General features: G+C 40.1%; 1 protein-coding gene across 1 annotated transcript; it reads left to right on the top strand.

The window, feature by feature from the left end:
* The first annotated feature begins 100211 nt into the window (after positions 1-100211).
* On the top strand, positions 100212-229790 carry brinp2 (bone morphogenetic protein/retinoic acid inducible neural-specific 2). The gene is made up of 8 exons (XM_031287857.2): positions 100212-100661; positions 147159-147349; positions 149221-149402; positions 162116-162221; positions 178229-178465; positions 222499-222721; positions 226290-226596; positions 227367-229790. Exons 1-8 carry the CDS (start codon positions 100273-100275, stop codon positions 228186-228188), a joined length of 2457 nt encoding a protein of 818 aa, XP_031143717.1. The 5' UTR covers positions 100212-100272; the 3' UTR covers positions 228189-229790.
* The last annotated feature ends 27710 nt before the right edge of the window (positions 229791-257500 follow it).

Raw genomic sequence — 257500 nt, 5'->3', positions numbered from 1 at the left:
GTGATGGACTTTGGACACAAAATGCATACAGCTGCAGTTGTTGATATTGTTAACTGTGTTTAGTTTTTTGTTGGCTAAAGCAGGGCCTTGCAAACTTTTATCCATATCAAGCCTCCCCTGTGGAGTAGATATCATCATATCAATGAGATTAGGGCCGAGCGATGTGGCTGAAATCAATATCATGATATTAAAAATGTACTCCAGTGATTTAGTACTCTTCCTTATTTGGGGGACTTGTGAGAAGCGGTTTTAAAAAAAGAACGGCTAAAATCGATGCAGAAGTGTCCAACATATCCTGACTTTTCTTCCCGTGTATTTGTCAAACTGTAAAAATTCTGGATCCTACATTTCCCTAATGTAACCAATAGCCTCTTTGTGTTGGATGCTCTCTGTCTTCTAAACTTCATGCCCCCAGTGTGTAACACAGGCTTTCTGTTAGAAACATGTTAGTCTAAAAACCTAAAACAAGATATGATCCTGGTGATGTTACTTGATTAATTTTCTCAGACAAAAGTCTTTGGCAATCTACAGCAGACATGAAGACCCATTTCATTAAAATACTTTACAGTATATCACAATATGGCAAATGTAGGCAAAGTTATGTTTAAAATAATTGTTGAATGCAATAAAGATTGTTCCTCTAATATGGATTTGACAAACCTATTCACACATATGAAATTAAAAAAACTGCAGTAGCTCTTAAATGTTTTAATTACCTTTTAATTTTTTTCAGTACAAGAATAACATATGATCACATCATCTCAATAAGCTTTCACTGAAAGTTGATACTGTATATGCTACGGCTGAATTATTGGAAGAACAGAGAATCCCCACACTGGATCATAGCTCCTGAACCTATTAGACCCAACATGCTGCCACCTTACCTGGTCCCTATCAGGCAAATGATTAACATGACAAAGGAGTATGCTCTTTCAATAAGCTACATTTCAATAAGATACTCATGTTATAAAGTCAAAAAAGAGTTGCTAATAGTTATCAAAAAATATACATAGAAATGGAATGAAAAAGCAGGCGGTATTGTCCCATGAAAAGACCCAAAACTTAAATGAAATGAACTTAATAACAACTATTGTGTGTGAACATCTGATGTATCTTATCCCTCTGTGCCATAGAGCTCCATTGTTGTCCCATCAATGAGCCACTGTTGTACTGGGTGACATGTTCCTTAATTAGCATGAACACACACACTGTCCTTGCATGCGTTCCAATACCTATACTACCATACAATTTAGTATACCAGGAAAAAAAAGATTTTGTATGTCCCAATACATTACTATGTCAAATGCAATATGCCACAAATACCAGGATGTCATACAGCATCCATTTGGATTTTTCTGTATGCAAGCCACCAGGCTTTTCTGGCTGTTCTAACCCACAATCCTTTGGGTAGCATATATGAGCAAGAGGGTCAAAGTTCAAGGCGCAATGCTATGAAGAAGTAGTAAGTCCCAATTGTATGCATATTGCAGTTCCTCCAGAAAAACGCGATTATGCGATCACATAATTCAATGCATAATCAGCCAAAGTCCGCATATTTATGCGGGGGCCGCATTTTTTCAAATACGCCGCACTTTCAGCGCATAAATTGCCGATTTCCGTGCAAAATATTGATGATTTCATAATCCCCGCATTTTCATTACAAAAAAGTCACATATATCTTAGCAGAAAGTTGAAAAATGTTGCGTTTACTTCACACAAGAGCAGCCATTTTCCCCTGTTGCCATGGGAACGTTATGAAGTGACGTAATTACGCGACGTGAACATCATCGAAAAGCTGCAAACCCCGCGATGAAGCCATGATGAAACCGCAGTTTTTGCAAGTTCCTGCAATTTCAAAGCATAAAATTGCATAACTATCCCGCATATTCCATTTCATTTTTTAAGAAAACGTGCCGCATAATCAAGGATTTTTGCCCGCAACAATCACAAAAAAACAAAAAAAGAAGTGAAAAAAGTACGTAATTTGGAAATAGTTTATTTTGACTCGCTACCATATTCACCGTCCCGCTGCTCCAAATACTCACAGGAGTATCTAATGTGTATTAATCCACTGATGGAAAATAGTCCCCAGCAAAGGCTCTATTTTTTTCTGTTTGAGTAAGGTCTGCTGAAAATCGCAGTGCCCAGCGGCAAGACATTCACATAAACAATTAACTTTTTATATACTTGAAGAAAGGGAACCTACAAAAAGAGAAGTTACGAATGCTTCGTTTAAAAGTAAGTTTTAAGACTATTTGGAGAGTCAATAAATCTAGAATGTTTCACACTAAAGAACCAGTTTTTTCATAATCCCCACCTCCTTTTCAGCCCTTCTGCTCTCAATACAAATGTATGTCTTTGCACTTGCATTATTGCCTGTCATGTTTATTAAATTGTCGTCCATCCCTACATGAGAACACAGACAGCATTAGACAACACTGAGTAGGAGGGAACTCACTGAGTTCTAATGTAGCTCTTGTTGCTGCTTGTTGTCTTGGATCAGAGTCATAAAGCTGTCAGTTTCTGGGGTGATAACCATAGTATAATTCATCACATATTTTTATGCATTCTCTCAGCGTAGCAACATCTCGGCAAAGCAATGAAATATGAGCAAAATTAAACCACTTCTCATTTTGCTTTGGACCCTGTGGAATCCATGTAAAGACCCTGGATGGTCCCCAGTCTGTACTTTTGGAACCGTTAATATAGACATAGAAAAGTACATTCCTCTGTATGTAAATGAGTTTATATAGTATCCCACAGCTGAAATATATGGGCCTTAAGAGACACATTTCAGAGCTAACAACTCCAGATAGGACCTCTTAAAGATGTCAGCTTGGTTATTCTCAGTGATGTAGTATAATTCTGCAGATATTTCTGACTTTCGCAATTATACATGTTTTCATAGCAAGGTGGCATCTGTGTTTTGTTGAAGACTTTTTCACCCAAGAGCAAGGTTTTAAGTTTAATACATTTTTCCTAAACTGAAAAGGAAAGGTAGAATTTTTCTGAATCTACTTTGATGCAACTGTGGTTTATGAAATGTTCTCCTATGCCAATAATACAGTCAGATGGTGTACAATTGCAAAGTTCCAGTGAAAGCACATTCAGGGACAGAAAAGATAATATCCCTGCTTCACTATTGTTCCCCTCTAAAAGAAAAACCCATTTGACCTCTTTTATTAGCTCTTATTTCTCCCACTTATTTTTTCTCACATTCGTACTTACAGTATCACCCAAGGTCCCATATTTTCAGGATGCTCTGTCTCTGACCTTTTGCTCTGCTTCATAAGTGATCTAAAAATCGGAGCCGTTGCTCTGATTGTGAATCACTCTGCAGTAAGGTGCATCAGCTAATGCGCGTATATAAATGTAAATGCGCATACTCTGCGTGTGTGCTCTTTAGAGATGGACTAGTGCATATGATATGGCTGTGTCCTTCAAACTGAGAGGACATGTGGAGATATTGATAATGCAGCCTTTTCAACGATTGATACATAATAGAGGGATTTGCAACAGATCTCATCTGTGAGCTCTCCTTTTCAACATAAACTGTATACAGGGTTTGAAGTTAGGCTGTGGGAGCTATTCACAAATATACAAAGATTTCTCTGTCTGTGGTGTGTGTGTGCTATACTGTCAGCCAGCAGTGGTTAACAATGGGTTTGTATTTTCCAGGGTGAGCTGAGAGAATATTCATCTTATCAGTAACTGCTGAACCGCAGTGCTTTGGGCATTGTGTGATTCAGATTCATGATAGTTTTAGGTCGTGTTGAGGGATGCAATTTAGCAATCAATCGATAAGTGAATTGACTTAGGGCTGCAACTAATGATTATTGTCATTGTCGATTCATCTGTCGATTATTTTCTCGATTAGTCAATTAGTTGTTTGGTCTATAAAATGTCAGAAAATGGTGAACAATGTCGATCAGTGTTTTCCAAAGCTCAATATGAAGTCCTTAAATGTCTTGTTTTGTCCACAACTCAAAGGTAGTCAGTTTACTTTCATAGAGCAGTTTAGAAACTAGAACATATTTAGATTTAAGAAGCTGGAATCAGAGAATCTTTATAAAAAATGACTCAAACTGATTTATCAATTATCAAAATAGTTGGTGATTAATTTAATAGTTGGCAAATAATCAATTAATCAGCTCATCTTTACAGCGCTCAATTGACTGACCGCTCGTTGAAAAATTTGACAATTTAAGAAATATCTCAACATTTTGGGAAATACAAACATTTGCTTTCTTGCCCAAGAGTGAGATCAGAAGATTTGTAGTGCTCTCATGTCTGTGCTAAACATGAAGCTACTGATGGTTAGCTTAGCTTAGCATAAAGACAAGACAAGGCACAAACCATAAATTGTTGAAAAACTTTGTTTGTTTGTACAGAAGTGCAGATAGATGAGCAATAGAAACACTGGTAGGTGGATTTTGTGACTTTTGGACAGAGCCAGGCTAGTTGTTTGCTCTCGTTTCCAGTCTTTGTGCTAAGCTAAGTCAGCTGTAGCCTTAAGTGAATTTCTTGCTTAAGTTGAAATATTTGATGTTACGCGAATACGCAAATGTTCGCATGTCAGCACCGTTCACATCGCGAATGATATTAAACGCACAAACATGACAGGGTTATCAATCTCCTCATCTAATTCTATGCAAGGAGACAGATATGATTTTCCAAAACATTGAACTGCTCCTTCAAGTCATTCATTAAGCAAAAATTCACATTTTCAAGTTCAAATTGAGAATTAGCCATTTTTTTCTGCTTGTATGATTATGTGATTGAATCTCTTTTGTATTTGTATTTGGCAAATCAATTTGGTACAAAACACACAATGAAGATGAAGACTTGGTCTGTGGGCATATTTGACTATTTCCAGACTTTTCATTGAAAAAATGAATCAACAGATTATCTGAAAATGAAAATGAGTGAGTGTTCGCTGCAGCCGCTTTATGGGACCAAACAGTACTATGGAGCCCTAAAAGGCATGTGATTGGCAGGAAGGTAAGGTAAGGTAAGGTAAGGTAACTATTCATAGTAGTAACAGACCGATTATCGTCCCTGGCCAATTATTAGGCCGTTTTTTGGCAGTTTGCAGATTATCTGTATCAGTGTTTTATTTGCCTAATAACTGATATAGTTAATTATTAAAAGGTGTGCTACTTTGGCTCGGCTACAGCTCTGTGTCTGTCCCTCTGCTTCGGTTTCACTCACCACTGAGTCTGACTTAATGTCTCGCCCACAACACTATCTGACTATCTTTTGCTGTGTATTATGTTAAAAGTTTCTAATTTATTAAATAATTGCTTAAAGCATTTAAACAAAGGTTTGTGTTGGAGTTTGTAACATTCCAAAATCCTAATTTTGACTTAAAGATTTTCATTTTCACTGTAAATGCATATCAGTTCCAAATATCGGTAATCAGTTTCATTAACTACTAATAATCTGTATCGGCCCTGAAAAACCAGTATCGGTCGATCTCTAATGTGATAATTTATTGCATAACATGTTATTCATTAAACATTGAATGCTTGAGATTCCACACAAGACTGATAGTAATATAAAAAAATAAATTAATGTCGACATGTTTTAAATAGCATGTGTTAATAGATTAGAATATTGTGTTTTAATTCAATATTAAAGAAAAGCACTGCCATAAAAAGAATTCAACATATGCTCAGCTATTTTTCACCGTTTTGTAAACCATGTAGGATTCACATTCACCAGCCAACCTATAGCTATTGATTGGCCCACATGATGTTTTTCACCCTTTTTGTAAACCATGTAGGATTCACATTCACCAGCCAAACTATAGCTATTGATTGGCCCACATGATGTTTTTACGTGCAGGTCTGTATGTATGTGGTGGTGAAAAATCTTAAAGCAATATTCTGAAGCTGGATCAGGAAGGCGTTCTGGTACAATGTGGTCCTGGAATAATTGATCATTGATTGACGAAGGTACAATAGCCTTGTATCTCTGTGCACTAATATGGTTTGTTGAAGCCGTCGATGACAGAACTAATGCAAACCCACACTCCTGTGAGATATAGACACAGTAGGTGATATCTTCTCTTCGCTGTCGTGACTGAACCTGCTGCAGGTTCTGACACACACACTTTTACCCACACTGACTGTCATGTTGTACGAAGGCCTGTCAGATTATAAGTTTCACTCATAACCACCGATATAAAAACACATCTAATTATTCCATAAAATAATGAATCTGTCTTTTGTCAAATTACCATGTTGTCATATGAATGTAATGAGGCTCATCAAACCATACTTGACATTAAAAAGTGGGTAAATTAAAGTAGCGTTTAAAAAGAATGTACCGGAATCTGTGTCTACTCTGGAAAGACCTCACCGTGAACAGTTTCCATCCATTTGCACAGTGCATCATGGTAGGTACATTTTGGTTAGTGACTATTGATTATACCTTAATTTCTATGTTGCTCTGTGGGATCATTTGAGTCAGCTATAACAGAAAGCTGAACTAAAGTTAAGTTAAATGTGTGGTGCAAAGTTCAAATATAATATGATTAGGGGTTCCCCCCCTAAAAGTCGAAGACTTGAATCATCTCAGGCTACATCCACACTAATACGTTTTTGTTTTAAAACGCATATATTTTGCTATGTTTATGTCTCACGTCCACACTACGCCAGCGTTTATGAGCACAGAAAATGGAGACATTTGGAAACACTGCTGACCTTGTTTAAGTTTTAAAACTCTGGGGTTGCATTGTTGGATGGACGGGAAGAAGCGGAGGCCTTTGGAAACAACGGGTTAGGGTTTGGGTATAAGACTGATAGTCAGTCTTATCGGTTTGGTAGGCTTACGTACCTTTGAGTAACAGTTCCACATCGTCGTCGGTTCAAGTTAATAAATCTCTGGTTTTACTTTTCCCCATTGTTGTTCTTTCTCTAAAGTATTTTTGTATTTTCAACCGCAGAGTAACAACTTTTCCCGCTCAGGCTCCGAGATAACGTTATCTTCAGCCTTCTAGCTTAGAAGTGCTGAATCTACAGCTCACAGAAACATAATACAATATAGTGTCTGGCTTTTGTTTAATATCTAGTACCGGCCCAAAAAATTGTTGCACATTTCCGATCGGTCGTTAGTAGGGCTGCAGCTATCGATTATTTTAGTAATCGAGTATTCTACCGATTATTCCATCGATTAATCGAGTAATCGGATAAAAAATACTTAGTAAGAAATACTTAGTAAACAGCAATAGTAAATATTTATTATTGCTGTGTACTAAAAAAAAGGAAATCTGTCTTTTGTATATATACAAATTAATTTTTTTTTTTTTTTGAAAAAGCTACATTTTTTATTGCCAAATTCCAAGTACATTTTTGGTGGCCCAAATGTTAATATTTTTCACCCCCTTCCCCTTCTTGCCTCTGGCTCTTTGCACTGGATATGCAAAAGAGCTGTTCACTAAGCCCAGGTAAATGTGACTGTACAAAGCTTACAGCAGGGCTATTCAACTACACTGTTCTGGGGGACACATTTTAAGAAGGCTAATACTGAGTGAGGAGAAAGAATAAAGAATGCAGACATCACCGGCATGATGACGTCATTCACGTGCATATTAAGTGGCCATGCTGGGGGGAGGAGCCGGTTTGTCTCTGGCAGCAGCTAAGTTTCCAAAGATTAGTAACAAACTAATAAACAGTTAGACTACAAACCGACAGCTCTCGTTTTAGCTTGTTGGTAAAACATGACTATTTGCAGAGTAGCATGCTGTAGGCTAGTTGTGTAAAACAGCACGGTGGATGAGAGCAGCAGACGTTAGTTAGCTACCTTGTGTCGGGTTCGCTCCGTAGAATGGATGAGTACACTGGATGTTTTCTACAGAGATGATGTAGTAGCATGTTTGCAGCTTAAAATGATCCCAAACTTTCTGTTGTTTTCTCTCGCCTGTCTCTTCTCTTAGACCCTTGCTATTTTTGTCTTCGTTCATTTGTAATCTGGGCCGTCAGTCTCTTGCATAGACAGAATATAAACGGTCTTGTGTCCACAGAAACGTCAACCTGTTGTGTGCGCTAGTAATTATCCTCCGTGCGGAAACACAGTGAGCCGTACAACCTTAATTACATTGATTTAACGAATCTTCGAGACAAAGAATTTTGCTTCGAAGATTTTTTGTAATCGAATTAATCGAGTTATTCGAGGAATCGTTTCAGCCATAGTCCTTAGCGTAGTTAGCTCGAAGGGCTAACTTGGCCTGTTTACTATATTATGTGAACGACGCTGTCACCCTGAGCATCCTGCTGAACCCTGTTAAAAAATCTGGCAGTTCAACAATGCGTAAAAAAAGGAAGAAAAAAAAATCTAATATTGGAATTGAACAGCCAAATCCGATTCAGCTGACAAAATTCTGAGTCGCATACAGCCCCAAATATGTCTAATGTGGCTGTTTGTCAGTGAGCAGTGACTTTTAAGTATTTACTGACAGTGATTAACTTGTGTTTTGATATTTGCAGAGCGTCTGGGCTGACAGTCAGACACTTCATCTCAGACAACACCATCAGATCCCGTATCTGATGGTGTTGCTATGTGGAAAATGTCCTCAGCCACTACAGTAATGCAAATCCATTTTAAATGTAATTTATCCCAACATTTGCAGCTGAGACATAATGCGTCTGCTCCATCAAACATCTCCATCAAAAAGCAACACTCACAGACGTGGTGGGGCCTATTAGGCCTATTTGCCTTATTTGGTGCCTATTGGCACTCAGCTTTCTGGTCTGGGGATCAGTTAAGGCTTATCTTATCTTATTTTAGTTATAATTCAGACCTGCATGCATTGCAACTTTTCCACCTCTTCTAATGCACAACGAAACTTAACAGATTTGTGTAAATCAAAAAAAGAGCTTTCGAAATTATACAGGCCTGCTGATCTGCAATCTGCCTGGATGTTTCTGGATGAAGCAGCTTCGTTGAACTGAAGAATTTAAGACACTGATGTCACACTCAGTTCAGGTTGACATGAAGGTAGAAGACTATCAGTACTAGGATTGGGCATCGAGAACCGGTTCCAATTTGGAATCGTTTCAAAAATTACAATTACAATTGAATTTTTGTTTGATTAAGGACAGAAACAGTTTAGTGGCCGTACACATTGTGATCAGTTATTAGTAAAACCTCAGTTTAAGTTTCTGTTGAAAGTCAACCATGGAGAATTTATTATTTATTTTTTTGACATAGGCCTAATAAATCTTGCATTATTTGAACAAAACGTAAGGATCTCCGTGAGTGCTTTTTTTTAACATACGAGTCACAATTCTCCTCAAAAAGGCGACTAAGGAAAATAAGATGAGTGAAGGAGTTGCCAGAACAAGTGTGAAACATTCTGAACATACATTGGGAGTCAATGAAGAGAATGGGAATGCTTATTCAAACACAGAAAACACCAGATCATATGATCGAGAGTAATTCTAAATCATACAATGTCTATTCTTTAAAATAAATGAGTAAATAAATCCATTAAAATCTAATAGTTACAATTTTCACTCCATTCCCCTTTAGGGTATTGGCTTAAACATTGAATTCATTGTCACAAATTGTTGTCAGTTATTTTCATAGTGATGATCAAAAATAATTTCTAATCATTTCAGCAGCAGCCCATCCTTATTCTGTGATAGAATCAGGTGGCTGTATTGCACATGTCTTTTAGTAGCGGTGACCTATAAATGAGTGGTGCCTGCAGCTAGTATACTGAGCTCTCTGAACTTTTTAGTGTGCAACGATTGGCACAAAAACAGGAATGATGAAGAAAAACAGAACCTCTGGGGGGGGGGGGGGAAAAGATGAAACAATAGCCCTAACAACCAACGCCACCACTGCTCCAATATGCAGTGCTGGCACGCCTCTTGTGGCAAACCTTGTAGATTGGCCTGGCTTCAGTGACTTGTTTAAGGCAAAAGTGTACGGTGAAGGGGACATGAAAGGCAGTTAAACTCTTCTTTCTCTCTCCTCTCTGCCCCTTATCCCCTTCTCTTCACTGTACATCAAAGTGCTTGTTTCTTCTTAAAGAGAAGCCACATGCATCCCACTGCAGCTTTAGTAGGAGGGGATGAGGAGTATAGGCCTTAGTGAGCAGTGTGAACACTCCATTGTTTCTCATATGTACATTAATCCTGAGCTGGGCTCCAACATGGACTGTAACAGTCCAAAGCCTGGCTGACATTTCAATCTACACGGGGTGGACGAGAATGATGGGGCGTGTGTTGTGCATGTGGGTGGGGTGTGTTTAATACCCCTTTTACCACAGCATAAAAAAAACAACAGATTTCTTTTTTTATTTAATCCGCTGAGGATTTTTTTTTTTAAGCCGCTTCCAAATATTCTTATGAACTAAACTGTTGAATTGTGTAGAAAAATGTCTGTCACATTAATGAGTTTTTCTTTGGAAAATCAGTTGAGGGGATTGGTACGTCTTTCCCACAGGAAATTGTTTTTGCGGACACTTGTTTCCAGGAAGGTCAAGCACAAAATATTTGCAAAATGAATACTTTGTCTTCTTAGTTCTGTCACTGCACTGAAAAACTAATCTCTCAGAAGCTAAACGTGTCACAAAAAAGCTGGAACACTAAAATGCCTACAGGAAAGTTGGATTTGGATTGTCTTGTAGTATGCCATCTTTTCTAACTTTCTTGGCCCTATCTGGAACCTCATATCTGAATAAAGTCCAGATGCAATTGAATGCACTTTCACTTACACTGCAGCCATAGGTTGGGAGATATGGGGATCATGAGATGATAGAAATGTATCAGTCAACAGATGTTTTTCTCCTCTTTGTCTAACAAGATAACTTAAAATGTTGCTATTTGTATTAGGTCATTGTTGGCTTTTTTGGAAATACATGTGCAGGGCTGCTCCTGGTTGTTTCTATGAAAGGTTTCCCGGCTGAACTTTCAGAAAATCAACTTTTTTTTTTTTTTAAGATTATTTTTTGGGCTTTTCCGCCTTTAATTTTTGACAGGACAGCTAGGTGAGAAAGGGGAAAGAGAGGGGGATGACATGCAGGAAATCATCACAGGTCTGATTCGAACCCTGGACCTCTGCATCGAGGCATAAACCTCTCAGTACGTGTGCGCCTGCTCTACCGACTGAGCCAACCCGGCCACAGAAAATCAACTTTTAGCCTTTACTTATTGCTTGAGGGTGTCCTAACCATAGGCGCTGAGCAGTGGAGCAAGTACACACCCATCTTTTTGTCATTGTCATACAGTCCCCGCAATCAAGTTAGAAAGTAGAACTAAGCCGCCTATATCAATGATAATGTTACTAATGTTACTATTTTCAGCAACAGACAAAAAAAAGTTAATAACCCATAACACACTTTTGGACCACCCTTTGATTTGGTTCAGTCGAACCTTTCGCTGGTCGTTTGCCACAGCGTGCTTTGGCTGTCAATCAGTCTGTCAAATCACACCGAAGTCTGACTGTTTACAAAGGTAAGAAACATGCCATTTAGCCTAACTGTGATTATGGACTGAAAATTGAACGTAGGAAAAGATAGGCTAGCGTCTTGCTGCCCGACTCGCAGATTTTATTTTCTCTGCAAGTACTTCAGAAATGAATGATTTTCTGTCTGAGCAAAATATTCATAGCGACTATATGACCTCCCGGTAACGCTAACTCAGTAATATACAGTGGGCAATAAAGCACCGTAAAGAGTAGTGTGGTAAAAACACTACAGCATGTCCAAAATGGCCGCTAGAATCAACACAAGCTGAAAGTTACATACAGCCACTTTAACATTGGAGTCAATTGTATACTCTTCTTAATGCATTCTTGGTTTGCATAGCACCTTCTATTTAACTAATCTGGACTAGTGTATGTGGCTGTTCCTTGACTTGCAAAAAGGTAGGTGGTGTAGAAATGCAGGAAATCTGTTTAAAATTTGAATGTATTCTCTGACCCCACACCCCCTGCCAGTTATCTTTCCAAGTTTGCTCACCCATTTTTAAAACATAACCACGTGATGCACCAGAGACTTTTTCCTTGTCTTTTCTTTTGACGAAACTTTCTGTAGGTAACCACCCAATTTTTCTACAAATGCCCAATGAATTACTGTTGATGCTAAGCAAGAAAACACATCACATTCTCTGGGAAAGAGGGTTTTTGCACAAAAGACAGACAATACCATACAGCCATGTTTACTCAATGATGGCCTTCCTGTTTTCCTGTATTTGTAAGTGATTTGAAAATCCTGCATGAAAATGTAGTGCATTGTTACTTTTTAAAGTCATGTATAAGTGATGTTGTGTCTAAAACTTGTCATGCAGGTCCCTGTCAGACGCTGGAATAAGGAACATTAAGGAACACCCAACTCTCTCAGCGCTTAAGCAGTACATTATTCATGACTTATCCTGCACAACAGCGTCCGATGACTGCATGTGAATCTCTTTCTCTCACCTTCTCCTCATCCACCCTCTCTTCTGCCTCTCCTTCACTTCCCGACAATGATCAGGAAAGACATTTAGTGGCGAGAAACACAATGATTATCAGTTGCAGCATTGGTCTGCCTATTGAGCTAAATCATCCAGATTTATTGGCTCTGACATCCAAACTCCCCCCATTGATTTTCACTGTTGCAGTTGAAAGATATTTAACCACCATAACCCATTTTCTCTATCTCACACACACACACACACACACACACACACAACCTGCCCTAAGCCAAACAGGTTATGCTGCAGAAATGTACCAATTGTACATTCCTGACCCACTTTATCAGCATTCATGTGCTCAGTGCTTGCGCAAGCATTCAGTCAGTCCTCTTTGGTACAGGAGAGAGTTTCGATCGGAAGAGAAAGGAGTGGAGAGAGACAGAGGCAGTCAGAGAGTAGGGTCACATACACATTACTTTATATTCATGCTGTTTTACATCTTGCATGGAGGGCAGAGAATTTGCCAACCATGCGAAGGGAAAAAAAGCAAGTAAAATAGCTTGTCTCTCACATCAGTAAGTGTGTGTGCCCCTGGAATACATTTTATAGCCAAACGTCGGCCTTATTCCCTTCAGATCGAGTGGGTTGCTTCAAAGTGGAATGAAGTGGAACGGCTGGTTGCGCTTATTACAATCAGGCTGCTGCATCATTCCAACAGACTCTGCTGCAAAACATCTGGGAAGACTTCACAATGGCCTTCCTGTCCATTTAGACACGTCATCACAGCCCCCACGGTAGGAGCGTGTCATCGTGGTTACATATGTGACAAGTTGGCGAGGCGATATTTGGAACTTGAGGAGAAAAATATGGACGGCGCCACAGAAGAAGAGATCTCATACTTTCATTGGTTTTATGTTGTGGACAGATGCCAACAGGACAATAAGCCCAGTGGATTCCTTGCAATGACGAACCCACAGAGAATTATGACCCAACTCTATTAGAATCAGAATCAGAATCTCTATTAGCTTTTTAACCTCTTAAAGCTCATGGTTTTATGGTACATTTACTGTATGGTTCAGTCAAACCTCAATGCAAATGCAAAAAAGGCTCTGATTAAACCCATTGTATGTTACCAGTGCAGCACCAAACAGCAGACAGACAAAGTTAGCAGCTAGCTGGTTGCTAGTGGCTAAAGAGCCTATTTTTCCCAGGAGTTGGTGAAGGCCAAAGTCAGCTTAAAGGGGAGGGAATATTGGATTTACCTTAATCAGATGATGAAAAACATGACTCCAACTAAATGCTAATGTTGCTCTGTGTCTGCCGGAGGATTAAATAGGCCTTGTTTTGCTAACATATTGTCCATATCAACTTATAGAGAGCAGAAGTCTTGGAGTCACGTCTGGGCTAGCTGCTGTTCCACTAGCTATAACTCGATGGGTCTGCCATTACTCACACTCAGCCTATTTAAACCTGACCTAAATAATAATAACACAATCAGTGAATCAATAGATACAAGCACTGTTGATTTCTTCCCATGTAGCCATGGAACATGGAAACTATTTTGGTTCAGTCATTTTCTGGATTGGACGACAGAACGCTTACACGCTGTTTGCTACCAGTGGGAATTTCATAGAATCGGAAAAACTGTGGATCATGTGCAATCTGGGCCTTTTTTTCTTTTTTTTTTTCCAAGATAATTTTTTGGCCATTTTCAGCCTTTATTTTGATAGGACAGCAGAAGACATGAAAGGGGAGAGAGAGGGGCCGCAGGTCAGAGTCGAACCCAGGCCCGCTGCGTCGAGGAGTAACCTTTTGCATATGAACTATGACCAGCCAGGCCATTTAAGTGCAGGGTGAGTTTGTGCATATCACAACAGAGACTTTATGTCCCTAATCCCTGTTAAAAATGGAATATCCGCAATAGTTTATCAGCCTTTATTTTGTTGTTCCAGAGAAACGTTAAGTAAGTACTTAAATAGTTGAAATTCAAGTTAAAGAAAGGAAACAAGTTCCAAAGAACCATGCCTCTAGTAATGCAAATGTATTCATTGAGAGGCATTTTTCTTGTTTTATTGGCTTGGTGTCAGCGAAGTTAAAACTCCAAATTTGTCTGGCTCAGTTTGCATGCCTGATTACATATTTCATTCATGAGAAGACATTCCAAAATGGGACTAATAACCCTCCCTCTCCCCCCGCTGCCTCCCGCGTTTTGGCTGACTAACCCAACATGGGCCTTTGAACTTACTCATCCGTGTGGTTTTGGGGAAAGTGCTCATGCGAATCTGACAACACCAAAGGCGAACACATGGATTTTTTTATTCCGGGGCATGTATATTGTTAAAATAAATGCTTGGGAGGTGTGTGTGTGTGTGTGTGTGTGTGTGTGTGTGTGTGTGTGTAATAAGTACGAGACTTTTGATCATCTCAATCAATATTTATAAATAATAATGCAGTTAAGGGAATACATGCTGATACTTGAGATCTGTGCAGTTGAAAAGCAGCTCAGAGCAGCTTCAGAGCACGGCTAAAGGCAGGATGTGGAATATTAAGGAAACATGTCTCTTATGTCATGTGTAATGCCCTATATTATAGAATACATGAGGTTGTCTAAAACACTCAACATATACAGAGCAATATGGCAGAATGTGTTTAGACTTTTTTTGCCCTGGGTTTTAGCCTCTCAGGCTGGTTGTTGGGGATGTGCTGTGTGTAGCCAGAGAGGAAGACATGTAGACACTCAGGGCTGAAAACAGGTATTGCAAAAGTACTTTTTCAGGCAATATGTTTTATTTACGGTTAATATACTCCTAGTCTCACATTGCCTACCTTCCTCCATAGCGCTGCGGAGGAGGGTCTGGCTAGTCCACACAGCATTCCAGGATGGGTGAAAAACATGCTCTGGTTTATTGGCATTTCTTCAAACCAATCACTATCGTCATGGGCGGCGCCTCTGCAAAATAGCAGGAACATGTTTTGGTGGAACATGTTTATGTTCAAAAGTTGTTTTGGTCATGCAACAGAAAACTCAGATTGGACAGATAGTCTAGCTAGCTGTCTGGATTTACCCTGCAGAGATCTGAGGAACAGTTAACTATATAGTCCTCATAAATCGACCAGAGTTTAAAATTCCAACACAAAGAAAGTGGAAGGTAACGGACATCCATCCGAAAAGAGGGACAACTGGCGGAATTTCCAGCGGCACCTGAACAATCCCGGAAGTGGAACGTCGTGGATATAGACCAGAGGTGTTGCACAAAATTCTGGGCCCTGTAGAAAGTCATTCTCTATGTGCCCCTCTCCGCATCTACAGCTATTCATTCTAGCATCTTTTTGGGCCCTCCTCACAAAAGGGCCCTGGGTACTCTAGACGCTAGAATTGAGTCAAAGTGGAAAAATATGACAGTAATTGTGAGACATAGTGCTCCCTGTAGTAAAGATGCTAATACAACATCATCTATGAGAAAGTATCAGAAACTAAAAGTGATTTTAAGTAGGGTTATTGTATTAACAATACAGATGTTCAGAGGTATACATATGTTTTCTTATCCTGCCATTATTATAGAAAGCACAATAACTCATTATTAGTCATTCCCGATTCTAAAAACCAAACATACACCATTCACTGTACTGACAAAATGTAATTGTATTGATGTAATAAAAAGGAAAAATAAATGGGGTTAGTTCCAGCCTCTCTAATGTGAGATGCATCTTTTATTTTTCCTAATGTATACTATTGTAAACTAAATGTCTTTAGCTTTGTTTAACAGTTGGTAAGACCAAGTAAGCAATTGATGGATGACAAAATTGACAGAATGTGTCCAAATGTTCATGAGCTAGTGAACTCCAATTGCTGCCAATATTTGTGCATAGAAATGTAGTGATGGTCAAATGAAGCTTTGTGAACAATTTTCTTTGAGCCCAATAGATGTCACTCTCTATTCAACAAAGGGTTGAAAGCACACTGATATACCATTCCTCTAACCCTTTTCTTCAAATTAAGAGCGCCATCTAGTGGGCTCAGAAAATAAATGAAATGGTTCATGAAGCTTCATCTGGCCATCATTAGAAAAATGTAAGTTGCTGAATCCTAGTTCCAAATAGTTTTTCTTCTAAATTTTACTGGAATGATATACTGAGTTGATTGAATCTAATTATAGAATAATGAGGTCAAAAACGCCATTTGGCAAATGGCAGGTTAATCACATTATGGTCTGTATGCTACTACTGTATTTAAGGCATCATGATAGACCCACTGCACTAGGAAATCTTTGTTCTATACTTGGCTTCCTCCCGGTGTCAGAAGTCGGTCCAAGTTTGAAGCGTCACTTTCAACTTGGCGTCTCCACTGATCCTGCAGTCAGCTGGGATGTGCCAGCTCTACTGAATAGCTTTAACAGGATTGGACGCTCGCCTTGACAGTGACACACTAAGCCAGTCAAGGTCACTAACAGCATCACATAAAAGAAGATATCAGCGCTTAATGAAGTCATACATCACATTTAGCATATGGTTCAATTAGAGGCTTCATAGAGATTATTGAGATTATATTATCCCAGTGCATTCATTAGCTAAGCTCCAATAGTCGCCCATCTGATTAAAACCTGTGGGGGGGATTTGCTGCTATTGACTGGGAGACATCAAGCATGGAGGGAGATGGAGACGCTGGTAATTTAGCTTACACGTTTGGGTGTGTTCAATTGTGTAAATACGTGAGTTTTTTATGTAAACACACTTGAAGGTGTACTAGTGTTTACATCTGTAAGCACCAGTGGCGACAAATGTAGCTCATAAGTGTGTGTGAGTGTGAGTGTGAGTGTGAGTGTGAGTGTGCGTGCGTGTGTGTGTGTGTGTGTGTGTGTGTTAAATTCAGTGTGATGGATCGAGAGGTCATGGATCCCCTGTTAGTTGAGGTGTTGTGTTGCATGGTCAGTGATCTGAAGTGATGGAGCTTGTGGCTCGATTTTCACACAATGCACTTTTCCATCAGAGTGTATTTGATTAAGTTTATTTTGACCATGATAAAAATAAAAGATAAATAAGAACATGTACATTTCAGTTCAAGCAAGAAAACCATCGAAACAAAACACTAACAAAATGCAAACGTAGCTTTCAAAATGATTGTAAATGATTCAAATAAGGATTTCCATGTTCAAAAAGGAGTAGGAAGAAGTTAAAAACAACTTTTTCTGGTCCTACCGCCTTTTTCTACTTTTCTACTTACAAACAATTTAAAACGAGTGTCTTTTATGATGGAAGATATTTTTCACTGTTGGCCCGTTGTGGGATTTCTTTTCCAGTTTGTGCGCTATGATTGACTTTCTCTGCCTAAATGGTGTTGTTTTCATCCTTGGATACATAGTTTTTTTATTCATTTGGATGATATTTTTTTAAAAAGTTTTACCGTTTCTTCTTTTCTGACAGGTACACAGCATTGACCGGTGCCACACCAGCGCATTTAGAGCCTTAGCCAGTGTGCACCTCCTGTCCCTCCATAGATGAACCTTCATACAAATACACACAGAGAGGCTTCTTATCATATGTTTAGTTTAGTTTATTATTTACACATATACAAATACTACAGATGCATATACACATAATAAAAGATGTGATGGAGAGATGCAAAAAAAACCTCAGAGGGGCTTAATCAGGGCACTCTCCAATACATAATCCATTTAACATAGAAATAAACTAAAATACTTAAAAGACTTAAAAGAAAAGAAATGGAAAAAAGCCAAAAACTACAATTACACGCAATTTCAAATAATACAAAATCTATATTAGGAGTTACTTGAGTGGTTTACAAAGACTTCCCATAGGGATAACATTGCACGGACAAAAACAAACCTTTAACAGCTTTCTTAAATTGTACAAGTGTTAGTTTTGAAAAGTCTGATGGAAAAGCATTCCATATCACTGATCCTCTGTAATTTAAACCAAACTGAAGTTGAGATGTTCGACAGAAAGGAGGCCGAAGTTTGAAGTTATTTCGATTGGCATGATTATGAAAAGAGTTCATTATAGAATGAGCGGAATGACTTGTTTAGCGATCTGAATACAACTAAAGCAATCTGTAGTTGATTGACTTGAGAAACTGTGAGGATGCCTGATCTTAAAAACAGAAATTGAGAAGAATTATTTTTATTTTTATCACTCCTAATGCCCTTTTCTGAAGACGAAAAACAGGGACAAGTTTAGTGGGATGAGTACTTCCCCATACAGAGTTACAGTAGTATATGTAAGGATAAACCAAAGAATAATATAATAGCATGCAACCTCTGTGTTTATCATATGTGACTACTGTGTAATCCGTCTTTATAAACTGTGTCAACTTGAGTTGATCCTAGGGCTAAACGATTTGGGGGGAAAATTTAATTGCGATTTTCCTGCCAGATATTGTGATTACGATTCAATTTGCGATTATAATTTCTTTGCCACATATTGCACCTTCTATGACCATGTTAAATAAAGCGATCAAAAATAAATGAAAGATCCACTGAAAATAGGACATTTCTTAAGGGTGCTCTGATGAGGATTTTTGGGGCCGATCACCGATCACCGATTGCTGCGAGCAGTATTGACCGATGCCGATCACCGGGTCTATTTGAAACCTTCTATTTATCATGTCATATATTTATCATATATTCATTTTAATATTCTTAACAACAATGCATAAGTATTAAAATTAACAGAAGATAATGTATTGTGAATTGTCAACGGTTTACTTTTATTGACAGGAAACATTCAACATTCCACTTCCTCTGTTAGAAACACACCTTAAACAGCTTAGAGCTTAACATATAGCTAAAGCCTTATTCGGAATAAATTACAAAACAACTGTCAGTGTGTTCTTCAGTGTGTCTTTAGTGTGTTCTGAGCAGGGTGGGACCACTTAAATTTTTTACCAGCCACTTTTTCCAGAATTCAAATTTATAAAAGAGAGTGCACTATCATATTTTGAATTGCTTTATTAATTATGTTTTATTATTAATACATATTTTATTAATATAATGTATTTATTATGTGTCAGTAGCTTGTTGATCTTTACATTGTAAGTTAATTTCCTATCCTGGCCTGGGACACACATTCATACGGTTTGATAAAGGACTTATTGGACTTTAACTTATCATTGATTTTACAATAACGAGTGTAGCTCATGGATGTATTAAGTGTAGCTGTCCTCAATTTAGGTCATCCTGTACGTCTCATCTCCGGTTTTTCCTGCATCCACCGTGTGTGTGTGTGTGTGTGTGTGTGTGTGTGTGTGTGTCTCGTCAGTCGCGGGGTAGAACTGAGCAGCAGAGAGCCAACAGGATTAAAACGGCAGCAGCTTTCAAGCGACTTAAACATCGTTACAGTCTACATTGACGTTAAGATGTAAACAGGTTGGTAGGACGGTCTGAAATGTTGTGCACGGTCTTTCGCTGTATGTTTTGTCAATGCACCACTTGTTTGAAAAGTACCTTCTCTTTTTCTCTTTTTTTTACTTCGCCCTCAACAGCTTGTACATCCATAGCTACTGCTGACTCCGCAGCGGGGCTCTTAACACCGGGAATATGTCGCCACATTTTTTAACAGATAATTTTCCTTTCGTCTGTACCTCAGCTCAGCTAGCTAGCTAGCTAGTTACACGGCGTCCCGGACGGGCCGGACTAGCGCTGAAAACTAGCTACTCGACTATGCGTGGTCAAAGCCCCCGGCTGTGAACGGTTTCATTTCCTGTAAGTTCTTCACAATAAAAGTCCTCCGTCATTTTGGTATTTGAATGTTTTTATTATGAAGCAGCAAAATCCGGAAATGTTAGGGATTCATTAGCAGTAACGTAACGCGATTCCTATAAGCATTGTGCATTGTTACTTAGCAACAGCATTCTTTGACAAAAACTGTCCAATCCGTTACAAGGATACAAGGCTAATTTCCCACCCTGGTTCCGAAGCACTTTTTTTGACCAACTCGGGGAGACTGATCAGTCCAACTGCTTTTTCTGCCAACGGTCGGCCGTCTGGTTGGTGTGTAACTTAGCTGCGTATAGAACATTTTCTCACGAGTAGTGCGTCATCTGATCGGCCTATCTGATCGGCCTTTATGGAGACCACCGATCAAACTATTTAAAGCCTTTATCGGCCGATAACGATCGGTTCCCGATCAATCGGAGCACCCTTAACATTTCTGTATACAATCTGTGATATGTACTGTAAAACTGTAGCTATAATAATGAAAAGAGGAATACAAAAATGTTAAACCAAATGTTGTACACCAATCATTCAACTAAATATTTCACATTCCAGTAATCACAGTCTTCACGATTAGCTAATCACATTCTTTCAAATCACGATTTGGTTTTTGAAACTATTAATTGTTTTTAACTCGTAATTCTGCGAGTGAGAGAGTTCCACAGTAAACAGAAAGATGTCTGTCCAAAGGAAGTATTCCAAAAGGGAGAAAGAATAAAAAAATTTTAATATATAGATGGTTAGCTTGCCTTTAATCCATAGTTAGGTTGAGCAAACAAATGATTGACACCTTCTGTCTTTACCATCCTGTCCAGCAAAGATCATGAATGACGTACATGCACTCATATTTACTTAGACTACTTATGAGTAGGTGTTCTTATATTTTTACTGTCTATTGGAATACAGTAGAGTACATTATATCTTACAAGTTTTTAATCAGGAAAGCAGCCTGGACTGTTTCCTCTCATTCCTGCTTGCGCCTGTGAGAGGAAGGTGAAGTGCCCGAGGCCTCTGGGAGGACACGGTAGGAACAGAGGGCTCTGCTGGACCAGCTGCTCCCTCTATTGGATCTAAAGACACTGTACTGTACTGGATACATACAGTTGGGTTTGATCTAGAATCCCCTTTAAAAAAGGCTCTAAAATGACAACTAATCTTACTGGTGTGGCTGGATCTGTTTTCCTCTGTGTGATTGCACTGTCCTGTGGCTCTGTCTCTCTTTCACACACACACACACACACACACACACACACACACACACACACAATAAATCACTTCTGACTCTACTCACCGAGCGGCCCGGCCTATCCCGGGGTCATCTTAAAATCACCATTTAATGTTTAACCGCAAAGCTGGCTTTGATATCAGCGGCAGATAAAGTGGAATTTCTTGATTGCCTCGTTCAAAGAGGCTCCACCGGCTGAGAAAATGATTTATTGGACACGGGGAAGTCAGTGGAGATCAAAGGAGATGGACGAGCTTCCGACTCGCACCGTGGGCCGGGAGCAGGCTGGGGCTTGTCCAATCACTCGCACCAGCAGGGCCCCTGTCACCGCTGCCACTGGTTTTTAATTGGCGAGAGAGAGAAAGAGAGAGAGAGAGAGAGAGAGAGGAAACTGAGGGCTGAGGGGCCCCAGGGGGTCACCAGAGAGCTCAGGCTGGACCCCATTACTCAGGCAGGAGATAGGAAGGGTCAGCTTGGGTGGAGGGTCGTGGAACCCTGATTACACTGCTGAGAGAGACTTTCCATTGAAGTGCATAGAGATGACTCCCCGGCCCTGTCTTCTGAATCGGAAAGAGGGCAACGGGACGGAGGAGAGGAGCAGCAGAGGTTGTGGCAGAAAAAGAGAAAGCAAGAGAATTAAAAGCGTGGAGAAAGAAAAGAGAGCTATTGATTTTTTTATCAGGGAGAAGATTTGCTCCAAAGATTGAGAGCAATATCATATTAAACCCTGTTGCTGGCCCAGAATGAGAAAATAAAGCCTGTGAATCAACCCCCCCCTCATGTTTTTTTTTAATACTTTCCAGGCTGAACTGCAGCACCAAGAAGAGAGAGAGAATTACAGCTTGTGAGATAATTGGAATAAACATCAGCATTGCGAAGGCTCGGTTGGCGACGGTATACGCCAGACGTTGTCCAGCTATTGTTACAAAAACGAATGAGGTTTTAAAAGCAAAAGTTGACCTTTGAGTAAATAGCCATCATAACACAAAATCCAAATTCAATACGAGGTGTGATGCACATTTATCCAAAAGGACTTGCAGGACTGCACAACAGTTTAACAGCAATTAGTACAATTAATTCATTTCATGAAGGTTTTTCACAGGCTAAAAATGTTTAAGCCAATAATTTCAACTGACCGACAAGATGGGTTTATTTTCCCTTCCATCCCTGGTTGTAGCAGCAAAAAAAAAGTAACATTGTGTCAGGAATATGGGGTTATAAAAGGCTTCAAACAGCTGAACTTTGTCATATTAGGCAGGAGTTTACAAATATGTTTTTGGCAGTACATATTTAGTTTTTTCAGTAATGGAGATATAGGGTGGGACTCCTGTCAGAATAGATCGGTTAGCTTGTGTCAGTAGAATCTTTTTGGTTTTTTTCTACTTGGAGGCAAATGGGCATCTGAAATATTAGATTTGTTACAGAAGCATGTACTGTATATGAGAATCATCTCCCAAATAGGAAAGTGGAGGTGGATGTGTACAAACGTGTCCTGTTTGTACAGATGAACAGCTCTGTGAAGTGGTACTTAAGGCCTTTACACACTGGAAACAATTTTTTTTTGGTGCGAATAATTCACACGTCAATAGGAGGACACGACGCGGTGATAAAGCGACGTAATTGTTTTTAGGAACGATTTTTCAGAGCTTTCGCTCTGGGAATAAAGACATCAACCAATCACGTTGTGTTTACTTATGAGGATCATAATACAACAACAGGAGGCTGCTGTCCGAACCACAGGCTGTATACACGGCAAACTTTTTTTACTCCTATTAACCTATGCTTTCAACCTTGACGAAAGGCAGCGTTTACCAGAGACACTCTTTCCATTCTTACCTTTCAAAATAAAAAGCCCTAGACATATGCTACACTGCGGAACTATATACCAGAGGGAATTCAATTCATTCAGAGTATTTCGCTAAAAGGAAACTCAATAAAATATTTAACAGTAGCTTAGTGTAAATTTTTTCCTTTGCGGCTTCCCAACTGTGGTCGGACAGCACGGCGGGAGACGGGGCTGGAGTCTCCAGGACTAACCCTCAACCCGTCGCTCCACTCAGCAGCTGGGGAAACAAGCCAGGACACCTCCGTTGGTCTCCAGAAGCTGCATTTATTTGACTCTAGCTACTGTTCAATCACTTGATATCTTCACCGCTAAACGTTAACTCTCCTCTGCTCCGATCGCTCTCTCTCGTCCGCTAACACCGCATCTCCCATCATCTCTCTCTCGGGTCAGCAGCCTCTCCAGAAGAACCTCAAACTTTCCCACCAACATTGTGGATGAGCTGGCGCAAATATTCAAAACTTTAATTGAGGGACGTCGTTAATTTGCATCGCTGTCGGTATTAATAGTTTTGATGCGAAATTTTCGCAAGGGATTATTCCACATTTCCAGATCCAATTGACAGAAATGTCAATGGGAATTTGTTTTTGAGGTTTTCTTTCAAATTGTTTATTAATGCATCTGAATGATCCCATCACCCATTCCCGTTACATTGGTCAAGACAGATATGCAAATAAAATCATAATTAATTTATTCCCTGCTTTAGAAGTCCTGCGTTGCATCATCATGCGTCTTATTACAGAGTGAAAAATAATGAAAACCCCTGTTGTTAGTCATTTGCAGCTCAGAATGGTGTAGGATATTTACTGCAGTGAAACCACACCACCCATAATATTAACACTACATCAAATGTACAGTATGTACTGAAACTAATGCACCGAAAGATTTTGTTTGCATATCCTCTGCATGCTGGTTTTTATGCAGCACACTGACTGCGCTAACAGAGTGTAAAGAGGGACAGCAGAGAAATGGGAAAAATTGAGATTAATGGCTTATGCTTAATTAAAATCCCCGGAAACTAATGGTGGGAAAATTGAAATGTTCCTTATAGATACAGTTTCCCACCACTGGCCAGTTTCATAGTACAGTGAAGCAAAGTGTGACCATCTTGATCTTTTCTATGTATTATAGAGCACCCTGCATGTAATTGGAAAGTGGGAGCCATCCAAAAGTTGTCAGTTGAGACCCTGAGTCATCCAGTTATGATACAGGGTTTAATTTAGTACTTTTAGGCCCGCACTCATTCCAAAAATAAAGGTGAGCTATGTAACTTACTTGTTAAACACAGAAATTTGATAATTGCAGCCAATCTTATCTTGAAACTCAACAGTTAAAAGTGTGACTGTTGGCCTGTGAGTGTTCAGGGAAGTCATTTTTTATGGGTGATCAATGTTTAATTTATCCCCCCACCAGATTAGAGCTGTAATAGGGCCTTAAAAGTTAGGCCCGAAAAGGACTGAGCCCGACAAGTACATTTTGATTGACAGCTTTTTAAAAGCCCGAACCCGTTTACAGCCCGACTGTACAAATGCAGTCGGGCAGCAACCCAGAGCGTAAGCCCGAGCCCGGCCCGAGCCTGTGTAAAATGATAGAAATTAAGACCGAACCCGACCGAACACGACCGCACCCGACCGAACCCGACCGTCTTAATTTCTATCAAAGGCAAAGATCTTCAGCTCTACACCAGATTGAATGTACATTGAAAGAAAAAAAAATCTATTACTGGAACCCTTTAAGCTAAAATCTCATTTTATGTCCTTTTGTGAATCCAATTATGACTACCCATATTCTACGTTCAACATTGTCAAATCAACCTGTGCAATTCATGGAAAAAGTAGGACTGTGCTGGTTGGCTGACTAACGTGGATAATTGCGGACAGTAGTTGATAGTTCAAGTGTCAATGTGAGAATAGTAAGTTTTTAAGCGGTTTTGGTTTTAGCAGTAATTGATTCTTACTTCATTATTATGAGAGCTTATGGCTCAACCAAGTAAAGCTTTTGCAGGAGACTTGTTGCCACTGTAAGGGATTTTATATTGTTTGCCACTAAACCGGAAAAGAGGGAATCTGCTGGATTGCGAAACAGGAAGGGGGTCCAAATTTGTATACCCAATCCGATTGTTTTACATTTATTAATTTAGCAGACGCTTATGTCCAAATAGCCTAGTTAAACCAACCCATGGAAAGCCTACGCTAAACCAATGTGCATGGATTTATCTTCTGACAAAAGAGACCCGAGGGCAATCAAATCTGATATGAACAGTTTTGAGGATAATTAGACCCATTCCAAAGCGCAGTTGAATCAAACAGACCCATGAAGGGAGCTAACATGGGCCATCGACAAGAAGCCAGGGGCAGAAAGAGTTGCCATTGTTACTGCACTTTACAGTTCACACTCGCCGTCTTCCCCCAACAAACAAATGTTTTGCATTACGTGTTAAGAGCTGAAACAGAGTCCACTTAGGCATATTGGCACACATAGCTGAAAACTTTGGCAATAGAATGGGATTCTACCCAGACCAAATTAAGTCTAATCTGGTGTTATTATTGTTTGTACCCTGTCAGACTTGGGTCCGAAGCAGGGCTGTAACGATACATCGTTCTAGATCGATATATTGATTAAATCCTCCAACAATACAATATTATCGATACAAAGTGAAAATATGGATACAGCATCTTTAAGATGCACCCTTATTTTGAAATTCCCACTTTGTATATATATTTTATTATTAAAAAGAAAAGTTTGTTTTTAATTATAATGTCTGGAAGAGCTTAGTAATGAAATTGTCAAATCACATTTTAGATATATATTTATGTAACTGATTGTGTTAAATGGGCTTATGTATCGTATTGTATCGTATTGCTGCAGGCCCCTGAATTGAATCGTATCGAAATCATATCATGGCAGACTATGTGATATGAGTAAATATTGTATCGTTGTCCAAAGAATCAATATAATATTAGGGATAGACCGATTATCAGCCCTGGCCGATTATCAGCCCCTTTTTTGGCAGTTTGCAGATTATCTGTATCGGCGTTTTATTTGCCTAATCACCGATAAAGTTAATTATTAAAAAGTGCGCTACTTTGGCTCGGATACAGCTCTGTGTCTGACCCTCTGCTTCGGTTTCACTCACCACTCAATGTCCCGCCCACAACACTATCTGACTATCTTTTGCTGTGTATTATGTTGAAAGTTTCTAATGTATTAAATAATTGCTTAAATCATCCAAACAAAGTTTTGTGTTGGAGTTTGTACCATTCCAAAATCTTTATTTTGACTTAAAGATTTTCATTTTCACTGTAAATGCATATCGGTTCCAAATATCGGTTATCGATTTCATTAACTACCAATGATCGGTATCGTATCGGCTTTGAAAAAACAGTACCGGTCGATCCCCTATATAATATGGTTTTGTAATGAAACGAGTGATTTACACCCCTAGTCCGAGGTTGGGTCATGGTTCGGAGGAATTTTCTCGCAGATGCAGATGTGAGAGGTAGAGCAAAGGGTTTACAGAAAAATCACTTTTTGTATTTTTGGAAAATGAGTTGCTGTAAAAATATTGCCGATGTGAGCTTTCAGTCACCTCAACTACGCTTCCCTTATTTGTAATTTAGCTTTTATTGGTAATGACACCGAGGTACTATTACAATCCGTCTGACAATGATGCGCTGATCCATTAAAAACACAATACAGTACATGACAATGTCACACTTGCAATCCTACACTGAGAATTTCTAAGAAACACTTGTGGACAGAAAGAAAATACTTCGAGCACAGCTGGTCCTTGCTGTCTGAGGAGGTAATAAGGATTGGAGCAGCAGCTTATAACACACACTACATCACAACATATCATAGACCCCGGAGGTTTTGTGTCCCCACATTTTCCCCCTACACTTAAAGATAGATGTTTATCATTATCTGTCCACCCCTGCCGTCTGGCTGGGGTACAGTGACCTTTTTATCGTGGCCATCGCTATCCGGGATTACCTATCGATAAAATGCACCAACACAGGGAGCTTGTTGAAAAAAACGTGTAGATGTATGTCCTCTAAAGACTATTACCAACAAAGTGAGGGTGTGCAAGTGATCAGGTGAGATTTGTGCATGAAAGTGGTGAAGGTGTGTGTGCATCTCCTTGACCGAAGAAATGAGCATATCAAGTGTGTGTGTGTGTGTGTGTGTGTCTCCTTGATCAGGGTGATGGGTGTATGAAATCACACAGGGCATTAAAGTTGATGAGGTGATTTAAAGTGAGCAATGTGACCAATGGACTGAACAATGGGACTCTGCGGACACAAATGCACACACCCACCCACACACTCACTCACACACAAATAGGTAGTTTTTTTTAATGAGGACACCAAGCGTTGATTGATGGGAAATGTATGCCCGCTCCCTGATTCATGTACTGCGTCAGGCCGTTACTCTTTTTCTTTATATTGAGCTGTAATTTTATCTCTCTGGGGTCAATCATAGGTTGCTATCCAGCTGGAATTGTTCGGAGAAGTCAATATAGTGAATGATGAATGATGAGCTCAGTACGCCGTTTGTCAAGGAGTTAAGCAGCAGTGCTGAAAATGCAGAGGAGACGGGGCATCTACAATGGCCTCCATCCACACACAAATCCTCCCTGCGCAACCTCCTGATGAAAAATGGACTTGCATATTTGCCATAACAATTCACAATATGGTGTCATCAGCGTCGTGCAGAGATCGTGTTTGGCCCGGCATGTGTTCAGCAGTTCAACAGCCGTCCACAGCGCTTTCCGCTGCCCGACTGTCTCCATTGCTTATTGATAAAAGAGCGATTCAACTTCCAGCTCATGAAAGATTTTAAACACTCTGTTAACACGGCTGCACAGGAGGTGATGCATTCAATATTTAAGGCAGTAGTCACAGCGGAGTGTGTGGACAAATAGATTGGTTGCACAGGAAAAAAAAGAGCCACTCAATTTTTATCAATAGAAAATCACAATTGGATTTCAAGGTTTAATTGACAAGTGATCTATGAGAAGTCAAGTGCACAATAACTACAGCAGTGTTCATGTGTCTGCACCAGAAATATCACCAATAAATCAAAATCTATACATACAGTATATATATTTTATATAAAACGATAGGATAAACTATGACTCAAAGCAGTTTCAGTACAAAGCAATTTAGCTTAGTTTTGATACAATGTTTACTCTGGAAAATTACAGTGTGCAGCAGTGGTATAGTCTAATGTATTGTAGTGGGTATACTGTGCTGTATATAGGCCAGAATCTGCCTTTGGGGGGGGATATCATAGTGGGGGGCCTGGGTGTCCTCCCCCAGGGAAGTTTTAAGCATCGACAACTTAATTTCCTGTATTCGGATACAATTTTATGCACCAATTTACAGTGGAAATACCTTTATTTAGCCTATGTGAAGAAGAAAAAGACAGATGACAATTCAAAATATATCAAAACTATAATGGAAAGTATGTTGTTGCATGTCATTGGGCATTTTTAAGTGGGTATATGGAAATCCTGGAGTTTTCCTAGTGGGTATACTGCGTATACTTGCATATCACGTAGACTACACCATTGGTGTGCAGTCGGTGTGTTAACGTTCTTTCATCACTGTGATACAGAGCAGCGAAACTATTCAAATATAAAAATCCAAAAATATTTCTGAAAATGAGGTTTGCTACTTTCTGAGAAATATTTGAGAGGGATGGATACTTCCATAGAAATGCTGCAGTTTGGTTGCAGTTCACTTTGAGTTGCCTACGCATCCGCGTAGTGAAGTTTGGGGTGTCACAGGCATATTTCATAATACCACTGCAGGTTTCGCACGCTGCAAATGTTTCCGATCTGTGGTTGTGTATGAATGTGGATGTATCTCTGACTCTTGTAATGTATCTTGTAATACTGCCTATTGCTTCACTGTTAATGTACAAAGGATGTGGATTTGAGTCTGACTGAATTTAGAGAAAAGCAAGGGTTCTCTGGTTGTTTGTATAATTATAGTTTCATATATACATTTAATGAGCTGCATATCTGAACATGTGTTGAACCCCATTTAAAAATGTTAATTTCAAGCAATTCATGCATGCTTAAATAGTACTATACAGTACATAGGAAAAAATATTTTTTTAGGCACAATGAATCATTTTATGAAGATTCCAGCATAAAAGAACTAGAGCATTTCTGAACAGGGTGATTTTAGTCATATGCAAGTGTATAACCCAAAAGCAGAATATGACTTGTGAATCTTTTGTAAGCCACTAATAGTGTAGTGTGGATCAATGGAAGTGCATTGTCACATTGGATAAGCCTGACGAGCCGGCTAACGAGATACAACAAGAACAACCTCTATCATAAACGTGCAATAAGACAGACTTGCTTGGTTCTTTCAGGGAATAATTTGTAAAGATTGACAACATTAAAGGTCCCATGGCATGAAAATTTCACTTTATGAGGTTTTTTAACATTAATATGTGTTCCCCCAGCCTGCTTATGGTCCCTCAGTGGCTAGAAATGGCGATAGGTGTAAACCGAGACGTGGGTATCCTGCTCTGCCTTTGCGAAAATGAAAGCTCAGATGGGCCGATCTGGAATCTGCTCCTTATGAGGTCATAAGGAGCAAGGTTACCTCCCCTTTCTCTGCTTTACCCACCCAGAGAATTTGGCCCACCCATGAGAGAGAGACATCATGGCTTTCAAACGAGCAAAGTGGCAGTTGGTCAAGGCCACACCCCCACCCTCCACCTTGCCCCCCCTCTCTCCTCCTCAATAGCTACAGACACAGAAATGGCACATTCTAAGGAAAGCTCATTGTGGGACTGGCTCTAGTGGCTGTAATTCTGCACCAAGGCTGAATTTCGGGAAAGAGACTTCAGATACAGTATTAGGGGACCACTGAGGCCTATATAAAAGCATCCAAAAAGCAGCATGTCATGGGACCTTTAACTATCTGACATTTTGGGACCGATTGGTGGAGATTGCTATTGACGAAGTACCCACAGGTACGAGCAAATTATGTTTAACCATGTATCCAGCTAATTTATGAAGCTCACAATACTGTATTGTGTGAACAGTTAATTTCATTTAATTACATGTTATTTAGCTGACGCTTTTATCCAAAGCTACTTACAATTGCTATATATGTCAGAAGTCGCACGCCTCTGGAGCAACTAGGGGTTAAGCGTCTTGCTCAGGGACACATTAGTTGATGTATCGCAGTGGGAATCGAACCCAGGTCTCCCACACCAAAGGCATGTGTCCTATCCACTGCGCTATCACCACCCACACCGTTGTGTGTGGCGTTATCTTTTGTTGGGTGCAAATCTACCACCAAAACAAGTTTCTTCCCGAGACCATTTTGCAGAGCCACCGTCGCTGCGTCCAGAGCTTAGGGCCGCCCAAGACTATTGTGATTGGTTTAAAGAAACGCAAACAACCAGACTATTTTTTTTTTCCTATCCCAGAATGTATCTGTGGTGTAGCCAGACATTACTCCACAGCGCTGTGGAGATAGGTATGACAATGCGAGACTACTATGAATGTTATGGTGCAGCTGCTCAGATTGCTGGATTCTGTCTTCCAGTTTACTCCTCATCCATGTGGTCACAGTCTAATTGATTTTTGCATAGCTTGAATCTGGCAGCATAAGAGGCCAGGATTCATACATCCCACTGTTGTTCCTGCTGAAGGCTTGTCGAAAACTGTAATATTGAAAAGCAGCTGAGGCCAGTTATCCATCTAATGTGCTGTTCACAGCTGTCATCTATGTGTTGGATCTTCCTTTGCATGGCTTTCATCAGCAAGAACAAAATTCACTAATTAAAACATGAAATCATGAATATACTTTTTTTTGACAACTTAAATGTCTCTGTCAGGTTCGGTGCGTTTGGCCAGTATTTCTTACCACTGACCTGAATTCCATCATTTCTCTTGTGTGTTTTCTTTTGCTTGTCAGTAGTGTGTTGCTGTTACCCGCAGATGATTAATGAACAACAATGGGCTGTTGCTTCAAACAGCAGCACACGCTGTTCACGCATTGACTTCATCCAGTAGACGCTTTTCCTTTCTGAGAGCTTTGATGTGGTGAATGAGAAACAGACAATAACTTTTAGACACTGACTCCTGCAGCTTACCTAATGTAGCAAAATTGGACAAAATGTTTGGTTCATTGTCAGATAAATTGTGAGAGCATGCATTACAGGTTCATTCAACAATTCAGTGTATGAGATGAAAGGACATAAAATGACCCTTTTAAAATGTGTTGCAGGATGATGTTAGCACGCCTAATAAGAGTGTTACAGGAATAAATGAAATCATTTCGATGAAAGCAAAGGCTAAAACACACATTACATCAAATTACAAACTTACAAAGGATGGCCTTTTGTAATACATGTTTTCATGACAAACAGATGAATGGAATCTTTTTGATTTTTAATAAGTTCTAAAATGTGCCCAGAATTTCATATTCTTAGAAAAGGAAAGGAAACAAAAAAGAAAAAGCAGGCTTTAAAAGCTGTATTGCACCATGTCTCAGTATACTTATTCCCTGAGGCAGCGCACACACTGCAGAATGAGCCGTTTGAAACACCTGCTGCATGATGGAAAAGTTACATTATGATCATTGCAACATTCAGGTGAGATATGACATGATGCAGCTATGTGGCAACATCAACACACTCTCCAACAACACATTTCAGACTTTCAGATATCACAGCGTGTACCAAAAAAACACCACAAGCCTGTCAGGCATGAGATATGGTCAGTGTTGTTGTTAAGAAAACACTGTAGATGTTTTACTGGGCAAATGTGTCATCACTCCCATGCTTGTTAGAGAATGGTATACATTACAGGTTCCACAACATGATGTCTATAATGATGAATAGCCCGCTGAGTGCATCCTCCAGCATAAAGGCCTTGACACGTGGATGAGATTTATGTTAGTGCTATAACTGCTAGATATTCATCTACCTACATCATCGAAAAAAGCTGCACACATAACAGTAGTCATACCTAGTTTTTTTGTGCTTAGTTCTATACTGGTGTAAAGCTGTACAAAGTTCAAAAATACTTACAAATAATTGTTTGTATGCATACGTTAAATGTGATGTGATAATGTAATTTTAAAATTTGTCTTAATTTTCTTTGGTCAGGAGTTCATATAGCTACACAATGGTATGTATTTGAGGGACTGTCTCTCAGACGGCTCTCTTTATCAGAAGCAACCTGCCAAACAATGCCACAGCATGGAGCTTAATAAGAAAAGTGAACTCTCCCACATGAATCCATGAAAAAAATATGCAATGTTTTGTAGCGACAAATTCAATTGTCAGACAAGTACAACATCCCAAGCTTACAGCCAAACATACTCCTTTGTCTCTAACAAGTCAAGCATCATCACATTGAGCCTCTGAATTCAATTTTGAAGTATTAACGAAACATAAGGGCTTCTTGCCCTGGTCACAGCAGCTTTTAAAACAGCAACATTACACGCTTCAGACCAATTACTAACTGTCCTAATAACACTATAGGCTTATAAGTGTTTTGCGCACACCACTTTTAGTTAACCTTATTCTGCTGGAGTAACACAACTAAGGCAGGAGTTGATGGTACAATACTACTAAATAATAAATAATAATACAGTCACGGCCAAACCGTGACACTTGGCCCTGCACCAGTTTTTTTTTTTTTTTACTCTCTTTTTTAGCATTCTCAACATTCTCCCTTCACCTCTCTCTGTCTCTTCTCATGGGATGTGTGTCTCACAGACGTGGGTCTGTTTGGATGGCTTTGCAAGTCGAACGTCAACTTTCCCCCCTGTCCATCACTGCCAGCCGCAGCACCTATGCATTAAATATCATGCTTCGTGGAGGGTCTCTGAGTACGATGCTGGGGTTGGAGTTCATTTGTCAGATCCGAAGGGTATCTCTCGCTGTCTGAAGATTGAGCCCAGTTCTCATTCTAAAGCCTGAACAGTTGGTGAAGCAGGGAGAAGCGGTTATGGAGGAGCTTTTAATATTTCCCTGATGTAAAAGCACCATGGGAGCGTTTGAATATTTTATTAAAGCTCACTGACTTTGGCGCACACACACACACACACACACACACACACACACACACACACACACACACACACACACACACACACACACACACACACATACACACACACACACACACACACACAGAGCAGGCATCTTCTTCCTGTACTTGTATGCACGCACACACACAAACAAATGCGTTCTGATGCAGGAACAGGCACAAACCAGAACACATTTTCACATACACACCCCACAAGGTAATGAGATTAGCATTCTGATGTTCTTGGAAAATTGGAGGGATGGGAGAGCAGAGGAAGAATAATAAAAAATCTGAGACTCCCATTGAAATTGAGCTGATGCAGCAGTGATGACAGATATTTCAGGCAGAAAGGGAGCGCTCAACATCTTCATACTCAACTTCTTTTAATTACTTGCTATTTTTTTATACAGCGAACAAAATAGGTGAAAAGGTGAGCCACCTTTTTCCTTTTTCTTCTTTTTTTCTTGACAATTACCCTTTTTTTTCGTGCATTTCGACGCTTCGATGACGCTGACAGAGAGGCAGCTGGAAGGGAGCTCGTCTTGATAATTGAGCTATTGAGTTGTGCTTTGACGTGTGTACATGCAGGCTTATGCAACAGGCAGCTTAGCAGTTGACACTCTTGTAAATCTCCCCTTCTACTGTGCTTTCACCCATTAATATTACATGAATACCCCGCTGATTTCTTGTATCTTTAAAAAACTTTATTTAAAAACATATAAATATGGCCACATTATAGACTAAGGCCATCAACATAAAGTGAAGCAAAAGCTCATCCAGCAGTAGACTTCTTTTTTAAACAACGGTAGCCTATAACATGTCAGTTCTTAATGGAATATAGTTTTTCCACTTGAAATGAAAGTTTAGTATTTTAAATACAAGGAACGGAATATGGCTGGATCTTTTTATCAAAAGGAAAAGTGCCACTGTGTTATTTAAAAAAATAAAAATAAAACACATTCAGTGCAGCATAACCCAAACACACAATGTACACTGTTTTCAAAGCAACACTGCTCTGTTCATTCTATTTTCATGTTCCTCTGCAAGAAAAATACAGTTCTGGAATTAATGTGTTGCTGAAATATTATATTATAGAGCGGCTCAAGTAATGTTACTTCAATCATATGCTGAAACCCTGCGTCCTCCTGTACTGCATGTCTTTGGCTATAAACCCTCCCAATGCTTTATGGATTGGATTGCCCTGTCTAAATCTGCACCGAGTGGCTGTTTGGCTGTTTAAACGCTGCAGGGAGAAGGAGCTGCTGTTTCCTACCCGACTCTCTCCTCCTTGCGCTGTCAACGGACACACTGGCGTAATGTCTTCATAAATATGCCATCATATTGGAAGCATTGCCGCTAGCATAAGCCGACACCTGTTTGCACACAGTCGCCGCTTTATCCTCCACTGTCATTGTCAGGTAACACTAAATCCGTAATGTTCCCATACAGCAGACAGAGACTGACTGACAGCTGCACTGACAGCCCCAGTAACTTCATTTGAAGCCTTTTTGATTGAAATCTGAGGCTAAAATGAACTGAACGACACATACATGCCCCGAACCGTGACTAGTGGACTGAACGGTTTGGATTTTTTACTTGAACCATTCCATCCCTAATCTTCTGTACTTTGGCTTGGTCCCAGGGTCATCAAGTGATATCTGGGTGACAATGTCAACAGTTACTGTAACATATGTCGTCTTTACTCCAACAGATGTAGCAATTGCGTTGGCCCGAGTTTTGCTACTTTAACTAAATACAGTGTTACTGCTAACTTAAAGCTAACTTTTTCCTCATTTTCGACAACTGTGATGTGCCTGCCAGTTGATTGAGAGACACGAGTTTACTGTGACAGCTTCACTTCTTTCCTTTCTGAGTGTGAGGAAGGATAGAGCTGCTGTAGCACGGCTGGAGGATGGATGCTGATTTGATGCATGATGGGTGACAGCTCGATGGCTTCCACCACACGTTAATATTCCCATCCCAACCACGTCTTTGTCATTGTGACATAAGCCATTCAGTCCTAATTAAAAAAATGAGTCGTGATGTATGTGGTTGCGCGATATCGTTAATGTATCATAAATAACTGTCGGAAGTTGATGGATTCATCATATTAGTAATGCTGCAGAAAGTATAGAGACAGAGTGCTTGATGTCTTTTATTTTACAGTGAGAGACAGACATTCATGTTAGCCAAAATGTTCAAAGTCTTCCTCTTGTTTTCTTAAGTAATTGAGTGTATTGAGTGAATACAACACCAGAGATTAGTGAAAATGGTTAGGTTAGGCAACAAAAGTACTTGGTTAGGTTTAGGAAAAGATTGTGGTTTGGGTTAAAATAAGTAGTTTGTTTTTTACGTAACTTATGTAAGTATGTAACATACATAACTTACGTAGGTTACGTACGAGACCTTAGTTAAAATAAGTTGACTTTTGGTTTCACACGGGACACGAACAGCACTCTCCTGGGTGAAAGTCCTGTGTTTGTTTGACTCATTCATTCCCCCAGACCTCCAATCTACGTGGACTTTGTCACTCTTTAAACTGCGCCATCTCACTGCGCCGCGGTCGAGCAGTTGAAAGCCCCTTGCGTCTCATACACATGCTTCAGAGTGCCTTGTGCATCGGTATCAGACGCTGAGGGCCACTGACCAAGCTACAGTATTTGACGAGTTGGGATTGACAACGGGTTTATTATATATATATATATATATATATATATATATATATATATATATATATATATATATATATATATATATATATATATGTGTGTGTATTTATCAATTAATCGACCAATCAAGCTCTAGAGTACTTTTTTGTTTCTGAGTGTCTAAAGAAGTAATACAGCTGCCATGTGTATAGTAGGGGTCAGTAGGGGGATAGTCTATATCCACGACGTTCCACTTCCGGGATTGCTCCATTGCCACCGGAAATTCCGCCAGATTTCACTCTTTTTGTTCAGATGTCCGTTACCTTCCGCTTTCTTTGTGTTGGAATTTTAAACTCAGGTGGATTTATGAGGACTATGGTTAACTGCTCCTCAGATCTCTGCAGGGTAAATCCAGACAGCTAGCTAGACTCTGTCTCCGTGTGTCTGATCGCGTGTCTCGCTGTGATAAGTCAAGACAGCCAAAATCACCATGAACCTAGGAGTTTTATTTTTAAATGTTTTATTTTTGTATCCGGCTGCACTGTGGTCTTCCTGTATGTGATTACTTGCCTGGCTTGACACATACGCTCGCGTCTCGTGCAATAAATAGTGGAGACAGCGAAATGATCGCTGCAGCACGCAGGCCTACGCGGGCCTAGGTGGACGCTTCGCGCCCGGTATGAATGGACATATTGGATAACATGGGCGCCTAAATAAAAATAGCTGCACTACGCGGCTATAAGCGATGCTTACGCGCCCGGTGTGTTTTCGCTGTAAGAGTAGCAGCGAGTAGTTGCTCCTGAAATAAACTCACTTCTGGAACAAAGACAACACAATATATAGCTTTGGCGAAGAAATAATAAAGGAGGAAGTTGATTTAGAAAAAACTCTGGTACCATTGTTACAGCACCAAAACAAACCAAAAATGTTTTTGTTTAGTACATAGTCCAAGGCGAGAGAACAGAGAGACTACTCTCTCCCAGCAGCAGATGTGGTGTATAGATGAATATGGGAATGCAGCTTTGTTTTTGTCAAACAAAAACAGTCTTGGTGTCTCCTTGTGCATTCAGACGCCTGATTGAGAGTGTCAATTTCTTTCAGAGTCACTTGGATTTGATTTATTTTGGTGTCACAATCAGTCCATCTACCTAAGATGGAAATATTGTAAGCTACCTATTTGATGAAATTCGGAGGAAGGCTCTGTCTTATTGTTCTGTAATATTTCATTATAAATAAGGTAGATGTGTAGGAAACCCAATAAGTAAAATGTGCCTGCTTGCTGTATAATTCACTGAATTCATAGCGGTTTCCAGATCACAGCAGGATGGATGGTAAAAGAGCGAAGAAAAAAGCCAGAGTTTTATTATCTATTAGGGTGTCGTGTTCACTTTTGAGACTGTCTGGTGAGATAGATCAAAAGCACGTCAGGCGGTTCAAGCAGTTCAAATATTTGACGCTTTAGTCAAACATTTTATTCCGGTGTTGCCACCGAGATGTCGCTCAGAAGAGATTTGTCATTTCTTGCCCTTGACATCACAGCCAGACATGCTGGAATATGGTGGGTGGAGAAGACTCGAGTACTAGTGTTATAATATAGGCAACCACGGAATTGTGTTTTCTATATCATTTAGCAGCCCCCTTTGGAAAACAATCTCATTATAATTCCTGCTTATCTACAATGTTCTTGTAATTGGAAACTAAAATGTTCTCACCTAGTATGAAATTGTATTAGGGCATAAGTGGATTTTATTATCATGACATGCTTGGCAGGGATATTAAAATGTAATAGAAAAATCTCTTGGCAATTAACATGGGCATTGTTTTCTTTGTCATTACTCCCTGTTCTCACATAGGTTATTTTATGCCTAGTGTAAATTGTGTTGTGTTGGTTTGTTATCCTCACTTTAGCTGAGGGAGAATTATTTTTGGTTTGGCTAAAAAAACAAACACAACCCAAACAATAAAATAAAAATAAAAAAGAATTGACGTTGTTATAGTGCTGCATATCCTCGTAGGGAGGACGTCAAGGTGGATGGTTGAGTCAACAAAATGACGTTGGAAACCTCTATTTATATCAAGTTTTCTACCAACAATAAATGTTGTTTGCTATGAACCATGACCGCAATTTTTGTGTATTAAAGCTGCACTAAATTTATTCATATATTAACAATGATTATATATATTGTTAAAGATGTCACAAGTAGTGACAAACCCACAAAATTATCATCCAGTCCATAGTTCCCCTCAGTCCTAGGGAGCATTTTAGTGTCTTTCAGCGCATTGTTTTTGGTTTCATGGCCCATAATTCTACTCTCATCCACCTCGTTCCCAGCAGCGGTAGGAAGCTGATAAACCTGCTCTCCACTACCTGCCCAGCATCCAATGACAAAAAGAGAAAGCTAGTGACTATCTGGTGAACAAAACATTAAGCAGTGAAAGATAATTTTTTCTCAGGGGTTAGTGAAGACCAAAGCAGAACTAAAAAGAGCAGCCTGATCTCACAGAAACACGTGAAATCACACAACCTCTGAACACCGCATTGTGTGGTGGTTAGTCTACATCCACAACGGAAACAGGAAATGTCGCCGGATGCATGTCTTTTCGCCGATGTCCGTTTCCTAAAGTCAAACAGCTTTAGGGGCACCACACTGGCCGTATCGTCAGCTGGGTGTCTAAATAGGCAATAATTTGCCAACGCATTTGCCATAAAAACAGATTTGTAAGATATTGTGTTTTCAGCTTGTAGTGCTGCCTCCAAGTGGCAAAAAAAAAAAAAAAAATCTCTTCATGCAGCTTTAACACAAACAACAATCTTTCCCTAACTTGAATCAAGCAGTTTTTGCCCAAACCTAGCCAAACTCTAACCATACAACCTTATAGTAATATGCAATAATCATAAATCATCCTGACATTAGGGGGCTTAGTCTTGCATTGCCAGACCCCCACACTGCTGTGTCAGCGCTGGAGTATGGTCCGGCAGCACAAGTTAACATTCTGATATAGGGGGAAAAAGGCTCTCGGTTGTTTGTATTTCTTTAAACAACTTACAATAATCTTGGGCGCCGCTAAGCATTGGATGCAGCGATGGTGCCCTTGCAAAATAGATAGCAGAGATAGTGGAAGGGGAGGAGTATGACTGACATCCAATAAACCAGACTATAGGGGCCTAGGATCAGAAAATCAGCCAAACGTTTAGAAAATGTTTAGTTTGAAGGATGTGTTGCAGTAACTGTTATTACATTAGCAAGTAAAGACACTGGGAGAATGTTTTAGGATGCCCATGGTGAGTCTTACCTGGCAGTACAGCATATTATATGGCTGTAATAATGTCAGACACACCCCTCCAGTGGACATGTCTACAGTCTTACACTTCTCTTCAACACATTATCTCCTTTTGTCTTTTCCCTCCCTCTCCTGCATTCCCTCTCTCTAAGTCTTCCCCCCTCTTTGTCCTTTTTCACTCATTCTATTCTGCTTTCTCTCCCAGCCTCTTTTTAGCTCCCTCCCTGTCCCCCCTCTCCCTCTATTTCAGTACGGCTTTGCTGTGGCCTCCGGGCCCTTCATTACTTTGTCGTTGTGCAGTGGCCACTCCTTTTGACTAGGCGCCACTCTGGGATTAGTGTTATCTCCATCTCTGTCACTTGCTTATCTATTTTCTAGACTCTTGAAATAAAGCTCGGCCAGACGTGTGATGTACTTCAGATTACCTGAGGCGGGAGGCAGGAATGGAAATCCTCCCTTAGATGCCCTTCCTCAGTCTGAGGGAGATGTGCACAGAGTGCAGGCAAGCACCTTATAGAGATATACTGATACACTCTAAATCGCAAGTCCTGGGAAGGTGAGGCGAAGTTCGTCTCTTTGCCTTTTTTGTTTATTTTACTTTTTTTGCTGATGTTCCTAAAATGGTAAGCAAACTACTTTCATGATTGTATGTTTTAGGTTTAATAATGACTTCTGTTACATTTTATCTAACACTATAACAAACTACAATTCTCTGAATCCTTTTAATCATGATGACACTGAGACATTATCAAATAAAAGTGCGCCATCACGAACACACACTACTATTATTAATGCTATTTATCAACCTAAGGGTGCTCCAATCAGGATTTTTGGGGCTGATCACTGATTGCTGGCAGCAATATCGGCCGATACCGATAACCAATCACAGATTCAGAGCCTTCTATTTATCGTGTAGCATTATTTACTTAACTATTCCTAATAAAATTGTATATTATGTATTAAAATAAAGGGATGAGAAAGTATGATCAATTGACAACTGTTTATTTATTGACAACAATAGCATGTGCAACATGTGCAAAATAGTCCACTCTCTTCTATATACTTTCACAACAATGTATTAGCTTTTTTTAAATGTTATTTATTTTATTCCACAGGAAAGCTGCTTCCAATAACCAAGCATAGGTTGCTGTGTTTTGAGTTGTGTCTCTAAGAGACAGATTGGAATATGCCTACTAGTGTAGTCAAAGATATTCATTTTTCACTTCATATCGACTCTGAATTGAAACATTTTCACAACTCATTTGCCTAACAAACAAACACACACACACACACACACACACCCACACACACACACACACACACACACCCACACACACACACACACACACACACACACACACACACACACACACTCTCCTATATTACCAACAGTGGACTATCGGGCTACAACGACCAAGTGATGACTTCAGTTTCTGGTCATTAATTATATTACTAATTACTGCAACATAGTGCAGTATACAGTACTAATACTGTTCTTTTTAAATTCAGAGGGCTTGCTTGCTAAGCGCTGTCCATATATTCGTTAGAGATAAATGATATCCTTAGATAATCTTAAGGCTGCATTAGTAACTTTGTTGTTGTTGGGTTTTTTTTGGCCACTTAGGGTCAGATATCCACGATATGAACATCACACACAACTTTGATATAACAAGTTGATATGGCTAATGTGCTAACAGTTGCGTATTGACACATACAGCAGACCCCTGGAACAAAATTCTGCTTTCATTTTGGTTTGGTTTCCACCAACGCTTGAGAAGAGTATCTGGGTATTTAGCTGCTAGAAGCTTTGCTATGTTTACCATCTCGTTGCTATCTTTGTTAATGTGCTGTTTGGTACTGAACAGGCATAGCCTAAATTATATTTTTCAAGTGGTGAGTGATTGCTATGGTTACCAAGCAGCGTAAATCAGCTGGAATAGCAGATGATGTAGTGAGAGCAATATCCGCGAGCGCCCCTGTTGCCTGCCAGAGGATCGGCATTAATAAATAAACGACAGGCTAGATTTTTACTGCTAGAAGTTATGTTGAAATAGTAGTTTGAGTTTGGTTTGGTACTGTAAGTGACTCACACCGACCGAGCCGAAAGACTGTCACTGTGATAAAGCAAACAGGAGGCCAAATTTGCCCATCACTGTGAAAATTCAAAGGGTAGTAATGTGTTGTTCAGGGACCCTAAAGTGGGACTCTCCTCGACCCACGAGCTTCTGGGCTTGGAGCAGCCACTCAGCCCTGCGTGCTTAAGATGCTAGTATAGCTAACTAGCATTAGCTTCTTTGCAGCTGTACCAACAGGGCCTGATGGACATTCTTTACCATTATAACATATTCATATGGATTGATTCGTGGACACCTGTTTCCACAGATGAAAAAAAGGTAACTTAGAGAAATGATCCTGGCAAAAATGAGATCAGACTTAGATAATGGATCACCAGAATTGTTTTTCTCACTTTCCTCTCTTGCCTTCGTACATCTGTCCTATTGTTCATATTAAAATACTGGTTAGTGCTGCTTTAAATTTTGTCGTGCTATTCACCTACAGCACACAGCAGAAGTAATATGTGACAAAAGTAAATGCCATAAAAGTAAATGTTGTGTATTGTGACTAAATTGCTGCTTTTCTTGAAATGCTGACATGTGTTGATAGTGGTAGACAGGATAATGGGGTGTCTTGACGTGGCGTCAACCCGTAATGAAAAGTATCCTCAGTGAGCTGTGTGTTGTTTTGATATGTGTCATACTGGTGTGTATTATCATTTGCTGTGTCATTTCACCAATAGATTTTGCATTGTTTCTAAATACCTTTTTGGCAACTGCACTTTAATTCAGCCTGCTTTTGCACAGCAACTTTACTTCATTTCCCAGAACGAGTGTTACTTACCTCCAGGCCAAATGGGAAAAGAGCAGGGATAAAAGAAATACCAGGACCAAAGATGAAAGACCACCATAAAAGATAGATCACCATTACATAGTTCAATACAGTTTTTGAATGCAGATTTGTACTGTTTAACCCACCCACCCACACTTGCTTATTTATAAAGCAGACTGCTGGTTATTATGTATTAATAACAAGAGCTTATTGACAGTGACAATGACACACCCATGCTGTTCTGTCTGCTTCACTATTTTTAACAGTAAACTGGCTGAGCACAACTGAGCCATAGTTACAGCCATCACTTTTACTCCATGTAGCTAACAGTCAGTGAGCCTGTTTACTCTAGTCAGATGTCAGGAATTATCATGTTAAAGAAAGTGTATAGCCTATTTATATAGAGCAGACACTAAAGGCTTTTTACATTTAAATACTGTATTAACTTGCCTGTATGGCTATTACTATTGTTTTGACATTCACCAAAACAGTTATCAGTTTAATGGATGATGAAAATAATCATTATTTGCTATTTTGTGGTATTTTCCTAACCTTGAGATATCATGTACACCATCCACACCATTCTGAAATGAGCAGCAATTCTAGAATAGCACTTAAAGAAGCATTTCTGATTTGGTGGCCTTTTATGGGCAGTGGAGCAAGCTGAAAACACAACCATCTTATAAAGTTCCCATTGCTAAAGTGTAAGCAAACAGATGCCCATTTACACATCTAGCAGACACGGAGCAACATCAGCAGTCATTTGAAGTTTGTTTCTGGCTATTAATGTGAGTCTAATATTCTCTTTGTTTTTTGCTCTGTTTAAGCTGCTAAATGCACCACACAGTGTTGCCAACTTGGCGACTTTTTTGGTAGATTTAGCGATATGTCAGGCCTTTCCAGCGACATTATTTCTAAAAAGTGACTAGCGACAAATTTAGTGACTTTAGCCCATCAGGGGACAAGCGATATATATTATATTTGAATTGATTGCCATGCGTGCTGCTCAGAGTAATCCCATTTTCTGCCAACGGCATGGTGTCTCTCTCCAAATCTTCTTGTGTCGTGCAGAAGACAGTCAGCCGACACTAGTCTCGGATACCATCGCAAAAATCACCCTTTTAGCGTCTGTACCGGACGCGCCGGGCAGAGCAGTAGCTCGGTTGCAGCGCTTGTAGGATGACGTAGTATGAGTGACACCTCTCACATTACGCAATCATTTGATCTACTGTTAATAAACAATTATTGATAAGTACAGCTTTGAAAATGTAAATTCAATTGTATAATAAAGCAATGTCCAATCAGTAAATGCTTTTACACGTTAGAAACATCAGTAAAGTCGGCTGAACACTGACAGTATCTATCCACGTATGCTTAGTACCATGTGAAAGTCTTCAGTTAATTAAAACCTGCACCCATGCGAAGGCAGCAGTAAATAGTTCTTGGGTCAGAATCAATATGGACAACATACAGTAGCAGAAAGGAGGAGCACAAATGTCCAATAACAAACAGCTGTTGGCTTTAGTCTAAACATTTGCATTACATCAAAAATGTACGGATGTCACAGGTGTCCACAGGTGTCCGGCCTCCCCCACTCTGACTTCCTCCCTTGTCCATCCTGCAAATTTATGGCTACATGCGTTGTCTCAGCTAAAAGTCTGTGGCATGATTCATGCACCCTGTTTTATGTTGCCGATAATAGCAAGTGAAGGCAGCGAAGACAAATACGCCTGTGAGAAGAAGAAAAAAAAGACAGTGAGAAAGAGAGAAAGACAGTGAGTGTGTGAGAGAGGTGACAGAAGGGTTTGACTTCTAAATGTAGGGCCTACCATCCAACACCCACTCACGCAGCCTTTGTGTCGCCGCACATATTTCACTGAAATTGACTCATTCTCTTGTCATGTTTTTCATCCTCAGGAGATATTGTTTTTTTTTGTTTTTGTTTTTTTCGGTTTCTCTTTTGCCTGGCTATGACTCATCATCTCCCTGTCCTGCTTCACCTATAGCCACACATCTGCGGGGCTAGGATTAAGCAGAACGGAAGCGTGATTAAATAGCTTTGGCAACTGTCTTCTCATAGGTCTTAATAGAATTCACAAGTCTCTTCCCTCTCTCTGTTTAGGGTGAAATCCGGCTCCAGTCTTGGGTGTTTTATTTTTGCCTTCATTTATCTGAAATGAGGGCCCTCTTTGAGCCGACAACTGGCTTACTGTGCTCTTGGGCAGGGCAGAGCAGATTAGTCAATTAAATGAAGCCATGGAGGAAAAGGGACTTAGTTTATGCTCATCCTTAAGCCTCTATTATGTTGCTCTAAAGAAGCCACTGAGGGAATCAAATGACCAGATCGTTGGGGAAAAAAGGGAAGAAGGCAAATGCAGTGCACTGACATGCTTGAACAAACTCGTTGTAATGCCACAAATTGAAAGAAAACAAACGTTTACCATTTGACACATTTGACACAACACCTCCTATACTAAAGAGCAACAACAGCGGTGGAACAGTTGCTACAATGTGTACTTTTTACTCCGCTGTATCTACTTACTTTGTAGATTTCCCATTGAAACATATGATGAACATATATATTACAATGCATTGCTTGAATTGAATGACTTGAATTGAATGCCTTTATTGTCATTACATTTAAGTACAATGGAATTGTAGAGCCACTCTAGTAAGGTGCATCATCATTGTATATATATATATATATATATATATATATATATATATATATATATATATATATATATTTATAAAACTAATCTCATAACACATTCATTGCAAACACACACCCACCCACCCACACACACACACACACACACACACACACACACACACACACACACACACACACACACGTACCGAATACATCTCAACCATCATTCATAGCAAACACTCTCTCATCTTTCCTGCAAGCACATCCTAACCATAACATAAACTTGCCCACTCTCACACTCTAAGTGAGTAATAAATATTCTAATGTGGATAAAGTGCTGAGTAACAGTGCAAACTGCATTGCTGAAGATTAAACCAATGGTGACCCCCTACCAAAAACAGCAACACATTCTGGGTCGGGCCGTACTGACTGAGATGTGGCACGAGAACGGGAAAGTTAGGTTTAGGAAAAGATCGTGGGTGGGGTCACAAAATGAACGTTTCAGTGACACGCGGTACAAGAAGGGGACACAAACCCCTGTCTCCTGGGTGAAAGTCCTGTGTTCTTTGACTCATCCACCACCCCAACCAACCTCCTTACGCTGCATTTCGGCCTTTCATACTACTCGCTACCATCGTCTCTCTTAATACTACGTAATCTTACAGCGCTGCGGCCAAGCTGCTGCTATGCCCGGTGCCTCCACTACAGACGCTAAAAGGGTGATTTTTGCGGCGATATCCAACGCTGAGAGCCACTGACCAAGAGTCAGTATTTTACGAGTTGGGAGTGAGAACGGGTTGAAACCTTGACAAAATGTCTGAGTTGTTGGCAGATATATTTTCCATCTAAACTTCTTAGATGATTTAAATTTGTATAACTGTTTGGGGCTCAAATAGGTTAAAATGATCCAATATTTCACAATAAAGCAAAGTTTAGGATTAAAGTCTAAAAAAAATTAATACAAATTTGTGGAGCAGAACTTTTTTTCCCTGTCTCTACCTTATTAATCTTTTGTTGCGGGCTCAATCCCTGTATCGGGAACCACTGGAACAAACTACAGAAATGTATAAAGTAGTTAAAAAAACAAAACAAGACTTTGACCTAGGACACCACTATTTGTGTCTCTTTGAAAGTAAAAGTCAACGTTGAGTTATTTTAACTTTAGTTACAAACGTTCATACGTCGTGTTCTATGTCATATGCATAATTACGAGGGGTGGGAATCCCAGAAGCCTCACGATATGATATCATCACGATACTTATGTCACGATACAATATTATTATTATTATTGCGATTTTAAACATATTGCAATATTCTGCAATATATTGCAATTTATTACCTTTTTCCAACTTATGTCCCCAACAGGAAACTTTGTCAACATCTGTTTTATATAAAAAGATATATTTCTCTCTTTGTTCATCTCACTTCAATTTCATTCCTGCAAAATGGGATTGTTAAGCAGACAAACTGACCAACACATATATAATAATAGATCGATACTTGGCGTCCGTATCGATACAGTACTGCCACAGAAAATTTCGTGATACAATGCTGTATAGATTTTTTCCCCCACCCCTAGTAATTACATGATGTAAGCACTCCCGGACCACAAACAACACAGCTACGTGTTGAAATCGACCGGAATTCTCCTTTAAGCACTGTAATTTGTATGATTTCCACCTTTTTTTTTCTTTTTTGCTGTGCGCACCACATTGACTGCTGCTGTATAAGAACGCGGATGGCCGCATAAGGAGGTTGTCGGGGAGGATGGGTGGGTGTTAACACACAAGGCGTTCAAGCCGGGGTGCGGAATTCACTTCCCAAGGAAAACAAAAGACTTTCACCCAGGAAATGCGTGTTCCTTGGGAGTGTTTTAATGCAAACCACAAACTTTTTCCTAAACTTAATTAGTTGTTTCAGTGCCTAAAACGCTCACTTTTTTTTGCCTAAACTTAACTGTAATCTCTGCCGAAATGACCGGCAGCTCGCAGGTTTCTGTACCCAACCCACAGTCACCTATTCTCGCGGAAACTGAACCACCAACTACCGCTGACCTGACGGAGCACCACGCGGAGCACCTTAGACGGCGTCGCAGAGCTCTGTAGCACCAACGGGAGCTGTGACGGAGGTCTGTAGCCGGCTTCACAAAGCTCTGTAGTGGCTTAAACAGCTAGCAACTGCCGCTCGCCGTCACGGAGCTCTGTAGCCGATGTCACATGACCAGCCGGCGGTCTCCTAGTTTTCGTCTTATATCATACGTTTTAGTGTGCATAACTTTTCGTACGATATCATACGAACCCGTTCATGAGAATGGCTGACAAATGAGATATAGCGTGTTCATGTCTTAGCTTTTTTTAACCACTGAAGAACAAACATTTAGTTGTTGATTTGTTGAAAAGCAAAGTCTCCAGAAGCCCCCTCGCCTCGAGCATAATCCTTTGATGCTGATCAAAAATGCTAGAATACAACTGGAATTGAATTTGATTGAATATGATTATTCATCAGAAAAGTATATAATATGGTTTATTTACAATCAGGCTTGAATTTTGAATCACAATGAGTGGAAAATGAATCATTTTAATACCAACTTCCCACGAGACGGTGAATACGAAGAAGAGGAGGCTCGGTAATAATAGAGGAGATAATTACAGCCCTCTTTGTTGTCGGGCGGCGGGATAAAGCGCCATTGTTACGGTGAAGATCTTGAACTAGCCGCACGTCTGCGACAGACTTGCTTAAAGGTCAGGCCATTGTGTGAAATTAGCGAAGACAGAAAGGTCATTGAGATTGTTCTCGGCTAATAGATAAGACCTGAGGCCTTAATGGGTTCATGTTTTCCCTTTTTGTCAAGGGAGGATAATGCACACGAGCTGGCCCTTTTTCTTTCCTATGGACTACACACACATACACAGAGAGGAACACCTCCTCACAGATGCAATAAGACGGAAAAAACAGCCACACATAAAGCGTGTAAAACCGGGGCGATGGGGTTCTGAGGTTGACTAAGTTAATGAATAAGAGATGAAATATAAATTATTGTACAGTGGTTTGTGCCTTAGCCTTTACTGCTGTGGGTGTGTCTGTGTTTCTCTGATTGTAATTTCAGGGCTTTAAGCAGGGAAAGATAAAGGAGGTGTGTTCAGGAGGCTGTGCTGAATCCTGAAGCAGCCAGGGTGCATGTCACCTGAGACGGAGTTAGTAATCAGCTCAAAATGGTTTTGAAACAGTATCCTGACTAAACTTTGACAGATATACCAGTCTGTGATCCACATAACATCCTCTGATCTCAACTATTAGTCAAAATAATTAATAATTTCTGCTTTTTTTAAGAAGAAAATGAGGTATAATTCCATACAAATGAGGTTCGTTGACCATGAATTGCAAAAAGAAGTGTAAAACTAGTGGTAACAAGTTGGTTTTAGAGGTGTATATAGCCTACTGGTGGTACTGAAGAAAAAGCATCGAAAAAAGGGACAAAATTGTTTTTTAAAAAGCGTCAAAAGTACAGAGAAAACTACATAAAACGTGTTTTGTTAGTGTTTTGTTCAATTTTGAGTTCATGAAAAGCACATTAGCATTTAAACATACCCTGTGGAGTTGTTCACCATTGTAGCGCTACAGAGCAATATTTTCATAAGGGGGTCTCTGTTTTATTTGTATTTCACACGTGCTTTACCGGGAGGCTGTGGCTCAGGTGGTAGAGTGGTCGTCTACCAATCGGAGAGTTGGTGGTTCAATCCCTGGCCCTGCAGTCCTATTTCAAAGTTTCCTTGGGCAAGACACTGAACCCATAATTGCTCCCGATGCTGCGCCATTGTAGTGTGAATGTTTATCTGATGAGCAGGTGGCACCTTGTATGGCAGCCTCGGCCACATGACGTTAAGATTAGAAAAGCGCTATATAAATACAGTCCATTTACATTTGCTAATGCACGCGCACAAGCAGTTGTATGAAGTGTTGCACAATCGTGTTTTGTGCTTTTCCACTGATCTACAGTAGGGGGCGATAACATGCAAGGTAACATAATGTGTCTGTGAAGGCAGTGAAGAAGAAAATTGCTAGCAAGTAAACATGGATGGAAATGATCCAGGATTTAAAATATGCAGCAAAAATCACCTTTGCAAAAGAGGAAGGAAAATGCATTTGACACTTCTGACATCAATGATACACACAATGCATATACACAATGCAGGAGAGCAGTTAAAGCTTTTGTGTTTTACAAAAACTCCACAGGGCACCTTAAAGATTAAGTGAACACAACCTGCTCATACTGTGATTCATGATTCCATTGAGGACGCCCGACAATAAAGCATTTTTTTCTACCTTTGTGCTATGCCTATGGGCCATGACGGAAATAATAAACTCTCTTAGCAAATCTTATAGTAAAAGTAGGCTATCACAGGGTTTTTTGAGTACTATTCTTAAGATATATTAAGATAAGAAACTAAAATTGATGCTTTAAGAGCGCTAACTGTAACTTCATATGTACAGGGCTCCCATCACCTCCTCTGGAGTATTATTCATTTTCTAGTCATAGAGAGGAGACACGGCCAAGCTTGTTTTGGAAAATGGACCCATGGCAGTTATAGCAGTATCCTGATCAGACTATGGCTTTCAACAGCTTTTTGGAAAGAAGGAACCTGCTGTTATAATATCGGAAGTATGGCCTCTTCACTATGGTGCAGCAAACTAAGTGCAGTAACTTGTAGTGCTATTTGCAGTATGTACCTTAGCAACTGATCTTTTGTATGTCTCACCTATGGTGACGAAAAGTGTTACTAATTATGAATGCTACTGTGAAGTAATTATAATAGAACTGCCAGCTCAAATCAGATTATTAATTTCAAGGGCCACTCCATACTTGTTTGACTAAGATGTAGAAGTTAAATTAAATAAGAACATCACACTTTTTTTTTGTTTCTCAGCTGATTATAATTGAAAATATGTGCACATTTCCCTGCCTATATTACTTGTGTAATCAAACCTGCAAAAGCAGCATCTACAATCAAAAGATGTCTGGTATTTTACACCTCAGGTGTAATTTTAGAATTTAGTATCAGCTTCTTTTTAACCTGCTCAGCAGAGACAGCCTGCAGTTATGATGTCAGCTAAAGACAAATCCTGGAGCTGCTCTACAGACAGTGAATAATGCTACAACTCCTGGGAGACAGTGAACACAACTGTGGTGATTTGACTGGGATATGGGACCATTTCCGAACTCACAGCTGGAAGCTCTACATTCAAATACAGCTCATCTGCATGTTTCACACACAAAGTGTTTATGTACGTGGACTGCCTCAAAAGCACAAAAGTGATATTTTTCAATATATGAGGAGGATTCAGAGACGTTGTTTGATTTGTGACCTGAGACTCAATGGGAGCTGTTTGTGTGTTTCTTCACTGATGGCCGATGTTGATCAATGGAAAGGTAATTCAATAGTTTAAAGTGCTCATATTATGATCATTTTCAGGTTCATAATTGTATTTAGAGGTTATATCAGAATAGGTTTACATGGTTTCATTTTCAAAAAAACACCATATTTTTGTTGTACTGCACATTGCTGCAGCTCCTCTTTTCACCCTGTGTGTTGAGCTCTCTGTTTTAGCTACAGAGTGAGGCATCACACTTCTATTCCATCTTCGTTGGGGGTCGCAAATGCGCAGTAGCTAGGTAAGGACTACTACCCAGTCAGAAGCAGAGTATGAGGGCATGCTACGCTAGCAGCTAGGTGAGCATTATAACGTGTGTTACAAAGTGACGCACGGTCATCACGAAAGTAAAGGCTGGACTACAATAGAGCTGTTTGGAGCAGTTTGTGAACAGTGTTTTCTGTTGGAGATGGTAAGTGCCTTTGGGGGGGACTTTGGGCTTTTTCACTTTGTAAACCTATAACGTGCACAAAAATATATATATAACACAATAAAGGAAAAGGAAAAAGCCAAAAAGCATAATATGAGCACTTTAAATAAGAAGCCTACTGTAGCGTCTAGGGATGCAGGGTTGGACCCAAAAGTGCAGAGACGAGGAAGTAGTGGAAGATTTAGAAGATTTATTAAATTACACAGCTTACAACAAAGGGAGTCATGAGGCAGGCAGGCAGGCAAATGGAGTAGAGGCAGGCAGGTAAAAGGAGTTCCAAAACACTCTGAAAACTGAAGACTAGGGAATCAAAACACAAGGAACGGCGAGCCATCAGGACCAACAAACAATGATCTGACAACAGACAACGGAAGCACGGAAACCAAATACATGAGGTAACGAGGGTAGTAACAAGGAACAGGTGACATGAGGGCTGAGGAACAGGTGAGACACATCAGGGCAGGGCAGACAATTGCAAAGGCGGGAAAACACAAGGCAGGAAGTAAAACAAGACATGACACAGGAGAAACAGACACTACAAAGTAAAACAGGAAACCGAAGCATGAAAACACACACAAGGATGGAACTAGGAAAAGAAAACACAGAACGAAAACGGGTAAAACATAACCATGAACAAATAATAGGGAAACAGTAACACAGGGAATGAATTGACAAAATAAAACAGGAAAAACCACAACTGAAAACCACAACCATGACACATATAGTGTAAAACAGGAAAAATGTGGGAGGCAACATGTGACAAAGATCGTTAACAATCTTTAACTCCACATCACATAGGCCTGAGCTCATTATGCCACCAGTGTCCATCTTCGTTGTCTTTAATAGGCAATAGAATGCAGCTGAGCAGCTCCTCAGGGTGCCTTCGCCCTCTGCTTTTCACAGAACACTCACAGCTGGATGGCTCCAGAAACTTCCTGGAAAAGAAAAGCAAAGCAGTTGGGCTGTAGGGATTTATATAATGCCTGGTTAAAATGGGACACACACACACACACACACACACACAATCTTTGATTTAAGTGCAGTACAGGAAGTAATGATGATAAAAGTTCAAAGCTTGCAGGGAAAAAAAGACAAGTGTAGTAACTGCATCAATCACTTAGTAGTTTAAGCTGGCTTAGCTTTCTTTTTATCTTCTACCAGATGTTTAGCTAAATTAGCTAATGTAGAATTAGCTACAGGTTGTCAGTAGCATAGGCCTGAATAACATGAGTTTAAACTCATGTTATTAAAAGACATATCAAATGTTTTTTTGCAGTTCATTTAGAAGGTAGCATTTATAGATCCAGTTTATTTCAGTTTTGTCATTTTAATAGTTCTGGCCATACTTTCTTCCAGTAATGAGCTAGCAGTATACATACTCACTAAGTAGCCTAATCGCAAAAATCTGAGAACATGGCAACTTTGCTGCTACAAAGTCTGCAACGAGGCGACATAGCTTTGCTCCGTCCGCACCTCTGCTGTGATCACGAAAGATGCTTCCCATTGAAATACATTAGTTAAAAAAACATGCTCACCATCACGAAAAAAAACGAGATAAACATGTCCGTGTACACAAATCAATAGATTAAATTACGTGAACATTTCACGAACTGCCGTGGGACTGGGTTGGAGATTCGTCATTCCTGAGAAGAACGATGGCTAAAGCTTTATGAAAAACACTCTGGCTTGCAGTTTGAAACTTGCCTTAACGCCCAATTTCTCTAGCAGAGGCTTAGTCGAGAACTGTGCTGTCCTGGCAGCTCCCAGGTGGGGATATGTGACTCTGTGTGACTTTGATAAAGGCATGCTGGAAAAAGAAGAAAAGGGCTCAGTTCAGGCTTCTTGAATAAAAGATGGTAAACACATGTAAACACACACCTAGCTACCCGTCATCAGTCTCCCCCGTCCTGCTCTCTTGGCATGTACACATCAGTGCTCTGGAAGCTGCTCCTCAGCTGTTTTAGCTTCCTTAATTAAACCAAACCATCGCTCCTCCAATTTCGTCCCATTAAGGAGCTGTAAATCTAGCAAGCAGCTCTGACTAACAGCAATTTACCAACACAGTGATGTAACCGGCTTGTATTGGCCTTGCAGCCTAATCGGTCCCATGAATAAATCAGATGGAAGGGGAAGCTGTAGGGTGGACGACGTGTAAGCATATATATGGTTGTGCATGTCGGGATTTACTTTTATGGTTTGTTTTCGATCTTGCAGACTCTTTGAGGGTACACATTCAAGGTAAAGATGAAAATTCTAGCACAGGGGTCTTCAACAATTTTAAGGACCCCTTAACTGAGAGAGATGGATCAGGGACCCCCTACATATATTATATTGTATAAGTTGCATATTAAGCTGAGCCTACAATAACAAGGCTGCTCACTACAATATAATGAGCAGCCTAAAGCCTTTATACATAACTTTTTTGTGCATAGAATACTATGCTATTAAGATAATAGTTGTTGGCATGATTTTATATATCATGTTTTAATGTTAAACATACATGTGGCACAGTAAATCCTCAGGATTAACTGTGTATGGCTACCTTTGTGACTACCTTACCTATTGGTCAGTAAGCTGATTTATATTTGCTAATAATATGTTGGATTCATGTTACAGTAAGATATTTTAGTTTTTGAAAAAAAAAAAAACGTTCAAAACTCGCAGTAACTCTGCGGGCCCCCTAGGGGTCCCACACCCCCTGTTGAAGATATTTGCCCTAGGCCCTTTCACACCGCCTATTCAAGGTGGGAATGTTGCGCCATTAAGCCAGCAGCGAAGTTAGTAACAGAATCAACGTCTGCGTAAAAGGGACAGCCGGCATGGCGGACAGGCACACACTAGACACTGATGCTGTTGTGTTCCATGTCACGCCTCTTTTGGTCCTGGAATGCCGGTAGGCTATCTGAAATCACACACTGCAGCAGCATTATGCCGGCGTTGTTTGGTTCAGTGTAAAGAACAGCAAAGCCAGCAATAACGGCACATTTTCTTCAAGGCAGTATTGCGGAATCTCTGTGTAAAAGAGGCTTCTGTGAGTGTTCAGGGAGTCAGCTCTGGCCGAACAGATGGCAGGAGAAGGAGTGCGAACAGAAAGTGTCAAACATGAATGAACTTTATTTTTTTCTCATTGTTTGCCTCCAAGTTTTTTTATTTGGAATCTGTCAGTTTTGGCCGGAAGCAAACTCTGCCATGTGTATTGTACAAGATGGCCTGTTTATTGAAGGCCGGACCGATTGGAGGAGAATCTGTTCCTGGAGGGGAGACACGGCAGCCACGAGTAAGCTCACTGTGCTCCATGCATTTTTGCTGTGCAGATACCGCATATGTTCTGTGCTCCGGCTGTTTTTGATGTAATGTTCTGTTGACATTTTCTCCCCTTTTTTTGTGAATATTTGTAATAATATATAAACATTACAATATATACAAATACAAAAGAATTCACATATGGGATATATTACATATTACATGTTGGTGTGTAAACAACCAAAATAATAAAAAAAAAAAATAAACAAATTAAACAGTCTTTAAGAAAAACATGTTTAAGGATACACACACACACACACACACACACACACACACACACACACACACACACACACACACACACACAAACACACACACACACACACACACACACACACACACACACACACACACGCACACACACACACACACCAATATAGAAACATGTAGTTATACTACAACTTTGGAATAAAAACCAAAAATAATCTCTAATTCATTCACTGGGCAAAATGCCCACTTTGCATTAAAATCATGGAAATGTATTTCTTGAGAATAATCTTACCAATATTTTTTGGTTTGAGAAATTAATTTCAAGTTGCACCAACACCGAAATGGCACTTACATACATTGTATGTCAAGTAGTATGAACAATAGTTATTACATACCATTCACTTGTCAGACTCTTTTGTCCAAAGCGACTTACAATTCAAACTAAGTAGGAGCATGATATCAGTGTATCACTTTTCCAGTTAACAAATAACTAAGTGCCTGTCCAGTGCTAACATTCAAGTGCTAAGAGAGGGTTTTTAGTTTGTATTGTTATTTTATTTGAGAAATAACACAAGTAAGTGCTAGCAAGGGTTGTTGAGACATAGTCTGAAAAGGTGGGGTTTTAGCCTGCAACAGAATATGTGCAGTGACTCTAAAGTATGTCCTATGAGCAGATTTATAGTGAATTAATTGGGGCTACATTTTATGACAAAGAGGGGATGACAGCCCATATTTGATGACACTTTCAGTCAAAACCAAACCCGTGTAATTCCTACTCCAAGGCAAGACCAGCATGACAGGAAACTTGTTAGACTCAGGAGAGTCCTTCAGATCTCCCTTAACGTGAATATGCATGATCCTGATGGGACATTGCAAACTGTGATAAATATAGGCAGTTCTTGAAAAGTCGCCCTTTTACAAGAACAGAAAATACCTACTAATACTAGTAATTAAGCAGGAATACATTTCTTTCCTGTCAGCTGAACAGAAAGAATGAGTGTGTTGCTTTGTAAATGCTCCTCATATTAATACCGTGTGAGCTATTTTTCTCTGTGTAGCATTGTGACTGTAGGGCCTCATCAACTTTCATAAAGTAAAATCATTCATCATCGCGCTTTTTGTGCCGTTCTGTAGCAAAAACCAAAAAGGCGTGGCCGCTGTCATTGCAGTCATCTATCACATTTCCCTTCATGCATTGTGGCTGCTGCCATCTATCATATATCCCATGGTGCACTCTGAGAGTTTAGATATTCAGATATTCAGCCTGTCAGGTATTAGATGTGTATATGTGCAGTGTTTTAACTCTAGATGTGTGTGTGTGTGTGCGCGTGTGTGTGTGTGTGTGTGTGTGTGTGTGTGTGTGTGTGTGTGTGCGCGCGTGTGTGTGCGCGTGTGTGTGCGCGTGTGTGTGCGCGTGTGTGTGCGCGTAAATAAATCTGTGTGTTAGTTTCTGCCTTTAAGATGAGACAGAGAGATGTAAGATAACGCCTGGAGGCAAAATGTAAAAAGTACCTTTCAGAGGTGCATTTAAGATAAGGAAAAAGGGATGAGACAGCTCCATAACCTACACACACCCACTCTTCTTGAAATCTGCAGCTGTGTGTATTCTGCATATCACTGCATTATTTGTGGCAAAGAAATACTGCCTGAAACAGTGTGAGCCAAGATGAGGGAAGAGATAGTTTGATATCTTCCCCAACACATTCTGTAGTTGGTACTGTAAGCCCAAAAAACTCTATTATCTTATATTAAAACAATACTGAGCCTAGCTATGTTTAGGCCAAGTTATTGTTCTTGGCAAAAGCTGGAGCAGAAACTGTACTGCACAACATTGAGATAGAGCATAAGAAATATGTGGATACTGGACTACTCCAATTTATTGTGGCACACTGGTCACCTTACCCAATATATAATGAGAAGACTGGTAATAAACTTACCTCTTAGCCAGCTAACATTACTCAAAGTGTGAAGGTGAACGTTTTAATCTAAAGCTGGATCTATCTGCTGCCATTTAAGTCTCTTTAAAGATATAGTAGCATCATTAAAATTAAATAACCATCCAGCCATACAGTTGCTGAAAAATTGCCGTATATGATCTCTTAACATATTGTAGGCTAAAGCAAAAGCATGCACAGAAGACAGAACTGCCTTATCAGTGACATACAGCATCCCTGTCTCGTGAAAAGGTTACATACAATATATAGGCACAGCTACGTATATATATACACATTTTATGAATAGGATACATCCACGCAGGGTGTGATTTGCCAGGGGGAATTCGTAGGATTTCCCCCTTTCTGGTCTATATCCCTGTCTCTGCTGAATTATTTTCATCCCCGGTGGGGACAAAATCTATCCCCCCCTCAACGTGATCAATGCTACTTCGCCAAAATACCATTATATACCTAGAATAGAAGTATGTCCTGATGCAAATTAGTTCTATATATAATTGATTTCTGGAATACAAAGTTGGTTAATGTTTCACTTATTTTCCTGACAATATCCACACATGGCAACTGATGGACAGTTAATGTTTTTATGGCAGAGGTTAAAAAAACAACCTGATCTTTACCTAACCAGGTGCTGTTAAAACATTTGGGATGCAGGACGCAAACCCCAGTCCGAACCCCACACTTCCTGGAATTAAATATCCCAGCAGCATTTACATTGTCTCCAAAACATTTGGGCAGAACTACTACATAGTATATATAAAAAAAAAAAAAAAAACATTTAGTAGGAGAGAGGGTTGAAAAGAGTTGCTCTTGTCACTTGTTGGATAAGGTAACCAAATTGTCACACTGTTTTCTCTTTGCAGCCTGTAGAAGGCTGAAGCACTTGACATACTGCAGTGCACAGCAAGCAAGCACTAAGGTATAATATATAAACCAAAGCCATAAACCTTTTTTTTACACAATGATCAATATGTCTAATGTTACCGAGCTAGAACCTTGATGCTTTCCCTGCACTTTCTGTATACTCTCATAACCAAGCATTATAGTAACATAGCACACAAATAATCAATGCATTAAATTGGCATCCTGAGAATGAGTGTGTTGGATATGTTGGGCTAGTGTTTCTTAAACTGTATTTTCCCTGCTGGGGTATTGTTTCATATTGAATCTCGCATAGCAAACTATTCTAGTTGGATTTGAAATTGTTGAGCTTTGAGCCAATGAAAGGCTTAGGAGATGTTAAAAAGGTAATGTTAGCTGTCATTTACAACAGTCATTTAAAATGGAAAGGGGGGTTCTCTTGTTTCAGTGTCGGATTGCCTGTGGTAATTATTTATTATCATTCTACTTCGTTTAAGAATGCTTTATTCTGATTGGCTGGGAGGAGGGCATTAACCCGGCAGGTTGCCCGCTGACTGAGCACAGCGTCATCAAATAGTAGATCAATACGCCGCTTGTATTTTTTTTCTATCACAGAAATTTCAAACATGAGGTCCATTGTAAAAATAAACCTTGTTTAAAAAAGTTTCTAAAAAATGTCGGAAATCTATCGGAGGGTCAGTCGATACATAGTTTCGCAAGCGAGATACAATGTAGCAACTACGTTATTAAACTAACGTTAGTGATCAGATGCAGCCTTGTGTGGTTGCTATAGAAACTAATTAACGTTAGCTACAGTTGAGCTAACGTTATTCACCGTAGTTCTATACATGGACGAAGGGAAGACATTTGAGGACTGGTTAAAGAGCGACGAGGACGACGGAATGACAAAAGAAAAAGACAAGGCCCAGGGTACCCGTTTCCGAGATCTGACAGATGAGGAGCTGCGTACAATTGAAGACGGGGCCCTTGAAAAGGCAACTGCCTTTGCTATCAAGGTTTTCACCGAGTGGAAGTGCCACCAGAAGGATAGACTGACAGTGACAACTGATCCGGACTGTGGTTGCTATAGAAACTAATTAGCTACAGATGAGCTAACGTTATTCACCGTAGTTCTAAAGGGGACTACTTTTTGAGGGAGATGAACTCAAACAGAGTATATATTTAATAAGCATGCAATACGAATAAGAAAAAGCATAATTATTAAAGTATTTGAATTGTTTTATTATGTTGGCAAGCAAGAAGTAGAATAAACGGGATAATCACCTCAAGGCAGCGCAATAAACAGTTTGATATGCCCGGCTTGTGGAAGGTTACCGTCCACAAGCCGGGCATATCAAACTGTTTATTGCCCTGCCTTGAGGTGATTATCCCTTACTTATTTTAAGAATAAATCCATGATGTGCTGTTCCCACCTACACATTCTAAAGAAAGATTCTTTCTTTTTTAACACTTGCAATAAAGTTGTCGAGCCTGACACCTCATAACTCCAAACAAGGAAGCTTAGTGTCAGAATCGCGTTACCTTAAGCAAAAGAAATCCAAATACCTGAGTGTTAACTGTCACAGAGGGCTTCTGGGAAGTACATAGCCTATAGTGGCAGCTGCTGCTGCTGTATAATAAAGGATGGATGGATAACAGGAGACCTATCAACCTTAACGTTTGGAGCAACTGCCTGAGTACATGTGACTGAAAAAACACTCTTGGGATCTCACTTTCGTGTGTTTATTTCACCTTGACCTCCCATTCGGCTGCATGTTACTGCTGGAGCATATGCACTGCAAAATAGGCATGTAAAGCCAAGACAAAGACAGTGGTATGAAAAACATAAATCTTTCCCTGTTGATTCCTAAGCTCTCTTAATTTGAAATCTCCATATCATAAATACTGGAAAGGGTTATCGTTTACACATGAATGAATATTGTTGAGGATAAAAACATGTGTGCACACACATCATATCAGACAGACCTGATTGGATTAGAATATACCAAACATTTCAACTCCTATCTCCCAAAACTGGCACACACTTTTAATAAGACATGACAGCAGTGACACGCTCAACCTAACACTAAACACCATGACAAATTAACAGAGATCCTGACACAAAGTGTTATGGAGAATTGAACATAACACTGTGAGTGAAGACAGCTGTCTGCTGCTGCCATACACATACTCAAAAACCAGTAGTATTTGTTTACTGGTATTCTTAAAGAAAAACCTTCACGCTAAAGTAAATATATAATTAATCTACGATGTTCTCCTGGTACAGTGTCCTCAATTTACAAGGCAATGTCAAATTCATCTCCGACCCCTAACATACAGATTGAAAGCGTGCAACTGACAGTAGCAGCTGTACATTCTCCCTATATTCATTTATAATCCCTGTTCTGTCACTCTCTGCAACGCATTCTCAAAAATGGTTTTGTATGATATCGTACGAAAATGTATGCACAATAATTCGTATATCCTACGAAATTACGGCGACCGGTCACATGACAGTTATGTTTAGCGGTCTTAACAGATAAATACAGCCAAGAAAAGGTGACTGTGAGCTGGGTACAGGTTGCCATGCGGTAACGGTCTTTTCAGTGGCTTTTCCTGTTAAATTTAACCGACAAAAGGGGACTGTCCTGCTGCAATGACAGTTAATATATAGCTGTATGAATAGTTCATGAGAACAGCCTGCACTCTACACTGCACTACACACTAATTGTGTTTGCAGCACCTGCTGAAGCCTTGCTAAGCTAAGCTAAGCTAAGCTAAGCTAAGCTAGCAGGTCAAACAAATAGAGGTCTGGAAGATTTTTTTTAGTGGTTGCCAATAAAACAGATGCAGATATTAAAAAAACATTAGTAACCATGTGGTCTATATCCACGACGTTCCACTTCCGGGATTGTTCCATTGCCGCTGGAAATTCCGCCAGATGACACTCTTTTTGGCCGGATGTCTGTTACCTTACGCTTTCTTTGTGTTGGAATTTTAAATAGATTCATGAGGACTATAGTTAACTGCTCCTCAGATCTTTGCAGGGTAAATCGAGACAGCTAGCTAGACTATCTGTCCAATCTGAGTTTTCTGTTGCACGACTAAAACAACTTTTGAACATAAACATGTTCCACCAAAACAAGTTCCTTCCCGAGGCTATTTTGCAGCGGCACCGGGGCTCTGAGCCGCCCAAGACGATTGTGATTGGTTTAAAGACATGCAAATAAACCAGAGCACGTTTCTCTCCTATCTCGGAATGCTGTGTGGACTAGCCAGACCCTCTTCTGCAGCGCTGTTGAGTAAGGTCTGGCAAAGCAAGACTAGTAACTATGAAACTATGTTTATCAATTCTTAATGCCCGCTAGATGTATGTCGGCATTAATACGGCTGGAAATGGTTGAAATGAGAAGGTTGGGAGTGTCAGTGTTGTGTTTTTGAATTTGTGAAGTTGGTGTGTTCAAGCTAAATGATGTTGTTATTGTAAAACTCATCCTCTCCCTGGTGATTCAGTCTTTGTCCTAAATTGTTATGTATGTCAAAGGCAGTGCCTCCCACCTGTTTACATCAACATGTAAGTGAAGGAACCACTTAAAAAAAAAAAAAAAAAAAAAAAAAAAAAGATTTAAATCCAATTAGTTTGGGCAGCTCAATATCACATATGTCTCATTTGGCTGTACAGGTCCTCTCTCTGTGACATCGGAGAGAGAGCGTCACATTGCGTTATTCTAAAATAATCTCTGCTCTCGTCCGGTCTGAATTGCAAGTCATGAGCTATTTCTGGCGGAAGCTTTGTCAGCAGTCCTGTGCTTAAAACCCTCCCTGATGAGCCAGGTTATACTGCTGATGCCCATCTCCGTTGGAAATGACTATCCAATGTAATAATTCTACTGCTTTGCTAAAGGCTACCTAAACCATTCAACATCTATTTCAAAACATATTTTCCTATAGCTTAAGTAGCATGTAAGTATAAGAGGATTGTGTAGATTGTGACAGGGATGCATTATGAGAACTGGAGCTGGTGTTCCAAGATGGACCATAATTTGTGAAAGTTTTGACTTCTGCATTTTTGGTGTTCGAGTCAGCACATGCATCAAACATAATTCATATGTCCATGTGGCTCTTGGGGGCTTTTCAATATATACTGGCCCTAATTGCTGAAATTGTAAGTATTTTGACAATAATGTTTGGATTTTTGCGATGCAGACAGCACTTATGTAATATTATTGATAATTACATAGATTTCTCCATAGAACTGACGAAACAAATTACTGATAGCATGACGAGCATCAATATTTGGAAACAATAAATAAATAGTGATAAAACTGTAATGTTTCTATGGTAGACGGTTGACTTTTTAGTCCAAAGCTGTTTTCCTTCTATAGTTGTTTTTATTGTAATATTATATTTTATTACACATTTGTCAGAATTGCTATATTATTTAGGGTCCATATCTGAAATCTTTTAAACTGTAGAACAGATGTTTTGAACAGATTCTTTTAAAATCATACATATATTTTATCTGATTTCCTTTTTTTCTTTTTTTTTTGGGTTTCCCAATGTACCTCAGTGATGTGAACACAACTGAACGATGCCAAACTGCTACAGACATTTCTATTTAGTTTTTCATTTTATGTATTTACTTTTTGCTTCTATACCCCTCTGGATGTAAAAAGTTAATTGTATGTTTTTCTTTTCTATACATAAATACATATTATCGAAAGGGAATGGACATTGGACATCTGGAACAAGAAACTATTGATACAAAACCTTTGGTTCTGTACAATTCTGATGTTAACAACTGTAATTCCATTTGTACTTGTCATTTGATGTGAAATGTCCTAATAAAAAGATAATAATAAAAAAAAATCATACATATAACAGAACATTCAAGAACAGTAAGCATAATTAATCAACATCTTCAAAATGCATTGAAATGAATGAGCGATTGAAACTTATGGTCTGTCAGATATGTCACGGTTTGAGATATCAAAAGGAGGACCCGAAAGCAGGAGACCAGTCAGCCAGGTTAGCAGACCAAAAATGGAGCTTTAATAAACATAAAGCTGAATACAGAAACAGACGGGCAACAAAAATAAAATCCAGAAACACTAAAAAGACAAAACACTGGAGGAAACTAAACACTAGGAAGATACACAGAAAGCCAGGAACACACGTAGGCAATCCGACAGCGAAACGATAGAACACCAAGGCTGGATCTCAGTTCTCTTCAAATTGCATCCACAGTTCCTTAACTTGCTTCCCTTCCTTGCGTCTTAGTCCGTCCCACTGAGGAAGCATGGGCGAGACGCATGGAAATGATGCGATGAGAGAGGGATGAGACGTCCTTTCCTCTGAAACGTCACGTGAATTCGTCAGCTGTATCGGCGGAGTTAGCAACAGCTTTCAGCTGCACAGCTTTTGGGATGGCTGCTCTCGTGTATCCTCCTTTATAGCTCCCTTAGCATCCCTCCTTGATCTTCGCTCCTCGGGGGAGGAATAAGAGTTTTGAGACGGCCTTCATGAAGGAGGGCTAGAACAACTTCTAGTTCAGCCGAGTACCGAGGAGTCAGGAGCTATCAAATAAGGAAAGTGAGATCCAGCCCAAGACTAACTCACTCAAAGAAAGATGAGGAACAGGTGAAACACATCAGGGCAGGGCAGACAATCACAAAGGTGGGAAAACCCACAGGGCAGGAAGTTAAACAAGACATGACACATGAGAGGAACCTACAAAATAAAACAGGAAAATAAAACAAAAACCAGGATTATGACTAGACACCCCTAATGAACAGATAAATATGCTGCATGTTCTTATTTCATATGTGACAACAATTCAGAAGAGACACAGCAGCAATCCAAAAATCAGGTGGGCCTAATCCACAGCTCTGTGCTGTTCCTGCTGTTTCATTTTGTTTGTGGGCACACCTGTTAAAAATAACTCTCACACCGGGATTGTAAATTGGTTTTCTAGTAAACTGGTTTTCCCCAGAGCTGGTCCATCAGAGCTGAGCACCTGCAGCCAGATGGCCCAGATTTTTGGTTTATTGGTCATTGTTTACTTCTAATGCCTATTGTATGTATATGTACCAGTCTCTTATTCAAGGCACTTAACATATTTCACCATAATCTTTAATTTGTAAGGTTAATGTCTCATGACCAGTCATTATCCTGACTATATATGTATATCACAGGCCTTTAACACTAATTTATTCTTCATTTGTATGTGATTACTCGACCCATTTTTTTATTAAATCATTTAGATTTATTAAGGTTAGGGTAAAAATGCTTTGTTCTGTTTTGTTTTTTTCAGTGCTAAAATGTAAAAAGGATGCATTCTTTGTATCAAGGTTACTTAGCAAAGATGTTGCTATAATAATTGTCTGATTTGAAAAATAAGTATGTGTACCGTACACTGCAGAGTAGTATGTAAGAGGGAAAGTTTTGAAAGAGATTGGTCGGGGTTGTGGATGGGTCAAACACAGGACTTTCGCCCAGGAGAACCCGCGTGTGTCTTTAACCGGCCTGTTATTCCCACGTGTCACGGAAGCGTAAGCCCACCCACGACCTTTTCCTAAACCCAGCCGTCCCGTTCTTCCCTCGAGTCACGGAAACGTAAGCCTACCCACAACCTTTTCCTAAACCCAACCGTCCCATTCTTCCCACGAGTCAAGGAAACGTAAGCCTACCCACAACCTTTTCCTAAACCCAACCGTCCCATTCTTCCCGCGAGTCAAGGAAACGTAAGCCATCCCACAAGCTTTTCCTTAACCTAACTGCGTGAAAAGGGACGCCAATAGTCCCGACCAAGCGCGTTTAGTTAAAGGGCGTTATACGGTATGACGCTAAAGGAGACTTTTAGCGTCAATAACAACGACAAAGGCACCTGACCAAGTGTTCGTATTTTACGAGATGGGAGTGAGAATGTGTTGGCAGAAAAGAAACAGGCAAGCTCCTTTGTCTTGAAATCAACTTAGAAACAGTGAACTCTGTGTCTAAGAAATATAAGATATATAATATATAATTGAAGGTGCAGACAGGTGATTAATACATGACCTTTTAACATCGCTCTTTTGCTCCTCAGAGAAAAAGGAAATACTGATTGTACAGACTTTATACAGTGGTTTGTTTTAATTGTGAAATGTGTATCAAAGCATTTTCAAGCTGCTGTGAATGGAAGTCCTTGACAACAAAATACTATGTCCAACTGTACTCTAAAATGACCCTATGATCTGAGTATTATCTGATCTGGAATAACGGATTATGAGAACTCAGCCTCATTTTATGAATAATGACGACCATGTAGAAACAGTTTAAAAGACAAACATTATATACACTACAACACAGGCTATGATACGTGCTCAGTTTAGCTCATCTTATCTGTCAAAAAGCATTACTGCCAGATAGGACAGAATACCATGAGAAGAGACGCTCTTTGCCTTTTAGCGGTACTAAAATGGATAACCCTTTTAACCCTTCACAGGTTCACACAGAGCCTTCAGGCTGTACTCCAACATAACACAAGTTAGCTCACTGTAGTTGATCTGCAACTGCAGTTTAAACCTCCAATTTGTCCTATTGGCCTAGCTAAACACATATATATCTATCAGCAAGGAGGGAAGGTTAGGACATAGTCATTACATTAAGCTGCATAAAGACTTGAGTCATACACTTGTGTTCAGCCCATTTCGACATGTAGGCGGCATATTAAATGTCCTCAGCAGAGAGCTTTTCCCCTTCCTCTCACTAGTTTTTTTCCACGGCGATAGAGAGGCAGGCAGATGAAGCCAGAAGGCTAAATAGAAGCCTTAAAAAGGACGTTTCTCCTACATTCCTGTGAAGCTAAAAGACGATTCCAGAAAATGCCCATGGATATAGATTCAGAGGGCGAGAGAAAAGCGAGTTATGTGAGAGGGAGAGAGGGAATGAGAGAGATGGCCGGAGCCAGACAGAACAGAGAGATGAAGAGGAAAAGAGGAATACAAAGAGAGTCATGAAGAGCGAGGCAACTGACAGATACAGCAAAGACGGGATGCAGCCGCTGCTTTCATTATCTTCTAATACATTTTTCTTTATAAACTTTTGGAATTTATGAAATTAATTTCAAACTTCTAGCCCGTGGGGCCACACTAAACGGTGCCTCAGCCACAGAAGAAGGAGCGAGGCGATTCCTCTTCCCTAACATCCATGTCTAACTGTAGAGGAAAGCAATCAGGCTCTCTGTACTGTGGAGCAGAGCTGGAGAGTAACAGCTTTGATTAAAGGGCTGTTCAGTAATCACTGCAGCCATTAATGCTCAGTTAGCTGACCTTTGTGGAGTAAAGTTTTCTACCTGTTAAGGTGGCCAGTCTTTCTGTGAGAAATGTATATATCGGAGAAATGAATAGCAAACTGATAAAAGTGATTGTGATAGATCTACACAGCACTCATGTAGGCTATGCATGGGGTATTAAAATAACTGGATACCTGAGCACAAGATGTCCATTCATCACATGAGCATTAGTGCATTTCTACCAGGCCTTGTCTGCCCATCGTATTGACTTTACATTTTAAATAAGTGTTCTTAGCACCAAAAGCTAAACATTCATGGTTTTGTAAATGGATGAGTATTTGACATTGGTTGCATTTTCTGATGTCCTGTTAACAGTTTTACATACAGTATGTCTCTAATGGTATATTGGACACTTAAATGCAGCTTTAGCATCCTAGATTTACACATCCAAAGGGCCCTATAGGGCCACATAGTTCACTAATTAATGGCGATTCACTGTCCTTTTACCTCCAATTTGGTCTCCACCAACTCCTGAGAAAAGCATCTGCATCCTAAGCTGCAAGATGTTTTACTATGTTCAACAGCTAGTTGTTTGCCTGCTGCTTGTTGTTGGGAAGGAGGTGAACAGTGGGTTTCATCACCATCTTTTTTTGCTGCTAACGGCTGCCTACTGCTGCTTGAGACAATGTTAATAAGATCGGAGCGGCAGTCCAGAAAACAATAACAACATTGAGCTAAATGAGAGCTGAAATGCTCCGCAGAGTTTGGTGACAATTTACTGTGGGTTGAAGTGACACATTTAAGTTCAAAACAATCACTTACCCGATCATTACCCAATCTTACAGGACTGCCTTTGGGGGCCGTGTCCACCAAAGTGTTTTTTTTTCTTTTCTTTTGCAATTGGAGTGCAGGGTATTTACACTATGCTACAAACACCAGCAGCGTGAAGAGGTGCTGAGCGCTGCATTTGGCATTTTTCATTTTCAAAAAATGTTCAACTTTGGGTAAAACTCTGCACTTGTCACTGTCACTTTTTACCCAGGCGCCCAATCCACAGAATGTATATACAAAAGTGAAGCCAATATATCCTGGATACGGGCGCTGCCATTTCGTAATTTTGGAGTCTGCGCAGTAGTGACCAGGCGGTATCGATGTCCCGCCCATACACCCGCCAGTCCATCACTGTTGTCAATCATGACGTTTCATCCTATTTTTAAGGCATCAAATAACTATTTAAAACCAAACTTTTCAGAAAAATGTACACTTGAACAAACATCAGTGTGACAAGAACTACCAAAAAAGACAGAAACCTTTTGGAAAATGTATTTAACTAAATCTTACGTTGTTCCATGTCCCATCCACAACATGGATTGGCGAGATTTATTACCTATACTCAGGGTGCAATTTGTGAAAAAAGCAGATGTTTTTGATCATTTTGAACAAAACAAAACATGCAAGAATTAAATCCCCCTTCCAATACCATGGATATAGTGCCACTCGGCCGTGCATGCCAAAACACTTATGCACTTCAAAAGTTAACGGAAAATTATCTCAAAATGAAATAGCACAACGTGATGTCAACATAAAACACAGTGCTTTCAAGCCAGAGGGCGGAGATCACTTTACGCCGCATGACGCTCACTTTTTTCCACTACCCCTGAAAGGGTCGTCATCTGGCGGTGCCTGTTCCCGGCTCACAATCACCTGTTGGCAGCTAAACAACTGCCAAAACTGCTAACCCTAACCCTAACCCGGCGTCCCGGTGCTCTGTAGCGGCTTAATAAAAACCAGCAACTGGTCCAATCATAGCGAAGGAGGGGCGGGACAAATACCTCAATGACCAACCATTACATCCTACATGTTAAAGTGCTGAACAACAACAACAATGGAGGAGAAATGAATACTGCTGGTCTCTGAGTAACCGTGTACAAACCCACATAGACATGCGGGTCCGTCCTTTCTCCCTATACGTGCTTCAGCCTTCCCTTCAAACAGAGCAAGGGCCAGAGCAAGTTCTCTACCTTGTGCTGACAATTTTACTTCCGCGGATGTTCCGTGTCATAGCAACCAAAGCCTCTCAGGTGAAAAGCAGCTGAACATCTAAAGTGCTCTCGAGTGCCTGGCTTTTCCAGCTGGGAAAAAAACGCTTTGGTGGACACAGGCCCTTATTTCTGGAAAATCAGTAGCTTTCTAAACGTCTTCTCTCACTTTTAAAGAGACCCAGCGGAGACGTAACAAGCAAAAAGCATAATAAGAAAAGAAGCAGAATAAAGTACAACGCAGCTAACAACAACAGCTACCGTGGGCCAGCTGTATCCATGGCCTATTGCTTTTACAGAGGCAGCAAATGTAGCTCTATATTTCTGGTTGCTCTCTCTTTATCCTGTGCCTTTATCTCAGTCATCTCTTTCCCTCTCTCTCACTGTGACCCCTTCTCACTCTGTGGCCAACTCTCATTGAGCGTCAAGAACAGAGAGGTGTTTGTTTCTTGTTAGCTGTTGGCTTCATCCTCCTGGGGGACTCAGCTGTTTTGTAGCGATGCAGGACACATGATTGGAGTTGGCATGGCAGCATTGCCAAGGGCACTGGGCCTCCAGCATCACAGACCCGTTCCTACACTGAGAGAAGTGGCAGTGGCCAAAAAAGCTCAAGGTTTTTTTTTTACTTAAAAGTCCCCCTGGCAGTTATTTAAATAATCACCTCTTCTCAGGTCTGTCAGACATGCTATTTTGCATCTTAATATTTTGTGTAAACACCATACAAGTCACCACCAAGTGACTCAATATTTTTTTAAAGCGTTTGACCTTCTCTCATCACCTGTGTCCTCTCTATATTGCCTCCTTTCTCCTCTCTTACCCTCAGGGCCATTTGTTGGCATGACAGTGCTGCTCTGCACGGCGCTCCGAGGTTCAGCACCCAACCCACCTGCTCATAATTATTTAACACCACAGTTTGACAAAGCTGGAAATAGAGCATCCCAAAGCCCTAGAAACATCTAAAATGCATTTGTGCTCGTATGAATCCAATATATGTTATGAATGTACTATGCTTTATGTAACTGATAAACAGTGAGAACTACTTTCCTCTTTCTTTATCTTTTCTTTATCTAACCAGGTAAAAGTCTCATAGATATTCAATGTTCTTTTCTCAAGCGAAAAAAGGCTGCATTAAAAATACAACACTGTCAAGATGATCACTACAATACAGACAACATAGTGAGACTGGGAAATGTAACTACTGGCATAAAAGAGCATAATTAACAGGGATTTGATTTTTCAGTTACCATTTGCTTTACCACCAATGAGCAAAGTTCCCTTAGTGTGACTTCATATTCCACCAAAATGTGTTATTTAAAAAATGTAAAAGACAAACAGTGAAGGGAGATACTTGAGGGACATCACAGAACAAAAATAGGTACAATCAAGAGCATGATTAAGTGAATTCACAGTCTCACAACACTACTGCATATATAAATAGGAATCACCTTGTTTCTTGGGTCGAACAGAAAACTGAGAGAAGTGTTCAACTGAAGAGTCTGTGAACATTTCTTTGCAGTTCATTTCAGTGCAGCCCTATTCAAATCAACAATGTCGCTTTCTTAGTGTATAGGCGACTCTAATAAACAACCTTGCAAGAAATCATCTGTGTTCTGAAATAAGAACATGAATGCTGCTTGCGAAGTGGTGGACTTCTCTGTTGACATCACTATTTACTTTGAACTCAACCTTAATGAGGTCAAGTACTGTATGTGCTGAATACGTTTAATTTCCCTGGAGAGTATGATGCTACCAATCTAAAAGCTAAATTCGGAAGCAACTTCTCTACACTTTGTGGTGAAACTCTCTTTTATCCAGAAGCAGCTGAAACAGTCTCTCCCAACCTCTAAAAACCTTCTAACCTCAACTACCTTTGTCACACACCTGTGCTTTCTCTGCCTTTTGGGAGAAAAGCTCCCCCTCTATTGATCTGTCTACCTTAAGAGATTTTTATAGTCTCTCTAGCCTCTTCCCCAAGAGTTGGATTTGAAGTAGGAGGGCATAAGGTAGTGTCCCACCTGAATCCAGCTGCCTAGTGTGTTGTTCTCAGATTTGCCAAAAAGAGAGAATGGGAAGGGGTGAGGGGAGAAAGAGGTCAGATAGGAAGACATTTCTGAATAGGGGGGCAAAGGGCAGAAGAGGTGGACCAGAAAACTGAGAGGGTGAGAGAAAATGGGAAGTCTTGGAAATACTGCAGTCCCCAGATCCTAAAACTCACTAGTTCAAGGCATTTTGAGTCGTTATGTAAAGATGCTGTTCCAGTCTTTTGCCTCTGAAAAAGAATGTCTTTGTACACAAGTACAGCTTATTCATTCACAAAAGGTTCTTACAGGAGAAGAAGGTTGTCAGTGTTAAACAATCTTTTTTTTCTACACTTCTCAGAGTCTGTTTGTTCAGTGAAATGAAATGGTGTACTTTGTTGTTACTGCGATATCATGGGAACAGGAGATAAAATGGAGTTTTGACGTCCGTTTTGACGAATCCACCAAGCCATTAGCTTGGTTCAAGTAAAGAGCTCAAAATAGTGTATATAGAGATATTTTGATGATTTAAATCCAGCTCTGTGTAATAAAGGACTTTGGAGCAGAAAAGGTAGCCTTATATCTGAGGGTGTCTGTTATTTTATAGATCAAATCTCACAAATGCGCCTACTCATGACCAGGGTTGGGTACCGAAACCTGGTGCTAATATGGCACCGGTGCCCAAACAGCCGGTATCTACCGGACCGAATAGCAACGCAGATTTCGGTGCCTCATTTCGGTGCCACTGTAATGCCTGCACTCTCTCTGATGCTCCGAAATGGACGTTACAGCCAACAGAAGCATTGCTGTACGTGACGCTAGTTAACACTACACTTGGCAGCAGATAACGTTAGCCTACTGTTAGCTAGTAGCTGGATTAAACAGGGTTAAAATTCTGTCTGCTAAACGGTGTAAAGTCTGACTGTATTTCACTGTAGAGGATTCCAACATCGGGACGTAACAGTCTGCAGCTGTCGTTGTCGGTAAAATCAAAACAGACAGATTTCACTGAAACTGGTAGCCTAAGCCTCGTGGTGCATTCAAAGTTATTGTAAAATAACCTTTTCCCATATGGTGGTTGTTTTTGTCGTTTAACAGCAATTCACTGGTGTATAAGTTATTGTTATTACATTATTAATAAATTATTTAATGTTGACCATATGGCCTTAGCAATAAACAAGCCGTTCTTTAATGTTGCCGACTGTCGTTTTGTGCTCTTTTTTTTCTGTTTCCTTTTCCTTTTTTTAAAAAAGTATTGGTTCAGGCACCGTTAAGGTACCAGCACCGTTTTAGAAGTAACGCTTTAGCACCGGTATCTGAAAAAAAACGAAACAATACCCAACCCTACTCATGACCAGATACGAGTTGAAACACAAAATTCACAACGATACTGTGCAGTAAAGAGGGTTTATTGAATCTGACTTGGAGCACTATAAGCATGCAAAACGCACAGAACAAAAAATAGCAAAGGTTTAGGCTAAGAATATGTTAGTTTTTCTCATGGGGCCAATTGCTTCTGCTGGTTTTGTAAACCCCCAGATATGTGCTTTTGGCAAATCAGCATAAATATCTGTATTTTTATGTACATGATCTGAGATGTTAGGAGAGTTGAATGTGTGTGTAGTAGATACAGTTAACAGCTCTACGACTAAGCTTTTAGTTTTTTTTGTTCGACTGACCTTATTTTACTTAGTCATGCCCGGCCCCCTTGAACATCACAGCCATTTTATCTGTGAGGACATCACCAAGCTCAATGTAGCCCAATCTATTTTCTCATCTCGGCTCAGTTCAGTTCAGCTCTGTGTTATTAGAGTGGTATGGAGCCCATGTACACAGCCACTTTACAACACTTGGAGAAAATGATTCGTCAAATGGCTTTGGCAATTCCAAAGAGCCTGGGGAGAAATTCCGATGTGTGCATAGTCGGAAATAAGCAGCTATGACAAAAAACCTTCTTAAAGCTGCTTAAATCTGAGACCTGGGAATAGTTTAGGTGATCAATTTCTCCCTTACTCTTGTCTGCAATGCAGAAAAAAAGTCTCTCACCGATTTCAGATAAGGCCCTATGAGCTGCCACGCAATTGTTTTTTCTCCTCAAAGGTGCTGAGAGGAAAAGGCGTTTTCCAAAACTTTCTGCTGCACTAACAGACCAGAGAGCAAATAGTGTGCACTCTCCACAAATAACAAACACTGTAGAGGCTCAAGCAGTCCTGGCGGACAGAATAGAGCAACTTTTACAGACCACAGAAATAAATGACTTCCCTAAAGAAACATTTCCAGCCTTGGATCTTCACTGTAGTCATGCACACCTGCCTGTGTGTAATTAATTCAGAGCACCACGCAGAAGTAGGCTATTGTTGTATCGATCAGCAAAGTGCAACCCCAGAAGAAAAGCCAATACATGTGTTATTGATCCAAAAACATAACGGTGGGACTCTGTAAGCTTGGAGACAGGCAGAGTGAAAGATTACTCTGTTAGTGACTCTCTCTGTTCCTTAATGCAAGTGCATAAAACCAAACCAGTACTGCTAATTTAAGTAGCGTCAGCACGGACCACCAGGACCCCAGATGTGAGCAACTGTGGGGGCCGGTGGTGATGATGACGGCTGGGTTGGCGGTATACGAGATACCTATAATGTAGTCTATATCCATGATGTTCCATTTCCGTGATTGTTCAGGCGCCCCCCGAAATTCCGCCAGATGTCCCTCATTTCGGCCAGATGTCCGTTACCTTCCACTTTCTTTGTGTTGGCATTTTAAACTCTGGTGGATTTATGAGGACTATGGTTAACTGCTCCTCAAATCTCTGCAGTGTAAATCCAGACAGCTAGCTAGACTATCTGTCCAATCTGAGTTTTTTGTTGCACGACGAAAACAACTTTTGAATGTACACGTTCCACCCAAACAAGTTCCTTCCTGAGGCTATTTTGCAGAGGCACGATTACTCCGTGCAGCCGCCCATGACAATGGTGATTGGTTTAAAGAAATGCCAATAAACCAGAGCACGTTTTTCTCCCATCCCGGAATGCTGTGTGGACTAGCCAGACCCTCCTTCGCAGCGCTGTGGAGGAAGGTCTGTCAATGCGAGACTAACTATAATGTAATCATGGCATTTTCTTTATTGGTATTTTGAGTAGATTTTTGAAGGTGCCATCAGCAGTTTTGTTGGTTTAATTCGTTGCAATGCAATCACTTCTAGCAATCTCAACGTGCCATCTGTTCACCATCTTTCTCTGTATCCGTTTTGTTCAATTTGAAGATATTTTCACCTACCTCTGCCTTTTCATCTTTTTGCTGATGATTCCTTAAATTAACCATGCATAATACTTTACTGTCTGTCTTTGACATGGTAAGACTAAAAGTAAATTACCTTAATAAGACCTTGGACTAAGTCTGTAACATTTAAAATTGGATTCTTTGAAGTCTACATTATTTCTAAACTATCCACCCAATGCAGATATTCACATGATCAAAAGAGCATGTATAAGTTCATTTTCATTTTTGTTCACCAATATGCTAATTGATCAAATTATCATAAAACATAATACATTTCTAATACTTAAATGATGAGTTCTGAGCCTGTGAATTTGCGATGGTGATATGTCACCTGAGCGGACAAGAGGACATTGAGTCATGAGTTTTATTGCCAATTGTCTACCATTAGTAATCATCTCAATCAAGGTGCATTTGTCTGTCTAAATAAACATATTTTAGAAAGACAATAAGAGAAAACTATGGCAAATGGCAAATTAAACTTCAATGAGGGCCAGTGTGACCCTCGGCCCCTTCTCAGACATGCCCTGAGTGTTACTTAACCCACCAAACAATTTCAGTTAAAGGTCCCATACTGTAAAAAGTGAGATTTCGATGATTTTTTTTATTATAAAGTAGGTTGAGGTGCTATATAAACACTGTGATAGTATCAAAACACTTAATTTACAGAGAAATACACAAAGACACTGACCAAGCAGTGCAGACTGGGCTTTTTTGGGAAGGGGGACTTATGGAGACAGCTGCTAAAACAAACAAACAAAAATAATGTGTTTTTTTTAACATTAAACCATGTAAACAAAACAAAAGTATGGTCCTGAAAATGAGGATGATATGGGACTTTTAAAAATTAGTTAAACTAGTTATTTAATTGTCAGTAATTGCTTAAACCCACAGCACATATACCATATACATATATAGCAGCAATAACAGCGAATGAGGACAACTTAATTCACACAATCAGCACATACACTTATATTATTCACCTCTAATATGAAAACCGTAGTTTCTTTCCTACCCACAGAGAAACTCTAAAGTCTTCCTTTAAGGTATTAATGGACTCAGGCTAAATTAGAGCAAATTGCATGTAATGTGAACCATTAAAGGCATTTCCACATTTCAAAATCAGACTTTGTCCTGGCAGCAACAGAACAGTAATGTAACAATGTAATGTGTAGTAATGGGTTTTACAAATGTGCTTCATTATCAAGGCTAACACATAATAAAGAGATACAAAAGTCATGTTGTATAAATGTGCTCGGAACAAAGTTAGCTTGACCGTTCGCTCTCAAAAGGTGTTGGGACTAAGAAATAATTACTGTGAGGGACCAAACAGTTAGGCAAAAATAGCAAAAAATAAACAGTTTAAAAACAAAACTGAAGATAAAGTTCTGGTTCCGTAAAAGAGGTCAACTAAACAGAATGCAACTAAAAGTTTAATCACAAGAAGCTCAACATACAACTGAGGTCTGTCTCCAGAGGCTGGTTTTGAACGAAAGGGATGTCACCTGTTTCGACAGCCGATAGCGAAGTTATCTTGTAAAGTCAGCTACAATGAAATTATCCATAATGTTAACGGAGGCTCAACGTGCGTTCACAAGCACGTACGGTCGAGCGAGCTAGAGAGTGACTGAAGAGAGGGAGCACCTAGGACAACGCCGTGAATCAGAGAAATAAAACGTGTTTTCACCAATTCATCACTAGAAATGTAACTGTAGTTGCAAGTTTGAACTCGTCTCCTCGCAAATCTTTGGTCTGAACTGGGCTAAACATGTCTGAGAAATTATACAAACCAATCTTAAGGGAAAAAAAGAACTGCATAAGCCAATGAAAATAAACTGTGAAAAAACCCTTAAGACAAATATCCATGTGCTTAAGTGAAATAGAAATATTATTTGGACATGGACAAAGAGGGAATAGAGAGGAGGAGAATACCACATAAGAAAGAGATAGAGCAAGAGTGAAAGAGACGGCAGTCAACAAGCGGTTGATAACTTGGTCCTAACATTTCGGAGACATTTACAGTCCAGATCCAATCTTAACCACATCATTCAATTTGTGAACCGCCTTTAGAATCAATCAATCAAACATTTTAACAGCCATCTACAGGGTCCTTAGCTGTCCTTTGGTGTGTGGAGGATTACAGAGACTGCAGATATTCCCCAACACTTGCAGCAAAGAAAGGCTGTCAGACATGCATTGTTGTTCGGATTGGAATCACACATGACAGGAGGTCTCACAAGATTGGAAGCCCTCAGGTCAGCAGATATGTAAAATGGCTAAAACACTGACCCAAATTTTGGAAGGTTTTAGACGGGTAACTGAAAAGCACAAGAAGCTATCAAATTCACATTAAGTGTCACAATTTGGTTTAATTTCTTAATGGCATAGCCTGTGAAACAATGCACAAGGAATTCACAGGAAATGTTGCCTGCATGTACTGGACTTGGTTCGGAAGGCTAAAATCTGCATGCACGCATTTCACATAATGCAGCACTCTATTATGAGCTATTTATTTTGTGGCCACTTGGGGGCAGCATAACAGGCAGTCACCATGACACTGACATAAGAAAGTCATAAATCACATCACATCATAAAGTTGCTATGGTGAACATGTTAGCAACAGTTGCTAAATTACGCATCCAACAGACAGTAACATTAGCATTCATTTGATTTTAGCCACCGGCCGAATGCAAGTCTATTATTCAGTCTCTTTTATCTCTGTTTTGGTCTCCACCAACTCCTGAAGGAAATATCTGCCTCTTTAGCAGAGAAATGTTCATCAGCTAGTTGCTATGTTTGTCTGGCTGCTGTTTGATGCTGCAGGTAGTGTACTGTTGGATTGTCAGAGCTTTTTTGCTGAAAAAAAGCTGCCTACTGCTTCTGCAGCTGCTGTAAACAAAAAGGATGATGGGAGCATTAAGAGTGAACCAAAACAGTAACGATGCGGGCCAAAAAAACCTTTAATCGATACAATGCATCTTAAAAATGTGTTTGGTTTCACATATTAAAATCTACTTTGCCTACAAACCTAAATTGTCCCTGAGTTAGGCAAAAAAAATTATATGTGCATAGACAGAGTGAGAGAGACAGATGTGTAAAGAACAAACCTTTAACAAATTTCAGAAACATCATCATCTGCAGCAGCAGGATTGAGAGGATGCACATTGTAACCTGAGGGCCAAGAGGAATAAGACCGTAACAAATAGCTTGTACACACCTCATGTGAACCTGCACCTCATACATGTACAGCACAGAAGCGAAGCAGCCATGCTGAATGGATAAAATAACTTGCTTGCATGGCAGTTTCTAAAGTGCTTGTAGGAATAAGAGCACAAATTTGAGAAGCAAGATTAAAGGAAATATACATTTTTCTCCTCTCTTTTTAGCGTTGGCTATGAGATCAGGGAGTTAACTTCCAAACTCTGCCTGTGTTCCTGGTGAGACGTGACATGAATACTGTGGTGAACCTTTGCAGTGAACTCTCATTTCTAGTGTCAATAAGACAATGTTAGATAAGATGCATTTTGACAGACACCTCCTGTTGACAGTATCTTAGATTGCTTTGGTAATCTCTCTAAACTTGAACTAGAAATATTTAGCATGCGCACTTTTGAGCAAACTTACTTTGATGTTTTACACAACTCTCTGTATTAATTAGGACACGTTTATGGGACATGGATGTCATAGCTGAAGACATGAAAGGACAGAGAGAGGGGGAATGAAATGCAGCAAGGGCCGCAGGTCAGAGTCGAACCCGCGGCTGCTGCATCAAGGAGTGAACCTCTATATATATATATATATATATATATATATATATATATATATATATATATATATATATATATATATATATATATATATATATTTATATATATATATATATTTATATATATATATGGACGCACGCTCTACCAGGTAAACTACCCAGGCGCCCCCTAAGTTTAAGTTTTCCCTTTATGATTGGCTCCTCCTAAAAGAGATCCTTGGCTTATTGTCACTACCTTTGGCTTATGCAGGAGATTTTCTGTCCTTTGTTTCTCACAATGGCTTGCAGCTGCACCTGCCTCTCAAGATTTATATGCGAGATTGTAGTAGTGTGCATCATGTATCATGTTCTTGCTCTTCTCAATTACCTGAACCCCTCCAATCAGGCCAGTTTGTTGCATTTACACTGGATGCTTCCACTTAACAAGGCTTGTCTTATTTAAATTAGAGTATCTGGTTTTGTCAGCCAGTACAGGTTCTGTGAGAATTCAGCCTTGAAATTGATCCGTGTTTGCTAGTTAAATTTAAATTGAAGGGATTTAAATATATTTGAAAAAAACATGTTAGATTTTTAATTTGTTTTTTGAAAACTGTTTCAGTGTCTGAGTAGAAATAGAAGATAATTTAGTTGAGGGGCAAAGGCTGATTGTGAGAAAGAAAACTTTTTATATTGGAGAAATTGACAGAACAGCATGAGATACGGTGGCTACAGGTGTGTGTGCTTGTGTTGTGTCTTTTTTGTTGTTGTTGTTAGGAATAGGACAAGATTTAGGGAAATATGCTTATTGGCTTTCTTTCCAACACACAGCTGAAGGCAGAATGTAGTAAGCCTAGCTTAGCACAAAGACTGAAGGCTCTAAGGTAAATAACAATGCCTGCCAGCACCTCTAAAGCTCACTAATTAACATGTATCCTATTTTTTTTTGTTTAATCTGTACACAAAATGTTAAAATGTGGTTTGAGAGGGACTTATGAGCTTGAACAATTTCTTTACAAAGAACAATTTATGCATCCAGTATAGTAGTGAGATACAGTCATTGAGCACAGGTTTTGGTCTGTGTGCAGACACGATGGTACCAAACCTGGCAATTATTCTAAGTAGTACAGTACAGACACTGTTGTCACCAAGAAAGCGTTACACTATATAAGTTGGGTTTCTTTTTGTGAGTTTGTGTGTTTTTTGTTATTGCTATACAAGTTAATCATGGAGCTTTTGGGGGTGTTTAAAATGTAAAAAAAAGAGAGAGAGAGAGAGAGCCCTGTTTGTGTAAATGGCTCGTAAATTTTTTCCCCAACGTCCTAGCTCCTTGTGCAGCACACTACCTCTATTAGTGGATTTTGCTTAACCAGAGTGGACTTTGTGTAGGCTCTGAGTAATCTAAAAGTGTGTGGCAGACTTTCTATGGCCATATGAGTGGCTGCACTGACACTTTATGTCCGCAGGACATCAATGTATTGACTTTGCTAACCCAGAAAGTAGAATAACGCTCCATTAAACTAATTGTTTGAGAAGTGGTGGGAAACTCTCAGAGGACAGGCCGCGCCAATTCAAAATGCATACACACAAACACATGCCTGTACACTCACATATAAGTAGCAAGTCAATGAGTGCTGGCCTTTGAGTGCATTGTGAGTGATTTTTAAAATAGTGGTTGGAGTCTGTTAGAGATTTTAGAGTCTGTCAGCAGATGCATTGCTATTGATCCCCTCTGTTAACCTTTACCTCTCACCCACCCATCCTCCCACCTCGCTCCATCTAAATCTCATACATGAGAGTAATTGAGAGAGTGTGAAAAAGTGCACTCATGCATCAGGGTGTGTTACTGAAAAATGAGTAACAAGCATGTGAAGTTGTTGAGTTTAGAAACTAATTTTAAAGTCTATAATACAAATTGTAGCTGCAGCCTAACTGTCTGATATCCTGCTCCAAAAAAACAGACTGTGCTTGAATAAAAAGATTATACTTCTTTGATGACAGTGTTTGGTGCAATTTTCATGTCTAACCTCGTCGCTGTCATACCTGTAATCACAGTAAAGAACACCTTGGGTATCATTATGTCTCTCGGGTGCCATCACATGAAAATGTTTTTACAAGACAATCCCAAGCAATGACAGTCAGGCTCACATGAATTGGGAAATTATGAGAAATAAATTACATGGATAGACAAGGTTGTTTAGAATTATACCTTTTATTTAGCCAGCCAGTTATATGGAATATACGTATACTTCAACCTTTACGCAACACTTGTTTTACTAGACAGTTTTACGCTTGTTGGTTGTCAAACGAATGCTTCAGTGAATCTTGAAGGATACCTAACAAGAAACTGTATGTATAACCAACTTTTGTGGTTTATGTATATTTGTGTGCTTTCATGCCTAATGTGTACGATACTTTTGGGCACAGACCCAATTGCCGTTCTCACTCCCAACTCTTAAAATACTGATGCTTGGTCAGTAGCTCTCAACGTCGGATATTGATGCAAAAATCACCCTTTAGCGTTAGCAGCTCGGCCACAGCGCTGTAAGATGACGTAGTATTAAGAGCGACAATGGTAGCGAGTAGTATGAAAGACCTAAAATCCGTGTAAGGTTGGTTGGGGTAATGGATAGGTCAAACAATGCAGGACGTTCACCCAGGTGACCGGGGTTTGTGAACTGTTCTTGTCCCACGTGTCACTGAAACGTACATTTTGTAACCCCACCCACGATCTTTTCCTACACCTAACTGTCCTGTTCTTGTGCCGCATGTCAGTTAAACATACATCCCGACCCAGAATGACTAAAAGTGACGCCAAGAGTCCCGATCAAGCATGTCTAAATATGACGCTAAAGGAGACATTTTGTGTCAATAACAAACACCAAAGGCACCTGACCAAACATCACTTTTTGACGCGATGGGAATGAGAATGTGTTGGCCGTAGTATTGAGTATTTCTTTTCTTTTTTCCCCATTCATTTCAACATGGAACAGGGGGAGCAACACATTCGCTTCCTGTTCCGAATTGACCCGCGTCTTTTGCTTCTTTTCACACTTCATAATAATAATGTTTGTTTATATTCTTATTTTATTACTGAAGCTGAAATAATACAAGCAGCAGAGAAGAAGAGGTGCTGATTGGCTGCATTGAGTGTAAGGACAGCAAGCGATAGTGTTTAAGGACAGTAAAATGTTTGGAAATATTTTACAACATTGTGGACTGCTGTTAGCTTGCTGGCCATTACAACCTGCAGTCTACTGTATGTTTACTAGCTTTAGACCACATACACCAAGTTGTATGGTATTCATTACAAATCTTGCTTATATCACATTGAAGATAGGCAGCTGACACAGCTACAAAGAAAAACTGTAACATATCTATGCATGATTTTTTTTACTAGGTAGGAATAGATGCTTAAAATATATGTTTAGCATTATGCAGCGGTGGAAGTATTCAGATCCTTTACTTAAGTAAAAGTACTAATTTGACACTATGAAAATAATTTACTGAAAGTAAAAGTGAATTCAAAACATAAAAGTTTAGTTTAGTATTATTAGCAAAATGTACTTAAAAATGAAAAGTATAAATATGCATTAATAAATGTTCCTGTCAGTGTTTTACTATAATATATTTTCATTTTTGGATTAATATTACTGATGCATTAATGTGTATGTTGCATTTTACTATTGTAGATGATCAAGGTGAGAACCACAAAAAAAATCAACTTTTAATGTTGTTAACCCTAAAACGCGGAGAAAATTGTTTTATATACAGCTTCATTTTATTTTGTCTGGTTTCATCTTTGGACTGTTATACATTTTACTTACACTGCATTTGATTTGGATAAGTGTTGTCTCCATTTAATGTTGTTAATCAGAATATAAAGGTTTCTGTACGTGTGTAAATATTTGTTGACAAGAATTATTATTATTATTTGTTTTCAGCAAATGTTTTTATTAAAAACATGAATCAATTTATCTGGAAAATATGTCCATGTTTCTGGGCATCGTCTTGGGTACTGTTGAACATATAGAAGCCCCAGGGTTTATATATTTTATCTGTGCTAGCTTTAAGAGATGGTTGGTCATTATCACAAAGCCTGAACAGGCTGCTATCAGAGACTACATCAGCTAACAACTTTGTTAATCCCCATTTCATTCATTTGCTTTATACGCTGACTCTTAGCTTTGTGCTTATTCTTAGCTGTGCGTGTTGCTCATCCCCTGATTATTGGGGGCTTCCCAGCAGAGGCCAAAAAGACCCCAGTGTTAATCTAACCATGCTTGAAGAACAGAACAGTGCTGATAAATGGTTTACTGTAGATTTTCCCTTAAGGTGAAGATCACAGAAAGATAATGCTCCATATTCACAAGAGCCAAGCAAAATGACTGTCTGCAGGTAGTGATAAATGAACTGTGTGGCAAATCATACTTGAAGAGGCCTAAGTATGGCACAGAGCTGTGTAATTACATATGCCTATCATAGCTGACATTGTTAATAATGACCTAACACATGTACTCATCGTTTTATCTGTAGTTACTGATGACCAGGGAAACACTTGACTGACAGTTTTGTGTTTCATAGACCTAATTAGATTGGAGAGATTTGAGATTGGAAAGGTTAAAACGACTACCGTTGTTCCCGTGGAGGTTAAATACAGCACAGATGCATGATGGGCCATTTTATTTGTGATGCTACTGCTGCAGTTTCTGCTATGCAAAATGGAGCGTTACCGCTGTGGCCTGGTGAAGCAATTACAAGACCTCTTCTGGCTTTATTAAGGAGCAATGCTGCTAACTAAATGGTTTTATATTGGAATCCCAGGGGAAGAGATCATTAAGAAATAGCTGTCGTTCTATCTGTGATGCAGTGGGCTTGTGTGTGTGTGTGTGGTATACATATCCAGTGAGACCCAGGAGACTGCAGTGCATCTGTTACAGATGAGGGGACCTCTTAAACACATTTCGATAAACTGACTATAAGCTGCTAATGCGCCCCTGTAATGGAGGCAGGTTGCAGCTGATGATGTTAAAAGTGGAATTAAGCCTTCAATCATGCCTTCTCTTTCACTGTGGGCCAAGAGTGTCTCTCTCTTTTGGAAAAAAACAGACGAGAGAGGGGGGTTACTTTCGTCCCAGAGGGCAACTCTGATGAATCTTACACACATTAATTCACCCTGTAAAAGGCCTTGAGTCGCTTCTTTTATTGATTCACCAAAATGCTAATCTCAGAAATTCAGATTCCACTGCTTGTGGCTGACTAAATTCAATTTGCACGGTTTTAATAAGGTCCAAATAGAAACACATGCTCTCCTGAGAAATTCCTGCAGATTATTTTCTTTGAAAACAGTCCAAGGTTGGAATTTTTTTTTATCTGGGCCCATCATGCAAACACCAGCTGAATGCATTACAGCTGAGGTGCTTGGGATAAAGCCTGAGTGACACATTCATGTGTCAACATGTGCTGCTTGCCAGAGAGATGAGATGATGGCCTTGCAATTGGCCTTGATTACACATCACCACCAGAAGCAATACAGTTACAATGAGGAACATATTTCTGTGATGACAGGGTCATAACGTTCCTGCCCTGTCACACTCATGCCCCATGGTGATCGAGCAATAGCATAATGCATGCCCCTTGGTGAATGGCACAGCCCACACAGAATTAAAACAAATAGAACACACTGCCCACACATTCACTGGATAGTACCCTACTCTTTCTTAAACTATGAGCTGGGACATACAATATTTCATGCTCCCTCCTCTGCTGGGGGTCCCACATGACACTAGCAGCAATGAATAATGAGGCTGCATGAGACCCAGGGGATGGGATTACATTTTTCATGTTGGTCCAGAACAGAAGTTTTAGGACCTCTGAATTATGCAGCAGATGTTCCACTGTTTATCAAAAGCCTTCAGATATAGAGGTTATATGAGAGGATGAAGTGTTCCGAACAAAGCAATGTATTGAGATTCCACATCAAACCTTTTTTCTAATGATGAAAGAACTAGGAGTAGAACGAATACTATGTGGCCCGTATGAGTACAATGAAAAGAGCAGCTATTTGTCTGTCCACATGAAACTAGAACAAAGCATATAAGAAATCCCTTCATGAAATACCAATGTAATGAAAGCAGAATGTGATGTTTATCAATGGTGACTGGTCTGGCCCAACGTGCTTAGTAAGAGTACACCAGACACTGTCTGGGCCCAAATAAATATTTGATATAGCAGACATTGATCATAGTGAATGTTAGAATTGCAATGCAAGGATGGATAGAGATGTTAAAGTGCCCATATTATGAAAAAATCACTTTTTCTGGGATTTGGGGTGTTATGTTGTGTCTCTGGTGCTTCCACACACATACAAACTTTGAAAAAAATCCATCCATGCTGTTTAGAGTGAGATACAGTTTCTGAATGTGTCCTGCCTTCAGTCTCTGGGTGAGCTGGTCAAAATCGGCACGGCTTGTGACGTCACAAGCCGAAACGAGCAGGCTAACCGCAACCATTAGCTCGTAGCGTTAGCATGCTAACGCTATGGCTAACGCTAGCATGCTAACGCTAGCATGCTACCTCGTTCTCAATAGCAAAGCACTGCTACAACACACACAAATTCACCATAATCTACAAAAGAACTACTTACATGTGCGCCCTCATTTTGAAGTCTCCCAGCTAATCCTGCCTTGTAACTGACCAAAGTTGTAGAAACAGCCTTTCTTTTACTGTCTATGGAGCTAGCTAGCTGACATGATCTACATCTGAGTTACTGGGCATGTGCAGTGCAATCAAAGATAGTACAGAAGAAGAAGAAGAAAAGAGGTCTCACTCTGTAGCTAAAACGGAGACCAGGTGAAAAGAGGATCCGCAGCAGTGAGATAGAGCACTGCAGTACAACACAAATATGGTGTTTTTTGAAAATTAAACCATGTAAACCTATTCTGGTACAACCTTAAAATACAATTATGAACCTGAAAATGAGCATAATATGGCTGCTTTAAGAAATATGCCATTTGTAGACCCATGCAGTCATAGGGCGCTTTCACACCTATAGTTTGGTAGACTCAATTTGATTCGGGGGTGAAGTTGTAACATTGTTGCATTTTTCATATGGTTCTGTTTGCATTCACACTGCACATTGTCAAACCAGTGCACTTGGAAGCGAACCGAGACCTCCGTTTTCAAGCAGACCAAAGTTCGGTTGATTGGTCCACACCTGAGTTTCACACCAAACAAACTGAACTGTCCAGCGAAACGCTCCAGGGTTTGGTTAAAAAGGACCAAACTGTTCAGGTGTGAAAGCAACCCTATCAATGGTAAAATTGGTGAGAGTGTGAATTTATCACAGCAGTTAATACTTACCTGGGGTTGGACACTGTAAGATGCCCTAGCTTAGGTTAAAGTGCAAGTTACCGATCACTCCACTTTTTGCAGGTTTTGTGAGGCTGGTGCAGTGGCAGTGCATCTAGATGAGATGGAGGTATAAATCAGTGGGGTTATCTTTAGAAAAGCACATAGCTGTTGGTTTAGTGATTGAGAGTCGCGCTGGCATTCATTTTTTCTCTCCAGCACTTTGATGTTGATGCCAGTCCTTGGACACCTCTTTTTGTCTATTCAGATCATAATCCACACTGTATTTTTGCACTCCTCAGAAAATCCTACCCAGCGTTTAATAAGGTGGCCATTGTTCGTGCAGCCGTAGCAGCTAGCGAGCCGTCAGATACTTTCAATGCTGACACACTGCCCATTTGGTGTTCTATTTATGCCTTGATATCTCTCCTGGTTTTGTTTTCTATTGCCTAGTCTTATGGAATTCCCATAGAAATTATGCAACATTTTCTTTTTTGCTGCCTTACCCAGAGTAAGTAAAAAGGTCGGTATCAATTGTCTGTGCATTTAATATTGAGGTAGTTTGGTGACATACAGTTTGTTATATGTTAATGATATGCCGGCTGCCATAACTTGTAATTTGTTTTTATTTGCAGATGATTCAGCTATTTTAGTCTCTCATAAAGAGAAATCAGAGGTGGAAAGGTTGCTTAGTTTAGAGCTCCTTAACCTCAGTGTTTCGTTAACAGATAACAAGCTCTCTCTCCACCTGGGCAAAACAGAGTCGATTCTTTTTGGGTCCAGAGTTAAACTGAAAAAGTCTATGGGGTTTAGGGTAGTCGTAGGTGATGTTGAAATTACGGCCAAGGAAGTGGTCACTTACTTAGGCTGTATACTGGACAACAAACTATCAGAGGAGTTTATGGCCCGAAAAATTATTTCAAAGGTAAGCCAAAGGACTAAGTTCCTGGCAAGAATATCCAGCCTCTTAGATAGTAACACCTTGAAAATCCTGGCTGATGCTCTTGTTCAATGCCATCTTGACTATGCCTGTACATCTTGGTATACAGGCATTACTAAAAGCCTTAAAGACAAGCTACAGATCTGTCAAAATAAACTGATCAGAGTGGTCCTTAAACTCCATCCTAGAACTCATCTTCTCCCTGACCATTTCTCCAGTCTTAGGTGGCTCAGAGTGGAGGAGAGAGTTTCCCAACTTAAACTGTGTTTAGTTTATAAGATAAGAAATAACCTGGCACCCAAGTATTTATGTAATTACTTTTCAAAAATTAGTGATACGCATAGCTATTCCACCAGGGGGAGTTCCACAGATTACAGGCCCTGCTGTTTTAAGAGCTGTATGGGAAAGTACTCTTTCCTATACTCGGCAGCTGTCTTGTGGAATGGCTTACCTTCCAACCTTAAATTGTTGAGCTCCTCCTACTTTCATTTTAAATCTTCAATAAAAAAATGGTTATCAAGCCCATAAACAAACTCAAAAGATCCTTGAAGTACTAGGAATATTGTACTGTTGTTTGTACTGTATTGTCTGTTTATGTGTCTGCATGTCTGTCAGGGAACCTAGTCCCTGTTTTCTATTGTGTTTTAGATCTGTTTTATTTGTCTGTCTTGATTATTAGTTGACCCCTTTCCCCTTTGTCCTCAATATTTTTAGTCCATGTGTTGTATTCCCCTTCCATCTTTAGGACCACAATGGAAACAAGCCTTTGGGCTTTATTGTGTTTTTATCCTTTTGAACACCTCTTGTTGATTGTTGTTCAATAAAGTTTTCATTCATTCATTCATTCATGTGCAGCCAAGCTTTACAAATTTCAGAGTACTCCTAGCTTTTCAGGCACTGTGAGACTAGAAATGCGAGATGGATGAGTTTTAGCTTTTTATTCATAATGAGCTTTTGGGGTTCTAGCTGGGTCTATTTCTATTCTATTTCTAAGCCATGTGATGTTTAGGCCAGTTCCCTAAGAATTATGCCCATATTGGACAAAACAGCATGGAAGTACTGTGCTGTTTTCAGTAGCAGAAAGTAGTTGTGTGGCGGTCAGGGTGAGCATGCACACACACAATTTCAATGCTGGATACCAGAATTTGCACTGTCACAACTCAACGAAGTGCTTTAGTCACCTAAGCCTGAAGAAGTAGTTCAACAATTTCGGAAATACGCCATTTTGCTTTTTTGCCTCAGGTTACATAGGGAAATTAAAACCAGTCATGTCTGTACGGTAAATATGAAGCAACAGCCACCGTCAGCTGTTTAGTTTAGTTTAGCATACAAACTTGAAATATGGGGAAACAACACACTCACTCACTAATTAACATGTTCATCTCATTTATTTTATCTGTGTAAAGACAGAAGTGTAAAAATGAGTACTGACCCATAAAACATACAATCAGAAGGCACCGAGACAAAACTCTCAGTCACTGCTGGTAAGGGGACATTTGTTTCAATTTCCTCCCAGTGGTGATTGGACACTCTTCTATGTTTCAGGCCCAAGTTGTTATTTTGGCTGAAAATCTATTGTTGTAGCTGCAGCTTTAAATACATAGTGAAAGTTTCAGAAGTTCAATGGAACTGAATACTGAAGTATGCACTTTTAGTTACTTGATATTTGAAATACGTTTTGATGTAATTCACCCACCAAGCTTGCTCCGCAGTGCTCTTTAACTCTTTGCCATAACTGAGAAGTCAAGTAAGCTTATATAATTCAATTATAAGTTATTAACCTTCTCCGTGTTTGAGTTTCATTTCATAGGTCAAGCAAAGAAACTGCATGATTGAACTATAGCTTAGCAGCTGCGTGGGCGAGTGCTGAATGAGCATAAACATGACAGTTTTAGAACAAACTCACTTGCCTGTATAGGCTGCCAGACGGCCCATGCCTCTCCACCTGCCTGCTTACCACTTATTGAAGATGAATGACTTCTAGGCGCCCATTACTTACCATGGGAAATGGCCTTAAAAGGGATGGCATAGCCCTTGTCAGCGCAAATGTGACCAAAACACCATAAAGTCTGGCTCAGTTAAAAACAGATCAATTATATGTAAGAAAGTGTCGGCTCATAACACACTTTAGATTCAGCAGTAAATAATAAACTGGTTCCCGTCACACAGTATAGCATTAAAAGGTCAGTTATAAAATGTAACAAAGTAAATTACTAAATGAATAAATGTCATTAAAAAAATACCAGTTTCCACTTTGGTCATACATGAATATACAACTGCATGTATACATATTGAGAAGTAAGTCTTTTTTATGATTATCTTTTGGGCTTTTATGGCCTTTATTGACAAGACAGCTTGAAGACAGTAGAGGGGAGAGAGAAGGGGGACGATATGCAGCAAAGGGCCGTGGGTCGGAGTCGAACCTGCGGCCGCTGCCACGGACTCAGCCTACATGGGGCGCACACTCTTTTACTTGGGGCGACCTAGAGGTATGGTAAATCCTAATATTGCAAAGTAACCAGTAACTATAGCTGTCAGATAATTGTTGTGTGGAAACACGTCTACAGTTATGCAAGCAGCTCTATGTACTTAGACACGGCCATGCTTTTTGTTAAATGCTAAACATATTAGCGTGTTAGCATTCTAACATTAGCTAATTAGCACTAAGGATAAGGTTATGGATGCCAACAGTAGACATATGTGCTGTAGGAATTAGAATAAGTCTACCTGTGTTTCCAGGTTTGTTGATGAGGATCAGAGCAATTTGGCAAGTGGGGACATTGAACACCTTTATCACTGGACACTCATTGTAACACCATGGTTGGCCCATTAGCCCACATATGGCCTGCCTGGCAATGCACTGATATGCCTTCAGTGCTTAAGCCAGCTCAATTAAAAGCCAACTGTTACTTTAAAGTATTCCTTTGACATGAACCAAGATACCCAGTCAGTAGTGCTAACTATTCTAACAGTCCCATTAATTGTAACACTGGAACAGTACTGACTGCATTAATAGCTTAATGGATTTGTTGATGAACAGTGCTTTGGCAGCCTTTTGTTGTGGCTGGCCTGAAATTAAAAGCACAGCGATGGCATGCAAGTATCATCATTTATTGGGTAAACGACTGCCAGAGGAACTGTATTCTACTTTCATAGACGAGAATGACTGTATGTGTGTAACCAAGCATGAGACGTGGATTTGTTTAAGTAGCAATATATCCAGCAGACGGCCCTCTGATTGTGGGTTTGTCTTGTCCTTTATGTATGTCAGACTATTAGGAAGCTTTTGATGGCTGTAAGTGACCCTATCCAGCGGTTAATGACCAGCTGTTTGTTTGTTGATGTATTTCCTTTAAAATGTGTTGGGCACTTGGCTATGGCTAATTCTACTCATTAATGGTTGTTATTGTTAAACTAGCAGTATTGGCAGATGGCAGAAGTGACAACATGGCTGATTAATGGACGCTGCAGGTCAACTCTGCGGCCACTGCTGCTTGTCGTGGATTGCAGTATCCGAGGCAGTTCAAATACTATTAGAGTGACATCATCACTGAGGCTTTTAAACAACGCAAGGGTGTCTATATTAATCAATCAACTTCAACTGCAAATAATAGCACACAAATCAATCAGCAAATTCATCTACGGATGAAAAGCTAACCCCTTGACTTCAATTTCATCCTTATTTCATACTGCCTAGTTAAAAGGTATTCATTCATATTCCCTCTTTGGAGCACCTCAGTACAACTATAATCTGCATATCCACTTGCTCAAACAGCTGTGTCCACAAAAGCTACCATAAGCTCATTAATGGATGTGTTTGTTTGACAATGTGGTTTCTATTTGCAGAACTGAATATGTTAGAAATCTGCTTCTCCAGCATAATGTGTCGGTCCAGCCAATATCACAATGACATTGTGGTTAGTTAGTGTCTTCGGTCAAACCCCCTTTGTCTGTGTAATAGTGGGAATAATCATTACAGCTATACATTTGGACCAGTACTAATTGCATGGCTGCCCTTTTAGCCTACGTGGTCAGACTGGTAAGTATCTGATGGCCCCCCAAAGGGCCCGGTACTCGCTCCATCATGCGTCAACTGTTTGTAAGTGAAGATTTGTGTGGATAGCATCAGAGATTAGCAGCTATGATACTGCTATGTATGTCATGACATTTGAAATTCTCTTCTGTGAGTTTGTGTATTGGGACTGAAGTTTAGAAATATAACTTTTCCCGGCAGTTAGCGTTCTGAGGATACCTTATTCAGCCAACTTCAAGGTAGCTGACACACCTTGCTAGCTTACATAAATAGTTTAAATGAGGCATTAAAACAACAGCAATATGCTGACAAGCTCTTTTTTGGATGATTTGGATGGAAATACATTAAATATGCCAAACATGATACTTTTTAAAGCTGCGTTATGCATATGTGAGGGCAGTTAAACAAGCTAAAGCAACATCATGTAGCAACATAGCATTCACGTCAAGACCTGTGTTTGGCCAACTGAGAAATATTAACTGTCCTTTTAGTTCTGTTTTGGTTTCCATCAACTCCTGAGAAAATTTCTGCCTCTTTTGCTGCTTAATGCTATACTATGTTCACTAGCTAACCACTAACTTTGTGTATCCGCCATGTAGTGCTGGGAAGGTAACTAAAAGCTGCCTGTTCATTTGGCAGACCCTTTTGACAAAGCAACATTATAGGTGCATTCAAACTCAAATGAGATCAATAAGAGCAACGTTTGCGGACTGTAAAACCAAAAGAAAGTGCTGAAAGATGCTAAAGCTATGGCTAACGTAAAAAAATGATAATTCTGTGGGTTTGTTAGCCTACTACAAATTCATATTAGGCATTAATGTATTTTGTTTGCGTGTTTTGAGTACATACCATATTGACCAGCTCACATTTTCATTTTGCTACTTTTTGGGGAGGTTTGCATTTGGCATAGGGCCTAAATGAATCTCATGTATATTCCATACAGCCTCAAGTAAGCTTATATGGCTGTATGGTACAGTATAATTTGAGTTCCAATCCTCCACATTCCTTTCTGCTGCTGCTGGCAGAATATCAACTGAAGCCCAGCTGACTCTGTGTGGACCTATTTGGAAGGGATTAAACTAGCTTGCAACTAATAAAGGATATGTTGCAGTATGCTAGGGACTGTATGGGGCTGCTTGACTATGTAGTGAGCAGTTTGTGTTAATTATCAGACCCATAGATGGAAAGGAGGAGGAGCGGGGCTAGGCAAAAGGGGAGAAACCCTTGGAGAGTGCTTTAATGGAAGGAGGAGTGAGGGAATAAAGAAGGAATCATAGAGATAGAAAGATGGAAAGTACAGTAGTCTAATACACATGTGGGGCTTTATGTAGAAGAGTCTTATCGAGTTAAAACACTTACCAATTTCTTTTTTGAAATAATGCATATTAGATTACTGAGCCTGGTTATCAGCTTTGTTAGAACAGCATTTTCATACATATGTAGTTTTGTTTTAAACGTCAGGAAGGGACAGGGTTGTATTACCAAGGTGTCATTACATCATAACAGCTATTAGGCTAATTTGTAATACTTCGTATGCATACATTCTTGGAAATCCTGATTATTTCTTCTGACATTTTATGTTGAAATCTTGAAGCATAAATGCATCAGTGAATGCATTCCACAGATGAGCAAGACACCTTTTAATGGCTTCATTGTTGGTTTGAGTTTCATCAGATGGTCTTTACATCACCAGGGTTTCCTTTCTACACTGCAATTCCAGATGTTTATATTGTTACAGTCCTGCAAATTTGTTGCATTGAAATAAGCGTATAAATCACTTCATCGCTTTGTACTAAATCATTTAAATCTCTACATTTGGGCTTAATCCATAGACCGTATATAAAGATGGACGACTTGACCTCTCCACAAAAGTAAAGCCAACACACCTCCATCGCCCCCTGGTGGCTGGCTGTAATATAGGTCATAAACCCCACCCCACCCCCTCCATGTTAGCAGATAGGACATGGGCCAAACAAAAAAATCTAACATACTAAATGTACTTAAAAGTACTAATTCATTTTTCTGATAAGTTTGTTGTTGTTTTGAATTATTTGATGCAATTAAAAGGGGGTGTGACGTCACGATTGGCAGCTGTGATTGACTCGCAATTGAGTCTGGCAGGTGTATGGGCGGGACCTATACCGTGGCTCCACAACCCGAACACTACTGCTAAGACTCTGGCTCCAAATTACATCACCAGTGCTGACAGCGCCCGTATCCTGGATATTTTGGCTTCATTTTTGCACAGTGGGAGAATTTTAGAGGAGTGAAGGATAAGCACATATTGTAGTAATTACAAATTGGTATGTCAGAATAAAAAATATGGATTTCCAAGAATTTATGCATTAGAAGTATTAAAATTAACTAAAATTAGCCTAATAGCTGTGGTTGCTCTTGGTAATACAACCCTGTCCCTTCCTGACATTTAAAACAACACTAAATATGTATTAAAATGCTGTTCTAACAAAGCTGATAACCAGGCTCAGTAATTTAATATGCATTTTGCCTCCTGAATAAACTTTAAGTACTTTACACAAACCCTATGCTGTCATCCATACATTTAGAGGCCAATTTATCCATGACATAACTGATGGGTATCAGATTGTTTTTCTGATTCTTCATACCAGGTTTAGGCAGGTAATCAGTAACTTGCAACTGACTGCATTTTTAAGCTCCTAGCTGACTAGTTTTTTTTTAATAATTATTGAAGCTTTACTTTAGTACCTGTCAACAAAGATGATTAATGAATGAGGCTGTAATGCCAGTCTGTGGTTGTACCTCTGCTTCTGTCTTACTCAAGCAACCTGTGCTACATAGGTACATTATACATTTGCATCATGTTTACAGCCATCAATCCATCCATCGTCTTCCGCTTATCCGGGTTGGCCGCAGGGGCAGCAGCTCCAGCAGGTGACCCCAAACTTCCCTTTCCCCAGCCACATTAGCCAGCTCTGACTGGGAGATCCCGAGGTGTTCCCAGGCCAAGGTGGATATGTAATCTCTCCACCTAGTCCTGGGTCTTCCCCGAGGCCTTCTCCCAGCTGGACGTGCCTGGAACACCTCCCTAGGGAGGCGCCCAGGGGGCATCCTTACCAGATGCCCAAACCACCTCGTTTCACCATTTCCCCAAAGGAGCAGCAGCTCTACTCCAAGTTCCTCACGGATGACTGAGCTTCTCACCCTATCTCTAAGGGAGACGCCAGCCACCCTCCTGAGGAAATTTCCTCCGCTTGTACCCGGGATCTTGTTCTTTCGGTTATGACCCAGCCTTCATGACCATAGGTGAGGGTAGGAACAAAAATGTACCTTTAGATCCTTCTGGCTCAGCTGCCCATTAAGAAAATATGTATTGCTCTATTCTAAACTATTTATACTAATACTGTTTTAGTCAATTAACTTCTATTAATAATTATATAATAAATACAAAAGTGACACTAAATGTCCTCTTGGAATGTGTTAACAAGTGTCAGTATAAGAATGGTAGTGATGTGTCGTGGTAGTATATCTTTGTCTCTGTCCAATGAAAACCATATGCAGTACTTACAAAGAGTCCACAGAGAAATGCACACAGCCCATGTTCAGAAACTGTGCCTTTAAATAAGCCATACGGTTGTGATGTCGCAACTGTACATCACATATACACATATACAGTATATAGGTAGAAAGTGCTGTTACTGTTATTGCCCGGCTGCAATGAGAGGGGGGGAGAGGGTGAATAATATAAACAATATCAGAAAAATAATGTTTTCAGAACATTAAAGCATGTAAACATGTTCTAGTAACCCAGAATACAAGTATGAACCTGAAAATGAGCATAATATGGGACCTTTTAAGCTTGGTGACAATGCAATTTTTTATACTTCTTTTTACGCAGTAGTAGCTTAAGGTTTGTAGTAAAACTAATAAGTCAGTCTGAGACTAGTCCAAGCAGCTCTGGGTTCGAGTCAAGACCAAATGGGCTTGAGAACAAGTTGACACTAAAACCAAAAAGGCAAAACAGTGCCCATACTGTACACATAAATCGATGTTATGTCATGATCTCTCCTGGTGAACTCATCAAAAAGTACATCTGTTTTCTGTTTTTTTTTTTTTTTAATGGCCTGCTAATGTTGGGACTGTAATGACATAATTGTAATATGCTTATGATGCACAAACACACTCATTATGTGTTATAACACTCAAGTCAAACAAGGTCTTAGAAAAAACAGCATATTCTGACTTTCAAACACTGATCAGCGGGTGGGGTACGTGAAATGGGATAATATGACTTTCAGCAGAGCAAGCTGCTGACAGGCTGTGGTTTTCTTAATTATCAGCTGGTAAAGATGTTAACAGAGGTATTGATGGTCCTTAATTGACCATATGGCTGTTTGTATGTCTAGCTGGAGATTGACCAGGGAACAAATTAATAAGACAGTAACACTCATGGGTGTAACATGTGCTGCACAGAGACAGGCACACACACACACACACACACACACACACACAGACACACACACACACACACACACACACACACACACACACACACATACACACACACACACACACACACACACACACACACACACACACACACACACACACACACACACACACACACACACACACACACACACACACAGAGCCAGCCAGCAGAGCCAGCCAGCACAGCATATAATTTCCACTTCCCAACCACATATGGGAAGTTCCACTTCCCAACCACAGTCCATCAGAGTAGGCCTCCTGACATTATCGGCATTATGCTGGCATCATTGCTGGCATCATTGCTGGCTCTTCTGCTTTGCAATCCAGTCGTGTGTGTGTGTGTGTGTGTGTGTGTGTGTGTGTGTGTGTGTGTGTGTGTGTGTGTCTTTGAGACGAGTGGGTGTCCCACCACCTGTTTGTTCAAAACAAATTCAGCCTATATGCTGCAAGTCTGAGAAAAATCCACTCACGTTTCTTTTGTTTATCAGATGCCCTTTCGTGCCCTTTTCTATTGTCCTCAGCTGATTAATCCAGTCACACTTTAATTGCAATATACTTACTTTGTCCTTAAAAATTCTTCTTTCTCTGGATTGTTAACACTTTTTTCAAGGCAAGCTCAGTGGGTGGAGCCGTGGCTTCCTAATCGTAACTGCGGGTTTTAAGAAGGCCTCATAAAATATTGACAGCTACATGCAGGAGTTAGCTTGAGCATGACGATCAACCTTTCCCTGCTTTAATCATGGAGTTTTTCTCCTTTTTCGGATTTGTAAACAAGCCACTTTGAAAAGTCTTCGCCAGCCCCAGAAAAAAACCCACGCTGGAATTACAGGCGGAGATTAGTTAGTAATTTGATCCAGGGGTGTGTAAAGAGATGCTGAGTGCCGTCCCATCAGGCCAAGTGTGTCTCTGTTTGCCTTCAGTGAGTAGGACAAACTTATCAAATTTACAGTCAAGTCATCTCCTCACACTGACAGATAATGTTACTGGTTTCAATACTTCAATTTATGAGACTTGTTTGAACAAACATATCAGACCATAAGTATTACTGTATTTATTCAGCGAATGACTTGTTGAAAGTCATATTGGCAATTTTCTTAAACAAGCTTGGCAGAAGTGCTTGGCAAATATCACTTTCTGCAAAGAGGATTACATTGCTATACATGAAAGCTGGAAATACTGTATAGTGCAGCTCAGGCCTGAGATGTGGCAAAGCAGTCAGACATTAAGAGCCAAAGAAATAGCCGTACCTATTAAAAGAGCCACATGTGGGCACCGACACACAGGTCTATCTGGTCTAGCAGGTCAACATGCATCAGCCAACCTCCCTTCTGGGTTGCTGGCAGGTTGAATGCCACCATTCAGGCCTTTCTATCATGGATGGAGATAATAAATTTTTTTTTCAATTGAAGGTCCCCTGATTTTTTTGGTCTCTTATAATGACGCAATTCATGATGGACATGTTGCTCAGGCGGTACAGTAAAATATAAGAAATCAATAGTAGGGCTACAACTTAAAATAATTAGTCTGCAAAAATATTTGTTTCAATTAATTGATTAACCCTGTCATCTATAACATGTTTAAAATAAAAGTAAATTCACCATTCCTTTGAGCCCACGGTAGTGCCTTTCATTTTCTTGTTTTTTCCGACCAACAGTCCAAAGATATTCAGTTGACTCTTATTTTTGCTGAAACAATGAATCAGTTAACAGTAGCAATCAATAGCTGTAGATACATTTTCTGTCAATTCAAAAATCGACTAATTGTTGCAGCCGTAATCTCAAGTGTATTAGTTACAGTATTGAGAGGAATGCGGTTTGGTGTTGTAGGATGGACAGAAAGTTCAGATTGCTTAAAAATGTGTGATGATTTTATTGGTTGGACTTTTTAGTTGTACCTGATAGTTTAGCATGAGGTAATCACATTAAGAACAGTTTTCCTGGTATGTAATATCATTTTTGTATTCCAGACCAGAGTTCGCCTAGATTAAAGGTGCCGTGTAGAGTTTTTTTACCACTATGAGTGGAGATGTACACATGAGCTGCATCATATGTGCATCTCCGGTTTGTGATGTCCCATTCTCTAAAGAGATTGGCTCTCTTAAGGCAATGATGTATAAAGTAAATAAAAGATCTAAAATTAGATACATAAGACAACTGAATGTTAATAGGAAAACAAAGTGGCTGACGAGCTACGGGTCTTGTAAATTCTGTTGTACTTTTCACTAAATCAAACCTTCAACCAAAGCAGAGAAATCTGGCATCTACTTTGTACCCTCCAGCCAGCGTTTGCTCTGCACGCCCTGAATGGAGCCCACATTAAAATGTAGATGTGAGCTCCTCTCTGTCTCTTTTGTCTCTGCCTCTGGATTCATCTGTCTCTCCTTCTGTCGCTCTCTCTTAACCTCCTTGTTTGTCTCTCTTTGACTGTCATCCCGTTCCGTTAACATCAATCCTCCTCTGCTAGCGTTCGTCCAGCTCTTGCTCCTTCTCTCTATCACTCTCTGTTTTCCTTTTCCTCCCTCCTAACCCCTCCCCCCCACCCCCTCCGCCCTCCGTGTGCGGTGATCCTGAATTACAGAGGCGTACTCAGAGCAGGTGTGCAGCTGGCCCGGCTACTGCTGCTGACTCAAATAAACACTGATAGGTGAGTAGTGAGCTGCTGGGGTTGAGGAATACAGCTAGCCTCTAATGCTGATGGACCTCCCCCTGGTCTAATGTTTGCCAGGGGCCCGGCCAGATGCTCGGCAGCATTTGCACGCACACACACCGAATGTGCACGAATACACATATCCGAAGCTACAAACGGACGTTAAACACATATGTGTGTCAGATCTAATAAGGATTCCCAGCTGCTGTAATTGCTCTACTCAGATAGTGAGCTGATGAATTCTGTTCTAGGTTCATGTTCTCTGCTGCACAGAAAAATGGAGGTTATCATTTTGTTTGACTCGAAAAAAGAGTAAAGCGAGGACACTGGTATCTCCACATGAATTTCTTTTTATTTAACTGGAGCGGGAATTACTTAAACGAGTCAGGAGGCCAACAGCTTTCGCCTTTGGTTTGGCCACTCAGCGGCCAGGTGGGTAGTTTAAGGAGCATGTTCTGGTGGGAAAGACTGCATTCTTTCAAGAGCCGTTTTCCAGCTTTACATGCTGTAAATCTGTGTTCTCCCCTTTGTCTTTCTGTCACTACTCCAAGCTTTCCTCCTGTTTCTCATTTTCCCCCTCCTCTCTTTTTGTGCAAACACAGTACAACAGCCTTACTTCTTGCTCGCTAAGCCCAGGGAAGGCGATGGAAAAAAATCCAATAAAGCTCCTGCTCTCTGAGATGTTATTTAAGGGCGAAACGTGTTTGATTTTTCCATTCCACCTGGACGCCCTCACGCCCCTCTTGCCCCCCTATCCAATATGGATTCAACATGTTTGTGCCTTTTTACCTTACCTCGTGCTCCTCCATGTTAAGAGATAGAGAAGAGTAAATACGCAAAGGGTGTGTGAATAATGCAGGGCGAACATTAAATGTCAGGGCTAAAAATTCACAATTTCCCCCTATTGTCTCGCTGGCATTCGCGGCATGTTTTATGCATTTTATAATTAGCGGGGGGAGGGGGGTGGTCTCAGAGGAGAAGGAGGCCTGGCGGTTATGGGGATCACTTATTTCTGCGCAATGTGGCGTTTTTAAGAAGTTACAGAACATAATTTGAAAGGCAAATCTCACAGCTCCTCGGAGTGGAAAACATTGCAGGAGTTCTTGTCTGAATCAGTATCACTTCCAACATGTATGAGCTGCATCACATACATGTATACTGTATATTTATGATAGGCAGGAAGACAAACCTAAAAAAAAACAATGAGATTTCCAATTTTATGTTTAAGTTCGTTTGCAAAGTGGGTTTAAACTGGTTTAATGGTTGGGGTTTCTAATATGGGGGTGGTATAACTATGGTGGTATACTACTTACTTACGTACTTAGCTACTAACGAGGCACGTATAGGCCTGGAATGTGAGGCTGTCTTATTCCATAGTATGTAATTTTGGCTCCTCCCAGGACAGAACAAACAGCAATTAGATATCCACCAGGTGGCACATTTTTAATTTGCACTAGCTTTACCTCTGGGACATACAGTACATGGAACAACATCAGCATACCATAACATTCGTCAAGTTCTCATCGAGCTTTTAGTTGCATAAATACATTCGTTTGACAGATGACTTTGCTAATTGCCTTTTCAAACTGCAGTAATCTCTCGCTGCAGCAAGCGAAAATTAAAAATGCAGTGCCCTGATTGTTTTTTCATGTCTGAGCCTGCATTTATCCACCTGAAATTAATTCTCTAATTTGTTTGTAAGATAAATAGGGAATACTTAGGATCCCAATCCACTTAAAGCGTCCTCTCTGCTACTTTACATATCTGTCTGAAATGCTGATTTGTCCCTGAAGACTCAGCATCCTGCTAGTCATTAACAGTGAAATGCGGGAGCAAGCCTCTACTCTGAAGTAAAGTCTTGTCAAAGTGTCACCTTAAAGAAAGTGTTAATACAGCATGTGTTTGTCTGCACCGACTAAATACAAGAGTTGGAAGTTTGGTGTTAGATGCTGAGAATTCACACTGGAGCTAGTGTGATTTGTGCCGATGTTTGGTGTGTGTGCTGCTAACACTGTTAACACAGGTATCAGTCAGTAAACTATATGTTTATATATAGGTTATGTATTACATGTTATGTAGTCTATAGCCACGATGTTCAAATTCCGGGATTGCTCCGATGCCGCCAGAAATAAGAAAAATTACTAGGACTATGGTTACCTGCTCCTCAGATCTCTGTAGAGTAAATCCAGACAGCTAGCTAGACTATCTGTCCAATCTGAGTTTTCTGTTGCACGACTAAACCAACTTTTGAATCTACACGTTCCACCAAAACAAGTTCCTTCTCGAGGCTATTTTCCAGCGGCACTGTGGCTCCGTGCGGAGCTTAGCGTTGCCCAAGACGATTGTGATTGGTTTAAAGACCATGAAACCAGAGCACGTTTCTCTCCCATCCCCGAATGCTGTGTGGACTAGCCAGACCCTCCTTCCGTGTGCTTTGGAGTAGGGTCTGGCACAGCGAGACTACATAAATATTAACCGCTTACTGTTACAGATCAGTTCTGGTGTACACACTGCAGATTCACTGGGTGAGGTATTTAGATATGCTGGTGGCAAATTATAGGGGGGCCGTGTGTGCGTGCGGGCCCCGACTTGTTGCAGGCCGTAATGCGGCTGCATTACCTGCATATACAGAAGTTTCGCTGCTGCTCACAGCAGTGGTCTGTAGCGACAAGGAAACCGTTGTTCATGTGCTTTTTCTTGATGCTTTAATTGTTATTGAAAGTAGGAATTTAAACACTAAGTTACCTTCACTCCTGTCATGTATAGTCACATCTAAGTGGATTTAGGTCATGCTCATTGTCTGGAGGTTGTGTAAAAGCATTGCGGGAAATGTAGAGATCACATGAAAATGAAATAGATTGGGCAGTGAGTGCAGTATAAAGGTAAATTACAACACAAAAATCCACTGAATGTCATATTTTGATGATGGGATTAACCTGCTAGGGATAAGCTGGACTAAAGCAGTGCTGACCCTGATTTGCATGTAACCTGATTTGTGAACAGAGAGTGGCTAAATGAACACAAAAGTGAATGTAAGGTGATTGTTGTATATGAGGATGGTTGGTCTAGTGGATGAAAAGAATGGACCAGGCGTTGATTTTCCAGATAAAAAAAAATGTATTCAGACCAGCCACAAAAAAATCGAAGAAAATGTAATTGGGTTTATCAGTTAGGGTCATCTTAAGACAATTCGTAAGAAAAAACCTTCAAAGTACACAAAACACTGTTTTTTTTCCATTTTACTGGATTGAAAAAAAAAAAAAACAGGGCCACGTTTAGCCCCGACAAAACATAGAAACACTATTTTTTTTAACTGAAACGGTTGTGTTGAAAACCTTGTTGTATGTGCAAGCACTCTGCCTTTTTATTACCATGAGATAACAGACACGTCTATGCTGATTGGATATCACCTGTGACACAGCCAATAAACAAGAGACACACCCACCAACCAGCGAAAACATAACTCAAAAGCTGTTGCACACCATTTCACACCATTCTGAGAAAACATGTCGTTCAACCAGGAACCGGTAGCAAAATGGTACAGATTGAACGTGCCCCAGCAAACCAACTAGTGTGCTGTCTTCCAAAATCATTTAGCTCATGTCACCTGCTGTCTGTGGCCAATCAGTGAGGACATCTGGAATTAGTACCACTTTGACCCAGGTGGCATCAATCTGCCTTCATTTGGAGCTCTATGTTACTTCATTGTACTTTGACAAAAACAATTATTAATCAAATGTACCCTCTCAAAAGGCAAGATCAAAACATACATAGTGATAGTGAAGTTGATGCACAAGTAAACATTACCTTCTTTGGAATTAACTCTTCGTCACACATCGCACATCACACAATTACCCATAAAGACATTTAAAGGGGAAGTACAGTCCTTATTCTTAAAGGGCCAGTCAGGTCAGAGAATTAAAGTCCCGGTGCAGAAAACCTGAGCAGAAAGACTAAACACAGGTGAACAATCATTTCTCAAACATCACAAGTTCATGTATAAATGTTGATCAGATGAACCAAGGGAATGTACACCTTCTTTTTCAGCATTTAAACCAACAATGACTCAACGAAATGACATATTTGGAGTGGAGAATATGTGACACTAGACATGATACGTAAGCGTGAACGGGGCCTAAGATTACACTTTAACAAGAGGCAGTGCCCTCATCAGTAAAATGTAACTTCTTTAGAGGAATGAAAGCAATGCCTTTGTGCATTTCGTTAATACTCAAGGTTTAATAACAATAATTATGTGTGTGTCCAACATGCAGGGAGAATATGATGTGGACATTCAGAGCAGACATGGAAACAATCATTCTGCTATGATTGATTTTAACTTTATAAATACCACTTAGAGGGACATTGTGCTGCCTTCATAATTTTGGACTGTAATCACAATATGTGGACAGAAACGTCCATCAATCAAAACTGTGAATTAAAAGAAATGTATCACCATGAAAGTAAAGCCAAGTGTTTCTGTCTTGTTGTTGCAGGCCAGTGGTAGGTGACTGTCAGAAGAAATGCCGGTCCTAGGTGCCCTAGTACATCACCACCTGGACCATGGCGACTCTTTGGCCAATGAGAAAAGAGAGGTGCTCCCGTGGCTCCGCCTGCCTTGCTAGATGGTCGGTGTCCTCCTTGATGCTCCTATGGTTGCCGTGGGTGTTGCTATGGCTGCCGTTGCCCACCCGAGCTGAACAAGTAGGTGGCGGGGTACACGGCGGGAAGGTGCTCCACAGTTCCCTGTCGTCCTCCTCGTCCTCCTCATCTTCCTCGTCCTCCTCCTCATCCCCGTCAGGCTCTTCGGCGTGGGGCTTCAACACGAGGCAGAGCGGGGGGCAGCTGGACTGGCTGCTGTCAGAGAAAGGACCTTTCCACAGATGTCCAGAGTATACAGAGTTCAGAGAGAGGTTCCAGCAGGGATTTTCTACCAGATACAAGATTTACAGGTGAGTGAGTGTGTGTGTGTGTGTGTGTGTGTGTGTGAGTGTGTAGAGAAGAAGACAGAAAGAGACTGTGTGTAGCAGGATTTAAAATGTCAACAGGTGGGAGGAAAAAGGTGTGCTCTCACTCATATCTAAAGCTACCTGCCCATCCTTTTAAGCAGCGCTTGTCAACCTTTTTGGCTTACGACGTCAGGGATACTCCTGTTATTTATTTCTCCACCTGCTTTTTATAATAAAAAAATAATAATAATTGAAATCTCACTTTTTACATTATGGGACCTTTAAACTCCATGGCCCCACTTTGGAACATCATCTTTTTGTTAAAAAGGTGTAGTCTTAAAGCCCAGACAGAGATAGCACTGATGACATTATTAGCGTTACTTTTCTCAGACTTCACAAAGCTGCTCCAGTGCCACAGAAGACATTATGCAGCTAGTGCTAGAGTACACTGACCTTCATGTGTAAAATTGAATACCAGGATATGTTTACTTGCAACCTCTCATCGCACGTTGAACGTCTCGTTTAGTTTTTAATGATTAACTAGTCAGTATTCAACAAGAAACATAAAAACAAAGGACAAAAAAATTATAAGAGAAAGGTAGAGCAAACTAGACATAATTGTATTGTGGTGTGTTCTGTGCAGGAGGATTTACCACATACTAAAATATAATCACAGATGCATGTATCAGTGTACATCTTGCCAGCCGATCAGTCAATCATGTTACAATCTTTTTTAAATGTAGTCTGTCGTGTCTACTGCTCACAGGAGAATTCTGCTACCTTGATTGACCGTTTTAACCGTGTGCCTCCTTCAAAGCATCTTTAATACTGTTCTCAAATGGCACCAAGTCTGAGGAGGAAGTGTTGTCTGAAGGATAAACTCAGGCATCAAACGTTCCTTCTTTTGCTGTTGCCCTTGAACTTCTTGGAGGGAAATGACACGGATGAGTACAATTAAAACACTAGCTACTAACCTTGCACACAGAGGCGGACTTTACCATTAGGCAAAGGTCGGCAATTGCCTTGGGCCCCGAGCTACCTAGGGGCCCCCAAAATGCCCCATTAACTTATGCTTAAGGTTTTGTTTTTTTTTTTACTTTTCGCAAATTATATATTTCTAAAACTCCATTTGCGAAAAATGGCATCAAATCATTAGTTTTGCAGACCGGAGGGGGCCCCCCCACCTCACTACATGATTGGACTATTCCATTATCTCACTTACTGCGCATCTGCGAAAGTGACAAGGCTGTAATGCGCCAAAATACGGAGGAAAAAAAAGTGACAGACAGACAGGGTGCATGTGTAGAGTAACAGACAGTGTACAGAGTAGAGTAACAATGAAGCCAAACTACCCAAGTGGTGCTGAAAAAAGGAGGAAAGCAAAACGTTTTTAAAAAAATCGCCGAAGTTAACAAAGTTTTTTGTGATGCCCGCCGCTGACAATGACAACAACGCTACAACCCATGCTACAACCACCATCACGACCGTTAGCACTGCTGCTAGCGAGGAGGAGCTACCTGTTGCTGCCGACAGTGCCAGCCGAGGCTGCTCAAGTGATATTGCTGCTAACGTTATGGATATGGAATCAGTGATAGCAAGATTTGCTGAGGCCAAAGCTCGCAAGGTCAGATTATAGTGCTTTAGACATGACAATACAGACACTCACTCACTCACACACACACACACACACACACACACACACAGACACTCACTCACACAGACACTCTCACACAGATACACTCACTCACTCACTCACTCACTCACTCACACACAGACACTCACTCACACATAAACACTCACCCACTCACTCACTCACACAGACACTCTCACACAGACACACTCACAGACACACTCACTCACACACAGACACTCTCACACAGATACACTCACTCACACATACACACACACACACACACACACACACACACACACACACAGTCTCCTCCCTCTGACACTGTGTCAGAGGGAGGAGACTGAGAGAAACTCGAGGTTTCTTCGCTCTCATTTCCTCATTCATTCATTCAGTCTGTATCAGGTGCATTTTAATGCAGTTTGTTATCTGCATGAATAAAAACTTAATAAATAAAACTTATTGTTAGGCAGATTATAAAACGTTTTTTTCTCAAACATGTCATGTCCTTTTGTCGACGATCCCGTTGATGAAAAAGCTGTATTACTTCACAGAGAGTTTACGTCGGGAGATGATATTTAGTCCCGACTAAATGTATTTTCATTTCCACATAACCGATTTGAGAGGTATTTTTTTTCACAGTCCATCAGATATGTAGATACCTTATCCGTCCTCATATCATTAACATCCACCATGACATGCTTTAATATCCCAGCTGATTGTTTGTGTCGCATTACGTTTTTTGCAAACGGCAGTTTTCTTTATTGGTGATGCAGATCATACTGTAGGCTAATAGTAAAGCCATTCGTCAGAAAAGTGTGACCCGCTCTGAAACGTTTTTTAAAAGTTTTTTGTATTGTTCCCTGGACACAAACCAGTGAGAGACATAAAAAAGAAATAAATGATTATAAATTATAGTTCTGTTAATGAGCATGGTGCTGCAGCCTCAGAATGGGATATAGTAGTAGCCTAGTAGTTTACTTTTTCGCCAGTAGGATTGCACCCAAATGAAATTATAGGTGTAATACAATTCCAGTTTTCACTAGTTAGCTAATATTATAAGTTAACTGTGATTAAATATGAAATTAATACACTTTTAATGCTTACGCATTGACTCGAGCAGCAATTTTCTCCCACACCAATTCTCCCTCTTTTGCAGCAGCAGCCGCCGTCTTACTTTTTTAACGAAATACATGTTCAAACTCGCTGTTTGTGCGCATGAGTATTTCCGCCGACCCGTTTGTTTGTGGTTGTTACCATGGTGAATCGTAGAATCATGGCTCCATTCATGCTGTCTTTTTATTGTGGTGGTGCACGCGCGTGAACCTACTCTGAGTTGATTGAACCAACTCATATCAGCTGTTCTGGAACCGAAAACTCTTCCCATCTCAGGGTAAATCAACTCAGACATCAGGGTTAGACTCAGAGTTTGTTAAACCTTCTACCTGAAACGGACCCCCGAAGTCTAGACATCATTGCTGTGTGAAGACTGCTAAAGAGAAGTTACAAGTAGGACTTTCTTAGAAAAATAAGGATTGACAAAAGGGGGGAAACAAGAGATGTAGAGGGCCCCATGTCTGTGTTTGCCTTGGGCCCCAAAATGACTAAATCCGCCCCTGCTTGCACATGCACAACTTCAACTATGAAAAGTATACACACTTAAAGTGCCCATATTGTGAAAATGCAAAATGTCATACTAAACATACATGAGGGCACAAATATTTCAATATCACTATTTGACGTTGAACAGCCAAGTATTAGCAAAGCTAAATCACTGAGTGAAATATATGAAACATTTTGCCACATCGTACACAAATGAAATGGAATAAAAAGGTGATAACAAGATGATATACAAGCACAGAAACAAACACTAGAGGTCAATTTAATATTTCTCTTTTCAGCTTTGCTTTTGGAAATACATAGCAATCTTTTTCTTTTTTTCAATAATGCAGCACTAACACTAGAATTCCATTAAGCCCAGTCTGTATATGAGAGCGTGTAATGAAAAGACGTATCCCTTTTACTCCAAACATGCATTATTGTCAAACACAGCTCGTCTGTATTAAAGTTCGCTGGATGGGTGGAAATTCAATTCAAGCCGCAGTATTATGATCGGTGTAACACTGGAGGAAGGGATTGTGGGACTGGAATATCTCCTCTCCTTTCATTATAGAGCATTCTTTGTTTTCAAATAAGAAAGGGAAAGTGAAGGAACAATGGAAACTTTTGTTTGGCGATTTAATTGGAAATGGGCATTTTTTGACTGATTTTGTGTCTTTATTTTGGGTGGAAATTGATTTTATGGAGAGCTCATTGCTGCCATGATTCATGAGGTCCTTGCTTATTTAACAACAAAAAAATGTGTTTCGAGTTGGACTGTATGAGTGGCTAAACAGGGATCAGAGGGAATGGTAAATGTATTTATTTTATGGAGATTCAAGTCAGAGCTTTATATACTTTCATTATAATAGATAAAAGAGGAGCACAGCATAGAGTTGTGAAACTGGTGTAGGTTTGTGATTCTGTCATATTTTTCTTCAAGCCCTAAGACTTGCTGATTCTTTCTGTTCTAAATTATGAGCTCAGCGGGATCAGGGGAAATGTAGTACAGGGCTGAAAGAGGATTTTTATGAGCAAGCATTTCAACTTGTAATATGAAAAATATATGTAGTAGACAGGGGCGGATTTAGTCATTTTGGGGCCCAAGGCAAACACAGACATGTGGCCCTCTACATCTCTTGTTTCCCCCCTTTTGTCAATCCTTATTTTTCTAAGAAAGTCCTACTTGTAACTTCTCTTCAGCAGTCTTCACACAGCAATGATGTCTAGACTTCGGGGGTCCGTTTCAGGTAGAAGGTTTAACAAACTCTGAGTCTAACCCTGATGTCTGAGTTGATTTACCCTGAGATGGGAAGAGTTTTCGGTTCCAGAACAGCTGATATGAGTTGGTTCAATCAACTCAGAGTAGGTTCACGCGCGTGCACCACCACAATAAAAAGACAGCATGAATGGAGCCATGATTCTACGATTCACCATGGTAACAACCACAAACAAACGGGTCGGCGGAAATACTCATGCGCACAAACAGCGAGTTTGAACATGTATTTCGTTAAAAAAGTAAGACGGCGGCTGCTGCTGCAAAAGAGGGAGAATTGGTGTGGGAGAAAATTGCTGCTCGAGTCAATGCGTAAGCATTAAAAGTGTATTAATTTCATATTTAATCACAGTTAACTTATAATATTAGCCAACTAGTGAAAACTGGAATTGTATTACACCTATAATTTCATTTGGGTGCAATCCTACTGGCGAAAAAGTAAACTACTAGGCTACTACTATATCCCATTCTGAGGCTGCAGCACCATGCTCATTAACAGAACTATAATTTATAATCATTTATTTCTTTTTTATGTCTCTCACTGGTTTGTGTCCAGGGAACAATACAAAAAACTTTTAAAAAACGTTTCAGAGCGGGTCACACTTTTCTGACGAATGGCTTTACTATTAGCCTACAGTATGATCTGCATCACCAATAAAGAAAACTGCCGTTTGCAAAAAACGTAATGCGACACAAAGAATCAGCTGGGATGTTAAAGCATGTCATGGTGGATGTTAATGATATGAGGACGGATAAGGTATCTACATATCTGATGGACTGTGAAAAAAAATACCTCTCAAATCGGTTATGTGGAAATGAAAATACATTTAGTCGGGACTAAATATCATCTCCCGACGTAAACTCTCTGTGAAGTAATACAGCTTTTTCATCAACGGGATCGTCGACAAAAGGACATGACATGTTTGAGAAAAAAACGTTTTATAATCTGCCTAACAATAAGTTTTATTTATTAAGTTTTTATTCATGCAGATAACAAACTGCATTAAAATGCACCTGATACAGACTGAATGAATGAATGAGGAAATGAGAGCGAAGAAACCTCGAGTTTCTCTCAGTCTCCTCCCTCTGACACAGTGTCAGAGGGAGGAGACTGTGTGTGTGTGTGTGTGTGTGTGTGTGTGTGTGTGTGTGTGTGTGTGTGTGTGTGTGTGTGTGTGTGTGTGAGTGAGTGTATCTGTGTGAGAGTGTCTGTGTGTGAGTGAGTGTGTCTGTGAGTGTGTCTGTGTGAGAGTGTCTGTGTGAGTGAGTGAGTGGGTGAGTGTTTATGTGTGAGTGAGTGTCTGTGTGTGAGTGAGTGAGTGAGTGAGTGAGTGAGTGTATCTGTGTGAGAGTGTCTGTGTGAGTGAGTGTCTGTGTGTGTGTGTGTGTGTGTGAGTGAGTAAGTGTCTGTATTGTCATGTCTAAAGCACTATAATCTGACCTTGCGAGCTTTGGCCTCAGCAAATCTTGCTATCACTGATTCCATATCCATAACGTTAGCAGCAATATCACTTGAGCAGCCTCGGCTGGCACTGTCGGCAGCAACAGGTAGCTCCTCCTCGCTAGCAGCAGTGCTAACGGTCGTGATGGTGGTTGTAGCATGGGTTGTAGCGTTGTTGTCATTGTCAGCGGCGGGCATCACAAAAAACTTTGTTAACTTCGGCGATTTTTTTAAAAACGTTTTGCTTTCCTCCTTTTTTCAGCACCACTTGGGTAGTTTGGCTTCACTGTTACTCTACTCTGTACACTGTCTGTTACTCTACACATGCACCCTGTCTGTCTGTCACTTTTTTTTCTCCGTATTTTGGCGCATTACAGCCTTGTCACTTTTGCAGATGCGCAGTAAGTGAGATAATGGAATAGTCCAATCATGTAGTGAGGTGGGGGGGCCTTAAGCCTTAATAAAACCTTAAGCATAAGTTAATGGGGCATTTTGGGGGCCCCTAGGTAGCTCGGGGCCCAAGGCAATTGCCGACCTTTGCCTAATGGTAAAGTCCGCCTCTGGTAGTAGATATTTATTAGTCATAGAAACATAACTTCATTTAAGGGGTGACTTCATTTAAAGATGTCTGACAGCTCATAACTCAAAACTCATAAATCAGACAAAATCTTTTTTTTTTTTGTTTTGTTTTTTATTTCAGTAAAATTCAATAGCATTCAAGCAGCATTCAAAGAGTGGAATCACGGTCGCGGTATAGCTTGAAACTGGTAACCGGCCCATGCCTAGTAGAGTGTGCACTGTGCATTTAAGGCTGAGTCCATACTGCAGCGGACCGGGTTTAAATCCAGCCCATGGGCCCTTTGTTGCAGGTCTTCCCCTCTCTTCCCCCCTTTCCTCTCAGTCTAAATAAAAATACATACATACATACATATATATATATATATATATATATATATATATATATATATATATATATACGTACTAGGAGGGACTATAGTAGTTTAACTCTGCTCAGGAGAAGTGTTATGTACATTCACACTACAGTAAGTTGACATTCATCCACACTAGCATTTTCAGGCCGTTTCTGTAATGATCTCCACACACACAAACACACACTGACATGCTTGAACAAAGGAAAGCAGCTAAATGTGTTTTTCTTCATCGTATTTTGGTCGACAAACAACAAAATGGTGCATCACAGCCAACATCTGGCCAGCATTGAGACAGATAGTCTAGTGCGGTGATTCTCAAAGTGGCAACTCTGCCAAGGGGTCCGTGAAAAGTTTTCAGATTCATTCATTTAAATTATCATGATATAAAAAAATTGTATTTAAAAAAAGATCTTTTTAATAAAAATCTTCATAGTTCAACTATGTTTTTGTTTTTTAATTACAAAGTTAACAAATACCAATACAACACACACAAACACACAACACACTGACAGTATGTCAGAGGTTACAGAAGATAGGATATATATATATATATATATATATATATATATATATATATATATATATACACACACACATACACATATACATACATAGACACACATACATGCATACTTAGAATGACATTGCATCACCAGTCAAAACAAAATAACAAAAGAACTACTAAACTACTAAACTAAATGACTCTTATTAATATAATATTTAGTGAGTGTCCATGGTCCATCTAATCCCTCATCCCTGCATAGTTCCTGTAAAGCAGAGGCTGCCCGTTCCATCATCAACAGCTCTATAAAGTCCTTTAGCCAGTGATGCAGACAGAAACAATTTGGTTTTCTCACTTTCCAATTCATAAGAATAATCCTTTTAACAGACAGGTATGCCAATATTAGTATGCAGATATCCGTTCGTCTACTTTGACTCCCATAAATGTCTGGGTAAATAAAATCTAAAGTGTGGGTGCAATTTGAAATAGTAAAAGATGATCCAAAGTAAGATGGAAGTTGTATATATATATATATATATATATATATATATATTTTTTTTATTTATTTATTTTAATTATTTATTTTGTAATGTCTTTAGGAGAGAGACCGGGGTAGGTGTCTAGTTGGTGTGGTGGTGTGGAGCGACCATCCTGGGCGTTGCATTTTAACCCAAACCTAACCATTGCTTAATCCTAGTGCCTTCCAGGCAGCGCTGCCTGGAAGACGACGTTGAGGGCTTAAAACACCAAACACCGTGCCCAGACAGGAGGTCTGTCAGTGTGTCCAGAAACCGTCAGCTGTCTGGTCTATAAATAATGCATTGCAGTCCTGCGCCAGGTCCAGAGTTCATGTTGGCCCCTGTCATCATTGTCATTATTCCAAATGTAATACCAAATGTGATAGATATACGCTGCACCCGCTGAGGCTGCAATTTGAATTTCCATTTCCTCTACTTGGGATATATTATTTATATAAAGCCTATATATTCAGATTTTCAACTTCCCTTCCCCTCTCTCCGTCAGCTCTGTAAAAATAGATTATTTTAAAAGTTGTCACAAAAGTTTTTTTTTAAAGATTATTCTTGGGTATTTCTGCCTTTAATGGACAGGCCAGCTTGTTATGAAAGGGGAGAGAGAGGGGGAAGACACGCAGGAAATTGTCGCAGGTCGGACTCAAACCCTGGACCTTCTGCGTCAAGGAATAAACCTCTATACATGGTCGCCTGCTCTACCAACTGACCTAAACCGGCCACAGTTGTGAAGGATTGCCTGAAGACTGTGTGTTCTAATTATCTGAGGCATTTTTTGGTGTTTTTTGACTGTTGCAGGAGTTGGCTGTGACTATGTTTCGAAAGGCGTACAGGACTTTTGAAGTGAATCATACAGGCTCTCACTTCACTTTCTCTCCCTCTCTTCCTGGCTGCCTTTTCTTAAAGAGAACATATCAGGAAAAACTCACTACATTTGGGTAACTGGAGTGTTTACCAACCCACAAACTGTAAGAATAAGACAAACCAGTCAGTTTTTTTGGGCTGCCTAGATCAGAAAACATGGGATTTAACAAGCCATTCAGATTTGGATCCCCTTCCTCTGTCACATGCTGGCTCATTAGAATATGCCGCCATACATTTTGAGAAATACCTTTGCAAAGGTGCAGCATATTTTTCTCCCAAGCCAATCAGAGCACTCACTGGGCTTCTCAAGAGGGGGGCTTAAAGAGACAGACGCTAAAACGGAGCACCTTAGATAGACGATGAATACAGACACAGACACTATGAGAAAAATTATGTTTTTTTTAACATTAAAAAAGTATTTAACTGCAGGAAAGAGGGTCTTTTCATTAAACTGGGCTGTCTATGCAGTAGAATGGCGCAAACATTTTTGAAATAACAGTAGTCTCGCATTGCCAGACCTTCCTCCACAGCGCTGCGGAGGAAGGTCTGGCTGGTCCAAACAGCATTCTGGGATTGGAGAAAAAACATGCTCTGGTTTATTGCCATTTCTTTAAACCAATCACAATCGTCTTGGGTGGTGCTAAGTGCTGGACGAAGCAACGGTGCCTCTGCAAAATAGCCTCGGGAAGGAACTTGTTTTGGTGGAACGTGTACGTTCAAACGTTGTTTTAGTCGTGCAACAGAAAACTCAGATTGGACAGATAGTCTAGCTAGCTGTCTGGATTTACCCTGCAGAGATCTGAGGAGCAGTTAACCATAGTCCTCATAAATCCACCGGAGTTTAAAATGGCAACACAAAAAAAGCAGAAGGGGACTGACATCCGGCCGAAAAGAACATCTGGCAGAATTTTCGGTAGCACCTGAACAATTCCGGAAGTGGAACTTCGTCGATATAGACTAACGTGCTTGTAACAGTTACATTTAGTAGTAATCTGTAGCTGACCAACTCCTTATATGTGTAGTCTTAGTCTTCTTAGTCTTTACTCTCTAACTTGAGGTGTTTTTTCTTTCACAATCACAGACTCTGCTGTCTACCCTTCCATTCTGTCTCCCTCCTCCTTGACTTGAATGCAATGGAAATGACAGCATCACTTACAGATGAGGGGGGAAGTGTAGTGTGAAGTGACAGGTGAAGGTTTCGTGACATAAGTGGGGCAGATTGTCATATGACTCTGCTTTTAGTTATCTTGACAGCAACATGGCAAACTCCTCCTGATGTGTTTTTCTTTCTCCTCATGGATTTTTAGATTTTTTTTGTTTTTGGCAAATTTATAAATCATGTAGCATTAACATGGATCATTTATATTGGTGTCATAGAGCTGTGGCTGAATTTATGTGCTTTAGCATTTTAATACATTCTCACTCCAAAGGCACTGTGGGAGTCATTGCTTTCAGAAATTTGTTCAGTTTGTTTAGATGTAACCAGCCAGCAACCTCCATGTGACCAATATGGCATATGAATGTTTGCATGCAGACAACAGAATTACAAAAGTTCAGGATTTGTCACCAGCATGTCAGATCCTGTGGTGGATAACAAAAGGAAACAGCAGGAGAACAGAAACTTTTTGTGACGTATTTGAAAGAACATAAATCTTAAAACAATTAGACCTTTTTTATTGAAATTGTGTCTGTGAAAATATGGGTATACAAGGGTCTGACATTGACACCGGAAACCACTCTTTGCATCTCATCAGTGGTGGTTTCTGTTAACTTCTGGTTATCTTTTTGGAGCCAGTGGAGTCGCCCCGTCCTGGAAATTAGAAATCAGGTTTAACCTGTTGTGTTGTCTTTGCGTCAAAATTGAAAATGAACTTTTTTCTGCGTTTTTTTCCCCCCAACATTTTTGTCACCTTTTTCAATGCTTTTGACGCTTTTTTAAAATGTGGTCAATAAACCTAATTTATGACATTATACCTAATTTTTGAGTTACAAAAACAGCAGAAATTATGAATTATTTTGACTAATAGTTAAGATCAGAGGATGTTGTCTGAATCACAAACTGGTTTATGTCAAAGTGTAGTCAGGATACATTTTTAAAACCATTTAAAACACTCAAAACTCAATGGAAGTAATCATTAATTTGACCTGCGATAACTTAGCCATATAACATTCATCGATGTAATTTTTGGGCAATTTGTTTGAAAGAAACCGATATTTCTGATATGAAAAACTTTATAAACGGGTCAAATTTGACCAGAGGACAACACAAGGGTTAAGGCACTTCCGCATTGGCTTCATTTTTCAGGCCTGAAAGTTGCCGCTTGACTGCAACCGACATGCAAAGTTGTCTGGGTGGATGGTGGGTGTACAAAACGCAGGACTTTAAAGCCAGTCTGGGATTCACATCCTGAATCTGTGGACAAAAGGACTTTGGTTAAGGTTAGGAAAAGATCATGGTTTTAAATTAAATCTCAGGCCTCAAATCAAGTGCATAATATTAGTATTAGTAATATAGTACATAATCATGAAGTTTCTATTCCCTATGAGTGGATATTGTATTGTAAAATCAGATTTTTTGGCAGAAAAGAAATGAAATGTTTTCAATGAACACATACGTTCAGTGGTAACATGTTAGTGACCTGCCAAATATTAACATTTCCTCATTGTTTTAATAGAAAACACAATCTAGGCAGATTACGTTTCCAAAAGCGTATTTGCTGGCCCAAATTTCTAGGAGACCAGGTTAAAACTGAGTCACTCTAGCAGGTGAAGCTCTTACTGTCAGAAGTCTTTGTGCACTAAGCCTTTTATTTTCATGACATATTGATGCAGACTCCCGTTTCCTTTAGCAGCTGTTTACAGTTTGATATAAAGTTGTTTCTCAGTTACTAAGTAATTGTCATTTCAGTTGGGATGCTGAATGAAGTCACTCATCACTGAAAGCAGTCCTAAAAGCAAGAAGTGTGTCCTTATGATGTATGATGAAGTCATGACTCAGCCATATTATGTAAACTGTTATGCCTCTCATCTCTCCTCCTCGCTATCAGAGATTCATGGCTGCCCTCGTTGTGTATGTGCTTTGTAAATGCTTTCCGTAATTTCTGGGATTGTTTTTGGTTTTTGATTTGATTGCTGCATCCCCCGCTACCCACAACAACAAAGCACTTGTACACTTCAGCCAACGCATCCTATACTCAAAGTATTCCTCAAGAAAACTGGCACACTTCCTCCCAATTTGTATGAAACAATGACAGCGGCAGTGAAACAAGGCCAGTGGGGGCCTGACAACATGGGCTTCAAGGACACACTGCCAAGCCTACTTTTAAACAAAAACAAAAAAAAACAACCCTATTCAAAGCTTTGGATCCAGGTAGTCATATTCTTTATGAAGTACATTTTAAAGAAACATTTAACTTGTTTTTCTTTTCAATTCGGTGTATTTCTGTTTTAGGTTTTTTTAATTTTATTATAGCCTTCTTTTTTTGACAAAAATAACCTTGCTTGTGTCTTACAATATGAAATATGAAACAATTTCTGTGTAATAATGGAAATGCTTATCAGTGTAATTCTGAGTGTAGTACTGAGGAACATCATTTCATGAACATTTTACAAAATCGGATCAGTGATGGTGGAGATAGTGCAGTGATAGAACAATGGATAGGTGAATGAAGAGACTGGCGGTCCAGATAAAATTCATAATTTTGCAATTAGACCATAGTTACGATTATATCTAATTTGCATCTCATGGAAAAGAAAAAGTCACACAGACACTCCGGAGAAAGCAGTGACTCCATCACATGTAAAAAGCAGCTCTATTGTGTTTCTAATTGCACTCCTGTGACCTTACTAATGCTAATATCGGATTGTTATTCAGGAAAATATGCGCCGGCAGTCTTTTCTCTGCATTGACTTTCCACAGGGCAAGAACAAAATTGGCTGCTCTAATTAGCTATTAATAAAGAGTAGCCACATTTGCCTGGGTTAACCCTAATCATTGCACAACTTTGATCAGATGCTACAACCTTAAAGCCCCCCTCCAACCAGTGTTACTTCCTGTTTAACGGTTAACAGAGAATGGTTGTGTAGATAATAGTCTGACATTATTCATAACCATGGCAACCATATTGCAGCTAATGTTACGGCATCTTTGTAAACAGCACTATTGGTTGCTGGGTGCCAAGATTGTCAATTTCTTTTAAGTTGATCTTGACGCAGGACTAATTAGGAATCCGGACCGAAGACCACTATGTGTGCCTTTCCATTTGGCCTCTATCCAATTAAAAAAATCACAAAATAACACTTTAAAATCTTCATTAAATTGCTTTGAGTTTTTCAGCTCACAAAGTTCACAAAGAACTGTTTAAGTTTAAGGAACGTTCCACTAAAAATCTATTGAATATCAATAGCTCAAAGATCTCTAAAAAGTTTGTAACTCATTTTCTTCGTGGATGACACAGTTAAAATGGATTCCAATGGCAAACTAGAGTCAATCCTAAAACATCTCTATATGTATCATAACACCCATAGAACTGTCTCAAACCACTGCTTGGGCCACTTCTCTACTTGTGAAACCTAAAGCCCAGTCCGGACCAAAGATTCGCGACGAGTTGAAACTATAGTAATTGCAACGCACTGGTCTGCAGCGTTCTGAAATCCAGTTCACACCAATGCGACGAGACGGTGTATCATCTCCATTGAAACCACTCTTTGTACTTCCGTCCTAACTTACGACTTCCAGGCTTTTTGTAGCTAATATATCATTTGTTGCATCTAAATATGAATGTGGATTACATTAGTGATACTAAGTACTGCATGCTACAGTTGCATTTCTAGTGATGAATCAGCTAAAACGTTTTATTTATGTAATTCATGCTTTGTTTAATCGCCGCTCGCTCAACCACATTACCGTGCCTGCGTGCGCTTGTTGATCCTCCGTCTAAAACTCTGCCATTTGGACCAGCTGACAGTTTGCAACATAGAAATAAAAAAGGATTATGGATCATTTTATTTCTAGTGTGTAGCTGACTTGACCAGCTGACTTCTCTATTGGCTGTTGAAACAGGTGGCGTCCCTTACGTTCTAAAACCAGCCTCTGGAGACTTGACCAGCTGAGTCGCAGCCACACCATCAGCTGGTTGGATTCGAGATGAGACGGGTCGGGTCAGACCGCTGCAACTTTTCCCTGCAACGTTCTAAAACGGTTTTGTCTCGTGGCGAATCTTTGGTCTGAACTGGGCTTTAGTCTACCAATAACATACCGTAACCTAACAGATTTAAACTGACTTTTAAAACAGCATGATTAAGCTATTACCTGAGTCCTCTTAAAGTGGGAGGAAACTTCTTATATTGGGTTCCAGTGTCTACTGTATGTATAGGGGTCCCTGACGTTAAACGATTTTGTAAACCCCTGGTTCAAATATCCAAGCAACCAAGCAATTCTATTAACTAATTCATTATTTCAGCTCCAGCAGTTATTGATTTGTTCTCAAAAATTATGAAAGCACTTAACTTATATGCTATTTTGTTTTTGCAGCTGTCTATTTTAAGGATAAAAAGGGTTAAAAGACATACATGTTCGACACTGCGTACCATCTTGAACAGTGCAATCAGTATGGACTAAAGTACCTGGGAAAAAAATCACTCAAACTTTTATCAAAGTAGTTGTTTATCCAATCAAACAATACATCACCTCAAACTCCTGCATGGAAGAGTGAAGAGTCTCATCTGTGTGGATTTGGATGTGAAAGAACACAGCACAGCAGGGAATAATCACACTCTTTTATAATCTTCATCTGTCTGAAATGACAAAGCAGACCTGCCAAGCAGTTCTGGTAGAGACAGAGACAGGGGCTCTGCCTAATTTTCACTACTTCTGGTGGTCTTGAGAAAGATTGGCTGCTGATGAGACACAGGATGGGGGTGGAGGGGCTTAGACTGCGGGCTTCCTCTGTGATCCACAACATCAGAGACACAAAACGCTTAGCGTGAACAGAGCAGCGGGGCAGAAACAGGCCTGTGGCTCTGTGATGGAAACAGTCAGGCGGCAACAGCCTGCGTAGCAGGATACACTGGCCTGTTGGGCACACTGTGTGTGTGTGTGTGTCTGACCAACATAACTCTCACAAAAGGACATAGCTCAAATTTAGATCACACACTACTGCCCTGTCACACACACAAACACAGAGGGACTTTGCAGTTGTTATCTCTATTTCATAAAGGGATGAAACAAAAGAAGCAGCTGTGCACATTACTCCTGGTCTTAAACACCAGCTGGGTCCAAACACACACACACACACACACACACACACACACACACACACACACACACACACACACACACACACACACACACACACACACACACACACACACACACACATATATACACACACACACACGCACGGAGATTAAGAGAGCACACAGAAAAATCACGTACATCACAGTACACACTGAGAGAGGTAGAAGTATACATACATGTAATTAAAAGAACAAGAGAAAATGGGCAGACAGTTATTAATTTGTTTGTTTTTCAGCCAGTAAATAATTCTTGCAAAAAGCACAGAGTCTGACTTCCGTTGCTTCGATTTTATACAAAAAAGATAACAAGAACATCCCCAGAAGTAACATTTCAGTGTCAGCTTTTGACTGTGCCACAGAATTCAAACAACAAAACAGTGCTACATCAGGGATTTATGTAATTAATTAACCTAGTTCCCTCAGGGAGACATGGGAGTCATGAGTGATGTATTACCTTTTTAAAATATACCCAGCAGTGATTGTGTAAAATAAAGTAAAGTTGCTCTGTAAAGCGGCAGGTGAATATAAAATAGACCTCGTCCTTATAAAGTGAATAGTTTCAAATTGATGTAAGGTTCTCTAAGATTTCACATTAACCTTTCATATAAGCTATTTGCCATCAAGAAGAGGTTTGGTTTAAAAATGAAATGCAAAGCTAAAGCCGTCAAAACAAAATGTGTCCGGATGACGAGCGAGTGAGAGATGAGCGTGTGGGTGTGTGTCTGTATGTATGAATATGTGTGCCTTTACATTTAGCCTCTATCCAATTCAAAAAATCACAAAATAACTCCTTAAAATCTTTATTAAATGGCCTTGAGTTCTTCAGCTCACAAAGTTCACAAATAATTGTTTAAGTTTAAGGAACGTTCCACTAAAAATCTGTTGAATGTCAATAGCTCAAAGATGTCTCTGAAAAGTTTGAAGCTCACTTCTCCGTGGATGACACTCAGCTTGGATTAGCAAGCAGCAGTTAAAATGGATTCCAATGGCAAGCTAGAGTCAATCATAAAACATCTCTATATGTATCAAAACACCCATAGAACTGTCTCAAACCACTGCTTGGGCCACTTCTCTACTTGTGATCCATCTGTTCATGCAGACTCCACTACTGCAGTAAAGGTTTTGTGGGACATCCTCCAATGTCCTTAAAGGTCCCATGGCATGATAATTTCACTTTATGAGGTTTTTTAACATTAATGTGAGTTCTCCCAGCCTGTCTATGGTCCCACAGTGGCTAGAAATGGCGATAAGTGTAAACCGAGCCCTGGGTATCCTGCTCTGCCTTTGAGAAAATGAAAGCTCAGATGGGCCGATCTGGAATCTGCTCCTTATGACGTCATAAGGAGGAAGGTTACCTCCCCTTTCTCTGCTTTGCCTGCCCAGAGAAGTTGGCCCACCCACCCTCCACCTTGCCCCCCCCCTCTCCTCCTCAATAGCTACAGACACAGAAATGGCACATCCTAAGTAAAGCTCATTGTGGGACTGGCTCTAGTGGCTGTAATTCTGCACCAAGGCTGAATTTCGGGAAAGAGACTTCAGATACAGTATTAGGGGACCACTAAGGCCTATATAAAAGCATCCAAAAAGCAGCATGTCATAGGACCTTTAATACAATTTAGTATATCCAGAACTCTGCTGCTTGCCTATTTACTGGCTCCCATAACCATAACCTGAAACACCTCCAATGGCTCCTTTTTTTCAAAACAAATTCAAATTCACCATAGAACAAGGGTAGGTCCCAATACCCACGTGAACACTTGCTGTCTGGAGCAGTTGGTAACTTTTATAAAAATATATTTTTTTTAATTTTTGCTCAAACTGTCACTATATCCCGACAGCAGCACATGACACAAAACAATCTGTGAAAACATCATGTTTCTCTGCCTCCCCCTAATGCTTCTAAAAGGATTTGCATGTTTCTTCCACGCCCAAAGATTAACAACCAATCAGAGCCGAGGAGTCTCCAATGCAGTGTCAATCACTGCTGATCAACTGTGGTCAAACTATATGTTTTTGAAAACAATTGATGCGAGAAATGCAATGCAGTAACAGTATCTTGATTCGTATTTGATCAGCGCTGCCTAGTTTGACAGTTTGATTGTAGTTCATGAGCAGTCATTGACCCTGCGTAAGAGACTCTCTGGCTCTGATTGGTTGTTTTCCTTATGTCATGTCAAGGAGCATCTGGAGGAAGCTGAGGAATGGGTTTTTTTCACAGATGATCTGATACATGTAGTACTGTCAGGCTATAGTGACAGTTTGAGCAAATATGAAAGGAAGTTATTTTTTATTAGTTACCCACTGTAGGATTTTGTACATGGTCACGTAACATCAGGTAGTAAGCATAACTCAGGACACACCTGTGTCTGAAACATGCCAACACAGTACACTAAAGTGCCTTTAACCTGCATTCTTTCTGATAAGAAAATGACCCTATTTCTCACTTGATTTAATACCTCAGCAAACATTGTCCTTATGAGTTTATAGTCTAAGAGTAAAATAGGTGATCAAGCAGGCTTTAGGGCGGGGCTACCTTGTGATTGACAAGTTGCTACCACAGCGACCAGTCAATCAGGACAGAGGCTTAGCAATGCATATCCATGGCACTGTGTACATTTAAATAGCCATTTACTTTACTTTTGGGTGTCATCTGTGTTTATGTCTTAGAACTATGACCCTTTCACTGTCTGTTTTCACTTCATCGTAGTTAATTGTAACATTTTGGTTGCCTAAAAATGTCTTTTTCAGCTTTTGGTGGATGCAACTTGCTAACCAAGCTAGCTAGCACTAGCATTAGCTGGTGGTGTAGCGCCCCTCCCCAGCTCCACCCTCTCTTCCAAATATGGTCACTTCGTGCTCCAAAAAAACAAGATGGCGATGGCCAAAATGCCAAACTCAAGGCTTTAAAACTGGAGTCCACAAACTTATAGGTGACTTCACGGTGGCTACATCCACATGCAGTCGGTATGGTATACAGTATGGTTAAGACAAGTACAGAGCATCTTAGTGTTTAACAGTAAATGGCTATTTACATTTACATAATGAATGTTTCCCCCAAAATACAGCAACTGTATTTAAATGTACGATAATCTTCCTAAAATGCTTTCTTTGTTTCACTTTAACTGACTTCTTTATGATGTTTGTAAGCCAAAACAGAAAACTGGAAAGAGACCAACGTTCCTACTTTGCAAACACATCTTGCACCCACATTAACCTGCATACTGACTAACCAGAAGATGCACAAATCGTATGAGTATGTGAGAGTGAGGGAAAGAGAGTTGTGGAAACTACATTTCCTGTTTTTGATGTATAGATTCCCAGTAGTGCGAAATGTGGAGACTTCCTTTACCAAGTCCCTTTGAGAACACCCAGGGCACACACACCTTTGTGAGATAAAGAGGGAGAGATGTGGGGGAAAAAATACTTGGAGCTACACACACACACACACACACACACACACACACACACACACACACACACACACACACACACATATGCGCGCACACACACACACACACACACACACACACACACACACACACGCGCACATGCACGTGCATGCAATACAACATCAAAAAGAGCTTTCCGTCAAAGAAGATTATGTTAGATACAACACTGATGTGATGGAAATCCAGGCAATACGTTTCTTCTTTTTCATCATCAAAAGATTAGGTTTTCTGAATAAAACAACCACCCCCTAACACACACACTAACTCAGATAACCATAGCAGCACACCATCTCTCCCTATGGCCTCTCTCTATGCATCTTTCTCGGACAAACACATAGAGTAGGAGAGCTGACGATTTCAAAGATCCCATTTCAATGGGACACATGAAAATATCAAGCAACTGGACTAAAGTGTATTTTTGTCATAATGGTTGGTATTTTACAGATAAAAGCACCCACATCCTTGACAGAAGGGGATCAGTTTGAACTGATTTTCACCAATGTTTTTGGCCATACGCCAATAAATAAAACGCTTTTTAAGTTGTTTACAGACTTAATTATCAGGTCACTTCCTAAATACAGATTAACCCAGTTACCCCCACCACTTAGCAACCTAACTCCTTAGAGTGTTCATCTTCATTAGGGCCTTTTCAGACCTTTTCCAAAACAAAGATTTGTGTTCTCAATTATTGAGAAAAAGGCTTTACTGTGCAACTGTGCATTTGTTTTCACATATGGGATTCAATGTTGATTGTGCAACATGCATCCATAAATACTTGAAAATATATTTGTGTGGCATCACATCTGGTGAAGACTCCTGGGGCCTCATTTATAAAACTGTGCATAGATTCTATTCTGAAAGATTTTGTGCACCAAATTTTCGTACGCAAAAACAAAATTCTTATTTATAACACCTTGCGGTGCACACCGGTACGTACTCTTCTCATTATAAATACGCACGTGCGTTACCTTATGCGGTCGTGCACGAGCCTCACGCTCCTCCCAAGGTCGTCCCATATTTGTCCTAATAAGGTCCATGTTAATCAATCAATGAATATTGCAGCCTTGTAAAGAAGCCCTTAATGACCAATTATGAAACGGAAAAATGGGGAAAAAACACGATTCAGTGATTGTGAAATCGAGGTGCTCCTAACAGAGGTAGAACATCGAAACAAAATCCTGTTTGGAGGCCTTAACCCTTGTGTGGTGTTCATATTTTTGTTACACAGCCAATGTTCCCACGTCTGGTGGACCCACCACATTATTAGGCTTTTGTATCAATACAGCCATAACAATTTATGTAAAAATACTTAACAGATTTAGCTCAATTACCAATGATATATACATAATTTATCGTTCATATTTGCCATTTACCCTTGTGAGATCACATTTATGATCATATGATAATTTTCGTTTTTTGTGAGAAAACAAGGAAATTCAATTATAACTAGAACTGCAAGCAGTTATGACGGGGTCCAAGCCTCCGATGCCAGTCGCCCCTGACGCCCCGGGAAGCTGTGCCACTCGCCCCCGATGACCCGGGGACCTGCACCCAAAGCGGGACCTAAAGCATTACGTGGGGGGGCAAACATTGGTGAATATTGAGAGGTTTGATCCACAAGGTCTGCGGTACGGTGTGAGCCGCGAAGTCTGCGGTACATTGGTGTTGCAAATGTAGTGGTTAACAGTTCATCTCCATGCATACACAGACTACCTTTAACAATTCTCTACAATAAACAAACTTCTTAACCCCCCCTGACCACAGCGGACAGCAGAGAGAAATGAGAGAGTGATTGAGAGGGTGGAGGGTGGAGGGTGGAGGCAGGTGTGGTGGTTGAAGGAGCAGGGGAGGTGGTCAGGTTGTTGTAAATGGTGTCATAGGCGCTGATTTATGTTTTCCTCCGTGGGTGCTCACAGGCGCACACCTTTAAAAAAAAGTAGCCAAAAATGGTTTGCATTTCAGAACCTTAGGAAATGGACAGCGGCCGACGCGAACACACACGCCTATTAACACGATAATTTAGCCGTAAAGTAGGTTTCATCATTCAGGAGAGTGCCACTTCTCACAAATACAGATAGGATTGGAGATGAAAAGTTTAACTGACACGTAACCGCGATCAGCTTCATGGGAAATTAGAATCAATGTCACACTATGACAGATGCTCCACTTAGCACCAACTGCAATGTTTAATTGCATGGTATCGGTGCCTATGAATGGTGTTGATTTTGGATTGAAAACGTGTGAGAAAAAAGTTGCATTTGTCCACTGTGAAGGTTGTAGAAACTTTGTCAGGTGGGTTAAGAAGATTGTTTATTGTAAAAAACCAGAGAAGCAGGCAAAAGCAAAAACCAAAACGTAACGGTAGGAGGCAAACATCAGTAAATATTGAGAAGTGTGAGCTGCTAGGTCTGTGGTACATTCCCATTGCAAATATGCCATTAACATTGATTGAGTAAAAGAGCCAAAACTGGTCTACGTTGACTATAGCGCTCCCTAATGGCCAATCTTTACCAAATTTGGTACAGAGCCTCAGAGTGGCATGCCGAACAAGCATTACAAGGTTTGTGTTGATTGCATTTACTATGGTGGAGATATTGCAATTGCAAATTTCCCATTTAAATGCATTGAGTTATTGGCCAAAACAAATAAACGTTGCTTATACTTTGAGCCCTCAGTACCCCACTCTAGAGATGGCCTCAGGAGTGTCCCTAGATGGTACCCATCAAATTTTGTAAAAATCGGATGAGCCGTTCATGAGATATAAACTTGTTGTACTTGTAGCGCCCCCTAGAGACCAATTTTCATAAACGCATGGAGGACCTCCAGAGGGTCATGGCAAACAAGACTCTAAAGGTTGGCATTGATAGCATTTATTTTGGCCAAGATATGGCAAAGTTGGTGTTTTAATAGCAACACAAATTTGTTCGCGCGTAATATGCGCAATTTTTATTCTATAAAAATTATTTTTATTCTATAAAAATTATTTTTATTAACTTTTTGTCAGGTTGGTCTGGAGGTGCTATGGTCCAGGTTTCGTGCAGATTGGTCGCACGGTCTAGGAGGAGATCGAAAAAGTAGGTTTTTGATAAATCGCGATTTTTCACGCATAAAAGTCTAGGCGGAAATGGGCGTGGCCTATATCACGTGATTCAGTTGGATCCAGAGAACGCGTGGATATATGGATTTTAAATGTCCGGTGTACAGTTATAAGGGAGTTATAGGGCCAAACGCGTTTTTTTCTGCTATAGCGCCACCTAGTGGTGGAAGTGGGTCAATTTTTGTGCCTGAGGTCCTTGCGGAGTTTCAGACCAGTGCTGAAAACGGCAACCCCCCACCATGTACGGTTTAGGCTGTAGTCTGAGTTTTAGGCGGAGAAGAAGAGGAGGAAACATCAGTAGAAAAACAATAGGTTTCCACAGCTCCGCTGGAGATGTGAACCGCATTGCCTTGCATTACGCGGTTCCCATGCCCCCTCGGGCTTGGACCCCTAAAAAAAGTTAAAAAATAGAAACAAGATTTTTGATCATTATTGGTGCTTATTTCTTAGAACTTAATCAGAACAGGTGAAAGTGCTTGAAATGTAACAATTTTGTAACTTTGTGTGGGAATAGCAGGTGCAGAAAGACAACATTCCCACACACAGACACCTACAATCAGACACGCCCACATATAGACGCACAGACACACAGAAACACACACACACACACACACACACACACACAGCAGGCCCAGTTAGGAGGAGGACACAGTTAAGTTTCATAGCACCTACAATTAACACTCGGGTCCAGTAGACCCGAACACCTCATATGTAATAGTTATGTGTAGGGGGTTGTACCGTGTGCAGTCATTGAAAATAAATTATTTGTTTTGTTCTTCCAAGGCCAATGAGTTTGAGTTAGAAGAAATAATAAATAGCATCATTTTTATCCCACAGACCCGAACACCATACAAGGGTTAAATAGATTTATTTGTTGGATATAAATATCCATTTTTATAATCCATAAAATCCTAATTGATTGTTACGAAAACTAAATAAAGATTTAGAGTGTGCTCACATGCAGGCTGTGCGCTGTGCATCCAGAGTACTTTATCCATGTGATATTTCGTGTTACCATTGGAGTTCACTAAAACGCAGTCTAATCCAAACATTGGGAGCATTACGCACGATCACATGCATGGTCAAAAGGTTGCGGAAAACTGGGCACATTTTTACGCATGGAAATTCTTTATAAATCCCGACTTTTGCGAGGAATGTTGCGACGACAAATTTCACCCTGCTTCACGCAACTTTTTCTTGCGTAACATGTTTTATAAATGAGGCCCCTGAACTCACTGGACCACTGTTTTGAGTTGAACCTGAGATCCCTTTGTTTGACCACACCAGAATTCCTTCCACACTTGCTTAGATATACCATAGAGGCCTATACTCTTGAACCATTCGTACATAAGTGTTTAATTATAAAAAGTAATGCATTGTAATTTGTTTGTATTCCACGTATTTATTACCGTAAGCCCCACATTGACTACCACCGTATAAGACTGCGAAAATCTGTGTAGGGAAGAGGTCGGGTGGTGAATGCGTCCCAAAACACAGGACTTTTAAGCCGCAGAGCAGATTTAGTTTCCCAAAAGAAGTTAAGAGGAAAACACAAGACTTTCACCCAGAAAACGAGTGTTCATGTCCCAGAAGTACTACTTAAGGGGCCTGGTGTTTTATCCCTTAACCACAAACTATTTTCTAATCTTAACGTTCGTTGTCTTATCGTTATGATGCCTACACTTAACTGTCACCTCGCCGTTTCATAGCCACCTATTGTCGGTTAAAGTGCCCATATTATGAAAAAAATCATTTTTTCTGGGATTTGGGGTGTTCTTTTGTGTCTCTGGTGCTTCCACACACATACAAACTTTGAAAAAAATCCATCTATGCTGTTTAGAGTGAGATACAGTTTCTGAATGTGTCCTGCCTTCAGTCTCTGGGTGAGCTGCTCAAAATCTGCATGGCTTGTGACGTCACAAGCCGAAACGAGCAGGCTAACCGCAACCATTAGCTCGTAGCGTTAGCATGCTAACGCTAATGCTAACGCTAGCATGCTACCTCGTTCTCAATAGCAAAGCACTGCCACAACACACACAAGTTCACCATAATCTACAAAAGAACTACTTACATGTGCGCCCTCATTTAGAAGTCTCCCAGCCTAACTGATCGAAGTTGTAGAAACAGCCTTTCTTTTACTGTCTATGGAGCTAGCTAGCTGACATGATCTACATCTGAGCTACTGCACATGTGCGAGTGCAATCAAAGATAGTACAGAAGAAGAAGAAGAAAAGAGGTCTCACTCTGTAGCTAAAACGAGACCAGCTGAAAAGAGGATCTGCAGCAGTGAGAGAGAGCACTGCAGTACAACACAAATATGGTGTTTTTTGAAAATTAAACCATGTAAACCTATTCTGGTACAACCTTAAAATACAATATGAACCTGAAAATGAGCATAATATGGCTGCTTTAAAGCTATAGTGCGTAGCTTCTGTCTCCCCCATGAGGAATTCTAAGTAGTGACAACACTTCTGTCGGTGCATCCACATGATAAAAGCCTTCCGTGATAGCCCTTCACCCCAACCTCTCCTCCACACAATTGCTACGTAGTGAAGGAGGACACGGAGGATTAAAAAAACTCTTCAGAAGAGGTAATTATCTTCACTCGAGTTTCTGCGTGCGAAAGTCGCCCGAGGACACCAGTTTCTAAACATAGCCATGCTGAGAAATACAGAGAGAGTTGTATGGAGCTGATAGTCTTAATTAGCTTTGTATCAACTTATTTGGCAATGGCTTGAATGACGTTCATTTTTATTATTTACATATTTATGAAGTGTGTGTGTGTGTGTATGTGTGTGTGTGTGTTTGTATTGGGAGAGGTAAGGATTTTGATTGCATAGCTCTGTTGGTGTGGGGTGAGGGGGGTTGGTTTTAGGAAGGGGGAACAATTGAGCACATGATAGTTTTAATTGTAAATTAGGTGTGACTGTGGTTGTAAAATTGTATATTTTAATGTTTTGTATTTCACTTTTTTTTTTTTTTCAATTTTTATTGTGTTACTGATCTGCCAAGGGACTACGGGCAGAAAACAGCACTTGTGCTACAACCTGGCACAATGCATCTCTCCTTGTTCTTATACAAGGTTAATGTTAACTTGTGCATTGTCCCTGTTTAAATAAAATGAATCAGAAATTATAAAAAAGTTACGTACTAAGTTATAACTTAACTGCCACGACCGCTGTCGTGAGGATCACCTCCCGGGGGAACGGTAGCCGTAATTTCGTAAGATATCTTACAAATTGTTGTACATTGAAAAGCCTCGGGTCATGAGAAAAGAACTCTACAGTTACTCCAGGTTTAAAAACTCCTCGAAAACTAGGTGACGGTGCAGCACAGAAGCAGCATGCAGCACCAGGTAGCTGCAGTTAAGTTAATAAACAGCCTGCTGATCAGTGATTGGCACCATGCTGTGTGTGTAACAGTTTGGGAAGGTTTGAAGTTTTAACCAGAGGGGAGTTCCCTTGTGAATTTCAAATTGAGGGAAGCGAGAAAACATATCGATGGACGGGAGCCAAGAGGCAGAGCTGAGGTGGAGTAATGAGTCTTCCTGATTTAACTTTTGCTAAGATCCATTTATCTGATTTATAAATTTCAAACTTGCCAGTGGAAATACAATATTTTGTAGTCTGACAGGAATGCTACCCTCCCTCTGTAATTTATCGGACTTTATGTTGCCTGGTTTATGTATCGCTGACATGGAGTGTGGCTGTAGTAAATGCCTAATGCCTAAAATTAGTAGCACTGTCCTGTTGTTCAAATCCCTGGGGTATTATTATTCTTCCCCACACACACACACACACACACACACACACACACACACCTTTATTCCTGACATCGTAATCCGACGTTCACTCAACGCTTTATGAATACCTTGTGTGTCCTGCAAATCATGTGGGTAACATATAAACGCATAAAATATATAGAAATATAACCAAAATACTTCTGGGATGAGATTTATCATTCATTTTCCATCAAGGTCTCAACTGAAGAGTTTCTCTGTTACTTCTCATTGCACTAAGAACCCACATTAAGAAAGTTTTAGAGCTGTTTACTTAAAGTGCCCATATTATGAAAAAAATCACTTTTTCTGGGATTTAGGGTGTTCTTTTGTGTCTCTGGTGCTTCCACACACATACAAACTTTGAAAAAAATCCTTCCATGCTGTTTAGAGTGAGATACAGTTTCTGAATGTGTCCTGCCTTCAGTCTCTGGGTGAGCTGTTCAAAATCGACACGGCTTGTGACGTCACAAGCCGAAACGAGCAGGCTAACCGCAACCATTAGCTCGTAGCGTTAGCATTAGCTAACGCTAGCATGCTAACGCTAGCATGCTACCTCGTTCTCAATAGCAAAGCACTGCTACAACACACACAAGTTCACCATAATCTACAAAAGAACTACTTACATGTGCGCCCTCATTTAGAAGTCTCCCAGCTAATCCTGCCTTGTAACTGACCAAAGTTGTAGAAACAGCCTTTCTTTTACTGTCTATGGAGCTAGCTAGCTGACATGATCTACATCTGAGCTACTGGGCATGTGCAGTGCAATCAGAGATAGTACAGAAGAAGAAGAAGAAGAAGAAGAAAAGAGGTCTCACTCTGTAGCTAAAACAGAGACCAGGTGAAAAGAGGATCTGCAGCAGTGAGAGAGAGCACTGCAGTACAACAAAAATATGGTGTTTTTTGAAAATTAAACCATGTAAACCTATTCTGGTACAACCTTAAAATACAATATGAACCTGAAAATGAGCATAATATGGCTGCTTTAAAGGTACTCTAAGCGATGTCACACGTTTTTTAGGCTACAACATGTTTTGTCACATACAGCAAACATCTCCTCACTATCCACGAGGACTAAACGTAACAAAACGCAGTCTCTGTAGACAGCCTAGGGTCCACACACGCCTACAAAAACAAAGTGGTCCAGGTGCAATGCATGCAAACATACACAAACCGTGTTCCAGTGTTCAGCCAATAACGGACAAGAAGGATTTTGGGGGGTGGGGGGGGGGGCTGAAGCACAGAAGGGAGGGAACGGGATGAGGAGGAGGGAGGAGCGAGCTAGTCTTCGTTTTGTTTGAAAATACTTTGAACGTCAACAAGAAGTAACGTCACCCAACATCGCTTAGCCTTTAAGCGAGCCAACGTTCTAATCTAGTTCCAGGAAGATCTGTTATATGTGCTGTTTCTTAGTTGGAGGATCAGTACATGTCGAGCCTGTACATATCCTTAACCACTTAAATTATATTTTTAGATGGTCAGTTGCCCGTTTCTATTTGGCTGCATCTCCTCCGTCTACATTTTTGTCTCAAATCCAGCAACATTTTTTACTAATTTTCTTCACTCGCACATATTTTGAAAACCCCACAGTACATGTTTCAGTGTAATTAGTATACACTGTGGCAATGTTATGTTGAGGAGAGTTACTAAAGGCTTTGCTTTTTGCTTTTTCCAAGAAAAACAAGTAAAATGTTGCACTGATTACTTAAAATGGCAGTGTGATCAATAAATCTATTGGTAATCATACTCTTAAAAAGTCGTGACAAACCCCAGTTGGGTATTTCACATTGTTGCCATGTTCGTTGCCATCTGATGTTTTTTTAGCAGTGTTATACAAGCAGGTTGACAGGTTTTTGCTCCCTGCTGTATCTTGAGGCAGGATGACTCATTATCTGGCAAACATAAATATATATCAAGACATGACTTCACTGCCATCCAGTTTTACATCCTGTCTTAGATTTTGTTGTAATATTCGCTAAGCATGCCAAATAAAATTAATTATGGCAATGATTTCTATACAGTAAGTCAGGAATACAACACAACATTGTCAGGAACTAGTGTTTCTAACACTAAAAATGATCCTTTTTCATAAGTTACCCTCAAAACAACCACAGTGTCTGCTTTAGCTGTCTAGAAAAGCTGACTTTTCTCCCCATTTCCCTTTCATTTATGACCTTATCTTAATGCTAAAAAATCATAATTTTGCTGCATTAGGTTTGCATTGTTCAAGCTTATCCTTCGCTTCCATGATCCACGGACAAATCTCTGGGTGGAATAAACTCTCTGGAGATTGCAGAAGCCAAACAGCTTACTTAGCAACTGACAAAAGAGTTCCAAAACAGCGGAACACGGAGGCAACTGAAGACTGAACGTGTGTCCAAATATTACCTGGGCAAGAGAGAGATGGGGAGCTAGGAAGGGAAGCAAGGCAAATCATGAGCTAAAACATAACAAAGAAGGGAATTAACAAGAAAAAGAAAGATTGGTGAGAGCAAGAAAAATAGAGGAGGCAGAAGGGCAGTGCTGTTTCTGGAAAGGTGCAGAGAACGAACGAAAGAAGTGTGTGTGTGTGTGTGTGTGTGTGTGTGTGTGTGTGTGTGTGTGTGTGTGTGTGTGTGTGTGTGTGTGCGTGTGTGTGCGTGTGTGTGCGTGTGTGTGCGTGTGTGTGTGTGTGTGCGCGTGTGTGTGTGCGCGTGCGTGCCGGCGTGTGTGGGAAGGCCAAAAAGAGGGCTAAACAGCTTGCAAAGTACTGTGCCATATCTGCTATTATTGGCAGGCGCCACATATGGCGGAGATGTTGCTACTTATACCCTTAAGAACTGAGTATTGTGCTTATTAAGTGATATTGTGAAGGCCTGCTGCATGCCACTGGTCCATGAGTTTGCGTATGTATTGTACTGCATCTGTAATATTTTTCTTCATGTGGACATAAATAAATGGTTAAAATGTGTGTGCGTCTGCTTGTGCTTGTGCGTGTGTGTGTGCACGTGTGTGTATGCTCATTTGTTTTCCCTTCAGTGTGAGAGTGGAAGACAAATTGACCATATGGATAAGAGCAGACAGCGGCCAGGTTGTGCTAAGAACCAGTTAGTTTTAGCACATTGTGTTGTTTGGCAGTAAGCCTAATGTTTAGCACACTGGGAACTGGCAAACTAATGGAAACAAGTAAACTGCCACAGCACAGACTTTTTAAGGCTTCTAGGACGCTGCAAGGTGCATTTTCTGGCACAGATTGGTCTACTAGAGCTGCAGACCAATGGCTGCATGCAAATGCAGTATGATAATGTAATTACAAAAAACTGCTATGTAAATATGCCAAAACAAACATAGATACTTTTGAAATGCGGTCAGTGTTGATTTGCAGTGTTTCTGGTGTGTCAAATGTGGCCGGAGAAATGTAATGGATTGGATCCTGTAACTAGCGGCATTATTTTGAGAGACTATCTACCAAGGTGCCACCCCTCACCTAAACCAAACACAGTTTTTACGCTAAGTGAGAACGCGTCTGACACGGACAATCCGCTGTTGTGTGCTATGTGTGAAAGGACAATGTCTGGACCTAATTCGCTAACCATTGTCCGGAGTTCATATGAGAAATCGGCTAAGGTCTGTGGAGCGGCAGAGTTGAGTGATAATTCTCCATGGACTTGTCATTAGTCATTTTTATTGGTCCTTTGATTCATTGTTGAAATAAAATAATATTCAGTAGTGGAGCTTTAATCCACTTACTGTATAACTTTAGAGCATACAATTTATCAACGCATTCTTACGAACAGGTTTGTGTGATTTCGAAAAGTTATGCACACTAAAACGTATGATATACGAAAACTAGGAGACCACCGGCTGGTCACGTGACACTGGCTACAGAGCTCCCTGACTCAGCTACAAACCTCCGTCACAGCTCGGTCGTTATCAGCGGCAGTTAGTAGATGTGTTTAGCCGCTACAGAGCTCTGTGAAACCAGCTATAGTGCTCCGCATGGTGCTCTGTCAGGTCAGCGATAGTTGGTGGTTCAGTTACCTGAGAATAGGTGACTGTGAGCCAGGTACAGAGCACTGCGAGCTGCCGGTCGTTGTTGGTTGTTCAGTTACCTGAGAATAGGTGACTGTAAGCCGGGTACAGAGCACTGCGAGCTGCCGGTCGTTTCGGCGGAGATAACAGTTAAGTTTAGGCAAGAAAAAGTGAGCGTTATGCAGCAACGAAAGTTAAGGCACCGAAACGACTAGTTAAGTTTAGGAAAAAGATCGTGGTTTGGATTTAAACACTCCCAAGGAACACGCATTTCTTGGGTGAAAGTTTTCTCTGGGAAGCGAATAAAGCTCCCTGGCTTGAAAGTCCTGTGTTTTAACGCCCACTAATCCACCCTGACCTCCTCCCCATGCGGCCAGCCGCATTTTTATACAACAGCAATCAATGTGGTGCTCACAGCAAAATAAAACGTATAAATCATACGAATTACAGTGCTTAACTTTTTGTAGCTTATGTATTGTTCATGAGAAAAGGCTGCATTTATTGCTTTTTTTTTCATTAAAGCATAACCGAATATCAATCGATCTTACTCTAAACCTGGTTGATTGCTTTACACAATATATTGCAGCAAGCACTGTGTCATTGGAAGTAATGTGAGCCTCCTATTAGTAGGGTGTTGTATTCAGTGCTGACATCATATTCCTGAGTCCTTTGTTGGCGTAGTGTCAGCAGACAATCTTCACCCCATACTAGTGCACCAGAATTGGATTATAATTGGTCCTCATGCCCAAATGTGTGCACAAGACTGTGTGCACAATGTGAATGTGCCAGTGAAATGGCATCACAACAGGACATAGTCAACAGCTCACAGCAATAATAAGTGCCATCGGATCTGTGTTTTAACACGTACTGATTCAATTATTTCATCCCAGCTGGAAAAAAAACCCAAGAAAAAAAAGAAAATTCCTTTTGATTCTGCAGATTTACTGTGGGGAATAGCCTCCAGGGCAATACAGTAGGAAATGCCAAAACCGGAATTTGTATGCTTGCTACTTGTGCGCTCTCGCTTCTCATTTAGCAAGAGTCAATTTAAATTATAATTCCGAGGTTCTATCTCTATTCACTAAGTGGAGGGTAGGAATTGGTGTTGGTGGAGTTCAGAATTGGGGGGCAGAGCGATCCATTGGTGTCCAACAATGCCAGATCTCATTAGGTTGAAATTGTCCCTATTACAAAATAAGAGAAACAGACGTCTCTCTGTTTTGCTTTTGTCCGCAGGCTAAATTATTTCATTTTCTGATGAAGCAATTTAGGTTTTTCTGACAGGGTATGTTTAAGTGGCACAGTAGTAGAAGAGAGAAGAGAAAGAAGTGGGGCACATGAAGGGGACTATTGAGAATGGACCAGAGAGAGAGACGCAAATGTAATGAAAATAGTAGGGGTGTCAACGTTATTGTACATTATGAACAAGAAATACCAAATGAAAGGCATAAAATGTAATATGTGTCAATTAATTAGTATGTCCAACTTTTCTAGATATGCTTGTCATTTTTTAATGACACTTCAGACCAACTTTGCATTCATCTGGGTCGAGCCATTTAGCCAGTGAAACGGCTCTAGCGCTTATAGGGAATGGGGTTTGTTGAAAGCCGCTAAAAAAACAACAGAAAAATTAACGATATTAGATTGTTTATCAAAAAACTACAATACTGCATTATCTAAGCATAAGAAGTGAGCCACAGAACACACTGTTGAGAAAGTCTCTGTAAGGCAGTATTTCTTAAATATAAACGTAGTTACAAATGTCATTTTGGGATTTTGATTGAGGTTTTCTTACTTGAACAAAACCCACAACCACCAGTGTTCTGACTTGTATTTCCTTAACCTCCTCTTTTATTTCCACCCAGACCATTAACAATTAGCCTTTTGCATGAAGTGTATAGAAAACTATTGAATACAGATAATGAAGCAGCATATGATGTCTGACATACGCCCTATTCACTTCAGATATAAGTCTGAATATAGCCTAGATATTTTTTGTAAAATAAACAGATGGTAGCTTTGCGTTACGACGACTGCAGACATTAGAACATAAAGCAGCCAGAGAGGCACAAAGACAGTGATGAAGAGGGGCCAGACAACGGAGCTGAGAGCTGCTTCTCATATATATCCCAGTGAGTATATATTTATTGTTAAAGCTATTGTTGCACAAAAGACACACATGGGAAAAGGAAACTGGTGCTAATTGCTCATGTCTTTTCTCTAAATCTTTTCATTAAAGATGTTCATGTGCTCATACATGTGCCTGCAAAATAACCACACTGTAGTACATAAATTCTATCACCCTAAGAACTTTCCAAGCTTTCTCACCGTGTGATTTGGGGATACCTATGCACATAAATAAGTAATATTCCCCTTGCAGTAGGAGTTGAAGAACGGGATGCCTTTCGTCTAAAAGAGAGAGAGAGCGTGCACGAGTCATAGCCTGCCTTGCTAAGTTTTACAGTGGCAGGGAGCACCAGGTCGGGCCCCTTTTAAAAAGAGTCAAAACCGATGCCTGCCCGGTCTGCGAGGGTCTGTGTGTGTGTAATATGACTGTAAACTAGGTGACTTAGCACACACCACTGTCGGCTTGCTTATGTTTATTTATTTATTTTTATTTCTCTTTTTCTTTTGTTTTCAGTGAGCTCTACTTTCATTCAGTAGGCTTTGTCATTAAGCTCTACTATTATTCAGTAGGCTTTGTGGGAGAGACTGTCTCTCTCTCTAGAGCTTCTTTTCTGTGAATGCTCTGGTCCCACTCTGCTCATTCCAACTCTGAATTTTCCCAATATGTTCATCTCCTTCAACAGAGTTATGAATAATGCAACTGCTAATATACGTAGCTGTGCCTTTTCTATTTTTTTGAAATGTGTTAGAGTTGCAGACGTACCACACAGTGACATACAGAGCGTATCTCAACAAATGAACACTGGCAGGACCCTTTTCATGTCAAAGACACCCAAGATATTTCATCCCAGTTTCTTTCAGAACAATTATTCAGCCTGTGAAACAATCAAATTGAAGGCTTCTCATTTGAATTTAATTCATTTTAATGGAGATAGGGCCTCTCATGCTGAAGTGATAGACCTTGTCTATCTTTTGGGGACTGCAGGAGTGGATACAAATATTAATAAACCCCAAACCTAGTTTTTTTTGTTTTGAAGGGAAATAGGACACATCGGCCTCTGTCACACACACACACATACACACACACACACACACACACACACACACACACACACACACACGAGGAGATTGGCTACAGCTCGCCTCTCAAAATAGCTAAGAGAAATTTAACAGGGAAAGTGAGGTGTTCAGCTGCTTGATTTCTCCAGTATGATACTAATACAGGAAGGCAGGTAGGTTGTAATTGCCGGGTTGATTCAGAGCACGTCACGCATCCTCTGGGTTAGCTTGTTTTCTTAAGCCCCCTTTTGCAAAATGTGCTCAGAAAGCCTCTTTTAAATTAACAGTGAAATAAGCTTGGTGCTATTGAATCATATCTAGAAATGAAGCCAGTGTAGAAGACCACACTGCCGCATTCTTTCTATTACTGTAAATTCTTTATAAAAACTCAGCCTTTTCAGCCAATATAAGAATCTTGCACTTCAATTTGCAATTTGTTGTACTATATGTTGTCATTGTATCTTTATTCCTGTATACAGCATAAGGAGTTTTATGAGGAGAAGGGATACACACGAATGCTCTGGGCATGCAGTCATTTCATGCTTATGTTCCACAACACATCCATCTGCCTTGTTTTTGTTCTGCGTTTTTGTACCTGACCTCAACATATTTCAGTGCATTGTGTTGTACATGTGGTATGTTTATGGAAAAGGCTGCATTGTTACTATTATGTCACTTCCACCAGGGTGCGAACTACGGGGGAGCTAGGGGGAGCTCGGCTCCTTTTAATAAGACATGGGCTCCCCTGAAAACGTGATTTGTGAAATTTTGCGGATTATTATAGAGATGCTTCTTTTGTTTACTTTAGTTAGCTTTGTTAAGTATAAACCCGCGGCGGAAACAAGTTGTGAGCACGACATTGACGTTTCAGCACCATTTCAATAGGGTTTTTAGGAGACTGTCCTCCCTCAAAAAACAACCCCATAGGTCATTTGTACAAGCGGCAATTACAACCCATATTTACGTTTATTGTTAGGCGGCGCCCTCTAGTGGCCATAGTAATTACCGAGCAAATGTAATTATGTCAAGTTTTCTGTCACATGCGTAATCACATCATGTACGTATGCAATCTTTTTCTAAACTCATCTAAGTAGTTTTGTCACCTAAACATAGCCAAACTACGACCATTGCACAACGTTATTGATGTGTTAAAACCGCGACATTTCGTTTAGTGCTGTGGGGTGTATTTATTGCCACCGCTAAGGGCGCTGGTTGTATCTGGTCAAGGTGGAGCTCATTTTAACTACTATATCTATTTTTGGATGGTTTATTTGACGGTGCTTTACATTGGATCATACTTTATATGCTAATTTATTATATACTTTAGCCTTCGTCTATCTGTCAGAAAATGTCGAACATTTCCCTCTGAAATGTACGAGTGAAAATGGCATGAAATAGAATACTTCATTACTTCTCAACCTTAAAACTAAAGTTTCAACTAAAAGCCTTGTACAATTATATTAATTGCACTTACTAAAGCCCAGAACTGAAATTGGCTCCTCCAATTTGCTGCAATCATGTCAAATCTCAGTAGTGTCATTGACATATAGTGTATAAAGTGTGGTGCCTTAAGCCAACAAGATTTAGCTGAAGCATGACCAATTTTAAAAATAGCTGACAGAGACACTCAACCTAGATACACCAGCCTCGTAAGTAGGCAGGTGATGTCTTGTACAGATTTAGGACACACTGCAAATTTAACATTACCACACATTAAATTGGTTTGACTTCCCCTCCATAATAGAAATTCTAAACCTGTATACTTGAAACTTATTTAACAAACTTTACTGTGCTTACCTTAAAATACTACTTAATCAGTCATAAAGTGATCGGCCATTTTGTCTACAAATAATCTTTAGCTTTGCTTCATGACACAGCTCCCATTAGCTGTCATAATGGGATCAGCATTCATGGTCCCCAGCAGTCAGCTTCCAGTTTAATTCATTTCAGGAGATGTATAATGACTCTAGTGTGAGCAACTCAGACATCGTTAAAAAAATCATGCACTGGCTTCCACCCTCCAGGCTGGGTGGAGGGTCTATTTCTAGTGGGCTCCCAAAAGACGGGAGGGAGTTTTAATGAACTCAGATCCCAGGACCAGAGAATGGACTTTGGCTCTCGGGCTAAAAAAGTGAAACAGCCCTTGTTGAAGAGCAGTAGAACTTCAATTTTTTTAAACCATATGGGAGTGATAACCTTTGGTTGAGTGTTTGACAAAACAGTTTGACAAATGTTATGTGGCAATATAGATGTTCAGGGGCCATATTCATGAACATGAACTCCTTAAAAGTAATGGATATATCAGTCCTATTGCTAACAATGTTTTCATTTTAGAGTAATTAACAGGTAGTTGACATTTTAGAACTAAAACCAGCTCCAACTTCTGTGACCGGGATTCACAGACAAAACCTGATCCGTTGTGTAATCATCAGATAAATTATTTTGTAAGATTTAGTGACATCATGCTCTTAAAAATACATCATCCATAAGGCTTCTACCATATTTTCTTCTTGTAACTAATATGATGTAAAGTATAGCCAAATAGGTCATGTAGTGATGTCCAAATGAAGCTTCATGAACCATTAGTTTTATTTGTCGACCACACTAGATGGCGCTCTTTATTTATTCTTTATTTTCATTTCAAGTTAATATCCTGCCCAAAGACGCTTGAATAAAACACTATGAAAGATAAGTCACTACAGCACAGAGTTCCAGGTCATTAAATAACATTATTGATCATCTTTATTGAAGAAACAAAACATAATGTTAGGGTTAGTATATAGTGATGGCAAAATGAAGCTTCATGAAACTTCGTAATCCATGAGTTGTATTTGTTGACCCCACTAGATGTCGTCTTGTTTTAAAGAAAAGACAGAGAGCCCTATATAGTGGGCTCAGAAAATAAAGCAAATGGTTCATGAAGCTTTATTTGGCCATCACTCACGTCAAGTACTGCACCATCAAAGCAGTGTTGAAGAGGTGTTCACCAAAAGGAAACAATTATGAAAGCATCAACAGACAAAAGGTTCTGATGCCAGTTATAATAATGAATTTCAGGCTGACCTTTTTCATGTCCCAGCAGGTTGCTTGGTCGCTTATCAGACAATAAGTCCAACTATGTCTATTTTGGAGCCATTTACATATACTGAGGCAGACTAGGGTCATATGAATATGGATGGTACGCCACAGCTGATTTGATTGCTTCCTCTCCAGGCCTCTGTTCCCTCAAAGGTCAGCATTATCAAAACGGTTTGCAAGTGGTCAACAGAGAAAACTTGCCTGTTGAAGTTGATCAAAGTTGACCTCAGGGCAAAAACTCAATGCGGATTTCTGCCTGAAATAGTAGAAAAAATGCACTCAGTGTTCTAAATTGCATGCAGCAGCATATGTAAAGTATATGTGATTTATAATGAGCTAAAAATGCTAACTCAAAGTCTTAGGTAGCCACTTTCAAAAGAGAAAAAATAGTAAACACTATTGCAATCCCACTCTCAGTGAAAAAACTATGAAAAGAGTCAAATCTGTACAAGGATACAGCAGCAAACAGCCAGATTACTGTGACTTTAGGTTAAAAACAAATCTCAGACGAAGAAAAACACCTACTATTCTCTTATCGGTATGTTCAGCGGTTGTAATTACTTGCAATAGTGTCCTTGTCACTTCTTACTTATTGTATTTCCCATAGCGTCTCTGCTGCAGTAACCAGGTTCCCCTGAGCACATTAAAAATATTTTGAATAAACTGGTTAGAAAATATCACCCCCTCCTTCTCATGGATCAAGGCTCATTTCCATGGAGGATTGGTTGTGAGCAGTGAAGCACACTTTTAATGGAGAAACTTGAAGGTTGTGCACTCCACCAACCACCAACTAGTCCGAAATAGTACATGTATGTGGGCCACTTCTTATTAATAGGTGAGACTGTACCTGATTCGGGTGGATTTGCTCATTATGAAGTTTCAGCTCTGTTCACTTTCAACACCACAAACCTCTCATCATGACTCAAAGGTCAGAACATATAGTTTGTGGTGTACTGTGGGGTCCAGTACAGGAGTAAATACAGTAAACTCAACTGTTCTCTCTTTTTTATCTTTCTCTCACCTTCTCTCTTTCTGTCTTTGTCTCCTTTTTATGACACTCTCAACCTCATTTACTTTTCTACCCACCTGAGAACCTGATGTTCTTTTTTCTCTTAAATGTAACATTAAAAAACCCTCATTAATTCATTCATAAAACATTGGAGGGTTCAATCAGAAGGCCTGTGAGAGCATTGAGATCTGAAGACAGTTGCTGAGAAAATGCTGTGTTGTTGGCTGCTCTGTTGCTAACTTGATCCTGACTAGGATGACTACTTAGATTGTTTAGATGGATGCATAATTAGGCAGCGGGGTGACTGGCTTAGAGGAAACAGTGCCCACAGCCTACCAGGTAGACATTGATGTATGTTTACTGCTGAATCCACATCACACGTGTGGAAGTGGAAATAGAAGCAGCGTGATTTACAATTTACCTAAAGAGCATCTGTCATCTGTAAGGCATAGTAGTAAAGTCACAGTGAAAATATTTTAATGTTTTACGGATTTAGAAAAGAGAGGGATTTTGATCAAATATTGTTTTGTTTTCTTCAAAAAAAAAATTCTGACATATTTAACAGAAACCAAAAGATAACAGAGAATAACACATAATTAACTCAGGGAAACAGGATTATAATTTGGAATATGTTTTTGTTTTTTTCTTCATTTAACTGTCTTTAAATCAGCTATATTAACAACTGACAAAATTAAAACAATGTGACAATGCATCATCACATTAACCTGCAGCTCCCTTTGGCTGTATGGAGCTTTACAGCGGAGAGCACAGTGCAGCATTGCAGCTTAAGAGCCTGATTTCTTTTTAGGGGTTGGTGGAGACCAAAACAGAGAGTGAATATTGGACTAACATTCATCAGGTTGCCAAAACTTGACTCTAAATGAAGGCTAATGTTGTTTGTTTGATGTGTATAAGGTCAACTGTGAGTTCACTAGAGCAACTGAAAATGTGACGATATGTCAAAGTGGTGTTCACAGCTTGTTTCCACTGCCCCCACGTGGCCAAATAAATCTGTTATGCAGGTTCACATTAACTTTATCAGAGTTTAAGGATTAAGCCTACTCCACAGTATATGATGCATGAGTGTGACTGAACAGACACCCACAGCACTCCGAACTTCTCTGCATAAATAATTAACTTATCTTACAGCAAAAATGATAAAATAATCATGATGTTTTTTGTGTTAGGCAGGAACAAAGCAATTTAAAAAAATATGAAAATGTTAAGAAAAGAAAAAAAAGACTGAATCAATAAGAATATGTTACTTTTTACTTGCTATTTTATAATAATAACAATAATAAAAATAATAATAAAAAACAACAATTAATAATAATACACTATTTATACAGCACTTTTCAAAACAAAGTTGCAAAGTGCTTTACATGGTTGAAACCGGAGCAAACATTCCAGGACTGCAATAAAATCAGACAATTACAATGACACAAATTAAAATGGCAATGCAATAACTAAAAGTAATAAACAAAATGAAAAGCAAAGATGAGACATTTTGGAAATAAAATGATGTGCTGACAATAATAAAAACATAACAAATAAGTGATGTGATTTAAAAGGTCTCAGATCCCCATTGTATAGTCTAGAACTTGCCATAAGCCACAACAAGGATGTGTGTGTATGTGTTTACAAGTACTGACGAAATTAATTTAGTTTACTAATTATTTAGAAAATAAGATGAATCAAACAAAAGGAAATTTGTTGCTATGTACACACAAATTAAGATCAAATCTGTGCATTTGAATGTCATAAATAATGCCCAATGTTAAAGTAACATTATATTCCGCAATGACATATGTGAGGTAGCACCTACAGTAAAGCACTGTTCTGTGAGTAAAGCCCTTTTAGAGGTTTCCCTCTCCTCACAGCTGCACTGATGTGAAGGGTTTGCTAAATATATTCTCCCTGAGAGTGGTCCGTTGCTCTCTCTAAATCTGACAGCTAATAACATCCAGGTGTTATTTTCCAACATGCTGCCAGAAGGAACATCCAAGGGAAATTTCTGCATAGGCAGAGTTGTCTTTTTCTTTTCTTTTTTACCTGTTAAAAATAAAAAAAATATTCCCCCTGCTTCAGCAAAACCGTGTGCCAGAGCTGCAGGTGCAATCAGCGCAGTGCTAAAACCTTTTAATTAACACCATCTATCATCATTAGCCAAATAGTCAGCCAACACTCTCACCGTTAACTCTTCGAGAGCGAAGCGAGAAGAAAAGTAAATGATGCACTGCGCTTGCTTTTCGGCCTGTCGCCGTCAGCTCTCCTTCCCTGTGCTCAGTCACTGTAGAGCAGCTCAGAAAACACATCAGTCTAAATCAGCTCCAGTTAATCAGTGTGCAACCACTGGCCGCCATCATGCGACTCGCTGGACTAAACACTAAGCTAAAACTAATGCCTGCTGATGCATGCGATAGCTGCAGACTAATTGTTATAGTTTGCTGCATTCAAATGAGATTGACCTTTTGTGTGGGATATTTGTCATGTAAGTGCTGCTGAAACTAAAAATAGCTGTATTTGTTCCAAGCATTGACATGACTTTGGTCATTTTGTTTAATTTAAAGTTGTAAAACCCTATACATGTCATTCCAGGATCAGTCCCTCCAGGATTTCGCGGCCTTTTTTTGAGATTGTTGCGGCCCAAAATGCCTGATTTCGCGGGAGCTTTTGTAAAATTGCGATAAAAGTTGCGATGTCTTTTGTATGTTTGTTGCAATGAAGTTGCGGGATTTTTTTTGTATAGTTCTTTAAAAATAAAAAGGAAACTTGTTTCGGGGAGAATAAAACTACTCTGGGCTGAGTTTTCCTAGTAACCTTACCAAAAAGGCTCAGGATGCTGTAAATGTTGGTATAATATGAAAATGACATAAAAAAGACAAAAAATAATAATTTATTGAATCAATCAAATTTGAACATATCTGTCAGTGGCTTGTTGAGCTTTACATTGTTAGTTAATTTCCTATGCTGGCCTGGGCTGGGACACACATTCATATGGTTTGATAAAGTACTGACTTTAACTTATCATTGCACTTACAATAACGAGCGCAGCTGTCCTCAATTTAGGTCATCGTGTCGTCTCATCTCCTTTTTCTCCTGCATCCACCGTGTGTGTGTGTTGTTTGTGTGTGTGTTTGTGTGTGTGCAAGCGTCAGTCGCGGGGGGTACAGAGCAGTAGCCCCACCCGCTGCAGAGAGCCGACAGCCAGGATGGAAACGGCAGCAACTTAAGCGACTTTTAAATCGTTAAAGTCTACACTGATAAATGATGATTAAAATGTATCGGACGGTCTGAAATGTTTTGCACGGTCTTTCGCTGTACGTTTTGTTGGTTCATATCAAAAACAAGGAAATGATCAACCCGTCCTCACTCCTGATTGGTCAGTGGCTCTCAGAGTGCACGTGGGACTGCTGTGATTGGTTGAAGTCGCGGGAAACTTCAGGTTATTGGTCAAATGTGCTGAAAAGTTGTGGTGATTGGACAAAATTGCGAGTCGCACCAAATTCGTGGTGATTGGTTAAATTCGCGTGAATTGGCGCGATCGCGAAATCCTGGAGGGACTGCAGGATGCATTTCTTTAACATTTTTGGTCTTATTCTTTGTGCTGCTTGCTTTGGTGTTTTGTACAGAGCAAAAACATTGTACACATTACGGCAGTGCTGCAGACCTGGCATTGAGTTGTGTTGGCCAAATGAAGCTTCATAAGGCTTCATGAACCATTTGATGAGCCCAATAGATGGTCCTCCCTGTTCAACAAATGGTTGAAAGCACACTGAATTGCCATTCCAAGCCTTTTTCTCTCAACCAAGAGCAGCACCTTTGGGGTCAACAAATACAACTAATGGTTCATGAAGCTTCATTTGGACATCACTCCTATTGAGTGGTTTTCTACCACTGATTTCTGAGAAGTAGCACAGTTAGTCTAGGATGAGATGTTGACTGAGTAAAATGGTAAATATTGGTGCTTTTATAATCACTAAAGTTTCTGAACAATAGATGGACTATATGGTAGTGAAGATGATGGTGTTACATTACATGTCATTTAGCTGACGCTTTTGTCCAAAGCAACTTACAATTGCTATATATGTCAGAGGTCACATGCCTCTGGAGCAACTGGGGGTTAAGTGTCTTGCTCAGGGATACATTAGTTGGTGTATCGCAGAGGGAATTGAACCCAGATCTCCCATACCAAAGGTATGTGTCATATCCACTGCGCCACCACCTTGTTGATTCTAAATGACCACAGGTAGAGGGATACTGTGCAATTTGCTAACTACTTAGAAAGGATTCAGCCACTAATACTGCACCATGGTCACGCCTCTGTGATTGAAATATTTTAGATCTTTTAATATATATTTGCACACATTTATTGTATTTCATATATGATGCTCTTTCCTGCACATACTCTTCAAGCTCTACATTTTGTACATCATTTTATTGCACAGTCTTGGATCATGGCAATGTAACCTTTCAAGCCACATTATACTTGTATAATAAAGTATGTGACAAATACAGATTGATTGATTCCATCAATTCCTTTCTGCTTTGGGGCAAATGGGAATTTATTATCACTGTTCTTGTCAACCTTGGATGGATTAATCACTTAGTCACTGCTCCTACAATTGGTAGAAGCAGAGCTGAAACCAGAAGCCTTCTAGCTATAAGTTTTATGTGAAGCACTGTGAATTGCCCTGTTGCTGAAATGTGCTATACAAATAAAGCTGCCTTGCCTTGCCTAAGTATTAAAGGGCCACATCGCTGATTTTACTTTCTCATACTGCAGTGCAAACATTATGTGTTCCTAGTCCCTGGCAGGAGCTTTCTGTTTTTTCTCTCCAAATCATTACCAACAACACAAGTTAAGGCAATGTTTAAAAAACGAAAAGAAGAAATTGTTCTTTATTCAGGAGATTGTGATGACTGTTCATTACTAGAAATAATATATTTGAATTTGTACTGTAAGTTTGGATATGTCGATATTTTGCCAAAATAATTACTTTGTTAATACAATAAATTTCCCTTCGTTCATTTTTATCAGAGTTGATAAAAAATAAATTAACACATTTTGCCTACACACCTAGGTCAACTCAGAGATGTTATCTATGAATCTGTTATCTTAAGAATTCCATAATATCTTTCCATATATTCCAAATTCTGCAAAATGACAATGTCAAAATATATTTCTGGGCTGTACTAAATATTATGCTCTACACAGATCATTCTACTTCTGAAGAAAATGGTTTGCAGGATTGTATTTCAGAAAATAACTGTACAATACATTCCATATGGGTTCCCATATTAGCTTACTGTGACTGTAACAAGTACTCTAGTACAGTGTTTCTCAAATGGGGGTACGTGTACCCCTAGGGTTACTTAGTACTGCAGGGGGTACGTGAATTTTTTGCAAAAATGCTAATTTAAAAATATGTCATGCATAATTCCTAAAATAATTATACTATAATAATAAATGCATTAAGTGATGGATTCTAAACATTTGAAATGTAGCATTTACATTTTTTTCATTTACAAGGTTGTTGTTTAGTAAATCTATCACTGTCGGTGCTGTTGTGCATAGAAGGGTCTAAAAAGAAATACTAACGCGTTGCATTATGGGAGGTGTAGGATATATAATTTTTTATATCTTGACGATACTAGGGACTTAAAGTCAGGATAACTCTGCAACATCGATTTTGACCATTGTTTTTACTGACTTACTACTTTATAACAGTGCAAAATTAAATTGCTGGATTAACCCTTTTATTTAGAATGCTGGTGATTCAGTTGCTAAAGTAACCCTAACCCTTCCCTTTCAATTTAATGCAGTCCAATGCAAACTCCACCCAAACATTTTCTCACTGATATAGTCTCAAAGACAGATGAATAGCATACACTTCACAAAGGTGGCATTTCTTGCAGAGCAATTGCATTGGATTCTAATAGACAATAGATAATAATTTTGCTGCTGTAGTGTAAATGCAGGCAGTTTGAAAAACAAGCAGGCGTATGTTTGCAGCAATCATCATAAAGCAGGGTCTGTGTCAAGATTAAAGCAGCAAAAACAAAAAGCAAGGAGCTGTTCTACACTCTTGCAGTGAGAAGTGAGAGATGATAAAGATGTATGCCTGGATAGAGTAAGATTTCTTGGATTGACTGTAATAAAAGGGTATACTAGGCAGGTAGAAGAAAAGTGCATTAAACTGTAGATAGAGTAGGTGGCCCTGAAAAACATTACAGTTATTACTCATATGGCAGGAGTGGGCTTTCAGAGATATTCACAAGACAGTGATGTCTTCTTCACTGCCTTCAACATGAGTCATAGTAAAGAGCCCAATAAAGAGCAACTTAAAGAAGAAAGAGGGTGTATATTACTGTAGCATCATTTTTATTACGCAAATATTTGTTAATTTTAATGTAATTTATGTATTAGTGTTTAGTTTTAGTTTTGTAATTATTTTGTGAACACATTACTATAACTAAATACCATAATTAAGAGCATTTGGACATATAGACAGGTCTGGTTTGAATATGGTGAGGCCAAACCTGGATGCATGATAATATACGGTACAACTTGGTATAACTTTTGATCATAAGTCCAAAGATACAGTCAATTTTAAAACAAAGCTAAAGCTGTACTCCTAGTCCATTCAAGTGTCCCTGTATTTTCAATGTAATTGGACCCAAGCGCCGAACACAGACAATTATTGCAGTAGTGCCTGTAGACAGAGATGGGTTGAAGAGTGGGCATGACTGGAAACGTTGGAATGGAGGCGGCGTGGCGGCGTGGCAGCGTGGCAGCGTGGCAGCGTGGCAGCGTGGCTGAAGGAAGCAGGGGAGAGATTATTGGCAGGCCGGCGGACTGGCAGCTGAGAAAAGGCAGGCAGACAAGAATCCTGCGAGCACAGGGAACAAACAAACATTAACTAGGAAAACAAGAACACAAGGAATACTGCTCTCAAATAATACTAGAGCTAGAGGCCTTGGCGTGGCTACCACTGAGACTGGAACAACAATCTGGCCCCGAGAGAGAGCCGGGCTGCAGGAGAGGTGATCAGCTGATTGCTAGCAAGTTCTGTAGGCAGGGTCCAGGTTAGCAGCAAGACGGGAGCTACACACACACACACACACACACACACACACACACACACACACACACACACAAACAAACACACAAACACACACACACACACACACACACACACACACACACACACACACACACACACACACACACACACACACACACACACAAAAAGCAAACCAGGGAGACAGAAACAGGAGGTGTTGGGAACAGGGGACAGCTTGCTGTCATTATAAGCAGGAAAGGGTACATTTAGGTACTTTTAGACATTGAGTCCTGAATCACACTCGGTTAAAAAAAAAAGGCTGTGCTGGTGCTGAATTTTATTTCAGGTACATGTGAGACGACGAAATATGATCCAGGAAGTGCAGTTTGAGTAACAGATCCATGAGGTTGAAGGCTTATCAAAATACTGCACAGCAGTTTATAATACTATGAGATGGGTTTTATCACAAAGTTATCACAAAGTCAATCATGTTATCATCCGTCACAGTCATTGCTAGGTAAACAGTAAAATTAAGCCGTTCATGTTACAAAGTAATCCAGGAATGTGCACTTGAACACACAGTATTTGTGTGTGTGTGTGTGTGTGTGTGTGTGTGTGTGTGTGTGTGTTTAAATTGTAACAATGTATTTACATTGTGTTATTACTGCTTGAATAACAATCAGAGCACTCTTTCGGGCACTCTTTCTTTCCTTATTGAAAATAATTTAAATGGATATTCACAGTATGCAAGATGATATGAATAAACTAATGGTTCCACACTGGGGAGGAGCAAACAGATAGGCGATGAGAAAGCAAAGGTTGCTCTTGCTCCTCTTGTGTTTTCAGTCTAATTATCTTTTTTTTGTTACACATTTTGCTTACAGCTCCAAACTGTGCCCTCACAGTCCATTTCCCTGAGTTGCCCTGCTTTCATGCAAAAAACGAAACAAACAATGTGGCCAGAGTTAATAATAGCATGTACAAATTGCACTGTGACTGCGGCCAGGCTACAGACATTAATTGGTGCATTATGTGAGAATGAAACTCCTAATGAAGCACTAGTTTGACCTTATGCTCCCGGGGGCCATTCCTTCTGAGGGAAGCTTTGTCATGGTTTGATTTAAATGGTTACAAATCTGAGCTTCCCTTTGAAGACTAATATGCAACACAGCAACTACAAACTAATTACAGCCCATTGCTCTCTTTACAGTGGCGGCATCTGAATGACCCTATGCATATATATTGTGTATTATTCTCGGCCTATTGTATGTAGCCTAGTGTTGTCATAATGCTCTCAACAGCATAATTACAGTATGGTGTCGTAATAGTAAACTATTCAACACAAAAAGGCACTGTAAGAGCAGCCAGAGAGGAACTGAGACAATGATACAGTATATGTACCTCCCTCTGTGTATGTTCTTGAGTGTGTGTGTGTGTGTGTGTGTGTGTGTGTGTGTGTGTGTGTGTGTGTGTGTGTGCGTGCGTGTGTGTTTGTGTGAGGGAGAGTATACTCATGGGAAAACACTGTCACTGCTGGTATTTTGTTCAGAGAGAATCCATACATAGTGTGCTAATATTCAACGTTGTTTCTAGCAAATGTATGCAGATAAGGTGGATCTTTACTTTTCTGCTGGTATTTACATAATCTTCCCATACCTCGGGGTTCCGCTGAGGCAGGAGTGAAGAGATGAAAACATTATCAGCTACTTGAAATGGATGAATTTTCCAGACTAATCTCTCCCTCCATCACTGTGTTCTGTTGACCAGTTGAATTGAAATTAGGTCTTTGTTACTGCCTGCCATTTGTCTGGGCAGCTGAGAAACCAGGTGCACTAGAAGTGCAGTAACTTAAAGGTCCCATATAATGCTCATTTACAGGCTCATACTACTATTTTGGTATTTTGACAAGTAGTGTCTTGTCATTTTTGTTTTGATTCATTTATACATTTAATTTAGTAATGTTGAAAATCAATAAAGACAGTGTTTAAAAATTAGAAAATTGCTGTTGGAATATATACATAAATAATCAGTAGTAGAACTCAATAGACTGATAGCCGCAATCAGGGTATTTTCATGGGAATGTTAACATACACACACAAAATATTTTAAATAAAATACATTATGCCAGCCTCAACTATAATACATTATGCCAGATTTAGTTAGTGCCATCATCGAAATAAAAGTGAGCAAAAAAAGACAAGACAATCTCTGAGACTACAGACAGCCTGGTCTTTACCTTGCATTCATATGCGAGCAACAGGCTTGGATGTAGTGGGTAAAAGTCCATCTAGACAAGTCATCTATGTCTTTGGGTTGCAAACTTTATTCTTTTCTAATGTTTTTTGAAGTTCCTATATAGGCTTCAGGTGCATCACCATCCCTTTCTCGGCATGAGTGGGGCCGACCCTGATTTGCGTGTAAATCCAAGACACATAGTGGCTAACAGTGACGCATATAATGTGGATTTATGGACTTTATTCTAATACAACACACTGGAAATAACAAGAGTAAATGGGCCCATTAATTTCATGGCACAAATCAATAGGGTATAAGGGAAATAATGGTCATACATTTGAGACAATTAAATCGGACAGTATGTAGCACCTTTAACCTCCTTTTTATTCCGACCTCCTGAAGTACCTTTTCAGCTTCTTATGTGTGTGTGAATGTGTCCAAAAGTGATGTTAAGCTCTCCTTCTTAAATGAGCTTTGAACTGAGTGCGTATTAACCTTTTAATGCATTCATAATTTCAGGGAGTTCAGCCACTGGAAGGTGAACAGCCTGGCAACAGAGAAGAGAGATTTCCTCAAGGCTCCATTACCATTAGCACCAGAGTTTCTACGCAACCTGCGGTTACTGGGGCGACGGCCAACCCTGCAGCAAATCAACGAAAACCTCATCAAGAAGTATGGGACCCACTTCCTAGTCTCTGCTACCCTGGGAGGTAAGGAAGGACTGCAGGTGACACACTCGCCTTTGTTCTCGGGTTAGGAAAATGTCGGGACCCACCAAAAATAGAGAGCTACTCATTTGAGGTCTCAGAGGAGTTACAGCCTATGTTAGTGCTTTTTCAAGGAAAAAATGTCGAGTGGAAAGCAGTACCCATTACTCCACCTGCAACATTAAACCAAGGTTGTTTTCCACAGTAACTTTCCACTCATCCTTCCCTCTGATGAACATTGCGTGCAGCTACAGGAGCCGTACAAAGCAGAAGAGGGATTAAATTGACCCGTTTCTCAGCATACGTCTCTTTTTTTTTTTTATTGGATTTCTTTTTACTCTCGATCTCCTCTGAGAGAAGTAACTCACAAAACAGAATCGCCAGAGTTATCGATCGTGTGTGCCTCACTAACACGACTCAGACCTGAGTTGGGTTCAAAGTGATGACCTCATGTTATTGATACACAGCTGACTACAGGTACATCAGTACATTTTTACAGTCGGCTGTTGTTTTTTTAAGGGACTTGTAGAAAATTTATAGTGAGTATAAACATCTCAGCACCTAGGCATTCATTTCATCAGAGGGGGAGATTTGCAAGGCCAGGGTACTATCAGTAAAATCCTAATATACAGGGAATACATAAAATCAAATCGTAGGGGATACTCACTCACTTATGAGAGATATAATGGGCTTTAAATTAGGACGCAACACTATCAGTTGAGGCCAATGTTACCCATACATCTTCTAAAACAGGCCACGTCGGCTACTTTTCCTTCACACGCTGTCCACATAGAAGTATTTTTTCTGCGGTCTCCTAACAATCTCTCTGGTATTTTAGCGATGTGTTAGGTTTGCATCCCCAGCCACACTAACTTTGCGCTCAACTTTGTCAGCATTGGAGACAGAGCAGAGATGAATGCAGCGGCAGACTGATAGTTAGACTCAATATGTATCTAACAGCCTGACCTAAATGGGCTGAGCCCGTCTGCATGCTGATTAGACTGTCTGAGCAAACGCACACATCCCCAATCTCATTTTTTTCCCCTTTTGTTCTACTATTTCATCTCTTTCTCGCATGCTTTTTATGGCTGTCTCACCAGCAATAGTTACATTGAGCTGTGAATTATAGCTTCAAGATCAAAAAGCATAGGAAGACCCAGGCACTGATATGTTTCATAGGCCACAACCTAGTCACACATCTGATGGTGATTAGATAATCGTGTTCCACCATTAGGGCACGGCCACACATCAGCGAATGCAGGTGAGCGGATAGAGTAGCCAAAAACTGTATTCAAGTTAAAGTAGGCTTCCGTTACCTTGCAAACAAGTACGCAAAGTAGAAGTAAACATATTCATCAACATGACTACTTAAGTAACAGTTTAAAAGTATTGACTGAAAAAATGACTTAGATAGTGAGTAACTTAAGATTTTTTTTCACCGTGTTCATAATTTGGTCTCTACTTTTCTGTCCTCTTCATCACACTAGCACGTTAGCGTTACTCCTGCTGTAGCTTCTCAGGCATTTGTTTAATCACAGTGTGTGTGTGTGTGTGTGTGTGTGTGTGTGTGTGTGTGTGTGTGTGTGTGTGTGTGTGTGTGCGTGCGTGCGTGCATGTCTGTGAATTTCTATGGTTGCACTTGTATGTCTTGTTTTTGTTGATTGTCTTGTTTTTCTACTCATGCTTTGTTTTAATGTGTATGGTGTTTCTAAGGTAAAGCACTGTGTAATGAAAGGTACTATACACATACAATTGAAATTGACATTACAAAGAGGATTCAATACTTTATTTCATAACATTTAAAAAAAAATCAATAGAAAATAGGGTTTAAGGTGACTTAAAAACAGAGTCATTGATCGATTATTGATCCACAGGAGAGGAGTCTTTGACCATTTTCCTGGACAAGCAGAAGCTGAACAAGAAGTCGGAGGGTAACAGCAACAGCTCGGTGGTGTCTCTGGAGCTGCTCCATCAGCTGGCCGCTTCTTACTTCACAGATCGAGAGAGCACCCTAAGGCGACTGCACCACCTCCAGATTGCCACCTCTGCTATCAAGGTACTGTACACATGCACATAGAAAGTCACTATGCCTACACACAGTACATATCCAGATCGATACAGCATAGTATGGCGATATTTTCCGTGGCAATACTGCATTGATACACAGACGACAAGTATCGATCTATTGTTATATATGTGATGGTCAGTTTGTCTGCTTGACAATCCCATTTTGCAGCAATAAAATTGAAGTGAGATGAACAAAGAGAAACATTTATCTTTTAAGATAAAACTGATGTTGACAAGGTTTCCTTTTGGGGACATCATTTGAAATTGGGAAAAATTTGAAGTTGGAAAAAAGGTACTAAATTGCAATATATCGCAAAATATTGTAATATGTTTAAAATCGCAGTATCGAAGTATCGTGATGATATTGTATCGTGAGGCCTCTGGTGATTCCCACCCCTACTTTTAAGCAGAGCTAGAAAATGTCCATTTCAGCATGTAGCACCAACACACTGTTGATTTTCTTCTTGTAGACTTGTGTTTGCACTTCTCTAGGTCTACAAACAACCACCCATCAAGGTAGACACGCAAACATTACCGCTCCTATAAAACTGTCTCTTTTAAATATATTACTCCACGCTGCACCTATAACAAATAGCTCTGCTTGCTCCCAGTGTATGCTCACAAACAATCTTTTTAAAAGATTATTTTCAAGGTCTTTTTTTTCTTATATGGCAGGCTAGATTAAAAGCACAGTGTATGCACTGTAACCCACAGAGGTAAAGCGAGGCAAATGTCAAGTTTCTTTAAAGTCCCAGTGGGAAAAGTGTATTTATTCATACTGTACTCTACTGTATGCCATCTGGACTGAGTTACAGGCTGGTGTGTGCTCTCCTGTACTGTAGGCTAGGGTGTAATTTCCACTGGGGACAGGGGGGACATGTCCCCCCCCACACACACACTTTTTAAAATCCTGTTTGTGTCCCCCCACTTTCAAATTGTGAACATTTTTGATTCTATAAAATTATTCTCTCATGTCTTGGCGATCGGCCCCTATATTAAACAATAAAGAAAGTAAGACATCTTTTTCTTCTACATTGTTCATTCTTTCTGGCAGAATTTATCATTATATTCAACTTAATTATTTCCTGGATTTTGTATCATCATAGTCCCTAAATGTATGTAGAAATGCAGGAAATGGGGTTCAAATAGAAAAAGAAAAAGAAATTCTGGCGGAGGACCCCCCCAGACCCCTGTCTCAAACCAAAGTTACACCCTTGACTGTAGATGTGTGTGCGTTTGTATCACATGAGGGTTAAAACACCTGGTAATTATCGTCAGTGTAGTAAAAAGCTGTTGGATTTTTTGCACAAAGGGGCTCTCACTCTAGAATTTGAAGTGGTTCAACACCTTTTTTTAGCACGTAATTTAGTTCTTCTTATGGTTCATTTTATTTACCTGCACATTTAACAATCGACATGCCTTGACATGGTTAGTCGCCATTCACCCAAAATCTCCCACCAGGCTTTTATAGCTCGTTTCATTATTAAATGCAAAGAGGAACAGTTTTGTTGAAAATCCACTCGAAGAACACAGAACAAAATCCTATTATCCCCTGTGTCGGGTCTAACCTTGTTTAAATCTTTTTTTTTTGTCCCTCTTGATGACTGGAAGCAAAGCATAACCAAGCGATACATTTTCACATTGGAACAGATCTGTTGGTTTTTATGCAATGACAGCAGGTGTGTGGGTGGGTGGACAGTGCTTTCATGCTTCAACTTAAATAGCAAATCTGATTGAAATGAGTAATTGCTTGGAGTCAACTTTTGGCGTTCTTCCATTACATGGTACCTGCTCAACTCTACTCTACTCGGCTCGACTCGGCCGCGGTGCCCCGTCCTCCATTTTCCATTGCAGATTTAGTACCGCCTCATGCCTGAGGCGAGCGTGGCTGGTCGTCATAGCGACTCCGCAGGAAACTGCCGTGACCTAACACGACACACACACAGAACGTGGAAGGCGTGTTGTTTTTGACTCTTGGCATGTGGCTGTTGCCACAGCCAGAAGACACATTTTGTTTCAAAAGAAGCTGGAGACAGCAAAAAAACCACCGCTGGCTAAACTATTTAAAAATGACAGGTTTGTTCAGTCTAGTCTGTCGCTAGCAATGATGACGCAGTGATTAGTGACGATTCTCTCTGACCAATCCGTAGTCTGCAGGTTTTCACGTCACCTTTTGGTATCGCCTCAGCTCGCTTGGAACCTGGACGGAGGTGCTACTAAAAAAAGTACCTGTTAGCAGGTACCAGGGCCTTTTTTTCGTAATGGAAAACCAAAAAAGGCGAGTAGAGTTGAGGCGAGTCAAGCAGGTACCATGTAATGGAAAAACAGCAAAATTTGTGTGTACCTTGAATAAGGTACCATCACTGAAAACGCTGTATGCATAGGTGAGATTGAAAAAAATGTCTTGCCAAGAGTAACATTAAAAGGGACACTGGAGCACCGGATTGCTTGGAAATGTACTTCCTCACAAAGCCTTGAATGGTTCTACATGAGATTAGGGAAACACAAAGGATGCCTGGGAAATTGCTTTTACCTAGAGAGAAATGTTCGATTAGTGGGAGTAGTTTTTATAACATATTAGCTGCAGGGAATCTGAGAGAAAACAACATCTAGACAAAGTCTGCTGCAGTGCAGACTGTACTCAGTCTAAAATAGACCTCTGCATACTCAAATGCAATAGTTTTTATATTTATTGACAGGCTTCATCACAGCAAACACACATTTTAATTTGTGCTGCATCTCATAACAGCATAAGGCCAAAAACACATTGTCTGCTAAGCCTGACTTAATTAGGAACTGAAATCTTGCTCAGTTTGATGCATTTGTGTCTGGGGAGAAGCTAATGAGTGACTGTTGCACAAAAACAATCCCTAATCTTTTGCAAAGTAGTCAACAATTGTAAATAAGTAAATGGCCACCATTAAGATCTGTTTTCCGCATTAGTCTTGTTTCAATCCATCCAGTGATATTTTTTTGCAATGCATTTTGTACAAATTCAGCTGCCCACTGCTTCTCGTGTCTATTTAACAGCATGCATTTAGTCAGATTCTGCAGTTTGGTGTGAGGGGAGCCGTTTGCCAGAGAAATTAAAAATTATGTATGATATTAATATGAAATTTAAGAAGAATTCAAAAGTTTGTAAGTCATATTTAAAGCAGTGGGAAATAGAAATATCCTTAAATATAAATTAGAAATCAACCATTATAAACCAGGCAGCTGCCCCGGCACCCGGTACAATTGCAATGAGTTGTAGCTTACTATGAAGTGCTACTATGCCAAGTGGCTTATGCCAGCCAGAAAGCCACTGTAATGTGCACAGTAACCATGACCATGATGACTGTTGATTGGCACCTTGCCTTTATTTATGACTTGATGTCCAAAATAGTGAGGTTATGCTCCAAGTAGTAATTGTGCAACCAATTTGTTAGTAGCTGATTCAGTTGCAAACTTACAAGTCCGACTCAACGGATTTACATTACTGGTATAAAGCCTGACGTTCTGCCACTATCTCTGTTTTCTGTTTTGCAAGGGCCCCATTGCTGAATCCAGGGCTTAGCACCATCCAGAACGGTTATGATTGTTTTGAAGAAATACAAACAAGCCAGAGCTTTTTTCTCCCCGTATCTCAGAATCGTTAAGCGGTGTAGCCAGAACATACTCAAGCACTGAGGAGATAGGTCTGGCAATGTGAGACTACAAACTACTGGTACTAGTAGGTACTAAGCCTCTAGTGCCGACTTTACACCCTAATTTAGGAGAAAACTTACACATAGCTGGTGCAACCCGGTGCAGGTCACAGTGGCAGCAGGCTAAGCTAGCCAGCCACAACCGCCTCCTTTTTCTGAGAAATGCCAAAACATTTCCAAGCCACATGACATATTCAGCCACCTCCAGCATGTTCTGGGTCAACCCCAGGGTCTCCAACTAGTTGGACATGTCCAGAAAACCTAATTATATAGAAACAAAAATTACAATGTCAAACTGTCATCCAAAGCCACAGATGTTTTATGAAAATGCAAACATTTCAACTTGTATTCTTCTAAATCTAAGGGCAATGCCACTTTTTTTCAATATTACATGTATCAACAAACACCCCCAAATTGTTTTACACCAGATGTCGTTTATCACAATAACTCAAAAGGAATCTACGCTTGAACCTTCATTTTCTTCGCACCACTAGTTTCCCCTAATGACAAAATGATCTAATTAGATGTAGAATTGGATATACAATATGTAGCGGCATACATTTGCATGTTAATGATGTTATGCAACAAAACAGATTTTCTTAAAACAGTTCAACTCTTTAATGCCTTAAGATAAGCCCATACCAACCTTGTGTTATGTGCTTATAGATTTTGAAAGACTAGTGCAGTGCCCGTTGATGCTCAAAGCTTTCTCCAGAACCAATGTAACCCTAAATTACTTACAGAAGCACCCCAAAGCACTTAATATGTAGCTTAACTAACATATACTACTGACAGTGGCGGAGTGGCAATCGGGAGAGTCGGGACTTTTCCCGGTGGGCCAGTAGTGTTTCGAGGCCGCGATGGCCGGTCTGATAATAGCTATACATTGCAAGTTCTTAGCAATGTGAGTTGCAATGGCAAGGTGACGAAGTTCCTGCAGGATATCCGCTTGTGCTTGTTGAGGGAAGTAAAGAAGAATTTGGTTGTAAAGTTAGCAGGCTTTATCCAGCGGTCAAAAACATACATGGTGAAATGCAGTTAGCAGAGGGATTAATTTCCAAATGGGCGTAATAATCACCGGTAACCCGCAGCGGACGACATGCTTGACTGAGAGCCGTGAAGCCATGAAGCCCCTTTTTTTAAATCTTTATTGTGCGGTTGCTTAGTTTTTAATCACAGTTTATTTGTACCAAATTTGACACTGCACATCATTGGATCCTGACCAATACCCCACCAAGTGTGAAGAAGAACGCAAGACAGAAACACACACACACACACACACACACACACACACACACATATTCCTTGCTTCGTGAAAATGTTTAATTCCTGTTTTCTCCAGTCTATTTTAACTTTCTCTTGAATCTACATGGTTTGGGCCCCTCACTTAAAAAAAATAAGCACTGACTAAACAGCATTGAGAGAATGTGTAGCAAAATTGCAGGGATAAACTTTAAACTTTGAGGAGTTATCACTCCTATACAGGGCAAGAGCCATGAGGAAAGCCAAAGCTATCCTCGCTGACCCGGGTCACCCCTTGTCTTATGAATACAGGCTGCTGCCATCTGGTCACAGGTACATGGTACTGAGGTGTAGGACTAAGAGATTTAAGAGCTCATTTGTCCCTCTTACCATTAGTCTCGTTAATACCTTGATGTAAATTGTACCGTATGAATATGAATATTAGTACATCTGCATGTTATGTTTGTGTGTATGTATACTGCTGTCTTTTATTCTTTGCTGGCTGTGAAACAAATTGCCCCCAACGGGGATAATAAAGTTAACGTAACTTAAATTTATAGTAAGATGCAACATATGTTTATTATCTTTTATTCATTCCCATTAGCAATGATAATTCAGTATCACATTGAAGATAACAAATGCAATAAAAATGCACATATAAACCTAATAAGCTTTCCTTCTTGAAGAGTGAACAGGCGGTAAATAGTCCAGCTTTTTAGCAATTGCAAACACCCAGTGTTATTGCACACCCACCTACACACACACACACACACACGCACACTTGTGCACACAGAACAACTGCAAAGACAACAAACACACAACCCCTCCCACTTGGAGAGGAGCAGCCTTTGCATGTTTCTGCTAAATGAGGATCTCTGGTATGCAAGCCACCTGCCGCGCCGTGTTCTGCCAGATCAACTCATCACCCAAGAGGAAGCGACACTGAGTGGGATGTACTTGACCCGTGTCCATGTACGCCTCTGGGCTGTTTGTCGCTGCAGCACCGCGTAGGAGGGAGTGAAATACATTATCTTTATCTCCAGCAAATAAAGTGGAGAAACTTCAATCACACATTAGACTATAGTTTTGTAAGACGAAAAAAGCCCCTCTGTAACACCTGTGTGAAATCTGCTATTTAGAAATGAGAGAGGAACTGTCTGTGTATGACGCACAGGAAGGCAGAGTATTTTTAACAGTTGAATACAGTGATATAAACATAAAGTAAAATCGTTATACTCCTAAAAATAATTTCAGCACAGAATTTACACGTTTTGCTGTTGCTTGAACTTTTATAGGCATCAGAATAGCAGAAGAGTTGTATTCAATTGCATTATATTGTAAAGGTTTACATAATATCCACCTTGTACTTTAAATTACACTGCTTGTTACATTACTTTTTTCATTATATCACATGGCTGTATTAACTTGTTAGGGAGCATGCAGCATTACCCATAAAAATGGTTAGTTGTGCTGGGCCTTCAGATTCAGAGGCATATCTATTCATATCCAATTCTTAGTAAATCTTAGTTTTAACTTAAAGGGAAGACAAGACAGCCATGCTGCATCAATAATCGCCATTAGAAGGTAATAGCTTAAATGATGGTCTTTAACAATTTGTTAGAGCAGTAATCGCAACATGAGTGCTAAAATAGGAAAAGTACTGCATAAGGGAATGTAAAAAAAAAATGTTTAGGGTCATAAGAAAACACTGCCATGTTTGAATAATGCACATTGTTGAATAAACATTAAAAACAAAATGACCCGGGTTGAATGATCCACTCAGTGAAGGGCTCTTGGGAGTTTTCAACAAAGGCAGAGACGGGGGTGGCAGCTCTCAGGTGGATTATCATTGAAGTTCTTCACATGAGTTACAAACAAGCCCAGCGTGTATTCGGTGTAACACAGCTGAGAGCTTTCTGCTCTGAAGCTTTCATGGTTTCTGTAAATAAAGAAAGTCAGAAATAAATTGTAGACTAAGGGAATATAAATTATGATAACAATCAAACAGAGATAAAGTAATAACTAAGAATTATACATACATTATTGCATGAAAGTGGAAATGTATTTAAAGTACACTGTTAGAAAATACATCAACTTCTCATGTTTTACTATTTGCCAAATGAAGCTTCACAAAGCTTTATGAATGAACCCATTTTCTTTGTTTTCTGAGCCCACTAAATGGCACTCTCTGTTCAACAAAGGGTTGAAAGCATACTGAATTGCCATTCCTTGATTTTTTTTTGTTGTTGCTTTAAACCAAGAGCACCATCTAGTGGGCTCAGACAATAGAGAAAATGGTTCACGAATCTTCATGAAGCTTTATTTGGCCATCACTACCGTTTGGCAATGATCAAACTGCTTCCCACAGTGTGTGGCTGGAGTTGCAGACATTCTGTACATGTGTTTGTGATATGACTTTTCTCCAAAAAACTTCATCATTGAGTATGTTTACATGCACACCAATATTCCACTATTATTCCGAATATGACAATATTCCAAATTTGATTCAGGTCATGTAAACAGCATATTCCATTTGGATATTCTGAATAAGGCCTTTTTCCATATATAGCATTTTCCGATTATGACGTGGGATATGCCAGTATTATTCGGGTTTAAGAGGCATTCTGGTGGAAAACACTGAAAACAATCATATTTTGCACGGCTCCATGTAAACGGGAATAGTAGTGGAATATTCTCTTTCAATAGCTATGTAAACAGCTTAGTCGGAATATCGTCTTTTTCGGAATAAGGGCAAAAAATTGAATATTATGTGCATGTAAACATAGTCATTGTTGTGTTGTCTGCAGAGACCAAGCAAGAAACGGTAACAGCTGGACTGTTGTGCTGTTGGGCTGATTTTAAGCTGGAATACTGCTGTTATATTAACAGCAATACAATGTATGCAATTTGATGTTTACGGAGATTGAAATATCATGTCTGGTTCCAAGATGGCTGAACCTGCAACCTGCATCACTGTTGAAGCCAATACAGAAATAACTCAAGATGCCATTCCTCTAATGACCACCAGGCTTTGGCTCAAATAAATTCTGCCTGTATTGAACTGAATGGGAAAACACAGAAGTTCCCTCTATTAATACATACATAAACGATATTGCTTAATTATCTGTAAAGGTATATTCAGACTGCAATTTGCAGTCCATGTCTATTTGCTCCAAACAGCCAATGTACCCACTGTATGACTGTAGACGTAAGCTGTGGCTAGCAACAAAGGCCTACTGTGTTTTTTTTTTTTCTCCAGACATTTTCTCGCCTTTTCTCGCTCTCTCTCCATATGTTTATGTTGTGGAATCATACAGCTTCAGGATAAGTTAAAATTGTCAATTCAAGTTTAAACATTTTCTACATCTTCACTTAAATTTACAAGACCAAAAGCGAATATGCGCATCCACTTGCATCTTTGCATTGACTTTATAAGCAACATGCTGCCTTAGAAATTCCCTTTTAATTCAGTCTGAACACACTTTAAGAGGCTGAATTTAATTTGAACAGAGAACTGATTATGTTGTACAGTCAATACAAAAACATGAATGAGATGCAACAGTTGAGACTTTTCATTATGAAAGCAGAGATTATCTGCGTCCACATCTTAAACAACTACCCAAAACGGCCTCCCTCCCCTCCACTAATCTGCCTTTGCTTCTCGCCTTTATGTCTTTCTAATCTTTAACTACATCTTTGCGACATCTCGCTCTGAGATATTTGAGACATGTTTGAGATGTGTATCTTTTGTAGTGCCTTGAAGGCTAACTTCCATTTCTTTTGATAATAGATGCAATCTTAATGCAAGGCAGAGTGTGAAGATGTGAGGAACAAGGCTATTTTAAGAACGGCAAATTTGTCCAGGCTGCATCATTTGCCAAATAGCGTGATTTAGCTTGAAAGGCCATAGCTATCTTGTAAGTCTAATTGTAATATATAGCGCAGTCATTCTGGAAATGAACTATTATTCTTTGTCTTTCTTTCCTTCTCTACTTCTTTTGTTGTTATACTTCATGTTCCTTTTGTCTCATGCTTGATCTTTGAACGTCAGTCTCTCCCACGTTTGTCTCTTTATATTCGTGACTTTTATTTTTCCCCATCTACACTTCTCTTATTAATGTGTCTGTTCTTCATTTTTCCTCAACTCGCAGCACTACAGCAGATGCCAAATAGGAAATTGTTTATTTATCGTCATTTCCATTTTACATTCCGTGTATTATAGAATCACTAATGATGTTTGAGCTATGGTTATTTTTTCATTGACCTTGTTAGCAGCCATGTCAGGGACATCTCTTCAGCTCAGTGACTTGGTTTCATTCATTCTCATAAGAAAGCAATACGTTCCGACTAAAACATAAACATAAAGTGAGGGTCTCACTTCTTTGTTCTCTCCATGCAGAGCGACAGATTGGTATGGGTGAATAAGGGTGTATGAGAGAGTACATGAGGTTGTTATAAAATACATTTGTCACAGCTTCAGGATTTGCAGGTTTGGATGCAAACACAGAAGGAGAGATGAGGAGGTAACAGGGAGAGTTTTAATGATGAAAATAAACTCATTTTCGTGTTGGTGATCGCGTGTTTACTTCCCCCGCCAGAAACCGCTTGATTACATTAGACTTGAGCGGTTGCGGTTACATTCGGTCTTGACATACTATTTACACACTCATACTGACCAACACTAGACTCACGCACTGGCGACGGTTACATTCGGTAGCCTGGTGCGCGGTCTCCTTGTGACAGTCTAACTACCATGTAACAACATTCACTTCGAACATTTAACTTAACATCATGACCAAGATAACATTACGTGTATTTGTATGTGATATAATACTTTCCCCTTGGTAATGTAGCCTATGAATTTCCATGAACACAATTGTAAAATGCACGAGACATAAAGGCTTCTGGGATCGGTTGATAACTCAAACTTGCCGAGAACCTAGACACCCGTTTGATTACATAGACTCTAGGCTAGGCACGGTTATGGTCTCGTTCAGTAGCCTGGTGCGCGGTCTCCTCGTGACAGCCTACCTACCATGTAACAAACATTTAACTTAACATAACTACCAAGATAACATGACGTGTATTTGTATGTGATGTACTTCCCCATCGATAAAGTGTGAATTACCATGAACACAATCATCTAAGATGCACCAGAAACAAGGCTTGGTTAATAACTCAAACTTGCCGAGAACCAAGACACCGCTTGATTACATTAGACTCGAGCGGCCGGTTGCACGGTTACATTCAGTAGCCTGGTGCGCGGTCTAGGCCATTTCCTGATTGATTCTACCACCACTCCAGTGGAGGCGCTAATGAGCTAGATTACTACACACACAGTAGCAGTCTAGCAGAAGAATACCAGCTACACACAACGGCACGAATGCATGGATGTATTAAGAGAACAGGAGTGAGTCGGTTCATTGACGTATGGCACTCGATTCTCCCAGCTCAGTGACACGAGTCGGGTTAATTAACCGACTCTTCGGTCAGTTCGGGAGATGTTATGTTCTGGTTCGGGACGTACGTTTAACTCACATGCGGCACGAGAACGGGACAGTTAGGTTTAGGATAAGATTGTGAGTTGGGTTACAAAATGTAAGTTTCTGTGACACACGGGACACAAACCCCAGACTCCTGGGTGCAAGTCCTGTGTTGTTTGACTCACTACTCACTAATGTTGTACTGTTGTCTCTCTTAATACTACGTCATCTTACAGCGCTGCCGCCGAGCTGCTGCTCTGCCTAGTGCGTCCTGTACAGATGCTAAAGGGTGATTTTTGCGTCGGTTTCCAACGCTGAGAGCCGCTGACCAAGCGTCAGTATTTTACGAGTTGGGAGTGAGAAAGGGTTGGTTCATTACAGTAGTTTGTGGTGATTTTATTATTTGTAATACTTAAAACTAGGGCTGTCAAAATAATGCGTTAATTTTGATTAATTAATCAGAGAAAAAATAACGCGTTAAAAAACATTAACGCAGATTAATCCATTCCATATTGACGTTTAACCCAGAACCGTTCTAGCCACCATTCGACTGTAAAATGAAGGAGGGAGACGAGAATGTGCTGCCTGGATCATTAATTGGAACATTTACTTGTAAAAATCTTCTTCCTGCCAACCCTGGCTACCGAAATCTGGTGCCACTGATATGTCTGCTCTTCTCTCTGATGCTCTGAAACACGACGATACAGGCAACACAAACACCGCTGCATGTGACGCTAGTTAACACTATACTCGACAGCAGCTAACGTTAGCCTACCGCTAGCTAGTTAACACTATACTCGACAGCAACTAACGTTAGCCTACCGCTAGCTAGTAGCTGGATTAAACACGGTTACAATGCTGACAACTAACGCTAAACGGTGTAAAGTTTGACTGTGTTTTACTGTAGAGGATTCAACACATGTAACAATCTGCAGCTGCCGACGGAAAAACAACACAGACGGTGTGTTCCATGAAACTGGTAAACTACAGCTTCGTGGTGCATTTGAAGTTATTGTAAATGTCCTTTTCCCATCTGGTGGTTGTTTTTGTCGTTCAACAGCAATTTACTAGTGAAATAAGTTATTGTTATTGTTATACATTATTATTAAATCATTTAATTTTGACCATATGGCCTTAAAAAGCAATAAACAAGCCGTTCTTTAATGTCACCAACTGTTGTTTAGTACTCTTTTTTTTCTTTTCTTTTTTTACTTTCTTAAAAAGTATCGGTTCAGACACCGTTAATTATGTATGTGATTAATTTTGATTAATTAATCACAGAGTATGTAATTAATTTGATTACATTTTTTAATCGATTGACAGCCCTACTTAAAACTATTTTTAATTCAGTAGATACTAAGTTGACATGGTGCATAGTCTCAAATAAATAATCAAACTACCACAGCTGTTGACATCAAACCTGAGGCAGGGTAGTCTTTCAGAATAGGAGCACTTGTTGTTTCTGGGATTTTGGGCAAAACACAATGTCCCTGATATACTGTATGTAGTCCACTATTTGAACATGAGTGTTTTAAGGCAGAAAACTTACACAATGCAAAGAGAGTGGGAGGAACTGGGGTCATAGAGGCTTAAGTTTGGCCTGGGGACAAAAAACAGTAATGATTTGTTTTCCATGGTTATGATTTAAACAAAAATATTTTAAAAAGTGTGCTTTGCTTGTTGCTTTCCCTCCTATTAATCAGTATAAATACATCAGCAAATCATACTGTATGTAAGCCATGTTACACATTTAAAGAAGAGGCAATTATAATTCTAATCAACCAATGTAACTTTGCCTGTGGTGTGACCCTGCAAAAACAAACATCAAATCTCATGAAACCTGCTCCAACATCCATTTTTTTTTTCCAAACACTCACATGCAACAATGGTTATTATCAGACCAATGCACTGGACTTAAAGCAAACCTTCCCTTTGTATCTTTTCAAAGTTTAAATGTTATTTCACAAACACCTGCGCTTGCTCTCCGTCCCTTACATTTTTCACCTCTCTCCCTCCCTCCTTTCCACTGTTCTCTGCAAGACAGCCGGTACATTGTAGGCAGCTGTGGCTGCAGGTGTGGGAGTGAAGCAAAAGGTGGCGATAGTTTTCTCTGCTGTCAGAGGGCTCTGCCACATCCAGTCCTCTGCCTGCCTTCACACGCTCCGCCTGCCACAAGCTGTGTGCTTGACTGCCAGAAATGGGAACAAACATATGCCACATTCACTGCTAATGTTGCATTATAAAAAAAACACATGTATTTTAAATAGATCTGTCCTTCCTCTGTTTCCTAGGTAACCGAAACAAGGACGGGCCCTCTCGGCTGCAGTAACTATGACAGCTTGGATTCAGTTAGCTCGGTGTTGGTGCACAGCCCGGAAAATAAGATCCACCTAAAGGGTAAGGCTGCGCACACACACACACACACACACACACACACACACACACACACTCACACACACCATTTCTCATGTATATTCATCTTAAATCTATGTGCACACACAGACACAGTCACAGCCCTGAAGAAAAGGTCCACTGAACACACACATTGCCGCCACCACCATCCACCACCCTGCCTGCCAAGCCTCTCACCCCCTGTGTGTAGTAGTTGGCCCAGATGACCCTTTACTTTACGCTGCAGTAGTTTATATGTCTGTTCCGCCTGACTGGCTCTCAATCTCATGGGGAATCTGTTATCTTACCAGGCTGTAGATGAACCATGTCTGGCCACACTGACCCTAAACTGACCCCTTCAACTACACCTGGAACACTCAGTGCACAAGTAAAGCTGAAGTGGTAATCCACGGATAGCCTTCTTATTTGAGAAAAATCTATCACCAAATGATTCTGATGAGTGATATTGGTGGAATAAGAAACCTCTCTCTGACATCCAATCGCTGCAAATAAATGTCAGAGTAATGTTCTTGGCTTAATAACCTCATTAACTTTGCAACACGTGCAATTCAGTTGAATGTGCAGTATAAGGTTTAGCTACTGTATTTACTTTGTGGCAAACAAGCCAGTGTCAAAGTGTCAGCCTCTAGTTTAAAACTGTTAACATTCACCCATCTTCTAATTCATTTCTCCATCTCATGAGTAAAGATCTATTTCTTTCTCAGAAGAGTGATAGTTTTGTAATTCATGGCTGTGATACAAGTATAAAAGAGCCCACTGTTACTATTTAGTTCAAAGAAAATGATCTACACACCAAGGGTGACATCTGCAGTTACGCATTGGGGTGACCAGAGTTTGTTGGAGGAAAAGTGACAATTGTGGTTAGTGGGCTGAGCATGTATAATAATAATTTATACTTTATTAATACCACAAGGGAAATTACAAAATATGAAATATAAATAAGGGTATAAGCTATTTAAGATTACACTAAGGAGCAGTAATTAGCATGGCCAATTCAAAGCACTAATGGCCATTGTTGGTAATCTGGGAAATGAGGCTGTGCCTACTGGATAGAATCTGATGTATTCTGCCACGCCTGCATCAGCAGCTCTACTTGGCTCCTTACGAAGCAGCCTAATAACATTTGGAAATAACTAATCGCCTCACTGGTCTGTCAGGCTCCTCTTTATGCACACACCTGGCATTATGTCCAAGCTCAAGTTTTGGTCAGTTCCCAGCGACACAGTTTAGTTCAATAATTAGGCAAGACACTACATGTAAATGGAGCCAATCATTTAACTAATAGATATCACAATGAAACTTCCATAGTTGATTACTTACATTAGACAATCATGTTTTGTATTACAAGTTTTCTAAAATTGTATGTTAAAATATACAAATGAGTAATTATCTAATTAAATATGTGCTAATTTGCATAAATTTCCAGAACAGAAATCTGAACATTGGATAATTCTTCTAATTCTTGTTTCATTTTGTTGACATATTAGAGTCAAATGTCTTCCTAGAAGGACTTTTGGAGACCTGTTTTTATCACTCAATTTCTGGCATGTTTTTAGGAATAAAATGTTGTATACATCTGGCTATGAATGATATATGAACAAAGCCCTCTGTGAAAACCTTCAAAATAAAGATAATAATTCCATACATTTTTTTGGTTGTTTTCTTTCCAGTAGTCTGAAAGAATATGTTATGGAAGAAAAATAGCCAACATTTCAAAATTAACAAGTTCATGTGGTGTCTGGTCTTAAAAGCATTCCAGTTTTCAAAGGCAAGTAATTGCATGACACTTAGATACTATATTATAGCATGTTCCTTAAAAAAAACCCACTAGTCCAGATGACTTAAACAACAACGGCACTGGTTTATATTTAACATGTGTACCACTGATGATATGATTCAAAATGAGGAGAGCTTGTGAGCCGCACATGTAGTTGTTAATGGTTGACACATATGCCAAGATGAAAAAGGAACGGTGAACACTACACATCCAGCGCATTTTAAGATCAGTTTAATACAGAATATTGAGGGGAACAGATTTGTCTTATTTGCCAGATTTCCATATTTACTATACTGGGAGGACAGGAGACCACCACATATCCGCCATCTGACACACAAAAATTACACAAATTTGTCCAAATTCTTAATAAGTGGTAACTTTAATTTGACATGGTATCTAAATAAACTTGAGTCACGCTTATCTCCTCCTCCTCCGTATATGCACACTCCCTCTCTCGCTCGCCCACCCCCGCTCTCTCTCTCTCTCTCTCTCTCTCTCTCTCTCTCTCTCTCTCTCTCTCTCTCTCTCTCTCTCTCTCCTCCTGATGCTGCTGTGGTTCTGGCATATTCATCATGACGGCAAAGGACGCAAAAACACTGCACGAACAAAGGAATCAGCTTACTTTTGAAGAAGATTTAATAAATTAATTAAGCTATTTTTAAATGATGGATGTCTTCATCTTAACTGAATGCATTGTTTTTGTTAAAGTCAGAAATAATGTTTTTCCTATCGTTTATTCACTGTATGTACAGAGTTTGTTTTCACATTCATCTGCTGAAGTTTTAAAGTGCTCACCTTTAAGGGATACTTTGCTGATTCAATCCAGCTCTGTGTCATCTTTGTGTGGGCAGCGTGTTTAAATGAACGGTGTGTGTGTGTCTTCCCTCCGTGGCGCCAATGCACGGAAAATCCATCGGATCTCAGTGAACCTCCGTGGCGCGTTTCGCATTATCCAGCAGATTTTGGCAGACCATGCTCCATGCTCTGTGTACTGCCGCCACTGAGAGAAAGCCCACACCGTTCATTTAAACACACTGCCCACACCTCCATGACACAGAGCCAGATTAAAATCAGCAAAATATCTCTTTGAATCTCTGCAGAACACATACATTGACAATGGAACTTGCATATTTATAGATTCTGGATTTTTGAATGAGGGAGAACAATGTGGAAAACCCACATCAGACAGAAAATAATGTTCAAAGCAGATCATTTTTATATGTTTTAAAACATGCCTGGAGAGAATCTTTTAATGTACATTCAGTCTCATCTTCCCCCTTGGCACATACCACAACAACATTTTGTTCCAGCTCTAATATTACATAGTTTTTTGTTTCATAACAGTTTTCAAGGGTCACTTGATAATCACAAGTGGCTCACTGGGTAATTTCCCTTGGATTTTCAATGGAGTCAGCGTTTTTAGTTTTCATGCTGGCTAACTGCCTTGTTCCCATTTTTCTTGTAGATGAAGCAGAAATACACAACTCATTACTTCTGAGGTAATTTTCTGTGGATTGTATCACTTCAGGTGTTGATAATCCAGCAGCAGATACTACTCCTTCTTCTATTACTACTGCAGAACTAATCATCACAACTTTCTTAAAGATTTTTTTGGCTCATAGTATAACAGCACAGGCTTGTGGGCAAACTGTCCAATGGACAAAAAATATTAAAAGAGCATAAAGAAAAGGAAAGACTATTAAAATACCATTATCCTCCCTGGCCACCGAGCCTTTTACTTTCCTTTAAGAGAATAATCACTCGTGCTGATCTGTAAACTCTTCCAAAAAAAGGGGGCCAAACTTTCTAGTCATTTAAGTTTGTCCTTTTTCGATACCGGTGCTAAAGCGATACTTTTAAAACGGTGCCGGTGCCTAAATGGATACTTTTTAATGAGGTTAAAAAAAAGAAGAAAGAAAAGAAGGGTACTAAACAACAGTCGGCGACATTAAAGAACGGCTTGTTTATTGCTAAGGCCATATGGTAAAAAATTAAAGATTTAATAATAATGTAATAACTATAACTAATTTCAGCAGTAAATTGCTGTTGAACGACAAAAACAACCACCAGATGGGAAAAGGGTATTTTACAATAACTTTGAATGCACCATGAGGCTACCTGTTTTAAGTAAACGTGTGTTGTTTAATTCCGACAACGGCAGCTGCTGCGCTGCAGAGCAGACTGTTACATCCCGGTGTTGGAATCCTCTACAGTGAAATACAGTCACACTTTACACTGTTTAACGTTAGCTATCAGCATTTTAACCATGTTTAATCCAGCTGCTAGCTAAAGATAGGCTAACGTTACCTGCTGTCGAGTGTAGTGTAAAGTCAGGCACCGAAATGAGGCACCGAAATTTTCGTTTTTATTCGGCCTCGTTACTACCGTTTACGTCGGCACCGGTGCCCTATTGGCACCGTGTTTCGGTACCCAACCCTAAAGGTATCACACATTTCATTGAGCCACTTCTTCACAGTGGGTACTTAAGATTTCTCCAAAGCTGAAGTATAATTTGCTATTGTAAGTCCGAAGCAATAGTGTTGTTAGAATGCAGTCAGTGTGCAGTGTGCCCTGAGTATTATCAGCATGGAATCTGGCTGAACTGTGGCATCTAACAAAGTAAGAAAAATAGCTTGGATTCAGAGCAGCAGCTCTATGTAAAAGCTTGAATGAATAAGGCATTGTGAGGCATTTTTCTAACAGAGAATGATACTGGACCTGCATGACTATCTGAACATGACTTCTACGACGTCTGGACCTCTCTAGAATTTAACTTGCACCTGAGAGAAAACTTATATATACGAGGCATTTTAATTAATGCAAATAACCAAAACATCGCATCATATTCCTATTCTTCGGTTTCTAAGTTCTGATAGGTGCATGGTAATACCGATAAATATCACCCTTTTCCAGCACCTTTTTCAACGTTCAACCACTGAGAGGAGTACAGGAAAAGGAAAAGCACAAATATACACATTTCTTCTGTGAAATAACCTGTGTGGTTCAAAATTAGCTCATATTGTAATAGTGTATTCATTCATGTAGAGCCCCATCACTTACATTAAGAAAATGGAGAGCCTTCAAAGTTTCACAGTGAGTTATAAATAATCAATATTGGTATTTGTAGATTCAAGAACAATGAGTTTAGACATTAATTTGTCAGGTCCAGACCTAGGGAAGTTTTATTTGCGGGTACATTAAAGCAGCCATATTATGCTCATTTTCAGGTTCATAATTGTATTTTAAGGTTGTACCAGAATAGGTTTACATGGTTTCATTTTCAAAAAACACCATATTTGTGTTGTACTGCAGTGCTCTCTCTCACTGCTGCAGATCCTCTTTTCACCTGGTCTCTGTTTTAGCTACAGAGTGAGACCTCTTTTCTTCTTCTTCTTCTGTACTATCTTTGATTGCACTGCACATGCCCAGTAGCTCAGATGTAGATCATGTCAGCTAGCTAGCTCCATAGACAGTAAAAGAAAGGCTGTTTCTACAACTTCGGTCAGTTACAAGGCAGGATTAGCTGGGAGACTTCTAAATGAGGGCGCACATGTAAGTAGTTCTTTTGTAGATTATGGTGAACTTGTGTGTGTTGTAGCAGTGCTTTGCTACTGAGAACGAGGTAGCATGCTAGCGTTAGTATGCTAGCGTTAGCATTAGCATGCTAACGCTACGAGCTAATGGTTGCGGTTAGCCTGCTCGTTTCGGTTTGTGACGTCACAAGCCGTGCCGATTTTGAACAGCTCACCCAGAGACTGAAGGCAGGACACATTCAGAAACTGTATCTCACTCTAAACAGCATGGATGGATTTTTTTCAAAGTTTGTATGTGTGTGGAAGCACCAGAGACACAACATAACACCCCAAATCCCAGAAAAAGTGATTTTTTCATAATATGGGCACTTTAAGACATTGGTTGGAGGTTGGCTGAAATTAAATTTCTTAAATGTACTATATGAATCCCATATATTGTCTTATATTATATTGCCCTCTTTTCCATCAATTTACTAATGGCATTGGTTGTATGTTGATTTTGTAATGGAATTGGAGAACCACAATTCCAACCAATTATGCTGATGGGTTCCATTTAACTGGAATTTCAGAATTCTTATACTGGCAGCCCAATCAACAACAATTAGCTCATGCAAGTTGTTTCTGGCATTTGTAACACTAAATAAAATATGTATTTAGGTGCCTAGTGTAATCATGTGTTAAGGAATGAGTACCTACGGGGGAGGCTATTTTAAAACGGGTATGTCTGAGGGACGATACATTCAGATATAACTGTTGAATGTTTGGCTCCATTAGTACTTCCCTGTAATTCCGCCAATTCCTACTGTAAACCTCTCCACTGTAACAGGATGAACCACTCTAACTACAGAGCCTCTTTATGTTTGAGCCTCTGCGCTGCTGATAAATCATAAAAGAGAAGAAAAAGGCTATTTCAGAGTTATAAGACAGAAAAGTGTTACATCATTTTGTGGTAATATGGTAGAAACTCTAAAGCTCAGTACATTCTCTTGCCAAGAAGAAAAAGTCTCTTTGAATTTTCTATTCCCGAATGCTTCATCGCTGCACTCTTCTTAGTCTTTCTGATCTCTGACTCTGATTGCTTGTCTGTGTGTGTTGTCTACCTTTAGGCTTTGCCTGGGTGTTTGTGTGAGAGTGAATGTGCTTCTGTGAAATGAAGACCACTGCCAAAGTGCTAACAGTGGCTGCCCTTCTCTCATCATTAATGTCAGAAACAGCCTGACATTTAGCCTTGACTCTCTGCCATGCTTTAAAATAGAGTTGCAAAAGTTATTTTTTTGAATGTTTTTTTCTTTTGAAATTAAACCTCTTTGGTTATTAGTTTTGCAGCTCTATGGTGTTTATACATGCATATGTGTTTGGGTGTAGGTGGCGTGCTTGAGTGTGAGTGCATCACCAACATATCAAGAGTCCAGGAACAGCAAGTTCAGTAACAACACACAAACGTGTGTGGGAAGAGATGGGAACACAAAATACAGAAACCACTGCATCAGTTGGATTAAGCAGCCTTCAGTTTACATAATCTTCACTCACAAGACCAAAGCAAGCAACCCCACTCTCACCACAATGGACCATGTTGACAAAGTGTTATAGAGGACAAACTCCACCGGAAGGCAAGTGTACTCATATAAATACAGACTCAGAGAATACAGTATCTGTGCCCTACATATGATTCACCCCCAAAACACAGATTAACAGCTTGGCTACTCCTGACAGATTTACTAGGATCTGCAGTGACGTTGTTCTCGGGCAATGTTTTGGAACAAAAGAACCATATTTTAAATTTCTGGAGTCAAATATTTGCCAGTGTCTTTCTTTTCCAAATGATTGCAATTTAATTATTGTCACCATTTCAAAACATGTTAATATACAGAAAGACTTAAACACTCACTTAGGTCATATTTTGGTAGGTTAGGTCATTCCTCTCTGTAATGATCATGGACATGGGAACCTATTTTCAGTGTGTGTGTGTGTGTGTGTGTGTGTGTGTGTGTGTGTGTGGTGGTGGTGGTGGTGGTGGGGGGGGGGGGTTTCCCCTGCCCAGGAAACGAGGTGTGCGACAGCTAACTTGCACGCACACATTCCTGTTTAGAATTAAGCCCTGACAGTTGCAGAATCATGTGCTGTTGTTAAATCTGCGTGAAAAAAATACAACATAGGATAAATAATGTATCCATACCTCATCAAATCCATGTTAATGCTACGTCTAAAAAGGCCCAGCAAAGACTTTTAAACTCTTTTAATGACATGATGATCACTTAATCAGTTTTAACCTTGTGTATAGAGCTCAACAGTGACCGCCCACTTTTTGAACTGCTCCAGTTTGTGAATTGACTTTCCCCATGTGGTATATTTAGTGGCAGCACTGCGTTGCTGATGTGTGGAGAAGGAACTTTGTTGACGCTGTTCTTGATTATAAAAAAGTTTATTATATCAGAGATTTCAGCATCAATTTACAGACACCATGGACATCTGGAGAGACGACCGACCCAAAACTCAAAATTTGCCGCTCTGAAGTTCTGCTGTTAAGACATGATATATATCTGTGCATTTATGTAACCTAAAGTGGGGGTGTGAGTATTTGCTTGGAGTAGGGAACTGACCATTTAAGGCCTTATACATGGTATAGCTCCTACAGAATATCTTCTGTCTTAGGGGGCCCCTTCTAATGTTAACAGTTTCCAAATGTTTCAGCAACAGTAGGGTAAGGTTCATAAGAATCCCCTTATATGGCAAACCTTAAGTCAAAGTTGTAAATCTTCAGATACCACACCCATTCATTCACTTCATTTACGTTTCAGAAAATCCTAAAACCAAGCCAAACAACTACAAGATTAAACATGATCATAAAACATTTGAAACAGCGACTCAAAGTTCATTTACACAGGCCATTTCATTTTATGTATGCAAATGAGTTTATTGGAATGGCAGGTAAGGTGGAGGGGGGATGAAAGAAGGTCAGAAACTGAGGAATGAAAGGAGCTGAGGGGCTGGAAAGAACAAAACACCCTTTGTAAGTCCAGACCTTGACCTTCCTCCTGTAATAGCAGGTACAAAATTGCCACTTTAGTCCTCCTCTGAGACCTCTATGAGTACTTTCAGGGTCTCCAGCACACAAAACTGATGCTGAAGAGTAGAGGCAGTCACTTTATTTGTAGCCTGGATTCTAACCTCAAAGGACTTCAGCAACAACTACTCCCATTTGATAACTTGGCTGTAACTTTGTCCCCTATTCCCTCCCTATTCTATTTCCGCATTCTCCTGGAAAGTACCTTTATGGCACCTGTCCTCTCTTTTAACCACCAGCTATGTAGGTAAGAATCCTTGAATCTGTCCACTGCCTCATAAGCACCCTCTCATATGTCCTCTTGTCCATCCTTATTGAGGAGGCTCTTTCATACGGACTTGCTTAAGACTTCACATAGTTCTTGTACATGATTTAAAATTGTAATATCCTAAGTGTTTGACACCAACTCACACACACGCTCCTTCTCTGCATGTTGAGTAAAAATTGCATAGATAACCTGTGTAAACCTCAATCGCCTGAATACAAAAGCCTTACCCACAAAATTAAACAATCTCCAATTTCAAAAACTCAAAAACCGAATGTAAACATACAGTATGTGCACACATAGTCATTTTCTTTTTCAACAAGCAACCTTCCCCTTCTATTAATTCCCCCACTCTGTTCAGGATCCCGGTGACAGAAATATGAGTCTATAATGGATGTCCCTTGAACATAATATAGGCTTGCTCCAAATGTATCCCACAGTCAAGGTAGTTTCCGTTTCTCAGTTAGTGTATTGGCTAGAAAGGCTTTTATAATTCAAGCACAAAAAGGAATCTGCAGGCCTCACTTTTAAGTCAGAAATGACACCATTGCCTGCTGACAGCTGCTCGGTGGCCTTCTCAAAGGAACTCCAGGAAAAACTCTAACAGATCCTCCCCCACAGTGTCCCAAACACGCCTTAGAAATCTGTTGGAATTCCATCAATAGCGGTAGCAGAGCCCAGGGACAGATGCTGTACGACACTTGCGAGCTCCTGCAGGGTGAGAGGTCTGTCAAGTGCCTCCCTCTGCTCTGCCCTAACTCTGGGCAGTCACTGAAACAAATTCTCAGTACACCACCTGTCACTGTATAACACGGCATATAAATTGTTTGCCAAATTCCTTATCGGTTCCTTCTTTGACGTCACAGGCCTAAATGGCGGTCTGAAATGTAAAGGTTGTTTAAGGAGAGGTGGAGGGAAAGTGCCAGATGAAACTTCATCCTTTAAAAAGGTACTTGGGGCTATGAAGGCATTTTACCCTTTTAACTTTTTAATTGCCTATATGATCTCATTCATTCACCTCCAAGCAGGCCTTATCTATTCCCAACCTTACTGTCCTTCATTTTGCATACATTCACCATGTAGCTGAATCTCTCTGTGAAAGAACACAAAACTATCGCAATAAAGCACAAAACAACCTGGGAACCAAACCAAAGAAAATGTGCATTTCATTCTTTGCGATAAGTCTGCAGAACATTCAAGTGACAGTCAGATGGAAAGAAAGAAAGAGACAGGCAGGCATAGAGATAAGCGCAAAGAGAGACTTAGCGAGTGTGTGATACAGCATCATCTGTGCCAACCCATGTACTGTACCGTATATTGAAGCAGAGTCGCTGCCAAAGCCAGAGGCTCTGAGAGCAGGAGCACACTCCAAGGGTACCAACACCATATCCTCTACAGCAGAGAGTGCATTCCAGTGAAGTGGACCAAGCACTCACTAAAGCATAAGACTGGGAGAAAACACACACACACACACACACACACACATGCACACACTCGGACACACGTTGATAACAGAGGGGTGGTAATCATGAGGGAGGCTTAAGAGCTTAAAATTGCCCAAAATGGAAAGTGTGGTGGAGATTGAGAGATAGGAAAAGAGGCAACCATGAGTCTGTTATTTCTGGTCTACTGGGGTGATCTAAATCTGTGGCTGGCTGGATGGAAGGAAAGCCTTATGGGTAATGACCCTAAAAGCCCCCATCAGAAGGAGACACCCATTGGTCCTGAAATTCATGGTAGGGACTGGAAACAGGTGCCTGAAAAGACAACAAACATTTTATTTATTACATTTGCCAGCCAAAAACACAAACCATAAGGGTCAAGGCTTTTTATCCATAATCTCTAACATCAATTTGTCATCAGAAGGCACATTGACCTCAGTTACTTAGTCTGAAGTGTGACACTTGTTTATATGATCTCCTAATCCCCTAACCCACCAGCACACTACTGTATATCCCCAAGATATAGACCAGCCCTCTTTCCCAGTCATTTGCTAGATAGTCTTTGTACTACCAGGTCTAAGAGTTCCAACCTTCGTTCCTCTTTCTTTCCTGCTTACTTTGCCCTTGCTGGCAGATTACCTGTCGCCTAACTAAGCTTTGAACTCTTACCAAGTAAATGATTGATTGCTTTCAGTCCTGCTTGCGAGTCCACATCTCTGCGAGTCCACATGGCTATGGTATGGAAGATTGATGATTGATTGATTCATTGAGTAATTAAATGGTTGTCTAAATAATCTCGCCACAGAGCACGCAATTAATGAAATGACATCAATGTTTGATTCATTATAATTCAATTTAAAATAGGCTATAAATCAAGATGGAATACAAAGGTAGGTAGCAACCTGGAGGCGTAATAATGAGAATAGGTTCTGTTTTCCCCTTCTTAATCACTCTGCCCTTCTATGTGCAGCAATTCTTGTGTTAATCAGTATGAATATTGGCTTAACTGTTAAACTTTTAGGGCTACACTGTCACAGCTCTACGTCATATGTAAAACACAAGCAGGCCTGATCCTATGTAATATATTGTGTTATTGGGGATATAAGAGGCAGTAAGACAGTTGATTTAAATGTACCCTTGAGAGGTTGCAATGCAATGTGTGTATCTTGAGGACACACAAATATGAAACATTTGCAAAGCAGATTCTTTTTTAATATTGAATATGAAATTTGTGGTGCATGTTTGCGAGATAGCAGTCTTCGTGTTCCCCAAATTTTGCTGGCTCATTGATACATTTAATGCCGTATTACCACCACCTGCTGTCGATCAGCGGAAAAATGTTATACCAGAAATGTGTATTATGTGTGGATGTACAGAGAGGGACATCCGTTAAGCGTTTCTTTCATAGAGCTTTCCGAGAAAATGATGCATGTTCCTTGGCTTATACTGACTAATTGGCACCCAGGACAATACTCAACGACACTCAAAAATTGAAACCTTCGTATAATGAAATGGCTGTTTACATGATGGCTCCATGCTGGAACATTTGGGCTGAGGAAAATGTCACTGATTTAATTAAGAAATACATAGTGTGCCGTAGTGTCATTTCAGTGTGAAAACATGGCTGTTGGTAAGTTCGTGTAAAGCTGATTGCTTGGCTGGTGAAAAAGCTTTCATTTGAATCTCTCTTTCAGAGTCTATGTGTATCTGACAATTCAGAAAAGGTGATGTTGAAGGCCTAAAAATAAACCTGCCATAGAATTCCCACCTCAGCAACATTCATGCAGGCTGCATTGCTGGGGCCTGTGTGGCTTCAAATGATATGAAATGCCAAATAGGGGTTAATATTCATCCTAGACACTTTGTGTGACATAGTGAAGTGTGTGTTTTCATTTAAGATCAGCAGATGTGAGTTGCATGATGAACAGGACGAGCACTTTGCTGAATACTAATGTGCCGCAGCAATAACAATGTGTGTCAAAGGTGAAAAGCAGCAAGGTGAGAAGAGGAGTCACCAACACGTTTTTCACTCTGCCTGTTGAATACATTTTCCTCATTTTCACTCTCCACTTCCATAAGGTATTTAAAAAATATATATCAAGGTGTGTTGGATACACATTTTCTTCTCCTTAAATATCTAATGTTACTGCACGATTGCTATGGTAACGACTGGGGCTGGAATACTGTTTTAAAATATTAAAAAGGAAGAAAAAAGGTTGAACGATACTTTGTAAAATCAAACCAAAGCTGATCCAGAAGTCTCGCAGAAGACAGATGACACAATACTTTTAAGTGATCACATATTATACTGTGTATATATGGGCCAAACAATAATACTAAGCTTCTTCTGCTGACAGCAAACAGCCAGTGATTTAACATAGAAATGTGTCCTCACCGGTCAAAGGAGGGTTAGGGGTTAGGGTTAACCCCCTTACCCTAACCTAAACCTAAATCCCACAATGTCATTGTTTCCTACTTTAACACTACTGCTTCCACTCTTGTTGGTTTCAATGGATCAACAATTTAGTCCATTTCAATCTATCACAGTTAAGCCTTTTGGGTTTAGAGCTAAAAACACATTTCTCACGTTAATTGTATCTGTAAACACTTACAATACAGCCAAGTCAATGAGTCAAAAAAGGAACAAAAAGTGCAATGCTTTCTGTTTAAATATAAATTAACCATGGTAGATGAATTTGGTACAAGTTTTAATAAAAAAATAGATTAATAAAAAATTTAGGGGTGCTAAGGAGGAGAAAACAGAACAGAATCAGTGATAATCATTAAGTTAAATACAGAATCATCTGACTCTTAAACCAGAGCAATCCATAGGAAAACTACCACATCTACTACCAAATGTGACTCTCAAAGCTCAAAGCTCCTGCCAAAGCAAGGAAGAGGAAATTTTTGACTAATTACATCTCTTTCCAAGCCATTGAAAGAGTAAATACCAGAGAAGAGACATGCATATTCATAACAGGGCACAGCAGGATTGACTTGGTTGTTGAAACTCATCCAGACTGAGATTGTGAAGTGAGGAGAGAGGAAGCTTTTGACACAACAAATTGATGATGATGAGACAGACATCCCAACAGATGGATTCAAAAGCAGCATGAACGCACCACACGGCAAGTCTTCTGAAAGCTGCCTGCTGGTTTCTAACCGATGACGATGCACTTTTAAGACCGGTTTTTGATTTGGTTTAATAGACTGTGCAGACATGAAACCTTTGTACCATAATTAGCATACCACTGTATTGCTAATATAATTTATATAATGAAAGCAGTGAAATTGAAAGTGTGATGTCACCCGCTGTTAAAGCATCGACAGTGTTTCTGACAGCTTGGACATTTATTTGTGTTTGACTCTGTGACTTGGGTCATCAATTACAGTAGTACCTTACAAATCTAATACCATAAACTATGTAAAAACAAAATCTATTCAAGTGTATAGTGTATGGAATAACCTGCTCTTAAATGTCAGTCCATGCTCTAGCAGTGGCGCTCAAATTGCATGTCAAACGTTATTATTACTTTTAAAAAAAAAGATTGTAAAATACTTTTTGTACAGTATTTGATTTAATTTGCCATCAATCTGTGTAGTTACATTGACTCATAGGCTCCATCTTTCAGTAGGTCAATGCCACTATTAGCTGTAAAACCTTGCCAGTAGAGCTTTTTCACAGCAGACAATTTTGACTTGGCAGAGTAGGAAAACCACAGGTGTTACTGAAAATGTTAACAATGGCTCTGTGTGACGGCGAGCCTAAACAATAGCAGGACGTTGAAACTGAAGTAGCTTGTTTGATTGTTTACACCTGTGCTTTTGTTACTGTGTCAAACTGCTGTGGAAAAGGCCTACATGTGAGGAATATGGTTGTTATGCTAAGCAAATCCACGGAAATATCATGAACAGATAGCAGTAAGTCCTCTGTTTGAATGTTTGTTGTGAATATGCTGTGATTTATTATAATATCATTAAGAGGTTAAATGAGTGGATTTAATCCATCTAAGTTGGTCATATATGATGGAATAGTGCACAGCACTGGGGGAAAAAGCTAGCTAGCTAGCTAGCTAGATGTGCTAAAATAAAATGTTGACCTTTTAGTGCTGATGTGGGTCTAAACCAACATAGTGAGCCACCTGTATGACTGATCAGTGCATACCGTAAATCTTTTTAATTTTGTCAAAAAGTAAAAAAAGGTTCATACTTTAACTGAAAATTACAGTAACATTACAGTACAGTATATTCCGTTTTTATCCAGACAATAAATAGCAGAGAAACAGAAGCAAGTCTTGTGTTCATCATTCCAATATAACAGAGATAAGGGGTTTGTCCAACTAGCATACTTTAAATTGTAAACAATACTCAACTAAGTACATTTATTGAAGGGAAAGACAGTGAATATTCAGTGAATATTCGCCACACTTTATTTGCAATTGTTGAACTATGTTTGTGACAAACATAGCCACCTACTAAACAAAAGCTAGCTTTAGCTGTTCACTAGCTAGCATTGTATACACCAAACATCTGTGTGGTGATGAGTGTGTTTTTGTGACTACTCAGACTATACTCATGTAAAAAAAAGAACTCCAGTTCTTTCTTTTCTTCCAGTTTCTCTCCTGTTTTCTCTTTCTCCTGTCTATATGCGTCTATTATGTTCATCAATTGGAATCATATGTAGTCTTAGGGTCAGTGCAAATTTTTTACGTTTTAAGTGGAAACATTTTCAACTCATGAAGATGCATGTCATGCATCTTCATTAGCAGTGTGTCTTTGTGACTACGTGCAACCATAAACTCAGTCCAAACACAACCTCATATTGTAAAACTGAAGCCGGTTGCATGGTACTTTAACTTTTAAAAGGAAAAAGTAATTTAGAAAATATATTTTTTTTATAATCTGGGAAGGGGCAAATCAATTTCTCTTGTATTTCTGTCTGCAGAATAAATGTCAGTCCCTCCAGAAAAACGTGATTATGTGATCGCATAATTCAATGCATAATCAGCCAAAGTCCGCATATTTATGCGGGGGCCGCATTTTTTCAAGTTGTGACAAACAAAGGTTACAAAACTACTAAAAAATGCCCCTGGGCAGGCTTCTTAACTTATTGTATATGCACCCACAGTACCTGCTGCAAGATCGTCCATTGAAAATGATACAAGCTGAGCTGCGTTGGAGAAAACAACCTATTTTCTTGTCCCTGTCATAATAATGCCACACATATGCTGTAAATAGTTGAAGTCTCTTTGGTAATCAGCCAGAGAACAGAGAGCCATTTGAAATTTGAAAACACAGCCAGCTGATGAGCTGCTCTTTGCAAAGTCGTTTCTATTGGCCTCAGTCATGACAAGACATGTTGCAGTATGAAATATTCAATGATGTCACACAGGCTGTACTGCAGATTAGCATTTCTTAGCTTGTATTCTGATGTATATATTGAAGCTTGAATGAGATCTGTCATTTTAGTGTCAAAGACATAATTGAAAATCATGTTATATGTTTAAAAATGTATCCCTGTTAAAGGAAAAAATATTTTGCATTTTGTAAAAAGATGCCTTTTAAAACAAGATTTCCATCCAAAAGCACTGATTCCAAGCTGCTAAGTGGTTGTTGCTTTTAAGAAAACATAATTGTCAGCACCGTGAAGTGTTGACAATTAATGTTCATAATCCTGTAGGAAATGGTATGATGAGTACACATGATGCACATAAACATTTTCTTTCACAATGTTCTGTGTCAAAACATCCTTCATTTTCATGCTAAAAATGCAGCTCCATATTCTCAACATATCCACTTTTAGCCCTACATAAATAACACGAGAAAGCAGGTGGAACCAGCTTGTGAAGAAAACACTTTATTCTAAAAAAGGAGGAAGGACCTTACTATGTGTTTCTCTCTTTTTTCCCAGGCTTGCAAGATGTCCTGCCAGAGTTCCTGCGTGAGCGTTTTGTGGAGGCAGCCCTCAGCTATGTGGCATGCAACTCGGAAGGTGAGTTGCTCTGCCGCAACAACGACTGCTGGTGCCGGTGCTCTCCCCGCTTCCCAGAGTGCAACTGTCCCTTTGCTGACATCAAGGTCATGGAAGAGAACCTAGAGAAGAGCAAAGAGGCCTGGGCCAGCTTCAACCAAGAGTTCATGGAATCAGGTACGGTCTGGAATGGTTAATATGAAACTCGATGTGTTGGCATTGAAGTGGAAATAATACTTATAATGAGGTTGTGTTGAATGAGGTTTTTGTTAAGTGTATAAAAAAAAAAAAAAAAAGCTTCAACCAACAACTGTTTGGAATAAAGTTTGGGTTGGTAGGTTGTGTTGAATGAGGTTTTAGTTTAACTTTAAGGACTGTAGGTGCTGGAGTAGTCCCGCTTTGCCAGACCATCCACTCGCTGCAGAGCAGAGGAGGGTCTGGCTAGTCTACATAGCATTCCGGGATGGTTTTTATGAGAATGAATGTACTTTTTCTGTGAAAAAGTGACATAGTGTTGCTTAAAAGTCAATATATTGTAAGATCCTCACACTATTGGTTTCTCTCACATGACACACCACACAACAACAAACCTTAACTCCTTTCTTGTTTAAGACAACAAAACTGTCCATGTCTGTCCATCATCTGATAGTAGTAGCAATAACAGGATCTGAAGGAATCAGAATTGGAATCGGAATCTGAAAAGATTTATTGCCAGGTAAGTAGCACTTACTAGGAATTTGCTTTGGTTTGGTGCATACATTTAAACATTAATATGAAATAAACAAACAATAAATACAGAAACATATAAAACATACATATAACTAAATAAACATTAAGAAAGAAAAAAGAAGCTGCATGGATTAGTGCAGGATGTGCAAAAAATATTTGAGGGATGTGCAAAGTTCATGATATATAGTTTGTGCAGAGGACAGGATGTAGTAGTATATACTATTTGTAAGAGCCAGGTATAGTCTTTTATTGTTGAACACATTTTTGGTCACTTAGGGTAACTAGGGCACCTGGTGGTGGCGGATACAAGAGTGATATCATCTGTTCAGCTGTGTGGGTTTTTTGTGAATGAAAGAGGGGGTGACGGGGGAAGTCTGATTTTTGCTGACCGCTGTTTTCATGCTTTTCTAAACGCTGTTTAATGCCGTTTCTCATGACCTTTGGACAGCATTGCGTATGCCAGTGAAACAAGTATGGAATGTATTAGATGCACAACCTTGTTTGTTTCTCATGCAAATAAATCTAGAAAACACTGTCTTTGTCGTTAGTTATTCCCCTACTCAGCCTCTTGCCGGCTACATTTTTAATTTTCACGTAGTCGCCTATACAAGTAGAAAAGGAATAAAAAAGAATAACAAGTTGCAGCAAGTTTATTATTAATGGTTAAAGCTATAATTCAAGAATAAGTCATTTGAATTCATGCACAAAGTGTGGAGGCCTTTTCCCCTCATGTGTAATTAAGATGATAACTTCACAGAAGTGTGAATCATTTCTACTAAGCTGAGCTGTCTTATGAAAGCTGATAATTAAGGAAAAGTTAAATGAGCACTCAGTATTGTCTCAACTTATGCCTTCTCTAAAAAACACAAAACTTATGACTTACATTATTACTTAATGAAACTTGGCCTGCTATCTGTTTTCAGCTTACTTTTTGGAACTGCTGCATTATTAGACATAACACAGTACAAAGTTTAGAGCCATTAGTGTGAAGGTTGTGTCTTATCATGCTGAGCCACAGTGACAGAGGCCCCATCAGGTGTACAATTTCACTCTTGTTGAATCGATTTCCACCATGCCAGGCGGATTTATCAAAACTATTCATCACAAAGAGTGAGACACAGGTGTGTGATGTAATGGCGCCAATGATGCAGGACCATTCAGGTGTCACTTCCTAAATTGGCAGAAGATTCTTCTTCTTTTTTCTTTTTATTGCTACATCTCAACACATCACCAGCTCACTTCTTAATGACTTGGAAGGTGTAGGCAAGATTTAATTGGAGACAGGTTTCTGGCAGCTTCTTTTAAACGTTGCAATGTGTTGCACTTCCTTGCAGAATTCAGGTGATTGTGTGCACGCCATTTATTTGGAAATTGCTTAGTGAGTGACATTACGGGGGTAAACCGCATTTCTGTGCATTCACTTAGCCTCGTTTTGACAGCACCTGACTTTGCAAAGTTGCTTTTTGTGCTGCATATTAAATATTTCTAAAGAAGCACTGACAGTGTATTGAAACTAGAGGAGTAAGACGTGTAATTGCGGGGCTTTTCTTGTTCCGCTGACGTTATGTTTTTTCGTTAGGAGCTTAACTTTGTGCTCTTTGTCATAAAAAAATGAGGCCTTTGGTACTTTTAGAGGCTTGTGTGTGTTTGACTAACGAGCTAAACATATCATGAAAGGCTCCTCTGTTAGTCACACACACAAGGACAGGCATATACTGTACGCCCACAGGCATGAATCCAGGGGATCATTAAAGTTTTATCTAATTTTCAGTAACACACACAATCCACTTACACATTTACACACTCACCAGACTCACACAAGGCAATTTGAGATGAACACTGAATACAGAGAGATGAGAGGTAGGTAATCTACATGGTAAATAGTGTTTGACTTTCAGAGCTCCCCCTCTCTCTGTCTTACTATCTCTGTCCCTCTTTTGCATCTTTTTCACACACACTCACACACGGTGGCTTTTTGGCTTCTGGGGGTGCCTAGGAAGTTGGGCTGAATCTCGTCTGCTGGGATAGGCTGATAAATGCATTTGTGGCGAGGGGAAAACAACTGTGAGGATAGTGTGTGTGTGTGTGTGTGTGTGTGTGTGTGTGTGTGTGTGTGTGTGTGTGTGTCTGTGTGTGTGTGTGTGTGTTTGCGAGAGAGATTGTTCATGTGTGTGTCAGAGAGACAGAAGGAGGACAAGGAAGAGACTAAATAATGTGTGTGTTTGTGTGGGAGAGGAAAGAGAATAATACCCTCAAACCTCAGCCACTCACCATTTCCTCAACTAAAGACCTAAAGCTAGCTACACACACAAACACACACACACACACACACACACACACACACACACACACACACACACACACACACACACATTTCGAGAGCTCTCTGCTGAAAGGTTATTTTCTTTTTGGCTATATCTCATGTGCAGTTTAGGAGGGAAGATGTCCTGGAAAAGGTGTTGCGTCCGGAACATCACACTTTTTGTTTTGTGAAATTGGAAAACACAGCCAGCTTCAAGGCTAAGCACTAGATTCCCTAATACCTGGTTCTATACAGTTTGTGTAGAAGAATGCAGTGCCACATTCCTGTTTCCTCTGTCACAGAAGAGTACAGCTCAGGTACAGGGATTTTTTATTAGTGGCGAAAAGTTTTTATATACTGTATTGAACAGACTGAACACACACATTAAACATTATGTATCAAATTTTTGAAACAGAGTCACTCTTGGCGCCATGGGACAAAAATCCCATAATATTATTTCAGCATATTATAATTCAAGTGTTCTGACAGAAAACTAGACTTCTGAAAATCTAGCCCATGAAGGGAGACTTTGGCCAATTACAGGTCATTTCAGAGAGAGAGTGTTCCTATCGGCTGTGCATGCTTTGTCCGTTCGACAGAGAGGGGGGAGGGAGAGCTGCAGGAAAAGGTCTCACTCTACTTCAAATTATGCAGTTTATTTTTATTTTTTTTTCACCCGCTGCAGCTTCACGTTTTTATCAACAGTTATTCAAACAGAAGTAAATAGCGAATTTATTAGTGACTATTTTTCAGCTGCGGATTAGTACATAGTTGGTTCTCTAGTGAGTATTTCTGTCTGCAGGTGTGCATGTTTATCACAGTGAAGCAACCAAAACCACACGATAAAGAACTTTTACTTTCAAGTAAGTAATATGTGAGAACTGTTCATTATAACCTTATCAGAAAGGCATCACTACGACCGAGCAGCAATGTTTCAGTGACCTGTGTTAAATCCTCATCCCTAAGTGTGGCTTAAGAATTTAAGTATACAACAAGTAGATCCGCCCAGGCAATCTGATTGGTCAGCTACATTTAGAATGTGCTCAAATGAGCATGACAGCACACCCAGAGGCAGACCAGAGGGCTGTACTACAAATCAAGATCAACATGCCCTGGATTGATTTCAGTTACCCAGCTTCACCTAACCTAACAACCGCGGTCCCGCATAAGCTGTGTCACAACGGTGGTTAACAACTAGTTCAATTAACCCAGGGTTTCCAAATCCAGCGGCGCGCGTTCACATAAAAGATGCGGTGTTTGCACAGCATGACCAATCACAAACATCTACCAGAGCTGCATATTTTACATAAGAAGAGCAAATTATAATTCTACATAAATATGAAGAACACAGACACGGTTTTACAAGCAAAACGCAATACAGTCACTGCTTCCTAAAACAGGAAGGAAAGCTGGCAAAATAGCCGACGCTGTAAATGCGTAAATCACAACGCTTATCAATATCACTTCCCCATTAGTCAGGCACAAGATCTGACCATAATTACACTTTTGCTTTCCATAAACTGTCATTGCTTTAGCCTATTATATTATCAGTTGCAACCCTGGCAGTAGTAAGCGATTGTGAGTGCAAATAAAAAAATATAAAAACTGTAACTGTAATTCAGACTGATGTGTCGCATTGGCAACACACGGCTCAAGAAGCCGACAAATAGCCTATACCTAATTCCCTCTGCTGAAAATATAAATGTTTTAACTTTTATGAGTGCACCTCTCTCTCTCCGCGCACCGAGCTCCACCTGATATTCTAAGTGACAGTGACGCAGGTTATCAATCGATTATTGATTGGTCATAGGCGGTGCTTTTTCACCGGTTGATCTCTGATCTCCAACATAACCTGCTCCCGAGCAGGTTAGGTTTTCAGCATAAGTTACCACGGCGATTTAACCCGGTAACAAGTGACCCACCGTTGTGATACACAAAACCCTGGGTTGAACCCAAAGTTACCTTGTTAACGCCAAATCTTGCTTCGTAGTACAGGCCTCAGCCTCATCACAAAAAAAATTACTCTGCCATTTCCATGTCAACATCACAGAGTTGAATCAAAAACTGTTTTTGAAACCAACATCTTTATATAATATATAAAGATATAAAGTGATTCATCGGATTAAACAACTTTTTTGTTACAAAGCTGTGGAGTTAGCTGTTACTGGAAATGTTTGGATCTAGCTTTGCAAGTGACACAGCGCTATGTATAGCCTGCTACATGTGAATTTTGCACAGCTAAATCTGTCAATAGAAAAATATCTTAGTTATAAAAAGATTGAGATTTTGTCTTTATATGTCCTACAATCTCTACAAAGCTAACGTTAGCTCAAGTTGGCTGGCTGACTTTGGAGGACTAAACAGGGAGGGACTAAAAATCATCAATGTTGCTTTTTTTATTTTGAGAGTGAATTGCCCCATAATATGAATACAGTTTGATTCTAACTTTTATTTTGTTGGTAACCATTGTATGTTACAATATTACACTAGAGGGTGTGATGCATGCAAATAATGACATTCACACTCTTGTGTAATATTGCTTAAATAACCACCTTAAGCCACCACAGGTGTCACAACGCTAAGCTGACTCACAGGTTGAAGTTCCAAATTTAAGAGCCAGTCATATAATGGAATTCTGATAGGGGTTAAATTACCATATCAATCGCATGTTCCACCCAACAGCCAAGTCATTATGCTGGGTCTTTGGGATATTACCTCAGTTGATGTGAGGAATGTGAGTTCTTGGCCACCATACATGTTGCAGAGGGTGAGGAGAGGGTGTAAGTAACTAATGAGGTCACTCATACATGAAACATTAGACAGAGCTTCTCAGTAATTGAGAGTCAATTCCCTGCTCCAAGGGTGGGTAGAAGGCAGTGTTAACTCCCCACTGAGAGAAAGACAGAGCAAGGAAAGAGAAAAAAATTCCAGTCATTTTTAAAAAGAGAGACTTTCATCTTCTGCTGTGTTCAGTTCATGTTGGTCAATGGAGAGAAAGATATACTATTAAATGCAGAGTTGGGAAGGTTGTTTAAAAAAAATGTCCGATAAATACTCATTACTTTAATAAAAATAGAAATGTAGTCAGTGACCTAAATATCACAATATTAAAGAAACCTAACTTGATCACTTTCGGTTACTTTTGGATTACCTCAATAACATATATGCAAATAAAGACAAGAAAAAATAAATATGAATTAGAAGACTTTTATTGTGTGAATGCTGATTCAGCAGCATTCACAGTATTGTTATCGGATTCTTCCGTACGTCGCCTACTACTTCTGCATACTTTCAGCTACAAAAACCATATGAATATCAAAATGTTCAACTCTTTAAGGACATTTGTGCTTGTATTCAACTTTTCTCTACCATTTAAAGTGTTTAAAATATTGAGTTTTTTTTCTTTTTACATTGAAAGTCAATGGAGCAATCTTTAAATCCTCTTCAGGCTTCTTCCACTTCTACATCAATTCTACACCGCCCACATACTTTCACCTTCAGACGTCATTCAAGTTTACAAACTTTAAACTAATCACACAACCTTCAGCTATTATAAAATGATTCAGCTTTTTGATATCTTTTACAATATTTATATTATCACTGTTTAAGTTTCGTGCTTCTTTAGGCTTTTTCTGCGTTTTTAACGGCTGCTCAGTGTGGGTAATATCACAGCTACAGTGCAGAGGAGAGAGAACATTGTCTTAAAACGTTCTCTTTAACTTGCTCTGACTGTCACAATTCTTATCATACATCTTTTATATGTCAAAACATAGATATACATGTCTACTTTCAGCCAATGTGCTCATTAAAGCAATAGGACTCATGCATTTGGCTTGGTGATCCTCCAAATGTCTAGCCACAAGCATTCCTTTTTAAACATCCTCGACATTTCTGGATGAAAGTACAGTGTACCAGTTTTTCAAATCGCTGATATGCCCCAATATTTTTTACTTTATCCACACAAATTATATATCAATATTCTCACAAATGCTTTGTGGTGCTCGAAGTGAGGTCAATATAGTGATACTCTATCAGTTAATCTCAAATAGATATAGTATACTATGACTTTTTTCAACACAATATACTATGACTGTTTTCAACATGCTTTCTTTGGAGGGACAGTGGCTCAGTGGTTATCACTGCTCCAACAAGCAGCTAGCAAGTGGTCACTGCAGACTCACCCCAGTTTGAGTCCCAGTCTGGGCAGGCCCTTTTCATGATTTTTTTTCGACATACTGTACTATGACTTTTTATCACTTTTTTCAACATGCTATTCTATGACTTTTTATCACTTTTTTCAACATACTATGCTGTGACTTTCTATCATTTTTTTTACGTACTATGCTATGACTGTTTTCAACATAATTTATGTGGAGGGACAGTTGGTTATTGGTTAGCACTTCTCCAACAGGAAACCAGTAAGTGGTCACCGCAGACTCTGACCAAGGTCGATTCCCAGTATATATATAAAATACTTTGACTTTTTATGACTTTATCAACATACTACTACTATAGACCCTTTGCAAACACGTGACCACGACCACGTGACCACGCCATGATGGACGGCAGGATCACCAGAAGCGCAAGCTAAAAGTTTCATTAGTTTCAATCAGTTTAAAATACATAACATTAAATAAATTGTAATAATAATACTATCTTCTTCTTTATGGCTTCTTCTATTGAACAACAAGTTGTCGTGCCATTATCGATCGAGGTATGGCATCTATAGGTGCTTACAAAGAGCGTTATTTGGAGAAGTTGGAGATCACAGGATTGGATACCGACCCTTAGCTTCTTCCTCCCTCTGTTTTCACGGACCTCATTAAATCACAGAGTCTGCCCGACTTCAGTCCACACGATCTGGACCACTATGTGGTAAACGGGGTATCCCCATATACTGGTGCTGATCTCAAAGCTTTTAAAAGTCTGGATGCTTACTAGTTCTTTGTAGCTTGCTGGGTTACAGGTACGCAATGCTACGCTAACGGCGGGGGGAGGTACCTCATAATGGCAAAGATAAGACATCAATCTAGGGTTTATTTTGTATTAACTTATATTCTTTACTTAAGAAAACATCTATTCTTTACTTAAGTAAAGATGTACATGTAACCTATGTTTTTAGAGGACATGGTCGGTCGTGGCTACCCACATACCGTTGTTCACTGGGTGTGCCAATGCAACTTTCTAATTGATACCTGAACACATCCCAGTTCTGGGAAGTGCAGTCATTAATTGTCTATCACACGTTAATCCATGCAGTAAATCACGGAGTGTATATGATCAGTAGTAACCACACATACTTGTAACATCTAGCCATCTTCCTATCTGTGATTATATTCGCTGTGTAGCCTATGTTAAGATTTGTTGGTGGATATCACAGCGCGATGGGCAGCAGCTAGCGAGCAGTCCAAAGCTAGCTGCAGCTAGCTGGTCGGCTAGCCGGGGTAGGAGCTCCGCAGACCCGCATTTAACTCTTTTTTTTTGGCCTTTTTGAAGCTAGTTTCCGTGGCATGTCATCTTTAATTTAACCAATATTTTTTGTATGTGTATTAAGTTAAATGATCAAGGGAACGGCTTTCTTTTTGGGATATGTAGGTCAGTGAATAACCGATGATAGTTATGTGGGTCATCATCGGGTTGACCTTTTAGCAGGAAGCTAGCTGGTTGAGGATACTTGTATTATTATTTATCAGTCATTTAAAACAGAAAGGCAATACATACGTTCGTAATTTGCGCAAGTAGAGCGTGACGTTGCGTGCAAAGGGTCTACACGGTGACTTTTTTTTTTACATGAAATACGTTGACTTTTTATGACTTTTTTCAACATACTATACTTTGACTTTTTTTCAACATTCTATACTATGACTTTTTTATAATTTTTTTTCAACATGCTATACAATTACTTTTTTCAACATACAATACTATGACTTTTTATCACTTTTTTCAACATGCTATACAATTACTTTTTTCAACATACAATACTATGACTTTTTATCACTTTTTTCAACATGCTAACTATGACTTTTTAATCACTTCTTTGACATACTATGCTATGACTGTTTTCAACTTAAATTCTTTGGAGGGACAGTGGTTCTGTGGTTGGCACAGCTCCAACAGGCACTCAGTAAGTAATCACTGCAGACTCTGACCAGGTTCAATTTCCAGTCAGTGCAGGCAAATGAAGTTATTTCAACATAAAATACTGTTTTTTTTCAACATACTATACTATGACTTTTTTTCAACATACTATATTATGACTTTTTTATTACTTTTTTCAAGATGCTATACTATGACTTTTTAATCACTTTTTTTTAACATACTATGCTATGACTGTTTTCACCATAATTTTATTGGAAGGACAGTGGCTCAGTGGTTAGCACTTCTCCAACACGAGACCAGTGAGAGGTCACAGTATACTCTGACCCAGGATTGGTTCCCGGTCTGGCCAGGCTCTTTTCATTATGTTTTTTTTCAACATAAAATACTATGACTTTTTTAACATACTATACTATGTCTTTTTTTGACATACCATTTGCTTGTTGGTCAGCTGCAGAGCGTCTTCATTGAAATGCTTTTACAAGAACATGAGGTTCAATGCAAAAAAAAAAAAAAAAGATGCTATACTATGTCTTTTTATCACTTTTTTCGACACACTATACTATGACTTTTTAATCACTTTTTTGATATACTATATTATAACTGTTTTCAACCTAAACTGTTCGGAGGGATAGTGGCTCAGTGGTTAGCACCACTTTAACAGGAGACTAGTGAGTGGTCACAGCATACTCTGACCCAGGATTGATTCCCAGTCTGGCCAGGACCTTTTCATGACGTTTTTTCAACATAAAATACTATGACTTTTTTAACATACTATACTATGCCTTTTCTTCGACATACTATACTATGATTGTTTTATCACTTTTTTCATGATGCCATGCTACGACTTTTTATCACTTTTTTCGACATACAATACTATAACTGTTTAATTACTTTTATCAACATACTATATCATGACTTTTTTCAACATACTACTTACTATGACTTTTTTAATCACTTTTTTCAAGATGCTATACTCTGACTGTTTTCAATTTCTTTAGAGGGACAGTGGCTCAGTGGTTAGCACTGCTCCAACAGGCAACCAATGCCTAATCACAGCAGTCTGACCAGGTTTGATTCCCAGTCCGGGCAGGCCCTTTTCATGATGTTTTTTTTTACATGAAATGTTTTGACTTTTTATTATCATTATTATTATTATACTATTACTGTTTTCAACATAATCTAATAATAATAATTCTTTAAAGGGACACTGGCTCAGTGGTTATCATTGCTCCAACAAGCAACCAGTGAATAGTCACTGCATATTCTGACCTATGTTCGATTTCCTAGTTTGGTCAGGCCATTTTCATGACGTTTTTTTTGACATAATATACTATGACTTTTTCAACATTATTTCTTTGGAGAGGACAGTGGCTCAATGGTTAACACTGCTTTAAAAGGCAACCAGTGAGTAGTCACTGCAGATTCTGACCCAGGTTCCATTCCCAATCTGGGGAGGCCCTTCTCATGTTTTTCAACATACTATACTATGACTTTTTTATCACTTTTTTTTAACATAGTATACTTTGATTTTGTTATCACTTTTTTCAACATACTATAGTATGATTTTTTTTTAACATTCTATACTATGCCTTTTTTCGACATACTATAATTTGACTTTTTAATGACTTTTTTCGACATAATATACCATGACTTTCTTTGACATACTATACTATGACTGTGTAATGACTTTTTTCGACATACTATACCATGTTTAATACACACTTTTGTATTTTGTTGTGAGCTTGTTAGCATGAGAATCACTACTATTAGTGATGGCCAAATGAAGCCTGATAAAGCTTTGTGAACCATTTTCCTTTTATTTCTAGACGATACCACTAGATGGCGCTCTCTGTTCAACTAAGGTTTGAAAGCACACTGAATTGCCATTCATTGAGCACTTTTCTTTAAACCAAGCCATTTAGTGGGGTCAACAAATAGAACTAATGGTTCATGAAGCTTCATTTTGACATCACTAACTACCATACCAGTCATTACTCTGTTTACACTTACTGTACTTCCCAAATAGCTTGTAAGCAAACCTTCAACCTCAACTTTAAACCACCTTCAAACAATGAGCAATAAAGCCTCAGACAGGTTAGTGTGGCTGGAGACTCTTGTCTTTTCTTTTTTAGCAACACAGGAATAGCTTTAGAGTAGCTGCATGTTGTGCAGTCCTGTTAATTAGTAGACTAATAATAAAATGCTCTTGTTATTTTCACTATATATTGACAATGACATGACATTGTTACGAAGCAATTCAGTAAACTCCTGTACCCGCTGCATCTGAGTGCTCAACACCCATCACGCAGTGTTAATTGGATGTGCTTTGCTTGCCGAACCAATTTCTGATGGCAATGTCCAGTGAAGAAACAGGTTGGCAATGTGACCATTAGACCAGCTAGTCAGACCATGAGGCAAAGTACAACATTAGATTGAACAAACCACACCAGTTTTTTTGTGACTTACATGCACAGATGTCAAACTTAATCTGGCTGTCACCGTGGCAGGGTGCATGTACACTGCAGAGCACAGCTGGTTTTGCAAGGCAAAGCTCATTAACAAGAATAGAGGGACACTTTTACCTAATAATAGCCCTGTAATAACATAAGTACTGCAGCATCTACTGGGAATAATTCAAATAATTGATCTCCATGGTTGCATTGCAGCAAAGGAATATGAGTAATTGTATAAGAACAGATTAATCCTATGTTGAGTGTTGGGTGTTTTCTTTCAGAAGCAAAAGCAAAAGTAGTGTGGTGTTCTTATGCTGCTGCAAAACAGCTTACGAAGGAGGGCGTGGTGGGTGGATGGGTCAAGAAACACTGGAGACTGCTGTTCAGTCAAAGTTAGTTTAATTTAACCATGACCATAATCTTTCTTTATCCTAACCAAGTAGTTTTTAAGCATAGAGTGGCAGGTCAGAAATGTCATCCATTTGATAGAGGCGTCAGAGCTGCTAAAAATGCTAATATGGGTCATTTTTGGATGGCAATTTAGGTTGGTGGAGTTGATGATGAGTCTGCATAGCTAAATATAACTGGAGTTAAGTGAGAAAATCTTTGTTTCTTTTGGGTGAACCAGCCCTTTAAATAACTGACAGCCTGCAGTGAACATTACAGTGCATGTTTATAAATAATTGACCCCTTTTTCTGGTTCATTATAACATCTGTAATATTAACTATATTGAAATTGTGTGTAAACTGTGTTCAGCGTCCTTTGCTCATGTTCCCCTTGCTGGGTGGTACATTCAGATCTGTGACAGACAGAACTATCTAACCATCATGTCCTTGTTACAACTGGCAGCCATATGATGAATGGATGAATCCATAAATCCTGATCATAAATGTTTACATCTGTCTCTCTCTCAGTAAACATCTGCTAATGTTTTCTTCACCTTCTCTGTTCTGCATCGCATGGCTCCATGTAGTTTAGCGATGTAGTACAAATCGTCTAATTGTCTCTCTTCTTCAATTATGTTAATTAAAAGGCATCCCTGCAAGCGAACAGGAATCTGTTTGATACTTTGTACCACCTACAAATAGTCCTGGCATGGATTCAACTCAACGCTATCAGGACCCCTCTGCTTTGAATCTATGCCCATTTCTGTCCTTATTGCCGTCATAAAGCGTGTTGTCTCAGGGTGTGGATGTAGCACATGCATTTCCTGGATTTGTCAAAACAACAAAAGGAGAGATTATTTTAGTCCCAGAGATGGATGTTGCCTTGGCTCAAGATTTGGCAACACTTCCTCTACGTTCTCATTTTGCTTCCCTCATTTATTTCACACGAGGACTGCATTTGGCACGGGCAGTCTTCTTTGCTTCTTGTTTATTTCTTCCATTTATTACTTTTCCTTACTGTTCTTCCTTATTCCTTTTATTTTTAAGGCAGGAATCCCAAACCAAATCGTTTGTCCAGCATGCTTTTGTTGTAGCTGTCAGAATGTGCTTACACTCTGGATTAAGGGTTTCATTACTGTCCAGCATGTTCATCTCGCCAGACACTGAAGCATGAGCGCCTTTACTTAATGGCATCGTTTAGAATCCCATTGCAGTTTTATAAGTGTGTTTTTCTAGTTCAGAGATATCAATCCCAGAGAGATTAATTCACCTGGATAAACCATTTAGATCTTATTGCACCATACATCACTCACTGTACATATATTCAGAAAGTCTATCATTTTTTCAGTGAGACAAGGAAGGATTATTATGAAAGAGTTCTGCCTTGACGATTCACACAGTAAATCTAAAGGAAATGCTGCTCTTAGTCCCTTAACTCGAAATACATGGCAACACAACTCCCCAAATCTGGATCAGATGCCAAACATGCATGTTGGCACTGTTCTCATCTGTAATGTAAGAGGCAGGAAAAAAATGTATGAAGCTGGAAAAAACATTATAAAGTCGGATTTACAAACACATGCTACAGAGATCTACTTCTCATAGAGAAAATGTTATTAAATTGAATAGCTTTTTTATTAATAAAAAATTAGAACATATAGGTGAGAACATGGCGCTCTCCAATTTGATGTATATTTTACAATCAGATGGCCAATCCAAATAGGGAGAAAACTGGTCACATTTAAAAAAATGATTTGCAAGAACCAAAGACTGGAATAGTAAACTGAATCTTAAGGGCCTCAGAATGGGTGCATCTCTGTAAATGACAAATGGCTAATTTAGATAATCTAGAAATGAGAGGAAAGGTACTTCAATCTTGCTATTCAGTGGGAAATGTATTCTGTTTCTGTATTTAAAAGCCAGGCTTGGGCCGTTTTCAAAATGTATTTGACAATAATACACAAAAGTGGACAGAGCCCAAAAAAGGTTCCCTACAGCATACTGTTTTTTTCAAAACAGTATGACTTTCGTCGCAGCAAAATGCTCATATTTTGTGGACTAAGTTTAACCATAATCTCCGTCGAAACGAGCGGCAGCTCGCGGTGCTCTGTACCCAGCTCAAAGTCACCCATTTTTGGCTAAACACATCTACTAACTGCTGATACGACCGAGCTGTGACGGAGGTCCGTGGCCCGCGTCAGGAATCTCTGAGGTTGCGTTGTGAAAGGATTACAGTATACAGTAAGCATACAGTATAATAGGCTTTAGATGTGTGCTTTACACAGCATAAGACATACGAAGACAAGATCCAAGTGATCCTCACACATTGTAATCTCAACATCTTTGGCCCTCAGGGCAATATCAATATCAGCAGTGAAAGGCTGAAGAGAGAACGTACATATGGGGTTGGCTGTGCATCCATAATTGCTATTGGCGGGAAGAGTCCCTGCGCAATCATTCTCAAACAAATGGCCAGTGGCAGCAAAATGTCTGTTAAGCTGAGCAGATATCATAATGACCTAAGGCTACACACTCATCAGATTGAATACTTGAAGGTAGAAGTGCTAGCTTTATTGTCAGGTCTGAGTAGGAACTTGTAAGTTTCTGACTTGGCAGCTTAGCATTTTGTCTTGAAACACCTAAATGCTTGCATTGGCTCCTCTGTGTGTGTCTCGCCTTTGACCAGGTTGTACTCAAAGTCAAAGTCAGGAGTAAACCTGATCTTTTGAAAAATGGTGTGCTTGTTTACAATGAAAGAAGTTTCCCTGAGAATTTGATCATGACAAGTACATATTACAAGTGTTGGATATTATAGTGCGTTCCATTTGTACTCGGAAATTAAATTTTCCGAGGTTGGAACTCGGGCAACCACCGGTTCCCCGACCTAAAAATCTATCATGGCTGCTCCGTGCATCAACAGTTGTAAAAGCTGTAGTAACATACAGTTATAAGCACTTTTGTGTCATTTGTGTCTAAATAAATCTGTCGTACACGCAGTGCTGTCCATATTCTATCAGCATGTACTTAGTATTTTAAGAGCAATTCACGCCTTATCGCGCACCTCGCTTTTCATACCAGCGCATTTCTACGCACCAGTCACAAAGCGATCCTTCTCCTCTCCACTCTACAGAACAAATCTCTCTCTCGCTCTCTCCCCATGAGTGTTTGGTTGTGTGTGTGTGTGTGTGTGTGTTTGTGTGTGTGCCTTATCGCGTGTCTCGTTGTAGACACAGCTTAGAGATCAAAGTCAGCATAAATCTGGGTGGTATTTTGGAAATATGTTTTATTTTGTAAAGTATCTGGCTGCACTGTGGCCTTCCTGTATGTGATTACCTACCTGGCTTGATACATTCGCTCACAGCTTACGGAGGAAATAGAGGAAACGCAGAAACGATTGCTGCAGCTCGCGGGAGACAGTTCCACTCCTGATCGCAGCTGGTACGAACGGACAGATTGGATAACATGGGCACCAAAATGAAAATAGCTCTGCTTCACGGCGCTTCGCAGCTATTCGCGGCACTTCCGCGTCCGGTATGTTTTTGCTGTAAGATAAATTGTTGGTGTGTCTTACTGCACATGATGCTTGCCCACATCGGACTCTTTGTAGCAATGTTGCTGTGTTCCCAGACTAAATCTAATCTGAAAAAGTGCAAAATGACACTGTGTTACCTTTATATGGATTAATACATTTGTAGACATCTATATCTTCAATGAAATGTGGCGGACATGTGGCGGACACCAAAAAAGCTTTACAAATGCTTCAAAAATGTTGTTAATGTTTTTTTAAACAACAAATAAAGAAAATGGTTCATGAAGCTTCATTTGGCCATCACTAGGACTTCTGATAATTTTGGTTACTCTGGCCTTTCTTCTAGCCCCACCATCATGGCAAAAGTTACAGTAAGACACAACTAATAACTGAATATTATGGCCATAGAGTTTTTCCATGGCATTTTCTGTGTCGACTTATTCTCTCCAGAGAATCAAGCCGTTCCATTTTCTAGGTTTGAAACAGGCAGTCTACATGCGCAGTTGCTTCACCATCTCTTTAAGCATCTAAAATCCAGATGTTCCCCCATTTATCCGCCACAGCTAATTAGGCCGCAGCTAATTAGGCAAGTATAAAATTAACATATTTGAGGAAAACATCATTGCCTTATGTTTGTTCTTTTAATTTGTACTGTTTGTTGGTGTAACACACACTCATGGGATCTTTCATTTCATTATGTTTCTTGGTTTTTGTTTTGCTAATGTTGACAACTGGTTGGATTATTGTGGAACTGAAGTGTATTGAGATGAATGGGATCTCGTCTAAAACTCAGCCATTCAGTCACTTAGAGAGTAGCTTCTTCTTTCCTGTGCCTCTCCCTCTCTGGCTCACTTGCTTCGACCCCTCTTGTTTTCCTTTAAAATCCTGCAAAGAGAAAGCAGGTACTGGTCACTGTTGGATAGTTGTGATAGGACCCAGCAGTGCAGTAAAAGCATTGCAATCATTGTAAAGAATATAAAAGATAAAAACAAATACAAACTTTTCATTACAGCAACACAAATGGGAGAAAGGCTGAAGAGGAGGAGCTCAGAAAGAGTGGGCAGTTACTTTCTTAGTCTGTGTGTTGTGGTGGAAAAGGATGATCTCCCAGAAGACTTGATCGCTGGCATTGGCTAACCAGCACAGATGTCTGTGGAGGAGGTTTAGGCGGGAGGGGATGGAGAGGACGGAGGAGTCTATAGAAAGACAGAGGCGGAGAGATACTCTGGAGTGACAGACATAGATAGGTAGTAGTTAGTTATTTTTGACAGGAACAACGTAGCCTGAGGCCAAGTGAAGGGACAGAAGCAAGCCCCCATGAAATAGAGCAGCTCATTAGTGGTGCTCAATATTCCCTTTTCCTTCCTTACTTATACCACATTCAGGACTATAAATAGCCCAAGGGCGCGAGCCACAAGCTGACAAATAGGCATGCGGCAGCAGTTCATCTCAGGACGTTGCTCCGGGTGAGAGGAGTTGACACCGTGGCTCTGCGAGGCATAACCTGGTAGCTATTAATCCTTCGACACGTGTAGGGGAGAAAAAAAAAGATGAGATGGAATAGGGGAAGAGGGTAAATCAAGGAAGAGAGAGTGAAGAGGTAAGTGGAGAAGAGGAGAAGGGAGGGCATGAAAGTAAAGAGTAAAATATATGAGATTATAGGTGGGGGGGGAACTGATGAGGAGAGAGCAGAGGGGAGGACAGGAGATGATGCTAAGGGCGAGGGAGGAGGGTAAATCAAAAAAGAGTTGGGAAGAGGAGGAGAGAAGAAAATTGACAAGACAGAGGAGGATTTCCATTAAAAGTATTATTCACCTCAAGGTAAGTGCGGAACATAAAAAGTAAAAGGGAGGAAATGGCAACTGAGGGAAAAATGATCAAACAGAGGAGAGACAGAAGTAGGTGATCAGACAGAGCCATGCTTTCAGATTTGTTTTACAGTAGTCTATATCGACAACGTTTCATTTCTGGGTTTGCTCCGCTGCCGCCAGAAATTCAGCCAGATGTCCCTGATTTTCGGCCTGATGTCCGTCAGCCGTCGTCCTTCGTTAGCATTCTAAACTCCGGTGGATTTATGAGAACTATGGTTAACTGCTCCTCAGATCTCTGCAGGGTAAATCCAGACAGCTAGCTAGACTATCTGTCCAATCTGAGTTTTCTCTTGCACGACTAAAACAACCTTTGAACGTACACATATTCCACCAAAACAAGTTCCCTCGCAAGGCTATTTTGCAGCAGCACCCTTGCTCCGTCCGGCGCATACCGCCACCCAAGACGACTGTGATTGGTTTAAAGAAATGCCAATAAACCAGAGGGCATTTTTTCCCATCCCGGAATGCTGTGTGGACTAGCCAGACCCTCTTCCGCAGCGCTGTGGAGGAAGGTCTGGCAATGCGAGAAGTACTGGCTCTTTTAAAGCAGCCTGGGAGAGTTTTTTTTAACAGCAGGGGGAGACTCTTTGCTGTAAGACACACACTCACAAACACAGAGATACCCACAGACACACACACACAGCCTCTACTTTTTACTCTTCATCCCTAACTCTCCTTTCCACATCTTGAGGAAAAACTCCCCCTTTTCCTGGAGATAGAGATAAGAGGAAAAGGAGGAGGTGCCCTCCTTTCCTCCAGGGGGTCAGTTGGTGTAATGAACACTCTCTTATCGCTTCCCCCGCCTCACTTCCTGGAGACGACCTCCATGAAGCGTAACTAAGGCGGTGGTATAGAGGTGCAATGGGGATACATCATTCTAGGTAACCGCCGCAGTTGGGGACTTAGGATGATGCGAGTTTGCTGAAATCTCTCACCACACCGAAGCATGAATGGCTCAGCCAGGCAAGCAGAGAGATTTAAACCCATGAGAGTTTATCATGAGGTTGGTAATTGGTAAACATGCACTTTGAACTTAACAAGGGAGTTTGTTTCATGTTGCCGAGGGACACTGCGAGCAAATTGAGAATTTAGTAAGGCAGAGTAAACACAGGTGACAGGGGATTCTGAGCTCTATTATTATTATTTTTGGCTACAATATCTTAAATAGGATTATGAATGAATATTTAACTGTTATGTTTGTAATACATTTTGTCTTAAAGAATAAGTCATCTAACACCATACAGTAATTGAAGCCCCTATGTTGAATGTGCGCTTAAAGCTGCACTAAACAATTATTTTATACTAACAACGAATCTAATGACTACAGTATGTGTAATGTGATAGGCGTCACTCATAGTGACCAATCCTCATAAGTTATCACCCGGTTCCTGTCAGCTCTACAGACATTTGAAGCTCATTATTCAGTTTGTCTGTCACAAAGCCTCATTTTTAGCAGCTGTTTTCAGTAACAGAGCTCTAATAAAACCACTGTACACTACAACTGCCCAGCAACTAGCAAGTTAAATTACCAAATAAATTTCTCAGGAGTTAGTGGAGACCGAACCACAGCTGAAAGAGAATGAATATTGGACTCAGATTTATCATGTGGCCAGAAACACGACTGAATGTTGCTCTATTTCTGCTGGATATGTAAACAGGAAACCATTTTCTATCAGGTTTACCATTTCACCTGCTGCCTTCAAGTGACCAAAGTAAATTTGCAGCTTCAAGTATATTAATTACATACAACATTTCTCCATAATACATCATTAATAAACACATATGATAAAAGACCAATTTTGGCATTATTTAAGGTACTTTTTAATATTTTTTTCAATAAACATAAGCACAAGTCAACACTTGAAGAGCCACTACCTTTCATTTAGGAAACTCCGGTTCTGTAAATCTAATGCAGTAACCATGAGCAGTAATTTGGAAAAAGTGGATCGACAGATGAATGGATTAATTGAAATCATCAGATTTTTTATTTTTATTTTCCTCAAAGAATTTGGAATTGGAATTAAACGTATGAACGGGAACAAGATTATTAACAAAACCACAGTAAGGCACAAAAAGTGACATCCTATAAAATCTATATAAGATGGGGCTGAGGCTGTGTAAATTGCCCAGTTCTGGCACCATATGGGATAAACTCACTTTGGACCGAAAATGGACAGACTAAACACTCAAAAGAGCTTAACTTTGAATTACTTGGTTCTAAGTTTGAATTCTTTTGTTCTAAATAATAGTCAAGATGGACAGGTCAAATTAATTAGATAAAACATTGGCTGTCCGAGTCAGCGAATTCTTTTGAAAAGCAAACATTATCGAGTGTGTTGTAGCTCTCTTTGTTACCGTCGTGTGTTTCTATCTGCTGGCCTGACTGGCTGGAACGAGGCTTTTTCTGGTGCCAAGTGCCAGCACAAATCTCTGGAGACGCAATTAGAACACAGACACAGCCTATAAAATGTCATCACAGCATGTGTGCGTGTGTATGGAACCTTGTGTGATTGCGCAAGTGTTTTTTCATGTGTGTTTGTTAGTGTGAGTCACAGCTATACGGCCATGCATGCAGGTCTCCTAGTTAATGAGGTGCTCATTAACGAGACTCTACAGCCAAATATTTTTTTTCTCAGGGCCTTGTAAGGTTCATCCTTTCTGGAATGAACTGCTGAAGAGGTGAAGAGTTTGAGTCATAAAGGAGGACATCAAGCTAAGGTCATATTTTATGTTAAAAAACACTTTTATTTTTTTTCTAATACTGCCCATTGCTGCTGCACCTGTATTCACCCTCCATCTGAGATGCTCTGTTGTAGCACCTGTCTCTTTAAGCCCCCCGTCCTGAAAAAAGCTCAGTCTGCCCTGATTGGTCAAACTTTCCGGATCTCTGCATCTGTGCACCGCTGTCTGTAATTCTGCTGAAGTACAGAGGGACTTTTTACCAGTAAAATGACAATAAAGGTTTCCAAACCCAGTATTACACAACCGGAACATGAACACAGGAATGTGATCTGAAATTGGGGAGAAGTCTGCAACATCTGCAAACAAGATTACAGGTTTCCCTGACGTTAGCATGTAGCAGTGTATGCAATGTACAGAAAAGCACAATGGGTCTCCTTTTACTTATCACATACATACATACTTCAGGTTCAGGTTACTTTATTTGTACCAGTAGATAGATTTGTTTTGCAGCAAACATACAGTAACATACTTAACTTATATCACATATGTAACATACTTAACTTATGTGTGTGACTTAAGTTATACCCAAAACATGATCTTTTCCTAAACCTAAACAAGTACTTTTCCTGCCTTAACCTAACAAAGTAGTTTTGTTTCAATTAATGTTGTTTAGGGAGTCACTGGAAAACAATCCTCTTCTATCGTTTAGGTATGAGGACGTGTTGCTGTATACAGTCCTAATTAAGACACCGGGACAGCTTTGACAGTGACACAGATGTTGCTTGTTGGCTAAACCATGCTTGTTGGGTTAGCCCCTTAAAGCTATCGTGCGTAGTTTCTGTCGCCCCCATGAGAAATTCTAAGTAATGACAACCAGAATCAGAATCAGAAAAGCTTTATTGCCAAGTACGTTTTTTAACACATACAAGGAATTTGTGTTGGTGTTGTTGGTGCATGTAACACATTCTCTAAATAGAATATAAACAATGTAAGTATAGGTATAAACAATATAAGCGTAAGTATATGTACACAGTATGTATTAAATTAAAAATTAAATTAGAATAGAAATAAAAATAGCAGTACAGCAGAGAGAGTACAGTGGCATGAAGAGCCAGAGGTGGAGTATGGGGAGAGTCAGGGTGGGTTCCGGACATTGTTGATAAGGCTAGTGGCGGTTGGGAAAAAACTGTTCATGTGGCGTGTGGTTTTGGTCCTGATGGACCTCAGCCTCCTGCCAGAGGAGAGTGTCTCAAAGAGTTTGTGTCCGGGGTGGGAGGGATCGGCCACAATTTTCCCAGCACGCTTCAGAGTCCTGGTGGCGTATAGGTCCTGGAGTGGTGGCAGATTACAGCCAATCACCTTCTCTGCAGACCGAATGACACGCTGCAGTCTGCCCTTGTCCTTGGCAGTACCAGATGGTGATGGAGGATGTGAGGATGGACTCAATGATGGCTGTGTAGAAGTGCACCATCATTGTCTTTGGCAGATTGAATTTCTTCAGCTGCCGCAGGAACACACAACACCACAACACACAACACCACTGTTGTTGCATCCACATGACACAAGCCTTCCGTAATCGCGCACGCACCCCCACCCTTCCTCCACACAGTTACTTGTAGCCACGGAGGACACGGAGGATTAAAAAAACATGATGGACTCTTCAGAAGAGGTCATTATCTTCACTTGAGTTTCTGCGTGGGAAAGTCACCGGACAACACCATGTTCTAAACATAGCCATGCTGAGAAATACAGAGTATTTTGTGAAGCTGAATTAACTTTGTATCAACTCATTTGGCAATGGCTTGAATGTAACGGACGTTCATTAATATAAAAAAAAGTAATGCACTAAAGCTTTAATATAGCTCACAAGGTGAGACGCAGATGAGAAGTTCGGAAAGCCTCCAATGTCTTTTAGAGCAATCATTTGGGAGCATTATGGTTTCCCAATAAGGTGAATAGTGGGTGGAACAGATGAAAACATGCGTGCAGCCTTTGTTGAATTGAAGTTGCTATGTCTCAGGAAACCCAAACAATCAAACATGCTTAAGCGTTGGCAACTGCATACCCCTAAACATGTATGTGTTAAAATGTTGCTTCATGTGTGCATTTTGGTCAGTCGAAAATGATGTACGTACGGAACTGTGGATGTTTCCATTAAGCTGTGAAACAACGGGGGACAGTGAAAACAGGCTAACATTATGACAATAAACCTCACAAAGTAAAACGGAAATAAAAAGTGTTTATATGTGTCCAATATAGATTAAAAAAGGTTCTAACTTGTCTGCTGTTTAAGAGTTGACTTGCACTGTGTGTAATATCATAGAATGCAGCTAATACCCAGTGCATATCAGAGTTTACAGATGTTTAGGGTAATTGCTCCAGTCTGTAAACCTTAACATAAGAAGCAGACTCTACATTCACTGTCTGTTCCATCATGAGCCAAACCTAATATAGAGACAGCTTAAACAATTAGTGTCTCAGTCATTCAGTAAGCTGTGATTTCATTAATGAAGCAGCTGATTCATTTAACAGTTTACATCAGCCAGTTACTCAGTCGGACACAAGTCAATAAGATGAGATGATCAACTTTCATTTTACACCAGATGACATCAGATACGTATAACCCCTCATTACTCACCTCAGCAGTGACACCTTATTGGTCTGAGATAATTGGGACCACATTTGCTATTCATAAATTCACAATGGGCTCTTCAGTGGGATTTTTAATTATTTCCCTCAGTGTAAAAGGTTAAGCGTGGGAGGAGGAAGACAAGTCTTTTTCAATTCTTCAGTACAAGTTTAGCTTCTAAGTGACCAGTGCTAACACTTGCCAGATCTCCTGCAGCGATCTCTATCTCAGCCAATCTCTTTAAATCGGCCTCTCCTCCTCCCGACCCTCCAGCCCCCACAGGGAACAAAGTAATTCCCATTGCTTTGGTACAGAGAGCTCAGTGCAGCCCAAACCTCTTGCAAACATCTCCTACTTTTACTTTCCCCTGGGCCCCAAACATCTCAGATATCTTGCAGGAAAAGCTGAAACATTTCTACTCCTACTGTACTGAAAGAACAAAGATTAATAGCTCACTATGAGCTGTTCATTGAGAAGAGACATTTTCACCTGTAATTGCTAACATGCTTGCCAAAGGACACATCTGATAGGCTGAATAAAAGGCTAGCACTGCAGAAAGTAAAAGTGTTTTGATCAATATTGACCATGTGTGATAAAGAGGATGATTTATGTTACCAAGAGGGTGATTTTTGTGCGTGCTTGTGTGTTGTGTAAGTACCCATTGAAGTCTTTAACAGAGGCAAATTGTATTAGTGACTGCATGAGTGCCTTTTGTTACTTATGTTTTTGACTGTGGGGGGGATGGCTGGGGATTCAAGAGCAGTACATTTTGTAAAAGCTTTACTATCAAGCAAGCAACAGATCAAGGTTAATAAAAAACATCATATATACGCAACAAAGTTAGAGCGAGAGAGAGATTTCACCTGGTGCGTTCAAAGGAATAGTAATTTAAAAGCACAGCTTGTAAGAATCACAAGGTGAATGCTCCGAAGGATTGAAAAACAAAATGGTTTTCCTTAGGCTTAAAGCGGAGAAATCGTTCAGCATGTTCTTCATAGTCAGTTCAGGGAGATGGTGCTTTTGAGAACACTTGAAACTTGACATTTGACACTAAAAAAGGAAACATATGACTCACAGCTGATAGGCCTTGATAAGAAAACAACAACAGTTGAAAACAATGTGATATTTTAAGTTAATTTAGTTGCTCCCAAAGGCTTGAATGAGCTTTGCAGATTTTAGAAAATGCAGCATATTAGGTAACAAAACAACTGACGCCTGAAAATATACCAAAAATAGTAGCTGCCTTCAGGTTGGAAGTGGCAAACAGGACGAAGGAAGAAATCTCAGGACGAACAACAGAAGAAGGATCCCTGTTCTTCCAGGACGCACAGACATGCAGTAGATGTGTTTATAGAGTAGATCCAAATAACCATAATAAAAATACCAATTGCAATGTGTTATATTTTGCAGATATTTGGTCATAAACCAAAGTATTAGTAGTAATAGTATAAGTATATATATGAAATTTTGACCTGATGATGGCACTAAATGAAAAGCCTGGGGATCACCAAAGTTATTGCAATTCATCCTATGGGGAACATGAATACATGTTTAAAATTGAATAGCAATCCAGTTGTATATGTATGGGACGTATTTATTGGTAGTGCACTATGTACATACTGTGTAGTGTATTAAGAAGAGACCCACATTAACTGTTACACCGCCAAACGGCATTCAGGTGGCAGGTGTATTGCTCAGCACCCAAGGAAGCAAATTGTCGAGTGTAAAGTTTTCAATTGGTACTGCACTAGTTAAACATAAATTACAAGGGAGAAAAGCACTAACTGAAGTCTTCTTGTTTGTTCCTGGAGATACAGTTGACCAGCATTGTGCATTTAGCATTTCATATGCACAAATACATTTTCTGCATCCTCACATTCTGCATGTGTCATTTTAGACAATGCTGAAATGATTTTCAGTTGCTTTAACTGAACATATGGCATGTGTTATTCAAATATTAAAAGTGCAGTTTAAAATCCAAATATGAACATGTAAAGTGTCTCCAATTTAAGTCATCTCCGTAATGCTGTTCCTGTAATTGCTGGCCGTTCTGTTAGATAGCCTACTTATCCTTTTGGCTTCATAACCTTCACACATAAAGAAACTCAGTGATAATGTAAAAGGTGTAAAAAACATAAACAGCGTGCTGCTATAACTTGGGATCGTTTGCAGCTTGAGCGGGTGCACCGTTAAAACCCATCTGTCTGCAGACGAACACAGCATTTGGCCCATCTGGGTTCCCTTTGCTATCTGAGACCTTGAGAGTATTCAAGGTTAATGTCCCATTATTAGGCACAGCCATCAGACCCAGGAATGACTACCCCTTAATGTATGAGGTCTGCATTTTAAGGAATGCCTTGCGCTGGTTAAGTAGGGGTTTGCCATCATGCATCCGCCCTCCATTTATCCTTTATTAATAATAGGGTGGCTGCTGCAGGCTTTCTTACATGCTGACGAGTGGAACCAAATAGACTTACAGTAAAATGTTTTTTTTATCTTGTACCGAAGAAATAAGTAAAGACATTTCCATATTCCTTTGGGCGAACAGAGCATAACAACTTAATTGCAAGTCACTCATGCACAATGCATTGTGTACAAATTGTTAATTGATGACTATGGAATACTGTGTATTGTTAGCTAAGGATGGCAGATTGAAAAAGAGAAAATAACCTTAAATACTATACATAAAATAAATAAGCTAATAACGATAAGAGACAGCAAGTAAAATAGAGGAGGGATTAGGTAATACAACATCAGAACATTTTCTCATCTTTCTTTGCTCTCTGTGTAGTTATAAAGTAGAAGGTTCACACACTCATGCAGGTAAAGAGAGTCAAATGACTGTGAATGAATATGTCTTCTCTGTTAACAAGCATATCAAGGCTGTGATTTAATGTATTTTTTAGGGCTGATTATTTGTTTTATCATGTTACCCAGCCAGTATTGGCCATTAATGCATTGCTCAGTAACATGTTACAGTAATGTGATTAGTTTTTGTTGGGTAAGGGCAGGTTATACTAGGACACAAGTCATAGAAAGTGGGAAGATACAATATTGTTTATATATGGGGATAACGGCGCTCATTTTCAGACAGCTTCTCCTGGAAAACCTTCATAGTGTTTCACTCAGTTGTTCACCTACAAAATGACAAAAAAAAGTTGTGTAACTAAGGAAAAAATGGAGATCTGGAGAGAGAAGAAGCTGGCAAGCTAGCCACTGGTGAGCCTGCATTCAGGAATCACTGAGGACATACCTTCTGGATGGAGTCACTGAAAATACCTCCAAACTGTAGGCTAGATGCTGGTTACACCACATTGTCTTCTTTTATTTCTACTCGTTTAATATGGAAGATGTGACATTTGGGTGTGGTGGCTTAAAGTTTTTTTTAAGTTAGTCTTGAAGTAACGAATCATATAAATGGGGATAATTGCGATAACTCACGGACAGTTTCGGACAAATTATATGTTTACATTTTTGAAATAACACGGCGGAGTACATTTGTGAATCCATAGATGCACTGCATAAGTTGATTTGTCTGCACTGTGAAAATGTGAAAATTATTGTAGCTAACTAACAGTAACATTTAAATGGCTCTTGGTTTTTCCTGGGAAAACAGATTGATTGTGTTTTATTGCTGCTCGTACAGTTTGCAGCACATAAGTCAACCTGGCATACATAAAAGACATCTCTTTTACAAATGCCAGTGTCGTCTGCAGTAAAGCAGTGGCACACACATTGGGATTGGTAACATTTCAGTCCCCTTCCTACCTTCACTAACACACACACACACACACACACACACACACACACACAAATCAGTGCTGCCTGACAGTGATGGCTCACATCCTTCATCCATATACCCTCAAATTTGATCCCCACAGCAACACCCTATAGTCTGCAGACGATAATACCCTGCAATGTCACATCTTCAGACAATATCTCAATCATGGTGGATGTCAGTGGAAGTGCACCAACAATGTTCTCCCGTTCTCTAGCAACTGCTGTTAAAATGTTCTTGAGCAACCTTCAGCTGCTCCACTGGAGCAGCTCAGTGGCCGACAAAACTGGTTTTTTTTCGCTGGGCAGCTCCCAGCGGCTGACCGTGCGAGGCTGCACTTTCCCGGACAGCTCCCAAATGCATGTAACTGTGCAAGTGTGAAGCAGAACATTGCTGAAAAGAGCATATGTGTTCTGTCAGTCCTCCACAGATTAATAAAAAAAAAAAGACAAAATGAGTGAGAGTTTTTTTTCTCCCTCAGGTGAAAGCAGCTTGAAAACTAGCTGGATATGAGCTATCCCCGTTAGCCTAAATCCATTATCCATTTCTGATCTCTCAGCAGGAGTCAGGGAGGTAGTTAATCTTCAAACAGCTATGCTTAGGGCACAGTAGCCTCCTAAGGTGTTTGTTTCAGCTAGGGCCGGTCAAATTTGACCTGGAGGATAATACAGTGCCATAGTGAGAAGGAAGAGTAGTGATTTTACTCATGCAGACAATAAGTAGGCCATGGAGGTCCTAAGGCTTACTGTGTGGGGTTTTACTGAAAGGTAGTTTGGTTAAAAAAAGGGATGACTTGAATGTAAATTATTTTGTGTTCATGTTGTATGTTTTATTGAGAGAATTAGGGAGTTGTGGGGGGGAAAAGCTAACAAAGTGAGTAAGAAGTAATGTAAGAAGAAATCAATAGTTTAATGAGTCGTTTCACTGCTTACGGATCTAATGTAATGCTTTTGTTGACAACTGAAATGGTTACATGTTTGACAGTAACTTTTGGAATTTGTATTGCTTTATGTTTTCCTGTAGCTCGTAATGTTGAAGCAACATGCTCTGCAGTTGGTGAATCATTTTGAAAGAAAATGATAAGACTTGATATGGTCGAACACTTTTAACTCTTGCATTATATTTACAAGTTAGTTAGATATTGCTGAGATATTGATATACATTTCATATTTGTAGTATATTTCCAAATAAATTGATTGGTTTTAAACTTGCTTTCCTTTTATGTCTGCAGGGTAAGGCCTTATTAATATGAACAGGTCAGGTCAGGCCCCGGAGAGGGGCAGAATCAACACACACACACACACACACACACACACACACACACACACACACACACACACACACACACACACACACACACACACATTCCACTAGACTCTGAGATGATATTTTCCCTTTATTCACCCTTAAACCTGTTCCCTGTGTCTTTAAAATAAATGAGTTTTCCACTAAACAATTTAGTGAATGGATGGAATTCATTCATTTTTAGCATTGCTGAACGAAGGGAATATTAACTTTTAATGGTATAGAACTGAATAATAACAGCTATTTACATCTGGGAGGCTGCATGCTGCGGTCTTACTGTATTGGACTCTCTTACTGGACTAATTGTACTTCTTTATCTACTGGCACAGTGCAATACCTCTTTCTAACTTTTAATGTACTAGTGCAGTGCCCGTTTAAAATGTGCCCGTTGGGAACGGGCCGATTGCTTGGCCTGTGGTATTGCTACTTGTAGAATTCATCAAAACCAAATTGTACCCCAGAGTTACTTACAGAAGGACCCCCAAACCACTTTATATGCAACTCCCCTGTATACCCTACTACTGACTGATTTACCTGATTTACCTAATGTGGAGTAATGTGGCTGGGTTGGGTCAGTGGGTAGAGCAGGCGCACGTATAATTAGAGGTTTATTCCTCGACGCAGTGGTCCAGGGTTTGAATCTGACCTGTGACAATTTCCTGCATGTCTTCCCCTCCCCTTTCTCACCTAGCTGTCCTGTCAAATAAAGGTGGAAAAGCCCAAAAAATAATCAGACATGAGAGAGAGAGAGAGAGAGAGAGAGAGAGAGAGATTGTATCCTTGTGTTGTATGACCGTTGATGAATTTAACATTTCAGCAGAGGTGTTAATTTCCATACAGGTTTGTTACAGTGGCTTGACAGTTAAGGGTGAAATAGGGGATTTGATTCACGGGGGTATTTTGGCGACGGTAATGTTATTAGTTAGCAGTAGATTTAATTAACCCGAGTCTGATGAGAAGTGCTGTGTCTGCCTGGTTCAGCTCTGAGATTTTCTCGCATTGCACAGCGCTGTGAAGGAATAATCTGAAGTGCCTTTTTTTCGCCAACCTTATTCCACACAACAGTCGCGATGAGGTGTATTTCACATTTTAGCTGCCAAAGCTCTGCTGCTTTCTTCGACCCTCTCTGTCTCTGGTCCTGCGCTTTGCTCAGTCAGTGTGCAGTGTGAGAGGGGGAGTGGCCAGCGGCTAGGGCAAAAGCCAATGTGTGCTTCTTTTACCGATATATATTTAACGATATCTTTTGCATTGCTAATCCAAACAATGTCAAATGTGGCACTGCACTTACACGTGCCCGTAGCAAGACACCTGTCAAGTTCCAAATCCATCGGACTAATGGTTCGCGAGATATGCGCATAACACACACACAGACAGACAGACAGACAGACAGACAGACAGACAGACATTCCTGAAATTTATAGATAGATAACTATAATTATATTCATTTACACACCTGCATTCATGTGCTTAAAAGGGCATACGTATTTACTTTGCATGTTATATGCGTTGACACTATTCTTTCTGTGGTTTGTTTATGTACTTCTATATCTGTCTGTCTGTCTGTCTGGTTATACTTATTTTTTGTGTCTCATTCATTCCCTGATTATTGCTAACTTTCCCTACTTCCTCTTGCTTGATGTATAGTATCTTCTGAACATGGTAAATTCGATCAGTTATCCACAGTCCCTTTTTTCACTAGCAGTACAGATAGAAGCTGCATGGTCACCTATGTAATCGATGATGCAATAAAAAGATTAGTCCAAAATTAGTTGTTTTATCACTCACCAAGTGTAATCAAAAAGGTCCCTAGCATACACATGCTTCTATAGTCAAAAGCAAACCCACACATGTACACACACTCACTTACACTGACATATTTGCATAATTAGGTTGGTCTTAAATGCAGTGTATATACACAACACGGTCTCACTGCAGTTCGTGAAATGGTAACGTAACGTAATTTTTAATCTATTGATTCGTGTACACGGACACGTTTATCTCGTTTTTTTCATGGTGGTCAGCACGTAATGGGAAGCATCTAAACTTAGCACAAAAAGTAAGGAAATTTGTGTTTGGTAGATTATTTCTCTGTGGTAACAATGCTTTTTGGCAATAAATCTTATACCGTTGGAAAGCCTGTTTAGTTCCCTTTCAAATGGTGCCCCATTTGTAAGGAACATGCATTTGTGGAATGAGCAGCAGCACTGAGTATGTGGGTTGCACCCATGAAAGATTTGCTGGCAACACGTGCACTGGAACCTGAACATGTGGAGGAACGTTATGTTCAGTGATGAGTCCAGATTCTGCCTATGGCAGTTGGATTGTAGGGTCAAAGTGTGGAGAAGCTGCACTTATAGTGTAACACCTTTTGGTGGAGGCAGTGTGATGGTGTGGGGCGGCATCTCCTTCACTGGAAAAACGAGGCTTGTCATCATTGGAGGCAATCGCAATGCAGAGAGATATAGAGATGAGATTCTGCAACCAGTGGCAATCCTATATCTCCACAGTCTGGGACCGAACTCTATCCTCCAAGATGACAACGCTCGCCCCCACAGGACAGGGTTTATCAGAGACTACCTCCAGAATGTGGGAGTGGAGAGGATGTAACGGCCTGCCAGCAGTCCTGACCTCAACCCCATTGAACACTTGTGGGATCAGCTTGGGCGTGCTGTCTGTGCCAGAGTGACCAACACAACCACGTTGGCAGACTTGCGACAAATGCTGGTTGAAGAATGGGATGCAATCCCACAGCAGTGTGTGACCAGGCTGGTGACCAGCATGAGGAGGAGGTGCCAGGCTGTTGTGGCTGTGTAAGGTTCTCCCACATGCTACTGAGGCTCCTGTTTGTGAAATGAATAAATTGTTAAATTGCCAATATGTCTTGTTTCTTCAAACTTCAATCATCCAATCCACTGAACACCAAACGAGTCAATGGCAGAATAAGCTGTTTGGCATTGGCAGAGAATATTTGGCAAATATTTCATGGGCGCATTTGAAAGGGAACTAAACAGGCTTTCCAACGGTATAAGAGTTATTGCCAAAAAGCATTGTTACCACAGAGAAATAATCTACCAAACACAATTTTTTAAGTTTGTTTCTAAGTTTATATGGAGGTTAGGTTTAGGAAAAGAAGAATGGGCAAAGGAAAGGTCACACGCGGGAGACGGCCGCAGTCTCTGGGGGACGCGGGACAACAACGGGACAGTTGTGATTAGGAAAAGAAGAACGGGGAAAGGAACCCGTTACACGCGGGAGACGATCCCCAGTCTTCGGGGTGAAAGTCCTTTGTTGTTTGACCCATCCACCACCCCAACCAACCTCCCTGCGCGGATTTTCGGCCCTTCATACTACTCACTAGTCGCTACCGTAGTCATTCTGTGATCACGAAAGATGCTTCCCATTGAAATACTTTAGTTTAAAAAAACGTGCTGACCACTACGAAATAAACGGCATTAACGTGTCCGTGTACACGAAACAATAGATTAAATAACGTGACCATTTCACGAACTGCCGTGAGACTGGGTTGATATACAGGCTGTAAGGTTCGGGACGCTTCTGTTGAGCTCTCCAATGTGTCAGCAGTATTAACCTTGTGACAAGGACCACCTCTTAGTTCTATGAAAGAATAGGTGTGTGTGTGATTTACTGAGTGTGAATGGTGCTCTTATATGTCTGTATGACTCCAAATATGCAACTTGCATAATGAAAGTAACATTTCCACTAACGTGTATACAAATCAGACATTCCTCAACAAAGAGGAGCCATAACCAGCCTTTAAGTGGATTCCAAACTCAAAAAGACATCATGCTGGCTAGTGTCATACTCTCTCTGGCTTTCACACCTCCTCCTTTGAACAATTTTTTTTTATTGCCCAGTGTCTAAGTGTCTCTGCCTTATATGTCAAGTCAAGGCTTGTATGCTCCTTCAGCAACCTTGAACGAGAAAGAAAATGGTGCTTCTAGTTGAGATTGATCCTTTTTATGATTTAGTGGAGGCTGAGGGTACGACACCGAAGCTTTTCTTTCATGTTACAATCAACCGCAAGAGTCCAATAAGAGCGCACCCTGATAGTATTACTTCCCCGACGTGTTGTGCCTGACCACATGTTGGTTTCCAGAACTGAAATGATTCCCATTTCTCACTTAGGCGAAGGGTTTGAGAAGGAATGCCAGGGGCTGTGTTGGAGATGTCGAGTGTGAATCCGTCACATATGTTTGGATTTGTTTGTGTGATAACATGTCAGGCTTTACTGAGACACGCTTCAGTTTCATTCGGCTGATGCCACCCCAGTGCAAAGTAGCTTGTCTTTTGTGGGTTTTAGTTGCACAAAGTTACAATTACTCAGCTAGGAAAGCCAGACATCCCCTGCAGCAATGCCTGACATAGACGGAACTGGGCTGTCATTTGGGCCATTTGTATTCCACTGAATGCTAGAGCTTAGTGATTCGGGTGAAGAATTTGAATGAGAGCTGTTGGTACATGGAGTCCTCTCAGCTCCTCAGGGCGACTGACACAGCGGTGTATTGTAGTGGGTATACTGTACTATATATATATATTGGCCAGAATCTGCCTTTTGGGGGGGGGGGGGGCATATCATAGTGGGGGGTCTGGGTGTCCTCCCCCAAGGAAGTTTTAAGCATCAACCACTTCATTTCCTGTATTCAGATACACTTTTATGCACCAATTTACGGTGGAAATACATTTATTTAGCCTATGCGAGGAAGAAAATAACAGATGACAATTCAAAATATATCAAAAATATAATGGAAAGTATGTTGTTGCGTGTCATTGGGCATTTTTAAGTGGGTATATGGAAATCCTGGAGTTTTCCTAGTGGGTATACTGTGTATACCTGCGTATCACGTAGACTACACCACTGGACTGATATAACAGGATTGGCAAGAGTAGACCACTTTTATTACTCAGGTACAAGTAGTGTTACTTAGGTAAAGTTAGTGTGCAAGTAACTGTTTCACTGTTTAGTTGTGACTTTCACACCAACAACAGTGTACCACCTCTTCTAATTTAATATGTAGGCTACACAGGTTTATGGAGTTACCTGGAAATGGCAACACAAAAAAGTGGTTCATATTTCAGCAATGTGCTGCAAATCTAGAACAGCAAACATCAAAGGGGAAAAAGACTGGAGCACACTGATGTTTGCAGCCTCTAATAGTGGATACACACTAATGTTACCGTGTTGTCACAGTAAGGCATGAAGCAAATACATTTATGGTTAACCAGGTGTACTTAAAGATGACCTCAGTTATGCTTTTTTCTAATGCAAATTATGTTCTTTTAATTAAACAGATGACTGAATAAAGAGGGTATGCAATGTAGTACATGCATCAATACAACTATCAAGTTGCATTTGCTGTACCGTGAAAAGCAGCTCCCACTGCTTTCCTCCAAAAACCTCCATTAATGTGTTCTATGTAAATACACTGACCACATTTTGCATTTAGATCATGGTGTTCTAAAAATACGATCCTCAAATCGAGGTCAGCACTTGATCTATGCCTGAGAAAAAGTCAGTCAGGTCATATTCTGAGGCAACGCTGATGTAGAAGCTGCAAAGTTTGTACTGCTAGGATTTAAAATGTAACGTAAATCTAAATGTATGTTTTATGCATCAAAACTAAATATGAGCAAAAGTGGAATGAGTGAATTCATTTAAAAAAGAAACATTTCAGCATTCAGAAGTCACTTTCTGTATTATAGGAGCCACTGTATGTGTCTAATATTCTGTCATACACATCTCTAACCATGTCAGTATACAGTAAATGTTCATTTTTATATAAACATGATAAAACACAGCTGTAGTATGATTTGTAAATAGCCCAAAGTCTACGCCTCTGCCAAGATGAATGCAATGCTAATTATTCTGCTCATAATCTATAGTTCAGTCAGTGTATAGTTATGAATTTATGAGTTCAGCTCAAGTTAAGTATAAACAGCGCTCTTGTTCTTTTTTAAAGGATTCAAATAATTTATGTAAGAAGTTTCTGGAAAAACTGCCAGTCTTTAGGGGATTATGGGCTAATCTAAAAACTAAAAGCTTACTTTATTAAGAAGCAAATTGTAGAAGTAATTTGAGTGTATTGTGATGAATCACTCAGTGAATGAAAAAGACGCGTTTCTACTCATTTACCCTTTTACTTGTTCCTTTTTGACAGTATTTACAGATACACATGTGACAACAGACACTTCTCATCACTGTGCATAACATTTACACTTGTTTAGCATGTACTGTATGTCTCCAAAGGGTTCACAAATACTCACAATCAAGACTTTTCCCCTGTTTTTCATTACTTTATATATAGAATCAAAATACTCACATGTAGTGGTAGGATTTATACTCTAGGTAAGTACAGTGTTCTCTAAAGTATTGAGCCAGTGTTCTAAGAGATCAATCAATCCACTGAGCAGTGACCGACTTCAAAAAGTACTTTAAGTCTAGTTTTTAATAGAGAGCCTCTATAGAGACTGCCAAACATAAAATCCTCCCCGCTAACTATTGTGTGAGCAGTGTCAGCGATGTGTGATGGATGGTGCGTTTAATGTGGTACAGACACTTTGAAGTGATGGAGATAGCAGCTTACTCGACAGCCCTGGACCCTCTGTTTTCCGCTCCGTCTCTCCCAGCCGGCGTCACTGCAGAATAAAAGAGGGAAAGCGCTGCCGCATTCGCCGGAAGACATCCCAACTTCAACCTTAATGTCTGTCATGTTTGCAACTGAATTAAAGGCACAGAGGAAGAAAGATGATTATTGAAGTTGTTGTTGCGAGAAATCATGTGGGATTTAATGAGAGGATCTTCACTTAGATGTAAGTGACAGACAGGGGCACTGCACAGAAAAAAGGCATCTTAAGGGAAGAGAGATGTTCTAGACAGCAGTGTTCACTGCTACATATGACAGGCAGTTGGAAATCCATCAATTCCAGCTGTGACAGACACTCTGACTGACAGTGAGTATATGCAAGGGTTAACTGATTAATGTTTTTGTTTTGTTTTTGACAGGATATTTTAATTATACACAGGATCAAAAAACACCAATACTGTAGAGAAACTGCAACAGAAAATAATGTTTAATTCAAACTATTTGCAGTGCAAACTAAATATAGGATTGAGAGAACATTGGATGCTGCAATATAAGACAATTCAATAATCTCAAGTATAAACATCAGGCAGGGTACCAAATATGTACACTCTGAGATTTTCATTATCCCCACAAAGGAAGGTGAATGTTATTACAAAGCTCAGAATCCAAATCAATGTTTCCAATGACGGCTTCTCAGATGGTTCTGTGTAACAAACCATCTGGCGTGTCAGGTTAATATTTAGTGAGAGATTTGTGTAATTTGAATGGCTGCCTATAGTTTTTCAAATAAAAACGGCAAAATATGCCATCTCTGAAAGTTAGGGGACATTCGTTGTTATGGGTACAATAATGAAGGTTATTAAATGATTATCCATTCATCCATCCATCTATCAATCCATCCATCCATAAGCTATCATCCATAAACTATCATCTATCCATCCATCCATCCATAAACTATAGCCACTTATCCTTCAGTTCGCTAGAGGGCTGGAGCCGATCCTAGCTGACAGTGGTACACCCTGGACAGGTAGCCATTTTTTGTCATAAACCATCATTCTGTGTGGAACATAAATGAGAAAACAAAATGTTATGGCAATCCATCCAATAATTGTGTGATAGTTGGATTTCATTTTGGACCGACTGGCCGACATTGTTATCCCTAGAGCCACAATACTAGCTTTGCTAAAACCAAAAAGCAGTTGAGTTTGGTTGACTTCTCTCTCCACTACACTGTACTGCGTATGACTGTTCAAATCCCGGCTCAGACTTTTTTTTTAAACCCCATGTCCTTGTAGGGAGTTAAATGAACAGGCCTCAGCCAGCCAGTCACTTAGCTGTCGCTTCTGCTTGATGATGTCATGAATCACTAACTCAGCCTAGAGATGGAGATTTCAGGGCGGAAAAAAACCCTGGCCTCTTTATCTGATAGATTTTAAGCGAGCCAAATTGTCCATAAATGTGGGACGTGGAGTCATAAATGTCAGGAAAAGGAGGAAAACAGACAGACAGATTCCAAAGCGTGATGGCAATGCTAATGATTACTTCTGAGGGTGTGAGGTGAGGGGGAGGGGCTCCCAGGGAGTGTTAAAGGCAGAGTGAGAGAGCAGAGCGGGAGTGATTTGAAAACAGAGAGAAATAGGGGGGAGGTGGTTGGTGGAAGTTTATGAATGTGTATGTGCCATTGTGTGTGAGTCAATGATTGATAGAGGGAAAGCGAGATGAAGACAGATGCAGGACAGAGGGAAGGAGAGTATGTTGAGGCATACGGAAGCATTGATCTAACTGGCGAATGGTCACAGTGAGACTAACTGCATGTCTCTTTCAAACAGAAATCACATGGGATTTTCTAATGAGCTAACTCTATTAACAAGAGGGTGTCAGATGAGGTGATCTGCCATCTCGGCAGCCATATTGGAACACGATAGGTTTTATTTCCACATTTACAGAAATAGAGATAATGGTGACATTTTGTGGGTTTTGACTGAGAACTGATTAGCTGGTCTCTGATCGATTTTGTGTTTAGCTTTTAAATGATGAGTCCACAAACGTTTGTTGCACATTCTAGCTGAGTTTCCAAAGATCAGTCCCTCCAGGATATCCTGGCCTTTTTTTTTTAGATTGGTGCGGCCCAAAATGACTGCATTTGCAGCAGCTTTTGTGAAAAATTGCTAGAAAAGTTGCAATGTCTTTTACATTTTTGTTGCAATGAAGTTGCGAGAGACAGTGAACATTTTTTTTGTTGGTATACTTCTTTCAAAATAAAAGGAAACTTGTTTCGGGGAAAATAAAACTACTCTTGGCTGAGTTTTCCTAGTAAGCTGCAATTGTTGGTATAATATGAAAAAGGCTGGTGGATTTAAGACAAAAAATAATAATTTATTAAGATTCAAGATTAACTTTAACACATGGTGGCAAATTTGTCTTGGGCACTTAACCCATGCTGCAGCCATAGTAAAAACAAACAATCACAGACAGCATGTATAACAAACAACAGATACTGTACAATACCATACAACAGACTGTACTATGGTCCTGATGGTGTATAAACCCCAACATGGTGTCATGCAATGCATTAGTCAAACATTACTCAAAATAAATAAATAAAATAAATTAAAAAAAAGAAACAAATAAGTATCAGTGTAGAGATCACAAGTACTACTATTACAAATCTCCATCGTCATGCAGGCCTGTTCTGCCTTTTACTTGCGGCTATTTAGGAGCTTAATAGACAGTGGGATGAATGAGTTTTTGAAACGGTTAAGTCTGCAGCGAGGAACTCTAAACCTCCTACCTGATGGCAGCAGCTCATATTCTGTGTACAGAATGTGAGACGTGTCGCTAACAATTCTATTGGCTTGTCGCAAAAAAGCCTGTTCATAAATACTTAGCATGGATAAGTGCTCTTTAACACCAATGAGCTTCCAGGCAGTATGAATCAGTCGTAACTAGTTTAGTTTTCAACTGCACAGGGAGGATGCCAAACCAAGCTGTAATACCGTACCTGACCAGGCTCTCCAGGACTGCTTGATCAAATATCAACATAAATTTTTTTATCGACACCATGAATTCGCAAACGACGCAAGAAATGCAACCGTTGCTGCAGTCTGCAACAGAGACTGTCGACATGTGTGCTCCAGGTTAGTGACTCGTCAATATAAACACCAAGATATTTCTATGAGTGGGCCTGAGTGATGGTTTGGTTGTGGATGACAGGCCTGTGGTCACCGACTCCCCGAGGGGCAAACACCATCTCTTCGGTCTTGGAAACGTTTAAAACAAGGTAATTATCATTAGCCTGGTTGACACCAGACCCTTCTCAGTTGTAACTGAGAGTGGGTCTGGGTAAGCTTCATCCACAGCCCATTTCCAAAGGGGCGTCACCAACGGATGCTGCTCAAATGCCTCAAAAGCAAATGGATAGTCCTTCAACCAATCAGACCAACGATCCGGGTGACGTAGCAGTGACAGCGGCATCAACGGGTTGCTGCGCTTCGGTGGCCGTCATGTTGAATGTAAACAAAAAGCTGCTTGCCGTCGCTGCGCTATCGTCATCGTGTAAAGCCCGGTGGTTGGAGTCGCGGGAAACTCTGGTTATTGGTCTGGTTATTGGTCAAATTTGCGTGATTGGTCAAAATTGCGAGTTGCACTGAATACACAGTGAATGGTTGAATTTGCGTGAATTGTTGCGATCACGATGTCGCGAATTCCTGGAGGGACTGAAATATACAACGTACAGTATGTAAGGCTGAATTTAAGGAGACATCTCTATAAGTCCAACATATCTAGAAGGTTGCCATTTGGCATTAAGGCCTGGAATTCAATAGCAAATGCAAAACAAACTAAAAAGATGCACACAAAAAAAAAAAAAACTAAATGAAAGCTGAATAATACAATTTTCAAATTGTGAATAGACAAAAATATACTATTCCAAAATTAAAACAAAATTGAAAGCTAAATCAATAGAAATAAAAACATGTTTTAACTTCAACGTCAGGAAGTCAACATATTCACGTTCATAACTTATATAGCTCCTCATTTGCGTTCTTCCACGTTTACCTGATAATTTCAGCTGGAGAAACACTTTTGTTCGGTTGGAGCAAAGGTTTATTGAGCAACTTTTCCATGGCATGCATTAGTTTGAGCTTTAAATGGTGGCATTTGTCACAATCACAATCGTGCACTCAGTCTTTTGGCCTCCAAGCAATGAACTCTGCACATTCAGCTCACCGTAGCTTTTAATGCTTTGTGAAGATCGGTAGAGGTGACATGAAACAAGCACTAAAAACACACCAGCTGAGGAATGTGTCCAGCAAACAGAGTCATAACAAAGTTAATGTTGCCCTACTAATTCAGCCTCACGTCCGTACAGAGAGGAGGGAGTAACAGATTAGTCTCGCTTTGCCAGAACCTCCTTCAAAGCGTGCTGAAGGAGGGTCTGGCTGCTCTACACAGAATTCGGGGATGGGGGGGAAATGTGCACTGGTTTAATGGCATTTCTTTAAACCAATCACAATCGTCATGGACGGTGCTAAACTCCGCACAGAGCCGCTGCAAAATAGTAGTGCGAAGAAAACTCAGATTGGACAGATAGTCTAGCTAGCTGTCTCAATTTACCCTGCAGAGATCTGAGGAGCAGTCAAAAATAGTCCTCATAAAACCACCGAATTTAAAATTCCAACACAAAGAAAGCGGAAGGAAACGGAAAATACATGCATCCGGCGGAATTTCCTGCAGCACCGGAGCAACCCCGGAAGTGGAACGCAAAGGATATAGACTACAGACAGAGAGACAGGTAACAACTCAAGTGAGACAACCCCGACTCGCGAGTCCAGAAGAAAACGATCAGACCGCGGGAAAGAGGCAGACACAAAGAGAAGGGTGGAGAGAAATACACCATTGTGTCATCTGGGATCACTGAGCACTAATAGGCTTGAGTCTCATCAGTTGGGCTCAGCTCAGGTTGGCTTGGCTGCAGATTTCCTCTCTGTCTCCCTGCCAACAACAGCACATGGGAGTATAATTTTCCAGCAGACCCAGAACAATCCTAAAAGGTCTTACTTAGCTGGCTTGGGGAGAAAAGGAAATAATAGGTTTGAGTATCCCAGAGGCTTCATACTGGCAATATTTGCCCAGTGGTTCATAATGGAACTCCAGTGATCTTACCACCGGAACGCTCTTGGCAAAACCCAGCACAGGGTACGAGCTTTGTCCTCTGTGCCGATATTATCCTCAGTTTAATTTACTCAAACGGTGCCCAATCTTTTTATATTGGAAATTCTACATACACACTCGTGAAATAACCATTTGATTTGAGCAGGAGCATTTGAATGTCTCTCTTCGGTTTGCCTGGGGCAGTAGATGTCCATGTGTCTAGTACAACAAAGTAGGTGCTGTTCTGACTAAGGTACCCACACTGCTATACCAAATTAGTTGACTTTACTAGAAATTTGCGTGGAAACCCGTTGCCTTAAACCGTTTGCATTTTTACACACAAGGTGAAACTTAACAGGTTAAGTTGTATTAACACAGAGCAGTAAATTGATGCAGTAGACAAATCAAGTTTACATTAGTAATCATTTACTAAAAATCATAAGTAAACATACATTATTTCTTTCCGGAGTCATGTTGTCTAAAATTGGCATGTTAAGTTAAACATGCAGAGAAACAATATTACAAATATAAAACATTAGGCTACTTGTAACTACTGAAGAAATTATTTGTTTATATAAATATTGCTTACTCTCCTTTATATGTGTATATATGTATGATTTCAATACATTTGTTCCAAAAAAACAGAAAGGAAAACAATCAACAAAAAACACTGTAATTTTCCAATGTACTGCACTGCATGGAAAGAGACAGTTACTGATTTCCAATCTGTGTATATAACATTGAACACACTCTGACTGCCCAGAGCCCATCAGTCCCCTCCCGGGTCTCGGACACCGTACAACAATGAATGTAGATAAACATGAACACTAAATCAACCATACAAAACTAAAACCCAGATGACATAAATGCCCACCCAACATTAACAGAACGTTATTAAAAACACACCATAACTAGGATAGAAACCGTTCAGAACATTTTTTTTCCCATGAGCCTTTGCACCGCTTCAAGCAGAACAGTTCAAATGACCCCACCCCTCCCATACAGACACTTAAAGGTCCCATGGCATGAAAATTTCACTTTATGAGGTTTTTTAACATTAATATGAGTTCCCCCAGCCTGCCTATGGTCCCCTATTGGCTAGAAATGGTGATAGGTGTAAACCGAGCCCTGGGTATCCTGCTCTGCCTTTGAGAAAATGAAAGCTCAGATGGGCTGATCTTATGAGGTCATAAGGAGGAAGGTTACCTCCCCTTTCTTTGCTTTGCCCGCCCAGAGAATTTAGCCCACCCATGAGAGAGAGACATCATGGCTCGCAAACAAGCAAAGTGGCAGTTGGTCAAGGCTACACCCCCACTCTCCACCTTGCCCCCCCCCTCTCCTCCTCAATATCATTTAAAACTACAGACACAGAAATGGCACATCCTAAGTAAAGCTCATTGTGGGACTGGCTCTAGTGGCTGTAATTCTGCACCAAGGCTGAATTTCGGGAAAGAGACTTCAGATACAGTATTAGGGGACCACTAAGGCCTATATAAAAGCATCCAAAAAGCAGCATGTCATAGGACCTTTAACATCCTTAGTTATCGCTGCTTAAATATGATCTGTGCACTGCATTACTTTTTTTCTGATTATTACAAACAACTAATGTGATTTAGTAATGAATATGGTTTTTAACAAAACATGAAGGAATAAGTAGTGACCACTAAAAAATGTATTACAACTAAATCTGGGTTTACAGTGCATCAGGGAAAACTTAGCTGTTTCTAAAGTTTTTGAACAGACCATTTAGAAAAAATTTAGAACAGCACGAAGTCAGTAAAACCAGGCACATTTTCTTAAATTATAGTTCAGGACTCTTACATTTAAAACTTTCACTTGTAATAAAAGCTAAAGGTTACCTACATAAAAATAAAGGCACCTTATACACAACTATGTGGTATTAACCCTTTAAAGCCCCAAAATAGGATATGTTTTGCCTTTCAGAGTATGTAGAAATGTTCTGATGCCTTTTAGTACATTTTTAGGGAAATGTAATCCTGCAATGTTGGCCCTAGCAGTATTTTTGTATTATCTGACATTGTCTGGACAAATACAGAACAACTAAGGGCTCATTTGCATGGTTGATTGCCTATTTAGCCCCATAACAGTATATATCATAAGTAATAATCACACAGTCATATTTTTTAATAAATCATTTATTGATGAAAAAACTGGATGAATTGTATTTACAAAACTAAAAAAATTAGTCATGTCTTCTGAAACAAACTTTTGGAACTACCCCAGTATTGTCTGGACGGAAACAGCATAGTTGGTGATATCCGGACCAGAAAAATCTGTATTGGTTACTGATAAGAAATGTTCAGCCAGTGACAAATTTGATGAATGTATTCCACAATAACTGAATGGTTACATTTTCTAAACATTGTAATAATCACAGACAAAATGATAAAGGCATTTTACTTACTTAAAATCTTGACAAATCCAGTTCAATAAAACAGAGAGATGAGCTTGAAGGACAGTTTGCAGGTTGTGTGAGTTCATGGCCGGACATATAAACACATATACCAGCCAATGGCATTGCAAGGATAATTAATAGGACCCATTGACCCTTTGATTATGTTAATGCATACTTTAAAAAAAACATTTACAGCTCTTTTTTAGGACAGCTAAAAGTGATGTGTGTCATTTTGCAACTATGGGCCTTATAGGGTTAAATGGCAACAAATAAAAAGTCTCAATTGTATCATGGTATAGTATCAAAATTCTTGGTTTCTTGGAAAACCATGGAGTACAATGTAGGTGTTTCTCAGAATGGGTTAAAGTATGCTGTATGTAGGATTATGAAGATCCAGGACTTAGCCAAATTTTTTGTAACATCAACAACTTCTCAGTCTCTCCCCCCTTTCCGCTAAAGCCCAAAACTGTCTCCTAAGCCCCTCCCCCCACAAGTGAGAATGGATGTGTGTGCCTGAGCAGTGATTGACACGCAGTTAGACACCCCCCTTGGCCCTGATTGGTGCATCTGAACAGGGAGCTGTGGACTTTTGCAGACCGCACTACAGGCTGTAGGTGGTGCCAGAGGAGCTGGATTTTATTTTAAATGACCTGCTTCATGTAGTTCTACTGGAACATAGGGTCAGTTTCAGTAAATATGACAGAAAGTTAGTTTTATAAGTCTTACCTACTGCACCTTTAAAAGAAACCTGCATCACACGACTAAGTTTACATGCACATAATATTCCGGTTTTCACCCTAATTCCGAAAAAGACGATATTCCGACTAAGCTGTTTACATGGCTAATTAAAGTGAGTATTCCACTAATATTCCTGTTTACATGTAGCCGTGCAAAACAGGATTTTTTCTAAGTTTACCAGCGGCGGCGGACTTGTTAGACCATGCGAACACAGCGTCCATCTTTCATTCCTTCAACCAGCTTCTTGAAAATGTTGGTGTAGCGAAGTTTGCACATATCCAAAAACCTGTTGATATCCAAGTCTTTGATAATGTTTAAAAGTAGCTCTGTTTCTCTTTCTTGTCAGGTCTCCAGCCTTGCAAACTGTTGGCTGGTTGGTTTGTGTACAGCAACCATAGCAATGCACAGAGCTGACCATAAGCCTGCAGTAAAAACCTAGTCTGGCTATCACCAGAACAAGCTCAATCTTTTAGGATTGAACATTAGTCTGGGGAGTCTGCTCTGTATTTTCTCTGCACAAGAGGCGTGATCAACGGGCATAGTTCAAATGACTGTACGCAATTGGATAGTCCAAACAATGCCTCTAAAACCCGAATAATACAAGAATATCGCACGTCTTAATCGGAAAATGTTATATTCGGAAAAAGGCCTTATTCGGAATATACAACCGGAATATGCTGTTTACATGACCCGTATCAAATTCAGAATATTGTCATATTCTGAATAATAGTGGAATATTGGTGTGCATGTAAACGTACTGAGTGAGGGCATCTAGTTTGAAAGATGTGGGCAGGCAGGTCTAATGAAAGTGTGTTCCTCTATAACATATTCATTTTGTATGGGTCTAACCTGTGGAACCTGCCATCTAGGGCTATATAACATTGATTCAGATTTGTTTGACTGACATATTATTGGAGGGGGCAGAGGTGATGTTAGGTTTGTGTAAAATGACAACCTTGTTTTTTGCTTTGTTTGGTTTTGACACAATCTTGCTGCAACAGCTGCAGAATTTGCTGTGAATTATACCATTATACCAGCCGTTTTTTGTGCATTTGCATTTTTAGAGTGGAGCACATAGAACCTCTCACCATTTTACTGCATGCTTGGTCTATTCAGCATGTGATGCTTTTAAAGAAAGAATTATGATGTCAGTGAAAATGCCCATCTGTATGTGATACCATACAGTAAATCGTAAGATAACTAGTGTTTCTAAATGACAATGACTACTGTGATGAATACGATGAGCTTCTAATGGTGAGTTGAATGAGTATTACTGCAGATTGAAGCACAGGTGTTTACTTTGGATTGGCAATTCATTAGAACATAATAGCTTTTTTGTATTCAAATGACACATGAAACTCCCCCATTTACTCACTCATCTCTGCATGCCACTGGGGATAAAGTAGACAATGGTGAATAGGTTTGCAGTGCTCAAAAAGCATATTGATAACATGTAAATGACTTGAGAGCCTTTCATTTTTATCTATTTTCTGTGTCTTCAACCTTCCCTTTCTCTGATTCTGTTCCTCCTCTCTGCAGATGAATTCAAAGCCCTCCTGAAGCGCTTGCCCACTGACCGGTTTTTGAACGTGTCCATGATCGCCAAGTTCTGGTCGGCTGATTTGTCTCTCCAGAAGCGCTACGCCCAGCTGGAGTCCAACACTGCCCTGGTCCTGAGCAAAGCCCAGAAGATTGTCAGGAAACTCTTCACCCTGAGCAAACGCTGCCCCAAACATCCTCGCATCAGTCTGCCCAGAGAGAGGTAACTCACTGGGATACATTGACAGAAACCAAACCAAAAGAAGAAGACATCATTTGTGATTACTGGGAGTTTTGCCTGCTGGTTTGTGTAGATTCATTACAGCTGTAGGCTCTCTAACAACACCAGCAGAGCTATCTGTCTGGAAAGAGCTCAGCTTTGAATTTAGCAAAACCCTAAAAGGTATACGGACAGAAAGGTGGAAAACATGCCAGTGGGGTACACAATTGCATTCATTTAAGCTGATTCCCATCCAAACATGATTGCTGGCATTGGGATTTCAGCTTTGGGCTGCCTCTGCTGTCAACAGATTGTACAGTAGTAAATATGTCTAACTGTTTAAAACTTCGGCCTTTTGACAGAGTAGTAGCAACACTACGTAGATAGCTACCAGTCGCCGCCATCTTGCCAGTCAAAAATAGTCAATCTCTGAATGCAACGTAACAGGGAGGAGAGTAAAGATGGAAAGCTCCTAAAGCTTAGTTCCATATAAATGCATGGATAATTTGTTGTTTTGTCGTTAGTGAAAAACAATATTGACCTTGTAGTTGTAAAAGGAGCCTCATATAAGAATGACATTTCCTCCTATGGAATCCGTTCATTCGCATTCGGAGATTGACACATTTTGACTGGCAAGATGGCGGCGACCGGAAAAACCAACAGCTAAAGTGAGTTGTTCAAAACCTTTCTTTTTAGTAAACTCTGGGTACACAAACAGTGTTCTCAATGCTCGAGTTCATGTGTAGAGACCCTGGTGATACTTCGAGCAAAGTTTCATGTTGTGGCGAGCCTTCTTAGTGTTTTAAAAATAGCTATTTTGATGCGATCATAGTAGTGCCCCTAGCACTCCCATTCAAAAGGCCATTTGACCGAAAACGAGAATACGGTAAATCTTAAAAGTGGCGATTCCGTCCTAATTATGCTTTTAAATGAAAATTTGACTCAGGTATATTCACAAAAAGACCCTAGGTTGCATTTTGGCGAGAGTTACGCTTTAAGGTTGACATAGTGCTCTGGCTGGTAAATACATTTAATCAGACTCTACGTTCTCAGTTTTGGTTTACACAAAACTTTTTTAAAAGGTTAAAAAAGGTTTTTACATTAATGTTTTTTTTCACTTACCAATTTTTACTTGCCCCAGTACAAATTGTTTTATTTATTAGTGATTATCAAAAAACAACAAAGAATAAAGTTAATTGTCATGTCATGTTGCTGAATCCTAATTCAAGTTAATGAGCACACAAAGAAATTTGGGAGCACAGTAAAATGACAGAAAATGCAGAAAAATGTTGACGGCTGCGTTGATCCCAATAGAAAATTTGTTTGATAAGCCTGTTATTGGGCATGTTAATTCATCTATTCCTCATTCTCAACATTATGCTTCACATGGTTTCCATCTTACATCACCACATTCTGTAAGTTTTGGGGCCATTTTATGCACAACCAGAAAACGGGGCATAGCTCAGTGCAGAATCATCCAATATTGATGTAATTCCCAAGGATACTGGGCAAGGTTTTTTAATACACAAACGTGCAGGTTTTGGGAAACATACCTCACTGTCACTGCAGCTGAGCAGATAAATAAAAGAGCACCACTGTTGTTGAAACCACCATCTACTAATAATTTGACAGGCTAACTGACTCCCTGAGACTGAGCAAAGTACCCCTACAAGCTTCGCTCAGCTGTCATTACGTGGCAGTTTTGTTGCCGTGCCGAAGGGAAAAATGAAGAAAAGCTTGTGAAAAGCATGTGTTAAGGGAGGGAAAGGAAGCTGAGTAGAGAGATGTGAACGGCCAGAGAGAGAAAAAAACCAGGAGAAATAAAGACGCAGAGTAAGGAAAGAAAGTAAGAGAATGTGGGAGATGGAAGAGAGATGTGATAGCGGGAGGGAGACTAAGACAGAAAGAAAGGGAAAGTGTAAGAGAGATGAAGGGTCTAGTTACCAATGGTGAGAGTCTTTGTGTGGTTAGGTACGTGGCATTGTGGCATGCTGTAATCAAGTCCTCTCCCAGACTGACAGCTCTGCACTTGTTTACAGAGGACTTTAATTTCCCTGACAGTCCTTACGTTCTATACCCATTACTTCACCCCCCCCTTCTCGCACTCTACCTCACTTTCTGTCTTTATTTCTCTCCCTCAGTCCCCTTTGTGTTGCCTTACTATCTCTCTCTCTCTCTCGCTCTCTTTCTCTCCGTTTCACCTCTGTCCCTCGGCGTCTTAACCCAGTTCGTACCAACAACAACAAGTTATCAGGGGCTGCTCAGCTGCAAAAGCTCCATATTTTCTTCTGCAAAAATCCATTTGTTTTATCATCATTCATTTTTGTCTATTTACATAGGCCTGAGGGTAAGGAACTGCTGGAGCGTTTGGGCAATGCTGTGTGTGCTTTCCTGAACTTAGCCTTGGGATAGAATCTCTGCAGAGCCAATTTTCAGTCTGAACTTGTCGTTACCTCACCAAAGTGGATGGTAATTTATTTAAGTCGGCTTTTTCATCTTTGCTGCAGTCATACCAAATACCAACCCTTCTATAATAAAAAAGGTGTCAAATTGCAACAGATAAACAATCCAATTTTTTAGTAATTTGGAGCAGACTGTGAATTACATTTTCACCTATGGAAAATGGGATGCAAATGGGGTAAACAGCAGTGTGGTCTAGGGAAATCCTCGTTTAGGCCCCAACTTTAGTTTTTAACTCAGTTTATGCCTCTGTCAACATACCCAACACGGATTGGATGAGAGAAAAGAAGGAGCAGATGGAATGTAAAATGGGGAAAGGGTGCCACCCCATAACTACCAAATGGTTCCTTTTTTAGGTACCACCTCAGTGGAGGTTCAAAGCGAGCTCATCCGACACTAGAAGGTGGAATTAAAACACTGCAGACAACTGATTGGTCAAAGAAAATCGTCTCTAGCGTGACATGGGACATCCTGCACAAAGTTTTTTTTCTAAGCTACCGTCAATAGCAACGGCAATTGTTTTCACTCACCCCAGATAAAAACAGCAGCCCTACAAAACTGCGCCATACATTACGTCGTACAATTGACAAAGTGCAGGCATTCCTCTGTTTACAAATATAACTGAATCCCGGAAGTGGGAGTGCTCCGTTGCCGACGGAAATTCCGCCGGATTTCACTCATTTTGGTTGGAGATCCGGTCGAAACTCGATTTATGAGGACTGTGGTTAATCTTTTCTCAGATCTCTGCAGGGTAAATCCAGACAGCTAGCTAGACTATCTGTCCAATCTGAGTTTTCTGTTGCACGACTAAAACAAGCTTTGAACGTACACATGTTCCACCAAAACAAGTTCCTTCCCGAGGCTATTTTGCATTATTATTTAGCGCCACCCGAGACGATTGTGATTGGTTTAAAGAAATGCCAATAAACCAGAGCACGTTTTTTCTCCCAATCATGGAATGCTCTATGTGCTAGCCAGACCCTCCTCCGCAGCGCTGTGGAGGAAGGTCTGGCAATGCGAGGCTAGTTAAACTGTTACTACTCTGTGTTCTGTGTTGGAATATGCTGTACTGGATACACAACTCATGTTTTTTTTCTTCTCCCCTTTGCAGGCCTGTTAGGTTTTGGTTGGACAGGGCTCAGTCTCTGCTCTACTGCAACGAGCACGGAGTGCTGGGCTCCTTCTCGGAGGAGGTGAAGAGCTGTAGCTGCCCTGTGGAGCAGCCCACCTGCCAGGGAGTCATTCCCTGTGTTGTGGGCACCGCCTCCACCTCCTGCTCCTCCTGTGGCACTGACAACGCAACCCGCTGCGGAGCCTGTCACCACGGCAACCTCCTCCAAATGGGTTCCTGCAGGCCAAGCATCGCTGCATCCCAGGACCACTACCTGAACTTTGACCTGGACATACCTGATGCTGAGGTTTCTCAAAGCTTCCCATATATGTATTCCATTCAGTCTCAAATATCTGTGCACCAAATAATACAGCACCTCTGATTAACCTAAAGAGCATAAGGTCAAAGAACACATTGGTACTGGTTTATTTGTGCCTAGACAGAAACATACAGTACCTCCAATAGTAATAACAATGCATTAAAATACATCACCAAATGGCAAACTAAATGTTAGTATTGTACTTCTACTGTATTTAGATGCTACAGTGCTGTGAATGCTGCAATCTTTGACAGAAACCAAAAATTAAATTTGACAGTATAATTTAGCAGTGTGAGAATAGAAGCTTCTCAGAAAGGTAGTAGCAAAACAATATAAATATTTACAGTAACAGATTTAATACATTCCATTATTGATTCCTATTGATCTGATTCTTTGTGCATTTTTATGAGAAACTCCCTTTTGATTGCTGGGCAGAAAAACTTGCTATTAAAATATTGCTTTAAAAAGTTGATTTCAGTATTTTTCTGTGACATTGATAGGCCACTCCACAGAGTTTACACATAATGGTTAGTTTACTCTACATGAAGAGTACTACTCAGTTATTGAAAAAAGTTGTAAAACTTTGTAACATCTGAGAAAGTAACCTTAATCTTAACACAACCCAAAGCCTTTATTACAAACAGGAAGACAAATGTATAGGACATTATATGTATATTTGAGAACCGGTATAAAAATATCTGTCTGTTAGCTGTCTACCTGAGTGAATGTGATCTCACAGTTCTTTAATCTCTCTTCAGGTGAAGTACCTGCTCCAGCGACTGGACAGCAGAATCGAGGTCCACGCCATTTACATCAGCAACGACGTCCGCCTGGGAAGCTGGTTCAATCCTGCCTGGAGGAAGAGAATGTTGCTGACGCTCAAGAGTAACAAAAACAAGTCCAATCTCATCCACATGCTGATGGGCATTTCTTTCCAGATATGCTTGACTAAGAATTCAACACTGGAGCCCGTGCCTGCGATTTATGTGAATCCTTTTGGGGGGAGTCACTCAGAGAGCTGGTTCATGCCAGTGAACCAGCCTGACTTCCCTGACTGGGAGAGAACTCGACTGGACGCCGTCGTCACGGCACAGTGTTACAACTGGACACTGTCTCTGGGCAACAAATGGAAGTCCTTCTTTGAGACAGTGCACATCTACCTGCGAAGCCGCATACTCACGGATGATCCAACAGCGAATGAAACTCTCTTCTATGAACCATTGGACCTGGATGACCAGACGTCCAACCTGGGGTACATGAAGATCAACACGCTCAAAGTGTTTGGATACAGCATGCACTTCGATCCTGAGGGCATCAAGGATCTGATTCTCCAGCTGGACTACCCCTACACGCAGGGTACACAGGACGCTGCCTTTCTGATGTTGTTGGAGATGAGGGACCGGATTAACCGACTGTCTCCACCAGCGCCACAGCCGCTGGACCTGTTTTCTTGTCTGTTGCGCCACCGGCTCAAGCTGTCAGCCGGAGAGGTGGCACGCATCAAGGACTCTCTGCAGATGTTCAACTCCAAGCTTCCCAACGCTTCTCCTGAACCTGAGCTGGCCATGCTGTGCAGCTAGCTATCTTAGCACACAAGTCAGGTTCAGGAGTGATGCTACTCATACAAAGTGCAGCAGTTGCTGCTAGACTGAGCATGGGAGGTCCTACTAAGTTAGCCTCTTGAACACAAATCTGGATAATTAGGACAGCCAACTCTAAAGGCTGACTGCTGAGTGTTTCTTACAGTCACTCTTGGCTGGATTACTGGTGTTACATTTTTTAATCAGAAATTGCTACCAGAGCCCTTTGATGAACATTGAAGTCATGTTGTGGACTTTTGGGAGACCAGCTGATACTTGGACTCTCTTTCTGAGGCTCTATTGTCCTAGCCTGGAGGCTTACTTTTGCTATTACTGCCCTGCTTTTGGCAAATCTGGATGAAGTTAAGAGACTGGATGAAGTTAAGAGACTATCTTACAACTTTGTGATTTTGGAACCTCAAAGAGCCGATGTCAATAGGTATACCTAAGACATCTGTCTTGCAAAGATAAAAGCGATTTTAATATGTAAAGAGGAACTCTTAAGGGGTCGTCAAAAATGAGTAAATGGAAGAGAAGATTTCCCCTTTTCTAACCCTATTTTCTTTGGCTACAGAACAATCTTGTGGGAAGGGAAAATTGGATATTATATATGTGGTGAATGAGTTGTTATGTTATGCTTAACAGTTTAAAATTTGATAATCCTGAACCATGTACTGTAACTGTCTTTGAATATTTCTTTTTATTTCCTTCCTTCCATTTTATCTGGCATTTGAAAACTTGTAAGTATCTATGCTTAACATCCGAGTGAGAAGCCTGTTAGTGATGTTCTGTCCTTGGTGGTGTGTCTATACCAAAAGAAGGTGAACACAAACTGAATGGCGAAATATCTTCAATGTTGAGTTTTTTATTTTTTTTTGAGCTGAAAATCTTCTGATGTGGTAACAAAAAGGTCTGAGGATATAGCGCTGTAAATAACGCTCCATCTAACCCCAGGTGTGGACAAGTGCACATTGCTTTTTAGATAACCGAGTGCAAAGACCAAAAAAATGTTTATAACAAAACAAACTCATGCCTTATATGGAGAGTCAATGTTAAGATAAGAAGCACATTTAGTTTCTGTGTTTGGTTTTCCAGCGAAGGCTGTATTGCTTTTTATATTTCAATATTTCTACCAAGACAGAACAACCGACACATTCTCCAGAATACGTGATAATGTAGCTTTTCCATGTAAATGCCAGTCACACTTTCTGCAGCTACTTGTTTTGATTTGGTGTTGTGAAACTTTGAGTCACTATTCACAGTGCACACCAGTACTTGCATTCTGTAATTGTTCTGCAAAATCCTTCTATCTCCAATTAGACAAAATTAGTTTGGTTTAGTCTCAGGTCAATGAAACAGTTTTCTTTACATGTGGGTCCAATGTCAGCTGCCAGTTACCACAGCGACTGGAGTTACAAGGTTTCTGCAGGGCACTGAAGGTACTTTTGAGAGCTGCAAACTTACCACGATGATACTTGATATTATTCTGCATTTACTTCACTAATTTCTCACTGAAAGTCAGTAAACCTTGTATGTCATTTTCAGCAGTTCTCCTGTGCTCAGCTTGCTTAAGTAAAAACAAAGTGGTTTATCTATTTGGGATCCTTTTTCTTTGTTTGCTGTCAACTCTCACTGTTATAACATGTGTACTATAAAATAACCTATTGCTATATATTACAGAACAGGGTGTGTTTGATTTGTTGACAAGTCATATTTAGATTATGTTACCAATGTCCTCGCCATGTGAGAACCCAGTCCAGACACAGAGCCAGATTTACTGCAGTGCAAATGTGCGCAGGTGGCGGGGGAAGATGGTGTTGATACAACACTAGAATTTCGAGGGAAATGCAGCCAAATGCTCATTGTAAAAGTCTTATCAACAGGAAGAATTGTTTCTAGCATGAAGTGACTTCACAGTGTATTAAACATAAAATTCAAGTTAAATTAACACCCCCCCCAATCAGATGCTTTTTTAATTGCTAATTATTACTTTATTTGTTTATATTCATAGGTGTATATTTTTATTTGTTCATTTAAAAAAACAAAACAAAAAAAAAACAACATTATTTAAATCAGACTAATAGGCTACAGTGCAGCTCTCAGGGCTGTAGAAATTGAGTATCATTATATAACTACTAATTTTATCAAAAGACAAGACTTACATTGTTCCCTTATCCTAGCACATCACTAACTTTTCTAAATCAACATGACAGTACCGATTGAACTCATTTGCCTGTTTACCATTTCACGTACTGCCGTGAGACCGGGTTGGGCTAAAACCAAGGCAGTCAGCTCACAGGCTGTTGAATTATATTGTGTTATACAGACCATAAAGAATAAATCAACAACTTTCTTACACAGTTTCAATAAAAAAACGGCACATTATAACGCCTGGGTAGCTCACCTGGTAGAGCAGGCACCCATATATAGAGATTTACACCTTGACGCAGCGGCCGCAGGTTCAGCTCCGCCCTGCAGCCCTTAGCTGCATGTCATTCCCCCTCTCTCTCCCCTTTCATGTCTTCAGCTGTCCTATACAAATAAAGGCCTAAAAAATTATCTTAAAAACTGAACATTAAAACCTCCATGAAGGTAGGATTTATTGCAGGAATGTTGTATTAGACTGTATTACATTAGCATTACATAGTTCTGGTAGTGTCCGAAATTCCATACCAACATGCTATTTAGTAGGCTAAAACAGTATGTGAGATTTTTTTAGTATGTCCAAAATCGTATTATGAAACCTATAGTACATGAATTGCATACTAAATATTACAGTATTTCCAGCAAACACTGGACACTACGCTGGGCCGGCATAAGTATCCCACAATGCAATGGGGTAGTAACAACAACGCGTAAAACAGACAAACGGAAAGCAACCAAGGCAACTGTAATGTCAAAAATGCTTTAATTTACATTTCTACATATAAAAATCTGTGATTTTGTCACCGTTCTAGTTGCTTTCCTTTTTCAGTAATTTAAGTATTATCTGGTGATGCTGCTAGAGCGGAGGTCGGTAGTAGTTACCATGGTTACACGTCTCCAACGGCAAGGACGTTCTCAGGAAGTGACGTTGAAAATGACAGCTTAGTGCATCCGAAAAGATACACATTACTGTTTATTTACACAAAAGTACATTGAACTATAGAATACATATTGAGTGTGTAGTGCATAGTATGCGATTTCGGATGCAACCTTAGTGTACCTAATTGTAATGACCGGCTCACAGGCCAAAACAAAGGAGGGAGATGCACGCCAAACTCTGTGTTAACCAACTGACATTTATTTAAGTAAAATGTAATGTAAGTAAAATTCACATTTCTTGTGTAAAGTGTATGTGTGTATGTCCAGTCTTTTAAAGGCAGAGAACTTTCAAAGCAAAACTGACCTTAATAAAACCCAAAAGAATAGATTAAAAAAACTCTATTACACACACAGTCCTCCCTTAAATTCATTTACAATAAGGTGCAAACACTTGCCATAAAAGGTGTGCTTGTTGCATTAGTCTGGGGAAGAATACGTCTCATCTGTGACTGAAAGAACACCGCAAAAGCCTGAGTAAATCTGGGCCTCAGTACGTTGCCATAAAATGGATGCAAAAACTTCCAATTACCCCCGGCCCTTCATAATAAGATGAATGTCCTCTAATATACGGAGTGCAGTGTTTTTTGTAAGATGAAAAGCCAATTTCCTGGGTTGTCAGGGAGCAAACATGAACCAAATGCACACTGTCACATTACATCAGGCTGCTGGTTTATCTACTGGAGAAAGCAAGAGGGGGACGGAGAGAGAGAGACAGGAAGAGTGACAGAGACAGGGGCCCACATTGGCCAACTTGAGCAGCTTGCTTTTTTGTTTTTTCGACCCCATAATGAGGTGCGAAAGGAGTCACTCTGCATTGGGTTAATAAAGAGTTATTCATCTTCAGCCTGGCACCCAGGAAACAGGAGTGGGTTTGCCCTTGGGCTAATCTTCAGGCCTGTGGAAGACAGCCAATCCATCAGAACGCTATTTAGACTGCACACTACAAACTTTCTGGACCTCCCAAAGAAGCGCGGGGAAAAGAGAGAAAATGAGAGAGTGATTGAAAAGGGGATGGATGACATAGAGGGAGAGATGGAGAGAAGATAAGGTTGAGAGAAAGTGGAAGGGAGAGAAAAGGTGAGAGGGGTTGGGCTGCTAGTCTTGCAGTGATTTATGATGTTTAAGAAGTCAGACTGTTTGAATTAATGAGGTAGAATTGGTGAAATCGACTGGCACGTGTGTGTGTGTGTGTGTGTGTGTGTGTGTGTGTGTGTGTGTGTGTGTGTGTGTGTGTGTGTGTGTGTGTGTGTGTGTGTGTGTGTGCGTGCGGGTGTGTGTGTGTGTGTGTGTGTGTACCTGTAGGTCATTTGACATAGTCATCAATAACAGTGTAGATTTGAGGGCTTGAAATTACTTTCAAATAACATTATTACAAACGTATCCAGAGAAATTATTCATGTTTGGAGACAGTGTGAGCGGGAGGCGGACATTGAAATGCAAAGTTCGAGCTTGTTTGCCCTTCACTGAGAGAGGCAGAGGCAAACTGAGTTGTTCTCATATAAGGTGGTTGATTATAACTATATCAAGAGCACCATCATGGCTGACAAATCTGAAATTCAGGTATTATACACCTCGTCAGTTTCACACGAAAGCGCGCAAAAAAAAGTACAAAAATAATTTATTCCTCATATGTCTTTCCAAGACTGACTTGGCAAACTCGTTCATTACCTCCAACCAAGAAGAGACAAGGTCACATTACAAATTCACTGGTGCTGCAGCACACTTCTTTCTTTGTCAGAATTTTAAAGACCGACTGCAGTGAAAAATTGCTTGTTATCCCTGACATTATTACATTTCCAAACATCCTGCCTTCTATTAAACACAACATGGTCAAATAAATCATATCAACACCCCTATGATGGCATATTTTTTAGAGGTTGTTTGTCTTGTCATTTCATCAGTGAAAACTAATATTTGATAACGTTTTTTGGGGCTGTTTTTTGTTTTCTTCTTGACCTTACCTGGAGACCTTGACCTTACCTGGAGCTAAACAATGTTTTCCCTTGACTATCCTTTTTTTTTAAGATTATTTTTTTGGGCTTTTCCACCTTTAATGGACAGGACAGGTGAGAAAGGGTAGAGAGAGGGGGAAGACATGCAGGAAATCGTCACAGGTTGGAGTTGAACCCTGGACTTCTGCATCGAGGCATAAACCTCTAAATATGGGTGCGTCTGCTCTACCCACTGAGCCAACCTAGCCACTTCCTTGACTATCCTTGAGAGACTGGGGGAAAATGCATGACCCTCCCTCCCCCATAAATAACCATATGCTATTATTATCACACCAAAGGTAGGTCCACTACAGATTGAAGGTGAATACATTAATTGGAGAAAATAAAAAACCTTTTCCATCCGTTACATTTAATAGTGAACGGGGTGTTCACTATTAAATGTAACGGATGAACCACCTTCCCTCATCAGGAAAAAAAAGCTAACAACAAGCCTAACTTACTTCTACTCCTCTCCTATAGTACCACAAACATTAGCTAGACAATTCCAGCTCTGAAACCAAAATGAGATGCTATTAGTCTAGTCAATGCAATGTGCCAACAGCACAGAGAGAGTGAGAGCTATCACCAAAACAAACAGCAGATTTCTTAAACACAATGCAAATCCTCCTTACAAATAATCACATCATCACACAAGCTGTGCGTGCACTTCGGCAGAATATGGGTACATGACAGCCATCCCTAATGCCACACAAAACCAACCAATTTTAATAAGCCTGCACAGTGGCGCCGGCAGGATTCTATTTTTTATAGTATGCACAGGAACCCCCCCCCCACAACCTCTAGGTTCCCACGTGTGCCCCTCCCCGCTCTTTCATACAAGTCGATATTATTAGTCAATAAATAATAAGAGGTATATATATATATATATATATATAACTAACTAAAGTATAAGTTAGTTATAAGAATAGATTATAAAAAATAGAACTATATGAGAGAATTCTCTTAGAATATCCGCCACATCCATGGCTTGTCCAGTAACAGGGCAACCATCCATCCATCCATCCATCCATCCATCCATCCATCCATCCGACCGACCGACCGACTGACCGACCGACCATCCATCATCCATCCATCCATCCATCCATCCATCCGACCGACCGACTGACCGACCGACCATCCATCATCCATCCATCCATCCATCCATCCATCCATCCATCCAACCTAATCTGTAAGTGCTTATCCTATGGAAGTGGAAAGAAATAAAATTGTTTTATTTGGGAGTTTAAAGAGTGGGATTAAAGGCGCCCACAAAAACAAAACATGGATCCAAATTACGAGTTCTGTTAATAGTGTGGGGGTTGAGAAGCGCACTCCAGCAGAGGTAAGAATGTTTTATTGCTTAATATAGACCAATAGTGATCAAGTTAAGCATGAGTTTTCTTGTTTATTGTAGGTGAAAAAAAAGTGGTCAGATATAAAGATCGCCACAAAGAGGCGCGTCTCGGCACTGAAGAGGAGCCAGAGTCAGACTGGGGGAGGCCCAAGGCCGCTTTAATGCACGGGCTTACCTGGGCTGAAGCCCAGGGGCCTCCCAAGTTCAGGGGTCTCCCATGTTCAGGTTAATGATGAGCTGAAAAGGTCATATTGTTTTGTAACTTGTCAGGTTTTCTGTCAATCACTCTAATCGCACGTTACATGGCTGCTGATTGATCGAAATTAGGAGTGACCCACGTGGCCCCATAGCCTATGGCCCGTGGGCTTACCTATCAGAATGTCTATAGTTAGTTTTGGGGTGTGTCCCTCTATGATTGAGTGACATTAAATGGAAAATATCGGGGAGGACGTTTGAGAGTGGTGCCCGGAAAAGAAAAAAACTTATTAAGAAGGAGTTGCGCGAAAAAGATCTACTAAAGAGCATCCCAAAGCTCACTGGATTTTTGAAACCAGCTGCTACTGAAGATGGACCCAGCACCAGAGGAAGATCGCTGTCCCACACACCAGAGGGAGCGGAGGAGGCGCAGGCCGCGCAGGTGGATGTAGCTGGAGAGGAGCAGGGGACCGCCCGCAGGCCGCAGCAATGGAGGGGAGGAGGAGGGGGGAGCACACGAGCCCCAGAGAGAGGACCAGGCCGCAAACCAGTTAGGGGGAGATGAGTTTTTAAGAAGAAGAAAACTCCATACAGTGTTTCCAAACACAGACATAGCTCTACGGTTATTCCTGACTATGCCAGTGACCAACGCGAGCGGAGAACGGTCCTTCTCCAAACTGGGCTTGGTGAAAAATAGACTGCGATCAAGCATGCAGCAAGACCGAGTCAGTCATCTCACACTGATGTCTGTTGAGCATGACATCCTTCGTGATTTGGATTTTAAGGACATAATAAGGGCCTTTTCTTCAAAGAAAACCAGACGAAAGCACTTCTAAAAAGGTAAGAAAGTGCTGTATTTATAGCTTGTGCAGGTTTTAAATTGTTGTGGTTGTGCATTGTTTTAAGAGAAATGCACATTTATACTGCAAACCTTCTATAAATGTTTCATCTTTTTGGTACCTGGCATTAGGCCATGTTGCTATCCATGGTGCTGAATGGAGTGTGTTTGTGTGTCTGTGCAAGTGCATGTGATTGGTTCACAGGGCCCGCTGAAAGCCAGAGAAGAGGCACCTACCTTCTTTGCTTATGCTGTTATCAGTTATTATCAATGTTTGTGCAGACAGGTGATGATTGGTGATGTTTTTCATAATATCGTTTGAAATCATACTTTCACACATTTTGGTTTTATTATCACCATAAGTTGCTGTGTGTGGTTGTTAAATAGTGTCTTGTGTTTATGCTCAAGTGGGCTCAGTGATATGTTAATAACAATAGTGTGGTGTTTTCTGGCTCAAAGAGGGAAAACTCACTGTTGTATGTCTCGAAAGAAACTAATGCGTTTTGTGATGTAGATTACCTAGATATTACACTTTTTTAAACTGAGACTCTATAAATCGAGGGGATGGGGGGCCTACAAAACCCCTCAGCCCCGGGGCCTAACATTAGGTTAAGGCGGCCCTGGGGAGGCCCACCGGATCCAAGCCTCCAGCTGACACCGAAGGAGGAGCGGGTGGCAGCCCTCATCGGAAGGGCGTCTTTAGAAGGTATCACCGGTGGGGGAGATACCGACGACATTCATGGTAAGTAAACTTAAATTTGATAGACCAATAAAAAAACTCACACTTAAGTCCATAGTTAACTCATTTTATTTAAATTTTGCTCTATTGTTTTGCAAATGATGGCACTGCAGGCCCCAGCGCCCTCGAGGCATCTCCCCCTCAGCCCATCCAGAAGCCTGAGCCTATCCTTGCACCCCACCCAGAGCCTGAGCAGGTGCAAGCGGGGGAAGCCGAGGCCCGTCCACCAGCCTCCCGTTCGCCACAGCCAAGGGTCCTGACGGATGAGGTCCTGGAAAGACAGACAGAAATTTGTAGACTACTGGTAGAAATTAACCATTCATTAGTGTCAATAAATACGACATTAAAGCAAATAAATGAAAACTTAAAAAAATAAAACAATGAAAACGAAGTCTGTGTTATTTTAACTTACCCTTAAAACTGCCGAACAAGGTCCTGTCTGAGCTGAACAGCTCCTAAAGCCGGTGGTGCTGCCCACTGCTCCACTGGCACTTCTGGGTCTGGGGCCAGCGCGTCAAATGGCACACGGTTTATCTCAGCCATGTTGTGCAAGACGGCACATGCCAAAATGATGTTGCACACCTTCTTTGGCGAATAGAGCAACGTGCCCCCCGCGTGTGCCAGGCAGAGCCATCTACCTTTTAGGAGCCCCACGCAGTGCTCCACAGTGGCTCGTGTTCCTGCGTGCGCGTGGTTGAAGTTGCGCTCCTGATGCGTCACGGGGTTTGGCACAGGGGTGATCAAAAAGTCCAAAAGAGGATAACCCCTGTCACCTAAAGGGGAAAAGAGAGGTTAGGAAACGAATATATTTTGCAAAATAAATTTGCTCTTAGTACTCACCTAAAAGATAACCATGACCCCTCAATGCGCCCTCCTGCAGCCGTCACCGCACCGGTTGATGTATGCGTAATCATTAACCGATGGTGGTTTCAGGCGCACGTGGGTACAGTCAATTGCACCTATGACATTTGGAATCACAGCAATGGGAATTGGATGTAATGTGGGATGAGAGTCCTGATGGCAGCCAGCACGGATGACAGCATGCGGCTCATGGTGGGTTGGGATATGCCAGACCTGTCAGCAATCTCCCATTGAAAGGTTCCAGTGGCCAAGAACCCCAGTGTGGAGAGAACCTGGACTGGAACAGGTAAGGCCCTTGACCGCCGGGTCTCACGTTGGAGGTAGGGCTCCAGGTTATTGCACAGCTCCAGGAGAAGATGCCTTGGAAGACGAAATCTGCTCATCAGCCATTCATCTGATTCATTCAGAAGATCTCGCCTATCCTGAAATACTCTTTCCCTTCTCAAGGGCGCATATGCGTCTTCTAAAAGCGCCAGGTCAGCCATCATTGAGAATTGGTGTACGGTGGAAATCCAGTTTAAATAGCTGTTTGGATGAGCAAATGACCTATCACAATGCATTATTTTACAGCACGTGTTTTGAAACAATTAGCATTTAATTTCGTATCACGTCACATGTATTGGGGTGTACAATAGTGATGATGATGTGATGTGGAGTACCATTCATTCACATTAATAATTGCATGACAATTTGTAATATTCTTCTTCTTCTTATTATGATTTTTATTATTAATGACGCTTATTGTTATTTAGAAGAAGAATGTCGTTATTATTTGTATTATTATTATTATTATTATTATTATTATTTAAAAGAAGAAGAATGTCATTTTTATTATTTTGTCAGTCTGAATTATTTTTTGGTCATTGAAAGCCTTTCATTACTGAACCCAGTCCGTGCGCACCTGCCGGGCCTAACCCTGGCCTGTCAGGTAAAGCACACAGGCTCGCAACTGAAGGAATACATATGCCTACAAATCAAATGCTTTGGTAAAGTCACACAAATTAAACATTGAAGTCCATGTTGCACAAAAATAAACACTGAAGTTTATAATTACTATGTTGTTGTTTTTTTACAGTGGGTCATAATATATCATATCTTTTAATTTGTCAGTGCGTTTTGTGGTGTTAGGAATTGTTTTTCTGCGCATTTCCGCACTAACTCAAAACGTGCGTACATGTACACCACCTCCTGAGCTGGCGTAGGATTTGAGCGTGCCGTACGCCAACGTCCATATTGATAAATCTCAAAGTCACCGTGGTTTTGGGTGTACGCCAGGTGTACGCTGGAAATTTGGTGTACGCACTTTTGATAAATGAGGGCCATTGTGTTAGAATGCAACAGTTGCTAAGTACAAAACAACACTTGGTATGCGTTTAATATTTTTAAACTCCTGGCCACAGGCGGTCATAATTTGTACGAGGTACATAGGAACATTTAGAGAAGCCTTTCCACCCAATGATAGCTAACTAACTTGCTTACTGACAATAAATATAGTGAGCAGCAGTGCCAGACTCTGTTGTCTTTGACAACATCATACACTTTCCTATTTCTATCCAACTCCAGATGCCATAGTTTTAGGTGAAGTAATACATGAACTCAGAGTTTATGTTATTTGGAGAGAAACAAGTTGGAAATGAAAAGCTGTCATATTCTTACTCTAAAAATTAAGCTGTGGTGGATTTTAAAAGAACCCCTTTCATTCAACTGATTTCAAGTGGCATTTTTCCTACTGATTTAATTTTTGTGTGTTTTTCACCACTTAATTCACCCCTCCTCTACACATTAAACATTGTGACTAATGACCCTGAGCAGTAAATGTTATGCTCTGTAGTTTCAGAACCTAATCTCATCTGCTTATTTAAATTGGATTGCATCTTTTATAGTTTCCCTCCTCCCCTTTCTGTATACAGGATTTAGGGCCATTAATGGAGACTGTCCTCCACTAGAAATACATCACTGGTTTTGTGTTGAAATGTAACCTCCTGTGTTCGAGGTTAAAAAAAAATCACTGTACTGGCTCACTAGCAAAAGTTGAAGAAAACCTCATACAATGAGCATTTATTAACACTCTTCAGTTCACGTGGTAATCTTGCAGTTTCCAGCACCTCCAGATGTGAAGTACATGCTGTTCTCCAAGTTTTTTTTTCTTCTCTTTTTTGCTGAAGAAAAACTTTGGTCACAGTTAGGAAAGGCCAGTTGTAGCTTTTTTTTTTTTTATATATATAAACCACATATAGATTATTAAAATGTGGACTAATGGCTTAGTGGCTTACAGTGGGACAAGAATCCTCCTTTTCTCAGCCATGGTACTAATGTCACTGCAGGGATTTATTTGTGGTTTAAGAGTAAAAAATTTGTCAACAGCCTAGATGGTAAAGAGTCGCTGTGTGTTAGTTAAAGCAGAGATAATGGATAGTATTTGATGTTATGTCTGTATATGCTGCAGACCAGAAATAAGAGTGCTTACAGGTCTTACAGGAGATTGAAAGAGCTTTTACTGCTAATCAAGCAAAATCAAATTATTGCAGAAAGTGCCTGGAAGTGTACAATAGATTCACCAACCTGTCTGTTAGGAGGATTCAGCTTGATTAAATCAATACTTAGAGGGTTAAGAACTCAATGCAAAACAACAGGACCAAGTTAGGACAGCAAATAAGGAGATCAGTGCAGGTAGGCTAGACAGGATCTATATCTTATTATATTCAGTTCAAGTCGTATTTTATACCTATATATCCTGTTGGGTTTAAAGACTCTCAATTTGCTACGGGTAACTTATATCTATCCCAGACAGTAACATTTTAATCTTATGGGCTATTAAGTATTAAACTGCAGCACATTTTTGATTTGTGCAATATAGCGATTTGAAGTTTGCTCTGAGCATTGGAAGGAGAAAAAGACTTCTTAAGCTAATAGTGGAAAAAGCTCCAATACGAGTATGTTGCCAGCACTAAACCTGTTAGCTGCTGTTCAGACTTTGGATATTAGAGACATGGAATGTAGTTTGTGTACCCAGATACTAACTCTCCCTTTCAGGACACTAAAGACGGGTGCAGGCTGGTGTTTTACAGTAGAAGGTAAAAGGGCAGACATTGTGACAGTGTTGGGAGTAATGCGTTAGAAATGTAACTAATTACCTTTTCAAATTAAATTCCGAAACGGCGACACAATAAATGGTTTCCCCTGCCTATCTAACTCAAAAGTGGGCCACCTTTGTGTTATTGGCCGCTGACTTGGTTGAAAATTCTGGCAAAAATGCCAGGGTATTATTGTACCTTCTTTTTTGGGGCATTCCTAGGCCTTTAATAGATAGGACACGGGGGAATGACATGCAGAAAAGGGCTGCAGGTCAGAATTGAACCAGCAGCCGCTGAGGCAAGGGCTGAGCCTCTGTATATGGGGCTCACGCTCTACTAGGGGAGCTAACCAGACACCCACTTGTACTTTCTTTCAGTTTTGCTTTGATGCACTTATATATGCACATTATGAGTGGCAGTCTGAGACAAGTTACTGAAATATTGAGGAGTAGCCTAATAAGTAAAAAAAAGAGCTTAATTCTGTTTTCTTTTTCATATTTAACAGTCAGCACAGGAAGCACAGATCAAGTGGCTTTGACCCAGCATGGCCAATAGAGGGTTTTCACCGACGTCACGTTCTGGGCGGTAACCTGGATTGGCGGCCATATTGGAGGCACTCGGTGTAAACAACTGAATGGAGTAATGGAGTATTGTGCACTTTGGATACTTTAATACTTTATGTCTAAACAACAGAAAGGCTCATCAAAACGCGTCCAAGATGCAAAGGCATGGAAGGACTTGGACCACAAAAAAGGCGCGATATTTTGAGAAATTACAGTTTACTGGCAGTGCAGATCCCTATAAGTTGGCTCACTCTTCTTGGATCCATGGCGACCCGGTGATTCTTCCTTCAGTTGCATATCCCGATATAGTCAACTACCTGGTTTTTCTCACCGAGACACTGCACACAATAAATAGGCCTATTAAAACATATCGTCGCTGTCAGGTGAAAACCTTGTATGTCCAAAACCGGCATTTTTCAGGAAATGAAAAAAAGGCTAATTTGAAAGCATTTGATTGAGCTATTTACCTCAGACAAAGTCAGACGAAATTGCCTCGTCCCTGTTTAAATATTTGTTAAACCCACAGACAGACATAAACAGTGACCAATTGCATTCATTTCTGAAAAAAAAATTGAAATGACGAAATATGGAGATACAAGGTTTCTGCCTGACAATGACGATGTGCATTGTTTTATTGTTCCACTACTTACTTCTCATCATATTGAAAATAGGTACAATCATAGAACAAATTTGACAGTTCTGTGCCAAAGCAGCACTAAAATAATATAGTTATGTGTGCATTAATAAGAGAATCGAAGCAGATATTTAAAAGTAAGTATCACATCAATTAAAAGCAGAACTGGAGCATGAGAATGACGAAGCTAGCTCAGATGACATAAGCTCTGAATCGGATAACTGTCAAGATACCGTCTAAGTAGCCTTCCCAAGAGAAGTATGGACTGATGAGGGAACCTTATATAGTTACCTCAACTGTCTTGACGTTGCTGCTATAAGCACACAAGTAGTTTTCCTTGGGGATACTAAAAGTCATCTCAAAAGTGTTGCACGTTCCTGGACGCACGTTCCTGAAAAACCTTAGCCTTCAGCTGTTGTGGCCATGGCTGGAGAAATGGAAAGAGGTGACACCACTTCCAACAGATGATGGATGCTCTAAAAGTACTGCATGTGTTATTTACAGAAACAGGATCACTTCAGCAGAAGAACTTCCGCAAAAAAGCTGGAGACACCACATCTGTATATCCACGCTCAAGCTCAAATCAGTGGAGCAGTGCATGCAGTGTCCACAACCATGTTGCAATGATCACAAGCAAGGGACTGAGATTTGTGATTACTGTGCTGACTGATTTTGGGTTTGATATGTGTCAGTCTATGAGCTGTTCCAGTAGTCCTTGCTTGAGCTTAGAGACAGCACATTTGAAAACACATGGAAAGCCCACATTTCAAACTGGGGCCTTGAGTTTGAAAGACTTGACTGCTTACAAGCGAGGGAGGATGTAACAAAAAGATGCTTTTAAGAAGCAATTATCTGATCCCATGTTTTTAGAGCTTGATGCAAACCAGGGACAAGGTCTGGCTATTTTAGCCTCTGCTCCATTCATTTTAAACATTCTATTTTTAAATCTGTCTTTTGTGAATACCTTAATGTTATGGAAGTACATTTAGTACACATTTAGAGAATATTTTCAGAGAATATGTTGTTCTCTAAAAGTCATAAACAATCACTGGAAAAGGAGCGTCTGTAAAACTGTGAGTTCATTTCTTTGACCATCACAGACACACTGTAATGACTATTTCCATTAACAGAATTTACATCCATTCAGTCCAATAATATTTGGAAAGAATAGCTGTATCATTGAACAATTTTATCCCATTTCCACAACAATGCAGGTTTGGTCGTCAAAGTTGAACCAGGAAGTCTGGCTGAAAGATTTAAGTTTTGGTTGTAATTTGACCATTTACCGTCATTTCTTTCTTCCACATCTGACTAGCCTCTGGGTTTGTTTTCAACCTGTACAGTATGATCGTTTGATCATCTTCATTCGTTATGTTCTGAGATCTTAACATTCCCTTTGGTGAGTGCACTGTTATAATAAAGCAAGAAAGGATAGTTTGACATTTTAATTATCACATAGCTGAACATTTTCTCTATGTTAGGCTACAAACCTGCACTATTTACCCTGATGAGGTTAGAGTAGGTGGATAGGAGCAGCTGTGGAGCATGGTAGAGGTCAGGCAGCTGGCAGGTGAGTTGCACCCTGTTGCCGCCCATTCAAAATACTTTGAAAGAACTTGAAATTGCTCAGCGGCAACTGCTTGCTGTCTGAAAGCACCTTTACTGAGAAGATGCTCCTTGTGTAGTGAAGGCTTGGGAGGTTCTTTGAAAGTGCTATTGGACCAGTGTAGAGGATTGGGCATGACTTTGTTCAGGGAACCTATGAACTTCAATATACACAGCCACAGGAATTCAGTTTGTAATCCATCTTGCAAACGTTTTTCTGCTTTCCTTTCAGACGTTCCCTTTTTCATACAGATGTCTTGTTTTGTTCCTCACAGCCTATGCATTGTTTTTTGTCCACCATACAGAGAGAGGATGAGTGACAGAAAGAGTGTGTTGGGTAGAATGAAAGAGGGAACGAGAAAACAAGAAAACAAGACAATGAAAGGATGACAAATTGAGACAGGGAAAGAGGCAGACAGGCTGGCTGACATGCAAATATTCCCCAGCGGAAGTAGCTGTCTCTTGTGATAGTGATCCTGTCATTTGAGCGAGGGCCTGAACAGAAGCAGCCGGCATATAACGGATCAGGACAGTTTATCCTGTTGGGCAGAGTGAGGGGACTGCTGACGCAAACAGATCCAGGCACAGGGATGGAGAATATACATTAGCATCTGTTACCTTGTTCTCCTTTCATACCAATTATCGCTTTGGAAAAATGTTGGACTCCTTTATGGGAAAATATATGAAATGCCATGATGATTATGGACAACTAATCAGCAAACACTAAATGAATTAACAGTTTTGGTTATTGATTATTTGTTCACGTCATCTATTAAGCAGAAATACCACTATTCACTGCATAGGCGGACTGGCAATCTGGCAGTTCTGGCGACTGCCAGAAGGGCCGATGCACTCTTGGGCCGATTTGGGCCGCTGGAAAAACGAAAAAGAAATGCAGCAACACTTGCATATCACACAACTTTGACAAAAAATATGCAAGACTGTACGGCTGCAGCCTGAAGCCTCCCGTCTGGTGCCGTCGGGCTTCTACTTTTCAAAATAAAAGCTTGCATTTGGGTGTTTAAGTATGTAATAATATGTTTTAAATATGCAAGCATTTCCATTCTATTCTAAGATTGTGCCATGGTAGTTTATTTGAAGGTTTTATGAATTGCTCCAGTGTGTGTATTATTTCATTGTAAACGCCTGTAAGTGTGTCTCATGCTGCTGGTGCCATAATCTCACGTGAGCCTGGTTTTTGCAATTATAAAGCAAATGATGTCCACGTCTGAAATTGGGCCGGTAAGAGACGGAACTGCCAGGGCCGGATTTTTGTGCCAGTCCGCCCCTGATTCACTGCTTAGCTTTGAAATGTGAGGATGTAGTTATTTTCCCTGATTTGATTGTAAATTGGATTTCTTTGTTTTTTGGAATGTTTTCACCATAGACTGTATAAAATATGGACGTAGTGTATGTGACGTCACCCATAGGTCCATGAAAACTAAAATAAAGCTCAAAGTGGGCAGCTCCCAGGGGCTCAGACCGCTGCCACCTCGGCAGGGCCAAGTGATGGCAGCCACTCAAAGCCTGAATATAAAATGTTATTTCTCCTCCATGACAACTTCATGTTTTTCCAGTTAGTTTGTCTCGGCAGATGGCTCTAAATACTATGATACCCATGAGCCGTGGGTGCTGTTGCTGTAAAAGAAGCCAGTCATTTTGGAATTCAAAAAGTGTTGTTACAGATTAGAACAAAAACCAAGTCACTATAGTTGCCAATTTCATCTAAAATTGACCCAGACTTTGCAAGTGAAATGATTTCAACAGCAGATTGTAATATGAGTCTTCTTAAGGCATAATCTTAAACCACCTATTATCAATGATAGACGTAACTGAGGCTATGTTTAGATGGAAACAATCTGAAGAGAAAATGCAAAAGTGGTGTTGCATTATCACTTTTTAATCCACATTTAGACAAGCGTTTTGGGGGGGAAATCTGCGTGCATATGGTGACGCAAAGGTGTGTCAAATTCAATGTAGTATGCACACCAGGCGGCTAGGTGGTAGTGTGAAGCACTGCCACACAACACCACCAAGTCCGCGCGCCTGCGTAGAACCTTCCTTCTGCTTCTCTTCCTAGTAACTGCGAAACCAAAACATGAAAGCTGACAATTTTGTCTGAACAGACGAGGAGGTGGCACAACACGGCGTGGACTGGGAGTCCTGCCAGTCAAAATATATAGACATATAGACCGAATTTCTTCAGCAGTATTCTGTACCTGGAGGGACGTCATATCCACACGAGAAAGACGCTATCTGTAAAAGTCAGATATCTTCAAAGCTGAAAGCCATCTGGACCAAATATTGGCAGGCTGTGGATACCCAACGGTGGAGTGGCCATGAGCGAGTAATCACTCTATATTTTGATTTATGTAACGAAATATCGGGTGGGTCGCCAGCCACCACAATAATAGAGGCTGCAGACTTTTGCGTTTTTACTAGTGCTGTCAAACGATTAAAATATTTAATCGCATATGATAATAATAAAGCACTATTAATGCTCTTATCAACATGGAAAAGTGGATCGGCTTGCTTTGTGCAAATGTTTTTTTTTTTTTTATTGAAAACAACATTGGCATACTGTAGTACATACCCATACCCTTCAACAGCCCTTTCTAAGGGATCAAAACAGGGCGATACAAAATAAAATTACAAAGTGCACATGTAAGGTAAACTAGGACTCAGCCCATAGTGCAGTTAAACCGTGGCTTTATACTTTCTTTTTCTCAAGTTTGCTTTGAACATAGCAGTCAGGCTACTGCTCTTTATTCACCAGAGGCTCATCAACCCAGCCTCTTATTTCAGAAAGAATGAACAGTAACGGTTACCAATAAAAGGTAAGCCTAACTACTTCTTTGCTTTGAGCCAGTTACTGAAACAGACAGCCTGTTGACATTTTCAGACAACAGGGAAGCTCGCTTCTTTTGTACAACATGCCCAGACAGTGAAAACAACCTTTCAGAAGGTACTGATGTGGCCGGTGTTGCTAAGTACTTACACTTTCACTGTGTGCCCCTTCATGTGTGGTCCACCATTCCTGGGTAAGTCATCTATGCCAGTAAGAGGCTCTGCCTTGTAGCGCTCCAGACATTGCTCAATACTGTCCTCCTCTTCATCAGACATCTCGCGCTCGCCATCCACTCAAAACATAACGTTAGCCTACTGGCTGGCTCGCAAGCCCAAACAAGTGTGTCTGGTGTGCCTGTTGTTTTGTTTCCGGTCTAGCTAGATCCGGTGTGGTGTTGTAGTTTTTCTAACGTTACTAGTTGTTGCAAAAAAACTACAAAGTTTGCTAGGCCAAAAAAAACGGTAATCTCGCAATAAAAAAATTGACGCCGTTAAAATGGGTTTGCGTTAACGCTGTTAATAACGCGTTTAACTGACAGCACTAGTTTTTACCCTTTAGACGGGAATGCGACGGTGGAGCGTTTTTAAAGTGGCCATATTATGCTCATTTTCAGGTTCATAATTGTAATTTGAGATTGTATCAGAATAGGTTTACATGGTTATTTAAAAAAAAAAAACACCATATTTTTGTTGTACTGCACATTGCTGCAACTCCTCTTTTCACCCTGTGTTCAGGTCTCTGTTTTAGCTACAGAGTGAGACCTCTCAACTTCTGTAACATCTTTGTTGTCAGTCGCACATGCACAGTAGCTAGGTAAGGATTACATGAGCTAGCTAGCTGTTTCTCCAACTTCGGCCTGCACAAAGCAGGATTAGCTGGGAGACTTCTTCTAAACGAGGGCACACTTCCAACTTTGTGTGGAATACCTGCAGAACAGGGACATGTAAGTAGTTCTACACAATTTATTTTGGGAGTTGTACCTTACTTCTCCACTTACATTTGTATGTGTACAGGCTTGTACCTTAAACATTTTATCAAAGAACTAGATATGATTCAACTTGAAGACTTTCATGCTGATCCAACTGCTGGAAAGGGTCAAATGGCCAGTCCTGTTTTATTAAGTGCATTTCCATTCACCTGTCAAAACAATCTTAGTGGAAACAACGAAAATTTGAGGAGATTTTTTTTTAAAATATAAAAATAAAATAAGACAAAGTCCAAAATAAAATTGATTTGGTGAAGAATTGATGGGATTTGTGAAGCAGTTACTTAAGAGAAGAAAATGATCAGATCAGATCTTTGTGGAGGGATGAGGAGACTATAACCCTGCTCACATTAATACACAAAGATGCAGTGTTTCCACGAGGTTTTCCATGATTTAAGGGTTGACTGGTGTTCTTTTGATTACGTCATCTTGTTGCAACTTCTTCTGCAGTGATTTAAAGGTACCCAACCGCAGAATTAGCACCACCAACTCTTTATGTTGATGCCCACAACTCAGCAGTAGTGGAGGTAAACATGCAAACATGTAAACATTTCACATTTTCTTTTGCTGTTTTCCTGGAAATTTGGCTAAACTTTGCATTATATTCTGATGGAAACATGGCTACTAAGGAAAAACATATATATATATTTACTTTTGGATCCTTAGGCACCCAAAATAACTCTTCCCACTTTGCATCTCTACATCTACAGATTAATCAATATTGAAAAGATGTTGCATCCCTTTGTTGCACCCCAGATTTCTAAAATTCCAACATGTGGATGCAAAGGATGCTACTATTTGATAATGTGGGAAACCACCTTAAATACACATAAAAATATGCTACCATCCCAAATAGCACACAGAACAACTTTGTCTATGTTATTTTAATTTGGTCTATTTTATCTCTAATAAATTGCACAAAAGGCTCATAATGTGTGGGGTCCAAAACGTCTCAACCATCAATTATATAACATTGTACATAAAAATGGTTTACAATATTTACAGAATAAAAATCCAAGGAATCAGCTCAATATAAATCAGTAGGATGATATATCAATCTAGCCCTATGTGAGTGGTAGGGGTTTCTTAATCACATTTTTTGGAACCAATCCATAAATATCTATCAGCACAGTCTCTTGCCGTTCCTTGAATTTGTCTGATGATCATTTTGGCGTTGGCCCTTACCGACATAACTTCCAGAATCTCATTGTCTCTCCAGTCAGACATTTTCGTTGCCATCTTCGTGTTAAATCACCCTCCTTTCTCACCCTTGAAATATTTGTTTTTGTCCCGTTTTGCACGAGCCACGTGAAACGCCATCAACACAGCTTCGCTGGGAATTCTACACAGACTTTATACGAAGAAGCTGGCAGGGTAAACACCGTTTGATGTCTGATCCAACTGATTCGGACATTTGCGATCTCACATACAGCTCCGCATGGTGTCTAGATAATTTCAGGTTTGCAGTGCATGTGTGAAAAGGTATATAAAGTAAAAAAGTGTCTCGATGTCACTCAGATAAAACTGTGTCCTGCCTTTTGAAGGTAGCATACTCTTCATTCTCACTGTATAACCCACACACTGAAAGCTGTGCTAACACATGCTGCTGTTCATACAGCATTTCAAAAACTCCACCTCCACCTGCAGGTCTACGTTCCCCAGAGGGGGGAGTGATTATCATCACTCCCTGCTGTGTTGAGCCTGGTGTATTGGGGGAGTCATTGCTTTGTCATTATTTTTCCTTAGCCTCTAAATCAGTGCCTATATCCCAAATGTTGTCAAGAGATCTAGACTTTGGTATTGCTCTTGTTTGTAAAAAAGAAAGAAGTCCTCTCCGCCTCTGTTCTGTTCCACTAGACACAGATAGACAATGTGTTATCTCACAGAGAGGGCATGTTTCAATAATCTTTTGCAAAGGTTGAAACATGATACTGTGTTTTATACAGTATATTATAATGTGTCCATGTAACTGAATAAGCCTTCTATTTGCTTGCCAAATGTGAGCACCTCATAATTGTAACAAATAAAAATAAAAATAAAAACAACATTGAAGATTAATCTCACTGAAATGGTTGATGAAACCAAAATAATGTTGTGTTTTTGGCTTGCAATCAATCCAAAGACATCAGTCTGCCATTAATAAGCAGCTGCCACACACACACACACACACACACACACACACACACACACACACACACACACACATACACACACTAAAACCCATAAATATTGATTAGCAAAGCATTGATCACAGAGCATTTCAAAAGGTAGCTCCTTTCAGTAAACCAGCCAGCAATACACAGTAACACATTTATAAATATAAGATATTTACTCTCCAGTTTCTATGAAATAACATCCAGCATGTTATTAAAATCCCTGGCTTTGACCAGATCACTATCTAATCTATCTAATTATGTACTTTGAGCTGGAAGGGATGTTTCCCTCTTGATATTAAACATTTCCATTTCCACTTTAGCAGATCATGCAGTTTACTGCACAACAACTCCTCATCATGTTTCTTCCCTAGGTTTCTTCTCATAAGACCTTAATCATTTCTTCCCGTACTGTCTGCACATATGTATCGCAACATAAAATAGAAAGTAACTTTAGAGTGCTTTTATACTAAATTTGAAAAAACAAGTCAGGTTCACAACTGGATGGATTCCATTCATACATGTAATAGAAGATTCAGATGCATTAAAGATAATTAGACCATATAGCTTAATTCCTATTAGTAATAATAACTTCAGCAGGTTAATTGCTGAAATCTGGGAACATGGTAACATTGCTAGAAAGTCTGGTGAAAAAAACACGAAAGAAACACGAGCAGTCAGATAATCAGACAGGTCACAATAAAAATCCCTAGGTTAACCAAACTGTTTTGGGGAAGCAGTAGAATTATTCCCCAAACTGTCTATTGCATGTCCATAACAGTTTACAAACTAACTTTTTGGTATAACTTTTACCAGTTAACCATAGTTGTGCACTCAAAGGATTTAATTGTATCTTCAATCTCAAAAATGTTTAGCGCTCTGCCAAAATCTGAGGGTTGTATTGCAGTGTCATCTGGTAATGCACTACACTGGCCAACCAAATACAGTGCACATTTCTGGTCAATTTCTTTGCCATGTGAGCAGGTTTATCCTACTGTTTACCTTGCAATCATTGCGATGAAAGTCATTTGTGACTGTAATGACTTAGCTCCAAATTGCAACTTGAGCCTCTGAATTTTCATCTAGCGTCATCATTAGCTCAAATTTACAGTGGTATATGGCATTCCCATGAACCTCAACAATACTTTGTGTTTATCAAATTTTACCATGCCAACATGCTGAGATAAGGCGAACATGGTAAATATTTTACCTTGTCATTCTGAGCAGTGTTGCCAAGTCCGCTTATTATAAACGACTTTGGGCTTGTTTTTCTGTAAAGTCGCTTACAAATATTGGTAGTCGCGGGTCGCGTTTTTTTTGGGCTTGTTTCTAAAGTGTAGTTGCTTATTTGGGCTTGTTCCTAGCTCCATAATAAGTTGTCAAGCAGATATTTTCTAAACGTAGGAGTTTGCCTTACCTGTTCCTTCTGTCCCTCCCCTTTCCCCATACACACAGGAGACAGCAACGTTTTTTCCCACCCACATCCTGCTTCTAATTGGCTCTGACCCAGATGGCAACGAGTACTAGCCAATCAGAGGCAGAGCAGGGCAATCGTTTTTTTTCTGTTTAGGAAAACGTCAGTGAGTGATGAGAAAGATAATGGTGGTGTTATTCTTCATATATATGAGGCTAAAGTGTTAAGAGTCTTAAGAAAAATGTTTTAGACCAAGCCTCATCCTCACCTGTTTAAATGGTTTTGACTGGAATTGTTTTTAAACCAGTTTAGTTTATTTAAGTCTTTTCTAATTCACTCATTTGTTTATCAGAGCAGGAGCCACTTTATTGCTGCACACTAAGAGTGTTAATAATTTCTCCTGTTTCTACATTATAGTTATTTAAAAATGGGATCTTCTGCAGTCCCTGCAATAATAAATAACGCATTTGTGAATTCAGGATGATATTTATTTGTGTGTGCAAATTTTAATTAGGCTATCAGAGCTTTACGGTGTATATAATGTACTTGGTACATCAGTCTATATTTGATATCCCATCCGTTTTTCAGTTTTCTAATGTTAAATAATGTTAAAAGGTGGTTTAACTAACTCTTGATCATTGTCCTGAAGCTCAGGGGGGAGAAAAATAAATAAACTACCGTGTGTGCAGTTTTGCAAAACTGCGCAGTGGAGTTTATTTATTTTTCTCTTCCCGGAACCTAGGGGGGCTCCGTAGAAAAAGTTGCTTGTTTTGGGCTTGTTTTCACAGGCCTGGTTGCTTATTTGTCTCGCAAGATCTGGCAACACTGATTCTGAGCATGCTAGCATGCTGACATTAGCATTTAGTTTAACAGTCTCAGAGCTGCTGGCATAGCTGTAGACTCTTAGCCATAACACAGTGCTGCTTTCTGTCTAAATACTTGGTAATACAGGATTTTATCAGTGGAGTAAAGTCTTATTTTGGATCACTGAAATTCATTAAGTATTGGCTGGTGCTCTCTGCTAACTGTAAGTTAGCTAACACCCTCAGTGTCGAAGGAACAATTTCAGAGCATGTTAGTGATTGGTTTGGGCAAAATCAGATCCTCGCCCACAGAAAATACATAAACATAAAGTCAAAGTCAGAGTGAATAATGAGTGGAAAGAAAATGGCCTTTCAGTCCGAATATCAGGCTGTGTTTTCCCTGAGCCATGAGAAGATCACTTCTGAGTATTTGCAACACCACACTGCCAACCTTTATCAGTCTTTCTAAACGCCACTGGCACACCACTTTTTAACTCAGTCTAAAAGAGCAATATTTCTTGTCACAGTGAAATAAAGTTTAGAATGGATTATTTACCCCCCTGCCAAAATTACTTAGAGCTAAAGAACAAGTCAGAGAGAGAGAGAGAGAGAGAGAGAGAGAGAGTGTGGGAGAAGGGGCTGGGGAGAAGGAAAGTGCGGGAGAAAATAGAGAAATTGGCATGCAAGCATTTGTCCATGGTCGGGCAAAGATAGGTGAATCGATAGGCTGACAGAGGGCTGACAGAATGACAGCTTCATGCCGATCGTTGAAGGACATCTAGGAAAAGCAAGAGAGTTGGAGAGAGAGAGAGAGAGAGAGAGAGAGAGAGAGAGAGAGAGAGAGAGAGAGGGGGAGGTAAAGAAACAGAGTGTTAGCAAAGGTAGGAGAGAGAGAGGCTGACAGCTAGCGGTAATGAATGATAATTGTTCATCAAGTGGACACGCTCAGTATGTGGAGGGAACATTCAACCCAGTCATTACTTCAGTCTTCTACACATGAGCGTCACGCTTGTCAGCACACGCACACACACGCGCACACGCACATACACACACACACACACACACACACACACACACACACACACACACACACACACACACACACACACACACACACACACACACACACATACACACACATTGTTGTCACAGGGACAGGCATCTACTGACAAATATGCATTCAAATACCTGCAATGGCTTAAGCCTGCTCAAACACAGACTCCACATATAATGTTTATAAAAGAGTTTTTAAAAAATGTTTGCTTTTTTCATACATTGAGTGACGTGAGTATATGCTGCCCACTTGCCAAGCTACTTTTGACATTTAGACCATTTGGCAGCTGTTGTGGAACTTTTGATCATATTACAGGATTTTCATCAGCAGATGGAGTTTGGCCAGTTGTCATGGACTGTTATGTCCATCTTTTCTGAGCACATTCATAATTTCTCGTCCAAGTTGACTTAAAAGACCTAAAATGGTTGTGCAGTTTGACGTAATGTAGCGAAAATGGGGTTAAAGGCATTTAATTAATGTAGAACGATGCTTGATTCGATTTTCAAAAGTTAATTTGCAACATGGAAACACAAAGCCAGCGTTCGCCATTCCTGCTTCAGTCTCCAGAGGATGGTTGGGAAAAACAGGGGAGACTTTTGCAATTCAGTTACTTCCGTTAGTACACTTTTATGTAGTGATGGCAAAATGAAGCCTCATGAAGTTTTGCAAACCATTTTATTTATTTTCTGACCCCACTAGATGGCGCTCTTGGTTTAAAGAAAAAGGCTCAAGGAATGGCAACTCAGTGTGCCTTCAAACCTTTGTTGAACAGAGAGTGCCATATAGTGGGCTCAGAAAATAAAGAAAATGGTTCATGAAGCTTTATTTGGCCATCACTACTTCCATGTAGTACACTGTGTACATTATGTACTTAGTTGCGTAGTGCGTACATTTCGTCTCAAATCTCGCACGACGTTTAGCCACTTAGTGGAAATGAACATCGCAACATGGGCCGCTTCTTCTTAGTGGTGAATTGCAAATATCTGCCGGCTTGTTTTCTCACTATCCGGCTATACTATACATGGTGAAAAAAAACACATGTATATACTACTCACAAAAAGTCAGGGATATTCGGCTTTCGGGTGAAATTTCAGGATGAACCTAAAATCCACTATAACCTTTACAGGTGAACTTGATGTGACCTCTAAACTTTTGAATGCGCATGTCCAACAGTTCAGTGTTTCAGTACTTTCTGCACAACTTGCTGTTCTCTAACAAGAAGCTTAACGGCAAAATTCACAACAGGTGTTTGATCTATGAATCGACCAATACATTTCCTGGTTCAATTAGAATTGGTGTTGTGGCCAGGTTGGCTCAGTGGGTAGAGCAGGCGCACCTATACTGAGAGGTTTATACCTTGACGCAGAGGTCCAGGGTTTGAATCCAACCTGTGACGATTTCCAGCATGTCTTCCTCCTTTCTCACCTACCTGTCCTGTCACATTAAAGATGAGTAATCTCTAAAAAAAAGAATTGGTATTTAAACAGTCCTCCTCATCATGCTGTTTACATTTTGACATCATGAGACCAAGACAACACCTAACAACTGATCAACAGTACCACGCCATTGCGAGGCTTCAAACAGGATGTTCTCAGACGGAAGTGGCCACTGAGCTTAGAGTGTCACAGAGTGTCATCAGCAGGTTGCAACAGAGATACAGAGAGACTGGAAGAGTCACAGAAAGGCAGAGAAGTTGACGTCCATTGGCCACATCCCACACTGATGACCGCTTCATTGTGAACAGTGCCCTGTGGAACCGGATGATGAATGCCACTCAACTCCAGGCACATTTAAGGGAGGTGAGAGGCACCCAAGTGTCACGTCAGACCATTCAAAACCGTTTACATCAGCGTGGTCTGCGTGCTAGACGACCTGCAAGGGTACCTGACCACACCACCAGGCACAGGCGTCATCATCTTGCATGGGCCAGGGAGCATTTACGCTGGACGAGGGACCAGTGGGCCTCAGTGCTGTTCTCTGATGAAAGTCGATTCACGTTGAGCAAAAATTATGGCCGCCGACAATGTTGGAGACTTCAAGGAGAGCGCTATGTATCAGCCACTGTTGTCACCAGACGACCCTTTGGTGGTGGTGGTGTTACAGTGTGGGCAGGTGTGTCTAGTGAATACAGAACTGCCCTACACTTTCTGAATTGTACAGTGACAAGCCCATACTACCTGAATAATATCATTAATCCAGTCACTGTGCCCCTGCATGAACAACACAGGCCTAATTTCATCTTCATTACGACAATGCTCCAGCTCTTCGAGGTCGCATCATTAGGGAATGGCTGCTGGAGACTGGGGTACCTCAAATGGAGTGGCCTGCACTTTCTCCAGACCTGAATCCCATAGAAAGTAACTCGTAACTCTGTACCCCAGAACCTCAATGACCTGAGGGCCGTCCTTCAAGAAGAGTGGGATGCCATGCCTCAGCAGACAATAACTCGACTTGTGGACAGCATGAGACGTCGTTGTCAAGCTGTAATTGATGCTCAAGGGCACATGACAAGTTATTGAGACATTGACATTTGTTGTTGTGGTATACCCACCACTGTTGTTGGCTTTTGTTTCAAGAAATGGTTTGAGATGAGGAAATCACCATTGCATGCTTCTACTTAAAGCCCTACTTTCATGATATAATACCACTGTAGCTTGTAACTTTTTACATTTTCCATAAACTTCACCCGAAAGCCAGATATCCCTAGTTTTTTGTGAGTAGCCGTTAACTTACAAGTTGCAATTTGAATAGCAACCGCTGAAGCATCCTGTCATTTTCATGAGTTTGAAAATATGTTGGTGGTCCCATAACTTCCGCTACGTAGCAAAGATGGTGACCGTTGAGGGTGTGTAGTGTCCAGCATTCCTCATTCAACTGTATGACTGTTTCTTTTTTAATCACTGCACCATCCATCGCGTTTTGCCGTAGTTCTCAGTGTGAATGCACTTATGCGCTCAAAATAGCAAGTGTGAGTACAGAAGTACGTGAAGTATGCATGAGACACAGCATTTGTTTTGTCCCCAGGGCTGAAGTTGATGCTCACTTCAGGGCTACACTGTACTACTACTAGTAGTTTGATGCCACATTTTTAACATTGGCTTGAAATTCCCTTGGTGATCGCGGTTGCCTCAAAATGCAATCAGGTGAGTATGTAATAATTGCGACAGGCCTATTCTCCATACCAATATGTAATAAGGGACCATCACAACTTCAGAGTAAGAAAGAGACAAAGGTCAGAGAAAAGTGGAAGAATATAGAAAGTATAAGAAATGTTCAACTGAAACGGAAGTAATGGAAGAGAAAGATGGAGAGAGGGAAGAAAATTGTAAGGGAGGGGAAGAAAAAAAAGAGTTGCAGTAGGAACTTATCAAGGAAGAATTAGACAGGAGAAACCAAGACTTTAAACAGCAACACTGAGAGCTACTACTGTCAAAAACAAGGGAGCGGGACGAAAATGGGAATGCACGGGGAGTTGTCTCTCCAACAGCATATCCTGAGGACATGGAGTAGAGAGGAGGCTTGCACTAGCTGTCTTGAAAATAATAAGTAAGTCTCTACAATCTGCTTCAGGCTATTGCAAATGGAGTAGAGAGGACCAAGGCGAGACATCTGCTAATGGGTATGGCTAATTTTGAAGCTCAGAACAAACCGTCCTGAAACCTTTGAGGTGTCTGAGTAATTTCAAGGATGTAGGAGATGTAGAGTTTGTACTCTCACAGGATGTTTGCCCAGTGTGTGATGGTGCAAGGTTGGCGGATGGAAGGTCTTAATCAAAGCCTGGCAATGGGATGTAACGCAATGGCACACACACACACACACACACACACACACACACACACACGTTCACACAAATCCTGCATAAAACATTTAATATTTCGTTATCAACTACAGTGTACTATGGAGTTTTTAACTGAAGCTGCTAATGTAAACTGGCAGTCTTAGGTGGGTTGAAAGCTTTTAAATAGAGCATTAACTAATCAAGTATTACATCAACCTAAATTGGCAACCATTTCAGAATTGCAACAACATGGTTGCATAATGCAAAAAGCTGTATTTGTACTTTGTACTGTTAGGGATTACAGAATAGCAACAGAACTCACACACATACCCTAATAGCTGCACCTGAACTAATGTGCTTCTTTGCAAATATAACTACATGTCACCCACAGAGAAAGCACAATAAGTCTGACTGGTCAGTTTGGGCAAACAAGTTCTCAAAATTAAACTATACTAAATAAAATATGCCGTCTGTAACTGCCATGCACAAGAACACATTGAAGCCTTTTCTGAATTGACGGCAGTATGACATAAATTTTTTCTTCCAAAACAAAAGTTTCATTTCAACATTTTTGTGAACCAATTCATGGTGGAAATATCTGTATGTATATATATATATATATATATATATATATATATATATATATATATTCGTGAGAAAAATCACAAACGTATGTTCTACGGGTAACTTGGTGGTCATGTTAGGGTTATTACCTAACATGACATTACCCAGTGTCCCTGTTCTGTTCTGACATTAATAAAAAAGTAAAATTGTACATTAATTAAAATTAATACATTTACCAGACACTAGATATAAAAGGATTCATCAGCAATAAAACATAATGTACCTTGGAGACCTTATAAAAAGACAACCCAGTGAACAGCACATCGGCTGCATGCTGAAGGTTACCAGCAGGGAATTGGCTGGCATATGGCTGGCTGTTTCACCACAGACACTTCTGGTCAGCAATCAGCAGTGTGGCCAAAGTCATGCTGTTGATGGAAAAACTCCCGATGCATATGCAGCAAGTTCAAATAGCTTTATCAACCTGCCTTTGTATGCAATACATTTCTCCGTTGTAAGGTCGGTGTCAATGGAGGTCCTCAGAAAAAGTCAGGGAAGAGGGAAGTCATAGTCTCAAGGTACTACTTTTCCATTCTGAAATGTATTGTGAATACAAAATCACATATTATAATATGGTTGACTGCAGGTCAACAGTCAAATTCATTTTGTGGTTGAGTAAAAAAGTATACAGAACCACAAGGTTATTTAGCTTCTTGTTTGTCATAACGAGAACAAGGGCATGGTTAAATTTCAAATTAGATAGTAAAAAATACAT

The sequence above is a fragment of the Sander lucioperca genome, chromosome 9, assembly GCF_008315115.2.
Source record: "Sander lucioperca isolate FBNREF2018 chromosome 9, SLUC_FBN_1.2, whole genome shotgun sequence".
Taxonomy (NCBI): domain Eukaryota; kingdom Metazoa; phylum Chordata; class Actinopteri; order Perciformes; family Percidae; genus Sander; species Sander lucioperca.
The sequence above is the reverse complement of the archived record's forward strand: the minus strand, read 5'-3'. Positions and strand labels throughout refer to the sequence as shown.

Coding starts and splice junctions, on each gene's coding strand:
- brinp2 (XM_031287857.2), top strand. CDS start 100,273: ATGGCGACTCTTTGGCCAATGAGAAAAGAGAGGTGCTCCCGTGGCTCC. Junction 149,403..162,115: donor TTGCCACCTCTGCTATCAAG/GTACTGTACACA, acceptor TCTGTTTCCTAG/GTAACCGAAACAAGGACGGG. Junction 226,597..227,366: donor TGGACATACCTGATGCTGAG/GTTTCTCAAAGC, acceptor ATCTCTCTTCAG/GTGAAGTACCTGCTCCAGCG.